This window comes from Sylvia atricapilla, chromosome 5 (genome assembly GCF_009819655.1).
Source record: "Sylvia atricapilla isolate bSylAtr1 chromosome 5, bSylAtr1.pri, whole genome shotgun sequence".
Classification (NCBI taxonomy): domain Eukaryota; kingdom Metazoa; phylum Chordata; class Aves; order Passeriformes; family Sylviidae; genus Sylvia; species Sylvia atricapilla.
Window position 1 is genome coordinate 51,808,556 of NC_089144.1, and position 288,358 is coordinate 52,096,913.

A 288,358-nucleotide genomic window follows, 5' to 3' on the forward strand; every position below is an offset into this window, starting at 1 on the left:
CTAAATAATAAGATGAACAACTCTCTTTTGTTGAAACTGTCCAGGAAAATAAAGGAAAATTAAGGTCTTTATCAGAGTTTCTTCCTGTACAATACCTATTTCAATCACCAAGAAAATACATTAAAAGACAAAACAAAACAAAACCCCCTCCCAGATTACTTTAAATCTGATAATTTCTACTTGTGAAAAACCGTGCATTAGATGAATTTGAATATTGCATTTTACTTCTACTTACAAATGTAGTGACAGGACAAGGGGGAATAACTTCAAACTGAGAGTAGGTTTAGATTGGCTATTAGGAAAAAAATCTTTTGTGTGAGGGTGGTGAGACACTGGAACAGGTTTCCCAGAGAAACTGTGGATGCCCATTCCTGGATGTGTCCAAGGCCAGGCTGAATGGAGCTTGGAGCACCCTGGGATAGTGGAAGGTGTCCCTGACCAATGCAGGGGAGCTGGAACAAGATGAGCTTGAAGTCCCTTCCAACCCAGACCATTCTGTGATTCTGTGTATTAGGACATGGTACAAAAGAGGAGAAGTAACAAATGAGTCTATAAATAGTCCAGAGTTTGTAGAAAACATGGTCACCACCAAAATTTTCTTCAGATAACAGTCATATGGTCTATTCAGTAGTCTTTATGGAAAATCCAAAGTACTGAAAGAAGAGACCTGGATAGAAAGACCTTACAAAGCTAGGATTTAAGAGAAAAAGGGAAGCAAGGTGATGACTGGGGAAGGACAATGCCTCACACGGCTGAACACTTCAGAGCAATTGCCATGAGTTAAGACACTGCCTGGCATTTGCAACTGCAAGGGATTGTTCTTTGCTGTGGTGAATGAATGATGCACCAGCACTTTTACCAAAGCCAGCACACTGTGCAGGACACAAAGGTGACACACAGGGCCAGTCACTCTTATAAACATTTGCTATGAGCAATAGTTAAAACACCAACTTACTCTTCTGCTAAAATTTCAGCTTACAAGCCAATGGGCTGCTCAGTAATTTTGAAATGTAAGGCAATTGCACATCATGAGATGGAAAAGCCAGCTGGCAGAAAGGTGGAAAGTGGCACACCTCAGAGCTTGCAGGCACAACCCTGTCCTCATCATTTTTTATGGGAGAAGAAGGTGGAAGAGGAATAACTTTCAGTACTGCTAAGGGAGGAGGTGTTAAATCCAAACATATTAAGCATTCAACAAGGTGCACTTCTTAGAGAAACCGAAAAATAATAAATAGATGCTGGAGTCAGACTTCTAATTCCTGGAAGAGAAAGTAAAAGCAATGCACCATCCTGCAACTCAGGTTGCTGGGAAAGACTAAGACTAAAAAGAAGAGCTGGATGTGTTCATGGTGTGGAATGATAGAGGAAATAGGAAGAACCAAGGAGGTAAATTCCCTGAAGTTCACACTGGGGGAAAAAATGAAGCCTTTCACATGTGTGTAGGCCCAAAAATTATATAAATATGTGTTTAAATAAGGGAACATTTTTTACTACCTATGAGGGTGAAAGTTTTTGAACAGTTGTCCAGTGCCAAATATTTTCCTATGCTGAAAATGTCAGCAAGGTTCTGGCAGGTGCCTTGGAAAACAGAGCCCACTTTTATGCACAGGCAGCATCCCCTTTGAGAGACTCCATTTCCACAGGCTGCACTGAGGTTGTGTTTGGCACCTGAGGTATTTCACAGGAAACAACAACTTTTTGATGGTATAGAGGGTACTACAGTCTGAAGAAATGTTTTAGTATTATAGGAGTAGAGAGGAGTGGGTGTGGTAGAAGAGCCTCTGTGCAGGTTGATAAAACCCACAGACCTACTAGACCAACCCTAAAATTAAAATTTAAAAAAGCGAAAACACGTAAATAATTGACAGATGAGAAATAACAATTAGAATATGTATAATGTGCAGGACCAGCAAGGCTTCATCAACAGGTCTGCCCCAAACAGAAAAAGCAGTAAAACAATATCATCAGTGATGATGAGCCACTGCAGAAAATGTTTGTCTTCTGCAGTGTCACAACTCCTTTAGAGGTCCCAGCCCTGTGTGACAATAAGTGCAAAAGAAAAAAAAGGTAAGATAGGCAACTTTTTAAGCACGGCAGGCATCTCAGAAAGAAAGAGAAGCTTTGGCTTCTTATCACTGCCTAGACAGGAATTCCTCTATAATAAGTTATGACTCATTTACCCCATCCTAATGCTAAAATATTTCCCTAGCATGTAAATATAGCCTGTATAAAACTATAAATTCTGCTACTATCAACTCAATTAATTTACTCTTGGGGAAGAAATGGACTGGCAAATTACAACCTACCATACTGGCATTTTACAAATGAGTAAGTAGAGGTGCTTCCTGGAAAATTTCCAAAGAGGGGCAGTGCTGCTACAATGCATAAAAAGTGGACAAATTAGACATGTAAAAAGAAGTCTATGCAGTGAAAAGCATAGGAGAAAATTTGTTAAAGCAAGTATGTGATTCTAAGAAGGAGAAATGGATGTTGAAATGGGGCAACATTTCAACAATGCCACGGGTGTTGGGCCCCTGGGAAAGCAGGACTGTTTGTCTGGATCTAAGAGGGAACAACCAGAGATTAAGGCAGAATAGAGGCCTGGAACCTGGATGGAACCAAAAGTTTCATGGTGGCTCTGCTCTTCAAAATAGGCCTTTTGGGCAAGGGAGTTTTCAGGACTACAAGAACATGTCTGAAAAGCTTGAGTCTAATATTTCTAAGTGTTGTTACAGATTAGCAGTCCTAAATTTAAAAGTTGGAGTTGCAATAAAACATGGCCAAGAATACTGAATACAGTCAAAGAAAAAGAGAAATTACATGTGGTAAACTAACCAACAGCACATAAACCTATGTGATTTTTCTTTTCAGTGTTTCCTGGTCAGACTGAAAAGAACTGTTTTTATACTATGTCTGTGTAGGTAGTAGAATGCAGCTGGGAATATCATCCCAGATCAGTGGGGATAATGTTAGTTAAAGCAATTCTCTTCTATAGGTATTCAGCATCTTCCTGAAGTTGAGAGACTTCTTCCCTCCTCCTCTGGAGAAAGCCCACCTACAGACATACCTACCAACGCTTCAATGTGTGCACCTGTGTGGATTCCCTTACAAATCACTTATTCTGTCAAAAGTATTTGAGATAATTTACCTGTGATATTTAGGATAGAGGTTCCAAAAGATCTTAATTTTTGCAGTTTGGTAACTTCGACCCTTTTCTATTTTGGGTTCTGTATGTAAAATTGAAGCTCCCAGTCTGCTCCAACAGAAAGTAAAAGAGTTTTCCCTTGACAGCAACTGATGCAGAATCAAATCCTTCAGTGCAGGAAAGATGATGTTCAGCTTCTGCTCCTGAATTCATACTTTCTAAGCATCAATAAGACTGATTCACCACTGCACATGACCACTACAACCATACCATGACAACCCTTGACCTTTACCTCTCTGGAAAGTCAAACCTTGCACCGTTTGAACTTGTAATTTGTTATCATTGCATTGTGGGACTGTCTGTATGGTGAGCAGGCAGGTATGCAGAGAAGAGTTTGGAGAAGTGATGTAACTTCTTCTCCACGGGACAATGCGCTCTGGCTACATCTCTGTTAGCAAATTTAACAGTGCCTGGGAACTTCCCTGAGCCTGGGAATGCAATCATCTCTACTTTTAATCCAAAAGAGTGGTGATTTTGGCCCATGCCAGCTGGCACTCCCCCAGACAATTCCTGGCCACGGTCTGTGAGCTAGCGTGGACATGGACGATTCCCAATGGGCACTTTGCATACAGAAACCTTATTTTTGGAAGCCAAGAGAAGTGCAGACAAAATCCATTATCAGCCAGGGGGTCTCAGTGCCCAAGAACTAACAGGCAAATGCAACTTAGAATTACAGGCATAGGTTTTATGTCCTTAGGGACCACTTCAACGTGAAGAGATAAATGTAAATTTGTAACACTGTTCTGAGTTCTAATGATTTAAAATGCATTTCCATACAAATTTGCTGTAACTCAGAATCATTATAAGCTTCTCATTCTTCTTTTTTATTCGTTTATTATTTTTAAAAAGGAACCCAAAACTAAGCACATCATCTACTTTTATTGGCTTAAGTGAGTAATTTTTCAGCTTCGAGTTAAAATCAAGGGGAGAATCAATATGGGCATCGCTGTAATTGAAAACCAGTGGGTGATAATTCTGTACTGAAAACAAGATAATAAGTATAGAGATGAAACACTGGCAGGGGAAAAGAAGAAAAGATTAAAGATACGATCTCAATTAAATATCAACTATTATTAACATTATATTAAAAACTTCCCTGTGTTCTTTTCATATGCTGTATATTTTTTCTCTTTTCCTCTAATGGATGTTAAAGGAAAGAATAAATGAAATTATGTGAAATTATTATAAAACAAATTCAGACAGAATCAATCAAGTGTGTCCTTAGCTGGTAATTTATTCCTAATATCATTGAATAGCCCCCAAAACATGAATATTTAAATCTAAATCTTCTTTCTCACCACTCTCTTTACACAGCCTTCCCTTCTACCTCCAGCTAGCAAATCTAGCAATAAGGAATTATCTCCCCATTGCTCACAATGAAAGGAAAAAAAAGGAGAGAATTCACCTTTACTCCTTATTTCTAACAGACCTGCTGGTTCCAGCTCTGGACTTTAATACTAAGGAGAAAGGAGAATTAATTCTCTATCAGGCCAACCAAACTACATTTTCTCTGGTCTAAACTGTATTTCAAACAGCACAGTGATAACAGTTTAAGAGAGAATCCATTTTGCTTTCAGACCTTTCACATTCAAAGTTGAATGGGGACTTCTAAAAGCTCGCTGAGAACAGATGATGAGGAGGCCTGAAAATTAGCTTTATTCAAATAATTTTTTTAAGAAATTAAATTAAAATCAAAAACCTGTCTCCACAATGAAAAGTATCATTCAACTTTTATCAAGCCAGCTTGCTGAGAAAGAAGTAATATCTTTCTCATTACTACTACTACATGCAACAATAGAAGGGGAAGCCAAATAAAATCCTAATTCCATTATTTAATAAATAAATAATAAAATATTCTTGATTTAACAATAAGCAGTGGATGACAGAAGGAAGACACACTCAGATGCCTTTTCTTGCTGTCATCTTCTCACAAAATGTTAGTCATGATGTGTCCACAAAATTAACACTAATAATAGAATGAGGGTAAATATCAGACTGGGAGAGAAGGAGTTAAAAGAATAAGTAAATTAAAGGTATTTAAGCCAGTTCCCCAGGTGAAGTTTGTTGTGATACACCTAAAGATCTTACTGTGGCAGTGTCTACCTCAGAGTGTGGAGGATGGGAAGAAAGGAGAGGATCCCAGGTGATTGATCAAGGCCAGTCCCTTCCCTCTTCCCATTTTCTAAACCTCAAAACCTTTAAGGAGAGCTTAATCCTCGTGCCTCCTGCACGCAGAGCTCCCAGTGAAATCACCAAAAGCTTATTAACAGCACTGTTAAATTTACACTGTTGTACAAATGGTTCATAAATCCTTCTGAAGGGCAAAGATTTTGGTTATAAAGTGCCTTTCATCCACAGACAGCTCCAGGTGTGTCAGCCACAGTTCAGTGTAACAACACCAGCAGAATCTGCTCTTGCAAGAACAGTTTGTCATTCAGACCCAAGCAAGAGAACAATTCCCCAAATCCCTGTCTAGCCACACTGCCTACCCAGATATTGTATGGGTTGCAGTGGAAAATGCAGATATTGTTCTCTCCTTTTGTGCTTTTGCACATGAATGGAGACTAAGAGGAATTTGCTCAGGCCATGCTTGCCAGGGGAGCCATAGACAGGCAGGGGGAAGTAAACTGCACCTTTTCTATGGTTTTTATTTTTTTCTGGCCTGAGAGAACAGAATGGGACAGCATTGTGTCTAAGACACGTCTCTTTGTCAGCCTCACTCCTGGGACAGCACAATGGGCTGTAGTCCCACAGGCAGGGCTCAGCCAAACACGGGCCTGTCTCCAGCAGGAATGGCCACTAAATAAGACAATAGTGGTACCAATATATCTAAATGTGTTCTTAAGCATTATGTAAAGAAAATAATCTCTCAAACAGAGTTCAGGGTTTTAAAACGCACGGTACGTATTACTGATTTTAATTATAGATTCTTTGAAGCCTCTTTCAGTCACTTCAGGTAACCTGTGCTTTTAGAATATGAGAGACTTACTGCTTTGAATATTACTGACAAGATTGCTATTAAAAGAATGATCAGCTTTCAATTTTTACAAGTTGTGTTAAAAATGGTTTAAGCACATTTTAATTTGTGGAGGTTACCTTTACTCTCCCTCCCACAATGAAAACACAATCAGGTATCACATTGTTATCACAGGAAAAAAAAAAAGATTGAGCCAGCCATGAAAATAGTAATGCATAGGTACGGAAGAGTCATATTAAGGTTCTGAGAATGCCCAGGGCAAACAAAATACCTGTAGTAACTTAGTTGAACACTCCACTTGCCCATGTAGAGTTAGGTAAATGGTATTAACTGAAAAGTAGTTGTAGGCAGGCACTCATGAAGATACAGTTTGCAGGATGAGATGCCTTTTCAGAACAACCAGTGCCACCATTGAGTCTTTTGTTCAGCTAGGGGTTGATCACAGGTGGGACACATCACAAGATCCTTTTTTAAAAAAAATTTTTGCACAAGAAAATGGCCACACAGAGATGAAGAGATGAATATTCCCTCCCATGTAAAGAATCATAGAATCAAGAGCCCATGCAAAGCTCAGGGATACATTTTCAATTCCATCTAAGCTCTTTGCTAATGGCTAAGGATACACTGAGTGCTGCAAAGATTTCTGGTTTAGATTATCTCACCTCCTCCACTGCTGCCCTTTCCAGCTACAGCCGTGGGACACAAGAGATTCATCCCTTCAGAAGAAACACTCATCGTTGTTCTGGTTACATACATGACCTACCCAACACACATTTCTAACATTAAGAGCAATGATTTCATCTGCTGAAAATTCTATTTCAATTGTCTGCAGAAAAATATTTATTTATCAATGCAAAACTCTCCTCCGAACAACTTCTGGTGCAATTTACATGAAAAGCGTCCTCATAAATAATTCGCTAAAGGGTGTTTTAATAATCAATTGCTGGATAATTACTGGTTCCAGCAGGACAATTGCTGTAAATCACAGGCATAAGGAGCCAATCTCTAACACCTCCCAGTAGTTTCTGCCCATGCTAATGATGTCTGACTATGTTACCCCTTTCTTAACCATTTATAAACATACATAAATATTACATTACAGAATATAAATTTTTGCTGACAGAGTAGTGTGGAATTAAGGTGCAATGTTTTAGAGCTTTTTCTGGTAAAGAGGTCTCGTTAGGAGGGATACAATTTTTCCTGCATAAAGACACTTGTTTTGATGCAGTTTTCTCTCACAAATTTCCTCTATGAGAACAGGAATAAGCAAACTAAGCAATAAGGTCTTTGGCTAGCATAAGTTTTCCTCTATGCCACATGGTAATCTGGGCATGGCAGCATCTTTTCCAGTTAAAACTAACCTTCACCTGTACTAAAAAAGAGGTTAAAAAAAATTTAAAAATCCATGCCCAAAATGTCACCCGTGGCCTACAGAACTGTGGTGCACTGCAGTGTTCCCAGCAATTAATTTCACAGTGTACTCAGATGCTTTGGTGTCAGGCAGATCATTACGGACACATACCCTCAGGAAAATAAAGCGAATGGAAACTTATTTCAATAATCTTACCTCGCACACACCCTTCATTCTCGTTCTCTCTCTCTTTCTTAATTTATTTATTTTAATTGGAAGGTTTTAAAGTGATATTGGTTGCTTTTAAATGCCTAATTATCTTTATATAAATTGCGCAGTATCATCCTCCATCCTTGAAGTGCTGTGCTTGGTGCCCTGTGCTGTTTATTATTTTGCATTACAATTATCATGCAAAGCATAGAAGGTGACTTTAAGCAGCTCATTTGAAGTGCTCTTTTCCTAAAGACAATATCTTTTTGAGGCTATTTACATAGATGTTTATCTCCTCATCTTAAGAAAAATCAGCTCAATTATAACTACACAAAAGTTTTTATTATGAGTTTAATCCTGAAATGTAAATGGGCCATTGTAAAATCCTTGCTGAAATGTTCATTTGTGTTTTCATTTGTGTCTGTGGATTAACAAACCATCCTGCAGTGAAATTAATTATACAGATACACAAAATATTAACTGATAGGAGAATATATGTGGCAAAATAACTCAGCAGTTTGAAGAACTGGAAGCTCTTCTTGATCTGCATATCATGGCTGCCAAAACGTGTGCCCAGTGCCCAAATGGAGAAAAAAAAATCAAACAAAAAAAGCAATTTTGTGCAGTGGATATGTATTCCATTTAATGTTGCTTTCCGTTGCCATGGCTATGATAGCCTTAATATTGTAGGCTCACAGCAAGGTTGCAATTAGTATTTGGATTTAGAAGAGGGAAGATAATGATTTCATATCAAAACTTCTCACTTAATACTCTTCTGGACATAAAACTGCTTGTGGATTTCAAACCAGCTATTCCCATGCTAAAACCAAATGAAAGGAAAGAATCTGTGTTTTCTGGCTTTGCACCTGACAATTCCTGAAGCTTTTTGGCCTGGCCTCTTCCAAACTATAGCTCAGTTCACATGTACATTTATGTATATATACATATAAAAGGATGAACACACTTAACCTCACATGAGGAAAGTTTATAATTATTCATTTGCCTTGTCATAATTCTGACACTTGACAGTCTGGGAAGTGTCTTTACCTGGTTCTTCCTAATCCCTCCTCTTAAAGAAGGGCAATTATCACCCTGAAGTATTCTAGGTCAAGGTGCTGGAGTTTGAAAGCTCTTCCTCCAAACCATAAGCCCTTGTCTCCCACACCAGTGTGGACTCAAATGGGCAACTCTAGTCCTGTGTTGTTGTCAGACTGATGTACAAGCTGAGAATAAACTCTAATGGAGGAGAAAAGGCCTAATCCTTCTAATGGAAGCCTTAAGTAGACCCTTTGGAGAAAGGGTAAAAGTTTTACTTTATTCTTTAAACATCTACCACCAGTTACCCTTCATGGCTGGCAACTTTTGTGTTCCAATGCTGATTAAAAAGTGCTATTTTCAAGCATCAAACCATTTTTTACAGCATTGCTACTTCTGCTGTCTTTGACAGGAATCATGCTTTAAAGCTTCAGTGGAAAGGGCAGAGAAACCCTTGTGGACAATTACAGAAAGATTCACCCAAAAAAGAAACATATGCCAGTTCCTGTCAATTTGTGCTTTAGATTTCATCTTCACGATGCTGAGTGCAACTCTCTGTGGTTCTGTTTTAAATCTTTTAATCTTCCCATTTCTTTAAATATGCCCACTTCTCTTTTTCAAACCCATTAAAATTCAGGGCTCATAGTTATCCCACAGCAATGACTGCCATCAGTTGACTGTATTATGTTAAAACCAGCCTTTCCTCTTCTCCTTTTTAACATACTTTAGAAGTTGTAGTAAATTTGCTGAGAATATTATGGAGAAAAGTCATTTGTTAATCTTACCATATCATTTTGAACATTTGTCATCTGACAACTTGCTTATTGTCCTTCCAGACCAAGCAAAGAGGGAAAGGATTTGTGACTTTTGAGTGGTCTGGCAGCCCAATTGCCTTGTGCCTCTGCCATCACTGTAGAAGCTGTGCTTGGCTGTCATTGGAATCTGGGCTTGATTCACATCAAGGCCTCCATAAAGGATGGATTTTTTTCCTTGGCCCTCCTTTTGTTTTTGATGTATTTATGAAACCACCACAGCTCCCACAAGCCCTTCTCTGTTCATGAAGAGCAGGTCCAGCAAGGCACCATCCCTGGAGGGCTCCTTTGCCACTCAAGTTGGGAAGTTCTCTTCCACACATTCCAGGAACTTCCTTGGCTGTTTCCTCTCTGCTGTGTTGAGTTTCCAGCAGACATCCAGCAAGTTCAAGTCTCACACAAGAATGAGAGCTGGCAATCATAAAACAACACCCAGGCACTTCTGCCTCCTCATCCTGGTTGGGTGGTTTGTAACAGACTCCCACCAGGATAGCTGCCTGTTGCCTTGCTCAGCTCTGCCATAGGTCTTTTTGCTTACTGTAGAAGCCTCTTGCCACTGCCCCTGCAACAACTTGCTCAGATTTTACACTTCTTAGAAGTCATCATGGAGGGAACTTCACAGATAGATGAATGAGAGCAGGAGGAAAAGAGTGGGAGAAAGAACATATCTTTCTGGACTTCGGTAAACTTTTGTGGAGCACAGAAATATACTCAGGCTTTCCCGGGACTGACTAGACAGATGTTGCCAGGAGAATGGATGCAGCAGCACAGAGCACATGTGAAAAACTCATCTGACAATCAGGGTGGACACCTGGTAGACATCAGGTGCCTGCTCCCGAAAAACAAGACATGAAATCTGTCTGCCTGAACAGTCTCTTATTTCAGCACGATCTAACAAAGACCTTGTTCCTGGAAAAAATTGCAAAAGCGACTGCTTGTATATTTCTGTCAGCTGTCATCAGCAGAAGCTTCTGGCAAGTCCTGCCCAAAGCTGTGGATGTCTTCTTTCCCTTGTGAATGACTTTGAATCTCCTTTCTAGACATCCGATTTTTCCACTGACTGCACAGTAATCCTATTTGCTTTTACTTTTTCTTACTCCGGCTTGAAACAGTGTGTAGCTGTGCAGCAGCCTTGGTCAGATAAACAGCTGGATTGCTCCTGCTGGATGGGAGCATGAGCCACCTATTTAACTTCTGTGGTAAGAAGTGCACTTGTCCTCTACATTGGTCATTTTCCAGGGATCCCCAAATTTGGATCCTCTGTCCACTGTAATCTTTTATCTCCTGATGTCTCCAGAAACATAATAGCATCAGTTTAGGGATAGCTGCCCACTCTGGGGATACTAATGGTGACCCTGCTGCATTAGCAAATTTTAATTCTTCTTATGTGGCCTCCTCCTATTCCGACAATCCCATTTCTAATAGCCTTTCCCTCCACATTTTCTGCAAATGTCATCTGGCCTGTGATTCCTGGGAAACAGTCTCTCTCATCTGACCCATGGGACACCCGTGCACAGTCGGAACTTGGGTCGCTTCCAATTTACATTTTTTTCTCTCCTAATCCACATCACAAGCAATTGTGTTTTGAAATACTGCATCTGGTACAAAGGAGTCACCCAGAGGCTGGGAACAAACAGCTGATGCTTGTCAAAAAGATGCATAGCCTGATCCACAGGTTATCACTATCTTTGATTCCATCAGCTGTGCCTGTCTCCAAAGATGATTCTTCCCATGGCTTGCACTAGGCACAGGTCCTTATCTGCCTCTTCCAGGGCCAAGTTTAGATTTGGCATAGCAGATTCTCCCTCACTTGAACTATGTCCAAGGTACATGATGGAATGAAAGCCTTCATAAACTGTCTCCTCAAGGCTGTTCCTCCCCCCCACTACCATCTGATTTGCTATTTTTGCCATTATTTTAAGAGGGCAAATCTTCCCTCTGTCTCCTTAGGAATGGCTATGAAAATAAAATCCACACACAGGCACACATTGTGTGCAACATTAAAAAAATAATTTTAAATATACTTATTTATAAATTTTTTTAAGTGCCTGTAAGACCCGAAATCAGCAGTGGAAAATTCTTGGTAAAAATGCTTTGGTCTCCAGCTGACAGGCACCACCAAATACCACTACTTTCTTATCAGTTTAGCCATTTACAGAGAAAGAAGTGCTCAGAGCCCATCCCCTGCCCCCAGATTCCAGGCCTTTTCTGTACAGCCAGTAAATCTTTCCTCCACCAAACAAGCTGCTGCCATTGTAAATCTGTTTCTACCAGCTGAAGTACTTGTCTGTGGATTTCAAGGAGTGAGTGAAACACTGCAAATAACAAATGCCATTTCCTTCCCTAACTTTGTTAGACACAATGCAAGAGATCCATGACAAGACAGACAATAGGACTATATTCTTGGGGAGAAGCCAGTCTGTGCAAGTCCATACACATTATAAGGTGCATGCCCAATAACACAACTCTCAGATAAACATCTGGATTTAGGAAGGCAAATATTGAAGATAAGTGTACAACATCTTATTTCTAGTCCTTTTAGCTCTAACACAGAAATTGAAGTGTAAGTAGGACATGATCATCTGCCTAAATCTGTTTCCCTTTTTACTTCAAGGGCAGTCACATCCTCCACTGGTTCTTCAAGTGAACTGTGCCCAAAAAATTACTGGAGTGGAGCTCAAAAAACCCAAACAACTCAACCCATAACAACCTTCCTCTTTGCCTCTACCAGCATTGTAATGGTATTAGACTCCCACGTCCAATTCTCACACAAATAGTGCTTCACTTTCAGCACAAAGGAATATTTATTGCAATTATTTGGCAAAATAACTTTGCAAAAACAAATAGCTGAAAGAAAGCTTTGATATATTTGCAGACATTTTATGAAACAAAAGGAAACGTAAATTCTTTGATTTAATCATACACGATGAATTATTCATCCAGTCCTTTTCTGTGTTAATCAGCTAACACAAGGTGATAACACGACTTCAGAAAAAATAAAAACAAAACCTAAAGATTTGTAAGAAGGTAAGCATTATCTGAAATATGAACCAGAATAGTGCATGCATAATGAGATAATGAAGGTTCTTTTTAAGACAGAAGTAAAGAGGCAAAGCCAGCACACCTTCTGAACAAGGAACAACAAATTCATCTTTCATGACCTTCATTATGTTGATTCCAAAGGAGAAGATGTTTGCTGAGGACATGCAAAAAGCCTAATCCAACTGCAGTGACCTGACAGTTCTCTTACCTGCACTGTGCTCACTGCCACTGCAAAAGAACCTGGAGAGCCTGGGCTCAGCACTTTGACCCTGCCCCTTGGAAGATGGACTCAGTTTTGAGACTGAAAATGGGAAAATAGACCCCCTGGATTCAGGGTCTGACTAAAGGAGTTGGAGCAGAATGTCTCACCTGCCTTACTGGAAAGTGTATTAGGACTGAAAAAGTAAGAATCACAGAGGTATACTGATGCTCTAACATGCAGATCCATACTCTTGGGGCAAAATCTATGCCCTATTTAGATCAAGGCTGGTCAGGGCAAGAATTGGTTCTCACAGAGCCCTGGAGAGGATCCCTTTGGGAATTCCAAAGCAGCCTAGCTTTGGACAGGGGACTCTCCACTAGCCCCACTCCACTTTCAGAGTCAAAGCTTGCTACTGAGCAGTGACACAGGAGCTCTGCTCCAGAGACACAACTCCCTGCTAGGCTTATTTCACCACAGTGAAATGCCTTTCACATCAGCATATTATTTCCTTCTCAGAAAAGCCCACCTTCATCAACATATCCATTACTAATTTTCTATATTTAACTGAATTTTTACATACTAGAAGCACCAACAAAATCTCAAGGTAAATGTAAATTTTCCTTATTTTATCATCACACAAGGAGTTCTCTATATGGATTTAGCACTTCATGTATACATATTTCTTTTATACAAACCAACCCATACTTTCATGGAATTTACCATATTGGTGAATATTTATCAAGAAGAATGTTTTGTGATTTTTCCAGACTTCTTTTCCCTTGACCCCTAAATGTCTCAGCTTGAACCTGCATGAAATATATGCATACAAAAAATATAAAGAGACTCCAAAGACAGAAAGAGAAGTGGCACTTGGAATTCCAGCCTGCTGAGAAATATTTACTCTTACTTCACTTGACTTAAAAGTAGCTGAAGGGAGTTACTCTGAACAGTAATTTTATGCCTAGTAAAAGCTATCAAAGTTGCACACAGATGCATTTTACAGAGACTCAAAGGAATGCTCACACTTCTTGGCAGGTGAGTTAAGCCTGTGGCACTGTCTGGAGACAAGGTTGCAAGGGTGAATCAAGCAGTCCTGAAGATCCTAATCATTACATGAATTTAAACATTTTTCTCAGCATCTGTATTCCCCAAGCCCACAAGTGTGCTTTTGTTGGTTAAACCTTTCAAAATGCTAATGCCCTCTGAACGGCTGCAGCTCTAAATCCTGTGGTGCCCAAACCAGCTCCTACACAGCCCGGCCCGCATCCTAATGGTCCTACTTGTGGGCTAAGCAAAGGCAGGTGATTCCTTCAGTATGGAATTAGCCTACAATAAATTTATTTCTGGAGACAGAAAATACGCTAAAGAACTGCACCTACTTAAAAAAAAAAAAAAAAAAAAGCCAACCAAACAGCAACAAAATATACAATCCTCTAAATAAGGTGGCAGCAGGTGCTAAGTTAAACTCCTACAGGCTGCAAATACAAATTTCTGTATTGATGCAAACACAGTACAGAGCAGTGAAGATGCAAGCCTTGGAAAGATTGCAGGAGCCATGCTCTTTTGTAAGCAGGCTATTTTAATATATTTTCACTTTCAAGTCCTACCTCCTGTTACTGCTAATCCCCCTCATCCATAAGGAGCAACTGTGAGTTGCTAGAAATGTATTTGAATGCACTTACTGTGAGAAGTCATGAATATCACCACCAGAAATTATGTACTGTGCCTTCTTCCCTGCCACCTTTGCCCTGAGAAGCTTCGGCTTCTCAGCTTACTTGGCAATAGTTTCTTTTATCTGACACATTATTTTGTGCTTTATTTCTCTGAGTTCCAGAGGTCAAAATTAACCTGTAGCAAGAGAAATGAAATAAATATAGGTCAATCTATTAATTGGATGCCCTACTAAGGACTTTACAATAAAATCTGAAGGCCAAGATTTTTCAAAACCAGATGAAAATGAGATTTTTTGCTTGGATACTAGTTATGGTAAGAAATCACCACTCTAGTGCCTGCAGTCAGTTCCAACCTTGAGTTTACTTTAGAAATAAATAACTAACAGCAAGCCCAACAATAAAATGTGCATGAATGTCTTTAATAGAAAATATTCCCTTCTAGAAGGTGAATGGACAGCAGTAAATTTACAGGGAGGCAGAAACGACAAATGAAGTTCTTGAAACTTGTGATTCTGAAGTATCATTGTGTAAGAGAATCAAATGGGTCACTGAAGGCCCTTCATAATTAGATGACTGGCTCCCAGTAATATCCACAGGAATTCTAGGACCAATTGGCAGCATGAATTAATAGGAAATGTTTCTCCAAAATCCCCTTTTCATTTTCTAAGATGTCAGCCAGGCATTCCTATGCCCAGCTGTATTGCAGACGGTTTGGTTATCTTTTTCACAGTTATCAACCTATCTGAAGGTCATAGGTGGTTCCATAATGGCCTTGTATGCAACAATAACAACATCAGAAAAACCAGGTCTGTGATTCATCAGTTTTGTGGCAAAAATGTTCCACCCAGAACAACCAGAGCGAGCTGCAGATTAATTAATGCAGGGGCATTAATCCGAATTATTCATACTTGGAATAAAAACGGCATGGCTCAGCAGGCTTGGAGCTTCTGGCCTCCACCAGCTCCTTTCTTTGCACTGTCAGAACTGGGGATGGGGCTCTACCGTTGCTCAAATATGAAGTGGCAGCAAGCTGTGCAGGCTGGGTCTCCCTGCATGAGGCAGAGGAAAGCCCAACGGGATCCTTCATCAGTTCTGGCTTTGAACTACATCTTCCCAGAGCTTTTCCTTACAGCCAGCTCCCCAAAGATGACCAAACTAAAGTAAAAAGCCAATTTCAATTAGATTATAAACTAATTAGCTAGCTTTAAGTGGAGAAAACTCAAAAGAGGGTAGGCAAGGCAGAACAGAAATAAAAAAGGTTTAAACTCCAGTCTTCCCCTGTTAGCTACATTCCTGCAAGTAGGTCATTGCTTCCAAACTTGTATTCAAGAAATTAATGGCTCTGCTTTGCAGCAAACTGCACAGATAAGAAAGTCCTCTCTGGTGCTTAGGAACCACTCATTCTCATTTCTAAAGACCTGAGAGTGGAGTTTGCTCTCTACCTTTTGAGCATCAGTCTCATATTCCTGCTCCCCACACTCACCTTACTTCCACTTACTGCAGGCTGTAAACTTCTCCCCCACACTCAGCTGTTCATCTTAAAAGGAGCAGCCCCACCTGAACCACTTTTTACTTAAGGATAAAATTACCAGCTAGGTGCAAAAAAGCCAAATTATTGCTAATCAGCTCTTTTTTATACAGTCTCTTTAAACACTTTTCTGTCTCTGAGCAGCTGGCTTTTTCCCACATGCAGCCACTCACAGGGACTTGAGCGTTCACCCAACTTGAAATCAGTGCTCTGATACATTGCTAGGGCAAAGCATTGCAAAAGAAACATTTTGCATTCATTTCTTCATTTCTGCCTTTGAGTTAATGCTTTTTATCTCTGCTTTGCTTCCATTTGGGGAAGTTGCATTTGGGAAAAGGAGGGCCTTGACAAACACTAATGAAAAAAAGCCCTGGTCACAGCTTCCTCCTGAGCTAAGGAGGAAAATAAAAATAAAAATAAAAATAAAGCTTAGCCATGACCCATGACACTTATGCAGAGCAGTTGCCCTCCTCCATCTGGGCATGCCAGAAACTACCTCCAGAAATTAGGGAGTTCCCTCTCAACTCACTAATTTCTCACCCATTCTGTTCTTGTCTAGTCCCTTGTTAGTAAGGGATGCCTACCATATAAAGTGGAGATTGATGCTGGATATTATCAGTTCACAAAGTAGCCTGAATTAGGTTCTTTACTAAACCTCACAAGAAAGTCACAGGGAATGCAGGGTCCTCCCCTTTATCAACACAAACTTGGAAGTTTTCAACTAATTCCAAATCTCAATTTCCTTCTCAACACAAGAAATAATTTTGGCTGTACAAAAGAGCCGGTATCTTCTGAATTTGAGTAGTCAGCAGGGATTTGAAGTGTTCTGGATTTTTATTCTTCCTCTGTATGATTAAATTATGGAATTCTAATATGGATCACTCCCATTGTAGAGGGGTAGTTTAAAAAGCTGCCTCCTAATAGGCTGTGATCTTGTCTGTTGTGGTGTATGGATACAGAACTAGAGGTATGGATGCCAAACTACAGGTGGGAGAAAAGCTGAGGAAAGGGATACTGGTTTTTCCTTTTGAAATTCTTGCATTTTCCTCCATAATTAAAAAGCCATTCATAGCACTGGAGATTTGGTCCCATATGTCTGAAGGGCACCTAATTGCTGAAATGGAGTCAGTTGCTCTCTGAAAAAAAGGGGTTATAATTTAATGTATTGAAATGCAACAGCTCCAAATAGCAGCAGCAGAGATGGATGCAAAGACTGCAAATACTGGAAATACTGGAGAGCTTCCAAATACTTGGCATTAAAAAAAAATTAAAAAAAAAAAAAAAAGGAAAATAAAAAGCCACATGGCATAGCAATATAAAACTATGTCACAAATAGAACTTTTTTCCAAGTCGTTTGCAATGCTAAAGCTGAAAGCTAGAAGTACTAGGGGAAACAGGGTAGGTCAATCCTAGCAAAATCATTCCTTTTTTTGTGGGATGGCTTTGAGAAGGGCAGCTTCGGCAAAGGCATCTGGTTTCAGTGCTCTCTAAGGAGCTCTGTGGATCCACCTCCCCTTGCTGAATTGTCTGCATCAGCCTTGCAGAGGAATAGCAATGCTTTGATGAAACTGAAGTCATCAAATTACTTTTGGTGATGACTCTGAATGTCTGACACTTGAAAGAAACAGAACAAGCTGGAAGAGGCCTCTTCACTATCAGTTTTCCATTCACTTATCTATATTGACTGTGGCAGAGAAGTTTTGGATTATATATTGTCTTATTATCCACTATCCAAATACCTTCTGCAATTCCATCCTGGTTATGCCATGGTAATGGTAAATGCTCCTAAAAATGTAAACTACAAAACAGAGATATCTCATGTTGATACTTATCTCACTTTACCTCTTCTGTCTTTATCTAGGCTGAAGCTCATAACTACAGCAACTGGATTATTCTGCAGTATACCACATTGACCAAAGGGATTCCTTTGGATGGGAACTATTGTGTCTTTTGAAAAAGAAAGGCAAAAAAGTGTCTGCTCTGAATTTTGCAACATGCCACAGATAAATGTGCCTTCACGTAGCCTGCAAAGCTGAATTATGCTTGCACTAAAAAATTGCTTGTCCAAGTAGAGATCAAAGATGTATTAAAAGAATTTTTGCAGTCACAAGAATGAAGCCAACAGATGACCAAGGTAGAAGGTAAATTTAAAAGAGTCTGTCCCCTTATGTATAAAGGGGGATATTTTAACTACTCTGGTACGCTTAGAATACTTCTCAGAAACCCCAAGTCTGTTATATGTCTATCTAACACACATCTAAAAACACACCTTAAAAGGCAGTTATTTTAACAAAATCAGCGGCACTCATTCTGGTTTCTTCACATGGCAACTGTGGTATATGGCATCTAATCATACAAGACAGACTAGAAAAAATGTGGCCATTTTTCTGTAGGTATTACTGTAGATGTTATGGTGAAGGGGACTGGGAACTCTAGACAACATGTAGAAGTATGTCTTTAATATCCCAGCACCCATAAACACTGCTTTAATTTTTTTGGGGAGAGTTCCTTAAGCTGGATCTTTTGGCCAGAACCCGGATGACAAAACATTACCTAGCATTTGACATATTTCTTTCCTAACTTTTTTATTTCCTCTGAACTTTACAAAACTTGACCACAGTCTAGATAGCAGCCTGAAATAATTTTCAACCTCCTCATTTAAACTTGTGAAAATAAAGGAAAGGTGATTGTGAAGGTAAGGAAAATATTTTTCCTTTCTGATGTGCAAGTTGCTGGATCTTGAGGATAACAATTATTTTAAGGCTTGCAAACACATAATGGGTAAGTACCATTTGTTACCAGCCTCATGCTTGTAACAAAAGTTACTGTGTGGTACATCAGAAGAAAGAAAAAGCCTCTCATGATGCACTTCACAGTCCTTCATCCTGATGCTGAAGAGAATGAATCATAGCCCCAAGTGTCAAGTATCCCCTGCAGAGAATCAACCTGACAGGAGTCCTTCTCTTTTTTAGTCCCAGATGCTGATGCAGATGTTGTTTGTATTAATAGAAGTGCTTAATCTATTTACTAAAAAATAAAATTAGTTCTGTAAACTATTTGTCTCGGGGCCATCCCACAACAGCCAGGTTTGGGTACTTGTAGAACTACTCTATTTCTTTCATAGGAATCTAAGCAGGAAAGGGGGGGAGAAGAAAAATGTCTATAAACACTGGTAGAGAACTGGCAACAAGATCAGCAGGAAAAACCTGGCATGGGATGATTAAATATTTTCAGTACTTTTGGTGCAGCAACTTCTATTTTTTGTTAAAAAAATAATCAGAGGAGATACAAACACATCAGTAGGTAAGAGAGTGAGGCTTATCCCATTAGGGAGGAATGTTTTGTCATTCTAATTTGGCAAGGTTGCCCTTGGACATCTAAGAGGCCACCTTTACAGCAGCTTTTGTAGCTGGATTATACAGTGGAAAGTGCAGAATATATAACCTTCTAGTCAAAGCTGCAACTTGCTAAACCAACATCTCTGTATTTTCCCAAGGAAATAAAAAATAATCCTACCAAATTTGTTCTAAACCTGCTTCTCTCCTTGCTCAGATTCATACTTCATGGGCTGGCTGTCATGGAATATGAACATTCAAAGAAGGGTTCTGAAATAAGTGAAGTTTCTGTGTTCTTAGAGATTATTTCATTTAATTCTGTCTGTCAAGAATGATGGGTGGTTTTTTTTCAAACTAGACAATTTTTCTCACCATAATACATGAGTTACAAACTTTGTATTACAAGCAGTAGTGTTGAAGAATGTTACAAGACTAGAAAGTGTTCATTATTTCTGCACTAAGTGGTGTGATTTTTAACCACCAATAGACAAACTGGTCCTAATTTCCTACAAGAAAATCCCACAGGGAACTGGCTGTTGATTAACCAATAGGAGAAGACTATGCTTCTTCTGTCATTCACTTCAAACTAAGCTAATTTTAAAAGCGCCTGTCTTTCAGATATCAGACCATGGCCCCACTTCTGATAGATGAGTTTTACACATCTCTGGCAGAGCTCTGTGGGAGGTTTGGCAATGGGTGTTGTCCTTTTGGCAGGTGGTTTTAACCCTACATGGGTTCATTTTTACTGGAGGAGTGCTGGCTGGGCTTCATTACAAACCTGAGGGTGACTTTTAAGAGTGATTTTCCCTTGCTGCTCACTCAGTGGAGGTCAGCCCTTCTGTGTGTGCTGAGGGCTTTGAAGGAGTGCAGAGCATCTGCCCAAGTGTCCCTGCAAGGTCACAGTCCTGGAAGCCCAGAGCTGTGAACCAGCTTCACAACTTCACCCTGCAGGGAGTTAGGTTTGATTCTCAGCCTTTTCCTATGTGCCCTTAAAATGACAAAGTCAAAAAGACCACAGAACAAGCATCATCCACAGTTTCTTGCTTTTCACCTGGAAAACCAAGAGCTAGGCCTGAGTGTGCCAGCGGCTCCAGCCTGAGCAAATACTGGCCAGTTTGTAGAGACCACCTTGAACTGGACCCCTTTTCCCTTGCACACAGCTTTACCACTTCCTAGGCATGTTTGGTAGTAAGTTATTTAAATTTCTCATTAAGATTTGGAGAAACAAAAATGAATGTCAAAGTATGTATCTTATCTCATTTGCGACATTGCACTGAGTTTATTTTTAAAGCCCTGCAACCAGGGAACCAAAAGAATGCCATGTTCTCTTCGAAGCACACGTAAAGTGCACATATTTAAAAAGAAAAAATTGGAGTTATCTCTAACCAAGAATTATTTATGAAAAGGGTTTGCAAAAGACTTCGATATTCCAAGAGTGGTTCAGTTTAGTAGGGACAAGTGGCTAAGAGGAATAGTAAAAAAACCACCAAACCCTGAAAGGTCATTCTCCATTTTTCACCTCTGGATTGGAGCATGTGACACTGCATTATTATTTCTGGGACACTTATACATTGCAGTAGCCAATAATACATAATTCTACAGGAAACTGGTGCCTTAGACCATATATATCATTATTTTGAAAAAATCTTTTCCTAGACACTGGTGTTTAGAATTTATTGGGGTTTTAAGTTTACTATTTCATTTAAGAAGTGTCCCTGCAAGGCTTAATAGCTGCCTTTACAGGACGCTTGTACAGCAATATTAATGCATGGAAATACCTAAATAGCCATTTTGGTAGTTAAAAAGCAGACTTCAGGACAGGAGACATTTTTAAAAAAAACAGGAATAGTTTTGAAGGTCCACTTCCTTTTATCTCAGGAACAAGGAGAAGTAACTCAATTTTCCTGGGGAGTCTACCTCAGAGGCCTTTTGGCAATGCAGAGTTGTGAGTGTCTACCCCAAATGACCAAGTAGGGAGTGTGGATTTGGCTTCAGTGTTACACAGTCCAGACCTCCAGCAAGCCCCAAAGCACTCCCTCTGAACCCAAAACCCATTGCACCAAAGCTTTGCAGAGGATAACATTTCAATAAAATGATGCATGTGGCAAAGTTTTACTTCCCCAAAGTACTCCAGATGGCTCTCTGGAGAAGCATTAAAGGGATGAAAAGAGGTAATGCTCCTTGGAGGTGGAGGATCCATGGGACAGATAGGAGCCTTTTCCCTTTTCCCCTGCAAAGTGACATGACTGGTGCCACAGTATCAGAAATGCTGCAGAGCCCCCTAACTCCCACTCCTGTGTTTAACTGGCACATTCCATTAAAGATTAGACTCCCTTCAAGGGCTTTTCCTTTGTAGTGCACAATTTAGTCATGAGTATCCACTAAATCTAGTGTAAGTGTCAGTTGAGATAGAACAGCCAGGGTTCTGCAAATTTCTTTTTCAAACAACTAAGGCTTTGCTCCTAAAGGACTGACAGAGTGTAGCATTAAAGAAGCTCCTTCACCCTAATCAACTTTGTAAAAATCCAGAGAAACGTATTCCTGTATAACTTTGACCAAGAGCTTTGAGCTCTGTGTGGTGTAGAGTTTTCCACCCCCACTGCAGATGAAGGCAAGAAAAGATACAGTTAGAAAGAAGAGCTTTATAGACCTGTCCCACTAATCTTATAATTTTCTTATTATACTGTCAAATTCAAAATAGATTTCAACACAGACTGTTGGGAACCTGACTATAAATTCTTTTTCTTCCATAAGAAATTCCTTAATTGAACTTCTAAGAGAGAAAAAAAAAATCAGAGATTTTTTCCTGCCAAGAAAAGCCCTCTTTTAAAAGCCCTGTTTCTCCATCTCTCATTGGAAAAACAATAAATACATTCTTTCACACCGGGAGTTAAGAAATATATTGTAGTCAGGAGTTCTTTTCTCAATGTATCCTGGATATGAGCTCATGCCATATCAACAACCAACAATAGCTATTGTTCCTGGAGGTTTAAGGAAGTTTTTGTACCCTGTTTCCTGAACATAGTGTGTAAACTAAAACATACAAAAAAGGTGTTTCATATTATTCCAGGTACACTGGGCCCCCTCCTTGTCAGCCTGCTGGCCAACATTTTTGCAGAGAGTTGGAAGAGAAAATGTATTCTTGTGTTTACACATTTGTAAATGGAAAGAAGGTGCTTCCATCACAAGCTACACGGAAACAAAACCCAAAGACACACGACAACGTGTTTAATTTAGAAAGAGCACCTTCTAGTTCTTGGCTTGTAAAACTGTCCAGCCTTATAGGTTAGTTCCCTGGATAATTCATCACTTCTACAGTCACTTGATTAAGAAGGCAAAAATCCTCGCGCTTCATGCACTTCAGGAAGGTTGATGTTTGTTACCATGTACCAACAAAGAAAGGAATGACTGAGCTGTGACCTCTTTGTCCCCCTAAGCCTCAGGAGAAATATTCGTGAAGGTGTAGATGTACGTGTATAGATGGACACCTTGTTCTGCCTGACACAGTCGTGCCAGAATGATGGTGTGAACATCTCCAGGATGCCCAAAGCTACACGAACCTTCTCAGAATATTCCAGTGTGACCAGACAGGGCAGACCTGTCTTGCATTTTTACCTCTTGTTGGAAGAGTCTGTATGGCAATACTACATATTTCTGTCAAAAAAGGCAAAATTGGTTGGATCTTTCTTTACTGTCACACAGTCTTCATCTTCTAAAGGAAGGCTAATGCATCCCACTAGTATTAGTGTATCTGCAGGTAGCAGAGGTTACTATCACTTATCCTCCACAAATACTCTCCAGCCCTCAGGCAGGGACGTTGGAACTAAATGATCTGTAAATTCCCTTCCAGCCAATGATTTTTTGATCTCCCCACAGCCTGCTGGAGAGTGGGAGGTTGCAGAGGTTTCCAGCAGGTTTCCAGTAGGGAACAATTAACATCCCAAGGATTCCACCACATTGCTCCTGATTATGGTGCTATGCTACTGGAGCACCACAGTGAGCACAGCTTGTGAGAAGGAGAACAGAGAAACTGTCTCTCCAGACGTTCCTTTCTTGGCTTCAGGGAACTTCATCCAGACCTCTCCTTCCAGGTACCAGTGATCATGGTGAGGCCCTACCCTCAGTCCTGGCTTAAATCACTGCTGCATTTACAGGACAACCCTCTAGGAAAGGAGACTCTTTTTCTGGTGAGGACTGATGATCGTGATCTGAACCTTGAAACAGGACGAGAAATAAAGACGTGATAAAGGCATTAACAATGTAAGGTTTAATATATCAAGGCTGGGCAAGCCAATTAGGACTGAATAGAAAGTAAGCTAAATCTTTTCCCACAACTCTAATCCTTTCTGTAGGATTTGAAAGAGAGTAAAAAGCTGCTACTGCTTTAAAAGTTACTTTCATGGTCATTTTTATGTTTTTATACTAATAATCATGCTCCTGCCAGGAGCACAAATGAAAGTGCTGAAATACCCCACAGCCTTTCCTGTGAGATTTACAGGCTAATTTTAAAGATCCAACAAGTTTGACTTATTGGGATAGGCTTCAAATGATCTTCTAAATTTGGGAGCATTTCTCTAAATCCAATATGAGATATTTACCGTTTGGTTTTTCCTTGGCCCTATGGGAGCCACAGTGTATTGTTATGCTTTTAGTGCATGTCCTATTTAATAGTTTAATGCTGGCTCTTAGATCTTTTATTTCCAGGCAATCTGTGCAGTTACTGACAGTGTCCAATTGACTCCTCTGAGTGCTGCTCTTCTCAGAGCCTGACACTGTGAGTGAACTTGGAAGAGCACAGTGAGGGCAGGCAGAGGTCTGGGATGGCTTGTCTGTACTTAACTTGCAGTTAAAATTTCAGAGGGCTTTATTAACAGTGCACTGGGGAGGAAAACCAAGGAGAGGGAATGAACAAAGGGAGACTCAAAGAGGAGGATCAGACCATGTCTCACTGCCAGAAGCCTCTTCAGTCCTGTAACACAGAATGCCCTCACAAATTCCTGCACAGGAAGAACTGTGGATGTCACTGTAGTTCCCAGAATGATCCAGGAAAGACATTTTAATGTAAAAGATTACACTACCCAGTGTCGAAATTATGACAAGGATCTCCCTAATTCTCCCATAAAATTGGAAGAACAAAAGGTAGCTTAAAACCCCCTCTATCCTTGAACTTGACTTCTCAGTTCTAGCTCATCAGGCTAGTGCTGAATTTTAAATGAAATATTTAATTGTCCATTTTCTCATTCCATCCAAAAGTGGAACAAAAAAAATCATCAGTATTAATAATCAAAACCTACACAAAGAGGAACTTTAATACATATATATGAACTGTGCCCTTGTAGACAAGGTTGCTGCTATCAATTTCTCCTTGGCAATGAATAACAAATTAACCTTCTGATCATCATCAGCTATGATTTCACTCTGTGGATGTCATGAATTCTGTTTCCAAAGTCTGTGGGGACCTGATTCTGCAAACAATTTGGAACATTTAAGTTCTGACCCTAAATCTGTATTACTTAACCCCATGATTTCATCTTATTTGAGAATATTTTAATGGAATAACTTTAGAGTATCTGCAAATGTGGGTGTTTGTGGCATTAGTGTGTATGACTGGAAGAAACTCCATGCTAATATAGATATTTCCCAAGTGTAATTTTCAAAGTCAAGTGAAAATAGTTTTAAAAAATTTTTGGAGAGACATGCAAAGAAAAAAAATACTAGTCCTCATCTTTTTAATACGCCCTTTTCACTACAGGTTTTAAATAACAACCCCCTTCATCTTATTAACCTAAAATCATGTCTCTCTCTTTTTTTTTTTTTTTTTTTTGGTCAAAAAACTCCCAAAGGCTTTGAAGACCAAAATCTAAAAACACAGAGGGAAAAGGCTAATGAGTAAGGAGCTTCTCCATTTTTTTTTCTCTTCTACCTCAATCCTCACCATGAAATACACATGTGTATGTGCACACACACAGAGTTCAAGGACTGATTGGCATTTGAAAGCAGCTACACCGTACAAGAAACATTACAATAAAACATAGAAAAGAAGACTGCAAGTGAACTAGAGCTTTGGGGCTTAGAAAGGCATTTTAAAATATTTTTCCATTCAGCTATTAATATTGTATTAAAAAAATAATAGTTTTAGCTCAAATTCCCATGTTTCAAAGCTCACACAGCTCTAACACTAAGGTTATCTTGTTTGGCATGAGAACAGCTCATGTCTACATTAAAGCTGGAAGCTCAGAAGTGACATAAACAGGCCTTTTTCTATAAAGATAAAAGGCTAAGCTTTAAAGAATTTTATATTTATAGATAAACGTTTCCATAGTAATCATTACAGTGAAACTTGCTGGTGTCAGCAATCCTTTGCATACAAAAATGGCTTATATTCAAATTAGCAGGAATCACAGAATCAGATCCCAGCTGCTACCTGAAAGAAGGGCTCACAGGAAAAATGTGAATGGGGATCTCTGGGGTGGGCAAATGCCCTTATTTTGGTCACCTCTCTGCTCCTTTCTGCCCTTTGTGCTGATACAATAAAACAAGAGATATGATGTAGGAGGCAACTTTGCAACGAAAAAAAAGCAAGCTGAAAGACCCAGGTGTCCTTTTCCATCTCTCATCTTTAAGTTTTCATGATACAAATACAGACAAATTAAAGCATAAGACAGGTAACAGCCAGAAAGCTGGGCCAGTGACAACAGTGTGGTTTTGTTCTCACCTATTCCCCCATGTCTTGGGTTCTTTTATAATACAGAATGAATTCTATCCCTGCTTTGGGAAGATGTCCATTTCTTGTTACCAAAGATAAAATCTCCTTCTCATATCCCACAGTGAAGCTGGAATTTCCCAGAAGTGCTCAGCAAAGGCCCATGTAGGTATAGTCCCAGTGATGAGCCTTGCTGGGTCAGGACTGCCTTCTTAATACAGCTGCAACAGGCAGACTCGCACTCACAACAATGGAAGTTATTTAAAACAGTGAGGTTACAGTAATCATGTAAGATAAGACTCAAATAGCATGTTTCTGGAGGTTTCTACAATGCCCTAAAGTAAATTAGGTTTTAATTAAAAAAAAAAAAAAAAAAGAGTGATGTGAAGGCTTTCAGTTTATGAATTTTTAAAGCGCCACCCGTTAATTAAACAAAGGAAGGAGAATATCACACTCTCTTTTTTTACAGGTGGCAAAATGAAGGAGAAGAGAGGTGAGGTGACTTACTCAGGGACAACGTGGTAAGTCAGTAGTGCCTGGCACAGAACCAAGCCTCCTCACTCTGAGATTACATCCTACTCACTCCTTGAAGTCCCGAGGAAGGGAAAAGAAAAATAGCTAAGAGAGCTGTTCAGCTTTGAAATGAGAACGCTTCGTGTGTGAGCCCACAGGCGTATGAACATATGCCATGGGAGAGATGCAAGTAATACTCCCTGATCAGCAATAATGAAAACCTCCCTCCTCCACCTCTTTTCTTTAAAAAAAATTTTTTTAAAGGCAAACCAGGGAGGAGGGTAAGTCTGAGTGCTTTACAATTAATGTACAAATGTTTCCATTGTAATCTGAGCATTAATACCTGTCACTGTCAGCACCTCTTTGCAGAGAGGGCTTGCCTGCTGTTTCTCTTGGCACTCTGACACAAGGGATTGCTTTCACAAGGTGCTCCCCGTGCACCTTCAACAGCCATTCCACCCGGGTTTTTTACGATATCTTTGGAGACATATATCCAGTTGTTTGCCTCCTTCAAAGCTCCTGAAGTTTGGGACTCAGCCTGGCAGGGAAGTAGCCTCCAATAAATAATGGAAGTCTTTTGGCTAGGGCAATGTTTGTGTTAACACCTAGCAGAGGGGAGGGAATGGGGCCGGGAAGAGTGGCCGCACTTCAAAGAGGTTGCCCCTGGCTCCAGCCAGAGTTGCCTGTGGTTGGCAAGAGCCAGCACTGCCTTGGCTCTCCCGCCTAGAGCAGCTCAGCAGGACTGCTCGTGGCTGGCCCCTGCTCTCAGGTGCTGTCACAGAGCATTAGTGCCTGGCTTAAGCAGAGAACAAGATGGGAAACATTAAAGGGAAGTGTAGGGCTTGCGCTGCGCTGAGCGGCGCCGACGCGGGTTTGATGGTGGCAGGTGGCAGGAGCAGCCTCGCACAGATAGCTGTTTTCCCTGTGAGATGCTCAGCAGTGAACCTGAAGGATTTCTTCTCCCCTCTGCTTCTTAAATTCTCTGCGTAACTGAGGGTCAAACCATCAGCGGCCCAGGGGAGTGTTACAGTGCAATTGTAGTACTTACAAATCATTTGACCTGAGCCAAGCTCGAGGAAAGTCAGTAGGCTTTGGATCAAGCTCTACCACTGGACAGCAGCATTAATTACATTTTTGCATTTCTGCAGCACATCCCATCCCTGCATGTTTCACAGGCATCAGTTAAGACCCAGAGGTTAAGACACAGAGGACTTCTAGGCAAGGAAGAGAACCAACCATTTTACAGAGGAACTCATGCTGAGGCAGACCTCTTACTGTGTGGTGATCAGAAGATTTTTATAAAGAGAGCTCTGGGAATTCTCTGTCCTGGCTACACTTCCACTCTTGGTGGTCACCTAATATTCAAGCCCACAGTGGGTGTCACAGTTGTTCTCTGGAAGCCATTCCCCCCAACTCTAGGAATGATCTTCCTTCTTGGCAATCTCTAGGATTAAACTCTGTGCACACCAACAGCTTCCACAGTCACAGAGCAGATGCAACTGCCCACCACCTATGTGAGTACATGCACATACACTCACCATTTAAAAAAATAGATAGCTATTCACCAGTCATTATTTATCACACCAGAGCTTGATAGACCACTGGCTCCTCTCAATTGCTTTGAACAGGAAATAAATGCAATTACTTGTCTGTTGGCAGATGGTGATTTTTACATTTTTGTAGTAGTTCTGTGTGTGTGCATGCACACATGTCAGAGGGACATAAAACTTTGGAGAAGAGCAGACACTTCAGTTAAGTATCCTGGAATTCCACTCTAATCTCTTGTTATTGTGTGTTTTATGAAATAAATTCTGCCCTGAAATTTTCCATGTGTGTTCTCAATGATAGGTAGCATAGAAAGTTTGAGAAAGAAAATCTGCTTAGACAGTTTATGCTATGAGAGTAGGATGGAAAACACTTTTGCTGCAAGTTTCAAGTGCCTTTAAAAAGATGGCCAAAGTTAGACACTTCAAATGCATTTTCCTTCAGTTTTTTATCCCTTTTTGATTAAACAAAGTCTGAGGCAAATTGACCAAGGACCACATTTTCAGACGCCAATTATAAAGAAACTATGTCATCCACATTCCAAAATATTTCAGAAAACATAACATTTCTGGGGTGTTAAATGGACTTATTTCACCACCATTTTTTGATGGAGCAATACATATTTAGGGAGAGAGCAATGAAAAACTTGACTGCTCTGAAATGCCATCTTAAATTATTTGAATAAAAGGTGAGCTGATATATAGCTTCACACAGCACTTCATAGTGGCAGAAATGCCAAGAGCATCCCACTCAAATTAGGGAAAGATGCAATTCCCCTTATGTTCCTGCTATTTCTTGGTTTTTCCAGCTCTTTTCTTTTCCTCCCCATGAATTGCCTGTCACCCCCACCATCCTCCTTCACCTTCCCACACAGATCCTTTTTTGTGAGTGACTGTGGAACGTTCCAGCCATGCTGTGAGTTAATGCAGTGTGATAGAGGGAGAGGCAACATCAGGAAGTCAGAGACTGGAAAAGTTAAGGGGCTGAGCCTCTGGCTTCAGTTCAATCGATAATCACCATGCACCTGGCCCCATGTTTCTCCTGCACAATTAACTCAGCCACTTTGCACATACCTCATCTTTTGCATCAGTTTGTGAAAAGTAAATTTACTGTTTGCTGAGCCCCAGTCATGCAGGGTGGTGAAAAAAAATCTCACTGATGGCAGTACAATGAGAGATTCAGTACAATGGGTCCAAATAAACCCCGGAGTATGAAGGTTTAATTTTCAGTGCACCTCGAGATCAGCTAACAGTTACAGTACAAGACTTTTACCCCACTGGAAAGAAAAATTCCCAGAACCATCAGGGTTGTAAACCAGGCAAATAATATTAAAATGAAAAGTGCAGAATGAGTGGGGCTGAGCTGCTTTGTTTGTTGTCGTTTTGAGAAGGCAGCTAATTAGACAATGGCCAGGCATTGCCTGCTTGCTAGGATATCTCAGTAATTTGTGCCACTGTGGAGTATTTTCAGTTTCAAAACAAGTGTTTTGTGCTGCTACAGGTAATGCCAAATCTACACTGAGCAGGCTAAAGCAGCATAGTTGGTGTTGGAAGTACTAATCAAAAGTAGGCCGAAGGAGATTTTCCAATACTAGCTTGAAGTAATAAAATAAATACATGTGTACATAGATACAACTTCATTCTTGTTTACTCTCTCCTTTGCCTTTGCCCACATCCATTCTACCAGAAAGGCAAAGTTCACCTGACTTTCTAGAAGAGGCTATCATCTGACTGGAGAGGTTATCATCTGGTATCCATCTCAACAAATATTCTAATGGCCTTCCATCTGAGCTTGTCCCTCACCAAATGTTCCTGTACACATCACAGAATCATGCAGCAAAGGACGTAGCGAAAGAAAACAAGCAGAGACGTTTATGACTAAGGTGATCTTTCACTTTGCTAACCAACAAAACTCAGTTTTTTCTCCTACTTTTATATTCCATTTTTCCTCAAATCCTATTCTACCTGAGTGCACCCTTCATTTTGTTGACATAATTATTTTTTAAATTATAATTGTAAATGAAATTTAAGATAACAAAGCAAAGCACTTCAAATAAAAGAAGTCAAAACATTTCTTTCTGAAAATAAAAATTTCAATTTTTTGACAGATTTGTGAATTTGTTTCTTCTGGAGCTAAATATGCAGAGCTGGTAAGAAGTTTCACTGTAAAAATTCTGCCTAGCTCTGAAGATGAGTGGTTTTGTGTGTGCCTGCATTTTTGCATGAAAGGAGAGGAGCTGTTTAGCCAGCTAGGACAATGATAGAGCTGCCGGCACTGCCCCTCTTCATTGCCAGTGTTGGCTACTGTCTGCTGCCTGCCTGGAATCATTTTGCTGTGGATCATATAAACTCCCAGCATAATTTTCGGGGTCCCCAAGGCTCAGGGGTCTAGAGCTCAGTCAAGCATAAAACATTGTTCATACTCAGTTCACACCAGGCTGGAGCAGCAACGCTACCGCAGAAAAGGAAAAACAATTACAGCCTTGAGTAGTAGCTCAGCAAATCCCCATCAGATCCTTTTTCCTCCCTCCCCAAACAAATGAAACTGAACCAAAACTGATGCTGATCACTGTGTGTTCAGAGTTGCGGGCCACTCTTTCAGCTGAGTACAGCAGAGCTCTCCTGGCTCACAGTGCAATGATGCTGGTTTATGCAAACAGGCACATGGCCCACAGTTTATGTCACACATCCAAAATCCCATATAGACTTAATTTTGCTTTTCAAAGCCTACAGAAATCCACAAATTAACACCTTTTAGCATTATTCACTTCGAGTTTGTCAGTTTTTCCGCAGTAATCGATTAACAGTTGTTTTCAAGTTAGGGTTTATCTCTTGTTGGCGGGTATATTTATGACACATGGTTACACCTACAAGAATATATTAAAAGTTTTTTGAGCAACTTGGAACTACGAAGGCAAACTAGTGCCTTGCAGTTGCTATAATCTTTGATGTCACTAGGAGACTGCGTTTACCAGAATCAAGCAAGAGAGTTCTGCTTTCTGCAACTAAAGCAATCCAGGTTATACTTTTAAAGAAGCCGAGTCAACACAAGGAGCTCACATACATTTTGAAATGTTCAGAGGTATTATTAAGAGTGCCAGGCATAAAACTTTTACCTGTAGATCTCCCCCTTGATTAACTTCTTTTTCTGAGAGGGGGAATGCTGTTTGTTACACAGCATCTATCTGAACAAAAGAGAAACAGAGTCTGAACTGTGTGCTCTGGGCACCAGAATCTGATGCAACTCACTTTCATCTCAATGTAGCTTATCTGGTAGGCAGACCCAGTGGAGGCATGAATTCCTAAGGATAAGTTATATTATACAGCATGTGACTGGATTCAGCCAACTCATCAGTGATGAATTTGCCTTCTCTTCCAGAGTTTCACTTGCTTTTAAACAGAAACCTCTGCAAATGGAATGAGTCTGTCAGTGTAATCTTTACCATAGTTAGACATGATGTAAAAAAAGGATACAAATATGTAAGTTACAGACCCACAGTCCAGCCTACGTGTTGAACTACCCTGATGTGATTGTGTTTGTGCACACATACACATACATAAAACACAACCTGAGGGAGCTTATCTTTGATGACAAAGGATTTTGACTCCAGAAGAATTCAATTCCTCACCTTGCCCTGGAATTCTTCTATGTCTTAGACATGTGATTCTTGTAGTATCTTAGTCTCTCATGCATCTATGTGGACAAAACAGTCCTTTGGGGGCAAAGGCCATTCTTCACTGCGTGATTGTCTATTGCCTAACAAAATAGCCTCTGACATGAGTTAGAATTTAGTCATGTCACTTTTTTTTAATGCCAAAAATGGATCACAATGAGGGCAGTGTTGAGCAAATTCTATAATTAAGGAACAACATGTTTCTAGTTTCATTTTCTCCTGTTGTAATAAATACTGCAAACACTTGTCTAACAGCACTAGTTCAAAGCATTCCAGGTTGCAGTGAGCTACTTCCCTGTTTGGGGGATATCAGTATAATATATGCTGCTATTTTATAAGGGTTTTCTTCAGACACACAGAAATTTGAGACAGAATTCATCAACACCTTTTCTCCAACTGCCAACGCAGAGCTGTGGCTGGGAGATGTGAAATATTCCGCAGGAGTGAGGGAACAGAGGACCCAAGTGGGGAAAGCAGTCAGAGCTGCGCCTGAGTCACAGCAGCCAGCGCCCGTCTGGGTCACGTCGGAGTCAGGTGGCGTCACTTTAACATTTCTCCTGGAAAGGCAGCAACTCCACGGCGTGTGACGCTGTGCATCATCCACCATCACCCTCCTCATCCTCCTCTAGGATACACCCACGCACTCACGCCGCAGAGAGCCCCAGAGCCAAGGGCTTTGTTCCCGAGCACCATGTCATGGTTATTTACCCCACAGACCTCTGCCTTCAAATATGTGTTTTAATTTCCTATAATCCCAGGTCCTGCCATGATTATGTGGAATTCCATTTATTCTATTTGTTCTATTTTAAAAGGGATGAAGTCATCTGTGCTGGAAACTATGACCTGATTGAAACTACTGAAACGCTGCAATGTCTCAGACACAGCTCTGGCACATGAAGAAGTATAAATTAAACTCTTCTGCAGACATTTGATCTCTTGCTATGAAAAGGGATATTGTGCTTCCTCTGTTTAACAGTATTCTCTGCCCACTGTGAAAAGAACTCTGTTTGCACTTTTTTTTTTTTTTTTTTTTAAAGTGTGGCATTTTTTTTCCACTTTAAATAGGATTGCAAATTAAGCTTCGGCATGTATACACACAGAGTCTATATATTCCTGACTGCTGTGAGCTCAGGGATGCCAATGCCAGATCTCCCAGCCTCATTAACTAACTGGTTCTATTGTCACCAGTGAGTCCACTGCTTCCAAGCTCCAGGACTGTGCATAGTGCAAGCACGCCACAACTGCAAACTAATTTTGCTCATGAGTAACAAATCAGCAGAAGGCAAGGCAGGATGTTAATCCAGTCAACAATCATTGCTTAAAGTTGTCTACAAATAATCCAGTAGCCATGCAAACTCTGCTTCTTTTAGCATAAAGTTACTGATTACTGATACAATTTCTTTCTTCAGGGTAATTCTCCTTGCAAACTCCAATATAGCTCTGCACAAAGGATCAGGGATTTTTACTCTAAAATTTTAAGAAAAAATGTATAAAACTGGTCTCATGCCACATGAGCTATAATTCAGCATGCTGTGGTGTAAAATAATTCAGTAAAATTAACCATCTCTTGCTATACATTTGCTACAGAATTAGCTCCATTTGCCTACCCACTTCTACAGCTAGGGAGGCTTAAGTGAGAAGAGCCATGCTGAAAAATAGTACTTGAGTTGCTGCAGGGTTAGCAACAACTGAGGTGTGTGAACCACAGCAAATTCCCCCTCCTTTCCACAACAAGCCAGACAACTCATATTAATAGTTAAGGAGTTTTTTTGTGTCAGCAGGATTCATATTAGGGGCAATACACTTCTTCGTACTTCAGTGAAAACAGACCCTTAGTGATTTCTGTATCAAGTGCTTTCAACTTACAATGGTGCTGGACAAGATCTCAAAATGCTCAATCCTGACCTGCCTTTGATCCTGTGAAAACTGAAGGGGAAAAAATAATCTCACTTCAGGCAGTGGAAGCAGACTAAAGACAGTGGAAACATTTCTTTTCATAAAAAAAAAATCTCAATAATAGATTTTTTTAAAAAAAATTAAGCAAGGCCAAAAGCAGCCTGTATACTGGGAGCTGAGTTGTTTCTGTGCTGTACGTGGCTACCACAGACAGCATTTTCAGTGTAGGATGGACCCACATCTGGGCAGGGCAGGGCTGAGGGGAGCTGGGGACAGGATCTGCTGTGGCATCACTGGCCCATGGGCAGAGGGGAAGGACTCTGGGCAGGGAGCCTCAAGGCCCTGTCACCAACACAAATTACCTTAACTTACGATCTTCTGCAAACTTTTGATCTTCTGCAAGGGGCAGAATATCCAGTTGTAGGATCCTCTCTTCTAGCTGCCAGTCTAACAAACATCTTCAGAGAAAGGTGACATCCCTTCCATTTCAGGGCTAGCAACAACTCAGTCCCCTTGCCTTGCCTCATGTACATCTTTAGCCATCCAAAAGATTTTTGTTGTTACTTCTGTGTTAGAAGTCTGATTTTTTGCTAGCCAACATTTTTATTAGGGTGATAGGTCCTCAAAAAGAATCTGAACTTTGTTAAAACAAAAAGGCTTTGAGTATTTTAGCCACAAATATTTTGAGGTTACCTATACTTGACTCTGCTTTTCTCTATGTTTTTGACTGCTAATGGAGCCTTGCAGAAATAAAAAAGAAAAAAAAACCAAAAAACCCTTCACTGTATATTCCCTACTTCTTTCATTTCACAATAATATGATGTTCAGTCATTGCTCTTTGATGTTCCTTCGTGCTGGGATTTTCAAAGGAAATTAGTTTCCCAAATATGATGGCACTCAGCAGAAGCTGAGTGCTGAACTTCAGTGAGTCTCACTGAGTATTCAGGCTCAAGTTCTGATATTGAAGATATGTGTCACCTGTGACCTAGAGACTGACATCTCTTGTGGCACTTAGTCCTGTCAGAGACACCTGATAGAAAGAAATGAACTGAAAAACTGATGTAAGACCCATTTTTAGGGTTTTTAAATTGTTCAGTCCTAATGCCATCTTTGAATGCTTTGATATACATATGTGATGGATCCAGGTGTCCACCAAAGCCACCACTCAGCAGGACAGGGGAGAAAAAATACAACAAAAGGTTCATGGGTTGAGATAAAGACAGGGTAAGATCATTCACCAATTACTGTCACTGGAAAAACAGACTTGACTTAAGGAAATTAGCTTAATTTATTGCAAATCAAAGTCAGGTAATGAGAAATAAATCCAAATTTTTTAAACACTTTCTCCCCACCTCTCCCTTTCTCTAGGGCTTAACTCCACTCCCTATTTCTCTATCTCATCCCTGACAGTCATGCAGGGATTCTGGGAATGGGTATCAACAGTTAACTGCACATTCTCTCTGCTGCCCTTTCTTCCTCAAGGAGAATTTCTCACCCCTTCACCTGCTCCAGCATGGGCTCCCTCATACAGGAGACAGTCCCCCATGAACCTGTCCAACCTGGTTTCTTCCCACGAGCTGCAGTTCTTCAGCAACTTTCCATGGTGAGGAAAGTCCTCCAGGACTGGGCTACTCCAGTATGGGCCCCACACGGTCGCAAGTCCAGACAGCAAATCTGCTCCAGCTTCTCTCTCTACAGGTCCTACCAGGGATCTCTGCTCCCCCAGGGATCTCCCTGGGCTGCAGGTGGATCTCTGCTCCCCCAGGGACCTGTCTGGGCTCCAGGGGAATTCCAGCTCCAGTGCCTGGTACATCTCCTTCCTGTCCTTTCTCACCACTCTCAGTGACTGCAGAGCTGTCGCTCTCACATATTGCCACTCCTCTGTGTGATTATTATGCAGCTTTTCCCCATTTCTCAAATACACTATCCCAGAGGTGCTACCACATTCTTGAGGGTCTTGGCCTCACCAGCTGGCATTGCCTGCATCAGACAAGGGTGAAGCTTCAGCAGCTTCTCAGAGAAGCCACTTGTGTAGCCCCCTGCTTGGCAAACCCAATACAATAGCCAATGTAAAATAGAAATCAGTTAATACAATCAAAATAGTGCAATTCACATTGTCTGTGCAACTTTTGCTTCGTATCTGCAGAGTTGTTCCAGCTGCCTTTGAATATCATTTGAGTGCTCTGCTCAGAGGTGGCTGCTTTAGTGGAACAGCCTTGAGAAATTGTCTTCAATGTGATAGGATTTTTTTGCTTTGCCAGAGAAAGGCATTTTCAATAGCTGGACTTTTGCAGTTCTTTAACAAAGAGGAGAGTTAGGATCTGGTCCCCCTGTAAGGACCAAGTTTTACATGTAATAATCAATAAAGGAAAAGGGAAGGGAAACAAATGTGCTAATAAATAAACTGCTACATGAAAGAAAGTGGATGAGGGTCATCTTTAAAGACAAATGTGGGCAGACTTTGCAAACTCAACCAGTGGATGCATGGCAAGCATCTGACCCCTAGAGGAGAGAACTCTGACACCAAGGCAGGCTTTTATGGAAGTTGATATCCAGCTGCTCAGCCTGGACCACTTCTAGCAACACAAATGAGCCGAAATACTTTTACTTCAAACGCAAATAGCAGAAGGCAACACCAGAGCAGTTTCCTATGATCCACATTTCCTTCAAACTAAAATCACTTCAGTGCAGCTTCCCTGGCTGCTTTTTTCTCTATGTGGCTGGTACAAGTATCTTCCCCTAAGCACTGCAGAAAAGGAGGAGAAATAGTTCATCACCTTCTGAAATATACTCATCTCTTTGTTAGGAATATGGACCTTTATGAGCTGTAAATTCCTAACTGAAATATAAGAAATGTAATGAATAGATTTCCTGTTTTTTCCCCAGGGCTCCAACATTCCTACTGGATGAAGGCAGCTCCTACCTTTGCAGTCAGCCATCTATCACTTGAGATGCTCACAGCAGCACCACACCAAATCACATCACCAATTTCACTGTAAGAGTTTCTCTTTGAGTGTCTCCTTTCCTACACTGTCTGTGACATCTCTGAGAACCCTGTGGACGTTCTCCAAGCAGCAGTTTTCCAACTCTTACAGCTATCCCTGCTTGTACCATCCTTGTGTCACTCCTATGTAATGATGCAGTCAGCGTCCCTCCCAGCTGTCTCTCCTTGCTGCCAGGGGCTGGGAAGCAGACTGGGGAGTAGTAAACCTGTTTTTGACAGCCATCCAACATAATTCACTTGAGATCCCAGAAAGGAGAATGCAGAGGCATCCTCTGAAAATCTCTATAACTTAAAGATCTATGGAGAAGGAGCCTGTGTCCTCATAGCCAGGAACTCATCCATTAGATTTTTCCAGTTGTTGGCTGCTTTAATATGGTTTTAGCAGTCCAGGGCACAGAGACACAAAAACTTCCTAGAGGTGCAATTTTTTTGTACCTTCTGGCTAACCAGCCAGAACATCATGGATCTCTCCACAAGGATGAGTAAAATGCAATAGCCATCTTCTTACCAAGGATGCTTTGGATTCAGTACTGCTAAAACTTTTATAGCTGAGCTGGAAAAGCATAACAATGTCTCTGAATCTCACTGGAATTCATCCCATGTGGTGTTTGATTCCCTCAAAACAGTAATTTTGAAGGCAGATATTTTCTCATCTCTCTAAATCTCATGTTGCACATGTTGCATTACTCTAGCTATGTCCATAGGAATGGGAAAGGGACTCCATTTGTCTAGAAAGGGCAATTCCAAAGAAATACTAGGGAAAACCCTGCAGTGGGTCAGATATCTGCGTCCCTACCCTGTCTCAATCAAAAGGAATAAAAGAAATTGCATCAAGAGAAGGTGAAGGATGTAGTGTTCTCTGATTTCCCTCCCTTCTCAGGAATGATGTGGCAATCAGGTTGGCTTTGCCCAGAAATGCCAAGAAGTTATTAATAATATTTATCATTCCCTCAGTGTTTTTCCACTGTCCCAGCAAAGCTGGTAGCCAGCTGCTCTTCAAAGGTGCATAAACCACTTACCATCAAACCAGGAGAAAAATTCTTAGTATCTAATCTGGACATAGAAAGACACTATGCAATTTTAATCAAAATCTACTGTAAACACTTCATTTGTTTTGATGTTTGAACTGTGATGATCAAAGTTCAAGCCGTGCTTATTACGCACTTGTTGAATGCAAAAAGAGAACGAACACACGTGACATTATTTCTGTACCCTGATTATTTCTGATGAACAAGTTTCTGGTGCAAAAGTCCCAAAGAAGAAGAAATTAAAATTTACTTTGGTTAAAAATTTGAATGTTCAATCCTAGAATCCATTTCTTATGAATACTTATTAAAATTCAGCTCCATGGATGCTCATGAAAAGCGTCCAGAGTGGACAAACTCTGGCAGTGTGGATTACAGTTTCAGATGAATATTAGCCATCCTTTTAGAAGCATTCATTAAACCAAATTTTACAGTATTAATCACAAAGGACTCTGAGAGTTGTCTTTAAGCTAATTAATGAAATTAATCCATTAATTGATGACAGACTTACTTCTAGACAAAAACATAATATTCCAACTAATATTATAATGGCCATTATTATTTTCTTTTTAAAAATTTGTTGCACCTTTTAGAGGCACTTCAGTAACCGTGTTGTTTCAGGATACAAAGGGCTATAGAGCATTGCCCACTCTGAATAGTGCTCTGAATGGGGCCTTTGTTTTGTGTGCTGTTTTGGTAGGAAATGGTTGCTATTTAGGTCTCCAAGAGGGAATATAAAACTATGCTCACCTAATCAAACAGACCAGTAAATACAGCAGTTAATCTGACAACTTCAAATTCCTGAATTGCATTTGGACAAACAATTTAACACAAACAATCATTTAAAGCCTGCATTAATCATCCACCTTGGGTTACTAAGATGCATAATTTGTTTTCATTATTGCGAGCTCGTGGTTCTAAGTGACATTTCTAGCAGTTGGATGTTTTATTAAAGCCAAAAGAGGAAAAAAGGTGCGGTTAATCTTTTCCATCAACAGAGCTGTAAAATAAAAGCAGGGTTATCATAAGTATCAGAAGATAGACCTGTCAGAACTCCATGTCTGAAAAATGTAACTGTCTTAAGTATTTTACATAAGAAGAGCACAATTGCTTGTGAACTAAATCAGCTATTGTTCTCCACGGTGGCAAAAATGTTCCTTTCTGAGCAACCTTGCCTGGTGAATGTGAATCAGGAAGTATAGCTTGTTTTGTTAGAATTATTAACACGTCTACAATAGCTTCAGAGTTACCTTGAACAGGTTCAGTGGGCACTTAAGAAACAAACAGGAGAAAGGGAAAAAAATATCCCACAAAAAATTCCACCTGGCACTTCAGTGCAACACAGAATGGCTCTTTAAAACAGCAGCAGAAAAAGGCTTCTTCATTTGGATACAGTCAAATGTAAAGACATAACTCTTATGTTTATGCCTTGTGCCTCTCAGAACAATAGCAACCTTTAGCAATCTTTTTCTTGTCCGTCCTTTCAACATTGCAAGGTAGTTTGGCCAAAGCTGGCTGTGTTTGTAAAACATTACACAAACTCTTTCTTCCCTCTTACAAAAAAAAAAAAAAAAAAAAAAAAAAAAAAAGAACAACAACAACAACAAAAAAGAACCTGGCTTTTAAAAGAGCCATTGTCACTTCTAGCTGAATGTTTATTTTACTGTCTCCTACACAGCAGAGGACATTCCACCTATAAAGAGCAATTATATAGCATTGGGACAATTTGAATACTCTAATCAATGCTAGTTAAAGTGCAGATAAATAAATTTTTATAGTGCCAGGGCTCCTACCCTCCACGGAAATTATTGTTAATTTATTGAATCAATAATCTTGGAACAATAAATTATAATGCCTTTTGTTTTACTAAACCCATCTCACAGCATGTTTAAAAAGCACAGCTTTATAAATATTGCAACAGGCTAGGGGGAGATTTCCAACCAAGGCTTTGTGTTTGTCCCATTATGGAAAAGATTAAATCGTAAAAGCAAAAGAAAAAAAGATACCCTAAAATAAACAACAAAAACTTGAAGGTGCAGAGACACTGAAAAAATACATCCTTAAATACAGAAACTGCCTGGGTTGTAGCTCAGTCCTTTTGGGACTGTAATTTTTAACTCCTTCATTACTAGCCATGCTTTTGTCAATTTATTTTCACAAAGTAAAACCCACTGCATTTACAAGGACACACATGTTTTAAAACACAAGACCAGAGACTGGTCTCCACTACAGCACAACTTTACAATAACTATGGACCTCAGCAGTACAGTCCTGGGTCTACATCTATCTAACAGCAGTCACAGACTCACCCAACAACTGAAAGTGTATATATAGTATATATTTTAGAAGCAATATCACCCCAAAAGATACCAGTGGAACTATTTTAATCTTTAGAAAACAACACTAAAGCTAGCAGGTATCCTGTAGATAGCATTGACTTCTTCATAAGCTTTCTTACTCTGTATTTTTGCAATACCTATTGCAAGGAAACACATCCTTGGCTGGTAAGGCGCTAGAGAAACACAGTTAATCTTATTATGGTCTGGACCCTGTGGAAATGTTCCGTGCATCTGTAGCTCACTGATTGCAGTTTGTATCAGTTCAGTGAGACGCTCAAACCTCTTCTTGTGAGGAACTGGCGGTTTCTATTTACCTTTTCCAGATAAAATGAGTTGGAGCAGGCACTGCTGGCTGTTCTAGTGGGAACAGTTTCAGGACAGGAGCAGAGATACACAGCAGGGTCTGTCTTTCACTTTGAATAGCTGGTTGTTCTAGGGTAAGGTGAGGGTTTATCTGGTGGTAATGAGAAAATTCCCCGTGAATTTAATGTGTCAAAATTCCATCCGTGTTCTTTTTGACTTGTTACTGTCAAGATCTCAACACTGGGACACTTATTGACGAGAACCAGACCTTCAGCAAGGTGTAAATTAGCTTAGTGGAGTAGGAATTAATGATTCTGCACAGATTTGAAAGAGCTGAGCTTTTAGTCCAAAGATGCTTGGTTCTGTATCGGCGCTAAAGGAAAAAATTACATGAGTTGTTATTCTGCTTCCAAACTCCTATTTTTGAAGAAGGTTTGTGGAGCTGGAGCCACAGTCCCTAGCTTATGTAAGCTTCACTTATTACACAATGAGCTAAACATAAGTAAAAGTAGGCTGAATCATATGGGGATGCAAACCTGGCCAAAACCCCCAGAAATCTCTGAGGTGGGTGTGAGGAAAATCAGCTGCTGTAATTATGATGGTGATTGTGGGGGATAAGGGAGCAGCCAGATTTGGCTGAGTTTGAAGCAGTACTTTTTGATTTACGGACAGGGAGTGTATTTTGACTTGTCCTCAGATTGTTAATTTTTAACTCTTGATGTTTGCAAGGTTGCCAGCACACAGACGGGAAGCATCCCTTCAAATCCTGCCCACAACACCAGGCAGCATTCATCCAGGGATAAATTTAAAATGACTCTTTTAGTCATTGGCAGGCTGTAGCCATTTTGTCTCGGTATGTCTAACCCAGCTCACCACTGCTCTTTTTTCTGCAGTCTGCCGCAAGCCTCTGGTACCCTGGGGCTGGGAGCTCCATGGAATCGTGTCTTTTTATCCCCATGTGCTCCTTGGTCCCTGTGTTCTGACATCCCACCAACACAAAGGGCATCAACACACATCAACACACATGCCATCAACAAAAAACTTCTGTGGGAGATTTTTACTGATGTAATCACACTTTTATGAGAAAGTTGCATGCTTGGTCTTAAGAATCCCTCATGGTGCTGAACCTGGCTCATGTGATCTGGTATGCTTCAGGAGTTTTTGGATGGAAGAAACTACATGATGAAAGCCATTTTCAGGAGGAGCAATATTTGGGTTATTGGGTTGTTTGGATCTTGAGACCATGCCATTAAAATCTATAGGAGTTTTTTCATTGATTTATGAATAAGTGGAAACACAGAGTAGAAAAGCTACATCCCAAATATAAATATCTACCATTTTTAAAATAGAATATGTAGGATTATAAACACTCGCAGTAATTTCTGTGGGTAAGAACTCACAAGACAAATGGAGGTCCAAAACTACTATTCTAAACTTTCTCTATACTTCAGATTAAACTCCTCTACTGTCTCTGCAGCAACTGTATGCAATTCTTTTCTCTCTCATAGCATCCCCAAAGCAGATCTAATTAGGGATCTTTGGAGCCAACATATGCATATCTTAATTACAGAACCAATATGGGATACTATTTGTTCCAATATTTACCATTAAAAAAAAATCATGGACATCTAACTTAACAGATAGTTATTTTCATGCTAACTTTGATTAAAATGTACTCAGCTAAACTGATCACTCTAAATATGACACTGAAGTACTACCTGGGAAGGGGAGGAACATCCAGCACCTATCCTAGCTCAGAGAAGACAAGAAATCAGATTTTTCATCACATCGCACACTGAACAATCCCTTAGAACAAAGTAAGCATCTAAATACTACAGGATCAGAGCTGTTCACATACTCAGTTACAACTCAGTTGGATGTTGATAACTAAGATGCAAGGGAAGGAAGAGGCAGACCCTTGACTGCATAATTTAACTAATGGTTTGACTTCTTGAGTTGCAAAAAAGTTTTCAACAATTTAGATAGCTTTAATATACTACCTGAGAGGGGGAAAAAACCCCAAACCAAACAAAAAACAAAACAAGGAGAAAGAGTTCCTGGGTTCTCAAATACCTGGGTTTTCAAGATTCCAAACATTTCTTATGAATTAAGAAACTAAAAATAGTCAACATGGTGAATTGAAAAATTATATGAATTTATGAGATTGGATATATATATATATGAGCAAAGCAAAATATGGCAAATACTGGATGTGTAAATACTTACTGCTTACAGCATCTGTAGATCTTTTCTTTGAGCAGTCATCAGTGACTTCTCTGGAAGTCTTTTTGCATCCTGTATTTCCTGTAGTGGAAAGGACATCTCCATTCCATGGACTAATGCCTGCAGACAATGGCACAGGAAGCAGAAATGCTTAGTTTTCAGAATCCAGTCTGAGACTAATCTCCTCATTCTCCATTTCTCCCCGTGAAATTAGGAAATATTAACACTTAGTTTCCTCAACAGGTGGCGTTTGTAAGCATAATTCCACAGTCATCATATGGTTCACAAATGCTTTGTAAATTAAACAAACCATTTTTACAAATCCAGCAGGCTTCTGCACAATAGTTATTACTGTTAGGAATGAGTGAACAATAAAAAAGGCCTAGTTATTTATCTCTTGGAATAAATTAAGACTGTACAACTGATAGTCCCAATCTCCTTCATTGTTTTCTGGTTCAACTCTTTATCCTGTACATCCAAATTTCCCACTTAATCTAGATTTTTTTATAATTTTTTTTTTTTCAGATTTTTTCATGCTACTTGTTACAGAGGACTCACGTATTCTTAGGGACATTGAACAACCTATGTTTATCTTTAGTGGTAGAAAGATCAATTTTTTGAATATTTAAATGTGAAGACTAGAGAGTTGCACTAGAATAACATTCACTAGTTGATGTGACACAGGTATTGCTGTATTTTTCTTCTTTTAAAATAATTTCTGATTATTTCTATGGGGCTTGTTAGATTGGTTTGGTTTTTTTCCTGACTGGATTAAGCAAAGTTTTGTCTAATATAAATTGCATGAGGTCACTTGGATTATTGCAATCCACATTCTGCTGAGGCATTGACTGGGTAAAGGATGAAAGTTTGGGACATATCACCTCAAGATCAGTGGCTGGGCAACACAAATGGCTGTGACAACTATAAAACATAATAAACATAGTGGATGGGACAAGGAGAGTAAACTGAAGTGATATAGTAAATTCCAAGATACATATCTGTTACTAATGGCATTACAGAACAAGACTAATATGTAAAGAATATGTAGCAGTTTTTAAAATTTGTGAAGTTCTAGATAAAGAACAGTATTATTTTCCCCATCTACTTTCTGCCACCCATACCAGTCAGCATGGGCTCAGCATTTTGCATCTCCAGAAGCACATACAAATCAAAAATAAATACTGTGACTGATACCTGAGAGGCAGTGCATAAATACCCAGTAAGCAGAGCCCACTGCTCGGAGGGCAAGCTGACAACATGCCTACCTGCTGGCTAGGGAAAGCAGAGGAGACCTGGGAAAGTGTATTTGAAGGGAAGGCAATTTCTCCAGTAACAGGGTACAACTGCAGTGAAAGCAAGAGCAGGTTGACTGCACTCCAGTTCATTGTCAGTTCTTAAGGCTTTGAGCCTTGGGACACTGGTGAAATGGGATCATTAAATAATACTAAGGAATTCTGAAGGACAGCTACAATCCCAAATAATTTCCTTCCAACCATGGGGGATAATGCATGTCCTTCATATGTCCAACATCTCACTCTTGGCTGACATGGTGGGTTGATCTATGAAAATAGAGATAATTTCCAGTGGAGGGTTTCACCTGAGTACTGCCTGGGCACTTTTAAGTGGATAACAGCAACCTTCTTTCCTTTTTACCACCTTGGATCACATAAGGGCAGACAATATTCAGGTACTTCATCAGTTGTTTACTTGTCAGTACTGGGCAGGAAAGTGCAGGAATGCCAGGTGTTTCTCTTGTGCCTTTTCCCTAAGCAGATACCGTGAGATATTCCTTATTTACCAGCCAAAAAAGTTTTTCGGGGTCAGAGAGCAGTCTGGATCCCTGGTGCACTGAGATCCTGCAGGCCAGTGAAGGAATTGAAATCCCATGATTTTCAGCTTCCCATGAACACAGTTTTGGCCTTGAGCAGACTTCAGCCATTTCTAATGAAGGGGCAAGGGCTGGGACAGTGAAAAGAAGGAGCCACCTCTCTCAGGGCTCTTTCCCAGGCTCAGGAAGGTTTCCTCCCCACTGGGATGAAGTGATGCTGTGGCACACCTGATCATCCTGAGCTGCCCCACGTGCCCCAACCCCTTCTCCTCTGCCTTCAGGGCAGACAAGGAGCAGATGCACGCTCCTGCTTGGGCTGCCCCCAGCCTTTCCTCAAAAGCACTGCCTCGGCTACATACAGTGAGCTCTCTCCGGCCTGGCATGCCAAAAAGCTGGAGGTGGGAAGGGCTTCTGGCTATGCATGAGCACCCAGCACAGCAGAGCAGACTCCTTCCCAGCTGTGCCCTGGCCAAAGGAAGCCCTGACACTACTCCCAATTATCCAGCTCCCCATGTAAAATGCTCCTCTCTAAACTGCCTGCCAAGATCTGTTTTTAATACAGCTTTGCATAAGGGGAAGAAAGGAAGAGGGCAAAGAAGTAGGAGCTCATGGTGATATTTCTTGCTTAATATTATTGTGTTAATTCCTTGTTTGTCCAGCAGCTGAATCATCTGTGCCTCCTCTGGGATGTGGCTCCAGCTGCTGTGAAACCTAGTGGCAAAGGCAGAGCTGATTAACTGCAGGCTCTCCTGCTGCTGAATCCAGCCAGCAAACCACGTATGGGCCATTTCCCCAGCAAAATTTGTCTGCTTATTGAAAATTATAGCTGAATTTCCCCCTGGTTTCCTTTCCTCCCTCCCTGCCACAAAAGAAGCTCCCACAGTCAGGGTGGGACAGGGGTGGGCAGCAGCAGGAGCTGATTACTGCCTGTGCCCTGCTACAGGTGCCACAAGGGTGAGGGATAAGGGAGAGAGAGCAATATGGGTCTCACCTGCTGTCTGTGAGGGTTATGTTTGAAATTGCCAGGGGAAGAGCCCCAGAGGAGCCCTGTTAAAATCCAGATTGCCTAAAAAACCACAGTCTCAGTGACTGACCAGCAGACTGAGGCCACAAGCAGCTGGCACTAGGACACACCAGGTTCAGTGGCTGAGTGTGGCTGTCTGACCAGATTGCTCAGCACTGAGCAACAAAATAAAACCTTACAGATTGCAGGTTGACGACTGCTGCATAGCCTGCCCTTCCTTGCACAGGAAACAAAAAATAAAAATAATAATAATAAAAAATCCCTCTGTGATGTAATTGTTTTCCTTTGGCTTCGACAGCTGGTGGCATAACAAGGTTCCTCACCAGACACGGGCTGCAGACAGACAGACAGCAGTGACCTGTGTTGGTCAGACTGGAGATCAGGGATTGCTCCGCTCCTGGGCTAGGCAAGAGGGTCCTTTTTTTATTGCTACAGGTAGATCAGGAGTTGTTTTGAAATCTGACTGATCCAGTGACTCAGTTGCTCGGAAGAGGACTTTGAAATGCTCATCCTGTCTGTTTTTGAAAATGACTGTCACAAAGTGCCAGCAACCCCTGTTTGATCTGAGGCTGCCCCTTGCATCTCCAGGCAGGCAGGTAATGTGGACCCAGGTCAGGGAAAACAGCATCAGTGTAGATAGCAAGAGGAAAGCTAGTTGCAATGTTTTATCCTGAAGGCTGTTTTGTTGTTGAAAAAAATCAACTGTTTTTTTCTTTAAAAAATCAGAGCATTTTGGAAATAACTGTTCTGCTTTTTAAAGTCTTCAGTTTAATGCAATTTTGTTAACTATTTGATTTCCTTCTTTTAATTTTTTTTAAATTTCTTTTTTTTCCCTTCTTGAAGAATGTGGTGAGAGGCTGGGAGAATTAACTAATTTCTCAGTTAAAGCTACAGTTTGTTTGTTAGTTTTTAAAAGTGGTAAAAATAAAAATAAGTACATGTGGAAAAAACAACCAAATTTCAACCAGCTGCAGAGCCACCAGCGTAGCTACATTGGCTGATGTGCAAACACATACAGTACATTAAATTGTTTAGATTGCCAGATATTTGTCAGATATATCATGATGCAATTTGTACATCAAAAATACTTGATAAAGAGAAGTCCTTTTATAGTACGATAGCGGAGAACAGCCATAACAGCTGTGCTTCAGGGAAGCTGGAAAGGCCACAGTAACCTGTACATGCAGACACATCTTTCCAAAATGACCAGCCATACTGAGGAATTGCAATAGAATTGGGTCTCAGCATCCCAGCTGCATCACTCAGGTGGGTCCAGGGGGACCTGGGGACCTGGTGACCTGGTTGTACAATGTCTGAAGTGTTGCATTCAGAGCTGAATCAAGGTTCAAGCTCTAATTCAAGTGCACTGAAAGCACACAGCCAAAGCTGAAAGTCCAACCCAACAGTAATGCTCATGACACTCATTATGTCCCTACAGGGAGCAATTAGTGAGTCCTGTAACAAGCAAAAGGAAAGGTGATGCCCTCTGTCTCAAAAAGCTCTAATTTCATGGCAAGACAATAGGAGATCACTAAGAACAAATTAGAACAAAACCCCATGGCTGGGAAAAGGGGAACTGGGAACCAATTTCTATTCACATCTTTGGTGTGACTTTGTGGTTCTCGGTCGTCTCGTTTTCCCTGGCCTATCTTTGTGTTTTGCAAAGGGGAACAAAAATCTCAAGATTTTTGAAGTTATTTGTTAATGATTGCAAAGCACTTTTAACTAGAGGGAAAATCTCAGCTGACACTATGGAGGCACAAAGGGACCGTAATAAAGCCTAGCAGTTTGCTCAAGGATACCCTACTGTGACAGTCTCTGGTGGGGGCAGGTGGTTCTTGTTCACACCTTTGGCCCCTGGCTTTGGCAAAATGTCACCTGGAGAGTTTCTGGAGCATTTCTGGAATGTCTTGAATGCCAATTGCATTTGAGCAGTTGGTGCAGAAGCCTCAGTAACACCTGAGACACAGAGCAAGCCACCAATAGCTCCAGATACCTGGCAAGCAGAGCACTGGCACAGTGATATCTCACTGTTTAATCTCTGGCTGAACACAATCAGACAGGGCTGGAGTCAAAGGGATTTTTAAATGTTGTTTTCAGACAGAGTTCTGTATCATGGGGACAGAAGATAATCTCTAGTGGATTTGTAGTAGAGATACTTTGTTTTTTAAGTGTAAGAATGACAAATGTTTTATGGGCAAGACCTCTTAATGTTGATGTGGCCACAGGAAATGGAGAAGTTTAAATAGAGGACAACAGGACAACAGGAAAAGCAAAATGTGACATGTTGTGTTGCTTATTCAAACCAATGAAGAAGGGGCCCAACAGCTCCATACAGAGAACTGTTTATATCAGCCCACATGTAATTTTAAATTTCCTGCCTCAGTCATTTTTTGGTATCATTTTTTCCTGTCTCTTTGTCACTCTCCACTGAACTGAAAAACATTAGCACTATCATGTTAAAAATATTTTCTTCCTTTGTAAGGAAAGACTAGTGACTCCAGATGTCTACACAGCACCACCATGGCTCACCACGAGCACACCAGCCACCAAGAGCCAAAGCTGAAAGGTTGTGCTCAGGCTTTTATGAGTTATCTGGGGCTGTGAAAAATAAGGGGCTAGCTAACTCTGAAGAAAAACTTAACTGAATACTCTTGCCCCAAGCTAAAGGTTCTACCTTTGGGAATGTTTCACAGTTTGACACACAGAACTGCTGAGCATCCAATGACACCAACCTGGCTCTCACAGTAACAGAACAAGTTCTGCTTTTCCCAAACCAGGCTCTCACTGCATCACTCTCTGCACCCACATACACTTGGCTTCTCCCTGAGCACTGATAGCAAACAAAGCAACACTCAGTCGACTTCTGTGATGCCTAGATTTCTTCTGACAGACCAGCAGTACATAGTGGTCCAGGAAAACCAATCTGTCCCCTTTCTCCACAGAGAACAGCTCTACACCAACATGCTACATTCACCTCCCAAAACCCCACAGAGAATTCATGTGCTTGGGCTAATAGCTTTTAATAAAAAATAATAACAATTTAAATAATCAGGTTTCTTTCCACACAATACAATAAAAATGCATGTTTTTCTTCTTAAACACATTTTAGCTTTTGTGAGCCTGTGTGAAAAGACCCCATTATTAAGCCTGAGTTATTTAAGCAATATTGGAAGTGCCCCTGCCCTTTTGTTAATTTGCTTGGCTTGGTGCACACATGGCATTTGTTTTATATCATGTGTGGAACTTGCTTCTTTAAAAAGTCTGCAGGTTTCAAATTCCTCTGCTTTTGATAGATGTACTGTATGTACTGTTAGGTTTAAAAAAAGTTACAGGTGGCTGCTATTTTTCCCAATTCAGTCCACAAAAGTCTCTTTATTAAAAGAAGCCCTTAATGAAAAAGAAAAGTAGAGCTACTGTATGTGAGATTGCAAAGAACTCTGGTGGAAATATTTGGTGTTTACATTTTGCCGAACTATTTATACTGTGGACACATACTACACTAAAGGCTCTCTTTTCCCTGCATAATAGAAATCCTTGTGACTGAATTCTATATACTTAGTATGGTTTACATATTTTTTATCCAGCCTTACCGCATTTTATTCCACCGTGCTTTCTACACGACCCTGTGAGTCTGCAGCAGAGCTGTATAATAGCAACACCTTCTGGAAGAAGGGAGAGACTGGAGAATCCTCTCTGATTCTTGCAGCTTGTTGCACTCACCAGCCAGTGCACATTACTAATAAGGCAGAAGATCAGAATAATAATTAAAATACATCACTGACTGTATGTGCATTTATTGCTTCATTTAGCAGTAATTGAAAACTCAGTGTTGTGGTTTTGGTGGGTTTTTTTAATATCTCTTTCAGAGCCTTTTTGTTCAGAGTACTTTTAACAATTAATACTCAGTGTTTTAATTACACCAGATTTATGTGTCTGAGTCTCTGCTCTATACACCTTTATTTTTGTCCGGTGATATGAAAAAGCAGAGGAGCACCCTGCTGCTCAGTGGCAGCAGCCACCTCCTCTCCTCTCAGAACAGCAGGAGCTGCCAGCAGAAAGAGGAGCATTCCCAAGCCCTGCAGCAGAGCTCCCGAAACCACAGGCCAGCAAACGATGTGCAGTGGCCTACATTTAACATCACATGAGTCTTACAGCCTGAGATAAGCACCACAGCCTTCCTGGTGTCTTCATAAACAAAACTCTGCCCCTGAAGAGCCTTTAGCTGCCTTTGGCATTGGGGCTTTCAAGTTTTTGCCAAAAAAGACAGGCGGCCCTTTCTGAGTGTTGCTAGAAGACAGCTTTGCAAGCACAAGTAGGAAACAGAGGGTGGGTGGCAGGAGGGCTCCTTTAACTGTCTTTAACTTCAATCCATGGCAATATTTTCTTCCACAAAGTACTGCAGAGAGATACCATTACAGCAGCAGCAGTAGTAGTAACAGCAGTAATAATAATAACCATACCACCTCTAATTAGATCTTTGAACAGAGGTGAAATCATTTGCACACCACTGCTGTAAAGATGAGTTCTATTAGAGGAAATGGGAGAGAGAACTGAATTCCTTGGTGAAAGGCACAATCAAAGCACAAGAGGTAAGGAGTGGAACAAAAGAGCTTCCACATTTAAACTTTGAGGCTACACATTTCAAGCACAAAATTTGCTTTAATGGTACCAAACTAGTGAATGGTCTTACTCCAAAATACTGGGCATTATTCAGAAGAAGCATTAGTAACTCCAGCAATATCCAGTTGGTTTGGAGGATGCAGGACTGAGAGTCCAGATGAGCCTCATCAATCTGGATGCCTTTCCTCAGATAAGGTTTTTCCCGATGAGCACCCCAGGGTCAGATCTGACAAGTCTGATGATTTTGCAAAGTTAATAAAAGATTTCCATTTTACTTTTAATTTTCCAATGGTGTGTCTCTGAGCAAAATTTTCTGTGTTCCTTTCTTTTAACACTGTGTTTCCATATCTTCCATGCCTCATTCACATCCTTGGTCAGGATTTAATTTTTTGGGCCATCCCTTTTCTTTTTGCACACTTTCTTTGTGTTGACTTCCGCAGCGCCAGCTCCTGCCCATCTAATAAAGAGGCCAGTGTGCTGCAAAGTGTGCACAGTGCAGCCATCATCTACAAAACACTGCCTTAGCTCACTCCATTATGCAAAACAGCTACGAGGGGAAGGCTTCTGAGAAATGCAGAAACAGATTTTTCCATGATGGAATAAAAAAAAGAGCCGTGCAAGGTATGTTTAGGTGTGTCAGGGGAGGGAAAGTGTTTAAGAAAACTAGTTTGTCAAAGGTTTTCATGATATATCTGATTTTGGCCGAGCCTTTGGGGGCTAGTGTTAGCCACAAGTGCCCAGCATGTGATACAACCCCCAGCTAACCATGGCCAACACACTCCACGTCTTTCTAAGTAACTCCATGTCTGTAGCTTAAAAAGCAGGACCTGGGGCACGATCCTGCATCAGGGCAGAATGCAGAGCTCTAAGGAGCCCATGAGGGGGCTGTGGGCAGCTGCTCAGAGCGGCCAGGTGAGGACAGCCATTGAAACAGGCCGGCGAAGGCCATATGGCACCAGCTGTGCTCCGGCTCCCAGCAGGACAACTTCTCCTCTCATGAATATCATTTCCACAGCGTGCACAGGAGCGATTTGCTGTTGCAATAAGCTGTTCCCGTCCTTTTCCTCACCTGTACCTGTCACCTTCGGGCTGCTGAGCAATCACACAAAAGAAAAAGACAGTGCAACGCAAACTGCAAGCTCTGAGGCCTACACTGTGAAGGTGCTCCCTGCTGCCACCGAAAATGGGCACAGGGTTCTGTGGGGGAGCCTCTTCCCTGCCCCTTCTGCTCCACGTGAAGAGTGTCTGTGTCTGCCCCCAGCGCTGGGAATGCCAAGAGCCGTGAGGCAGCGGGAATGGCACGGAGCTGCTGATGCCCTTTTCTCCGCTTCTGCCAGCCCAGCCTCGCCGCAATTGTCACAGCTCCAGCTTTTCCCCTGAGCGGGGGAATGGGTTAATCCCAGGACGAGGCGAGCTGGTGACAAACCAACAACCAGACTGAGAATCCCAAGCGGAATTTTAACACGTCTGGCCTGGGATCCTCAATCGTTGATAATGACAGGCATTACCTGACCCAGCCAGCTCGGGGATCGCGATAGCTGTTCTCAAGAATTTGCAGATCGTTCTCCAGTTCCTGGCTCCTTCCCTCTGACTATCTTGGCAGCCTGTTCTGGCAGCCAGACTATCTCACCTAAGACTTCTCCAGCTGGTGAAGCATCTTGGCGCTCCTGCCTCTCCATGCCCACACACTTTCATCAACTTCAGCAGTAACCCTTTTAAGTGTTATCTCGCAGCCCTAATTACTTCAAATACATTTTCTGCCTGACGGCGTCCGACAGGTGGAAACTGAGCGCCATCTATTGCTGACTAATAAAAGGCTGCTTTGGGAAGGATGCGACGACAGCCCCTTTTCCAAAGGGAGCCTCGGCTGCGGGAATTCCCGCAGTCCAGCAGCAGCATCCCCGCGGCCGCCAGAAACAATCCTGCTTTGAATTGATGGCTAAAGCCTTGCGGATTTCCAGAAAATACATCTTTAAGTTCGGGATGTGTCCCCAGCTAATTTCTTCAACCTGGAAATATTGTGACAACCAGCTTTCCTGTAATATTTGTATAATGGTGCAATTAATTTTGCCCTGCAATATTATGGCATTAATCTCTCTCTGGGGTTTATATCTGACACAGGGAAACTATAAAGCTGGTCTCTGCACAGTTTGCAGTCCCAAGCCTTTGGCAACACTGGCTGTACCCTCTTTACAAGTGTGAGCAGCTGATGTGAAAGAAGGGAGCATTCAAGGCAAGCATCTTCCCCCACTCATCTGCAGCCAAGGAGCACTCCAAGAGCCTGAGGAAGAGAGTAGTGGCCAGCATTGCCACTCGGCTTGTAACGAGGCACTAATGTAGAGCTGAAGGTCATTTTCTCGTCAAAGGTCTAGGGACTTCCCTGCATGGGATAAAAATAATTTAAAAATGCATATTCCTAGGGAGACAAAAACTCTGAAAATACTGTCAGGAGTCTAGGGTGAGTATATATCCATGACAGAAGCAAAAGATGTATCTTTTCCAAATCCCATATACAACTTTTGAATACATCTGAAGGGATGCTAATTATTAGCACCAGATGAGGATGCTGTTAATTTCTGCTTCACACTTTAAGCAACTACTGCCATCTTTTCTACAAAAATGCAAAGATTTGCAGTGACAACAAACTTAGGAGAACTGATGGGTAGACATCTGAAAACATTAAACCAAAGTGCTGCTGTACACTAGCTGCAAAGACCAGGAGCATGTTGTCCAACTATGTGATTCTTCCAATTGATCTGGCTGCAAAGATTGCTGAGAAAAGGAGAATGTAAAGTTGACCAAAAAAAAAAAGATACGAGGAACATCACTTGGAAGTGTCTGCAGCCATAAAGTTGGGACATCTTCAAACTGTTTAAAAAAAAAAAAAAAAAAACAACCAACAAAAAAAACCCACACACAACAAACTGATACAACGTAAACAGCTGTGTTTGTTGCAAGCTCCATAATACCTGCCACCTTTTTCTCTAAAGCTCTACATGCCTTAGAAAGGAAAGAATTAGTTTTAAACATTACTTTTTAGCACATATGATGGATATGAAAGGTGAAATATATGTATCAGGCAATTTAAAACCAGAAAAGCCAAGGAAGAGAAATGTTTGCTTTATTTTGGAAAATATCCTTAGGATTTTAAAGTTGTTCTGAAGGGTTCTAAGATCTGGCTCATGATTTTGTGTTAGGCTTTATTACTGATTCAAAAGTCGACTTAAACTATATAATCAGCATGCTAATGACTCCTTGCTTTTTGTAAATGAATAAAACTGTTTTTCCTCATAAATAACAGAAAGAGGAGCAAGAAACTAAAATAAGAATTAAATAATTTAAATTCAGGTGTGTTCCCCTTAAGACTCTGGGATTCCCTCAGTTTAACATCCTGTAGCCCAGATAATTATTCACTGCTGCCAAGAACATAGGAGACCACTTTCATCTCCCAGTATGTGTTAGGAGAGCATGGCCTGGTTCACATGGCCCTTTCTGAGGGCTGAGCCTTTCTGGCAGCTTTGGTTCTGTTCTGTCCCCACCTCTCTCCCTCTTCCCAGAGCCTTGCAGCAATCCAATTGTCCTGGCAGCACTGCCAGGAGAAGAGAAGGTGTGAGCACAACTTTATCATGGACCAGATCTCACCCATCCACTGGCCAGGTGGAACTGAGAACAATATAAAGAACAAGGCAGGACAGGCTGGAAAATTTTTCCCAGTCTTTTAGTGTGCTAATTCTACTCAAGGCAACAGTGGTGGTCCTTAGACAGGACCCCCAGTGGGATGAAGAGACACTGAAGTGGAGGAATGTGTTGCTGACAGGACACCTACACCTTGACTCAGCTCTGACACACAGTAGGGACAGCCTTACAAAGATGCTTGGTCAACCCATCGCGTCTCTGGTAGACAAGCACAGAGGGTTCAGGAGCAGCAACCTCACCCTCTGTCTGCCAAGGGCATCGTCCCACCAGGAACACATCACTGAACAGACCATCAGAAAGGCTGAATTTGGCTGAAATACAAGCAGCAAAGAATTAAAAATTACTTTGTCTTTGAATACAGCTGGTAATAATCTGGGGAGTAGTAATGAGAAAACAGAGAATGTGGTGCAAGAAACTAAACTTACAAGGTAGCACTCTTGGGATTAAGATGATGGTGGTTGTGGTCCACTCTGTCCCAATGCTCCTCTTTGTACATTATTTCAGTATAAGAGGAATTTTATATAGGTTTTTGTTTGGTTTGGAAGGAACATAGTACTAAAGCTTTTAAATAAGTACAAAATTAATTAATACTGTTGTGTTTCTTGGCAGGACCAATATAGAAAGGTTTCATGTTGAAATACACTACCTCTATTCTCTGTATTTGGTTTTGCCCCCCCCCCCCCCTTTTTTTTTTTTTTTTTTTTTTTTTTTTTTTTTTTTTTTTTAGAGGACAGAGTGCTGTATGGCAGGGGAAAGAGAATATTTTTTTGTTTGGAGGGTTGACCTATTTTTTTTCCTACACTACATCTAAAGCTGGGAAGGTAACTGGAACAAGATCCAATTTCCCAACCTATAGCAAACTTCTTGTATCAGATAAATAAGTGGTTATGGGTTAAAGCAAAAATGGAGAGGTACTCCAGTCTGCTCCAAAAAGTAATGTGGTAGAAGCAGTTGCAGATGAAGGAAGGATATTCTAGTTTAAAACAAATCACAGTACATTACAAAAGCTCTGCAAAGCCTGTTCTAGCTCACACAAGCTCCCAGGGCTGTCAAGAAAACACCAAAGGCCCGAGTCGCCTGGGATCAGCAACTTTAAAGGCAATCTGTTCTTCCTGAGCTATGAGAGTCCTGTGAGACTAGGACTCTGTTCCAAACTTCTGCTAACAGCAATGCCAACTAGGAGCACGGTGAATTGTGAATTTCCCCAGTATAGCTGTGCCAACCAAAGCCCCAAATGACTCCGTTGTTCTAGCAAAAGAAAATGTGCTTTTCCTTGTACAACTTTTCCTGTGTGGAGCTGTGGCCAGGTATGGTTTTACTGTATAAACACCAAATGCAGCTTCACTGGCAGATCTGCGCCTTCTGTCTGCACTGGTGAAGTGCCCCTAAGCACAGGAGTAAGATCACAGTACTTCACACTTGGGTTGTAAGCAGGGCTGAAGGTTGATTATGTACAGCAGACCTAAAAATCCATTGCTTCCTTGCTTTGCTGTTCTCCTTGTGGTGTTGTGTTTACTCACAGGAAGCTGTTGTGAGCTTAAAACATGCAAGGTTATTTTATTTTTCTTTTGTGCACAGAAAACAACTTCTTTCACTCCCTACAGTTTCTAGGGGAAGGGAGAACTGCACACAGCCCTCGATGGATATCTTTCTTCAGGTAGAAGAAAGAGCCAAGCAGGTATCTCAAATTAAAATAATAATTTGCTTAGAAAGTTAGAATTGTGATAAAGAACCTAGAGTCATTCTGCCTGTGGAAATCAGAGGGGTCACAACATGATTGCTGGAGACAAGGCAGGTTTTAGGCACGAGCTAAATGAAGAAAAGTTGAGACTTCAGTGTTTTATCAGGGAACAAATGTTCCTGCAGTTCAGGCATTTGAAAATCGCATTAACCTGGAAAAGCAAAAGCAGGAACAAGATACAGACATGAATGTAATAGATACTGACTGCAGTGGCTGCAGGGCAGATGCCAGCTCTTGCTTCTGCAGTGGAGGTCACAGAAGAACCCTTTTGGTTCTTTTTTCCCCCCTTTTTCTTTCAAACCAGCATTACATCATGTGTCTAAGCAACAAAAATAGTTCACTCATGAGCAGGAGGCGGCCAATCACGGGTCTGTGTGTCTCGGCCACTTTACCACATCTTGTACACCCAAAGATTATCTGGTCAGTTGAACCCTTGTGGTGACACAAAGGAGCAGGAAGGCAGCTGCAGAATAACCTCCTTGTGGAGGGGACTCTCCTGCTGACACAGTGATCAGAGCCAGCCTGACCACATCCCCACCTGGCCAGGCAAGAGGCCACAATGCCCGATTCTTCACTAGCACACACAGCACCAAAGGGCTCTTGCAGTTACGAGCTGCACCTGTAGCCAGGCAGTTTTGGAGCTGAAAGATTTTGGTTAAGTCACTGAACTGCAGCTCAAGTCCATCTTTTCTCTCTGAAGCAATAACTAAAATGTTGTTTTTTCCACAGAGGGCTGCAAGGCTTCCCTGTTCTGTGGACTTGGGTCAAGATCACAAAGCTAAACACAGTAAATATTTCAAGTCTCACCTGTGTGGATACTTTTACTCTGTGCTTGTTAGTGACATAAAAGAACTTCGTATTTGCAAAACAGCTGGTCCTCAATTTGAAAAGTGCATGTGCAAAAGTTATGGCCACTAGACATGCACAGAAACCTGACTTTCTGGAATAGACTCCAAAGTCCTCTTTGCAACTTCCTTCCTCCCCTGAGGTTCAAGATGTGTTTGGTCCCCATGCACAAAGGAGAAGGGGTTAAAATGGACAGACACTGTTCTGCAAAAACATAACCCTGTGGCCAGATGCCTGATGTTGGTATAATTAATTTGCTTCTGAACACTCATATCCCAGAAGGTATCACCTGGGATTCAGAACAGAACATTTAGGCAATGCAAACTCTTCCAAGGTTAGTTGAAAATGGGCTGGGTGTTTATTTGTTTAAACCAGAGTCCATACTGTAGGCTGACAAGGCCTGGAATTATAGAAGGTTTGGCCATGCATAAGCTTGATTTTTCTCACATTTAAATGTCACTGTCAGCTGTAGGCAGTGTTCCAGCTTGTGAAGTTTTACTGAAACTGGAGGCAACAGTGAACTTGGCAGAAATGTGATTGTAGGGTTTAATTGAAAGAATAAGCCTGCTATTACAAATTAATGTGGAAAAGGCAGCCATGGTTGAATCTGTCATCAGGTCCATATGGTCCTCCCCTGCTCATGGATCATAGAGGCTCTCATGCATTTACCCTCACAGGAGTCACTCTGTTTCCAGGGAGCTATCACCCCCATTTTACAGCTGGAAAAAAGGAGCTAGGAGGGTTACCTGTCTTCCTCAAAGGCACAGAAAGGAACTGATCAAGGATAACTGCTAATCTCTTCTTCCTTTCCAGATTGCTTATAATTTTTTCCCTAAAGAAAATCACTTAACTGATAAACTTATATTATGGGCTGCAGAGAAGTGTGTATTATGCACACCAAGGGAAGCAGTGCCTTTTAAAAAGAAATCATTACAAGCCATCCTGGCTTTTGCAATTTACTGTAATTGCAGTTTGATTTTTAGTTTTCCTGTGAAAGATCTCAAACTTATCATTTTATGACAGAATGAAGTAGTAACTGTTAAAATATTTTTGGTTGATTGCCAATTATCTGTGGGTCATAATTTTATTTTTTTCCCTGAAAAATTACTTTTATATTTTGAAATGAAAACACATACAAAACTCTACACAGATACAAAGTTATTTTTCCTGATGATATCTCTTCTATCAGAGAAAAAAAAAAAAACAGGTTAAACAACTCTACAGAAAATGAATTTTGCCCTGAACTTCATATGCAATTTGATGAGTTTCACTGAGTCAAACGTTGGCCCTCCTTCATGCTGCCTAAACTGCAGTAACAGATAATAAAGCCTTGTTCATGCTACTTTCTCTTTCCAGGAAAAAGTTGCCATAAAGAGGCTGTGAGGCTTGGCAGAGATAAGCACGTGTTCAAGAAAATAAGGTCAGAGTTTTAATACGATCTCATCCTGTAAAACTGGGGGAATTTCCCTTTTTTCAGGCTGAACTCTTCCCTTATCAACATCTCTCAACTTCTGGATTGCGTTATCTTAGTACTAAAAAACTTGTCAATATTACACATACGCAAAAATGGGTAAATAACACAGGTGTTGAATTTTTTGTTGCAATTGAAATGTGAAGGAAATGTGGAATAAGGAGTCTTCCTTTGTGCCACTCGGATATACCAGCATAAGGGAATCCTTCCAAAGGACTCTGAGAGCTAAAAGTGCCATCAAGCTCTAACATTCACCCTAGCAGATGTGAGGAATTGCAAGGTAGGAACTCAACAACATTTACCTCCCAAAACCAGGCAGCCATCTGACTTAAAAATGTGGTGATTGGTTATGGCCCATATGCATAATACCAGTCTCAGTTACAAGGCTTTTATGCACATATTGTTAAATAAGCCTCTGCCTAGGCTGGCAGATTGCAGCCCGGATTCCCTGAAGTAAAAAAAATAAATACATAAATTGTGCTTTGCCTCTTTGAGAAGTCACCCTGCACAAGGGAAAAAAGTGCAGCATTTGGGGTCTCACTGGATTTCTTCCACAACACCAAAAATACAGGCAATCAAGTTAGGTAATACTATGTCTTCAACTTGCTTGTTTTTTAAAAAGAAGCCTTATTTCAAGAATGTGGTGGGACCAAAAGGCAGAGGTTCCTCAATCAGAATTTTTCCAGTGTGCTATGCAAGCAAAGCCTTCATTCCCCAAACCATGTTTCTTTGGTCCCTCAGGAAAACACGCATGATACTGACTTTCTTTGCTTCCCACCTCAACACACACAGGGGCTACAAACTCAGTAGTCTGAGAAGTCCTTGGCACAGAGAAAACTGAAGAGCTTTGGATTAGTGACTCACCTGACAGCAGCAATCAGCACCTCCAAGACTAATACAGATACCAATGATGAAGACACCAAAATAGAGCAAAGGGAAATAAATATCCTTTCTCTTAGCAAGGTAAGGTGTCCTGGACAACCAACTCATCTCAGCTTCACAAGCCAAATACTGACTTTGCATGTGGAAGTGCCTGGTGATTGCTGCCACCTGACAGCAAAGTAAATGCTTTGATTACAACAAACGGAGGACAGGTGGGATCTGTCCCCACTGCTGAGTGACTGACCCACTGCTTTGAGCCCTCCATGGAAAAGGGACTGACATCTGGGATTAGAGAGGATTTCTAACCCTGAATTTAGATCAGACTCTACTGTTTTTTCCTCAAGAGCCATAAAAATATTCTACCTGCAAAAGGAGGGAGTAGCAAAGGGTACATGTGCTATGAATTATGTTTACAGGTTGGTACTTGTCAGAGTTCACTTTCAAGAAAGGACTATAAACGCCTAACAAACTTTTCAAATTTTCTGTTCTTTGTATGATACAAGGAGATTCTGCAGTGGAGGATGGGAATTATATGGAGTTTATAAGCATTTAAAAGCAATGTGATTCTTAGCTGGGAGGATCCAGAACAATAGGATGGTCAAAACCCGATCCCTAGAGGTAAAAATTTCCAGGACAGTAAGCTGATCTGTGACATTTTTCTGCAGATTTTAAAGCACTGAGGTTTCCTGAATAAATGGGCATACTGTCCACTGCATGTTGTACTCAATTTTCAGACATGCCCTCATGAAGAAGATACAAAATCTTCTGAAGGTCCTTTTTCATCCAGCCTGGGACATTTTGTGTACCGCACAAGTGTGGGTACATTTTACAGTCTGTGGTAAGAGCTCACCCATTTGAAATATTTTGTTGTGTGTTTCTCCTCTAGGGTTAAGTAATTATCTATTTATCTCACAAATACTCAGTTTGGTTAGGATCCCTTCCATGTATATGAGCTTTCTTTACATCACTCTAAAATAAAAAGGGTTTACTTACACCACCATCAAAGTTAAGGATAATTGTCTAAATACCACTAAGAGCTTGAATAACCCAAAGTTGAATCTTCTGAAATAATTATGTCATGTGCAAAATGAGACGTGTTAATAAACAGAGGTTATTCTGAAATAATTTCAGAAGACCAATTTCCTTGAATGCTCAGAATTTAGAATCCCTAATTTGTACAGATACAACATAGTATCACCTGTAGATGAAGCACAACAAACATTCTTTTACATGGGCATTAAAAATAATTCCCTTGGGAGAGAGAATAGTAGACACAACTTCCACATTCTTCTATATTCTTTTACAAGTTTGTCACTGGAGCAGCATCCAGAACAACAAAGGTACTACTACAGAAGATTTTGCTCTTCTTGGCCAACAGGGTAATTCAGCAGCAGCTGTTAAAAACCACCACTGTGATGCCACAGTACGAAAACACTGAGCAAAATTAAAGGGAGAAGAAAAGCTTCAACACTTCTGTTGATATGCTTTTAAAACTGGCATTTTTAATTCTGACTGCCTATACTGGAACCCCCAAATTTGTTTTCGTGCCCACTTTATATGAAGACAGTGCAGGTCATTTCCTTTCTGCTTTGCACTCTCACGGTATAATTTTAAAACTGGGGGGTTGGGGTTTTTTTGGTCACATCAACATTACAAGAGTTTGTATCCTGAATCAAAGTCCTCAGAATTGGTACTCTCCACCCCAATAACACAGAGCTGGTGGTGATACTGCAAGTGCTTTATTGGACAGAGCTATGGTCAGCTACTGAGATGTTTCAAATGGGAGGAAAACCAAAAAGTCTTTTAAAATTTTGCTGAAAGGCACAGGTGGGTCTCTGAAGCCCACTCAGCACCTTGTATGATCAGTCCTCAACTTATAACTACTTGGGATAAGTGACTTTTGAAAGTTGGAGCTCAAGCTAGAGTTACAATTAAGAAAGTTCCCTTAGGATGAAAGAGGAGAGGCCAAGATGCAGAAAAAAAGTCAGATTCTGATGTGTTAGGTTCATTCTCCTAGCAGTAATTTATAACTCTTAGTACTTACCTATCTACAGCTTCTTTAAAGTGTCTTGTATCCATGCCAGCTTTCTCTGAAGTTACCAAGAACAAAACCAGGTGGAAAATGTACCCTGATGTTTACTTTACCACAGCATGGATCAGTACTACCTTTAATCACAGTATTCCCTGCACTGGAAAGGGGGAATACACAAAGATTTCTGTAAATATAGCCACCACACATGGCAAATGTCAAGATTTTAATGACACTCACTTTCAGTAGTTTCCATCTTCAAAAGGCTTCCCACTGGTTGACACACTTCAGAGTAATGACTGTACAAAAATGTCCTGTGAAATAAGTGCCCCAAGTATAAAGCTGTTTTCTGGCATTCTCTCCCTTGACTTCATCACCCCCAAATCCTTAGAATGGGAGCTGTATTCAATCACTGCTACACAGTCCCGGCATATTAAAAACTGTTTCATGACTACATGGTTAGCAGGTAGGTACTTTTGCTGCTTAATTTGTCCAGCAGTTTACTGTAAGTGAGATAACTGGCTGAGCCTCCAGGCTTGGCAGGGCAGGTGCACGTCTGCCACTCGAGCCTTGCTTTGCTGTGCCACAACTCATTCAGGAGGGATTTTTTTGTTTGTTTTTTTGTGGTTTTTTTTGTTGTTGTTGTTGGTTTTTTTTTTTTAATTAATCCAGCCTTCAAGAATTTATTTCATAGCAGCTCCCATCTATGGGATTATTACACTTAGTTAGCTGTACCCAACACCGGTGATTTCATAACATGCCACAAACAGGTGCCAATTAAATTCCTTTATTGGAGACAGAAATATTGCGTAATTACAGATTTGATGAGGAAAACTGCAAATAGTATAGACTGTTTCTACTGCCAGCAAAATACAGTTCTTACAGGATTTACATACAAATATAGTGCTTCTTTCATGCCAGATGGTCGGTACGTAACAATGCCATTAGGAGCGCTTAATTGTGCTTCTACAAAACCTTTAGAGAAGAATGAGGTAGAGTTTCCTTTAGTTTATCCAGTACTTTTTCACACATCTGTCCTTTACTGCTTTTATATGCTTCAGATTCTTGTAAAATACCCAGTTAACTTTCAACATTTGAGAAAACAGAGACCCTTCAGAGGTGTTTACTTCTCCCTCTCTAAGTTGATTAACTTCCCACTGCTTATGTACTACAATTTCAGTAACTACTACTGCACCCTTCTAAATGGTCAAGTAGATCAGGACTTCTGGCTTTCCAACAGAAACTGTTCATAAATAGCTTCAGATAAAACTCTTACTTGTCTCCATTATAGCAAAGAACCTTTCACATTTTGTCATTCAGTGGGCCAAGGTGAGTGCAAGCCATCTCCCTGGGAGATGGAGGGAATAGATCCACTCTTTGTGAACATCCTTGACTATGAAATTATTAATGATGTTTGTCTCCTACTTGTATGTCTCCTTCTAGTCAACCACTGAGCTTAATACACATTATGGGAAGAGAATACATCACTGATGTGTTAGATGGTATGGAGCATTACCGGTTCAACCAAATATTCCACCTTTTTACAACATACAAAAAGTAGGTTGCAGGTTTCAGTTAAGACACAGGGGCCCAAGTTGAAAATGTAGGCACAGACATAGTATTTAAGCAATTGAGTAAGAGCATTCTTAAATATCAACATCAGTCCCTGATCCTGCTAGACTTCTGGTGTACCTGGGTAGTCTCAGCTGAACTGAACAAGGATGGTGATGATGTGCTTCTGCTCTCACTGACCTGATGGGTATTTTCACTCTAGCTCCTGGCATGCCTGTTCTGGACACAGCAGACTTTTCACCTACTGCTCTGGCATTTGCTGCCAGCATTAAGTACTTAGTTTTAGTACAAGTAGGGTGCAGTTATTTCACCCAAAGTGATCACGATTCTAGTGGTGACCAAATCATAGTGAGCAGGGGATTTGGCATACAGAAAGAAGGTGATTCACATAAAGAAGAAGAATGTTTGCTTTCTTCTTATAAGCTACTGCACTATGATAGTGTAAGACAATAGTTTAGCAACACCGTATCAGAATTCTAAAATGAAAAACAAAATTTTTGTAAAAAGGTGCAAAGTTTAAAAGATTCCATGTTCATACCTCAATCACTTTGATCATAAAATGACAGGAAGTCTGTTTCTGCAAGACTACTGCCTTAGATAAGCTTCTGAGCTCCTCCATCTCCCCCTGAAATGACTGCTCTAAGCCTGACAGAATCGAGAACCATATAGAGTTAGTGTTAAGAGAACCAGCTCTTAGAAACTTTCCCAACCCTTGCTTAGAAAAACAGGCAGTAAGCTTATTTTATCAACTATTCCCTGCATACCTCTTTGGTAAAAACCAAAAATGGCCAGTTTTGGCAAACCATTTGGAACACTAGTCAAATACTTCCACAAAGTTGTCTTCCCTGTTTCTACCTTAACTTTACCCAGCACATATTTTAAAGGATTTAAAATTTTAAATCAAGGTCTTAAGTCTTCCTTAAAATCTTCCCATGAATGTGAAATTTAAGAGACTTTTTTTTTTTTAAAGCATGGCATGAAAATGCAGGATTGTGGTAACAATCAGACGCAAAAAACTAAATTTTAAGATAAGCAAAGAGTAAATTCATGTTCAGAGAGAACCGTGCTGTTACTACTGCTGAATATAATTACCATGTTTTTTTTAGTACATTTGGGTGTGGTTAACCTTGCTAGTGTGATTAATGAGATTTTTGTTTTTCTGAGCTACTAATCCCAAAACTTAATTTCAAATCTATTGATTAATCTTATTTCAAATCAATTTACTATTGCAATTTAGTATTGCTCCTCATCTGCTAAGTCCTAATGTACTTGACTGCTCTAGCTCAAGGTAATGGCCCAGTTAGTTTTGTTTATGGAGCTGGGGATTTATTTGCCAAGTGTACTATAGACGGCACTCAAATTTTGCACAGTCAGAGAAAATACCCTGGAATTCCTACTAATAAGAATCATGCTCAAAGCAAGGCATGAACAGGAGGACTGCTACAACAGTATTTTTCACCAATGCAATGCCAGTGTTCTCTTTAGCTCTTATGGCTAAAAGTACAAGTAACTTATTAAGAAGTTTTTGAGCTTAAATGATTCAGGACCTATGAATTATTTTCTAGATCTTGACAATAGAGACAAAATACAGTAGAACACAGGTCTTTCATACTTCCAAATTGGTAAGCATTGTAGTTCAGCAAATTTTTGGTCAAGACTGATAAAGAGGTCTGTCTCAGTGCTGCATGACCAAGTGCACCTCTAAGACAGTCCCATGCTAATGACTTTACATTGAGAGTGTTACGATTCCTTCAAGCATCACTTTTTTAATAAGACAGCCCAGTTTGAGGTGAGTTTCTCTTGTCAAGATAATTCTGTATGTTAATTTTTATATTCTGAACTACATTTGTTACACATTTATGTGTTTATGCAGCAAACCTTGAATGTATTTCTCATTTAAATAACACTTTTCACTGCAGAACCAAATTAGCCTATTCTAATATCATCCTTGAAACACATGGCATATTTCTTGTTGCTTAAAAAGCTTTTTCTGAAAAGCTTAATTTGATCTGTAATGAACGAAGTTTTTAAGCAAAAGTTTGGATTAGAGTTAAAAATGGTGTAAGTGGTAGTACTATGACTCTGCACTTAGAAAGAGTTTACATAACTTTTCCATTGTCACAAAGCCAATGGAAGTCTATTCAGAGATTACATGTTTGGGTGGTAAAGCACAGTTCTGATCCCTCAACACTTGGAATATGAAAAAAAACTACTTTTTTTTTTTAATTATTTTTTTTAACTGTCACTACTGCTAAAAGGAAGAAGACTGCAAATTTGGTTAAATAGTCACTTTTAGATCTGCGACGACAATAGAAGGAAAAAGGGGTGCAAGTCTGAAAGGGAGAGGGAGACAGCAAGGAACAGGGCAACAACTGTCTCAGGGAATGCTCAGCCATCATTTAGAGCTGCCACCTCTCAGGACATCAGCTTGCCACTAAGAACATTAAAGTTTACCCTCAATAGGCTGGATTCCATGCAGAGAAAGAGTGTGCCACGGTCTGCCAGGCTGTGCCACCAACTTTGTACATCTGTGTACTCTATTCCACAGCAAGGCACAGTGAACAGACAGTTCACACTCAGAAATCTGCTGGGATTATGCAGATTGTTTTGGAGAGGCCATTGAATTCAAGAGGGTTCCTCCTCTAATTAAGCAGCTCTGAGATCAGTCCCAGCTGTTTCTCTATCTACCTCTTGGAAGACAAACATTTCAAATAACTTGCACTCCAAATGACTTTCTTGTATCTAATTTTTCCAAATTCCTTCGTGCCTGAGGATAAATAATAAAAATAAGTATACAGGAAAGGATCTATGACATCTCTATGTTGAATAAGGCAAACTCAAACAAGAGGTTACATACAAAGAGGAAGAGTGGCTGATAACTGCTTTTTGGCTTGAGATAGTTGAAGAGGTGTAAACAATGGCTGGGCACAGAGATCTCATGACCTTGCTTTTGTGTTATCAGTCTTCCCTTCTATACCCCAGAAAAATCATGTTTGCTTTGCACTGCTATAACACATTATCTACCCAAGGAACTTTTATCAGCATTCTCACCTGGGTCTGTCCCTGTCAGTTCTCAGTGAATTTGCCCTTACTGCAGTTAGCGATCTGGTTAAGTAATGCCAGTTGCTGAAGCCATAATTCTTGGCACCAGAACAGCTCGTATGAAATAACAGTTCCATGAAAATTCTGTTATTTGAAGGACTTTTTTCCTAGTCATGAATCATGCTAACCAAACAGAAAATTAAGGACATGCTCAATACTGAAAATAACAATCAAAAGAATGAAGAGGAGAAGAAAGAACGTATGAAAATTAGATTTCATTATTATAATTTTAAAGTACCAGTGTTTGTAAAACATAAGCATGTGAAAGGCTGAATCTCATTTGATCAACCCAATTAAACATTAAATAATTGCAGCCAATTATGCAAATATCACACAATATTAATTTGTTGATCTTTTTTGAACAGTTTCAAATTTTCCTAATGTTAGACTATCTCATGTCTTAAATGATCAATTACCAGAACCATAACTAAGTGATGAAGAATGGATAATTGCCTAGTTATGATGTACCATGCTCTTTCTATGTAAATCTGCTGCAATTAAACAAACAGGGCACATGGAGAAAAGATGTGCAGATGTTCTTTTACAATCTGTTACTAGCTCAGGGAATACCACAGTTCCCTCACAAATTTTACAAGTGAAAACAAGGAGAATGGAATATCAAATACTGATTGTTATTTACACATCTTATTTCTCTCCTTTGGTTAAGGGGATAAAATGCACAGCCAGAATTCAGAGTAGGACCACATGCAACATCAGAAGAATTTCCTGTACTATACTGACCTGTCAGCTCTCTTATTTAGGTTTCCAAGTTTAAAATCAAAAACATTCCCCTGGATTGCACTGGGAAATAAGCACAGCTTTGAGCTGACATAGACGGAGCAAGGCAATTAACCAAGATGTTAAAGACAATACACATGCTCCATGTTTTCATTCTTCCCTGTGAGAAAAGACAACTCCTTTCTGTGGGTCATTCCACTATCAACTCTCCTCATTTTGAAGTCTCCAAAAGCAGAAAAAAGAGAGGTGTCTCTCTGGTCAGTGCAAAACACAACAAATGAAACCACCTGGTTTCTTCACGTTAAACGACTTGCAACTAATTTAAGAAAAGTTTTACACAAATTTCAGGTTTACATTTCAGTACAATGATTCTTCTAACTGGTCCTTATTCATTCTGCCTAGTGAATAGATTGCTGCTGGTATACTGAGGCCTTCATGGGGATTTTGGGCATATGGTATCATATATCAACTCTATGAAAGCTGAGATGTTAAGGTATTGCACAACCACTTTGCCATGCATCTGAAGTTAGGTATTTTCACTTTTCCATTTGCTGCTAAATCGAAGGTAAACTAAAGATAAAAATTAGATAGTTCAGTATCAGTAAGTCATAAATGGTTGCTCATCACATAATCTTTAGAGAGCTCCATGCCACACTCTGATTAAAGGCACTCTTTAATTTTTATACTGGTCTAGTTGGATAAAACTCTCTACCTCATATTGCATCTAGACATATCCCTCATGTTAGTTTCTCCAGCCATCTAAATAAATAAAGACTACCAGCAGCTTATAACACATAGTAAGATACTGAACAAAGACCAGCACGATACAGATTCAAATGGTCACAACACTATGGCTACTGTAAGTGAAACAACATTTTGTGCTTGCAATTGTAGACTAAAGAAGTAGTTATCCATCAATTTTTAACAATAGTTACATTGCCAGAGAGAACCTTCAACTGTTCTTCATTAAAAGATTAGATTGGACTGCAGTCAAAGACAGGAAAAATCATGATCTGAGGGAGCAGAAGAAAGTGATGGCTAAGGAGGGGACTTCAAAATGTGACCAAAAATGAACAGGAAGCCATAAGGCTGCTCTTTAACAGCTGCATAAGGCATGGATGGTCCACTAGAAATTGTATTTTGCCTTTTTAAACTATGTTAACAAATGCCAGTAACTACAAAGGACTTACTAAGCATTGGAGAGATATTGTAGGTCTTTAAAAAATTAAAGTGCTAAATGTTTCCCTTAATACTGGTGAATCTCTACCGCAAACTAGAACAAGAAATGTTTCACTTTTACTTCTTATAGGACTCCAATGAAGTGACAATAAAGTTCCACCAGTTTTATACTGAAGTAGCACTTTGGAACATTGATACAGAATATGGTTATCCTTTTTGGCAAGAGGTATCTTAAAGCTGTTCAACAAAGCTGTGTGCAGAAGGAGAAAGGTAATAAATATTATAGAATGATGGTTAGTGAACATTTGCAGAAGTTACTTCCCCAGCTATGGGCTACATGCTCTGTACTGCTTCCAAAGTATCAAGGTTGCATGTGAGAAAGCAGCAATTGTATGAATTATCTGCTTAACCAGTATGAAATCAGGGTTTGAATGAAATCTCTTTCCCTCTAGACATTTTCTGTTCTGATGACAACACTGCTTGTTCCTTAACAGGAGGGCCCTTCTACAGTACACTTGTCAATGGAGGCTGGATACAGGAAGTATGTGAAAGGGGCAAGAAAACCAAGAAAACCATTTTTCTGACCTAAATTATGTGAGTGGATGATGAAAGAAATTCCTCAATCCAAAGGTTTGGTTGCTGTGAAGCGTGGTTCAATTTTCACAGCCAACATTGTTTAATCTCACTTTGTAGACACTCACCTGGAAGGCAGCACTGTGTGTGCAGAGCCCAGCTCTGCTAGGCCAAAGGGGAATGTCTCAGCAGGGCCTGACATAGCCTTTTAACTCATGTCTAGAAGGATGTACTCAACTATTAGAGAGATCTGCACTGCCCAAGCAGCCACTGCAAATCCCCATGGAGGGAAGGGCAATAGGCCAACAGGGACCATCTTGCAGGCTAGACTGACTCAGAGAATTCTGGGCTAAAGGCCAGAGTTACTGGACAGAGTATAAGGGCACCTATCAGGCTGTGCAAACTCAGGAATCTCCCATACAAGCAGGGCAGAAAGGGTGGAGTATGTGGCTAAACTTATTTGTTTCCTAAACACAGAGAAAAAGGCAGAATTATGTCAACAGAACCCTGTGGGCAAGTAACAGGCAACATCCTCATGTGACACATGTTCTGCTGATGGTGTCAGTAAACAAACCAAACTGAAGAGCAGTTGAAGAGCATTTTACAAGCTTTTAGACTGTATATAAGGAGGCACTAAGAAAACCATTAGGAAAGTTCTATTGCTAACATTTAGCACCTCTACCAAGAGGACAGGCTTCTACCAACAGGATCACAGTAGAAATCAAAATGATTGTGTTCACGTTTGCCAGATTGTGGAAACAATCATCCTTGGGGGAGCAAATTGATACTGATACTATGCTACACACTGGCAGCTACAGAAGTTGTCATTATTTAGATGTCAGGTCTGTCTGGAAGGTCTGAGCTCAGCCACCTTCATGACACCAGCACTGCCCAATCGCTGTCTTCTCTTCCATACTGAAACAAAGCAAAAAAGGAAGTTTAAGAATAAAAGTTAAAAGAATCAGTGTCAGTTCATGATAACTTCTTAGGTTTATCCTCAGACATGTTCATATCCACGGCTCTGACAGTAGTTTACATTATTTCTCATGCCTTTACTTGCCTTTGATTTGGGCACAGACTAAAAAGGTAGCTTGCTTCACCCATATCACAGCTGGTTTAGGAAGGAGGAATGCTGATACTCATTACAGATGACATAGAACAGTCCTGCTTCACTTCCATCAGTGTAATGCAGTTATTCCCTGAGGCCTGCTCGCTAATTCACTCAAAAGCGTGCCCCTGCTCAAGCTCCAATAAACAAACACATTTCATTTTATTTCCTTTTATTGTCAAGGTCGTTTTTTTATTATAACATTCTGATTGAATGTGAAATAAAGCCATCACAAATACCACAGAGTACAATTAGGGAGAACTGTAATCCAAAATAAAACAAGTTGTCTTTCTGTACACAAACAAATGGGATCACCAATAAGAAATGGAGGCAACCTATGGCATGGAGCCATATCCCCTTCCAGGGGAGGATACAGCCCCAAGGCAGCACTTTGGATTGATAGACTGGTTCCATGTTCTAAAGCTCTGTCACCAGTCCTGTAAACAATGCTCCAGAGAGACCCTAAAACACACACAGGGCTCAAGTAGGCAAATAATTCAGAGGTGGAGAGACAGCAGCAGATGGGAGCTGGGAGTCCTTTACCTTATAGTGTTATATACAGGGAGCTTGAAAACACTTTCAACCAAGAAATGAAGACTGATTTTAGAGGCTTTATGTAGGCTAAAAAGATCACTTAATTTCTCCATAGTGGAAAAAAGGAAGTTACTCCAATACAGGTTCTGCATCAGCAGGAAAAGAGATAATAGGTCACTTAAGCAGGGAAAAGACAACAGCTCCAAATCAGGATGAGCCAGAAGAAACACACTTCTAGATCCACAAAGGAGTAGTGTTTACTGGGTTTGTGTTTTACTCTTTACTCCTGCAGGCAAGGAGTTTCACTCTATACTCCTCTAACTGACCTTCACAAGTATCACATCTACTTTTTCTTTTCATTATTAATTCTGCTGTTCCTGTTCTGCAGTTGCAGTTATTTGTAAATTTTGCTGTCTTTAGGCAGTAGTATCATCTAATGTTCTACAGAAATTGCTGCAAGGACCGGTCTCCATTTGACTAGAGTTTGCACCTGCTTCCAGAATTAAAAGGGGAATGAAGATGCAATACCACAATGAAGAACATTTCTTTCTACCAATAAAAGAAGGTTTAGCTTCCTTTTTTAATTCTGTCAAGGGCTTTGTGATCTCAGGCTAGTCAATCTGATCCCTCTTTCACTGTCCACCATCTCTAGGTCGTTCTTTGTAAAAATTCACACATAGATGGTCCTTTCTGGTTGTTTTCACTGCCCAGACAAAGAAAGGAGGTTTGATTAAATGTCTCTTCTCTGCTGTCTTGCCTGCAGTCTTTAAATGCATTTAATACCATAAGCAATATACCTTATTTTCTATCCCTTTCCAGTTGCAGCTTAATCTGTGTCTTAAAGAGCATAATGAAAGCTTGTTTTTCTCAAAGCATGGATGCAAACCCACAGAAATATCTGAGTGGTATTTCAGTGAGTGTATTCCCAGAGAAAAGAACCTCGTCCCTAAATCTTCTAACTTAAGCACACCATTAATTTATATAATGTATGCTCTTTAATTTGAAGTCTTTATTAGCCTTTTGTAATCATGATATCTACTGAGTGACAGGAAGGGAAATGTGTATTGCAGTGCCACCACTGTCTCTCTCAACTGGCATGAGAAATTGAATCAGTTCTGCCCATGAGTTTCTAATTTGTCACTCCAGCTCTGGTTCCACTCAACAGCTGTTCACATCTAAAGCATCCCACTGAACACAGCAGACTTGCAAAAGAACAATAGGCAGCATGAAAACAGACTTGGAAACACAATAACAAAGAGAATTTGAAAATAATAAAAGAAGTATGTACTGCACACAAGGGAATTGGTATAATGACAGTGGCCTTGGAGCCTGCACCTTTTGGTCACAGGTTTACATGCAGGACATGGTGGTGCTGAGAATTTCTACTTTTTTACCAATTCCCATTGTTCAGCATGAAACGGATACGCTACCCCAGTTCAGGCAACAGAACAGCAGAGAGACGAAAGCTGTGTTTGACTGCTATTTCTATTGCATTTTATTCTTCAAATCTGGAAGATTCTTTGGAATTATAGCCTCAGACTGTCCAAATTATATGACAGTAAGCCAGTGATAATGCAAAGAGGTCTGCTATTTTTTCTCCTGGTAAAGAATATAGAAGATATTGGTCAAAGATTCTCCTCTGACATTTTAAGATTATTATATAGTCCATTTTTTGTGTCCCAGTATTGTTTTCTGTGCAACATCACAGGTTCCTTCTGGACATGAGCCCATCTTTCCACAGACAGAAGGGTGCAGAAACACAACCAGCAACTACTGATTGACTCTTAATGGGGAAGCAACCATCAATCTCTTTAAAATCATGTTTTCAATGATTATGTGATCTGACTCTACTGATTTTCTTTTAAAGAAGAAAGAGAACCCAGAATTAAGTATATACATAATACTCCAGCATTTTCCAGGAGTAACAAATTTACTCCTGCCATGTAACTAATGAACACAGACTACACACACTGTAAGGTGAAAAGGTCCACATCAACAGGCAAATAAAGTGAAAAGGTCCAAAAAAGATAATGTTTAGTAACAATCCACACTTTTTCACCCTCCTCCTGAGCCTTGGTTGGTGGTGAAAAACCAGGGTGATAAGGCAAGAGCCAATGAGCAGGAACTGATGACCAGAAATTCGCCCTGAAAACTTCTTCACTGTGCAATGACTGAGCACTGGAACAGATAGTCCAGAGATGTCATCTCCCTCACTGGAGATATTCCAGAACTGCCTGGACGCCATCCTGTGCCCTGTGCTCTGGGATGACCCTGCCTGAGCAGGGAGGTGGGACCCAGTGACACCACTGTGGGCCTGACCCAGGCTGGCATTCTGCGATCAGGGAAGGCAGGGAAGGACACCCCAGGGAAAAGGCTGGATGAATTTGTCTTATGCTGCTCACTATCTCAAGGAAGAAAGACACAGATCACAGGATTACTGGCAGGAACATGAACATTTTAGTGGCAAATCTAAGAACACTTCGAGCCAAAAATGTAGAACGAAAACTATGAGACTCAATTTGAAGAAATCCTGGCAATACTGCCAAGCAACTGCTATCAGATCTTAAATAAAGAGGCTTTGTAACTTGCTAAGACCTTCTCCTATCCCCAAATCCCACATCATTAACTACATTTAATAAGGAAAAAAACCTAGACAACTTAAATATGAAGGGCCATCACCTGCTGCCTATTTACTTCACCTGAAATGGTATTGGTTCCTACACCCTGACACGGAGATAAAGCACAGATTCCAAATAGACTTTGATATTTAGCAAATGACAGAGGAGGGAACTGTGTTAAGAATGAGAAATGACTGTGTGATTGGGAAGATAATGAGAAATGGAAATGGCGATCAGCTGGCTGTGCTCAGTGAGTGTTTAACTGCTTCACTCATCTCTCTATTATTAACCTGTACTCATTTGTGATTGTGGTTAAGATGCTTCATAATCCTGTCTTTTTCCCTTAAAAAGCAACCTCTAACAACACTATTAGATTTCACTGGTAACAGTAATATCTTGCAACTCTTACCCAGCTTCCAACATGTGTAGGGAAAAATTATACTATACTTCATCCCCATCATATGTTCTCAAAGAAATAAAATTGACAAAATAATCACTCTGGACAAAAGGATCTGTATTTTTATATAATGTCATCTACAGCATTACTACCAAAAAGATTATTTTCAACTCCTTTCAAATGTTCACCTTTTATTATTTTATCTGTATTTATGCAAGAGGAAACACCTTACCTGGATATCACTTAGCTTATTCAGGAACCGGCTTGTTAACTCAGGCCCATTCTCCATAGTCGGAATGTGCAAGTGCTGGCATGGAATAAAGGAGAGGGACAAGGGGAGAGAAAGAGAGCAACATGTAATAATAGCTTTACATATATATGAATACCTTATGGTTGACAAAAATTTTAATAAATATTTTTCATGCTGCCTAGCCTTCCTTGTGAGTAGGAAAAGGGGGTTAGTTTTGGGTTTTTTGTTGGGTTTTTGGTTGGTTTTAAACAGGAGGGCATTGTTAAGCCAGTGAAGTTATGCTGTTGTGTTGTTGTTCAATAAAGGCTAATCTAAGCCTTCCAAGAGATCTGTCCAAAATGGAGGGAATATTGTGCAGGCAAGAGTAGTAACATTATATACAGTATTTCATTTTGAAGGATATTATGTAGAAATACAACACTTATATTTACAGTACTTATCACTCGACACCTCAATGTCTCATATTATCTTAGCAGCAGGTAATAGCAATACATTTATTCTATTTTATTCTTTCAGGAAGTATCACCTAACAGACATTGATTGTAATTATCATGTTTAATGGACAAAGCACAACCCTTTATGCAGCTGCACTACCTCATGTCCTCTGAACTAATTTTGTGCTGAATAAATAGCACCAAGTTGGCTCAACAGTCAGAATGTCTGGGGAATTCCACCTGTGCAGGAGAAATCTCCCACATGGTGAACAGCATATGAAAGCAGCTGTGCACTGTCTTGAAACAGCTCTTCCATCAGAGCTGGGATGCCTGCAGTGAGGGATGAAGAAGAGAGGAACTTGAGAAGAAAGGACAGCAGTGGCTCAGAAATTTGTTTTCCTGTGAAAGTCTTTTTCTCTCCTCATCCTTCCCAGGTACCTTAGCAAAAAATGCTCAATAAAAGAAATGTGGAAGAATGTATTTTTCTACATTTGCAAACAGGCTGGGAACTGGTTTTTTCTTTCACTTTTCCCAAAACTTGAGATTTTATATTTCAGCTATTTGGAAAATCCCCAGAAAACAAGAGGGAAAGTTCCCTTCTGACAACTATGAACTCACTTGGAAAAAAACATACCAACACTGTTCATCTTTCCAGATAGTGCATCTTTTCTACCTCCCTTGGATTTGGCTTCAGTTGCAATTAACTGTGATAAAATTCAGAAGTAAGAAGGAAATGGGTAAAAAAAGAGAAACATTTCCTTACCTTGCCCTTATATAAAATTTTAGAGATGGGACATACAATGCAAGCTGTTCCAGCACCAAACATCTCCTTTACTCTGTTCTCTTCCAAGGCAGCTGTCAGGTCACTCATGGTGACGTATCTCTCAGACACTTTGAACTCTCCCTGCACAAGAAGAAGCAACCGTAGAAATAGTAAAAAGTTTAAAAACATTAGTATTTTTGTTTTCCACATTGGAGCATTTCCAGTAGAACTTTTAGCCTAGTGGCAGTAAGTCAAGTTTTTACTCTGATCTTGTGATCTTTTCAAACATCCCAGTATCACAACAAGGTGTATTTTCATCAAAAGAATGCCCTACAAAGATGCCAGTGTTTGCCAGATACAATGCTGATGATTAAGTGGCACTTCCCTGTGTTTTGGTGCAGAATATCAGTATGACATTAGGGAATAACAAAGAAGAATTGTTACGGGACACTGGATCTCTCTACTCATAGTCTCTACCATGTTAGAGTTTGTCCAAAAATTACTCAACCGTATCAAGAGAGCCTTTACATCCCACTCTCAGACAACTCCTAAGCAAGATACATTCTGCTAATTAATTTCACCTGCCAGGCCAATTCATGTGATGTATTTTTTTAATCCCTAGTGAAATCTTGCACTATAACCAGCACACAGCTGTCACATACAAAAATTAACTCTGCTGCAGGTGTGAGTAAAGCTATTTGCACTGCACAGCCTTAATACTGGAAGTGTTTTACCTTCTACAAGAGCTGAAGAATGCACAGGAATCAATTTAAGAGATGTGTTTCAAGAAAAAAATAAACAGACTCTGAAATTTTTAATTCATGTATGTGGTGTTCCTGTTATCCCACTCTAGGCATAATCTCAGCCAAATCCAGGAGGCAGGACACTGGGATTGATGAGCCTTTGGCTTGTAGCATCTTTACCCAGGCTGCAATAAAACCTTTGAATACACAGTAAGGCAGAATTTGCTGCATTTCAAGATATGATCTAGTCCCAAGTGTCCAAATAACTTCTTGGAGCATTACAAAACAGGAGCAGGAAACAGACAGATGACTTCAAGACTGTAGGCTGCATGCTAGTTAGTAGAAACAAGGTTGGGAGCATGAGAACTAAATGCAGAAATAATGAACTGATGACTGAAGTTTAGCTATGGTCATGCATGGTAATTCTTTGTTTCCTTACTGGTACCAGTGGATTTAATGAGAATTTTCATGTTAAATCCTACACGGAGCTACTTTAACAAGCTTGGTATTGTTCTGTGTGACAGGTGGGGGTATTCTGATGATGCTCCTGAGAATCCCTGAATCTGCATGCCCTTAGTTCCCATTAGGTTAAAAGGATTGAGTGCATGAGCAGCAAGTCTTATCAGCAACACCAAGCTGAGTGGTGCAGCTGGCACACTGAAGGGAAGAGGTGCCATCCAGAGGGACCTTGACAGCAGAGTTTCTGACAGGCTGGACACAACTCTGAGCAATTTGATCTAGCTAAAGATGCCCCTACTCATTGCAGGGAGGTTGGAATACACATCCTTAAAAGGTCCTTTTCAGTGCCAGGCTGGATGGGGCTCTGAGCAGCCTGGGACAGTGGAAGGTGTCCCTGCCCTTGGCAAGGGGGTTGGAATAAGATGATCTTTAAGGTCCCTTCCAACCCAGGTCTTTGTATGATCCTAGGAAGCCAGACTGGTCTATGGCTGTATGATTTAAACTAAGCAGTTGAACTTTAAGATACTGAGCACCAGAAATATTTACTTCTGCGGAAGTTATAACACGATAACTGAAACCATTACCACCAAAACACTCACCCAGCTTCGTGCCAAATCCAAAATACTTTGCCTTGTCACTCCTGGAAGGATGATGCCATCTAAAGGTGGTGTTGCCAGTTCATTTTCTGCCAAACAAAAGCACAGGTTAAAAAAACAAATTAAGAAACAAACCAACAGAAGTTTACTGATAACCAAACACGCTGGTCCCCTACAACTCAAGATATTCCACGATTTTGTGGCATCAAAAATAATCCTTATCCCTTAAGATTTACAACAATCGTTTGCAACATTTATCAGAGTTCTCCAAGAACAGAACAGATACACAGTTCAAGTAAGTTGCTGTTAAGTGTTTGGAACCTTTTGCATATGCTTCAGTAGGTGGGGAAGAAACATATTTAATACATTAGTATATACATGCCTAATGCCTTGTAGGTGGTTTTATTCCTCAGTGCATTGTACGTATAACTGTCTAACTGCACTGTGTTGCTACTGCAAACTGTGAAATGGTCCAGTCTCCAGATTCACAACAGAAAGGTAGAGGGAAAGTCATGCCTAATAATCCCAGGGCAGATCACAACTTTCCCTGAAATGTTTTACTTAATTTAGGAATATGGGATTTAGTATACCCATTTCACAGCAGCAATATGAAACATTTGTCAAAATTTTTGAAGTTCATTTAATGAACCAGCAAAGCAGTGGAAACCTTGCAAACCCTCCTTGGAAGGAGATTTCCTTAACGATCCTTTGTTGTAGTCTAGACAACCTTTTTTCCGTGCTAATTTTCTCTTCACAATCCTAAAAGATTAGAGCAATCGTAAGAAAAATCCAACAACAATCATTCAAGTTGTTCAACTAGTTTAGCTTGTTAGCTAGTGTTCCGTGTTTGCTTTTGAAAAAGAACTGTAGATAAATGTTCATCTAACAAAACTAATGAAGTGATAGATAAATGGTAAACAATAAACACTTGGTTAAACAATCCATCCTTGGTAAATACTTAAAACACAAGTTTGTATGTAGACTTTGTTCTTCCATCTGATCTCTGCAGCAATCAGAGCTGATCTTTTTCACTTTAAGCCATCACATTCACTGGTTTCTATTATCAGAGAGGACTGACCTTTTACTCTTTTCAGACAGAGGCTTTTAAGACAGTCTCAAATTTGCACCGAGAAGTCAAGACATCCAGAGTCTTTCTGTAGTACTCCTCATATTTTTTTTCCTAACCATTTCATTTCCTTACTTATAAACCTTTTTCTTTCTTTACCTTATAAGGATACTGTTCAATAAATCCACAAATTGTCAAGAGTTTTGTTTATTTTTTACCTAGGTCACATAAAAAAACCAAATAAAAACATTAAGATATACATCTTATGTCCACTTTCTCCCTGGTTGCAAAAAAATCACTGAATTGAGGCCTGACTAAACCTTTCTCAAAGGAGAACCTCTCTTTAAAATTTTTCTATACATCTTGTGAACACTTGCAGCTGTGTAGAAGAGAGAAGCATGGTATTTGTCCTTGGTGCGTGGGAGCAGGTTGAGCTCAGCTGCTCAATGCAGTTTTCAGCACTCAACAAGATATTTCTGTGCACAAACACTGCCTGCTAGCTCTGGACTGAATATATCCTGGGCTCCCCCACTCTGCAAGAGGGAGCATTAGGAGCTGGGATGGGATAAGTAAAGTGGAGGATAAATTAATTGAATCTGCTACTCATTGTCCATTCTCTCAGGAAATACCTGCTACTTTCTAATGCAGTCATCTCCTCGATTTATTAATTTGGACTCTCCTACCAGGGCTTCCATGTTCCTTTTATTACACATCAGTAATAGGTGCAAACTGTCATACCAAAATGTACAGAGATGCTGCCCTAGCACGGGCTGTGTGTTCTGCTCTGGTTTGACTAGCCCATAGTGTCATTCCCCAGCCTATCCCAGACTTGTAATTACATCAGCCATCTCTTCCTTCTCATACAGTCAGGAATAACAGCATTCCCTTTTTGGAGTCTGTCTAGCATAATTCATATTTGTGATGTAATGCTGGTTCTAATTCTGGCACAACTATCTCAAGGAGAACATTTTAAACTTTCCATGAGCCACAGGGCTCACCTGACACCGAAACCTGATATTCTGCATTTGTGACCCAGTCACAATCTAATATACTCCTTTCTTTAACAGAAAACCTCAAATACTGTGGACTTTGATACCCAAGATCGTGATTACACTTCTCTGTCTGATGACGTTGCCACAGATCTTGTCCAGAACCTGTTTAAGCTCAATAACATATATTAATTGATTTGAGCTAATTTGAAAAGGTGCCAAGCCAAACCAGCTGCCAAACAGCACTGAGCAGACAGGACATGAAAGTCTCAAAATGTTCCAAACAGGCTGCTCTGTACAATTTTGTCAAGTATACATGTGATGCCTACCAGCCTGGGGCCACCCTGAGAACATCTGCTCCCCTGGTATCCGGCAGAGATGATAACACTGTCCAACACAGCATGCCAAAAGCTCATCCTCTCTGTGAACTGATGCCAAACCAGGCTCCATATGACATCAGTTTGTCCATCTCCCAAAAAACAGACTGTGAGCTAACAGACTCCATTTGCCTTCTGAATTGTGTTGACGGGCTTAAAATGTAGAGTTGCAAAAACCAGGAGAAAAGCATTTGAAGGGAAATGTCAGGGTTTCTCTTCAGGTGACTCCTGGTATTGTTATAGCAGCAGTACTGCCTGCCCAGTGCCCTGTTAAACCTGGTATAGGCTTGCTCTAAGAACAGGATTCCATCAGAGTGTTTAAAGGGGTTTTTAAAATTAGGTCTTCCATATTACACAACTTCAGCTTTTAAACACCTGTACTTAGGAACATAGAGCAGGTAAGATTACACTCATGGGATGCCTTCAGTACTAGTCACACTGTAACAGTGCCAAGAAATTCACCTAAATATATATTTTACCAAAGTGATAAATTCCAAGTGAACTTCAGGATCAAGGAGTACCCAGAAAACCCTGTTTTCGCTAATATTAACAGCTAACTTCTTCTACCAGTTTGTTCTGGGTCTTTCTCTTTACTTCCCTCAGGCTTTTCTTCAACTCTTCCCTTATGCAATCACTACCTTTGCATGTCTGTTAACTTGCTTTCCTCAATTAACTTTTCATCCTTGGCTCTGTCTGCCACCTCATTCATTTAAATCTTCCCCTCTACTCTGTTGCTGGGACTCTCTCTTAGAATAGAAGCTACAATCCTGATTTTGTTAGTACTGTAATTGTACAAGACACTTCTGCAGCACAACTAATGTTCCAACTATAGAATAATTAGAAAACTTGCCTTAAATTTTACTTGATTGTTCCAGAGAATCTTTTAACAGATTTACTTTTTAATTTACGAAAATTTGAAATGGGTACCATTAATCACCATTCCAACTGCAGCACAAAAATATTAAATAATGCCTGAATACTATTCACAATGCCTTGACATTTAAGATAGAAGTAGAGCCCAAATGGTTGCAAATCATTTTGAAGAAACAGAATTTTCAAAACTTCACACAGATTTGGTAGTTAGCAATCTTCAGTTTGGACATATGTTTAAATTTTAAGGTTTTCCATAAAGCCAAGCCTATACTCTAGGCAGAAGAACAGACATTGTGACAGGAAATGAATTTCAATGTCAAGAGCTTGTTGGGATAGCTACATGCTCTGAAGAGATATGCAGAAGGGACTGTAGGGTGCTAAATTTTTCACTTAGTGAACACAAACTATAAATAGGGTTTGATGAATGAAGTATTTATTCAACAGCAGGGTTCCAGTTTTGGTCATACAATAACCTCAGAGCAGCAGTGCAAATACAAGAACAGTACAGAGCAAGTCACACTACTTTACCAAAAATTGACCATTTTTTTTCTTAATGCAACAAACAAAATATTTTTTCAGGCTCCTCCTGCCATCCAGAGCAACATGTCACCCATAGGCACAATGCTGTAACTGAAAATACACAGCAAAGGCTGCAAGGAAAGCCTGCACTGGAAGCATGGCCTTCCTCCAGTCCAGGCTTTCCCGGGATAAGCCTCTGGTTATAAACCAAGGTTATAAACCATTTATAAATATAAACCAAGTTCAGCTCTCAGCAGTGACCTCAGAACACACAAAGAGAACTTCCTTTTGATGATGATCTGCAGTTTCTGCCTCACTTTTTGATCCCTCTCAGCTGCAGCATTTGCATAACAAAACCAAACCACAGCCTGAGTGAGTGTCCTTTGTGAAGTGACAGGACAAAATGACAAGCACAAATCCCTGCAAAGCCACAGGCAGGTATGTGATGACACACGTTGGCAGCATGAGCGATTCTCAGCCAAAGATCCCACATTAAGAGTTACCCAACACCCTGGGAGACAGCAAAGTGCTCCACGAGGATAATGCCCATGTCCAGTGAAATGACAGGTTTGCCAGCAGACAGCCCGCTTGGGTGGCAGGAATTACAAGTTGTTTGCTACAGCCACCTCACAATAGCACCATTCAGCAGTGCACTGGTAACACAGTGATTGGCAGATCTTTGGAACAGTACGGTGCTGCAGCTGCATATTTCCAGCATATTCCTGGTTTAAGTACAATGAGAACATTGAATTCTAATTGTGCCCTTGCTTTGTGTCCTTCCCTGGGCAGAATGAGCCAAAATCTATTTTCATGTTTTTCCAGCTAAGTTTCACAAGGCATGAATTTGGCCACCTGTCTACACTGACAAATCAGCTGCTGCTGTAACAAGAAGAAAATGTCTAATATCTAATGTCTGAAAATGTCTAATGTCTAATCACTTCATTCATAAAGCTTCACAGACTCATTCAACACTGAAGGAGTATGATCCCTCTTCTTACAGATCTGATAAAGAGTTTTGTGGTCATGATTTTGAACAAGCAACAGAACTGGAGATGGGAGTCAGGCAGCTGGATCCCCATCATTCTACATTACCCAAGGCACACTGCTATCCCCACAAAATGTTGCCTGTTTCCTGCCACTGAGCATTGTCAGAAACCTGACCGTTTTTAAGGTACCCATGGCACTACAATAAAATCAGTCTGACCCCTGCATCTGCTGCCACGCAAAAATTCAGTAACACTTCATTTTCCTGGAGAGACAGCATTCATGGAAGTCATGAGGTATCCTTTTAATTCCCTTGCCTGTAGTCTTCCAAACCAGTTATCAGGTACAGCTATTGCAGCTATCACAGCTCATGCACTCAATACTTGCACACCCAATGGGTGGTTTTGAGATGCCTAAATAGTTGGCTGCTCATTAACTAGACAGCTTTTAATTAGCCTGTACCTTGCTCAGAGATGACTGTGGGTAGAAAGAGCTAAAAATAGGTTCAAGAATGATGATGTATCTTGAAAGCATCTTTTGAGTATTAGTGATACTGGACACTGACTGACATGTTTCTCTCTTCCTGCCACCACTGGACAGAACTTCAAGTTCTTCATAGAAGAACTGAAGTTTTGGATTGGATGCTGAAATACTTTTGGATATGGTTCAGGAACATTTGACTTGCCAGCAAGTGATGATGGGAGCCACTCATACTCAAAGCTACAGTCTGAAGAGTTGCACAGCTGTAAGCTGCCTTTTAGCAGGTCTGCACTGCTTCTGAGCCAACACCTCCTTGGACACCAAACATCCTGCTGACACCAAAGCTGATGTATGACCTTGTGCATGGCTGAACTCTGCCCTTCTGAGCATGTGGACTAGCCCAGCAGTTCAGTCTGTTATCAGCAGGCAGCACTCACAGCTGCTCTAGAATCTCTTCTCTCACACCTAATAAGTCCAGCAATTTTCAGAAGAGAATAGCTATTTCCTTTGTTCAACCCCCTTCATTAAAAAGATTATGATCTGCATTCTAATAATAATTTTGTGGATTATGGTCCCAATTGTCTACTCTGTTAAAGGCTGCATGTTTTATGTTACCATACCTCCATCTTCATTTATCCAGTAGAGAAACAGATTCATTGTTCCAACTTCAGTTATTTGGTGATCTTCTCCGTAGAGCCACAAAACCTGCTGGCAGCCAAACTCCAGGGCTTCTTGCTGGGCATAAATAGCAGAGCCATAATTCCTTCAGGAAAATAAAGCCCAAAGCGTTATGAGTACCTGATAGGGCATCTCCTCAATTTAAACAAAATTTTGTGCACATCTACCTCATAAGCAAGTGCTCTGCAACAGTCACTGCTTGTCCCTGAGATATTTTCATTGGAAGTACTACACTAGTATTTTACTAGATCGTTTGTACCTACAACCCAAAAATTTGGAAGGGCTGAACTGCACCAACAACTCAAACATATCCCTCCAAACTGTCTTACACATACCTCTTGTTCCATATTCTGGACATTTTAATTACTGCAACTAAAAATCCTCAGAAAACATTTATCTTTATTTAGCAGTTGGCATCCTGGAGAGAGAGCAACAATTCCCCTCCAGCTTTTGGGTTTTTTGGTGTTTTTCTTGGGGTTTTTTGTTTGTTTTTTTTTAAATTCAACTACCTCATGTCAGATGGATAATATATGTTAGATTAAACTCTTGGAGCACTAATATCACCAGAAGTGAGGGTTGTTTTTTTTTTAAATAAAAGATATTCACAGAACCAGCATCTTCCGGAAACACAACTGCGTCTTGATGAATTCCAGATTCTTCAGTAGCCAAATGTTTTTCTAAAATGCTGCCTTACAGACTGAACCTGACTGAATCATGCCTGCTGCTTTGAGGGGGGAAAAAAACATTTTTGTTTCTGAGGTTCAACAATATTCAAGGTGCAAAGTCAGCAGCTCCAAAATGCTGACGACACTGAAGTCAAGTTCTCACCTCTGGGCACAAATCAAGTCAGTAATGACTCCAGACTACTCTTTGTCACAGCTGATGTATGAAGGATGCATAGGAAACAAAATATTTCTGGAAGTAAGCAAAATCTCATAAACAAAGGTTCAGAACACCAGCTTGAATGAAGGAAAGTTACTTCCCTGCCCTCTGATTATTCTACCAGCTCAGCTGAGCAGCACTTGACAGCTACTGAACTTCCTGCCTAGCAAAGAAACTCATGGGCAGGACAATCCAAGGAAGGAGGTCAGCAGCCAGAGCTGCTCCCTGCTCTGCTGGCAGCAGGCTGCTATACTGATGATGCAGCACAACTGCTGCAAGGGCAAGAGCCAAAGTACTACATGGACACCTTCCACGTGCAGTTCCTCAGCTTGAGATGATGCAAAATAATTCACTGGCTATAATATTCAAACAAAAATATGCAACTGAGTTGCATAAATAATATTTGCAGAGTAAAATTTTGAACTCTTTATTGTAGTACATGGCTTGTTGAACTACTGCATTTAATCTATTTCTGCTGGATTAGATAATTCACTAAAAACCAAATCTGCTTTGTGACCCGTGTAGAAAATGAAGGATCATGCTTTCTTACCCTCCCAGTTTGCAGTCTCCTGTTCCCCCTTTCCACGCTCTTACGTATTTTGGATCTGCCCATAAGGATATTGGATTAAAGCTTCCACTTGCAAAGTAAGCGCCCACAGGGCTCAGTATGACATACAGCAGGGCTTTAGTCGGCTTCTTCACTCCAAGAGAAGGCTGAAAATAAAGAATGTAAACAAATCAAGGTACTAGTATACTTCAAACATCAGGTGCTGACCATCAGGTTTCGAAACACTGCTTTCAGTGGAACTGCAGCATGAGAGTGCTTTCATCAGGACACTGCAAAGTGCTGCAATGAATGAAAAATATTTATATAATTTTCCCCCTATCCAAGCAACATAACAACTCTAGTTTTATATACTGTCCTCATTCACTTACAGCCATTCCATTTATCTATATGCTATTCTAGTATTCTCAAAATAGTTTCAAGTTTTTGAGAATTCAAAGATTAGCTTAACAAAGTACTAATAATTATATATCATTATTATGAATATATAATTATGTTTATTAATCATACCAGAAGCCCACAAAGCCTTCTAGGAGAAGGAGTGGCACGACCAATGCTAGCAGTAACAACAGTTGAGAAACCACTGTCAGCTGCATTGGTGAGAAGAACTGTCCAGTGCCACTTAGAACTGGCATTTCTAGAGTTGCATGCTGCCTCTCTGAATGCCTGTGTGACAGCTAAAATTATTTGCCTGCTAAAAAAAGTTGACACAACAGCCCAGGAAATAACCAAGAACGTGACAGTTTTTTCTCACCCTCCTCTCTGAGAGATGGCTTCTCACACTCAAAGTCATCACCACCAATACTTGAAGGTAGAGGTGAGAAGTCTGGTGCTGGCCAAAGTTCCCCAGAATCAAAGGAAAGGGTTCCTTTGATTTCTGTCTACCTTACTGCTTCAGAAAGACTTCTAACTAACAGGAGTAACTGAGATCTTGATATTTTTGCTGACATGATCATTCAAAAGATTGTGCTGCCTGGGCTTTTAGCTGGGGTGATTCATAAAAGCCTAATGGGACATGCAACCCAGAAACAACACATGACAACGGAAAGGCCACAAGTGTTGGCTATCCTGAAACAAAGCTCAAAGCAAAAGAAATTTCCAAAAACAAAACATGGAGTAAACACCCAGATTTTAATACCAGCACCTTATAGTCACTGAGTGAAGATTCTTTAATGTGAAAATCTGCAACTAGTTTAAAAGTATCAAAATAATGGAGTCCTAGAAATGTAAATGTAAAATGTGAAATGTAAAATGCTCATGTATGGTAACTAACTGATATGGATATTGCAGAAGTTAGTTTACCTAGTTTGGAACCCACATTCCTTAGGTTCTTTGTCCTATGCTCTATCATTATATGTTTATATGTTTTTTTATTATATGAAAAATAGAACCCTGAAGGATTTAATAAAATAAACTCTCTGTTTCTAATTCCCTTTATCAATAATATATAATTGACTCACACATGAAACTCGGAGAGGACACATTAATACCTATTTGCTAAGGAGCTTCTTAGAAGGCCAGTTTCAAGAATAAATTGACAGAGGAACTAGCCCTTAATTCTGTTTAAAGTGTCTCTTCTGAGACATCTTCATTTGCAAGGTAAAATCTTCTGAAAGCTCACTAAGCTCAGGTATGACTTGAAATTACAAAACGTACACAGCAATTTGCGTTCCATCATGTTGTCCCCGAATTATCAGGATTTTAACATTACCGTGTCGCACATAACTGTCCTTTCAGCACAACCCCGATGAACAAGCACTGCTCCATTCCCACTGCGAGCTGCTGCTCCGTTCGCTTGCTGTGCTCTGAACCAGTGTGGCCACTAAGTGGCAATGTGGTCAACGCTAAATTCGTGCTGGCTCCGAAGTAAACCCATGAACCCACCCCCAACCTTAATCCTGTCACCTACTGACTGCTGAATGTTTCCATTTATGGATGGAGGACCTTGTCTCGTACCTAAATAAACAGAAGGTAAGAGAGGGAAGAAAAACCAAACCGTATTGCACACCTCAGTTCCGATTAGGGTAGGACGGATATACAGGCTGGCAGAGGTTGAGTAAGGGACCCATTCCTGCTCCACTTCCACAAGCTTACGGATGCACTCTAACAGCTCGTTCTGGTCAAAAGACTGGGAAGGAAAAGAAAGGGAAAAAAAGCAAATGGAGAAATAAAGCTGGAACACTTTGTGGTCTTTACAGATCCACATGCTACAGGGAACACTGCCTCAGGATATGCAACAGTGACACGCTGTAGAGGTTCACATCTTCCTTGAGTTCATTCCTCACCGAATTTAAAATCCCATGGTCTTAGCTACTGTGCCTTTTTGTGCAGTATCCCGAATGACCTCCTTTACTCCAAAGTATCCTCCTGAGATGGTAAAAAGGAGCCACTGACCTCTCTTGCCTCCAAAGCATGTGGAGAACTCCCTGTGCAGCCAACTCAGCCAGGCATGCTGCAAGCTACAGCAACACCTCCTCTACAGAAGGCTCTGCTTTACAATTACAAGGACCAAGTTCTTACAGCAATTAAGCTAATAAGCCTGGGAGGAAGTTCACTGGCCAAGATACAATTGCTAAAAGCAATGTTAAGCTGCTGGCATGACCAAAACCAAAGGCACTCAAGAGGCTGAACAACTTAACTGAAGTGCAAAGAAGAAAAGGGAGAACATTAGCACCAGAGCAAATCAGACAGCTGTCTGCATGCAAATACCTGCAGAACAGCACCATCCCTCAGAAACACCCTGTACATCTGAGGCAGCAGGGAGGCAACAATGAAAGCAAAACACTCACGGTTCTGATTTTTTAAAAAAGCACTTCAAACAGTTTCCTTCAATGAATAAGGTCAGCTAATGAAGGTTTACTGAGCTATCAGACTTAAAACTGCTTGGTAAATGCTACTACTGAAAAGTTTTAGAGATTTGTACTCTGATAATGAAAACATGCTCTGACTTTAGGAGCAGGAGATGCCCTGGGTACTTACTGGCAGAGTTGCTCTCCGGGCTGACCGTGCCATCCTGTCCATGTTCAGGGTTGGCCGGAACAGGCGGACTTTGCCATCCACTCCTCGGTAAGCCTTCATCCCTTCAAACAACTACCAAGCCAGAAAAGGAGGGAAAAGAAATCAAGTAGTAATGGAGACATGTTACCCTGTGATGATCTGTGCAAATTTTGGAAATAAGAACTTCACCTTCCTGCTCACAGTACTCAAATACGAAAATGCTAACTAGTGAATTCTGGCAATACACTCCAGTGAGATAGATTTATCTGAAGTATAGGCAGGTCATCTTTGTAATATAAACTAATATAAACTCCATAATTCCTGATGAAAACATCTTCCCCCCCATTTGGTTACGGCAATTAAAATTTGTAGCATGTGTTTGACTTAACAAGTCCCTCCCATCCTGACTGATTCCTGAGTCAAAACAGCATTTTCACTTATATAAGGGATTTTAAATATAGGATTTTACTATATATTTGTTAGTTATTTTTAGAGCTCTGTCCAAATCACATCTTTGTTAGGAAGTATGGAATAAGGTAATTGAGAGAATTCTTGTAAAGTTCTTGCTGTAGTTGTAGCAGGAACTGGTCACTTATTTCCCCCTTATACCCCTATGCTGTGGAATGGAATTTAGCCTGCATGAGAGAGATGCAGCCTTACATTAGAGATAAAATGCATGAAAATATTTTCACCATATACTTTACAGGAAATTTAAACATAGTTATCCCATCAAACAGCAGGATCCAGACAATTGGTGTTGGCAATCAGAAACCCTTATCCTATCAATGCCCTCCCCACAAAATGTCCTGCAGCATCTCCTAACCACATCAAAAAACATGTCCACCAAATATCCAGTTATTTTCAGTTACAGGTTGGTAATTCCTGGTTATACTTATAGACAGAAAACACATGTATTATATAAGGTCACACTAATATATATGTATACACAAGTCCTATGCAGATTAAAGGCTTATTTATGTTTATAGACAACAGTTCTTAGTTATCTTCCAAAGCATTTCTTTGTACATTAAATTTCAGTGTAAGCTCTATGAATTTAACTGCATCACTACTGTCAGTCTCCTTAGGCTTCTCCTCCCTCTGCCTGTTCCACAAAAAGTGGCTGGAACTGCATCCTGTGTGGTTGTTAAGCCTAGATATGCAGTTTTATTTGGAAAAAATAATACTGTATTTGTGCACATGTAACTTTAACGGACTGTTTAAGTTTCACTGTTATCAAATTCTATGATTTTTTTCTGTAAGGATCAGTGAAATGCTATCTTTAGAAAGCTTGTGTGCAGTTCCATGGCAGAGCTAGGTACTTCCACATGACAAATTTTAATTGGGTTGCAGCAGAACAAAAATTAGAACCCAGAACTTTTTGCCTTCAAAATTTATCTTAGTCCTATGGCAACACCAACCTTACTAAAAGCTTAGTATAATTTTGAAAAAGAAGTTGTTCCTAGGATAGACATTGTAGTCGCAATAAAAAGAAGTCTGTAATAAAGGATAGCATAGCTGGTCATCTAGCTGATACTTTGATATGATTTTTACTGGGCCAGTTACTAACTGACAGCACATTGTTGGAACATTAGTTTCTTATCACAGAACACATTCCCCTCCCCCTGCCCCCCCCTTCTCCCAAACACATTCACAGAACTTTTAATGAGAGGGAAAAGGGAGGAATGTCACTACTAAGATTTGATCAATGGTTTGACAGAATCACATCATTACTGAAACACAAAGCCTTCTCAAGATGTTAAATCTTTTTCTCCAAAAAGAAATACTTTTAATCTTCCAGAGCTCAGTAAAACCTTTCACTCATTAAAAAGGGAGACAGTGATGTGTTCCAGAAATGTTCAGCTCTAATGAAAGCAACTGCTGTGGTTGCTTGATGGTTGGTTGCTACAGTGAGTGGTGTGAAAACAGCATTATCTGAATCTGTACATCATGAGAGCTGGATCTGGAGTTCAGCAGATCCAGATTACCACACTGCATTATGAAGGGCAAGGAGAAAGGGGAGGGAATGCCAAATTCATCACTTTTATTATACCCACTGTGTATTCATTGAGCCACAGCAATGACACCAGATTCTCCTCTGTCTGTCCTCTTGGCTAGAGGAAACGTGATGCAATAAGGGTAAAAGAATAAAAAAAAAATGGGAAAAAAATAAGAGCATATTCATATTAGCAGTGATTTCAGACCAGACCAGAGGCCGAGCATTAATGCAATATGCTACTAAGAGTAAAATACAGATTTGGGACTCCAGCGTGGTTTCCTACTTCTTGGGCAGATCAAGAGCTGCAGCCTCAGCCACAGGGGCCTGTTGTAATTTACACAGGACCTCTGGAGGCTTGGTGACTAGATGAGGAAAAAATCAGTTATAATAAAAATGGTGAAGGCAGGAGCTCAGGGACAACAAGCAGGGAAAGCTTCCCTTATACTAGTGGTTAAAATACAAAAAAAAAATTTAAAAAGAAAAATATAAGAAATAGTAAAAGCAGCAAAAGCAACTCCACACACTTCAATGGAGACACTCCCACCTACCCAGAAGTGGGTTTCCATTTCAGGGTCTGTGCCCTGCTGGGGTTCCCACACAGGTGTGAGTACAGCCAAAGCTGCTCTGAAGGCACAAAGCTTTAAGCAGTAATCAGCTAAGCACGGAAACTTTAACCACGCTGGTTTCCGACTTAACATTCCACTTCCCCAAGTTCCTTGCTGTACGTTCTTTCCTTAAACACACTTGTATACACTGAGGGCATCTGATCTAGTTCTGAGCTCCAGGGACTTGTTCAGAGCTTCAAACAAGCACCTGTCTATTCTGTCCTGCAATCTAAGCTATCAACCTTTAAACCAGCTTCAAGTAACTTTTACAAAGTGCATGTTCAGACCCCACATTAAAGCTACTCTGAGAATCTCATGGTCTTACACAGTCCTGCACTGCCACATCAGAGAGTGTAACTGAACCAACCCACTGTCAGTGAACAAGATTGGTATTTCAAACAAATTTATCACCACACAAGAAAGAGCTCACCTTCCCTAGGCTAGGACTTTAAGTGTGTTGGAATCCCCAGGCCACAGTTGCTTCTGTGTTACACATAACCCTGTGGTAAATAATGCAATTATTCTGGAAGAATACCAGTTAACAAAACAAGATGTAACTCAATGCTAATGAACTTATGGCAGTAATAGTCCTTGTATTACAAAGCTGTGGCTTCCAGAGCTAATAAAACAAAATTGTGGTTTCCAAATCAATTCACTACTCACTTCTACAGCATAATGCAGGGCTGAGGAGGCTGGATGTAATGAGAGGTTCTCTAGTGGCTTAATACAGGGTTTCTCCCATCCTGAAGCCAAGGACCATTCAATTGTCAGCATATTATCAGTGAACACAGCTCCAAACACCAAACCAGTGGGGTCTGGTTTTTCCTTGAATGTCGTAGCTGGGGTGATAATCAAGTCAGAAGCCTGAAAGAACACAGAAACAAAAATAAAGTGTATCAAAATAATGAAGTCAGACTGATTTAAAATTATTCTGCATCAGTGAACAAGGACAAGCCTTAGTATCTTCTCTGTAGGGATATTTAATGACATGATGGTTAAAGGCAACTAACCTCTAAGTAGCTGGCAAGATATTCATAAAGTGCACACAAACATACATACAGTGCTGTTATACAAGGAGTAGCATATTTTGAAATTCTGTTTAAGAATTAAGTTAAAGAAGCAGTACAAGGTATAAACCCAGAAAATTAGCACATGGAATTTCTTGGACACTTAGGCTAACACCCCTGTACAAGTTCCAGAAACATCCAATTGCTATACCTCAGAATATAAACTGATCATTAGAAATTAATCACCATCATAACTAAGTAGATGTCACACTGATTTCCTTTAATACATAAACCAATGTGAGAGATCAGAGCCAGCAGCCAGCAAGTTACTTATGCCACAGTAACCTGCTAATTCACAAAGTTATTATCCTAGAAAGATCCCATTAGCAAGTAAGGCTAAATGCTTCCCTGCATGAGAGACTGTAGAGACTCTTATAAGCCACAACTGGCTGTAGACATGTGCCACAGGGTTTTGTACTGGTTTTGGCTGGAATAGAGTTAATTTTCTTTATGGTAGCTCCTGTGGTGTGAATCGTTCTAAAGAACAGCCGGGAAATAAGGAATGCAGATCTCTGGCATGTCACACCTCTTTTATTCACAGGTAGGGGCTGAACAACTTAAGAGGGCTTTGAAGTAGGCAGTCTTGATAGTCTTGATTCACCCTCTCTCTTCTCTTGCTGTACCATCTGAGCATGAAACCGTGCCCCTTAGAGGCAAGGGAGGATTCTCTGTTTTCCTTCCTAACATAATTCAGAAAGCACTGTCCTTTATTACAGACCCCCAAGTGAAATCCTGCTCCTCTGTGTTGGGTGCATATGGATGGAATACACTGGAACAGGGGAAGTCCAGAATACTGACCAAATGATTTGCAAATGCTCAAAAAAAGGTACTTCTGCAGAAGATACCAGTGTTCTGGACTTCTCAGCCCCTGCACACGTTTTGCAAAATGAGACAAAATCAGTTCCAAGTGCTTGAAAAAAAGAAAACGTGTAGGCCTGTCTCTGTAAACAACCTAATTTTCAAGATGTCTTTAATGAACAAAGACCTGTTTCTTATTGATTAGCTGTTTTGGTTTAAGTTTCGTTGGGGCTTTTTTTGCTTAATGGCTTAGATGTGAAATTAACTTAGAGCAGGAGCACATCAATAGCTAAAAGCTTGTTTCAGCTATCTCCAATTACAAGGCTTGTTTAGATATTACAGTGCATTAGTCTGGTTGAATTAATACATAATCTGATGAAACAACAATTACTCTCCTTAACTCTTCCTTTTTTACTCTCCTTAACTCTCCCTTTAGTCTTCTGACAGTGAATGCTCCAACGGGAGAAGCACCACCTAATGATGTCCTGAAACTAATTTTACCTGGTAACCTCTTATCAGCTTTAGGGGGAAAAAAAGCAATCACAGAAGACAGGGATCAAATTAAGAGCCACCGAGGAGTGTTTGCAATTATCCACAGTGCAAGACTACTCAGATCAAGAAAACAATTACACGGGAGCAGCGATGTCAATGGGGCTTAAGTGAGCATGTAGAACACAACTATATCTCTGGATTTATCTCTGCAAAGAATCACAGCTTCTAAAGAATTCCCTCTTCCAGTCCTATCAACTGCTTTCCCTGGACTCCAGGCTTCTGTATCTCAGGTCACTTGCATTAGGATAATTATCTTTACAATGAACTGGCCTGGGGACCTAACTACCATATGAAGCCTCTTCTCCTCGAACTCCCATCAGTGTGCTGATTTCTGCTTTTATGAGTCATTTGATGCTTCCTCAGTGGTGGCAGCACAACTACTTGAAAGGCATCACTTCAAAACAGTTTTTAAATTTGCTGGGATTAACAAGTAGCTTTTCTTTAAGGATGGGAAAGAGTTTTAACCTGGCTCTTCTCATAAATCCATAAGCACGTGTAAAGGGAGCAACAAGCTGCAGCCACAGGTGAAGAAATACACTCACTGCATTTCAGTTTGAGTCCCTTGAAGGCAGAAAAGCCTAGAGAGGTAGGAAACTATGACCCTTATCCAGAAAACTAGACAATTCACAGACCACAGAGCTTCCCGGAACTGCACATTCTGACCAGGGATCCCATTTGCTCTTTCTCACCTCCTGCAGAATTTGGGGAAACCAGTTTTCCTTCAGACATTGTGCTGACGCCTGAGTCAACAGTGTCAGGTCCAGCACTTGACCCATAACAATTCCTTCAAACAACAGCAGGAACACCCTGGATTAGACCTTAGAGGCTAAACTGCACAGACCAGTAGAGCAACAATCATTCATCAAGCAAAAAGGCATTTTTTCTCATTCTTATAATCCTGTTAAGCTCTCTGGAGATCCACTTTTTTGGCCATTACTTTCCTAATATCCTTTTTTAGGACTCTTTTCCTTTATCCATTATGTCTTTTTCTCTGTTTTTTTTTTTTTTTTACCAAGCAGTGCAAATTAACAGCATGCAACAGCACCCTAATCTTTCAGAATCTAAATGCTTTTTATGTCAAGACAGCGTCAAGTGCTGCAATGCATTTGGTCTTTTTTTTTTTTTTTTTTTCATGGAGGATAATACGTTGGGAGGAGATTTTGGAAGATCATCCTTGGAGTACTCCCTCCCACAGTGTGGTCTGCAGGGAGTATTACCTCAACCTCTTCTGGGTCTCTGAGAAATAAGACACCCTACACAACATGTAGGATGCCTCATAAACCCTTTGGGCTTCACTTGTTCAAGCAGCACCAGGAGGGAAATCAAACACTCAAAAGAACCCACAAAAGGGGAGCAGAGCAGGGCCAGGTGACAAATGACAAATCAGGGTACTTGATTATGTATCAATGCCTATTCTGTTAATATCACTCACTGAAAGATTATCACAGCGCTACCCTGCTATCACCTATGACCTTTATAAACAGCAATTTACTTTCTTCCTTTGCCAACATACCCCCAGCCCTAAAAGCAGCATGTAAAGGATGCACTAGGGATTGGGATTAGCACCCATCCAGATCTCCACAGTTTGTACTGCCAAAACAAAGGGGAATTTTCAACTAGGTTTGTGTTTTGCCTGCTTTGTTTATCCAACATGCTCTCAAGCACCTCCTGACTGCTGCCCAACAAAACTATTAAGCTGGAAGGAAAAATGGTAAATGCCGAACAAGAAGGATAAGGGAGATTAAAAAAAGAAGTGGATGTGGCACATGGTCTACTGAGTGCAGCTATTTGGCACCTGTTGCCCAAAGTAAAATGACATACTTCCAGGCCTGCAAAATCTCCATGTCACAGCAGAAAGGAACGTACAAGATGTACCTGCTGACATCCCAGCCCAGGATACTCTAACAAGAAACAGGAAATATCAGATTGCCCTGCCTATGGTAGGCAAAAGGAAGTGGTAGGGAAACCAGTTGGATACTGTTGGTTTTCAGGGCTTATATGGCAACATTACACCTTGGAAGGGCCACTGGCCCAAGGAGACATTTTTGGAGAAGCCCCTCATCTGAAAAGTGCCTGTTAATTCCAATGCAGTTTCTTCCAGGGCAAAGCTTTACCCAGCCCAAGTAAAGAAGATATAGATTGTGACTTCTTGAAAAAAAAATTCATCACCAGATTTTCTCAATTATGAGCTGGGTCAAATTAAAGGTGATGTGCTGGTCCATCTATTCTAATCAAAGCTGTGACAAGACATCCTGATGCCTCTGGCCGAGCTGTCAGTTTAATGCTTGTTCCATGCCACCTTTGCAAGAGCTTTAAGTGGATTTGGAGCTGACAGCAGCCTCTGGCCAGAGCTGTTACTCTCATTGTTGCATTCCTACCTTTCTTACCCTAGACAGATGTCTCAGGTAGGTGCAGACAGCAAGTGCATGTTTTGTCCTACTCTTTCTAGCAAGTTTTGTCAATGCCTTCCCACATGATCCTTCACTGCACTGAAAATCACAGACCATAAGCAGTAGGTTGGGCAGCTATAACAGGTCTAACTCATTTTATATACCCAGACTTTATTCTAAACACTGTGCTAGGCCAGGCATTTCTATCACTTAATTGAGTAAAAACAGACCTGGCAGCCCCAGGTGAAAAACAGCTCACAAGTTACCTAACAACAGCAGCAAGTTTCAGCAGAGATCTTCAAAACATTAACATGCACCCAAGTGAGACCGACTGTAATCTCCTCTGATGAAAAAAAGTAACCTCCTTGACTCCTAGTCTAGGTAATTGCAATAGTTTTGTCAACCCATAACAGTGATTAATTCAAGATCACAAGCAACTGCAATAATTTTTTATCTTATGCTGAATTTGTAAGCTTATCCTAGGAAAGATCAGGGATAATATTATGCAATAACACGGAAGCACAGGCAAAATCAAGTAACTTGTTCTGCCCTTACACTTATGAACAGCAATAGAACAAATTCTGAGACAGAAAAAAAGCAAAGGTATTACCATGATGATAGATATAAACGATAAAGATACAAAAAACATAAGGAATTACTATAATGGGGAAAGGTAACAAAGCATAGCTGAGAAGAGTTGGAGAGAATGAGTTTGGATCTGTACAGAATGGTACTGAAGGAGGCTCCTGGGATGAGAGTTTCCTGACTTTCAGTCCTTATGGCTGTGGCACCCTCATCTTTTCCAGCCCTCACTCTGCCCCACACCTGAAGCATTGCCTGGGGCTGTTTTGAGTTGTGGCTGAGAGCTTGAGAGGGTGGGAGTGGAAACCAAGCTTGTGCAGGTCTTCAGGTCACTGGTATTAGGAAAGCTCATGGGACACTGAATGGATCTTGGTTTTCAACATGTTTAGGACAGCACAGCTCAGCAGATGATAGGACCAAACCTCATGGGCTAAGACAGCTCAGTATCTGGGTGATATGGTTTAGGGGTTACAGTGATAGTGCTGGACTGCCAGTTGGATGTGATGATCTTAAAGTCTCTTCCAACCCTGACAATTCTTTGAATAAGAAAACAAAACAAAACCAAACAAATGATGCAAACGACCACAACGGCTCAGTACCATTGCCTCACCAGTGGCATCGCCAGTGCCTACTGATGCCTCACCAGTGCAGGAGGAGGAGGAGCTCGCAGTTGTGTTGCTGAGCAGACATGAGGAGTGGGCTGTCCCCAGCAGGGACAGCTGTCCTGGCTCTATCCCCTTCCCAGCATCCGGTGTTCCCCATTCTGCTCACTGGTGCTAGCGTGAGAAGCAGGAAAGGCCTCGGCACTGTGCACTCACTGCTCAGTTGTGGCTCAAGCAGTGGCATATCACCCACAATGTTTTGGTCACTAATTCAAAACAGGGCACCACGCGAAGTTAACCCGATCCCATCCCAAACCAATGGTGCTCTCATGAGACATCAGGCACAAGCACAGCACCAGCCTAGGGATTCCCAGCAGGCCTGGTCACCTTCTGTCCCATAACCTGTCCTCAGCTTCATGGGGAAGCTGGAAACAGAGCATACACAAGAGCAAGGACTGCCTGGATCTGCCTGATGCTGGGGCAGCTGGGGGTCAACACTTTCCCCTTCTTCTCCAGCAGCCCCCCATCATGGGAACTGACCAAGCAGTCAGGCAGTTTGGCGAGATGCAGATCTGCTGCCGTGCTGGAATGTGCCTTTGGCCAGGAGGCAGGGAGCACAGGGAGGAAGACGGGTTAGTGCCAAAGTTGCAATCCAGTGCTTTGCGTGGGAGCTCCATCTCTCCGCGGGGGCTTGGGGAGGAAGGACTAAGAACTAAGGCTCTGCCAGGCCATCACTTACTGTCCTTTGTCACTTTGTCCTCACAAGCAGCAACTCATCTGCTTCCCCATCTGGGAGCTGCTGCTGTGCCTCCTCTTGCAGGCTTCACTGACAATTCAGAGCTCGTCAGCCCCAGCACCTCCAGTCAGCAACCCCCAGGCTGTGCCATGGCTCTCTGGTGCCCAACCTTCCCTGTCACCCCGGGACGGACCATGTCTGATGCACAAAGGCAGCAGAGTGCACAAATCTCACACAAAGAGCCTGAAAAACACCACAGGTGCCCCAGCTCTGTGCCAGCTCAGACTGCCAGGACCAGCAGCACCAGGGCTGTCCCACGGCTCCCTGGCAGCCTACAGCAGCAGCCTCTCCCCCAGCCCGGAGCCAGACAGCATCCGGTACTGCTCAGGACACGAACAGCAGTCACAAACAGCCCAACGGGGCTCTCCCACTGCTCCACGGCAGCCAAGAGGGACAACCACTGCCAGCTTGGGCCAATTCTGGAACAATGGTGGGTGAGAAAGACCCACAGACAGCCAAAAAAGCACCACAGAACCAGGCATGTGCCGGTCCCACCACAAAGTCATTCTGCTCCTGGGCACTGGGAGATTCCACATTCATTTCCCAGTAATGCCCTGTTTCTTTCCCCATCAGCGTCTTCTTTGGAAAAGACTGCTAGCTCTTGGGGCAGAGACCATCACTTTTTGTAAAGAGCCAAACCCTGTATGGCCCTGACCACAAAATTAAATTCTACAGTAGAAATAACACAAACACAGAATTCTATCAACTCAAAACAAGAGTGAGTCAAAGAAATTCTTAGAAATCTATCACCAGCTCGTAAGTATAAAGTAACATTCATGTAAGCTATCCTATAATCTCTTTACCATCAATACTATTTAAATTTACAACAGAGCCTGAGGCTTGATAATGGAAAGTGTACCAAGATATAATAAAATCCAAGGAGGAAAAAAGCCCTATTTTTACTACTACTATCAAAAAAAGAAAAAGAAAATTTAATCTTCTGCAATCCCAGGGTAAATATAAAAAGTATCAGAAATCTTTCAACATAAAGTCTCCTTGAAACTTCATCTAAGAATATGTTAGCACATGTAATTGGACTGAGTCCTGGAATCATTGCATCAAGTTGGCTGTACATTGGGTAATAAACCACAAAACAAATGACAAAGCAAAAGAGAGTCAAGGGTCTGAATCAGTTGTGAGACAGTCATGGAGACAGCAGAAAATATGGCTGGAAGGACTATGTCTAGTTCGTCCTCCGCAAGGCATCTAACCTCCACTATTCATAACAGATACTTCTCAAATATTTGTCTCACCAAAGAACAAAATTCTGCTACACTCTGCAAGAAAAGGAGCATAACGTACTGCTGGCTTTTTTTAACCTTTCCCCTGATCTGACAGAGGCTCCAACTCTGATGCAGGAATGTTTGATCTGGAGCAGTAGGTAGGGAAGTAAACCTGCTCTGACAAGAAAACAGAAAAGTGGTTGGAATTGACATAAACCTCTTGCCTAAAGAAAAGAAAGGGCACCTAGAGCAGAAGCACCGCTAAAAATATATTCTAAAGCCCTCAAAACACAACAGAAGGGAAACAGAGATGTTGGAAAGCTACAGTCAGGCTAGATGATAGAGAAAGCATAAAAGAAATTTATTTTGCCCTAAAAACATATCATTCATTTCAATAGCACTAGCTAAATTTTAAGAGTTTTTCCATGTTGCTGAAATGCTGCCTGCATAACTTCCCACTGATTTCATCCAGAGACCATATAAGTTAACCAAGACCCTTTCTTCCAGCTTTGTAGGAATCTGGATTGTAAGGCAGGCAAAACTCCTTTAATCTTTACAGCCTCATCCATTTCTTCTGCTTTAGGAAAATTACATGGATTTATAATTGCTAAGTTTGGGGCTTTTTTTCTCCATTACTCCTTAGTCTGTTCACTGACATGTTTCAAAAGATGTGCTTTTAAGGTTAAGAAAGATGCTGGAATGGGGTTCCTACAGATCCTAAGGAAACCTTCCACTTGATATTAAGGAAATATTGAGAAAAGAATCTACTTGATTTTAATGGGGTCTACCTCCTCTACTCCAGCTATTGGTATTTTCAGATCTACAAAAAAACAGTCACTTGGAATCTCTTCTATCAAAAAAATCTCTAAAACTCTAAATCTCTAAATTTCAAATATGATTCTCTCTATGTAATTCAAACCACAAAGATGCTGATGAGACTATTAAACACTGGAATAAAATCATTGGATTTTGGTCCCATGAAACACTTCTGTTTGGTAACAGCTACTCCAATCGACTAAGTGGGGTAATCAGGAAGTGTGAGCAGGCTTAAATGCAGTCATTGCACTCATGCGAAAAACACACTGCTGTAAGCTCACTGTAACTTTTGGGCAAGTCAACTCTAAAAATCCTCTTTGGCCATGCAACTGCACTTTATGTTTGCACCTGGGATTCAGATTAGAAAGAAGCAATTCCATTTAGCAAAATACAGACTGCAATTCTGTAATGGCAGAAAGTCCTCTAATACATTTGCAGGCAAACATTTCCATAAAAACAGAACTAGGACCATTCTTCACTAATGGGAGACATTAGCTAGTTACTTAATTCATAAGATTCAGTATTAACACAAACTGCTTCTTCTCAAAGATCTGACAGCTTGGTTAATGCAATTCCTGATGCTATGCTGCTCCTTGCCTCACAACCACTATATTTCTGCAGAGTAGCATAAACACAATGTTCCATTTTTAGAAAGACTTTGCCTGGGAGAAGGTTTGAGTCTAACACAAGCTGAGGGCTCACACTGCCCTGTGACACAAGACTAGAATTAAGAGAGGTCTCTGACATTTCACCAATAACACATCTTTGCACGAAGATTCAAGACACCACTGTCTCCTGGTCTGGAAAACATCATTTGTATTTCACATGAAGCAATTGTAACAAAAAACGAGATTCTTGCATCTAACCTTCTCTAAAAGAAGTGGCCATGCTCAAAAAAGAAATGAACTGCAAACCTAAATTTCAGCAAAAGAAGTTGGAATTATTTCACCTAAGTAGCCTGGCCAGTCACAAACGTGTTGTGTGGAATAGCCAAGAATAGAATCATAATCCCGTATGTCCAAGTCCTGAGCAGTTGCAATTAAATCTTCTTACCCTGATTTTAATAAGCTTGCAGACATGCAGGGAAGTGGATTCATGGAACGCAGGCATTCAAAACCTTTTGGAAATATCAAATGCTTTCATGGTACAGTCTCTATAATACACAGAGGTTATGGGAACCCTTTCAAACCTTCATTTAACCATACCTGACTTTCTCAGATTCCATCTCTCTTTCACACGGCTAGACAGAAACTAAACTTAAATATTGCCATGAAATTCAGTGTCTTATCTGCCAATGAAACTGCCACAGCTTGCCATTTCATTCCACTCAGTACTTCCTCAAAACAGGGACTAAATACAGGATTAACATAAACCTCTTCCAACTCTCTAGGCTGATAATTTATGGCAAGTTAGGATATCCTTTCAAAAGCAAGCAGAAAAGCCAAGAGAATCCTATGGAAAAAAATCCAACTTAATTCTCTTCCTAAATTGTACCTTGTATTCAAATGTGTTCGGCAAAGAAAACATTTATTATCAAAACTGAGTACATGATATCACAATGACATTAAAATTTAAGAAATCTTGGAAATAGGTATGGACACTATGGAATTTTTAAGTTTTGGAGTCAGTTCATAAGTTTACTTTCATCACTGACTGGTGCTAAATCTTAAATTTTAAAAGCAATTCTTTACCTTGGGAAAAACTAATCCAGAAAATTATACAAGCTAAATGCAATCTCCAAAATTCCAGTACCATATTGTGCTTTTACAGGCACATCTTAAGCTCCTAGTGAAAAAAAGTGATAAAGCATCACTTTCTTGTGCTATAAATCAACTCAGCCAAACTGCCCCTGGCTGTTTTTTTAGCAGTTTCCTTTCATCTTGGCTAAAAGCTCCTGTTACTTGCTGAAGACAATTAGCTTTATTTGCAAATCCTTCAGCTTCAGATAATGGCACAATCAGTTCCTCTATTACAGCTTAAAAAGTCTATTTGCTAAAAGCCTGCAACTATCTGAAGAACATTACCCACTTGAAGAGAAGCACAGAACCACTTGCCATAGAGCTGAAACTGAAAGGAGCTGCCACAGATCCCAAATTCTTTCCTAATAACTGGAATGAGAGCAGCAGATTCGTGTCAGTCAGGTCCACCAATTAATAGTAATACTCAAAAGAGTTTGTGCCATGCCCATGTGAATGCAGAATATCACAGAAAACATTCTTTATTCTGAAACTGGTTTCCCTCTTGGCAGGTAGAGATGAGGAAATGGATTTGACTGTAAATACCTGAAATTTGATTGTAAATTACCTGAAATAATTCTGCAGCATATACATACCTGCTAGGAAGCATAATTAGGTGACATGAAAATACAGTGAATTAACAGTATTATTACTTACCAATCTTTTTTTAGTCCACACATCACACAAAACAAATAGTTTTGTTACCACTGACAATAACATAGAGGAAACAGATTCAGCTGAAAACAAGACAAAATCAGAATAACCTTTTCTAAAGCAGCGCCCAGCCCACACATGCTAGATATTGTTATGACAATAACAGAACTGGCCTCTAGCTTGGCATTTCTGACCTAACAGTGGCTACAGCTATGTACTTCCATGGAAGTGATCCAGAGATGACCTACCAAATGGTAACTAACAAGGTTTTAGCTTAAGAGGATCAGACTGGACACCAGGAAAACAAGGATTCTTTCAGAGAGCAGCCCAGCACTGCATTCAGCAGACAGAGCCACAGAGGGCCTGCCCTGGTGCTGATGAGAGCCCCACTTTTTGTGGGAGAATGGACTGGATGGCCTACGGTTCTAAGACACAAAGCATTTGGACATCCTTATTGTATCTATGCCATTATACACACACAGATACCCAAACTGGTTGTTTCTCTTTTACTGCTTCAAGATATTTTATATAAGAGCAGATTTTTGATACACACATTCTGGGCAGCTACTGCTCATCATAGCATCAAGAGACCATCAAATCTCTATAATAAATCTTTCCCCATACAATTTTATAAAAAGGAAATGTTCTATCTCATGAAGCAAAATGTAAAATGGAGTCTAATATGGAATTTTAAATGGCAATGCAGAGTATTCTTCTAATATCCTCACCTAACACTCAAAGTTCCTGAAGAATCAATATCTGCAGTATGACAAAAAGCCTCACTGAGTGTACATTTGCTTTACCAGGTAAATAATTTATTAATGTCAGTCAGTAGAAAATGACAAATTGAGGACAAGCTGGGGAGGAAATAATATATATTTGAAAATATATAAATAATGTAAATTGCTTTATATTTATTAGCCTTGTAGGTAAAGTGGTAACTATACTGTGTGTATTTCCTCATTCCAAAAATGCTTTAGTGTTCCCTTGATCTGTATGCTATGAGCAAAACAGAGGAAAACAGAGGAAAACTGCTCAGTACTTCCTAAACTCTTCAAGAAATGAAACTATAACCCTGTCATGTTAATGTGTTAATGTGCTAAATTCAATTAATTTAGACTTTAGGATGATGTTTCAAAAATTAGACTATTTTGTATTTTATATACTTTCACCTTTGCATAGGATGGGAAACAAGAAAATTTGGTAAAAATTAATTTCCATATTTCATAAAAAATCAGAGAACTGCTTGCTGTTCATCACTGTCAGCAAACTTTTTACATACAAAATAGTTTTCTAAAATAAGGCTTAAAACCATCTATTTTCTCAAAATGGATTGTTCTCCCTCCCAATTCCCAGAATAAGGAATCCTATATCCCACTGTTTTTACCACAAATCATAGGCCCACTTAGTATAAAAATGGTTATGGCTCACAGTAATGTAAAACTTTCACTGGCAATTTCTCAATTTGAACCACAAATGGAAATTCGAACCTGCACTGGAAAAATAATTTCAGTTTCTTCTAGTGTAAAATACACTACAGCTTTAGATTCTGTAGAAAAATTGTCAGAGATTTTGGTTAGGATTTTTTGGGGGGTTTTATATATGTAGAGTGGAAATAAGCTTTATGTTTCGATTTGTACAATACTTAGCAGAGTGTCAGCTAATTCACATCTTGGGCTCAAAAACATTACAGCAATGCAAGAAACAAGTTACAAACCATACATCATTACAGAAAATTCAATATATGCAGCACCTCACCTGGCTAACTAAGAGGTGAGATAACTTGGAACTGGAAGCCATGCAAGCATATTAGAGCACTGTACCTCGTTTACCAAGTCCAAGATCCCACAGGGATCACCAGCTGGAGCACAGCACTGCACTAACCTGCCCATGCAGCTTCCAGTCTGCCACGGGCTCACATCCCACTGGCTCAGAGCCTGGAAGATTGGGTTCATCTGCAGAAAACTCTGTGGGAGCACTCTCAGACATTCAGAGGAGCACAAGCAGGCATTGAGACACAGCACACCAGCCCCAGCTAAACACTTCTCATTCTGCCACCACAGACAGGTCTTCACATAAGCAACTCAATCCAGATCCACTTGTAAGGTACAGCTACTCCATTCTGCTTTAGTGCAGCAAACTAGCCAGTGTTCCCTAGAAATTCCCTAGAAAGTCTGCACCACTTTGGCACACTAAATGGGCCGTTAAAAAGTAAAACAAAAGAACTGAACTTTGCACCACCATGATGCCAATTTTTCCAGAGCTTCAGATCGCTGAAACTCAGAGAAACATTACAGGAGTAGGTAACACCTTTTTAAAGTGCTCAAAGGGAAAACAAATTCTCAAAGGGAAAATGAAGACAAATCCCAAAACAAAAGGCCACATTTAATCATCTTTCTGTATATGAGAGAAATAAAAGGCATCACAGATGCCTTTAGTTTCTTAACATTGAGTGTTGGGAACTCCAAGTAAGAGCTAATTCACACATTAAAAGAAACCAAATCAGAGTTACATATGGAAACAGACTGCTCCATGCTCCAAACAACATTCATTCTGTCTTGTGACAGCACAATAAGCAGAATGAATGCATTAAAGGAACTACCAGATTTTTAGTCATAAAAATTAAGTGCCTTAGACATAATTGTGTGCTATTTTGTGGTATTACTGAATGTGAGTATAAGAATAAAACCAGATACGTGCATTTCTTCATTCAACTTCCCAAAAAAACATTCAGTGGTACAAAGGATGATTGTACTTTCCATTACTGATGCAATATCCCCCTCACAGAGATCCAGTGCTGGCAACAGACAAAAACTACAACTTAAATGCGGTCATAAATCACCATCTGCTATTTAAATAAACAAATACATTTTTAAGTGCATACAACAGTTGAGGGAGAGAAGAAGATTTCACTCTTCATGTGGAAGGAGCCTGGTAGATAAATTCTAGAGATCCGACACTTTCTACAATACAGCAGACTGTACCATAAGCACTATTTTCTTCAATGTTTCTTAGCTGCTCCAACATCACTGCTCATATGACAACTCTAAATGCCATATATCAAATGCCTTGTAAATCACAGACCTGCCAGGATGAGATTTTTAACTGCAGAATTGAGTCAAATTAAGGTAGTTCAGCAGCAGTCAGGATGAAGGAAATGCCAATTCTGATCTGCTGCTTTTAAAGAAGTCCATGAGAACAGAGAATAAACAGCAAGCAGTCAGCAGAGGAGCTCAATGCCTGCCAGAAACTGTAGGTAACATCCGTGCCTTCCCTCCCAGTGTACAGGCACTTTCTCCACTCCACTTTTCAAAGTCAGACAGAAACTGCAGTAAAACTCAAAGCAGATCACCCCACCTAAAAAGCACAGCACTGCATTCTAAACAGAAATGTCTTCAGAGGCCTAATCTGGCAGTCAAATGTTGGGTATGACCCACTGTAAACAATGTTTTATGTAAGCTTTAACCAAAACCATACCCTGTTTTGTACATTCCGACAATCTTGGATTGCTTAGGTCACTGGCACAAAATTGCAGCTTTCTTCAGCACAGTCAGCCCATGGGTCAACTTGATTCCTTTGAAATATTATTAGCTATAGTCTCTGAAATTGTAACCGTAACTGTCTTCCACAAAAACGTTTGTAAAGTTCCCTAGAATGAATCCAGGCTATTTTATTTTCATTTTCTGTTGCTGGCTTTTTTCTTCATTTATGAAGCTTTTCCTTCTTAATTTTACTGTGAAGTTAAAGAGGCTGAAAATAGTCATTATAATGCATGACACTACAACCAGGACTTATATTCTTACCTCAACTTTCATACACATACTTTCCACAGTACAGTATTTTCTAGAAATCCCTACCCCAGTGGTGACTGCAACTAATCTTCAGAAACAGAGCCATAAGGCAGGAATGAAGACTTACAAATTAGACTTCAGCTTGAGCCAGCTGCTTTCTCCTAGCATTATTCCCTTTATGACCATCTGTCCCACCTGCTAATGTATTTTTCCCCTCACCCAGCCTCTCCACTGCAATGATTTGCCATTCTGGCTGACACACAAATATCAATGGGAAGGAACCTGGACTAAATCCAACTTTGTGCCACCCAGTATTTGGAGCTTTGGTAAGGCACCTGCCTGACTGCCGGTATAATTAAATCTGCCTTAAATCTGTTTTAGTTTATACCAAGTTCACCTGTGACCCAAACACTACCAGAGTTTATTGTCACTCTGTTTTCCTTCTGGACTGCTTCAATGAGCGAAAGATACTGTTCAGTTTGGTTACACAAGAGTCCCCTCTTGTAAAGCAATTCTGGTTTGCAAATACACCAGCACACTCTGCTGAATGAATCTACCGAGATCTATCTATTTATTGAAGGTGAATTCACAAAACAACCCTTGAACTCCAGACTTGTGATTTCTTGTGGTTTCGAAACTGGCTGCATGCCTGTTTCTGTCAACATTTTTCAAATCAGGCCTTCTGGCTGGAGAGTCATCCTGAATTTTCCTCCTTGGACAGAATTGCCAGAGACACAACACAAAGAAATGAGGAAGAGAAGAACTGGAAAGGGCTGAGAATGAGGAAACAGAAATTAAATGGCATGTTGCTACACAGTGAAATCCTGTAGTCATGGACTCTCAAGAATTCTTTGTTATTTTCAATGAGACCAACATCAGAACAAACCATATCAGAATCCAATATATTAATTGTAGCATTAATTTTTCATATCTGTTTAAAGCCTGACAACTGAAGGGGAAGTAATTACTTTAGCATAGTTCAGAAGACTGCACAGGAGTGGCATTGCCCAAAAAAAATCAGGAAGAACATGACACTTACAAAGCATACCATTATAATTTCATCTCATGTGCTGCTGACAATAGTCAGAAACAACAGGAACTGCTAAAAAAACACGAGTTTTTCTGAGTACTGCTTTCATATTTCAGCAAAATGTAGATAAGGTTTTTTTAAAGACTCAATCAGGGAATAAAAGAGAAAAATACTTACAGATGTGTGACATAAAGAATAAAGGCAAAAGATGTATAAAAGGCAGGGGAAAAGGAAATTGGGACAGATGTAGAATTCAAAGGAGCACATGCTGACAGGCTCTGCACTTTCAACAGAAAACTGGAAGCTGACATATGTATCCATACAGATGCTCATTTAAAATGAGCTCTTAGTTACTAGTACTGCATTCAGGAAGAAGGCAGAGGAAAAGAATGGTATCTTAACTGAGTTCATTTCTAAGCATAAGATTAAAATAAAAAGAGAGGGATGCAATTTCCTGTCAGTTCCTGGCAGGTGCTCAGCATTCCTTATTATCATAAGGCATTGTGGAGTGCTGATAATGTTCCAGAGCTGCAGTGCTTTGGAGTCCTTCTGCAATCCTTAGCTCGGCAACTTTGGGACCCCAAGGGAAAACCTTCTTCTGAAGACCATTCCCACATACCTTGAAAGATTCAGTCATTTGCTTTCCTGTTTCTCCTGAACATCCTCCACCTGTGCACTCATTCTCACAGCCCTAGGAAAAAAAATAAAACCAGAGCAAATCAAATTCCATGTACATTGCAGGCAAGTTGATACACATTCAGTTAATTCACTCTAGGGACTGACTGTATTGAATCATCAGATTTTGTCATCAGTAAATATATTACCAAGAACTTTGTGGTAAGTTCTTAGCACAACTTTCCATCTTCCGGGTTCTCAGTTTTACTTCAGTGGCTTTATTTTGTGCAACTACATATCAGGGCTTTATATATGTAACATATATAAATACATAACATCCTAGATTAGATTATCAGTCTGTAGTGTAGAACATTATGGACAACATCACAAGCTTTTTATTCAGAGCCAAATAAATAACTTGGGTTTTTACTCAATTCCACCAGAGCCAAGTTTCTCTACTGAAGTATCTACCTAACAGGTTTGCCATTTTTAAAAGAAGGCTGAGTAGGCTGAATGGAATAAAAAAGAATTGTTTTTGTTAAATCCTTCATTAAACCCATATGAATAAATAATGAGAATATTTTGCATTATCTGCAATGTTGCACTTCAGGCTTCTGCAAAGGAGCTAGAAGGGGAAAAAAAAAAAAAAAAAAAAAAAAAAAAAAAAAAAAAAAAAAAAAAAAGGAGTGCTAGTTCCAGGCATCCTTTTGTTCAACAGCAGAGGGATAACAGACAGGTACAAGCCATCTACCTACAAACAAGATTCCCAGTTCCCACAGCATCACATTAGCATCTCTGCGGACCCTCCCGCACTACCTGTAGCTTCCCTGCCAGTAGCTGCTAAGAGCATGTTATATCCAACAGCATGGAACAAAGGAGACAGGGACAGTCCTGACAGGGCTCCTTGTTTCCCAGCAGCCCTCAAGAAAGAGTTGAAAAGGTGAAGTGGGTGCAGAGGCTTTGGAGAGTGAAGACGGCACCAGGAGAAAGAAGTGTGGGTGATGGGTCATGAAAGAGGATGGCTGGGATGATGGCACAAGGGAGCACAGCTGGAAAGATGGAGAGGACTTGGTGGCTGTCTCCTTGCTGCATCTTGGGTGGGAACTCCCAGTCCACAAGGGAAAGCCCCAGATCAAAGGTAAAACCCCCTTCAGAAAAGATGCAGAGAAAACCTTCCATGGTCAGCCTGTGAGATGCCAGCTCTTCACAGGGAGCAGCCCTCGGCCCACAAGGAGAGCTGGTGCAGGTGGATGGACAGCAGTGTCAGGGACACAGCAGCCACCTGTCCTGCAGCAGCCACCAAAATGTGGGGCCAAGGCTGGGAAGCATGACACACATAAGACAAATAACATGATTCTTTTCCCTTTTTACAGATCTTGGGAATATGATAAAACATACAAGGTTTAAAAAAAAAAAAAAAAAAAAAAAAAAGCAGTATTTTCAGTGGACCTTCTACAGATCACAGCCTTGCTACCAACAAAAAGTACAAGGCAAACTCCCAGTCACAGCAGATCTTACTTCCTCTCCCCTTCCCCCCAGGGAGCCCCCCACATCCCTCCTGCTGCCTTTTCTCAGCTTTAACCCTTCTGTTCCTCTTTTTTTTTTTTTTTTAACCCTCTACAGCGAGGCAGGCAATTGTGGCTACAGGACCCTCTGTATCCACTAAAAAAGAATGTGCCAAGAGAGATCATAAATTTCTTTACAATATCCCAGTATGTTTTATCCTTCATTAAAAATACATTTTGTTTGCCTTAAAGCTTAGTGTTTTCTACTCGAGAAAGACAAGACTTGGTCAGAGTGTGCACGTGCCTTCAGTGACAGACCCAAGCAGGATTAAAGTGTTACCCAAAGTGAAGGACAAATCCTTGCTTTACCAGTAATTTTTCAACTAATTCCAAATCCACTGCTAAAATCCTAGAAAGCCTTCATGGCAGTTGACAGCAATGAAGTGTTCCACAGATGAATTGAGCCAACTGATTTTTCTTTGCACTGCAATGAACTAGGATGGAGAACATGCTGGTTATCAGCTAAGAGGATGGGAACTGCCAGCTGTGGAAGAAGAATATCTCAAAAAGCTCCAGCACCATTGCTGGCTTTTGTCTAATATCCGGTGTGCCAAGTTGGATTTGCTAATAATAATTAGTGGTGACAGCAAATACTGACAAGTACTCAACCATTACGCTTCAGTTTCTTCCTGTTGCTGCTTTATGAAGTTGCCCTAAAGCAAGAGTTGGCATCAACACAGAGGACTGAAGCTGGATACAGTTTAATATTCTCTCTCATGATCTTTTTTAAATATACCAAGCTTGCATGTGAATTTGAAGTACAGACCACCTACAGGAACAGCCCCTGGGGGCTCCATCGTGTTGCCCTTCAGTTCAAGATTACCACTGAAGTCAGTGAAGTCAACAGCCCAATTTTTGGGCACATGCCATGGGGCCAATCCTGTTCTCCATGAAGTCATTTTTTTTTTTACAGATTTAACTCATATTTAAAGCAAGTAACTAACTGCCTTTGTAAACTACACTGAGATTAAACTGAGTTAATCCCTCAGCACTAGAAAGAAATACCGCAATTACTTTCTAATTAATGGAGTCATATTTTACCGGCTCCATGGCTTACAAATCTGAAACATGTTGCTAAATGCAAGAGGGAAAATTGCTCCCCGGTTTAGTGCCAACATTACCAAGGGAGATATGCCAAGCATAAATTTGCCCTTTCTGTTTAATAGCATGGTAGATTTAAAACTGCCTCCATTAAAACACTGATGTTATCCTAAAGATACATTTGAGCCACTGGGCCAACAACTTCTCAGAAGTCATTCAAGACTATCTCAGGTAGCTGTACAATTACACAAGCATGACATAATTTCCTATGTTGTGCTGTGGACATATCAGTGTTTTCTCTGTGGAATAAGTAACTGCTTTTTCTAAACAGGAAACAAAAGAGTATTTCAAAGTTTTCCTTCAAAAATACTGAAAACACACACAGATTTTAACATTACTGTAAAGCCTGTATGAGAATGAGGGGTAAAGTCTTACAACAGATTAAACTTGGTTAAAAAGTGGGGTTTATATGTCATTTTAGCACTGTGAAATACTACTGAAAAAAAAGACCTGCTGAGCAGTAATTCTGTTATAACTTTTATGGAAGACCTCAATACTATAGTGACCATTACAAATCCTTTAGCACTGAGAGAAGTAATCACAATACACTCAGCCAATAACAGTGCTCCCTCACATTAGCACTCAGTTCCAACCTAACTCTTACAAAAGGCACAGGTAAAGCCTTAGGTGGGTATTTGTGTATCTAACAAGTACTTAGTGGCACTTTTGGCAAATTTTAGGCTTAACAGTTGTCACCTGCATTTTTCCTAGAGCTTTCCCAAATCTGGACATTTAACTCCTGCACTTGGTCCTCAGGTTGCCTTAGACATGCATATCTTCAACACTGTCTGGTATCATGAAGCTGCAGACAATGCTTTCCCTGCTGTCTTTGGCACACCTTCTCTACTTCTCCTAAGCAGTCAGATCATTCACCCTTCTGCTACAAAAATAGGCCCATCTCCTCCCTAAACTCCCCAAGCTTCCTGGACTGCATGAGTGTGCCTCAGCTCTTCCTGTGCCTTCACACTTGGGGGCTTTTAAGACACTCAGCAGAAGCATCAGCGTCTTTGTTCTTGTTTGGGACTGTCTGTTCTACAAAGTGCATTTCCACCAGGTGCTTTGTCAAATTGCTGTGCCTGGCTCATCTTCAGTTATGAAACAGGAACTGAAGATTACCAGAAGCTTCGTCACTGTGATCTCCAGCTGCAAACTACATTTCTTTAATCTACAGTGTATAAGATCATTCATTTTAAAAAAAAAGTCACCCGGTCTCTACAAATTTTTCCAGTTACCTCTGCACGCCATGTACTTTGTCACCCTTTCTCAAAGAAAACAAATTATTTATTCAGTTCTCCGTTCACTTAATTTTCCCTGTTGTTTGAGAACTCTTCTGACCACCAGGGAACAGAAAACTTTCCCTAGCAGAAGGCAAGAGTAAAGAAACAAACTGAAAATGCTGTCTACAGAGCTCACACTTTCAGCTAGGAAATCATATTGGATGCTTTTCAAAACAACTCAAGTTCTGCAGTTCCATAAAATCCTTAGTCATCTTTTCTGGTTTTCACCAGTCATTTGGGTGAAGTCCCCCACAGACAGCTCCAATGTCTCCATTCTCAGGGAGATTTTCATCAACAGCACCAGTGCCCTGGTAGAGTACTACCAATGACAGGGAACATCTGCAAATCTAATTTCATGCCCATGAAAGAATTGCAGACAGTGCCTTTTTGCATTGGTCATTCATGGAGGTCAAGAACCTAAAGAAACCAAATAAACCACAGACACGCAGTAACAACGGCACAGAGTTCCTTCTACCAAAGCAAACCCACCTCCTGCTATAAACACCATCCTATCATGTAGCAGTCATCAGGCCCCTGAAAGATGATCAGAAACTTCCTCTCAGTCAGAAGTCATATGAAGACAATTTTCAACGAAGAAGTCCTTTCTGAGACATTCTCCAAGCTAAAACAGTGTCTTACTGCTTTTTCCCTATGCCTGCTTCTGGCTACTAAATGTCTTAAGAAATATTCATGCTCTAATTTGCACTGGAAGGATAATGAAATTAGAACACTTGCCAGATTGCAGGAATACAGCAGATCAATAAATCCAATACGTGACTCACACTCTGGTAACTGCCTACAGGCAAGCCAAATGAGGTGTGTGATGACAGGTACTTTGTCATTCACAGCCATACAAACCAGAGCCGCCTTTCTGCTCCAGGTATAAAACAGAATCCAATGTGCACAAATGCCATATATTCTGTGTATTGCTACAGTCAGACAAAAACACTTCCATGACTTCAAAACAGCTTTTATGTGTCCCTAGGAAATGTTAATATAATTTGGCAGCCACATCATGTAAAAGATAAATTTGCAGGAAAAAACCCACTAATAATTGTTCACAGCTTAACAACAATAACCAAATTAAAACCAAACCAAAATAAAAAACCCCACACACTGTCAAACAGAGAGAAGATGCTGAAGGCCAAGTGATACAATACCATTTTCAATATCAACTAATTTTTTTTAATTTAATGACACTTGTGTAAGACTTCCATAGTTTAAGAAGCTCATTTATGGAAGCCAAGAGCCAGGCATGTTTATCTCAGCTCTAATGGGAGTGGATGCATGATATAAAAGCATTTTAATCCTGTCTTTATACTGCAGGTATGTGAACGTGAACATACACAACACATCTCTGTGCTACCATGCAAGTGTCACCAATTTGTTGGGCTGGGCCATTTACACAATTTACAGAGCTAATTTCTGCACTTCCAATCCATTTTTTTAAGACTGTTCCTCCTTAGATAGATCTTCCCTGATGTCTTGTCAGCTTGACATTAACACCTTACTGTAGCTGCTTGTTCAACCTTGGGCTGGCACTAACATTAGTTAAACAGAGGCTGTGCAATGACAGCATTCAACAAAGAAAAGCACAAGGCAACTAGTGTAGCAGAAAAAGAAAGCTTCCACACTATTTAATAACAATTTTGCCTCACAGTGAAGGCATTGGGGCTTAGATAATACAAGAGGTTTCATGTCCAAGAAGGTTGTATGGCATGAAATAAGGTTGAATTGAAATAGACTGCAATTAAATTAGTCCGAAAAACTGTGCAGGCACTTATCCCTGACTGGAGGAGTTTATTTGCTTTAATTTAAACCAGTTTAATTCGTTTGACTAAAACTGAAATATGTTCCTTTTAAAAAAAGCATCGCTGTTTTTATTACAGTTAAATAAAACACAATTCAGATTATAAGAGCACAACTTACTGGTTAGAAAAACCTTATAACAGAGACCATCAAGAAGTGGAAACATTCAGCTAGTCCACCCAAGACTCATGTTTAATAACATTTATAGCTGTATCACATCTGTAAAAGCAGAGAAACTTGGTTCCATGAGAACAATAAATGCAGAATAATGTTTGCAAAATAAAGCCACTGCAAGCAGCACTCTGGTGAAAAATCTCCTACAGAACTAATGTAATTTTTTTGAGTAAGTTCAGTAATGCCTGAACTGACGCAGAAGAAAGCTTGTCTCAGTTCACTTGAAAGACAGCAGTGCTAGTAGGCAAGATGAAGGAGATCTACTCCTGAAGTTCTAAAAGAATGTGTGCTTGACAAGCTGAATTATTAAAAACCCTAAAGGAACAAAGAGATCAGCAGAAGTAGAAAACAAATTTATTTCTTGAAACTAACCCTAAGGAGAACCTGACCAGGGTTCATCTTCAGGCTGAATTTATTTTGTCACACACTTCAGAAAACAACATGAGGTGTGAATTACAACCATACACCATGGAGTCTGAAGTGTGATCCTAACTGAAAAATACTGAAAGCCTCCCACCAGTCCCATCCAACACAGGACATGAAGCAGCTGTAATCTCTGTGTGGTGCCCCTTTATTCAACAGTCACTTTGGCCTTTATTTCCTACACATCCATACAATTCTCCTTCCTATTTTCTTTGCAGAAATAGGCAAGTACTCTAAAGAAATCCTCTTCACAAACGACCTCTGAGTGCAATGTGCTTTAACCTTGATTTCTAAACTCACTGCTCACACTGTTCTTAATTGTTTTCCTTCCTATGACCCTTCTGTTGCTCTGTCACTGTGCAGTGCCATTTCCTGTGTCTTCACAGTTTACTGGCTCTTCCCTTCTGATTTAGGAAAACAGCCTCGTACAATGAAGGGAAGAGACAGATGACCTAATGGAGCTCCTTCATCTCTAACTCCTATGAACAGTGCCTCTAAGTGACTCTTTTGTTGGTTTGTTTGTCCCTTCTAGCATAATCAGGTTTTTAACAAGTGCATTGTTTGCTAGAATGGCATGAACGAAAACATGTTAAAGCAACCAGCTGGATCTAGTTGACCTATAAATTCATCTGCCTGTTTTCTAAATAGGTATTGTCTCATGGCTATATGATATAGTGATTGCTCAAATCAATCACTGTAATAAATTCAATTCTGAAAGACACCACAGTTCTATTGCATTTAAGCATGGTTCTTTGATATGAGAGGTTTTGCATCAAACTGGCAACAACAAAAGGTATAAATGCTATTATATGCTTTCCCCTAGCCTTGTAGCAGGGCTTAGCTCTTTATCACAAGCTTGTGTTCATTATGTTTTCTATAACATTTCTCTTTCCTCATGTATTCTGTAAGAATTACCATTTTAACATTTTATAGTAGAAGTAAGCAGGATGGATTTTAACTGCACTGTTATACTAGAAAAGATGAGCCTAAGCATAATAAAAACTAATTTGTTTATTTTCCTTGAAGATTCAGTTACACTGATTATATTTTTTATTCTGAAACAGCTGTAGAGATAAATGACAGATCTGATTTAAAGATGCATAAAATATAGCTTGCAATTTATTTGTGAAATTGCCTGACAGTGGAAACTCCACACAGATTCTGCAGCTGATGACCAAGGCAATTGGCATTATGCAATTACCAAATGAAAATATAAATAACATGAAGGCATAGAGAGCAGAAACAAATCAAATCATTGTCTGAAGAGTTACTGAGGGCTTAGAACTGGAAGCAAGCAATTTAGTGCAGGAGACCAAAGCCTCTGTAGTAAATTGCAAATAAATCATTGTAAACTCCTAGGGGGAAACAAAACCCAACCAAACCACAGCAGAGACAGTGATGGATTCCAAAATAAGAACTGACATGCCTGAAGAAAAAAGCTAGCAGACAAAAACCTGTTTTTAAGGACACAGTCCTGTTTGCAAGCACCCTCATAACTACAGCAACACCAGGAGAAGCATGAGGTCAGGCCTGAATCACTGGCTTGTATAAGGGGTCATTTGTAGCTATTCTCAGAGTGCTCAGACCGTGTCCCATTTAAGTCCATTTTGCACTGGAATAAAGGTTTACATAAGACACTGAGGAAAGATGAATGACACACTGAAAACAAAAGCCCTGTGGAGGAGAAAAACAGAACAGCTTTTGGAGGAAGCAGCAGTTACTTTTTTCACCATAAGCTCTGTGCAAAGTCCCACTAGAGATCACAGAACTGTGACTTACAGAGCTGGCTCTCAAATTCAAGCGCACATGTGGTTGCTGGTGTGTAAAGGGCTGACACAGGCTGGCTTGATACCACGACTAGCCCTGGTGACTTTCCATGGCCTATTTAATCACAGCCCATTATCAAGTGCCACTGCTGAAAAGCACAAGAAGCACGACTTTCTGCAGTGTGTTGGCTGTTAGGGGCTGTTATTCCCTGTTTCCCATGAGGTTGGTATGTCTGTGAAGTGTCCAAGAGATGAAGCTGATAAGGCATGGCAGCAGCTATCTCACCTGGGGATCTGAATGGGCTCAAATCTACAGGTACACTCTGCTCCACTAGTCAGAGAGTGCTCCTTGTAAAGGTGTTTCTCTGCTGTGTTGTTCTCAAATGTCTGAGCAAAGCCCCATTTTCTGCTTGCAGGCAGAGCCTGCACACCCAGATATGGGCTCTGCCTGAACATTTGGCCACACTGCTGCAGAAGTACCCTGACTTGAGTTTTCAGGGCTCATAGTGATCTAGTAGGTCTTGTTAAGAGATGAATTAAAGTTATCCTATATCTCTTTAAACAGACGATGCAAGACAGGGGAAGAGAAAAAAAAAAAAAAGCAACAAAAAAAACCAGATGGACAGCAAGCTTTCCAGAAATACTGCAAATACTGTGTTCTCTTGGATTCTGATGGTGGGCTGGAAACTGTTTGTTCCAGATCAAGAATGAAGACCTGTATTATTTATAAGCTTTAAAGGACTCTTCTAAGACCTGGAAGCCTGGCTCTACAGTCACAACGTCTAGGTGAAGGAAGGCAGAAATATCCTTCTACAAACAGGAAATCGAGGCATGGATTGTCCCGTTGGCACACTTCACCCTGCCTGGCAGCTGCTTCAGGGAATTCACTGGGCTGCCAGAATAGGCTCTGCACAGCTCCCCAGGAACTAAAACACACCCACCAAATCCATCACAGTTCTTCTCAAGGAAGAAGAACTGGGGTAAATGGGTTTGGCTGTTCATTACTCACAGCTAGAACCTATTTAAGTTTCTTGCCTAACAGCACACAGGTGATGGCTGCAGAACACCTGCCTATACCAGCTCCAGTGGGTTTTCAGCCTGGCATAATTGGTTTGAACCAATGCGAGACCTCCCCAAAGCCTGTGTTATACTCTGTGACCTGTTTTGCTGTGTGTTCAAACACTGCCCTGATTTGTTTCAACTGGGACACAGCTCAACAAAGGTAGAAAGGAAATTGAAGCTTTCCTTTTGATGTGAAGGGCACTAAGAACAGAGCTAAGCCAAGGGGAAAATCTTTGGGACCTGTCTGAGGACAGCATCTATAATAATGTTCCGTTCCAGTAAGAACAGAGAGGGAGCATATTTACATGATAGGATGTTCAGCTCAGAATATTCTAAGAACTAATTGCTTACATTCTTTATGAGTTGCATAGGCCGTAACAGAAGGTAATAGCATTATCCACCACACCAAGCAAATGTAAATAATTCCATGGAAACTTACTAACAAGCCAGGAAAAGCTGGGGCACAACTCAGCATCACTGCACTGTCACACATTACTCCCTTGAATGTGGTACAATAACAAGATAAGACCCAGAAGAAGCTGCTTTTCTTCATACCATCTGCCCAGAAGCGGTAAAATATTTCAAACTAGTGACAGAACCAGATATCCCACCTACGTAATATATATATTCAACTGTGTAACAACTCTAGGACAGGGAAAAGTCATGGATTGTAACACTCTGTAATTTGGAGCTGTGTTAACCTTATCCTGTGTGTCCTTTCTAAACAACGTGAGCAAGTCCTTCATCTGAAATCCCCTATCAGTTGTTGACAGTGCCCAGAGCAAACTGGATGCTGCCCAGGGAATTTGAGAGCAAATATCACTCAGCACATTAAAAGTGGCCTTGGAAAAGTGTGGTCACAGATGAGGTATTTGTAGAAGTGTCAGCATTAAGCATACATGAAGTACACAAAACGAAGAGAGGACCTTTGCCCAAATCACAGCATGGTTGAAGCTATAACAAACATAAATCAGGAGTGATGCGGTCTCTATTTGAAACATGACAGCTTTGAAACGGCAAGAAATGGACACTGGAAACGAAGACAATAAACTGGCCTATGACGAGTAATGTAGGCTTGTCCTCCTACAATTCAACATCTGTATCAATGATCAAACATTCCTGCTCAGCTCCACAAATCTAAATTGACAAATGACTCATTTATAACATGTACAAAGGGGTCTGTGAGGCTTCAATCACATGAACATTAATGTTTTTCACATTTTAGAATGTATGAAGCTAATCTTAAGCACCTCTAAAGTTCAGAATTGCATCTGATTTGCCCACTGCTGAAATCCAGTTCTCCTGGAAATGGCAGCACAGAACATTCCCTTTATATGAATGCTCTAAAAAATATTTTGCCCAATTAACACGACGAAAACATTGCTGGCTACAGCACAACACTTTAAGAAAACAATTGTAAGTGCTAATTTTCAGCTAGTGAACATCCAGAAAAGAATGCAGTTACTGAACTTCTTTCTTCAGGTGTCAAGAAGAGAATCAAAACTGTAGATGCCAAAATGGTCTCTGAAAATCTGTTGAAAGACAAAGGATAATATTACGATACAGATGACATGATGGATGAATGCCTCAACTATATGAGCATGGGATACAATTATGCTTTTTTTCTGCATGCATTACACATGCAGCTGTACAACTGTGGAAAAAACTGTGCCTGTGTAGCTACTACAGGGAATAACAGCTAATGAGCTAAGACTTTATTTCATGCTAATTAATTTTTCTACCCTCTGTATTTCAGGCAATACTTTCTAGCAATTAGAAAAGGGTTTGTCAAATTTTAAGCAAGCCTTGCCACAGGGCAGAATTCAGAAGGACTGGGGTGATGTTAATTTGGTAATAAATCTTGATGTTCTCTTCTCAAAAATAGTTATCGTACCATGAACTATAAATTTAATTTAGTTTATAACAAAAGAAGATTGAAGATAGTTTATAACAAATAAACTATGAACTATAGAGCCTATTAAAAATACTTACACTTTTCTTCATCCAGGATGAAAAACTTCCACTAGTTTCTTCAAACTTTAAAATCAGGGAAGTAAAAACCTGCAATCGTGCATCTGGTAAGAAACTTACTTAGCAACTGGCCTGACAGCTATGCTGAGGACAACTTCATAAGCAAATGTTAACACCTGAAGTTTCTTTTCCATAGTATTTGATTAATAATTTCCTTTATTTTAATGAAGGTTGAGAAACTCTGGCATCAAAAGAAACTGTATTGTTACTGCTGGTTTTAGTGGACTACCTAATTGCATGATGATAAGCAATTGTACCACTTGAGAAGAGTAGAATAGCAATTGCCTGTGGTAACCTTAATAGATTGTATTTCAGATGCAGCAATTTCAAGTTCACATTCCTGCAAATCAAAATATCTCCTTTTATTCAGTGCTTTATATTTTAACCTCTTCTTTATAGCTTACCTCTTCTGTTAAGCACATGGACTTCCTCAAAGAAAATAATACAACTACACTGACATGGTAAAGAATACACCTTCTGCAAAGAAATTTGCCTACAGTGGTGACTTTAAACACCACCTTTACACAGATTTTTTTGTGCTGTTAAAAGGCAAGCACTCAGGGCTCTGGACAAAAATATGTGCTGGTCCACACCACTGGGTGTGTCAAAAACAAACACTAGATTAAAAAAATAGTTTGTAAGCTTTTTCTTAGGACCACAGGAAAATCCAGGCTGGAAGGGACTTCAGGATGTCTTTAATTCAACCTCCTGCTCAAAGCAGGGTAGGTTCTGAGCTCAGACCGGGTTTCTAAGGCTTGATCCATCTGGGTCTTGAGAGCTCCCAAGGATGGAAACTGCAGAGTCTCTCTTGGTAGCCCATCTCCCAACTGTGCTGTGGAGAGAATTTTTTCCTTACACACCATCTGAACATCTTTTGTTTCAGGCAATGCATCATCTCTTGTCCTCCTGCCATACAGCACTGCTGAGCCTGGCCCCATCTCCATCATTTTCCTCCAGGTTGTGGAAGGCTGCATTCCAGAGCCTTCTCCAGACTGAACACACTCCGTTCTTTCAAAGTCTCAGTGTCAAAGGTTTAAAGAATTTCATTCTCAGTAGGTGTGATGAAATTCAAACACTTATTACAGAAGTGATGACTCTTAACGTAACAGTCTAAATGAAATAAACAGAGGACATGATCTGTGTAGCAGTGATGTCTCTGAATCCTACTGGAAATTATTCTAATCAGAACCTTGTGGAATTAAACCCTATTTGTATACCAGGAGAAACAATTTTCCATGGTTACTAGGAATGTTTTTATCGATATGGTGTGTGACATGCTCTAATAGGCAACTGAATTAGCAGTAACTGTGTCCCCGCTGAGAAGTTATATGCTGCCCTGTATTACTGCTTCAGGTATACTCTAAAATAAAACTCAGAACAACTGCAGACCTCAAGGGAAAAAGTAAATGGGTAACTCGGTTGGAATGATTATACATTAGTTTGCAAAACTAGTAATGAACTATGGGCCAAGATGCACAAAAAAAACCCTTAGATGGGTAAAACTTATTGATCATTTTTTAAGATAGTTTCAATTACTCTCATGTTAACTTTTGGATGCTCTGACGTACACCAAAGGGTGCTTTCCATAAGCATAACACTGGTGTTTCCTCTGCAACAGCATATGGCAATACTTCCTAAATTGCCCTTCTGCAACAGGTGCTCTATTTTATGATGTAATTTTACCTTGACCTTTAATGTATAAAGCCATAAAATAATGAGGTTGTTTCCAAGGTAAATGGGGCCACCCATTCACTTCATCCTGTGTTAGAATGGGAGGCAACACAGATGTGACTGTGAACATATTAGGGTCACATACTACTTTGATTTATGCTCAACTACCACCTAAAGTCAGACTTTTATGATGAAGTTTGGGCATTTAATCTCTCCACTACAGCCATCGTGGAATGTGGGTAGGCACAATTCATTACCAAAAGCCACAATCAGTACAGAGTGCCTTGAGCTCATAGAGCTGCCTGATGAGCTTATCCAGCAGCAAAGAACGTGATGTGTCACTGTGGCGACATTAACGTGCCAGCCCTCACATCTGTGGCCTAAGAAGGCTGATTGTGCAAATTTTACAGAGAGAATTTGCTGCTTGGCTCCTTCATTCTGGCACTGAAGGTCCTGTCCTCAAAATGATGGGTAATTTTCAGCATTATGCATTCAGCTATGATTATTCATTTAAGAAAATGGCATAACACAGAGAAGCGATGCAAATGTCTGTTCCAATTCTTTACCATGCCCATGTCTCCTAATTGTTTTAAAATGCCCGAATAAATGCAGAGCACCTGAGTGTTTACACAGTTAATTAACTGATTTATCTCCTTCCTAACATTATCCTCCCAGGGATAAATTAATGACTAATGAAATCCATCTGAACTATTTTCATCTATCTAATTAAACAAAGGATACGGACTATTTTAACAAGATATCAGTTGCATTAAAGCTACCTCTGACTTTGCAATCTTCTCTTTTACCTATGCCTTTGCAGCATATTTCAATGCTCAGTTTCCATGGGAAAAAAAAAAAAAAATCAGCATATCCACTGAATCACACACAAGTGCTAGGCCTGTCAGTAACAATCAGTGCATTAGGTGGACAAGGCAGAGACTGCAGAAACTGGAGGCATAATTCATTTTTTATACATTACTTTAAACAGGACAGAAAGGGAGGGTTGTGGTTGAGCTGGAAATAGTTCAGGGAAAAATGGAGGGCTGTTATTAAACACAGGAATCATAAAGGGAGAGATGAAGGAATAAGGAGGTGGAATAATGCTGTTGATTACGTATTTATAAATGTATCAGTTTTACATAGTATGGTGATAATCAAATCGTCATTTTCTGTACCTTTGATAAATGCTCTACAAACACATGGTGACAGCCAGAACCCTGGAGAGCTGACAGTCTGAACAGATGAGGCAAATAAAGGGTAAAGGGCTCAGACAGCACTGACTTGCCAAGGCCACATCACTTCCAAGTGGCAAGAGCGTCCTTTTAGTGCTGTAGCTACTACTTTCTTAAATGTCTTCTACAGTAAAAAAGATGAAGCGAAGGTCGGGTTTGCACAGGTGAGAAGAACCCAATGAGAAGTCAGTGCTGCTTTGAGCAGACAAGTTGGTAGGTCTGTGGTTTCCCTGTTACTCGGGTTTTTTTCTAAGGCCATGCCAGACTATTCCTGACAGGTGCTGAAGGAGCCCTGTGCTTTTTCCTTGATACACAACAGGTACATCAGAAGTGATATAAAACAAGACAGTCTGCTCCTTCCTTGAGACGCACCACTCTGTCTCTGAGCACTGTGGCTGGGAGAGCTTGGGTATTTTCCCGGAGTAGTTTCAGACCAGTTTCTGCCATGGCTGGTCTGCCACTCTCCGCTGCAGGGAGGGCAAACGGGGCTATGGCAGCATCCCAAGGCTCCTCCATCCCAGCCCTGCCACCATGAGTAGAAACTGCACCACTGCCAGAGCCACCCAGGGGACAACATTGCTGAGTGTGAGGCACACTTGGCATCAGCAGCAGAGAGGAGCTAGGGAGACACCTGCCAGTCACATACCTGCTGTGCTCTCTGCTAAAGTGACCCAAGGAAGGCAAATAACTGAGCCGTGGTTTTCCTCAGCTGTTACCTTGGCATGAGGACTGCAGCTGTGCAGTTCCCAGTCAGCCCAGGACAGACCTTCCTCAAAACGCAAGTATTAGTGCAGCTGTTCCAGAGGGTGCAACGTGGCTGTGATGTTCCCCTGGTCTAAGGTGAATAGCACCCGCGCTTTAACTCCATGCCCTTTGCCTTGACCAGGAAGACTTCTTTTTAATCCCCAGGTCAGGTCACTAAGCCGAAGAACATAAACATGACATTTATAAAAGGACAGTGCCCACAGATGCTCACCTGCCACGTTTAATAGTGTTTGCTACCGACAACTCCTCTTGCATTATTTAAAGTTACTTCTGAAATTACTCAAAACCTCTAAGCACATGTTACTGGACTTTACCCACAGCTATTTTAGTACAAGGGCAGACATAAGAGCTTTAATAAACTCACAGGCACAAAAAGGCTTGCCTGCCAAGAGACCCTACCTTTGCAGGCTTTTGGTATCTTGGTTTTTTGTTAGTTTTGTGTGGTTTTCTTAATCATTGAGAGTCCTATAACACAAGAAATTCACCCCAAAGGAAATCATACACTTCCCCCTTCTCCATTCCCCCCCCCCCCCCCCCCCCCCCCATTAATTTCTTTACCACACATGCTGTCTGCAATGAAAGAGCAAGGAAAGAGTGTAAAATCACACACAATCTGCCCCTGAATGTAGAACAACAAATCCGGCGGGAACAGAAAATCCCCTTCGCAAAGCACAATAAACCGGGGCACTAAAATCTCTTAACACAAATCGGCGACCTACAGATTTGCCAAGCAGAAAGCCCCTCCGCCGCTCCGCACCGCCGGAAGGATGCACGAGCGGATTTGGGCAGGAAACCCGCTCCGCTTACCTTCATCATGCTGGCAGGCAGAGGTGATGATGATGTTCCTGCCGGGCTCTCGGCGGGATGGAGCCGAGCTCCGGCGGCGGATACAGCGGCGGCGGGACCGGGGCCGGCCGGGGCTGCTGCCGGGACTGCCGGGGCTGCTGCCGGGTGGCGGCTCGGATTGCATCAGCGGCGAGGGCGGCGCGCACGGCGGGCGCCCGGAGCTCGGCGAGGGGCTGGGGGCCGCCCCGCCCCGCCGCTCCCGGCGCACACACCGCTCCCCGCCCGCAGAACCCTCGACGGAAGCGGCACCTTTGCTGCAGGGCAGGGTCACCCCGGCCCTAAAATGGCCCCGCCGCCGGCCGAGAGGAGACAATTCGGTGCTTGTGCCGTAATTCAAACCGAGGGCGACACGTTCTCCTCAGCCAGCATTAACCAGCTCATCGTTTTCTGAGTCATTTCCTCCGTCTCGCGTCCGACTCGGCTGACACACCAACATCACAGTTATCCCTCCCATCACCAGCTCTTCCCTGTTTCCCCTCGCCACGGCTCCCAGCGCGGCTGGCGTTTAGTGTGTCCTCCCCCGACCCATTTGTTTGGAATTAGTGGGCTGCCAGATGTTTCCCTGCTCACCCGTGCCCCCAGACCATGCTGAAGGTCTGAGATGTACCTGCGCAGCTCTGCACGCCGTGAGCCACCAGTCCTGCCTCACCTCCCGGTTCTGGTACCTGGCAGGCAGCTGACCAGCACTCGAAGACAAAAGAATAAATATTGCAGCTTGTCCACTGTGTTGCTTCGACCCGTGCCTGTGAAATAATAATAATTACAATTAAAAAAAACCAAATTATTTTTCAGAGAAAATGCTACTGTAATGTTCACAAAGTGCTCGCTTCATCTTAAGTGATTTTATGTTTAAGTCTTTCCTTCCTTTATTAATGTTTTTGTACATGTTCCCCTTCTGATCTCCTTTGGAGTTGTTGTAGGAAGTCGTTCATCTCAGTGTGACTGTCAGAAGTGCCAAGTTCTGCTTTGCACGATGTACATGAATTATTCTCTGTTGTACAGTGCCAGAGATTGGTTACATAAGCAGATTTTTGTTTCTGCTGCTCTTCAGCCAGGTAAAAGAAGAAAAAAAAAAAAAAAAAGGCTATTTAGTGGATTTACAAGCATTTGGATTCCTAAGAACACAGGTAAGCAGCACTACCCCAAGAACAGTGATGTTTCAGCAGCTGTTCAGGAGAGGAGAAAGACGGAACAAAAAAAAACAGGAGGCAGAGAAAGCAGCAAAGAAACTTCAGGCAGGCACAACTCATCATCAGGGCAGTACTACCCAGTCCTCATGAGAACAATTCAATCCATTCACAACGAGTTATCTCCAGGTTTCAACCACAACACAGGAACAGCCAGCCTGGGTCAGGCCAAGGGTCCAATTTAATTCAATATCCTGTCACTGACAATACACTATAATAATGCCTGCAGGAGAGTTTCAAGAAGAGAATAAGCACATAGAGGCACTTTGCTCCATGTACTCTTTCCACAATACACTTATCCTCAAAGGATTTGTATCAACTTCTTGAAAGATGAATTCTCTCGGCTTAACAGCTCCTTGTGGCTTTTGTTCTATTAATTTGTTCCTTGAACCTACATAAAATTTGATATCTTTCAGATCTTGTGCTCATCAGTTCCACAGTTTAGCTCTGTTCGGTGGAAAAACTCGTAACTTTGCTTTACTTTGAATTTGCTACTTGAAGACTTCACATCATTCTACATTTTTCTGACATTGATAGACTGTAAACACAAATGAAGAGCATTTTACCCCTCTGTGTAATTTGGGATTTTACAGGCAACTGTTGAATCCTCTGTCAGCCATTTCCTTTCTCCAGATGAGGAGTTCTAATCTTTGTTTACATAGAACAGTTCAATAACCTTGATCATCCTTGATTTAGGATGGGGACAGGAGCTAGAAACACTCTCAAGAAGCAGGTCATCATATTACTTTTAATTTGCCTTTTTTTCCTCCTCTATTTCTTTTTCATTATAATTCTATTTCCTATTTGAACTGTTCATGAGCACTAAAGTGAACCAATGTATTACTGAACTACTAATTCTAAGATTTCTCTGCTGAAAGGCAACACTTCATTCCTAACCCACCCATTTATATAAATTTAGCTTTTTTTTTTTATTTGCCATAATTTTATACTCATAGACATTATTATATGTTATTTTACAACTGTGTATTCAGTTTCATAAGGTCCTGCTGCAGACAGCCCGAGTTTGGCTGAATTGTTTTAACACCCTTACCCTGAAGGCATTAAGTCTGATCAGCAAATCTGGTCCTTTCTCTGTTTGCCTCAATTTCCCCTTTCTCAATTACAGACTTTCTCTTCTGTTTATCTCTACCCAATTAAAGAGAACAACCATAAAAGCACCATTCTCTATATGAGTCTTTGCTAAGACAATCATCAAATGCTTTGGAAATCCAATTCGATTGTATCCATTGGACCTTTACTTCCTTTGAAGAAGTTTATAGATAGACAGCTCAGGATTTCCTTTCAGAAAAGTCATGCTGCTGAGTCTGCCTCTCAATGGCATTTATCCATATATCTTTTGGCATTTCTTGTTACAGGTTGTACATTTTCTCCAGACTCACTTCAGTACCCTGAATCCCTCAAAAAAAAAAAAAAAAAAAATCACACCAAAAAACCCCCAACACCACACAAAAAAACCCACACAAAAAACCCCAAAAACCCCCCACAAATAAACAAAAAACAAACACCCCAAAAAAACAAACAGCAAAACCCGAATCGCCCCCAAAAACAAAAACAAACAACCCCCCCAAAAAACCAACCAAACCAAAAAAAAAAAAAACAAAAAAAAAAACAAAAAAAAAAAAACAAAAAAAAAAAAAAAAAAAAAAAAAAAAAAAACAAAAAAAAAACCCCACCTCTCCCCGAAAAAAAAAACTGAGTGCAGTTTGACTGCTTCCACAGCTCAGTTTACCAGTCTGAACAATCAGCCTTTTACCTAAATTCTCTGCAACATGCTCCACCACAGAGATATGTTTCAAGTTATCCTGAAACTGCTGCCAACTACTGAGGTACAGAGCAGAATCCATGGCCGGCGGCAGAACTAAGAAATAGGAGAACGACAGGGAAAGAAGAAATATTATCTGAACTATATAGAGGATTTGTGCAAAGCCAAACCACCATTTATTACATATCTAGGATATGTTTTAAAAAAAGATATCTTTCTATTGATCTTTTGCTTTTATTTCAAGCTAAGCTGGCTGTGAGCGTGCAACTAAAAGTCAGAAAAAGACTAAAACTCTGAGAAGCTGCAGAACTTACTTTAAATGTTATGTCTTGCTGCAACATCCACAAACCTGAAGTTGCCATTAGTAAATGTGCCATATATAGATGTATTTTTGCAGGGATAACTTGCATTACCTCAGTCTAGTTACAGCTCTTTATGTAACACTCCAGAAGTTACAAGGCAAAGGACATTAGATCTCTACCTCTAGTGATTCACTCTGTTGCATTGATCCATCCAGTAAGAAATCACATTTTCTACACTCTGAATATTTAATTTTCATAAAACATTATTCATTTCAACACCAGTTTTTCCATTAACACCAAGAATTTTGTGAACGCTTGACAGCACTGTTAAACTTTAGAAGTTTTAATAAGTAAATTTTTCACATATATGAGAGAATAAGGTAATTTATATGCTCCAAGTCCAAAGTGTTTCCACAAGCTGTGGGTATTGTCGAGGTGAAGAATTTGAGTCACACACATTTTCCAAATCAGATCCGAATAAATTCACCTTTAAGCCACTGAAATATGAGGAACTACTGTGGAAATCAAAAGGCAGTCTGACATAAAACCAAATGGGAAGTATTGAAAGAGGAAGCTTGTAGTTCTATAATTCTATTAGAGTAAAGAGCACAAACCCTTCTCAATACTCTTTCCAAGGTTTCCTCTACAACCCTGGTTGTATCTTCTGAAGAGGAGAGGGAAAAGATAGGTAGAAACCAGGTTTTCCATGTAAGAGAAAGCTAGGATTCTGTGATTTTCTATTTTCTTCTGAAATGGCATGACAACTTCCTGTAGGAAAATGAGAAACCAAATTTGATTCAATTAAACAGTATCACTTAGACAAAGTCTGTGCTTCAGTTTGATCCTGGTCTTTTAAAACTTTCAAAGCACTGTGTAATATAAGCCTTTTCAAAATGTGTTGCAAAGCTATTTGAAAAAAATAATTGTATCTCTTCCAGAAATACCAGAATGTTATGTGTTGATCTTTGTGACATGCTTTATTTCTACGTTAGCTTTTTTACTAAAACTCAATCTTGCATAGTTTCTATGACTCCATATAAGTGCATTGGCACAAATATTTAAAATAAGGAAGCATCAACTTTCATCTACAATATTCTTCAGGGAAAACCTGTGTCTGATTTCAGACACAAAACTAAAGCTCTTAAAAATTATTAAGAAGGTAATTGGAGTACAAGATTTCCATATAGCTGCCTTGCAGACGTGGGAACATAGTTGTGGAAAGCTTTTAAAGTGAAGGAAAGACAAACCTTTGGCCAAGAATCAGGCTGGTGCTGTGGAAATTTCCTAACAGAAAAGAAAAAGTTTTGTAATTATTACATGTATATATGAAGTATTATGCAATTATACACATATATGTGTTCAGATATGTTAGGGTGGGATGATTTTTAAAATCGTTTTTATTTTGGGGAAGGAGAAGTCCTTTAAAGACTGGCCACATGGGTTGGACTCAGCCTTGGAGGTCTCTTCCAACCTCGTCATTCTGTAAATTCTGTAAAATTCTGTCATTTGGGACTACAACAACGATAGGAGAAGCTGATGGCTACAATTACCGCTCTTCATTTTGGAAAAGGAGGGGAAAGGCTTGTTTGCAGAAACAGGCAGATGAAAGCAGCATGGTGTGTCTGCTCGTGGAAGGGCTCGAGTGGGATGCAGGGTCTCGGGGGATGTGGTTTTCAGATCAGCAAGATCCTTTTCGGGGCAGCACCTTCTCCCGGCGCTCAGCTTCCTCGCTTCCACCCTCTCGTTTTTTCCCACCTCCTAGGCAGCCCCGCTGTGTGCGGGCTCTGCTGTAGAGCCCATTAGCTAGCGAGTGATCTGGGTGTAAAATCCCCAGATAAAAAGCCCGAGAGTAGGAAGCGATTTGTCGGAGATGCTGAGGGGCGGAAAGCGCCTCAGCTGGCGCCCTCACAAAGAGCGCGGGCTGCACAATTAACCCTCACAGAAAGAAACAGTACAGACCAAGAGTCGGGAGAGGAGATAAAAGGGAAAGCAGCCACACAACATCTGACAACCAGGGAAATGCTGAGAAAAAGGCTGAAAGGAAAAGGCCTGCATGCGCCAGGGTAATTGGAACCAAATAAACACATCTCCCTCCCCTTTCATTCCCACCCTCTGAGGGAAACAGCATTTTACACATTCCTCCTAAACAAGCACTTTGTGAACGTGTCATTTATTTCTGCCCGGAGAGGCAAGAAGAACATCGAGCTCCGGGAACTAACCAAGAACAGAGTTTGTTTTCAACATTTCTTCCAGCCCTCAGTTTTCCAGCGCTCACCTCACCTCTGCCTCCTGGGGCGCTTCCAGAAGGTTCTGGGTGGCTGCACCTGCCTCACCCCAGTGCTCCCAGCCCTGCGAGGACGGCACAGGCTTCCTTCGAGTCACATCTTCAAAAGGCTTTTAAAGGAGTTCAGGTGCTCCAGAGCTGGGCGTGGAGCAGGGTGAGCAGCAGGGTCCTATCCCACCCCAGCCCGCTCTGTTCCAGGCTTTAGCGCCGTGCTGCTGTGAATCCTGAGCTCTCATCGAAATCCACCCCCTCATTCACCTCTTAAAGGGAGCACCAGGATTCCTTGCTAGCCCATTTTCCCCATCCAAAGTTACTCCCAAAGGTGTTTTTGTCCCCCACTCAGCCCTCCTTAAAGGCGGGCAGAGAAGTGAGAGTGTGGAAACACTCCATGTTTTGTGCAGCTGAGGGGGAAGAAGCAAGTGGAGGATAAATCTCCACTCAAGTTCATAGAGTGATAGAACTATTTAGGTGGGATAAGACCCTTAAGATCATTGAGTCCAACCATTACCCCACACTTCCAAGCCCACCACTAAACCATGTCCCTGAGAGCCACATCCACACTTGTTTTAAATCTCGCCAGAGATGGTGACACCATCACTTTCCTTGGCAGCCCATTCCATTGTCTCATCAATTTTTCAGTGAAGAATTTCTGCCTAGTGTTCAACCTAACTCTGCTCTGGTGTGGCTTGAGGCCATTTCCTCCTGTCCTTTTGCTGGTTGCCTGGGAGCAGATCCCAACCCTTATCTGGCTACACCTTCCTGTCAGGGACTTGTAGCGAGTGATAAGGTCTCCCCTGAGCCTCCTTTTCTCCAGGCTGAACACCCCATATCCCTTAGATGCTTCTCAGAGGACTTGTGCTCCAGATCCTTCACCAGGTTTGTTACTCTTCTTTGCATCAGGAAGTTTGAAAATTAATGAAAAGCCATTCAGCTGGAGCATCTGGAAGATTCAATGTAGAACTGCTTGGTTTCATTATAAAAAGAAAATCAATATTTAAAGACTGACCTAAGAGGTGTGTGGGTTTGGTGGTGTAAAACATTTAAGTCAAAAAAGGCCTTTTATTTCCAAGTAGAAGAATTAAATTGTAGGAATCAACATGAACTCTTGATTTCTCTGGTGTTACTGGGATAGCTCTGGAGTGCCTGGAGAAAAGGAGGCAGTGAAGCAGCCGGGCTGTGCCAAAGCGGAGAGCCTGCTTTCCCAACCTCCCGAGTACAACTCGGCTGCTTCAAACCCTGCCAGCCCAGAGAGGGGCTAATGTTAAGCGTTTCAGCTCTGACGGTGCTCTATAAAAAGCTCAACATCCTCTTTGTGCTCTAAAGCTACACTGCGGTTCCCCAGTCTAAATTAAATCAAGCCTAAAAAGACTGCAAAAAGAAGTGCACAAAAAACCCCAAACAAACAAACAAAAAACAACCCAAACAAAAAACCCAAAAAACAAAACAAAACAACCAAAAAACCAGTCAGGAAATTTCAAGCTCTTTTCCAGGTCCCACTTACCAGCAACAGGACTTGGAGCTGTTAGTGTGTGCTGGGGCTGATTGAAAAGGAAGATGATTAAAGATATGTTTTGCTTGAGACATCACCACTTGACCCTCCTGCCCAGGTTTTGCAGGGACATGGGCTCCATGCTGGTGCTCCCAGGGAGCTGGTGACGCCCCGAGCCCTCCTGCCATTCCTGACCCCGGGAATTTTGCTTCCTCGGGTCTCCTCCTGCTGACTGTGGGACCACCACGTCCTGTGGAGCTCAGCTATGAATCCAATGCTTCTGTGAGCAATAAGATACCCCAAAGATAAGATACCACGTTTCCTGGAAAAGGAGTACTCAGCGGAAAACAGTGTCTGCTAGAAAGCATTACAGCAGCACAGATGCTTTTTGGCAAGCACGTTTTTGGGCATGCACTACTTCATCAGGTAAAAATGTTAATTAAGCTACCATTAATGACTGATAGCCACACATAAATGCATTCCTATAAATAGATGTTGCTCCATATCCCAGGTTATCAGTCATAATACTTCATCTGAGATAAGGAATTCCACACCAAATTACCCCACAGTAGCCATGTAGTTTTCCTGCAAATTGTTGTATGTTTGAGGAGGATGGTTTAGCATGTAATTGTGTATTAGGCTTGGCAAGGGATTACAGCAGCTGCAGAATCTCTTTGGTGGGCTGAGCATGACATCCAAGTCCTATAAGAGGAGGCTTTAATGTGCGAAGATCAATACTAGAGGAGCAGAGCTCAGAACAAATGGGCCACAAGGGCCAAGTTCTGCTGGTAAATCAGTCTGGTAATGACATGCCAGTGATGTCACAGCTGATACTGGCAGTCTGAAGGGTACAACAGCCAAAGTGAGCCTCTGGTGTGGCAGCCAAAGCAGCAGAGATGGGAGTCCAAGGGCTAGCAGTGACCTCTGAAGAGACAGCTGAGAAACAGACATTTGGTTTGAGGATATGGACTCTACTCTCCCGCCTGACGGATAATCAGTAGTCCAGAAAGACAACAAGTAGATGAGTCTGTGCCTTGAAATTTGGTGAGTAAACAATTCAAAGTTATCCCATAAAACCTTCATTTTGACATCTGTCACAGGGACAAGATTCCTTTCTTTACTCTGCTTTTGACAGATTCTATATGGTATGATATAGAGTTGATATCATTTGTTTCCCAAATATGGCACACTGTGAGCAGTAAAAAAGCCAAAGTATTCCTGGTTAATGAATGGCAACTAGTCGCTGGAAGTAACTGGCCAAGAGCTACATACAGATTAAAATTATACCTCTCCTAGTTTAACAAAGGTAACCACACATTGCTGTGGGTTTTTTTTTTTTCCTTTCAAATTAGGAAGTACCAGTTCTTTTGAATTCTTACTATACAAGCAACTTTGATCAAGTTAAGTTTTTGGGTACTAACTAATATGTAGCACCAATGCAACACCTCAACAACCAGTTCAAAGCTTTGCAGCTCTCCTGGCTCTGAAAATCCTCAACAACTCACCCCCCATAAGCTTGCAGAGCAGCATGGAATTGGTAAACCTGCTTATCAGACTGCTTTCTAAGACACAGGGAACTCATGGTCATATCCTTGAACTAGACTAAAAACCTGCACCAAGATCTAGGTACATGCTTTTTCTCCTGAGTTTCCATTATTTCCTCAGAAAAAAATGAAGTAGTTTCCCACATAATTGAAATTTCATATTTTGTTGTGCTGTGTCTGAAACTAGAACTTGAAAAACTAGGGGGTGCTGATGTAAAAAGTTTGCTGTAAAAAAGGGAGAAAACCTTTCCATTTAAGATTAATCCAAGCCCCTATTTACTTGAAAAGTCACAACAGTGTAAGACAGCCAAGCAGTAACAGCTTGTACTTCTGACCCTCTGAAAGGAAAACTTGTCAATGGACTTTCTTAAAATGTGCACACAAAGACACAAAGACAAATTATAGAAAAAGGTACCCATTTATTCAAGGTATGACAAGGATATTTACAGAATTCATTTTCTCAGAATAAGAGCCATCCTTAGGAGTTTTAAAGCAGCAATTATAAATTACATTTAAAACGGGAAACATTCCAAAACATGTTTCTGTTAGAGATATTTTTACAAGGACAGAAACACTTTAAGGCTAAGTTGTTTTGACCTTTGCTGCCACCCACATTTATCTTGGCAAAACCATCTGAAAGACGTTACCTTGAGGGATAGACTATGTTAAATTCAACATACAATTCTGTTCCCTCAGATGCTTTTCACAACAGTTCACATGTGACAAAAAAATGACTTTTGATTTAAAACGAGTTAAATATAAATGAGATGGTTTGCCTATACCCCAGCTTTTCAGAGAGGCAAAAGATCATCCACAGCAACACATTAACAACCTCCAAAAACATCATCAGCTTTGTTGGTGATGAAGGTACTTCAGCTTACCGAGCAAATTGCTGCAGCCAGAAATCCACAGTCATGGGGTGCAATCCACCTTTTCCATCACATTATTTTTCAAGACAGAAGAACAAAAACCTTCAGATAGCTGATTTCTAAGGTAAATGATGAACACTGCTTGAGACAGCAGTTGGTTCCCACAGCACAACTAGTGCCCTACCACAGCAAACAGGACAAATTGGCTAAGCTGCTGTAGTAGTATTCTCTAGTCATTGTAACACACAACAGAGCTATAGGAGCAGTTAAATTAGGTTATCTAAAATGGTTTATCTCTTGAGGTAGAGCCCACAAGTCATATTTACTCCTGTCTTCAAACTGTAATGTCATGCCATCAAGCAAATATAGCCATTTTTGGTCATTTATAAAACAAACCCACTGATTTTTCAGATGTTATTAATTGTAAAAATAACAGGTTGGGTTGGGTTTTTTTCCTGAATCATTTGTGTGCCTTTTTACAAGGAAGCAAATTAAATATTCATAATAGTGGATTGTGGCTATTTATACAGTTGCAATGAAAAAGCCCCATGTTTTATACAAGTCAACTTCAGAGCAACTTTCAAAAGGGTTGGTAGATGAGGATTTTTTTTAATTTAGAACTTACTTTGGAAAATTCCAATTTTAACTGCATAATAAAGAAAAAAACAAACAAACAAAAAAAACCCCAGTCAGTGGACCTTTAGGCTACATAGCTACTTTTAATACTACATTGGGTAATTGTTTCAGGAATACATGAAAGGGGAAAGAAAGTGAAACACAACAGAACCCCCCCACCCGGCCTGCACAAACACAATTCACTGAACAAGCACGGTTTGTTAGGTGAGGACACTGTAAAACTATTGAAAATGCACAACCTTTAACATTGCAACAGAAGCAGAAATGGGACATGTGCATTAGGAGAGGACAGTTATCCCACGTTAGAATCCTCTGTAACAATAAAGCTATTGCTGTAACCAAGAGTTGTTTGAAGATAACCAGTAACCCAGTAACAAGTTACAAACACATGGAGATTGGCACTTGATCTTTAGTCAGCCCCAGTCACTCCGTTTTCTCCCCAGAGACTCACATACACAGAACTTCAGGTTTCCATTTATTACCGAAAAATAAAAGTCAATTTGTAGTTCCAGAGTAAACAAAGAAAGCTTAGTTTCAAAACTGTTTAAAAACAAAGCTCGAAATTCAGATAAGTTACATGTCACAGGGTTCACATCAGCACCTCAACCTAATGCAGTTTTTTGAACTAAGCATATTTCACAAAGTTTTCATGTTAGTGACAAGGGGCTACATTCTCATCAGAATGCACATGTAACATGGCTCAAAGAGAGCAACCTGGAAGGACTGCAAGTCAGCTTCCAGAGTTCCCCACTGAGCTCTACATGTTCAGAACCAACATTTAAGACCAAAATTATTAAAGATTGACCTTTTGCATATTCCGAAACGGAAAGCAAATACAATCAACTAACAGTTGGCTTTGAAACATTAAGATAACAATGCTGTATTTCAGCCACATATTTACAAAAATGTTTACAACAGAACTGTGTAGGGTTTCCTTTTTTATTGTCATAATACACTTAGAGATGAATAGTCATCTTAACCTTCATGCAAAGATGCATCTCTTGTTACACAAGAAGTTTTCTGTTTGATTTTTTGCACTCTGAGGATAGCAAGCAGAGGGTTGGGTAAATTTGGGTCACCCTTAAAAATGTAGGCCTGTTTGCTCTACTGCACCTTCAAAATAAGGAGGTAAAGAACAGGCGTCGCTAATTCCACAAGGGTTCATTGCCTCTAGCATGTTTTCCAAAACCAACAAAGATAGTCTTGAACAGTTGTGTAACACGGGTTCTTCCATGACTTTCCCCTCTTCAGTTTACTTCCCGAACTCTGGAGTTACTTTCCTAGAAGCATACTTGCTGAGCTTCTTTTCTAATGTATATTTGTTGACTATACATTTTAAATTAAACTGTTATGTAAAGAATGTAACAAGCTTTTTCCTTTGTACACAACTTAATCTTTGTGCTGAGTGTTCTTCAAAGGGATTTTATAAATAATACAGTAAAAGTTTAGATCAGTCTTCCACCCTCTCGCCATTATACCATGTTGTTGCTTTCTCCAACTTTATCTACAAGCTGTGGAAAAGGAGACAAAAAGGCTTTAAGTGGATGACATTTATGTGCAGTGAAGCTACTCTCAAATACTGCTTGCTACTTGCACAGTTAGTATGTGACTGGAAATGAGAGTCAAGTAGTACTCACCGAGGTCTCATGGCTTAGGTTTGTGAAAACCAAAATTCTTACAATTGCAATTGTGTTTCTGCATAACATGTTTTTCTCATGTAGACATTAACAGTGCAACATGAAGATGCAACAGAATGAGAAAGGAAATAGAAGAATGCAGATAAAACTGCCAGCTCAATGGTTAAAACAAAACAATACAGTCTCAGCCACACATGCATTAGTAGACCAAGAAGATATTTCAACTGACCATTACTGTGGATTCTCTTCTGAGCCTACGTAGGCTTTGAATAAAACATTAACAATTATCTTTTTAAAACAAGATTTAACCCTGTTATGATCAAATTAAATATGAATAAGATCAATTGACAAATGAAACATTCAATTGATCATGAATTATGAGCCACAACTTGCCTAACTGTGAGACCGGAACAAATGATCTGCAACACTCATTTTTAAAAAAACAGCCTAAATGCATCTAAGTTATTCCCACTATTAATTTTTAGTACTAGCTATTAAAACTGTTGCTTTCAAAACTAGTACTACAAATGCTTGTGTTAAAATACATACGAAAATTAGCACAGTAAAAGCAGTTGACTGAAACACCCTAAATTCGCATCTTTCTGTTAATTGTCTTCAAATCCCTGCCATTTGGTTAAAAAAATTGAAAAGTGCATTTGAAAAAAATACAAATCTTAGCAATAAAAAGATGTAGTCTACTGCAGTGGACCTTAATAAATATATCTGATGAATGACTGTGCATCCTGAGAGTTTCTGGGTTCACCATACAAGCTGCAACTTAACATTGAACTCCACTCTTTGCTTATACAGGACACTTCTCCTAAGTTCACCCAAACATCACAGTGTCCTCCTCACTGTAGAGACATGAGAAGAGGTCCAGGGCAGAGGCAGGATTCACCTATCCTGGTCACCCAGGGCCAAGAGCGAAGCAAGAAGAACCCAAACATTCCCAGTCACAATGCAGGGCTCTTCCCACTTCACTACCCATGTGCAGGGGCAGCTTCTGCAAATACTTCCTTTTGTTCCTTTTACACCTAGAAGTCTCTCCCTGGGAACGAATGTGATGTGTATGGTGCAAGAACTGTACAGGAATGCATTTGAAGTCATTGCTCTCAAGTTATAGTTACTTTCTTTCTGATGCATTTCTACAAGTGCTATATCAGTGGAATAAAAACCAGAACGTGCTTCAGTTGTTGCATAAAGTACCAAACTTACCGAGCTTATACCAGGTAAATTCAAGAGATATCCAAGAACTGGGACTCTTCTAATAAAGCCAACCACCACAGGAAAAAAACCCCTTTAAGTAAGATATCAGAAGACTGAATTAGTTTTTATAATTAGCTTTTCTCATATTGCTATAACATAAAAAAAAACACACAACAACAAAAAAAACAACCAACCAAACAAAAACAAACAAACAAAAAACCAAACAGATAATTTTTAAACCAAGATTACATTAAATCTTGCAACTTGTTAGCAGCACACTTGTTTACAAATATAGCAATACACATTCAGCAGAGAAAGGAGAAAACCAGGAAAGAAATGGTGTATTTTTACATGGATTTCATTTTCTTCATAGCTGGCAACTCTCAGTCAGCTCATCAAAAAATAACTCCAGCGAGAATACCCAACTGTGTCAGCAAAACTGATTTATCAAAATTAGCACACATATTTTGAGATAATTCCTCTTTACATTATAGGAAATACATTCAAGACCCAAGGTAGGAACAAGTGAAGTTAATTCTGAGTAATTAAAACCATATGGCACTCTTTACATTAACTACAGAAAGTGAAGCATGACAGAGTTGTGTATTCATTTATTCCCCAAGTTTAAGTGGTTCGAATCATGACCCCAGGGATGTTGCCTGGCATAGCTGCTATGGTGTAGCCCCTGCACTGCCCACTTAATCTCTGCAGCAGAAAAACAAATTTTCAGTGGCAGTAGCTCAGCTGTTTGCAGCCAGCTGGTGGCATTCCCAGGGATCTCGTGTTGAGCATTCCCTGCATGGAATAAGGATTAATGTGCAATGAGGCCTCAGCCACAGTGAAACATTGAAGTTTCACAAATCATCATCCTCTTCATCACACAGCTAAAAACTATTTGCTGGGTAATAGCCACACCAGTAGGGGGGGGGGGTTGAGATTTTTTTGGGGGGTTGTTTGTTTGTTTTAAGACCAGATCATTTCAGCAGCCCAGTAAATTGTGAGGCAGGGCACACAAATCACTTGTAACAACACACTTAAAACAATTGCTGTGTCCAAGAATAAAGAATAGTCAGTACAGTAGGGAAAATACTGTCAGCCATAACTCTGCAGGGCTATAATCTGAACGAGGCTCCAAAAGCATCTTAGATTACAACTGTCCCATAATAGCCAGGACAGTTTTCTGCTACGCAACTAAGAAGCAGGATCCTGAGGAACAGTATAAAATGATGCTTGAGGAGGAAAGACTTCATTTCAACTTCTTTAGAAAGGAGCAAGTTGCTGACAACAGGATAATGGTTCAATTAAACAAGACTGAAGCAAAACAAAAAGATTTGCTTGTAGTAGTCACTAGCCACTGTAGCAAGGGATTTCGATTCTATTAACTAATAAGCACTGGAAAAGATGGTTACAGAATCATGGAATCATCAAGGTTGTAAAAGACATTTAAGATCATTCAGTCCAAACCACTGGTCTCCAGATGCTTTTAATTAAAACAGATCAGATAAACATTCACACCTGGAATTATCAGTTCCCTTCAGTCTCAGGGATACTCCCTAGGGATAACTATTGACCTTTTATAAACCTCTCAACATTATTTCACCTTGCAAGCACCACTAGATAATCCATAACCATACCCTCTTAGACATACTAACTTATGACTCTTCTGAGATCTTTTAAAAGGAGAGTGTTTTGTTGGAAACACATTCTACTTGCTTTGTACTGGCTGATTAAACCAAGCACTAACGCAAGAAGTGACAATGTATTCAGTGAAGTGCTGTGATTATCAAAGCACTTGCAGTGACAGAATTCTGTCAGAGCAGAACAATAAGAAATACATGAAACACACAAAATTCATTTTCTGAAATTTCACTGTCTCAGTAGGAGCAAAGTTCAGATTTTTTTAGAAACAAACATTTTATCTGAACTAAATACCAGATTAACACACAATTTTACTGAGTATGAAAAGAGCTCCATGAGAACAATGGTTTCACTTTGATTAACAGGAACAGTATTATTTGGCCATTCGCTGAACACTTCAGGGTCTAAAATTGATCAATAACCATTAGTGAAACAGTCTGCATCTGGACAGAAGTCCAACAACCAGAAGCCTCCCTTTCTACTTTTTTGCTTTGTTCTGTAGGGAAGCATAGAACTTCAACCATAGAAATAAAGATAAAAATATAGATATCAGTGCAGGTTGTAACAAGTCAAATTCTTTCACTATTACAGTTGCATTTATGAAGAACTTAAATGACACATTGTGAAAGTTATAACATGTTTCAAGATTGCTGTTAAAAAAAATAGAATTCTATTTTTCCTTAACTCGGTTAAGATACTGCTACCCCAAACAAGCAGTTCTGACTCTAAGGCACAATTGCAATTGAAACATGACAGAAAATATCTTTTGTCTGGGCTGCCTCAGTGAGGAAATGATAAGGTTACAAACCTAGGATGGTAGTAATTAAATATTTTGTCCCATTTGTTAAAGAAAAGATAAACTCCCTATTACAGCAGCCCTTTCATTAGAGGCAGAAATAAGCCGAAACAAAAACCTCTTGTTTATCACAGTATGAAAAGGATCCTGGTTTATTCCTTTTTACAATTCAGTTATCCTGACTCCAACTATTCGCTAACTCTGACTACAGCAAGCTCCTACTGTAGGGTCCAACTACAGACCCTGACTGCTGGTTATTTCCTGTTGAAATATGACTGCAAGTATTTCCTTAACACTGACCACAAGCCTTTACAAGCTCAACTATGACTGCAGGCTCCAACCCCATCAGACCCAGACTGACCTCACAGCAGATCTTTTACAGCAGCAAATCTCTTCCTTGTGTTTCTCAGATCATTGCTTCCTCCTCAGGCTCCCACTACCTCCAGGTCTTTCCCTGACCAGCCAATCCACCCCTTTAATCACATTTATTAGTCACAGCTGCAATCATGAAGGGCAAGGCTGTTCCCCTTCTTCAGTAATTAGTACAACTGTGACTTATCAGGGGCGAGATCGCCTGTAATCCTTTCTATACCTACAACTCCTCACCAAAAAAAGTACCAACTATCCCTTTTCCATGAGGAGATATTTAAACTTCATACTGCTAACAACCTGGGCTCCCACCATTTTTGAAGCTTTACAATTCTTCGGTTAGTCAACATTATCAAAGTCACTTTGGTAAATGCCTCACAAACATTAGCAGATTTGAGTCTTGGAAAAATACTTACCAACTTGTAAATGAACAATTTCATATATGTGTCCAACAGAACATTTAAAGGATGCTGCTCTGTCAACTCTAACACAGAAACACACAAACACACTTATTCCTAGATAAACTAACACAAAGTTGGTTTTAAACAAGACTTACCTGAACAATAGGAAGAACCCATAAATTTCAAGGATCATTCCTATTAAAGGCCAACCAATGAGAACTATGAGCACACCACCCAGGAAGAAGCCCGTTGCTTTCATTTTGTGTTTTTGAAAGAAGAATCTAAATGTTCTTTCTAAACCGATAACAAAAGACAAGCCAGCCACGAATAAAACCTAGAAAAGCCAAGGACAAACCAAAGAAAGAAAATTACTAATTTTGCTCCCAAGTACAGGATATAAACATAGAGATATATATATTGTACAAAATTAGACTGCTTTTCTTGCACAACTTCTTGTAATACCAGAAGACAGTTGGTGAGAATAATTTATTATTGATTTTCTTTTGTAAGCTACATCTTAAAGCACTTGTAGCTCTCAGCTGCTTGAAAGTAGTGTCTATCTTTTGTGGTCTCTGATAAACACACTCAAGACAAAAGACCTGCTGGCAACAGTTCTATCTGCCCTGTCACATACATATAATCTTTACCACAAATGCTGCTGAAGCTTTGCTACTGACAGCAAAGGTTCCTAAAAACTAAGAACACACATAAAAGCACCTCTGTTCTGTGCCACTGACATTCAACAGCTTCTAGTGATCTACTCATAGTGCAAAACCGAAGAAGGAAAAAGCTAAACAGTTGTTTTTTACTGTGTAGAGCCTTTTTACTGTTCATTTTTGTTCCAGTAGAGACTGAACACTATCACACTAGTCCCTAGTTACTTAAACTAGTTACAATTGGTGTCCTGCAGCAACATTTTTGCTCAGGAAGCAATAGTATTTTAGATTTTACTCAGGATAGTTTTACTCAAGTTTAAGTTTTGTATGGTATTTAATAAATCCCTTCCTAGAACCCCCTGCCCTTTCTGACATAACTTTTTTTTTTTAAATAAAAACAACTCTCTGCTAAGATACAGTACCTTTTCTTGCATTATCTTTGGTTACCATATAGCCTGTCATTGTCTCTTCCTACCTACGTTTTCATTTTCCCTAAACAGGATCTCATATTTCCACCTTACATTAGGAAAAGAAGAAATAAGCATTATTTCATTTGTCACTCTTCCACTGCACACTTGATTTGATGGTTAATAACAATGCTTCAGCTAATGCACCCAAAGTCAGATACACAATTTTATATTTCTCTTTAGGAAATCTCAGTATTTGAGAATGAAACTGATCTGCTTGGCTGCAGATTTTTAGGCATCAGCAAAAGAGAGGGTGAACCTCTACCAAACAGACTGTGCTTTGGCTGGCTGGCAAAGCTGAGAACAGCAGAGGCACAGAGACTAACATGCAGAAAACACCCCGTCATCTTATATTTAGATTGAAAATTTTGTGTACCAGAACTAGGATTTATTTTCTGTGCTGCTTTGAGCAACAACTTTGATTTGGTAAAAGCTGAAGATACTGAATCTCTCATTTATGAAAGAGGTCTGGCTCTTCTAAAGCCAGAAGTGTCAGCAATTCATACTTCTTTCTTTCCTCATACACCACTGCAAAGCTACATTTGCTAGCACATACTTAGTGATTCTTATCCAAATATTTATTTCAATTGACAGTTATCGTAGAGGATCACAAAAAACCACATTTGCAGCAGCACAACAACTGTGGAACAAGCTGTCTTGTCTACCAACATCCCACAGGCCTGACCCAAGGTGATATTCACATCAGTGTGAGCTGTTCTAACCTCAAGCAGGAAAATTACTCACTCCTATCACTAAGCACAACTCCTCCTTTATACCAAATCACCACAGTAATCTTTGTCATGCAGCTTTAAACTGATAACATACTGTTCTATTCTTAGTTTATCTTTGATAGATCACATACTTGATTCTAAAGTACAGAAAAGGTGCTTACATTTCCAATAGCCAAAAGAGCTTTGTCAAAGAAGAGTATCATTCCAAAGAAGAGGAAAAACACTCCGAAGCCTGTTAGTCCCATTCCAATCTCTGAAAAAGAAACAAATTTAGGCATGTAACACAACATGGTACCAAGAAAAAGTTACGAATAAAAATCGGGGAAAAAAATTAGAACATCTAATCTAAAGACATTTTAAATTTAAACTTCCCTGAATGTACAAATATCATGAATCTTCATACTACTTCAACAGACAGATCTTTGGAAGCTGCTTATCAAAAAGTCTGTATTTGAACTAGACACTGAAATTGAATGCAACCAAAAGCACTCATGGATATATGCATATGGCAAAGACATACATCCCTTTTGATTAATTGCTAGTATGGAGAAAAGGATTGTTTTGTAAAGAGATAATGAAACTTTGTTTTCCAGATTAGATCAGCTGGCCAGAACATGGTACAAATAACACCAAGGTTTGATTCCCATATGGGTCATTCACTGAAGAGTTGGACTCAAGGATCCTTGTGGATCATTGAGTGGATCCTCTCTTTCAACTCAGAACACTTTGGGATTTGCAGATCTTATCGCATTACCTTTACCACAGTAATGAAATACCCTGGTCCTCTTGATCTTCCTGAAACCTCATGTTCCATCTCCCATGCCCTGCATCGCAGTTCCACTCTCCCCCAGTTTCCAGATGGAACACAACTTGGATGAATTCTACAGGATTTTTCCAAGTTACACATGTGCTGACAGTTATCAGGCATGAGCCTCGGTCTCCAGACAATTGCCAAAAACTGGTAGATACTAAATATTGAGGAATAATGTTCAATTATAATTTTCATGCCTCGTATTTAATTTTTTATGAATTAAATGGTAGATCGACATTACACATAGATGCAATATCTCTAGACTGCTAGTGTTGCATAGCAGTTTCATTTTATGATATTTTCATTTTATGATCTTAATTTGCAGATTTTTTAAAAATACCTTTGTAATTAATATACTTGCTTACATTATGGAGTGGGCAGTGCTGGCTTAACAGTTGGACTTAATGCTCTTAAACGTTTTCTCCAGTCTAAACAGTTCTATAAACTTTGAGTTCTGCAAAGGATGTTTAAGAAATACGGGGAAGCCAAGAGTAGATGGAAGGTTTGTATGAGAAACCAGGCTAGAAATGTCAAGCTATGATTAAAACTACCATTTGACAATAGCCTTTAGAGTATCTTGAGGACTGCTCTTAGAAATACATCCTGCTTTTAATTTTAAATCTCTAAAGCCTTCCTTCGACTCTCACACAGACTGAACGGGAAAGAAAAACCAGGAATGGCAGCAACAGGGCTACAACACATGCATTTGTTATTTCTTTCCCTGTTTAAAATTAGAATTAGACACCTATAGGACACAAAAACAGCTTAGCAAAATCCACCCTAACACTATGCCTGTATATATGTGTATTTTAAAGTTCCAGGTAGTTTTACACCCTGTCTTGAAACAAATAAAAAACCACACCCACAATTACAGCCCTCACTGCTGCTGTTGGCCAGATCTACCTCAATATGTTTTAATTGCACTTTGTAGATGTAGTTGGTCATTTGTTGGTTGATGAGCTTGGGAGTAAACTAGGATAATTATGTCTCTTTCAGAACCTGCAAGTAGTTATTGGAAATAAATTTCAAAACAGCTCAGGGATTTGTTACTGCAACATTCCACTCCCCAAACTTCTCTAAGGGCTTGTCTTTCAGAAAGGTCACTGAGCACATGCTGTTAGAGCTGTAGCTCTATAGTATTGCCTGCCACTTTAAACTGTTACTATGGGCATTTTAACAATTAAAACCACAACGTCACTCAATACAATCAATTTACTATAGGGACTCTCTGTACTTGTTTACAATGAAAAGTGGAATTGCAAATTGTATTTTCATGAATCTGCTGACGGAAGGCAATGTAACAATTGCAACTGCCCTTTTCCCCAGTACTCTTTACTTCAGAAGAGCAGAAACAATCTGTATTCTAGAAGGAAAACACTTGGAGGCAGGACTCCAGAGGAATTACCAGCTGCCAGCAAGATAAATATGCAGTCAGGGGAAGTTAGTTCCTCCCCCAGACACAGCTCAAGGTATGGATCTGGCAGGGAGGCAGAGGCCAACTCCCAACAGCTGCTGCAATCACCATTCTGACACTTCTCTAATCACCCGAAACGTGTTTGCAATCACTTCTGCCACAATGGATTCTGAGTCACTTCAGAAGTCACCCATATTCTATGCTTAGTGGAGGGAAAAGGAAAAAAGAGAAGCAAACATTATTCTCATTATCCCAAAATAACTGCTGGAAGAAGATGAATGCTCCAGGACTATTATCCTCTGGTGCTGATATCTCAGCAAGAGGGTGTTACTGACTTGATTTATATCAGGATTTGTAAATATACTTAACTACTCTTCTAGAGGAAGTAAAAGAAAAAGTGCTGGCGTCTTGTATAAAATCTTTTCAATAACAAACAATGAATATTTATAGAGGGAGCAAACTATTTTTAAATATTTTCTCCAGTGCCAGAAGAGCTTTCCCACATTAGTCAAATACAAGATATCAATGCCTAGAAATGCAGAAACAAACACTAGCTAGGTTGCATTTATCCTAGATTATGATTTCCTGAGACAAGGGAGCAAACCCTCATCCATATTTCTCCAGAAATTCCATAAGGTGTGTAAGAGTACTGCAGCACCATGTCAAAACAGCTTAGTAGATATTAAGATTCAAAATTAAGATACATTGCTTGTGAAAGATAGGGTAGACAGTGTACATCCCCAGTCTTTTAGAGTGCATTATATAATGCAAAATAAAATGGAGTTGTGTGCTATAGGCTTTTAGAAGACAAAAACTAATACAGTTCATATTCGATGTACAACTATATTTTCCTAGCAGCATATTTTTAATATTGAAAATTTAATTTGGGAAAAGCTAAGTGCATTCTTTTGCTATTATTGGTGGTTTATAACACCATTTAACGCACCACTTAAAATTATGTTCTAGACTACAGATGCAAAATTAACTTTCCAAACATCAACCAATGCAGTGGTTCTCTAAAGGTATTTATCACACTACTCCACTAGTGACTCTATGGCTAACTCTGTTTTTCCAGACAGGAATGAAATTTAAAATATCTGATGAACTATCTTCAGAATTTCAGAAAAACTGAAAAACAAACCCCAAAACTTAAAACCCTTAAATGTCAGCATATTTTATTTAGTATTCTTGTCTTTAGCAGTTAAAACCAACAGCCTTAGCAGTGGAAATCACTGAAGGTCATGAGGAACTGAGCAAAAGGAAAACAGTGAGTCTCTTTCTGAAGAGATTTTTTTTCCCAACGAATGCTCCAAGCGGGAAGTTGAGGGCAAAAGCAAAGCCCACAAGGGTTTAATCAATCAGAAATAAAAAAAATTAACCCCAAGGGTTAGTACTCATCCCAGTAACAGCACAATATCTGACTATCTAAAGAAAATCATTGACCCTGAATGCTGCTGAACTCTATTGCCTGTCTTCAGCCTTGGCCTTAACTGGCTCTCCAATATCTCCATTTTCAGTATCCTGCTATCAAACTTAGTCATTTTAACTTTTTTTATTTTCTAAATTTTTCACACCCTCCTTCATACCTGATGCTGTGGTGCTTATCAGGCAGGACTCATTTCCTTCTGTGGCAATCATACCAGAATGCATCATACATGAGATGGTAATTAAATCAAAGGCCTATCAAAAAGGTCCTTTACCTTGCAGCTTAAACCTTCATCACATGAATCACCACTCTGTGATAGGACTGCAAAGATTCTCTTGGAGATCACCCAGTCCAACCCCAGTGCCATTGCAGGGTCATCCACAAGAGGTGACCAAGGAATGTGTCCAGGTAAGTTTGGAATGTGTCCCAAGAGGAAGACTCCACACCCTCCCTGGGCAGCTGTTCCAGGGCTCTGCCACCTTCAGGGTAAAGAAGTGCTTCCTCACGTTGAGATTAAACTCCTTGTGTTTTACTTCATGGCCATTGCTCCTTGCTCTGTAGCTGGGCACCACTGCAAGTCCTGGCACCGTCCTCTTGGCACCAATTAAGAAGTTTATATGCATTAATGAGATTCCCCTGTCAGTCTTCTCCAGAATAAAACAGGCCCAGCTCCCACAGTCCCTCCTTATAATAGAGATATAAGACCCCTCCAGTAGCTCCTTTCTGTGACCCTCTCCAGTAGCTCCTCGTCTCTCCTGTAGTGAGGAGCCCAGAACTGGACTCAGCACTCCAGGTGTGGCCTCACTGGGGCCGGGCAGAGGGGCAGGATCACCTCCCCTGACCTGCTGGCCACACTTCCCGATGTGCCCTAGGATACCACTGGTCTTCCTGGCTGCCAGGACACACTTAGGAACTCCTTTGCTTTGATTTCTTTGTTCCCTATCATCCAGGCACTTCACTGGAAACCAAACCATGGCCACGTATAAGTATTTTACTTTTTTTTTCACTCAAGGTCTTGTCCTCACCTTGAAGCCCCCCCGTGTCACCTGCAGACATTTGGTGTGGTACCAGCAAGAGCAGCACAGTAAAGCTATTAAATAACTAAGTGCGTCCAGACCACTGGCATCCACAGGGAGGTACAGGGAAGAGTCGAACTGGGTGTACTTTGTCTACCGTTCCGCTTTCATTCATTCATTCATAGTGATCCAAGGGCGATGGGTACAAACCCGCAGAGGGGCTAGGTTAGATAAAAGGAAGAAAGAAATTTTTTTCCTATCACGGTAGCCAGGCACTGGAACAGGTTATCCAGAGAAACTGTGGACTGCCCCATCCATGAAAATGTTCAAGGCCAGGTCCGATGGGGCTCTGAGCAACCTGGGATAGTGGAAGCTGCCCTGTCCATGGCAGGGGGTGGAGTGAGAAGATTTTAAGGTTCCTCCAACCCTGGCCATTCTGTGATGCCGCGCACCACGGCATACAACACGAGCACTCGCAGCCCCAGAGAACGCCGGCCGCGCTGGTGACAGAGCTGTCCTAAGGGCGCGGGACCCCGCCGAGCGCTGCCCGTCGCTCTCCATCCCATCTCCCTCTCCGCGCTCCCCGCCAGCTGCCGCCACCGCCGCACCGAGGCCGCCGCGCCTTCCACTGCGGGATGCGGCCGTGGAGAGCTCCCCCGCCCCTGTCCGCTCCCACCCCGCCGCGGGCTGCAGCCCGGCTCCGGCCGGTCCCCGGGCCCGGCCAGACCCTGCTCGGCCGCTCCCGGGAGGCCCCGCGCGGACAAAGGGTGCGGGCCCGGCCGTCCTGGGACCCCCCGGCCTCCGACGCCCCGGCCCCACAGCGGGTGGCCTCTCCCAGCTTTGCCGGCGGGAGCGGCGGCAGCGCTTACTCTGCGTGTCGGACAGGGAGATCATGGTGGCGGCGAGAGCGGCACCGGGACGAGCGGGAGCAGGAGCAGAACCGGCGGCTGGCCACGTCTTCCGGAAACACGCACCCCGCCGCATGAGAGGCATCAACCCATTGGCCGCGCTGGCCGCAATCAGCAGCCGTCTTGTATCGCCGCGCGGGCTCGCTCCCCCCGCTCACGGCCCGCGGCCGGCGCTGATTGGCGGAGGGGCGGCGCTCGCGCCGGGCCCCGCGCGCCAGGTGGCTGAGGGCGGGCGGCGGAAGGGCGGGGCGGCGCGCGGCGCAGTGGGAGCAGAGGAGCGGGCGGGGGCGGTGAGGGCTGAGGGGACGGGATAAAGGATAAAGGATAAAAGATAAAGATAAAAGATGCGGGGAGCGCGGCCGGCACTAACCGCTGGGGCAGCTGCCTGAGCCGAGGCTCATCCCATCTATCCTGCAGCACCACCGAGTAGGTGCTTCCGGCTTGGCAAGCAGCGTGCCATCAGCTGGCACGGTGTGGGTGAGGAATGCTGACAATATCCACTGGATATGTTCACTATATATATTTGTAGGCGCGTTCGATATAATATTCACATATATGTCTGTGAATATTCCCACACTGGAGTGAGTTAGTCAGGAATGTGGTGGAGTTGCCGTCCCTGGAGGTGATTTAAGAGGCGTCTGGATCTGGCGCTGGGTGATCGGAAGTGGTTTATTTAATATCATTTTAAATATACATTTCCGTCTCCATTTATAGGAGCGGGGAAGATCTTTGTTATGATGGAATCAGCTGATAGTGAGGATCTGCTGAATTTATTCCCCTTTCACTTTCCACTGGACTTTGCCTCCATCTTGCTTCAGTTCAGAATGCAGTAACAGTAATAACCGCAATACTAAGTTTCTTGAGTTTGGTATTGTTAACGTATAATACGACAAAAGACTGCTGTTCAGAAAGTGAGCCATAAAATGCAGTTCTGTGTTCATTTCACTGGTGATCTATTCAAAGTTGATCCCCCTTTTCTAAATGAAACCACATTTTCACCTCCTCATATCAGATCTGATTTATGATGATGTTATGGGGGTTGTATTTTCACAAGGGGCACAATAATAATGTGCCTCAGACTTCTCTGTAAAATAAATTTTGAAGAGATCAAAAGTATAATGGACACTTGGTCGAGTGAGCTGGTCTATGTTAGAGCATTCCCTCTTGCAGGAAAATGCATGAACTTGCGTTAAAATTCACCGGATACATTTAAAAGCCTGGTGAGCTGTCGGCCGGGGCATTGGTTGTATGTTTATATCCGTTTTACAGAAGGGAAAAAGCAGTTGTCATCTAGTGGAGCTTTCTTATGTAAGCAAATTAAATTAAACCATACTTAAACTGTTACATAACAGCTCTGGTAATGAAGACTCTCTGCAAGTAGATTGTTCTAAGTTGAGAAGGTTTACTTATAAATATATTTAAAATGTATTTATTTCGTTCTTCATTTTAGTGACAGTGCTTGTTTAAATAAGACTCTCCTAAAGACAACGTTCTTTAATCTCCAAAGATGACAGCTGTTGCAGGTCATCCATGATTTAATATTCCATATATCATTTTGCTGTCTTTTAACTAACAAGACACCATCACTGATGTTACTGATTGTTATTTATATGAATTTAATATATGCAGAAAAGAGTTTGTGGGTCTGTGCTATTATACATAAGACCTGAAGAAAAATATTCTTTTACTGGATAACTTTTATTTCTTAAGTAAAACCAAACTAAAAGGCCCCATTCCTCAAGTGTTCAGGGCATGATGGGTGGGGCTCTGAGCAGCCTGGTCCAGTGACAAAAAAGTTGGAATGAGATGAGCTTTAAGGTCCCTTCCAACCCAAAATATTGTAGGATGAAAATCAAGTTTGTCAAGGAAATTACATGGTTTTCAATATTTTGAAAATATACTTCATGTTTTGAGACACTCTCTTTCTGCTGAGTAGCAGTGGACATTTGGGAAGACAGCTTTCACCATTTTGTGCTATTTGAAATGAAGATTTTTTTTTTTCCATATCACACATTTTTATGTCTATAACCATATTATCATATCTGCTCAGGATGGGCCAAAATCTCCTGGGTTTTCTGGATGTGGGGGACAAAATAATTTCTTCTCTGGTTCTGAAATAGTGATACATGCTTGGCACGCTGGTGCGTGTGTTAATGATTCTTTTAAACTCTGGGGATTGGATTCTAGAGCACAATCTGCAATTCCCACACACGCAGATTGGGATGGAAAGAGGCAAATTCCTGCCAAAGAGTCGCTTGTGTAACCCAAGCTTTCGGGGGAGCATTTGCTTCACTTCTTTCACATGTAAAGGATGGCTTGTGTTTGTAAAAGCATTTTCCCTCTATATCCAAGTCCTGTTGTTCAGCAGATCCTCTTGTTCTGTGTAGGAGGGAGATCTTGGTGTATAAAACAGCTTATTACTGATGGCCCTGTTTTCAGCTCCAGGAGAATTTAACTTGCTGAGGTTAATAATGTAAATAAGTGCTTTCTTTTAACAACTTGACCATGTTATGCTTACTTTGGGATTGGCTGGAGTACAATTAATGCAATTAAAACTGGCATCAGTTTTGTAACTAATTGTAATTTATCAGTTAAAACTGTAGTCTCTGTTGTGCTTTCTCCTTGCTTTTCCCTGCAGTGCTAGAGGAGGTGCTGGTGTCCATTGAGAATGAGCTGCAAGCAGTGGAGATGCAGATACAGGAGCTTGTGGATAAGCAGCAGGAACTCCTTCAAAAGAAGATGAGAGTAAAGACTCTGATAAAACAGTCCTCAGGAGAGTTGGAGGCAGGTGGAAGTAAAGACACTGAAACCTCAGCTGAGGATGGAACAAAATAGGTTTGCAGAGTCAAATTCTAATAATTTAACAGAAAGGTGACCTAATTCAGCAGGGAAAAATGCACTTATACAATGAGTTTTGTTTGGATAATGATACTGTCCTATTTAGTTTTAGTCAGCTGGCTGACATGCCAGGGTAATGGGGTAATGTTTGTACTTGTCTCGTTCCTAAACACTAATCTTGAGTTGTTCTGGGCAGAGTTATCTGTTCTGTCAGAATGGCCTGTTATAACTACTTTAACTCTTTGCTTGTTGCAAAGTCACAATTTAATCTGATTTGCTCCTAGAATCCCAGAGTAAATTTTATTGCAATACCAAATGCTTGAGCTATATTGCAATACTTATCTTGTTTGTGTTCTAAAATAAATTGCTCTGGATTTTCTCAGCATTTGATAATGACAATTTTGCACTTAGGGTTGTTTCTTGCTTGGTTTTGTGTTTCCTCTTGCTTGAGTGGGTAGGACATTGGTGGTGTTTGTGATGGGTTATGCAGCCTCACTGTCATACCAAATTAATGCAAATTAGATAGATGCTGACTGCCAAAAATAAACTAGAATACATTATTATTGTAGAATGAATGCAAGTGGCAAGTGCCTCGTGGTGGTGTGAAGGCTTCTGTCTTTCAAGTTAGAAATTAACTGAACTCCTGAATAGTTGGTGGTTCTTGGCCATGTTATGCCTTGCTAAATTTGACTCAGATACTTTGATAATTTTTCTTCTTTATACTTTAATTTTCCAATTTGGGAAATGTCTATGTCTATCGTATATATACACTATTTGGGATTTTTAAAAAAATAATTAATGTTGTGGTTTGAATTATATTTCTATGTTTGAGGAGTATTATGCATATGTAAGAATACTGATACTTTATCATTGCAAATTTATGTTATTGAACAAATCATTTGGTTTGTGTAGTTCTGTGCTTAATTCTCACCTCCTGTGCTTTGAAGATTAATGTCTTGCAATCAGATGCTGTGTATGTATTAAACAAGAGCACCAGCAAAATTTGTTCCCACTTTAAAGCTCATGGAAGTCAGTGGGAGGCTTTTCTTGGTTTCAGAGAGGCTCGGATTTTAACTGTGCTCTTTGTGAATTTCTTCCAATGTCGCCTCAAGTCCCAAAATTAATTCTTGCATTGGGTGTGGTGTAACATGGAGCTCCCGCAGTTCTTCTGCATTTTAATTTTAAAAGTTTAATTTAAAATCAAAATAATTCATTTTGCTGTAATTTTAATAGTAGAAAGTGCATCAGGAAGCATAATTTAAGTTTTTACAGTATTACATCTTTAAAATGCAGTCTTTAGCTCTTTATTGAAGAAAAGAAAAACGTATTATAAGCATGTTCATGTGGTGATTTTGGGGAAGATTAAACAACTTTTCCCTCCTCTTTTTTTTTAATTAAATGCTTATTATGATGGAATATATGGAAAATTGTATCCCCACTTCTTTATACTATTTGTAATTGCTGCATTTGTATGAAAGAGGCATTTGAGTAACTAATGTAGGGCTCAGTGTCTGGTTTTATTTTTTTTCATGATGGGATTCCTAATTTCTGTTTATTTGGACTACTGACTTGACATGATCATTAGCACTCCAAGTTCATCTGTTTTGAATTTTTCACATTAGTTCACATCCATGTGCAATGAGGAGCTTTGGCCTGAGGTGAATTGTGTTTACAATTGGCTTTCCAAAGGTCCACCCTAGAAAATGGTGTATCCAGACTTGGGTTGTGTGGAGCTTTTTCCTGTGCCATTGTAAATCTATAAACACTTTCCCAGATCTAAAATTGTGTCTGCCAGATCTTAGTTATTGAATATGTAAATTACCCCCTCTTCTTATATGTTTAATTTGCTTATGAAATGTGTTTGTTGAGTTGGTTTTTTCACTTAACGATTTTCCATGGTATGAGAAGATAAAAACTGCACTGCAGAGCAAATTTAAACTCCAGAAGTTTAGATCACTGCAACTTGAAACAGTAAATGCTGCAATGGCAGGAAAGGATATATTTCTTGTCATGCCTACAGGTGGTGGGAAGAGCCTTTTGTTATCAGTTACCAGCTGTCTGTTCTGATGGTAAGTAAGGGGGGGAAAAGGATATAATATAAAGAATTAGATTTATTTTCTCCCTTTCATAACTTATTTTGGAGAAAGAACATTCTTTGGCGTGGGTTTTGTTTCGTTGATTTTCTTTCATTTGGCTGTTGTTTTTTTTGTTTTTTTTTTTTTTTTTTTTTTTTTAATAATTTATCCAATTCCATTGGAAGCTTACTTATTTACAAAGCCAAATTTACCACTAGCTATCATTGCTTAGTTCTGTGGTAATCAGCACCTCATGACGCAGACATGCAACTTGTTTTGTTTTGTTTGTTTGTTTTTATACTCTGTCTGTTGCAGCTCAGTTGTGTGTGGTCTAGACCCCAGAGGAGGTGTGTGTCAAGGGTGTTTAATAAGAATATCACTTGTCAGCTTTCTGGGAGGGGAATCTGCTGCTGTGTGTGAAGCTTAAGCTTACAATCTGTCAGTTGCTTCAGAGCAGGGCTGATGCATCAGCAAAAAGAATTAGAGGAGATATTTGTGACATCTGAACTGCTCAGTTTGCACAATGATTGATTGTTACAGGTTTCACACTGGTGATATGTCCTTTGATATCTCTCATGGAAGATCAGCTCATGGTTTTGGAGCAGCTTGGTATTTCTGCAGCTTTATTAAATGCCTCAAGCAGCAAGGTGTGTTTAACTTGTGTGTTTTGTGGTGTGTATGCTGGTGTCTGCCCTCTGTGTAGTTACTTGTGAATGTGGATGAGACAGATTTATCAGCTAATGCTTTTCTAGCAACAATATCTGGCCAGGAGGGTGCTGTGATATGGATAGGTGGCTAACTATCTTGTAGCTATGTTTTAGTGACAACAACACATGAAAGCAACACCTTCTGTGGAATAAATAGATTTCTTGGGGCTATTTAAAGGACATGAAGTATGATGTGTGTTGTAAAGTTTTGGCTGATGTGTTTTGTACATTTTACTCAAGTTTCTAGACTTGGAGTAGCTGATTTTTATCCATTACTACCATGTTGAGCAGTGCAGGCTTTTACATATAATTATTTACTTACTATAGGGTGGTAGCTATGTGATTCAGAGGCCAAGAAACAGCTTATTTCCCAGTCTCTTATTAGACGATTGCTTTTTTACAACTATTTTCCTGACTAGCAGGAGGCCATGACCATTAACTTGCACATCACACTGGATTTGATAAGTCAGTGGCTTGATGCAATGTGTCAAACTTGAAGCCTTCTTTGATGCAGAGCCCTCTGAAAACTCAATAATAAAACCCACATGTGCAAGGAATTATTGTACAGTTGTAGTATCACAGGCATGTTTGGTACATCACAGTTTATTGGGAAAATATTGATACCACATGATGAAGCAAAGACACGTATGCTTCTTCGAAGTTCCATCATGGGTTTTCTAAGTATTAAAATGACCATTTTATATATAGTGATCTTCTACAAAGTGGTCAATACTATGGAACACTTGATCAGTCTCTGTTAATTACACCTTATGAATTGCTAATCACCTCTTAAGAACCTTAGCACTAAGCCACCTCAGTATGTTGTCCCAGATTGTCACCCCCTGCTGTCTCGTTTCCTTTGAACAGGAACATGTGAAGTGGGTCCACATGGAAATGGTGAAGAGGAATTCACAACTGAAGCTCATTTATGTGGACCCCTGAGAAGATTGCCAAGAGCAAAATGTTCATGTCCAAGCTGGAGAAGGCTTACCAGGCCGGGTGCCTGGCTCGCATCGCTGTGGATGAGGTGCACTGCTGCAGTCAGTGGGGCCACGACTTCAGGCCTGGTATGCTCCTCAGAAACTCCTTTGCAGGGCTCTTCAGTCATCAGTGAATGATGAGCTGGGCCTGAAATAAGGCCAGCCGCTTCCTGCATGTGTTGAGTGAATTCTTAATGTGTGGCAAGTACCGTGTTAGCTCAAGGAGTTTAATTCACAAGTTGTCTGGGAGCTAAGTTCATGCAAATGATGATTTCAACATAGATTTTGCTGTCAGTGTTCTGAACAAACGCCTTATTCAGTTTACTTTAATTGGGGCTTCATAAAATCAGAGGTTTGGTTGGCATCTTTAATATGGACAATAGTTACCTTTAATCTACTGCTACGTGAAAGTGTCATTCTGTACACCACTCCCTGGCACTGATGAAAGAGGTAGAGCATTTTGTAAAGTCATGAGATATATTTTAATCATCTCTAAATCAAGTAGAAACAAATGCTCTTCGCTTACAGGGAAAGAAAGTGTGCTTCAGTCTTTTTCCTATCTTGCAGACTGTAGAATATTGTTGATTACTGTTTCTTTGTCTTTGAAAGAAAACCTGATTTGAAGCAAAATTAACTGTAAAGTCACTCCTAGTGGTTTTCTAAAAAGTAGTGCCTGAGCCAAGAACCAAGCTAGTTCAACAGGCAGTGTGCAATTTGGATATGTACCTGTGACTGCATTTCTGTTCAAAGGCAGAAAGTGATTGCCAGTACTGAGCCTTCAGGGTTTTTTTTATTATTACAGTCAGGTCTATGCACCCAAATTCCACGTTTCTTGTTTATTACAAAATCTCTGTTTACTCAAAAGCTGTTTGTAAAAACAGACCTGCAAAACAACCTGAATGTTGATTAATATGATACCACACATATTTTTGTAACTTCTTAAGAATTTCTATTTCTATACATTTTTGCCTTCTGAATTGTGTCTGGTAATTGCAGCCTTTCAGTACCTGGAGGGAGTCTAAAAGAAAACTGGGGAGGGACTTTTACAAGAGCCTGGAGTGACAGGCCAAAGGGGAATGGCTTTGAGCTGAGAGCAGGTTTAGATTGGGTATTAGGAAGAGCTGTGAGGGTGGTGAGGCCCTGGCACAGGCTGCCCAGAGAAGTTCTGGATGCCCCATCACTGGAAGTGTCCAAGGCCAGGCTGGATGGGGCTCTGAGCAGCCTGGGACAGTGAAAGGTGTCCCTGCCCAGGGCAGGGGGGTGGAGCAAGATGGTCTTTAAGGTGTCTTCCAACCCAAATGATTCTGTGATTGATTCTGTAAAATTCAATTAGGAGACATCTCTCTTGAAAAGTGCAACCTGCTTGTTACTTCTTTTGGAGGTATTAATTAGTTCTGTGGTAGATTAGCAGTAATAACGTTTATTGCAGTGTTACCCCATTAAATACTATCTACATGAATGTCTTTTTAAGGTTGCGTTTGTGGTATGAGAAATCTTTCTTTCCTCTTTTTGTTTTCTTGCTTAGACTACAAGTCTCTTGGTATCTTGAAAAGACAGTTTCCCAATACTCCCTTGATTGGATTGACAGCAACAGCTACCAATCATGTTTTAAAGGATGCCCAGAACATTTTGCATGTTCAGAAGTGCATTACCTTACTGCTTCCTTCAACCGACCCAACCTTTACTATGAGGTAGGTCTTGTTACCTTTTTTTTTGGCTGCAGTGCTGTTGTGCTGTCTCCTGCAGTGGGAGAGGAAGGCAGCAGGCTCAGACTGCTTCAGCCTTTTGGAAAATATGTCTTATGATGGCAAAAAAGGTTGTGAATTGTTCTGTTGTGCTGTATTTTCACTTTGGACATAAGTTTGTTTATTGTTCTTGGTGGGGAAAGCTTGTTTTGGGGTTTATTTTTCAATGAACATGAGTTCTAATCTGACTGTTCATAAAAAGAATAATAGGTTTTTTTAAAATGGTGGAATAGATGTATTTATTATACTAGAACAAGTAAAATAAGGTTGTTTGGCAGAGTTTGTTCACTTGAACTCTGACATGTGCATTATATATTTTTGAGGTTCGACATAAGCCTTCAAATAGTGAAGATTTCATTGAGGACATAGTTAAGACCATTAATGGAAGATACAAAGGACTGTCAGGTAAAAAGTGTCAAAAAAGACACATTATCTTTCATAACTTTCAGCATTGCAAGGATGTTGGGATGTTTTCAAATGATCTTGCAGCATGTAGAGAAATTCTGCCTTCACCATACATTGAACATCCAGCATTAGAATAAATGAAATTTAGTAAGATCCATACCTTGAATAATTTATCTCTTCATTCATTTGTGTTTAAATGTCTTTACTTGTATTTCTGAAGTATTGAATTGGAATGTTGGTGTCTATAGAACAATGTTTACATAGGTAATAAGAGGAAGTTTTAAGATTGTGAAAGTAAGGCTCAGAAAAGGTGATCTCTGTGTTCTTAAATCACTCATTACTATCTATGTGTCAGGGTATTTGTTATCTTCAACATGTTTTTTTGATATGTTGATATGTTTGGTCATAAGAGTCATCTGTTACTCGGTGCCCACAATGGGTGTTATGGGGTGAATTGCAGATAAAAGCAGAACTGCAACGGTTGGACTTGTGTAATCAATAAATTCTATAGTGGAAATAAAGAGGAGAGACATCTTGCCAAGGCAGCAGAACCCAGGTTTCTGGAGCAGCAGTCTGTCCCTGTCTCTGCTTGGAGCCCTGTGGCTGTGAGGAGCAGCTCCCTGAGCACAGACACTGCTAAGATGATCACAAATCACATGGCTTTGTGTGTAATCCCTGATTTAGCCCAGCCTGACCAATGACAAAAAGCAGATTTAACTGAAACCTCAGGTGAAATGCCACAGATGTCATAAGGCATAGCACCCTTTTAAAGAAGCTTTAATAAGCATTGTACTCCTTGAACATTAATAGAATGCTTCCATGATTCTATGTGTTGGCACATGTATTTCTTCTTTAGCCTTCAGGTCCAAGCTGATAACTGATTTTTCCTTCATGATACCAATAGTATGGACTAAATAGGCACAAAGACTGTATAATACTTTTTAATTATTTATTTTATTAGCTAATAAAACCTTGGCAATTGCTTTTAAGTATTGAGTATTGTTTAACCTTTTTAAGGCATTACAATGAGGCCTCTTTCGCTTTTGTGCAGGAATTGTTTACTGCTTTTCTCAGAAGGATTCTGAGCAAGTTACTGTGAGTTTGCAGAAACTGGGAATCAAGGCAGGGACTTACCATGCAAACATGGATGCTAAATATAAAACCAAAGTTCATAAAGGATGGGCAACAAATCAAATCCAGGTTAAGTAAATACTTTATATGGACTTATGGCTTATTTAAACAAATTGTGGTTTGGTATCTTGATGATTTCTTAATCTTTTTCTTTTTCCCAGGTTGTAGTGGCAACTGTTGCTTTTGGCATGGGAATTGATAAACCTGATGTGAGGTTTGTAATTCATCACTCAATGAGCAAGTCCATGGAAAACTACTACCAAGAGAGTGGACGTGCAGGTATTGTAGGAAGTGACTTTTGAAAAGTTGATATTCATATCTATTAAACTAGTAAAATTGTCCTTCAATTTTTCAGGCATTTGTGCAAAGTCTCTTGCCTTTGAGACAGTTTTCAAAGGGTATAAAGAAACTGCCTCTATAAAGAGGCTTTAAATATAAATTTTATGACCAGCCCTCTGTTGCAGTGTAACAAAGAATAACTAGGTATGTAGACCTCCACTCAGCATTTTTTAAATACTTGATCTTCTATCAAATCTCTACCTTGCCAGAATAACATGGCATGGATTTGATAGACAAATTAATTTTTTTTTTATTTTGTTATAGTGCCTGGGATGTGTTTTGCTCAGATTGTCTCTAACTGATGTTTAATCACTGTATGAATTTCAGAAATACAGGTAGAATGGAGAGTCTGGAGCAGGGAATTTTAAGAATAGATCAATGTTTAGTGGCACTTAATACCTGTTGTGGCCAAACTCTGCCCCCAAAAACATTTTGCAGTGTTTTGGGTTTTTTAATCTTGTTCATCTCATTGCTTTTTTAAAGACAGATCTAAGTCTGTGTGGAGAAATGCTTGTCAAGGAACTTGAGAGGCAATTGGTTGAGATTGTAATTATCTGTTAATTTTAATGCACTGCAGGTAGAGATGACCAAAAAGCTGACTGCATTTTGTATTATGGGTTTGGAGATATATTCAGAATCAGCTCGATGGTGGTGATGGAAAATGTTGGCCAAGAGAAGCTGTATGATATGGTGTCTTATTGCCAAAATATGAACAAGTAAGTTACTGTGGTGGCTTGGTTGCTTAGTTTTTAAATGGGCTAATTTTGTTGGGGTTTTTAGGAAGCATTTAAAAAAAAACAAAAACAAAAAAAAACCCACCAAAATGAAAAAACGTGAAGCAAAACTGAAAATAACCCATCACCAAACAAAACCACCCACAAAAACAGGAACAAGCTTGCCAGCTTCAGGATACAATTCTGGAAGTGGTTATGTTGAGGTGAAATATCTGTCAACAAACACTGTTTGGATTTCAAATCCCAATCAGAGGAAATACTGGAATTCTGTGGTTTTGACTCTAAGCTACAGTGTTCAGTGGCCACACAGGAATCCACCTGTGTTTAGTGCTTCACCTGCCTCACTGAGATATTCAGAATACTTCATGGAAAACATGTATCTGTCTTGTAGACAACTGGTGCATCCAGTAAAACCTTTTTTGGCCTCAGTGTAACAGTGAGTTCATATTCTTACCATTTTTCATTCTCTTGAAACTACATATTATACTCCTCTGCTTCAACCAAACTGCTTCTACACCGTGTTTAATCATGATCTGTATTGGCATAGCAGATAGGGAATACTGGTGTTGCAGTATTAGTTCTCTGATTTTTCCTCTGATAATTCTTCATGCTTGTTTTGAGATCTGAGCTGTCCCTAGGGACCTTTTTTTTGTCATTTTCATGGTGTATAATGCAGGTGTTACATATTCATGTGGGCTCTATGCCCCCCTCTGCCCTCTGCTCTGCAGGTGTCGCCGGGTGCTCATAGCCCACCACTTTGATGAAGTGTGGGATTCTGCAAACTGCAACAGAATGTGTGATAACTGCTGTAGAGAGAATGGTAGGTAAAGGACAGAGAACACAGGAAAAGTTGATTTAGAGAAATACCTGGTGTAGAAAAACTGTAAAGCAAATTTTGTCACCTGTGCTTGTATTACTGACTGTTTTCAAGGAGCAGATTTTGTTATGAATATCAGTTTCTGGTGGTCTACTGTTGCCAAGTTTGGGGTATTTAGCAGGGTTTTTGTCTGTGGTTGGACACTTTGGTATTTTTCAGGCTCAGCTGTTCACCTGTTCCCAAAAGGGAAGCTAGGGCAAGGGGGAGATTGGCTTACCTGTTTTAAAAAGATTCTGTTATGTGTCAGATTTTGTTTTGTGATTTGTTTGGGGGTGAAAGCTGTATTGAGGAGGAGCCTCTGCATGCCAGACTGTTCACACTTAGGGCTTGAGAACTTTGCACGTTTTCTTACAACTTGTCTGGAAAAATCCCTGAGGATTTCAGTGCTGCACTCTCACAAGATGTTCCTGTGTCAGAACTGCACATGACAGGTGTGCAGAACAACTGAGCACTCTTAATTCAAGGTTTTCCTGTGATTTTTGGTGCCCATCAAAAAGCTGAAAGACTCAGAAGATGAACAGAGCATCTGTTGTTGCATTTAAAAAGTGAATGCTGTGACTTAAACATGGGAAACACCATAGAAAGCAAGAAGCTCTGAAAAGAGAGCTGAAAGTTGGTCTTGAGCATCCCTAAAGGATGCACAAAATCACCTGAAATCTCATTGAGGACCACCTAGGTGAATTCTTCTAGTATGTGGAAAATACCATCTCTTCATATCTGTTGCAAAAAGTATTTGGATCATATAGTGATCAACACTTGAAAAAACTGAGGAACAATTCTGTATTCAAAGCTGTTCTCATAACTAGACTTTATTTCCCACTATGTTTTTGGGGCGTAAAGTAGACAAACCAAATTCAGCTTTTTTTCATGATACAGTTTTAGTATATAACAAAAGTCTTTTGCAAAATCTTGCAAGTAACAATGTCTTGTTGTCTCCTAATTAGAAATGGGGCTTAGCTGAAGTGTATACTGGGATCAGAAGTTGGGAAGAGCAGGGAGCTGGCTTGTGCCCAAGGCTTGCAGGGGCTGTGTGATGACATACAGTTGAAATATATCCTGTTTACTGCTTCTTCACCTTCAGGGCCTTTTGGTACTTAAGCAAGCTCTAAGCAAACTTAGCAGTAGTACTTGTTTTTCTGTACTTAATCCTCAGTATCAGAGGAGTCAGTTGGGGTAATTCTGTGCTATGATCTGATCATGGAGGAGAAGGATCATCATTATGTACTACACTGATCTATTGGTGCTCAGAATTGTTATGGATGATGAAGGTAATTATTATAATGTAATTATTGCTTTTTATGGCTGTCTCATTTTGTCCATAACTGTCTTGAGAGAAGAAATGTCTTACTTACAGGCTTCCCCTACTCTATGCTCTGTTATCTTCTTATAATAAACACTATGGATGAGGAAAAGGTATTCAGTTGTAGAGTGACATGCTAGCTACTTTGCAAATTTTATGCTTTGAAATAATTTCTGGTCTGTTATATCAAAGACAAGTACAAATGTTTGTCAGATGGGTGTTTCAATAATGAAGGAGAAAAATGTGTGAGTCTAAATATATCCTGATTTGATGGAAGGAAAGTTACTGCTTTATTTGTTAAGTTAGGTTAAAAGCAAAACAAGGCCTTGCTACAGCACAGCACAAAGATATGTATTTATAGCTGCATATAGGTACATATATATATAACTACAGGAAGCTTTCTATTTAAATGTTCTTTTACTTGCAGCGTGTGAGAAGATGGATGTAACAGGATATTGCAGGGATCTAATAAAGATCCTTGAGCAAGCTGACAGCATGAGTGAGAAACTCACCCCACTGAAATTAATCGATGCCTGGTCTGGGAAAGGTGTGTCCAAATTCAGGGTGCCTGAAGTTACTCCACCCAAGCACCCTCGAGAGGAGCTGGAGAGAATTATTGCCCATTTACTGCTGCAGCAGTATCTGAAGTATGTCAGATAACTATTTTGTTTTCTTTGTTTTGGTTTTTTAACATTTAGTAGTCATTTTTCTTTACTCGCTTGTTACTTCTGTATGACATTAACGGGTGCATTCTGTAGTCTTGTTTTTATTTCAGATGCATTTAATGTGATCTTAAAAACCGTTCAGATATTGCTATATTTCCATTTCAAAAGTTGGAGGAACATTTGAAATGCTGCATCTTGTGCAATTTAAAAAAGCTGGGGTCTTCTGTATTCAGGTAGAACGTTTCAATCTGCAGCAGGATTAATTTTGGAGAAGTAAGCAATTCATACAGATCTCATTCACATTCCATGGATAAGGAAAGCTAATGGGGTTGCCCACATGATGTCTAAGTCAGGAAAGACTAGCTAATGTGGAAAGTGATACTCAGAAATTTTAAGAAAACATAGGGAAACTAACAACAAATGCTGCCCCTGTAAGCTGTGTGCTTTGTGTTTTGTCTTCTCATATAATTTTGTAAGTGCATCTAAGCCCTTTATTTTGTCTTAATTTTTATTTGCATCTTTCTGTACAGCTTTTTAAAATATTATTAAGAGGGTGAGCAGTTGACTTATTACATCTTTCTGCCTCATTTTTCTCCATATGTTTTAAGAGATTGACAAGTGTGTCTGAATGTTGTTACGTGTGTAAAGATCCACAAACTGAATTATGTTAAGTGTTGATCAGAGTAGCTCTAAGTCACCTGTCTGCTTGAATAGATAAAGTAGAATGAAGCTGCTATTTGGAACATCTGTGTCTCCATTTCCTTATGGAAAGAGTTGTTGAGATTGAAGCAAGCTGCCCAGGGAAGTGGTGGACTCACCATTCCTGGGAGTGTTCACAAAACATGTGGATACTGCACTTGAGGACAGTGGTGGTGCTGCGTTGATGGCTGGACTAGGTGATCTTTCAGGCCTTTTTTAACCTCAACGATTCTATGATTTTTTTTTTCCCCCTGCATACTCTGACCTCTCTCCAACCTTCCCTTGTAACAGTGATTTAATTCCTGCAGGGAGGATTTCAGCTTCACAGCCTTTGCTACAATATCCTACCTGAAGGTGGGACCAAAAGCCCGGCTGCTGAAGAACGAGGGACATGTCATCACCATAGAAGGGATAACAAACAGGAAAAGTGTTTTCAAGGTATTTAGATCTGTTCTGATTTGCCATACAGATACCTTCTCCATTAGAGCTTAATTTAGTGATTTGGTATCTGCTTTGTACATGTTTTGTAGTAATGCAGGCAACCTCATAATTATCTTCTCTCTTGTGTGGAAACACAGAAAAAGAAGGAAAAGAATGTTAGAATTTTAATTTAACTCTTCTTATCTTACAGGTCAAGCCATCTCAATCTTCAGATTCAAAAGGAAGCAGAGAAAATACCCAGACTGGATCAAAGACTGTCCAAGATTCAGTGGAGAAGAAATCACAGACACATAAACGGCCCAGTTGTGGTTCTAACTTAAAAGCAAAGAAGCTTAAGCTTCAGGCAGGTGGAAATGACCAACCAGTAGTTATTGACTGAGTGTCACACACTACATTTAGGATCTAGTCATGGTTGCTGCTCCATGGACAATGCAGTGTGTAAGTTCAGTTTGTGTTTTAGTAATAGTATTTTTATTTAATGAACACTGAACAGGGAACAAGTGTCTTAAAAAACTGTCAAATCTAGAAGGCTAGTAGTAAAGGAAAAAGTGTTTCATATCAAAATAACTGGTGCATCTCTTAGGATACAGCAAGGATTAGAAAAGCTATATAATGACCATGTTGCCTTTTTTTAACTTTTGGAAGTGTAAATAGTAACACTGTGGCAGGTTCATGCAGTCTGGAAAGGACTGCCAGAGATCCCGAGGTTTCCAGACTTCTTTCCTGTGGGAGTCTCCACCTACTGCTCCTGTGAGAGTCATGTTGAGCTTTCCTTCCTTTGCACACAGGACTTGGTGGTCCTTAGCTCTGCATGAAGGCCCTGTCACCTGCTGTTCTTTCTGCTTGCTGTGCAGGTGACTCTTCACCACTGCAGCCAGGGCACTGCTTCCTCGGGGCAGCTGCTGTCACCATCCCCAGGGAGTGACAGCAGACAGCTGGAGACTGGGATGCTCTGGAATCCTTCCTCTGGAGCCCTGGCTGGGTGTACCCAAAGCTGCTGCTGCACCAGGGCTGGTTGTTGCAGCCCACGTGGGCATTGCCATCTCTGCCGTTCCGAGTAGGGACATGTGTCCCTACACCCACTGTGGCATGTTTTAGTGAAATACTGGATGTATTTATGAGTGAAATATTATGTGTATTTATTCTGTTGAAATATGTTTGTTGCTCTTAAAATTGGACTTCTCTGGGTTGTTATTCAACCTAGAAATTTATGACTTTAGTGTTTTGCAGAAGTACCTAAATTTAAGTTTACAAACAAGACAACCTGCCATCCTAGGAAAAACTCAACAGCTACTGCTGCCTGCAGGCATTCTCAGGCACATATGCTGAGTGCTAGATTGAATTTTATTTTCTTACTTTTAACATCTTAGCAGCCAAATATCAAAAAGGCATGTTCAGTTTGTCTAATAAACACAAGTTCTGGGTGGTTGCATTTTGGTTCTTCTCCCTTACAGACATGTATAACAAATAGAAAACTAGTATCATTAAGAACATATTCTTCATCTTTATTTTTCTGGTAAAATTGTGACAGTGACTAAAGCCTATAGTCTTTGACCCATCCTTTCTTTAACTGAGACCTTTGCCAAAAATTGAAAATTTAGTTAAAAACAGTTATTCTCCTAAAAAAGTAATTTGTCTGGGACAAGTCTCACTATGTACTGCCAGCTTTGCATTGAGTAGAGTACAATAAATTGTTCCCAATTTGACCCAAAATAAATAGCAGCTCCCAGGCAGCAACTGTAGAGCAAAATCAAAAGCCAGGATGAAACAACTGCTGTCCAGGGTTAGCATCATGCAGTACAGTGCGGCTCTACCCAACACCTGGACAGCTGAAGGGACAAGCAGTTAAAAAGCTCCTCTCAGCTGACATCTCAGCCTGGCTTTCATTGTGCAAAGTTTGTGTTCTGTACTTGACTAAAAAGAAAATACATTTATTTCAGAAGTAAACTTAAGGAGGAGGGGGAAGGAAAATAAAAAAGGATTAAGGCCATATATTTGCAACCCATATTCCAGGTACCAAGAGCTTTGAGCACCCTGTGCCCTTAAACTGTTCTCTGTTCATCTGAGCCAGTTTGACAGAGATTGCACCATTAGCTGGTACCTGTGGCAGTAACCAGTCAGTGTTTTGGCAAGATCAGCCCAAAATCTTAACAGAAGATTGCATTTATCCCTCATTTCTGGCAATCCTGAGAAAACAATTAAGATGTATTACTTGGTATCAAAGCTTCATACAAAATGGGAATGGGGTATCGTTCAATCAAAATAATCTTCTATATCAATATCAGGATTTAGGAGATCTTCACAATAGGCTGAAAGATCCATTTGATTTAAAATTAAGTTTTCAAATGTTTCTTCCAAGTCTGTTTCACCAATCAGCACGGCTCCCATCATTCGGCCGTTCTGCATCACCACTTTGACATACTCATGTCCCTTGGTACATCTCAGCATCAGCTCATGGTCTGAGCCCAAGCCCTGAGCATTGTACTTCCCCAAAACCACCACCTGGCAGAAGGAAAAGGAAAAAGCTCTCATAAGAACATGACAATGCCTTTAGCATTTCTGCTGCTAACAGTTCTCAGCCTCAAAAATGATGCAGACAGGGAAATATTTGTCCCTAGCGTCCCTCCCCCCACTACTGGCTTGCAAACACACAAAGGATTCAAAAATCTTCTTTAAATACCATACACATTAGTACAAATGGAGAAAATCTAAGCTAGAACTAATTAGTATATAAAGAGACCTGTTTTCTCAAAATTAAAGCATCTGCTCAGTGTCAGCAAGTCAATATAAGCAAGCAGTATGTGTTACTCAGTGGTTTACAACTATCAGACTGTACTAACCTTGTAATTGAAAAATTTTGTTATGTGAGCAAATAGTTCAAAGCTGAAATCCATATCAATAGATTCCCCTAAAGCATCTGCGGCCATGCACTTTGCTGCGTACCATCCCATCTGCCGAGCCTGGGTCCACAGCCTCATCTGAAAAAGAAAATTGGGAAGATTTAAGTCATAAGACTGTCACTGTGCCACGACCACACTCACTGCTCTCCTCAGTGCACACTTTTGTGTTTTTAATACTCAGAAGGGCTGGCCAGCTTTGTTTCCAGCCACCTTCATAAAACTCAGTCATCAACCACCCAGGCTTATCCACTTGCTTAACCTTTCACTCCTTGGTGTGTGCACTTGTCATGGATTGCAGTGCAAGACATAACCAAAAGTATGTATTCTATTGCCATCTATTGAAACTGGTTGGGGAGGTGTTTTCTTTCTCTCTTCCACTACCCATCCTCCCTCTGGAGGAGATCTGCTGTTAACGGGCCATCCAGGCTCACTGCATGACTGATAAAAGTACAATATCCCACTGGGAGATGTTCCACCCAGAGGCAGGAGTCAAGCATTCCTACCTGGATAAAACCAGGGATTGAGAGCACCAAGACAGCTGTTTTCCACTGGATTCCCAGAGGAAGACTGCACCCATCTCATCCTCACTGGACCTTAAAAGCAAAACTACACGCTTCTAACAGGATCATCTCTGCTCCAACAGAACCACACCCTGACCAACAGGGTGTCGGGTTGTATTCTGACTCTGTCAGTGTTTGCTTTTTTGTACTACTGCATTTTTATTTTCAATATTCCTAGTAAAGAACTGTTATTCCTATTCCCATGTCTTTGCCTGAAAGCCCCTTAATTTCAAAATTACAATAATTTGGAGGGAGGGGGTTTACATTCTCCATTCCAAGGGAGGCTCTGGCTTTTCCCTGGCAGACATCTGTCTTTCCAAACTACGACAGCCCTGGTGTGTAATCCCCTGTGGATCACACGCCTATGGATGTACCTGGTGCCATACGGGGCTCGGCTCCCACGCCGCAGTGCAGATATCTCCAGCTGCATACACATCTGGCAGTGACGTGTGCATGTGCTTGTCTACCTTCAGTCCTCCATCTTCACTCACAGCAAACTGAAGGGTTTGCACACAGCAGCAGTGAAACAAGTCATCGAGTCATTCAGCTTCCTCCACCTTAAGCAGTCAGCTGTTTTTTTATTATTTACCATGAGATTATCCTGAGTGGCAAGGCCTCCATGGAAGGCACAAATCATTACTGTTATTTCTAGAGCACAGCACAGGTTTTTAAAGGATTATTACTGATACCTAGGCAGGGAAGTCATAGGGCTTGCCAAATACCAAATCACACTATGTGTTACAGGGACACCCAGTCTTAAGAGACTACTTTGTATTTTTGCCAAGGCAAGAAAATACCATTGCAAAAACTTAATTCCTGATCTAAGTTTATAGCATAGGCCTGGAAATATCTCATGGCTCAACATCAGATCTATGTTTTCAGCATTTTCTTCTTTAAAGAGAATAGCCTTTTATTTCCTTATCAGATAGCACCACTTAACTCAAAATAACCCAATGTCCTGGTTTTGTCTGGGAACACTTATATTAGTTTCTTGTATGGGGCTGTTTGTTGGATTCGTGATGAAAACAGTGTTAATAACACAGGAATGTTTTAGTTGTTGCTGAGCAGACACTGAACATAGAAACAAACTGATCTTGATGCGTGGAAATTCACATGGCATTTAAAAACTCTGTAATCACCATCCTCATTTAGGTGCTGACTCAGGGTGACTTCCCTCAATGAACTTGAGCACCTTGACAGATCAGTATCCCAGATGAAAAGTACTGGAAATAGTTGCTTCCTTTCCAGGAGCAAATGTCAAGATTAATAAGGTAAGAATATGGTACAGAACTAACAGGGAATTTTCTATATTTTTTCCACATTAGCCAATTACACAGATGATTTTCTCTCTTTGCATAGGCTTAATACTGCAAATAAACTGTATATATACACCTAGGGAGCAACATAATAAACCAAGACCATAAATCAAATACACTTGTATCATGTTGAATATCTCAGTATCAACATAACCTGCCTTATTTTGAGATGGTGCACAATAATTACATCTTTAGCAATCCATGTTTCATGTCAGAACAGAAGCATAAACCAGCTGAAAAAGTTTCTTTCACCTTACTTGAAAAGCTCCAAAACAAATCAGTATACTTACATTATTGCCATCAAGAAATGGTTCAACATTTGGCACAACTCCAGTTGCACTGACAATAAAATTGCATCCATAAATTTTTCCATTAGTTAATTCCACATATACAGGCCACAGCACTGAAAAAGGGAAAAATTTTGCCCCGAGAATGCAATTAATTACATCTTATGATAAGATATGAAAGAAAAAAAAAAACCACAAAACCTTTGAGGTAACTGAATAGGTAAAGAAAGATTAAAATTAAAAATAAAAAGGAAAAAATCATCAGAGATTACCTCCTAACTTTTCTTACCATCACTCGAACTAGAGAAAAACATTATTTTGGATCTCAGCTCCAACTCCTACTAATAACTTTCTTCAGAATTTTCCTAAATTAAAGCCCTCATTTGTAGGGGGGTAAATACCGTGTCCTGTGGGATGTTCTCTCAAGTATGCAATTGCCAAATACTTTTTTATGTAGAAATTTAGAGATGCACAAAAGTGCCTCAAAAGCAAAAAGAACAGCACAGATTTGACTTAAGCTGAAATAACTGATTAGGAACTAAAATAGTATTTTAAATACTCATTTTAATTTGGTGGAAATTATAGGCAAAATTACTTATTTTAAAAAAAAGGAATATTTTCCTCTACTTTGAAGGTTTACTTCAGATTTGATACAAAATGTTGGTGGTTTCTTTTCTTTTGCTTTAACTTTGCTATTAAAATATTACTTTAATGGATTTTGTTAAGGATGGAATATTCTGCATACAGGATTTCAGCTACTTCGTGGAAAAAAGCATCTGACCCATAAGATTTTGTAATTTACTTGTAGCCCATAAATTTGATTACTGTAAACTGCTAGACATTAATTTATAGAAATAAAAGATGTATTTTTCAAATCTGTATTTGCTTTAAAACAGCAAACAAGATGAAACATGCTCCAGCACAGATTCATCTTCAACATCTTATCAGCACAGGCACTCACCCTCATCTGCTTCTATGTTTTTCTCTCCTTTAGGAAAAGTCAAGGAAGTCCGCTGCAGTTGGATAAATTCTTGCTGTAAGTATATTTTCTTTACTTCACAAAGTGTTTCAATATGTACTTTATGGGAAAACTAAAGAAAAATTGACAAAATTATAAACATAATGATTAGCAATCACAAGATTGATAATAGCAAGGGTATCTTCACCTAAATTGATATTACTCAACTGGAAAACCCACCACCATATATTCCAGCCCACTAACTGGATTCCCACACTTTCTTCTTTTTGATACAGATTTAACCATAGCCAATGGTTTTATCTGCTTTTTCACCAAGTATCTGATGATCCTTGAAAGTTCATAACAATTAGATTTTTCTGGCATGCCAGAAAACATATTCAGGTTCCCCTAAGCTTACAAGAAGAGAGTTCAAACCTTGTCAGAACAGAATAAAGTAAACTCATCTTTTCTGTGTTTTAGGATTGCAAATCCTCTGTTTTTCTATCATGAATTAAATTTTGGTAACAATAAGTTTATGTTCTAATCACTGTAAAAAGAAAAAACATTCTGTACCATTCACATTTCAAGCGTATTCTGAGCTCAAGCCAGAAGTTGGAAAGTTACCTGTTTCTTTAAATTGTTTTGTGAATTTGGGCCTTGTTTTATTCTCCACTACACAAATACAGTTCCCACAGCCTTCAACAGCCAAACCACCACTGGTTAAGCTGCTAAATATCCTAAACATCCTTTAGCTAGTCCTATGGCTGATCACTCTTGACAGGTCATTTTTCAAATGCAAAACAGAAACACCTAACAGCTAAGCAATTCATAAATGAAAAAAAAAAATTAAATGTGAGGATTTTTGCTTTATTGCAAACATGGAACTCTTCACAGAGTTCATGTTTGCAACTTGAGTTCACAGTGCTCATGCCCACAACACTCAAATAAATACCTCCTTAGTCCCTTTAAGGTGTAAGCCCTCGTGCCAGTCAGGGCCTAAGGCACTGCCCAGCTTGTCAGATGTTCCTGTAGGTCTTCCTTTTCCCTCACTTCCTGAAGGAAAGAGGTGGAATATATCAGATTTAGTGTCCATGCTTCCTTGTCCTCAGAACTCAGAACAAGGATTCTCAATTAACAGAAAAATACTATCTGGCTGCCAAAGGGGAAGAGGAAAGTGTAATATCCTTATTCTTCCTGCTTGATGTCTAGAACCATGCTCTTCTGTTTGTTATGATTTTGTCATACGTTTGTGTGATGTTTGTTCATGCAGACCTAGTTAATTGTTGCTTCTGAGGCTGCAGTTTCCCTCCACCTGTAACAATGTTCTGTGCAGTTTCATCTGCTCCTCCAATATCTTACTATGTGACAGTTCCTTCCTATGTAATAGTGAGACAGTTCACATCAAAACATTACAGAAAATGGAACAAGTTCTTCAGCAGAAGGAATACAGGGAATTAATATACATTTGGCACAAAGATAAGCACTTTTTTACAGTTTGCAAGAAACTGTATTACATTCTGTCTATATAAATTCAGGATGGGTTTCTGTGTTGCTTTTTTACTCTCAGTTTTTGAAGAAGACAATGTCATTAATGATAACAGTAAGCCTTATTCCAAGCTGATAAAGTGACTGATTTTAAGACTATCTTGAATATGAAAAGCCGCTGCAATGTCAGGAAACTAAACCCCATACCTTCCAGTGTGTACTTGGTTCTTTTACACTCGATTGGAGTCTCTCTGCTTTCAGCAGTGAGCTTTGGAAGGAGAAATTCAGCTGCTCCTGCATCAAAGAAAGTGTTCCCAATGGCTTTGTCTTTGATAGCCCAGATTACTTCACAGCCTTGAATTTCATACCTGTGGACATTTAAACAAGGGATAAACTGACAGACTGCCTGAAAAGGATCTTGTGTTAGCAACACAAGCAGAAGTGTGTCAAGTTTCCTTCCAGAAGTCAGAACCTGGGGATCCAAGACTTTCCAACCTATCAAATCCACTTCTAAATATTTACATAACGAACCCATTAAAAAGTATCTCTTCAAGTTGACAAGTCATACTTTCTCACCAAAACAACCTTGACTGAACTGGGGTAGAGGGTTAGGGGGCAGATCAAATTTATACCAATGATTAGTATTTCCTGCTCCCCCATAATGAAAAAGAAGTGCATTTCTGCCAGACTCTCACTATTAACAACAAGCATTTAGATCTTGTTTGCACTATGTGGAACATGAACTGTATATTCTTGATATCTATGTGTCAAAGCTTCTTCTGGAGCTTTCCTAATAATGCGTTAGTAAAAACCACTATGTTGCAAAAAACCCCCCTCTAATCAGTTTTGCTACTACATGCTCTAAGAGATTCAATTTTATAAGTCAACCTTCTCCCAAACTCATGTACACTAGATTTAGCATTGTATTGTTAAAGATTTTATTTGATTATGTATTTTTTGTTCACTTACACTAGTTCAAGGGCAATCCCACCATTTCCTACCACCACTATTCTCTCAGCTTGAGCCAAATTCTTCTGAAAAGCCTGCATTAAGAAAGGAAAAATGTCAGTTAGAACTTAAAGCATGTTCCTTCACACTGATCAACTATATACTTTTCAGTATTTTCTTGCTTTTAGTCTTGATTTCCTCAGACTACTAATAACATACAGCTAGGCTGAGACCTGTAACAGAAGCTGTTGTTGTAACAAACAACAATTTCAGTTTCATTTCAGATTATTTGAAAATGTAACTCCTTTTTTATCCTCAAGGTCCAGCTTCACTTGAGGAATGGCAGTTCCATGTTATGGAGAAGCAGTGCTCACCTTGCTTCCTCTAATTCTGAAAACCTATAGCAGTGAAACTTCACCTTTGCCTTCCAAGCTTAATTTTTAGTCCACTAAGTCATTTCTCAGGTGAAAACCTTCTCACATCTTTGACTATATCTAATTCTTTTCTGTACGGAGAAGAAGCTACAGTAGAACTAAAAGACAGTAAAAAGTAATTCCTTCAGTAGCTTTCCACTGTAAGAAGCAGCCCTTTGTACCAGGTACCACACACACCTTCCTAGGGAAATTTCTACTGGTGCCTACTTCCTGTTTGTGTTTTCCAGTTGCATTCTGCCTGGAGGGTAAAAAATATTGTTTATTCCATATTATCATGTTAGAAATAATGTGCATGAGCTATCTATAAACTTAACAAATATATTGGCTAATTAATTTAGTGGCATTAGAAGGCAGTTAGTTTTTCCTGCTAGTGAAAATGTTCTTATTTGAGAATATATAATAACAAACATAATTTTCTGTTTCTCCATTTCACTCCACAACAATTCTGGTATTTTGCACCAGATGCAGGAATCTATTACACATTTTTAAGTCCAAAACACATTTACCTGTGCACTGTCAGTATCCCGGATTCCTAATACATACGGGTTCCCTTCAACAATTAATTTTGGTTTGGCTCCAGCACACAGGCAAAGCTTTTCATATATATATTCTTTCCCATCTTCAGTGTAAATTTTCTGTTAACAATGAAGAGAAAAGAAAAACCAATTCATCGAGGAGAATTCATCTAAATCAACACATCTAAGAGAACATCAGCTTTCTCTTTCCTTAATGTCACAGTAATTCGCAGACATTAAAAGCTGTAAGGAGCTTCCTAAGGAGCAAGCCTTCATACTCTTACTGACTGTGTGTCATTCATTCCCATCACACCCACCACAAACATGTAACCAATAAAATGGGAAGTGTGCACAATGCACTTGAAGCAAGATCAAGTTTACCACTTGGTGGCACTTTGTACTCACTGGCTGTGCCAAAAGAGTTCTGTGTTTCCTACCTGACAAGTGTCCCTCAGGCCCGAGAAACAGAACTATGCACTACTGTACATTAGCAGTTGAGAATCTCATTCAAAACATTTCAACAGCAGTTGCTCTGAGTGAACCAAGCACAGGATAGGACAACGTTTAGAAACACTGCAAGTCTGTTCTTTGCTGAAGAAAAAGTGGAGGCACTAAACAAGCTACGTCACTCTGAGAAAGGAGAACTTAAATTTTATCATTTTATGACTTTATTTCTTATTCTGCAAACTAGAAGCTGCATAGTTTAAAGTGGTTTTGGACAAAAGATCCTCCAAATCCACATACATTGATTATTTGTGTCCACCAAGACCTATATTAAAAGCCTATCTTAGCAATGATATAAGAAAACCATTGGATTCAGAAAGTTAGCAGAATCTATCTGAAATAACATCTCCAAAACTTACTAGTGAGCAAAACTAGTTTTGGATGTGAATGTGAGTTTTTCATACATGCTGAAGTGAAAAATAGTATGTTGACACAGAGCTAACAAGGGTGTGTACCTGCTGTCCATTGCTCATACTTGCAATGTATTTCCTGCTATACAGAAGGAAGAAAACGTGGAAATGTTGGTTCTTTCAAGATTTATTTTGTCCTCTGTATATATTTCTACTTGACAAACAGTGTTAAATAGTAGTGTGAAATTACAATTAGGAAGTATTTTCTTGTAATTTTGGTAACTTATCAATTCAATAACCAAAATGTTCTTGAACAAAATTTCTCACCCAAAACATTCAGTTACTTCTTAAATTATTTTTATATATATAACTTGAAAAACCAACCAAATAAAAAAGAAAACCTTAGCTTACATGTTCATCACTTTTCAACTGTTTTACTCCAGACTGTATAACTCTAATATTGGGATATCGTTTTTCTAATAGAGAACTTGGTTGTTCTTCAACCTCAAATTCCTCAAGTGTTTTGGAGACCTGTAGGAGAAAAGGAGATATTTAAAAATATGGATCGTTTATCCATCTCTTTTTCTAAAGCTTTTGACAGAAGGTGCTGTGTTCACTTCCAGTAAAAAAGTCACAACATAAAGTCCATATTGTCTGAAAATGTGTTATCATGTAACTGCTAAACGTTCCTTTTTCAATACACAATCTTTTCATGCCTGTTCCTGGTTAAAGGGTCAAAGTACTACATTTTAATCCTAAAGATAGAGATTAAGCAAAAATGGAGAACCCTGATAATTGCTCTAACTGCTACAATGTTTCATTCCATAAAGAAGTCTGTTATCAGAGTTGTTAGCACCACTTTTTAATTTATGTGACATAATTGTTTTTCTCTACTTTGTAACTTTGATGAAATAACTCACTCAGAGCCACTATTTGGTATTTCAGAGACCTTGGGGGAAATGGACAACACCAAACAGAAAACAAACACTAACAAAATAAAAACCCCAAAGAGGCAAACCAGAACTTGAAAAACATTCAAGTAAGTGATGACAATTTCGTCTTTTTTCCAAAAGAGAGTGGATGCATGGAAATATTTAGGCCTGCTACTTTATTGAATATTCAGAGTTTGGAACACAGCTAGGAACCAGAAGCCACACCATGCTTGCAATTCAGAAAGGAATTAAGATGCTCATGTCCAAAACATACATGCTGCTGCCTCCAAATAGTGCTTAGTTATTTCCTTATTCTTCAGATACATACATTTCCACTGATGTGAATTACAGACTTTACATCTCTGCACTGTGCAAGTGTCTTTACTGGACACTCATGGCACTGCTGTCAGCACTTTCAAAAAGCATTCTTATTTGAGTGTTACTCCAACAATCTCACAGAGGGCTCTCAGACTCAGCTTAATGATCCTATGAGCCACAAACTGAATTCATGCATGCATTTGATTTTCTTTTTCAAACCAGCAGGAAAGATGTCACTGAATCAGCAGCTGCTGGAGTAGATAAAGCTCAAAGCAATTTCCCAGAAGGGTATCCCTTCTTTTGCTACTTGTCAGAAGGCTGTTTCTGCCCCAAATTCAAACATGAGCCAAGACTATGATACCATTTTAGTGCTTACAAGAGGTCACCCACTAATAAAGCAGTGAATTAAAGCTTCAGCAACTCTGAACACGCTTTCAACCATGTAAGTACCTGGTTTAACCTTTGCTTACATGGTGGGAATATATTCACTAATTACTAATCAATATAAAATAGCTTGTCAGTCTTATTAACACCACTATAAAATAGCTCATCAATCCTTCTAACACCACTGCAATCACACTAATAGGAAAACAAGCTCAGAGTCATGAGCATTTTCACCACTGGGTTCTAAATTAGCTGCACATGTAAACTTTGAACACATCTTACTGTAGGAAAAATTAAATCTCTCTTACCTGCTTGAAATTAGTTACAGCTTTTATAACTGGGGAAGCTGTCATTAAAAAAATGTCTTCTGATGGGAATTCTGCAGCCAGCTTGTAAAGAAACAGAAACCATGATTAGAGTCATCATCAGACTTTAGCACAGTGAAACTACTGGTGAAAATCAATATGTCTTAATACATTACTTCGATTTTGTAGAATCTTATTGAATAAACACTGCTTCAGGATTAAAGAAGGATAAGGACTGAAGAGAATTTAGAGACACAACATTTATTTCAATCACACATAAATATACCTTCAAGAACTGCAGCCATAGTGTAAAGAACTATGGTCACAATATTCCAAAGGCCACCTGATGGATCAGACTATGATCATGTGATTTCTGGAGACTGTTGGTGGATACTCTCTCTCTTTTTTTTTTTTTACTGCACATCAGTGACTAATTGCTTACAGGTTTAATTTTCACAGAAGAAATGCTGGTTTATCCTGGATATTTTATGACCTGTTTAGTAAACTGATCATCTTCAGGGTGCTATTAAGCAATGCAAGACTTATAAAGCCCTAAGCCAAAGGGAAGAACTCCCATTTCAAATGTGCATTGCTCAGCAAAGTGACAGGTAGACCAAGACAAGTGGTGCTGTTGGGTAGAAGGGATGCCAACCAGAGGGACTCTGACATCACCAGAGAACACATGGCATCCAAAACACACTCTGTATGCTGCTCTGCAGCTCTAACAGATAAAATATTCCTCATCTAAATAATACCCACATAATTTCATTCTACAGGTACAAAATTATCTCCAGTTACTTTTACTTTAAAACCATAAAAAACCTTGAGACCAAGAAACAGATTAATTTATTTTAGAGCTTGGGCTCACAGAGAGCTGGATGAGGTATACAGCTCTAAACCATGGAGCCTATAAAAACAGAGCAGTATGAATAATGAGGAGAACATCACAGCAGCCTTCAGCTCGGCTGCAGCATAGTCCTTTATGGAATAATTCCTGCAGGGATCCTGAAGTCCCTGACCTCTGGACCAGGGCACGGAGTGCCAGCTTTCTGCAGTTAGGAAGTTGTAACTCTCTCTTTACGAAGCGAATCATAAACTGCTTCAGAATAATCTTACCAAGTTTGAACCTCTTGAGACGTATGTTACAATAACACTGCCCTGGGGCTGCGTTTGGTTTCTGTTTTCTCAAACGAGACAATTTATTCTTAAGAAATGGGGATTAGGGGGGTGTAGGACAGTATGGAACTACTGCACACACGCGAATATTTCCGCAGTTGCTGTGCAGATCTGTTTCTATGACCGTGGAGAAGGGGACCCGGAAGGGGTTTATGCCTCTAAGTAAGGCGGGCACCAGGGCGGCGCCGTCAGCCCGGTGCCACCGGCTCACAGCCAGCCCAGGCGGCCGCACAGGGCGGCCAAGGGCTCTGGGATCGGCGGGGACAATTCCCGGCTGGCGCCGAGCGCGGGCAGGGCGGGGGGAAGAGGGAGGGCGCGGCCCCGTTACCTGCTCGGCGCAGGTGACCCCCGCGATGCCGCCGCCCACCACCGCGAACCGGGCCCGCGCCGCGCCGCCGGGCCCCGCCATCGCCCCGGGCACGGCCACCGCCGGCTCCCGGCCGCCGGCTCGGCTCCACCTACGGCGAGCGGCAGCGCCGAAACTTCCTCTCCTCCTCACGGAGAGCGTGAGTCACCGCGCATGCCCCGGAACGGCTTTCCCGCGCCGATTTGCTGTTTATGCCGCGTGTGTGCAGTATCTGCTGCACATCTCTGTGCAAGAGACAGGGACCAAACCCCATCCTGTGCACCCGTTCCGGGATCGAGCCGCAATCCAGTCCGAGGTTCCCCCATTCCGTATTCCGGTGAGATCCAGCCCGGGTTTTCCCACATTCTGTATTCCGGTGAAATCCGGTCCGGATTTCCCCCGGGCCCGATCCAGGTAAACTTCATAGCCGCAACCACTTTTTCTATTTTGCTTCATATTTTTTTCCATATTAGCCAGTTTCACGTGTAATATCAAAGCAGCAAGGTTTGCTCAATTTATTGAGTGAGACTCAGTGAGGTTTAATGAAATTCCTGCCTAAATCAAAGTCTAGGGCAGGCCCAGGTGTGGTCAGTGAGGATGAGGAGGGGCCAGACATATATATTCAATATATGTGTTCGCAGAAGTGTACTAATAGTTAATGAAATTAATAGTTAAGATTTACATGCTGATAGAAAGGAATTAAATAAAGTAAAAAGTGGGCATGGGACCCCCCCCTTGGCAAAACTGCTGAAGGGGCTTTGGCATGGCTGGGGAGGGGGGGTCAAGAGGGCAGGGGGTGTCACAAGGGTGGGGTGCTAATGCATGTGTTGTACAGGAACAATAGAGATTTATTTGAGAAAAGAATACCATTGCGGCTCAAGACACAAGTGTCTTGACACTGAAAAAAATATTTGTCATTTTGAAACACATCCTGATTAAACTGTTGAAGCTGTATTAGTGTATGTTGGAAAAGAATGCATTTTTATATAAACCCTTTGTGATTTTGTTTTTACAGACAACACCACTGGAGAGAAATCCAATCACTCAAATCCTGTATTTGTAATTTTACTAAAATTACAGGATGAGAGTTCAGTTATTGCTCACAACCCATCATTTGTTACAATCTAACTTGGACATTTTCTCAAGATTTACTGCCTACTCCCACTGGAATTAATCTTACCTTGGTGAAAGAATTGTTGCAGCCTGGTGACCTGAGCCAGCTGCTGCAATGAGTCTGGAGAAGTGGACAAAACCCTCCACTGCACAAGGTGGGGTTAATATTTTCTTGATGTGCTTGCTTAGAGTGCTCTCTATAATAAATAACTAGAATCAAAATGGCCTCATCCTAGAAGCTTCATACTGTTTTACAGTCTTACGTTTGATTGCTTTCATTTCCACTTCATTGGTTTCCCATTGGCTTTAAGAGACTTATCTCAGATTTGGACTGACTCAGGGAAAACAGAATCAAACCATCTTTCTAAGATGTGGGGGAGATTTGGAACAAGTAAGGCAGGAAAAGGAGAATTTCAATAGTACAGCAAAAGAGCACATGCTGGCTTTTTCATGTATTGGCTCCTGGAACTTCACCAGCTGAATAAATTGCCTCAGCAGTTTCTGAAAAATGCCATTTAATGTTTACTGGCCCCTGGAAGTGCTAAACATTGTCACATTTGTTGAAAATGCCAGCAAAAGGCTCCTAGGAATTTCATCCCCATGCCTGCAGCTTTGGTAAGTTTTATAACAATGTGGTCTAGTACAGCATTTTTAGTAAGAACTACTGTGTTTGTGAGGCACTGAAAAAATAGCAAAAAAAGTGCACTTTTATCTTTATTCCTGCCAGGTTAAAAATACATCGATATACCAAATCCTTAAAAAGAGACAAAACAGATGAAAATGGAAGGAGATTATATGTGCTCTTACATTCAATAAGATTCCATTCACCATTGTATTTTTTCTGGAGAATGCAGAAGAATGGCACCTCCACAAAATGCAGGTTCTGGTTATACCCCAAGTCCTGAATATTTGATTAAACAGGGAATAACTGTACTGTAGAACCCCTCTGGGGAAAGAACAGACATAGTTTGGATATTTTGAAGAACTCATCCCTGAGTTGTGAAAGATTCAAGTACCTGTGCCACTTGCTTGAGGCAACAGTATTCCTCCATTAATATTTCAGACTTGTATTATGGTTGTAAAGCTTCTGGGTGTAAAAGCTAGTTAGTGTTTGTTTACCTCCTGACACAAACTTCACTGAAATCAATATATATTACTGCTCAGTAGAATAGCATATTTTTTGCCTTCACACTTTTGCATTGCACTCTAAGAAAAAAAAACCCCAAACAAATAAATAAATCAGCCAGCTCAATTCCAAAGGCAAATTTTGCAACCCAGAATTCTGGTTTTACCTGCTGTCTTTATGTTGTGGAAGAGGAAAAAGGCAAAACGAACTGGTGGGAGAAAGAGGAAGCATTGACACATATCCTTACATAACTGCTTCAGAATTGTCAACTGAAACTGGCTGAATTTCTGTGAACATTTTCATTTTCCTGTCATCTTCCAGTATTTGTGCACTTCCATTTCCATTAAGAATACCAAGAATAGAATCATAGAACCAATTAGGTTGGAAATGACCCAAAAGCTGTTGACCTGGGACTGCCAAGTCCCCACTAAACCATGTCCCTCAGTGTCATACCTCCATTTAAAAAATATTTAGAGGTCTTTTAAATACCTTCAGGGATGATGTGTCAACCCTTTCCCTGGGCAGCCCATTTCAGTTCTTGACAACCCTTCTGGTGAAGGAATTATTCCTACTGTCCAATCTAAACCACCCCTGATATGACTTGAGGCCATTTCCTCTCATCCTGCCACTTGTTACCTGGGAGAAGTAATTGACCCCCACCTGTCTACAACTTCTTTTCAGGTACTTGCAGAGAGTGATACGGTTGTCCATGAGTCTTGTTTTCCCGAGCTAAACAACCCCAGCTCCCTCAGCCACTCATAATCTCTGTTGCCCCTCATCTTGCAAAACAAAATATTGTCCTCTGGAATAATTTTGGGATCAGTTTTTGCAGACTGTAGGAATATGTCTAATTTGCATAAACAGAAATATGACTCAAAGAATTTTTTTCAAGTGTAGACTTTTGATCCAACTGCAAGATTATCTGTTGAACTTTGAGATTCTTCATTATAGTACTTGGGCAATTTGGAAGCAATTTCAGTCTGCAGAACTGTGGCATGGTTGAGCTTCGTATTTCTGCTCCAAATTTTTCCCCTGAAAAGTAGAGGACTAGTGAAGGAATGTGTGGGCTTTACACACGTGGAGTTTTTCTTTGTTCCATTTTAGGAAGATCTTTCGGATAAAGTTATTCCACAGGTGCTAAATGTGCCGACTGGAATTCTGCCACAGGAACAGTCTTTCAGAACTGTATTAGACTGATGAGTCAGGCTTCACATCTTTTCTTTAGAGACTAACAGGATGTCACTTGTCACAACTGTCTGAAGATCTTTATTTTTCCTTTTCATATTGCAGCAGTCTCTACAGTCCCCAGTCTCCACCAAGACAGCATCCTTGATAAATACTGTAAGGTCTTAATTGGGAAAATATATGTATTTAATATGACTGCTGGGAGCATTTGAAATTATATACACATATGTCTGCTTATATGTGAAAAGTTTGCAGGAGCATATGTGTTTCCAGGGGCTAAGGAGGCACTGACCACATTTGCAAGCCCACCACAGCAAGTCTGAGCCTTCTGGTCTCAAGCAGGTGAGAAATCAACTGCTTCCAGCCTCATAAGCTTCAACTAAGACTGAAAGGTGTCTGGTATGAAGTGTTATGAGGTTGCTGCCTGTAAATTGGGAAGTGTCAGCAGAGGACTCACATCCCACAGGAAGTTATGTGCATGGGTAACTTGTCACATTAACGAAGTTCCACTGAAAGCAAAAGGAGCAACACAACAAAGTCATCTCTGCTGGGTTCTTTGAGCCCAGAATATTGTTGCAGAGTACTGTACAAGCCACTGAACATGTGAAAAAAAATCAGAATAATTTTTCTCCCATCTTTTTGCTACCTTTCTATTTTCTTGTCTTATTTCTATGTATCCTTTCTGCATCAGTTTTGGGAAACAATTCATTCTTCATTTGAAAAGGCTTTATGAGAGGAATTATGTATGTATGCATAGAAGAGGGAGAGAATGAGAGACAGAAGTTGTCCTCTGGATCCAAGAGGAAACAGCTTCTCAGGTAGCTATCCCAGTAAGGGAACATCACATCTAGGTTGTATCACATCTAGGTTGTCTCTGTGATGATATAAAATAGCATCTCCCCTCCTGACCCCACTACACCTGACACAGACAGACTCTATTCCCAGATGTCTAGCATAAAAGCCCCATAACCCTGTGATACTGTTAAATGAAAGGTAGGCCATATATGGGTTCTGACTAGTAGGAGCTGCAAGAATTGCTGTTGTGAGAGAGGGAGTAATTGCAGAACCTTTGCTTTGTAAGGTTACAGCCTGGTTGTCCCACGATGGTTCGTTTCTTCCCAACCCTTCCCAAATAGTGCTGGCTCTCTGATGATAGAAATGCAACAATTGAACACTAAGAAAACAGGTATTGTCATGCTTTTATAGATTTTTTTCCCCCTCAAATATTTACACAGATATATATTGGATTTTTGTTCGTCAAGCATAAGCCCTGTCAAATGTATCTGCACTTTTGTAACTTTGGAAATGACAGCTCTCTGATCCAAGAAAACATTCATTTCCTTTCCATCCTGAGGAACAGTACTGTACTGGTTTGCTTCCAAATAACACATCTCATGTCTTGTTGCTTTGCTCTTTCCTTAAGACATATAATTTACCGTGGCAAGCTTTTCAATTAGGGCCTGATCCAAAACTTTACCTACTCTTGAGGGAAAAAAAAGCCCAACAAAACCTACATTGCCTTCAGGCTCTTTCAAGCAGTTTTATGTACAGTTATTCACACAGTGGTCACGCTTGCGTGACAAGGTTACACTGTAGGGACAATATATACAATACAGCATTTCCTTAGGATATTAATAGTAATTTTGGATAGTAGCAAAGATACCTTTTCTCCTCCTTTTTCTTCATGTCAGTTCTGGCGATCAACTGTAAAATGTGACAGTGATTAGACATGGCAGCTTTTTTCTATACCAGTATTTTGATGCACCAAAACTTACTCTCTCTCTCTCTCTTTTTTTTTTTTTTTTTTTTTTTTTTTTTTTTTTTTTTATCTAAGACGAAGATCAACGGAATATTTTGGAATTCGCCATGTGACCCACATTTCTGACAACTGCAGATGGGGAATTTGTGTTCTCTTTCATGTCTGCCTTTTCAGCTTTTGCCAGAATGTGATAACAGAAGAAACCTTTCTGACCAGAACACTATCACGTTATCAGTGTGACTGGAAAATGGTAAAGAGAGAGACTTCAGCTTTCCACAGAGTGTGCCAACAGCACCCTAATGTGGGTACTTGTTTGACCAGCTGCTGAGTTCCAAGCGCTCAGAGTGGAGTCTCTAACCAAGAAATATCCCTCAATGCTGGCCAGCAGGATGCTGGTCTGAGTACCCAGAGGGCAATCATAGCAAGCATTGTAGGGAGAAAAGGGCAAGCAAGCCCTCAGAGGGACGCGGGGGAAGCCTGCCAAAGAGCACAGACACCAGATTTTGAACAGGTTTCAGTAGCTTCAGATAGAGCTGGTGCGCTCAGGGTGTGCCTGAGCATAGCGCAGGGATCAAACTACCAGCAACTCATCTCGGGGTCTGATCCTTCCTGAGCTGCACCCCAGCGGAAAGCTGGGCTTGCTGCTGCTTTCGCCTGCCATCCGGGAGTGGATCAGCCCGACGCCGCGATCCCTGGCTGAGCCTGTGCCTCGCAGCCGCTGGTCTGCGCATTTGTCGCTGCGGGAGGCTCGGCGGCTGGAGTGTCTGAGGGGCTGGGCGGCGGGGGAAGATGCTCAGAGCCTGCGGAGGCCGTGGCCCGGCGGGGCGCGGAGGGGGCGCGGGCTCGGGCGCTGCGGGGCCGCGCTCCGCGGCTCGAAGGCGCGGCCGGGGCGGCGTCGGGGCCGCGCCCGCCTCAGCACCGCGGACAGCGCCCGGCCGCGCTCCCCGGGCTCCGGGCGCCTCGGGCCGCCGATCTGCAGCCCATTCTAGGCTGCCTCCATGTCCACCTCATCTCCCGATCCGGTCGCTGGGTGCCCCTGAGCCCCTACCCTCGGCTCCGGCCACGCTTTCCCGGGCCCCCCTCCTCCGCTGGCTGACTGCTGTCAGAGAGCCCCGGCCCGGCTGTCCCTGTCCTCCCCCCTCTGCCCCGGCCAGCCGCCCAGTCCCGGTCCACTCTCCCCTCTCTCAGCGCCTTCGACTCCGCTCCCCGCCCTGCCCTTCTCTGCGCGCCCCGCTGCCCCGGCGCTGCCCCCGGCGCTGCCCCCGGCACCGTGCGCAGGGCGGCAGGCGAGGCTGCGGGGCCGGAGCGGGTGCCCCCTTCCTCCTGCCCTCGCCCGCTCCGGGCAACCCGCTGAGAGATGGACTTGGCAGGCGGGCTGCTGGCGCTGCTCCTCGTGCTGGTGCTGGTTGTTTCTCTGCTCTCCAGCCTCCTGGTGCCGCTGTGCTTCGTCTACAGTACGGACATCCGCAAGCAGGTCGCCGGGGTTTTCCTGGTGAACTTATCCTGCAACCTGCTTCTCACCGTTCTGAACATGCCTTTTACCCTGCTGGGCATCCTGAGGAGCCAGCAACCTCTCGGGGGCTGCGTCTGCAAGGCGATGGGTTTCCTGGAAACTTTCCTGACTTCCAACACCATGCTGAGCATGGCAGCGCTCGGCATCGACAAATGGATTGCCGTGGTGTTCCCCCTGAGCTACACCAGCAAGATGCGGTATAAGGACGCTGTGATACTGATGGGCTACTCATGGCTCCACTCCCTCACGTTCCCCTTGGTATCCTTGTTTTACTCATGGATAGATTACAACAGCGTTTATGCCTCTTGCACCTTACGCCTGAAGGAAGAGACGGAGCGGAGAAAGTTTACAGTGTTCACCATTTCATGCTGTCTCTGGTGATCTTTTGTTTCACCTATATGAAGGTGTTGAAAGTTGCCCGGTTCCACTGCAAGCGGATAGACATTATTACCATGCAGACTCTGGTTTTGCTGGTGGATATCCACCCCAGGTAATCGCTGCGCGTTCGGATTCACAGCCCCGGTCACTCGCGGTAGTTCCCCCCGGCGGAAAAGATATCCCGCCTCTCCAGCACCCTTTCCTGCCCGCCCCGGCCGCATGGCGAGCGCTCCTGCCTCTAGTTTCAGACGCTGCTTACAGTGCCAGGAACGGTGGCTTGTCCATTTGTAGCCTTCTCTGTTTAAATGCTAATCGGGGTCTCCAGGTTATCCCACTTGCCTGAGCTCCCTTCAAGCGGGACTCACTGCTTTGTTGTGTGCGATCGTCCCGAGGCTCGGCGGGGCTGGGGCTATCCTCCTTCTCTCCGGGCTGCCCTCCTCTTCCCGAGGGGATTGCCTTCCTCTCCCCCAGGGGCTGCCTTCCTCTCCCCCGGGCGCTGCCTTCCTCTCTCCATTCCTTTCCCGGGCGCAGGGGCCTTGGGGAGTGGAGAAGGTTCTATCCCTCTGCCTTGGGCTCACATCTCACCTCCTCCCTTCTTGCCTTAACACCCTCACTGCTCTTTTCCCTCTGTAGTGTGAAGCAACGCTGTCTGAACGAGCAGAAAAGGAGGAGGCAGCGGGCTACCAAGAAAATCAGTATTTTTGTAGGGTCGCTCGTCATCTGTTTTGGTCCTTACATTATCACCAGGTTAGTATCCCCTGTCGGGGTGGGGGACTTTGTGGGATCAGGATATCCTGTGATGCGCAGGTGCCCGGGGGTCCCACAGGTAATTTTGGGGGGCCAGAGCCAAACGGACCCTCGGGACCGGTCTTGAGGGGCAGAGCACACAAACACACACAAACACACCCTGACACGCCACTCCTGTCCGCACACCCAGTCCTAGGGGGCAGCCCCGGCAGGACCTGGCTCTCCTCCCCTCATCGCAGCCAGGTTTGGGCACCTCTGCCAAAAGCAAGTGGCTTTTAGGACAAGTACTGGGAATTGATTACATGCCAGTGGGAGATAAAAGCAGTTTAAAGGACTTGACACCCTTCCTTATTAGCACAACAACAATAGAAAGGAAAACAGACAGATTTTCATGATTAGCTTAGGGGTTTTTTGGTTTTTTTAGGCATAAGGCCAAGCTTGCTGCTGTTGGAAGCTGATATAATCTAAATTTTTCCAGGCTGATAATTTGTCAGATAAGATTTCAGTCTGGAAACATTAGTGCCTGGAAATACATTGCTAATGGTGCAGCACAGACTTATGATGAGGTGTAAAAGTTACCTCCCAGGAAAAGTAGGACTTCTTAAATGTATAGGAAACACCATGTTCCTCAAATGGACAGAATTATAGGCATCCATCCTGGTGGTTTGCACCTCTTGAAGTGTCCATGGATCATTGTTGTTATCTACTTGTGTAGTTTTCATACAATAGATGATTATTAATATTTTTAAATCTTGTATAAAGCAGTGAGCTGGAAGTCAGTGTAACTACACTGAATTGCAGCATCCCAGCATTTAGCCTTTCAGCTTTAAACCGAAATGGTCTACATCCTTCACAAGTGATTTTTAAAAATATTTCCCACTTTCACAGTGTGTTCAAGACAGCCTTGAAGAGTCTTTTGAAGTTGCTGACTTATGTTGAGGGAGGTACATTAGTGTGCAACCCCCCCGCCCCCGGTGAGGGCTTCTTCAAGGCTGTTACCCAGGTTGCCAGTGTCTGCAGCCACAGCAGCTGACAGAAACTGGCCAGCTTTAGTGCTCTGATCTCACAGTCACACACGTACAGGCCATTTATGGTCAGTGCCACTGCCCTTTTCTGAGAGGAGCAGGGGACAGGTTAAGGCCAATGCACTAAACAGACAATATTTTTAAAATTTTTAAAGTGACATTTATTTCAGTTCTCATTTACATGTTGGAAGGGATTCCTTCCTGATTGCCTGGATAGCTACATTTTTTTTTCTGCAGTTGAAAGGATTATTACAAATATTAACATTACATCACATAGTTAAAAGGTTAATTTATCATTGTCCAGTACATTTTGAGCCATGTTCTATTCACTTTTGCCATAATCAGGATGTAATTATGTTGAGCAAAGTGGATTTTGCCATCTTCTTTCCATCTGAACGTTACCAAGCTCAGCAAATTCCAAACGTGGCCACATTTTTTAGGGTAGAGGTATTTCTCATAAACTTCTAAAATAGAAGTTACTTCCTTCTTCAGACCTTGCATTTGGCAAATGTGAGATGGTGCGTTTTCTATGTGTGACAAACTGGTACCTACTGAATCACTGTAGAGAAAGCTGAAGGGCTTGTTCATGGAAATGTGTGTCAAGGTACAGCTTCTGTCTGTCACAGGGGCTGAGCTGGTTCAGTGACAGCAGAATGGAAAGTATCTGGGGAGCACATCAAAAGGCTCCTTGTCTCAGAGACAAGGCAATGGCAAGACAGCACTTGGTGGTGATGGAGGTGAGATTGGAGGCCTTGCTGCCATGCCTGTTCCCCGACTCTTCCCTCATTCTGGTTTTTAGGGGGGTGGCACTGAAGCAGTCTCTGGGGAGGCAATGTAAAAGCCTTCCTCCCCATTGTCTTGCTCTTGGTCTGGTGACTCAGGTTGCATTGTGAGCTCAGTATTTGCTCCTCACTTCAGAAATTTGAATGAGATTAGGCTCATTAGCAATATATTCATCTTTTCTCTGAGAGATGACAGATGAATTTAATCTCCTTTGTAACAGCACTGAAAGCAAGAAAATCATACTAAGATGCATTCAAATGGATATTTCTAAGTCTGACTTAGTTTTGGCCAGACCCTTTATCTTATTAAAATCTGTGTAATTTTTCTTCTGTTGGCTTCAGTGCAATCAAGTTTGGATCCATAATGTATTAATGGGAACACAGCAATACATCTATTTTCAAGACTAAAAGATATCTTACTCTTCTTATTTAGTGTCTTTATAAAAACATCAATTATATATTTCTTGTATTAGGATGATATTGCAATTACATGGCAAGTGTCATTTATTGTACAATTACTTCTCATTTCAATTTTGTATCTTCCTGTTCTACCTACTTTGAACTCACTGGAACTTTCTCTGAGCAGCTTCAAACAGAAGTAATCTGTTTTTTTCAAATGCACTTGCCATAAGAATGATTTAACTTTTAGCCATAGAAATAAGAAAATTCGTGTCACTTGTAGCAATGTTCTGTCCAGATGATGGTAAGTCATCTTTTCTATGAGGAGGGACTAGAACAGCTTGCAAAGTCAACACCCTGCAAGTCAGGAGCGCTGCATTTTGGAAAGAGGACAGAAGGTTTTTCAAACCTTGAGAAAGCTTCTGATCTTACATCTTCAAACAGTGATGTCTTAGAGAAAAGGGCTATTTTATCTCCCAGAACAATTTCTTTACTTCTGGGATGAATAGAGCAAAGTAGTATATTCTTGTTCCTGCAAAAGGTTTTACAGAAGATATACACAAAATAAAAATTCCTCACACTGTTCTTTCCACCTTCCTGGGGGATTTGCCCACTGCAGATGATCTGGGTGAGACATTTGCTGGAACAGTCTGAAAGATTGCCCTCACTACTGTGGAAAAATTGTTTAACTTAGTTGTGATTTCTGCCCCCATGATTAATACATCCCTCTCAGCTGAGGTGCTGAGGCCTGTAAATCTATTCTTTATAACATAAATTAGATGTAAATCCAAATAATTGTTTTTAATTTGCTGGTCATTGGAGAAGGCAGTGCTTTTCAAGGCTGATCACAAAGTTCACTGAAGTCTGTAGATGCTTCTCAGCTGTTTTTCATGGGCTGTTTCTCCAGCCTCTCATAAGTCTGTATTTGCTCAGCTTCCATGATTCATTGTCTTGTTCACACTTCACACTCTGAGATGGCATGGATATGTGATATCAGTATAAGGAGAATAAAAATCGCTAGAGAATTGTTCCAAGGACACTTGGGAACACCTAGCATTAAATGAAGTTATGCATTTTCAGTTCATCTTACTGCAGCCAGTCAGTACATGTCATTCCGAGAAGACTCAGCTGAGTTAGGATGATTTCCAGTTCACTGTAGGTTTTTGGGAATTTGCTGCAACAAATGAATACTCAGACTCTCCTAGGAGAAGGAACCTACTAGACATCACTGGGTGTGTAAAACAAATATCTTCCAAGGGATCAGCAACATCAAATGCTATTTCACCACTGATAAAACAAGACACAGGCAGTTCAGAAGAGACAGTAAATTTTATACTTTGCAAAACAAATGTCTTTTCAAGTGCAAATTCAGCATTTAATCAAAGGCTTTGGTCCCAAGAGAGTTGTCAGCTTTGTTTTCCCTTGTTCCTTCTTTTTTTTTTGTGAGTTGGTTTTATTAACATTGTCTTTGATATTTCCTAGAAACTTTTCTCATTTTTTGCTATTTTTTAAGAAGTATGCTGCTGCAAAAGTACTGCTGTGCAAAGAGCTCCAGTGTCAAACTTCTCTTTGTTTTCAATGTTTTAAAAATAGTTCTGTATTTAAATATTCTCTAGCATTGAAGAAAATAACTGAGCCATTTCCTTTATAGTTCGTATTGAACCATATGTATGTGACACAGCGCTGTACAGGACTTCATATTTTATTTATTAATTTAGTTTGAGGGAGTAGATGTTTGATGTGCAGCTATTTCAAGCCAATTCTACTTTCTAAAATTCTTCTAATCAAATTGGATAACCTCCTGATATAGATATTTAATTTAAAAAATCCTCACACTTGTGATAATTTTTATTCTGTATTGTAACTTTTAAACTGTTCTTCCACGTATAAAGAAACTTACGATACTCTTGTATAAACATGAAGACATCAACATTTACCTTCTGCCTTCTAGTCAGCTTGTGTAAACATGCTTCAGTATAATTAACTAGTTTAATGTTTGGGACTGAGGCTGGACATATGACAATGCTGTGTCTGCTCCTGTCTGTAGCTCTGTCTGTAGCTAATTTGAGGCAAAATTTGCAGATTTCCAAATGAATTTACCAAACTTTGTGCCATAACCAGGAGGCAAGCGTGGCATTCCCTGTCTCTGAGGGGCTGTGCAGCATCACCCTTGTTATTTCAAGGTCCTTGTGTTCGGGACAGTGTTGGGCTGGCACCACAGAGGGGCTCGTGGTGGGAAACATGTGCCCAGTGCCTCAGCCAGGCATCAGCAACCCTGAGCACTGCAGTCCTCACACACAGCCTGCCCTGGCACCTGCACCAAGGACACTGGGAGCAGCTGTCACCCCCTTAAGCTGCAGCATCTGGATCTGTGTCCTGAGCACAGACACTTGTTCTTCAAAGGCTCAGCTCAGAGATGACATTTAATGAATATTTAGAGGGAAAGAAGGATGAAGCAAAACTGGTCTTTTAGATCATATCCTAATGATTACAAACTGGGCTAAAAAGTGAGAGATGTTGGGTGGTGTTTTTTTTGTTTGTTTGTTTTTGTGTGGTTTTTTTGTTTGTTGGTTTGTTTTTTTTAATTATTCCTGAAGCCCAGGAGGGCTCCTGGCTGGGCTTTGCCTCATGCCGTTGTGTTGAGGCAAGTGTGGATGTGCAAGTGGGAGGCTTTACAGAGAAAGTGAGCTACCAGTAAAACAGAGCTTCTTCCAGGATTTACAGCAGCTGAATGAAGAGTTTCCCACATCACGCTTAAAAACTTAGATTACTATTCAATTATAGCCGACTTTTTTGGAGTTACCCTTTAACCCCTCTGCCTGTATTTTTCTATTTTTTGAGGATATATACCTCCCTTCTTGTACCTCAAAGAGAAGTTAATTACCTATCTCATATTACCTTATCCCTTCCATCTTCCCACCAGTAGATGATTGCTCCTGGGAGAAGTACTTAGGATTTTGTGTGGTCCAGTTCTGAAAGACTTTGGACACGAGAAACAGCCTCTTTCCTTATGGCACGGCTTCACATCCTACTTTGTTCAAGTGGTAAGAGTTGTACTCCAGTTAAATTTTCCTTTTGCCTAACTTCGTCCTGTGAGAGCCCATTTAATTATACCAAGCAGCTGAGCCAATTCTCATTCAGTCAAATTGGAGTTGGCTTAGTCTATCTCCCCTTGAGCTTGGAAAAGCACCATGCATGTGACAGAGTGGTAAGGCAAAGACATTCCCCTCACATTGTCCAGTGGGTTTGCTGAGACCTGACCCCTCACACCTGAGGGAAAGCGACCAGCCTGGGCCCACATCTCCACTTTCCATCCAAATTTTCCATCAGTTTGATTTCTTTTTTCTACAACCTGCTAAATATGTTGATTTTTCTATTTAAAATAAAATAAACCTCTCTGTTTTTCAGCCCACTGTTATTTACCACAAGTGGGACTGAATCATGTTTCTGCATTTCCCTTCTGTTTATCACTTCCTGAATCCAGGCTACAGGCAAATTTGAAACGCTCTGTGGGCAGACAGCAGGACAGCAGGACAGACACATGGACACATTTTGAAAGGACTCTGGAAAGAAATTTAGCATTTATTAGAAGATGGAAACACTTTTGTTTCTAATATGCAATTAGGAAATTAAGAAATCTTTGAAGAAAATCCAAATAATCAGGATAAAAAAATTCCAACAGCCTAATACCCCTAGTAACATCCAGGCCTGGCATTTAAATTAAATCTCTCTCTCTTTCAAGGTGTGATCCTTTTCGCTCTCCCATCCATGGCCACAAATCAACATTTAATGCCATTTGCACACTTGGAAAATCCACTCCTCCTGCTCTATGAGGGATTCATTCACCCTTTTCTCCTACCCTTCCCAAAAGCAGGAAAAGGGTTGCTTAAGAACTGACACTTAAGAACAGCAAGAGAGGCTATTTAACAAGACTTGGGCAAGTCTGGATTTTTTCCAGAGCAATTCCTAGTACAGCAGCTGTGAGGGTCCTGTCAAAACACCAGCCTAAATCATTTACTTGCTGTCCTTTGCCATTCCTCTGTCTGTGAGCAAACTAAAAACAGAGATGAACTGTGGGGCTCCAAGTAACTACACTAAGTGTAGCATTTGAAATGATGGTGTGTATTTAACAAGAAATGTTTTATAATTGAAACAGAAATAGTAGGAGCTAAATATAGACTTTTAAATTCATTTGGACTCAGGAGTTGGCGGTTTTGTCTTTATGGTATTTGTATGATTTCCTTATTTGAACTGACATGAAGTGATTTTTTTTTTCGGACTGCAGCATTTCAATGATCCAACATTTTTGGTACACATCAGCATGGAATATCTGGCACATACAAGTCAAATTTTAAAATCAGATTTTTTCCTCTCAGACAAAGTTCCTGTGATGAAATCAAACTGGGCAGTAGTGTACCTCTCAAAGGGTGACTGAGGGAAAGGGAAATAACTTTTTTTTTTTTTTTTTTTTTTTTTTTTTTTTTTTTTTTTCCAAATCTATTATTTTTGTTTAATTTTGGTTAACAGGCCTGGGGTGGTGATTCTTTCACTCTGTTTGTTGAGAGACATGAGTTACTTCCTCCCACACTGATGCCAAGCTAGAAGTGCTCAGAGACAACTGAGTCTGCTGTGCACAATTTATTGCTGCCACGCCAAGCTAGAAAGTCCTCTTCTGTGATTTCCTCCTTGAAAAGGTCCTGAAGAAATCACTGCACCACATGATGGATATTCTCTAAATTCTCCTGGGCAAGTGGGAAGCAGTCTCCTTTCCTGTAGGGCAGATGCTGCCTAGTCAATGGAATGCAAAAGCACATTGGGTTGTCATTTCCCGTGGATATCTGGGTGTTGTGGGAAGGACAGGGTGTGACAGAAAAGAAACCAGGGTAATAAAAAGCAAAACACCAAGGTTTCTTAGTCCTTAAATTTCCCAGTAAATGGGCAGTAAACTGTCATGAGTAGTCCTCTCACCGAGCTGTAGCTGCCTGTAAGACAGGAGTCAGGTCTCAGCTATTTGTCTCCCTCAGAGAGAAAAAGAGGATTAATCCCATCGTGACACAGAATTAGTACTGCCCATTGGAAGTGTGTCACTCTAGAGGGTACTGAAAAAGCTTAGCCAGTTCAGAGTCAGAGAATCCTATTTGAAGAACAGAATTACCCAGAAAAACTGGAAGATCAATGTGGGCAAATAAATAACTTGAAAGTGTCCCTGTGGAAGAAATTTTATACAACTTTTTCTTTCCAAAGCAAATTATTTGGCTAAAGATACCATTACTGCTTCAGTTCAATCTCAATAGGAATAAATAAAATATATTTTTCACTAAAACCAGCGATTACTGAATAACAGGATTTAACTTCCCACCACATCCTATTTCTAGCTGCAGGCCTTTTGAAAATGCAGCAGCATCTCAGTGGCAGAAGTGGCACTGTTGTCTGAGCTCTCTGGTGACAGAGCTTTCCAATAACAGCAAGTCTCATCTTCACCTCTCAGTCAGGGCTGCCAGGGGGTGAGTTCAGAACTAAGTCAGGAGGGGCAAAGACATCACTGCATCATCTTCCAGCCCTTCGAAAAAAACAAAGAGCACATACTTGGCAGCACTTTAATTTCTATGGTTACTTATGAATAACAGCACAGCTGGGGAACTGTTGCTACAACCCACTAGCAGAGATCATTTAAGAGGTCACACTTAAGCAGATCCGTAAAAAGCACTACTTTTTTCAGAGAGAATAAAACTGAGGACTGTAGGTTGTACTCTTTATGTTACTATTAAGTGGACTATCCTGCTAGCCATAAATTTGCCCTCATTGTTTCAAAAGCAATAGGAGGAAGGATGGCTCTTGTTTCTCCAACAGGTCTCTCTCCACCCCTTTGGCCAATGCCCAGCTTGCAGACTGAGCCCAAGTTTTCCTTACAGCTTGCCTGACTTGTATTTGAGGAAGACCTGTGTGTTTCCAGTCTCAGAATCAGCATTTTCAAGATCTGGGCTTGTGCCCAGAGAAGTACACTGGGGACTGCGTTTGTGAATATTCCTGGTAGATGCTGACTAACGTGCACCTCACCTGCTGCTCAAACAGGTCCCTGTCAACATCATGGTTGTGGTCTGGGTTTTCTGTTGTCTCAGAAGTGCTGACTCATCAGAGCCTCTCCCATTATACGCTGGAGCAGTCTCCCCCTTTGTCCTGGAGTTTCTTCAGACCTTATCACTTCTAATAGCACAGGATTTCCAGGAAAACAAATCATCCTTCATGAATGACCTCATAAGACAAGCATTTAATTGTCTTCCACCTCTGGTGAGCTACAGAAGTTCCATGTAAATAGAGGAGTTGAATCATCTTTTTCATGAGTGTTTAACTTGACCCAGCCAACAAAAAAGGATAAGAGCAGAAAAACATTTTTATAAACATACTGTACATGTCCAATTTGTCCTGCTTTAGCAAAGTGTAACCAAGAACTAGAGAGATGTTGGCCAGTATTGGTAGAAAACTTGTTCCTTATCTATCGATCTATCTATCTATCTATCTATGTATCTGTCTTTTCTCAGTGTGTTCATGCTTTGTTTATATCTACAAGGCTGATTAAGCAATTAAGTTTGGGGATAAAGAAAAGTCTATTAAGGCCCAGATTAGGGAGAGAGCACTCCAAAACTTAGTTGAGACCATGAGCAAGTAAGTTTGAAGGCAGCTAGTGCACAGCTAAGTGCTATGAATCCCTAGCAAAAATCCCTCACAAACTTTATCCCCAGCTGTATCCCCAAATGTTGTGTCTTCATATAATTAGTGGAGTAAATTAGAAGTAAAAGTTTGACTCTTCATTTCTCTACTTCTTTATGTCTATTTCTTTCCTTAAGCTCTCTAAAGAATAACATTGCTTGAGCAAAAGGAGCAACAGCAATGGCAATTTCTCACTTCCTCTGATTCCAGGAGTGAAGACAAAAAACAACCTCTGATGCTTCACTTCCTGCCTGTCCATTCAAACTAGCTGCTACAAGTCCAGCCATTGTAATACTTCTCTGCATTTAATACCTCTTTGCTAATGTAAGGTCTCAAGCAGCGATTAAGGTTTATAATGAAATGGACAACTCAATATCAGACTGATTTTCCTTTTAAACACAGAAAGTATCCAGTGTGGTGAATATAAACTGAAAGCACTGTCAGGTGCAGTAACTGGAGAGGCCCTGGTCAGAGGCCCTGGTCACTGTGGCTGTGGTGCAGTTGTTCAGTTCACACTCCTCCTTCTCAGCTTCGGCCAAGGATGTCACACAAGTTTTTGTGCTGGGGGCTTTGTGGAGCACAGAAGGAGCTGGGAGCCACCTACCAAGACCAAACATCTACTGCTGAGCTGTAGCTTTGCTTCTGACACCTTGAGATGCATCCAGGGCTGGTTTCAACTTGCTCCAGTCAGAAGCAAGTGGTGAAGAACCTCCCAGGGAAGTGCAGGTCCCGCTGAGAAGGGAGCTCGATGCTGTCCTCGCCTTCTCTGAATTGGTCACCTCCTTGCTGGCAGCATGGTTATAAAAGCTCAGCCTTACCCACAGAGGGGGGCTGTGGACTCTGCAATCTCCTGAGTGTTCATCACCATCCTGAATTGGACTCACTAGCTGCAGACAGAAGCAGGGCTTTAGATGCACCCGTCTGCATCATGCCTCCTATCACCAGGTCCTGTACCTCTCTTGTTCACAATACATACACCTGCTTATACTTGTGCTCTAGCATTTTTGACCCATAGTTATGCCAGTTTTGAGTAATGTGATTGCAGTGAGTTTGTTTAGCACTTTGTAAATAAAGTAAAAATGAATATTGGTACATTTAAATGGTGCATTGGACAGTTTTGGATTGGAACAGCGAATGGTTGTCCAACTTTAAGCAGATTTCTTGCTATAATTATTTCATAAAGATGTTTAATTTGATGTGTGAAATGGCTAAAAGATTTTAGGTACCATTTAATAATTGTGTACAGTCCAAGCAGATAAGTAGAATAGAAACAGAGATTTTCGAAACTTCAAGAATCATAGCATGCAGCAATGGTAATATGGCACAGAGCTTAAACAATAGGTTTCATTTTTTTCTTAACTGAGCAATAATTGAAAACTGATTTAGCCCCTTAAACCAGTGACAGCTAGGAAAATCAGCAGATTGGCCCTTTGTGCCTGTTTATAGTAGATTTTGGCAGCAAGATAGTTGATGTAGTCTCTATAGAACACATCTATTATATCTTCCAGATGTTCTTGACTTTTGTCTTGGATAAAAAAGCATCTTGCCGTAGAAACTATCAATTTATATATTCTTAGCCAAGGTCATCAGCTCCTTTAAGATGCTGAAAAACCCCTCTTGTGATGGTAATGCTTCCACTGCAATTCAGTACAGACATGTAACTTGTGAGTGCCTAGATTTTTCAAATGTGAGCACATAATTTAGATAAATGTGCTTGTAGAACTTCTAATATGAGGAGATCTGTAACAGGATAAGGGGTGCTCAGTGCTTGCAAAGGGACATTTGGGAGGTCCTTCCTTTGCTAGCTGCCCACAGGGGGTGGAAGTGGAAAGGAAAATGGCAATGGCTTCTTCACAGGCTGCATTTTTATTTATTTATGTGTAGAGGGTGATTCTACCATTGTCTTTGGTGATTTGGGGAAACCATTTCAAACATGGTGGCCAGGGAGGAGCTGCAGAAAGGTGAATGCTCACCTGCCAGGCAGGGGAGAAGGGCACAGGCCGCCTCATACTCTCTGACTAAAGGGGACAATGCCACACCTGTGGCAGTGTTAATTGTCCCACTGGCAAAACCCCAGAGTCAGGAAAGGAAAAAAGGAGCCTCTGGCTGTAGATGCACTTGAGTCAAAGGAGGATTTTCAGTATGTTATATGATTCAAAATTTGTGTCAAAACATACAGTGGCACTAAGAGTGGCACAAGAATGGAGTGAATGTCAGACATCAGTGTTTTTGGGGAGGACAATAGGGGACATAGTGTAGCAGAGGAAAATTGGGGAAACAGGTAGAATGTTGTGGGACAAGAAGGAAACTGTGGGAACCGTGGGCTTGGCTTGGAGGCACAGAGGAGAAGCTGAGAGCATCACATCATCTTGAAAAGAGGACCTGTTTTCATGGAAAATAAACCAAGACAATGCCAAGTGTGTTGTACTTGCTGTCACATACTCAAGCCTCTGGGCTAGTAGCTGAAGGGTGTCACTACCTGCCTCCCAATGGTTTTGTGACATCTGCTAACCCTATGGTGACTGAATTTCTTGCTTTTCTATTTCATATAGATCAGGCATGAGAACTCCTGAAACAGAATACAGATTCAGCACAGGAATCCAGGCTGACACTCACTCAGTGTCCTGGTCAGTGCATCTCAGAAAACCTCAGTGCAGCACTGCAAACCTTCTGTGATGTCCTTTCATCATCACATGGTGTGATTTCTTGGTCCCCTGTGACTAGGCAGGCTCATAGGTGTACTTGTCACCTGCTCTGTGGCATAGTGCTCCCACAGAGCCACCTCATTATGTGACTTTGAATACAAATGCCTCGTGTTGGGAATTTAAAGGTTTGAAGTGGGGTGTGACAGGGTGGATTATGGTTCCAGCAGAAGAAATCTTGCTGCAAGAAAGACTAGAGCCAAGCTGCATGAGCCTGTGGCTCACCAGTATGGACCACTCACAGTGATGGATCCAACCTTGCCCTCTACATCGCTGTGGGATAGGAAGATGAGCCTACAGACAGATGGGAGTATACAACTGATGGAGGGAAGAGGGAAGAAAAGGGCTGAACAACCTTCTCTCATGTTCACATTTCACCTGGATGTAAAACCCTTGAGATCCTGTGACACAGCAGCAAGGCAGTTTCAATGGCGTGGGAGGATTCTGGAACATAGTTTCTGGAATAGCACTTCTTCTGCAGCTGATTTTCTGAGGAATCGTTTGTGGGAAATTAAAAAAGAAAACCCCCATCATATCTGCTCAAATTGAACCTAAATTGAGCACAGATCAAAAATCTTGATTTTCAGCCTTTGTGTCTGTCTTCTGGCTCTTCTATTGGGTCAAAAAATGCCAGCTGGCAACAGATGGATGGTGATTTCTGAGATGTTGTTTCCTGGAGATAAGAGAGGTGATAGGCAAGGCAGGATTTTGCTTCATCATACAGACCCTCTGATGTCATGTTGTTGGAGGACATTGCTTAGTTTCGCAAAGTGGCAGCTTTAAACAGAGCTTTTTTCCTGTGTTTTGCAGAGCTTCCTGGAAAGGACATATTCCATCTACAAATCCCTGTTGAGGAAGATGTCATGGTACACATGCCACATCATCCACATTAAGACCTTTCACAGCATCTTTAAATCTTGAGGCAAAATAAGGGAGACAGTAAAGCAATATGGTAAAAATGTATTTCATCAAAATAACCAAAATGTTGAAATAGCAACAAGGAAAAAAAGGAATTTGACTGGTGGGAGGAGGAAACAGCTGTGTCAGTTGTTACTTTGCTTTGTAAAATTAAAAGCAATTACAAACATGCTTCTGGTCACACTATGTTGTAAATAAAAAAGTTTTCCACCTACACTCTTCCTCTGCTTTTGGCATGTCCTGTTCTTGAATCACAGGCTGTCTTGGCAATTCAGTAGCCCATGGTGACCTGTGTTTGTGGAGTGACACGCAGATGTTTCGGCCAGAAACCTGAAATATTTCATGTTGTGCAGATGCCCTGCTTGTCTGCACTGCTGGGGAATGGCAGGTGCTGTCCAGCCACAGGGCTGGGCAGCTGGGTTCAGGCTGTGCCTTAAGCTCAGGCTTGGTGCCAGGCTAGACCACAGCCCATCTTCCCAGTGCTCCTCTTGTGACTCTTACAAAACGCTGCTCAGGTGTGACCCATACCTGTGATGTTTGACAGAACTAATCAGTGTTACTCAGATACCTCATGATGTTTCAAGAGAAAACAACAAGACATTTCTCAAACTGTGAGTCCAGGTGACTCCCCAGTGTGTCCTGTCCTGTGCTATGGCCCAGCTAGGGGACACTTGGATGGAGCTGTTCCCTTGGGTCTCCTGCCCACAGGTTCCTGAGGCACTGGATCAGCTAGTGCACACCCCTGGTGCTGTGGAAGCAGCTTCCTATGCACAGGGCATTGCCTGTTGCTTCTTCTTTCTGCTTCATGAGCTGAAAGCCTCTGGCTCAGAGACCACTGCTTACTCTAGACTATTCACTATTGGTTTGGGGCTTTTTTGGTGTGGTTTTACCCCTGACTTACTTGCTGTGCCATAGACACAGATCCAAACCTGCATGAGACGTGGCAGAGTTTGCATAGGTCACAAATTCAAGGAATAGGTTTAGGCACAGTTTGCCTTTCAAGTGTGGAAAGAGTACAGTGAAATAATTTAAAACACATTTTATTGCCTCAGTAATCAGAGAGAGTGTTTGTGTTGACATGGAGTTTGCATGAAACCTTCAAGCTTCTCTAACCATTTATAGTTTACATAGCTATATGTTAATCTACAGACAATCTATAGCTCTCAACAGCTTCATAGCAACCACAGATCAAGAAATGATTTCCCTGGGCTCTTAGGCATACCACTGCCATTACGTTCTCTGATTTTAAATTAAGAGGAAATGTCTCTAGACATCTTGAGGGAATTTAAGTGGTAATATCTTCTGTAAGATGCATTTGAAAAAACAACAGGAATTCCCCTATGTGACTCAAAAATATAACTGCAGCTTAATTACAAAAATTAGGTATATTAAATTATTTTTTTGTGAACTTACAATGTAAAGTATGCTCACAGTTCTGCTGTACTTCTTGAGTGTAATAACAGAATTCCTTCTCCCACATTTTACAGTGTAACCCTTGATATAACGCTCCTATTAACTTTTATTATTATTCTAATTAATATGCCATGTTACAAATAGTTCCTTTGCCATTTATTACACTTTCATCAGGAGATGATTACTGTGATAATGTTATGACTCTTAAAAAAATATATATATATACTAACCTAGAATTAGACATTTACTTCTGGCTGAATTCTGACTGAAAGAAGTAGAACCCAGAAAGAGAATTATTTGCATAGCCCTGCCTAAAATTGTTTCTTTTTGCTTCTGAACACACATGTGTGGGTTGAGTTTTGTAAATAAGTATGTGTCTGTGTGTGTATGAAATTTGTATTTGGAAATGTTGCAACATGTTGCAGTGAACCACTGGATTTTAGAAGTTTCTAGAAAATAATATTATTCCAGGTGTTGCCTAGATACACATGGAAGCAAAAAAATAACTGAACAAAAATTTTAACAGATGTAATTACTTAAAGTAGTGGTTTAAGGAGAGATTTGCAATGTGGATGAAAGCTCACCATCAGCCAGTCTTGTTCTTATGTCCAAACTGTCTCTAGACTTGAAAACTCTTCTGCGTTCTCTGTAAAAACTATTGACTTCCTTCTAAAACAGCAAAACATACTTAGAGAACTATGTACCCATTATTTCTAATTCTCTGTCCTTGGAACATGCACCTCTGTCCTTATCATTTCCATGCCAAATACAAGATATTATTTGCACTTTCTCTTAGCACAGGACTTGGCGCTGTCCTTTGCTTTCTTTGTCTCTCCACTGACTTTATTCCTACACTAAGTGTAAACCCTTGGTCTTCACTCTCATAGCATAATAGGACTCCTCATAGCATAATCCTAAATTTGAAATCTTTTATTCACTGACAGGATATTTACTCCAGCCTCCATGATGCCATCCTGGATGCTGAGCACTGGCTACCATTTTTCACATAAACTTCTTTTCTAAATTAGAAAGGCCTCAGAAAAATTTGGCTAAAAATGGCAAATGGAGCATTGAGATTGCTGCACATAGTGCTAGCCGGTACTGACATGTTGATTTGTTCAAAGTGCATGATTTCTTGTCTTTAAATTGCAGTGTTTTGGAGATCTATTTATGTACATCATTTAGGATGGTGGGACCCCAGGCTGTGATTTCCTCTCTCATGCATTACAAGTCCACCAAGAATCTACAAAAACATGTGATGAAAAAGTATTAGATTTCTAAAACGAGATCTATGCCTGCCTGTTCCAGGAAGTTAACTGCAATTTAATATTGGATCTATATTGAAGAAAATGTGAGATTTCAGGACTAACCAGGACTATCATTAATCTTGTCTTGAAGAACAGCACTTGACCATCTAATGAGTTGCTTCATTTCCTATGATGTGGAAACATCTATGAGTGAGTCTTTATTGGACCTCCTAATTGTTTATCTTGGTTCCATCCCTGAATAGGAATTAGAATACACGAGTGAATTCACAGAGGTGAAATGATGGTTCTGAGAAGTGGTGAGACACACCTGATTACTAATGGTGATGTCACCATATTCCTCCCTACTAAAACAAGCTGTAATCAATCATGTTGGAGATTCACCTTCTAAGGAACGTGCCTTTCTGTAGAAGTTTTTTGCTTTCTACCCAATTAAAGCAAAATAAAGCATGAGGCTTTCAACTCTGAGCTTTCTTCAGTCAGAATGAAAAAAAAAAAGGAAAAACAAGAATTTTTTTTTTCTTTAAACATCTAAAATCCTGTCTTGTGAGATTAGTGGGTGATACAAGTTTTAAACAATATTATTATGGGAGAAGTCAAGCAAACAGAAAGATGACTCAAACAGTTTACTGCCAGGACTATTTCCTAACACAGAGGAAAGCCATATCTGGTTGCCTCCCACAATGAACAGGGAGCCTGGCAACAGAAATAAAACTGCAAGTGCTCCAACTTCTGCTGTTAAACTGTCCTCACAGCTGAAGTCTAATGAGAAGACATCATAAATTTGGACACTGAGGAGGAGAAACCATAACATAGCTAAGCAATTCCATGCCTATTGCCTAATTGTCAAAACAGACAATCTGGTCATTAGAAAGGTGATTTTTTTTTAATTGTCCCTCCCCATCAAAAGAACCAGAATTAAACCCAAAGCAAAAAGTGATCCAAAAAGATAGAGGGAAAATCCATGAAGACATGTACTCTCTGTAACCATGATGGGTTTTGCAGGCCAAGAACCTGTTCCTTCAGCTCCAGGAGAATACAGCAGGACAGCCCTTCACCACCTCCAAAGGATCACCTGGTGACTGTCACAAGCCACCCGGGAACAGAGCCCAGCAGAGAGAGCAAAGAGTGGCTCTGGCTGGATCTGTGCCCATGGGCTGTGCCTTGGCTGAACAACACTGAGTGCAACTGATGGCTGTGAAAAAAGTACATGGTTTTCATCTGCCATGGAGCATAGTTCAACCATGCAAATATTTATGTATTGAGCAAAGAACTGGGCTGCTGCTTGCTGAGTGTCTGAGGCACTTGTGTATTTGTCCCACTGCCCCACACTTCTGGCTGCAGGACTCACCCACAGATTTAGGACTGGAACAAGATATGCAATTCTGCAGGGCTGGAAGACATCCCTTTAATAAGAATTTGTAAGGAGATCAAAACAAGCATTGAAACCCAATTGCATCTTATATGTGTCAAAAATAAACTTACAGCTAGGAATACTCCCCAGGAGATATGTTTTTCATGGCTTCTACCTCACACTAGTGAAACACAGCCAGTGCTCAGTTCTGGACTTTGCAAACACTCATCATTGATAAACTGGATGGAAAAAGCCAAGTGTTTGTGTGACCTTAGAAAAAAAAAAATAATTATTTAATGACACTCAGACAAGTATGTTTTTGGAGGGCAGTTCATACGGCACCAGCTGTTCTGATTTAAAGGATCTTGGTACAGCATAGACCAGGGTTTGGTCATCCCAAATAATGTGTATATGCACAAACCTTCCTTCAAAGTACACCATACTCTTAAATCTCTCCCCGGTGATCAAACACCAATTATATTTGTTTTGACATACAACATTTTTCTCTACTTTGGAGAAGCCTATAATACTGCAATTGCTCCAAAACTTATGCTCTTCTTTGACGTGCTAAACATTGAGTTTCTTCAGTTTCCAGTTGTACCACAATTTTGTCCAGCTTTGAATTCAGTATTTTTGCTCCTTTCTGTAATTTTGTGCCCTGCAAGGAAAGCAGGAGTTTAGCATATGGTTTCTGCAAGCACAGATGAATATTCATACAGAATACAGTTTCCATTTTCTAGGCAGGATGGCAATTGGAGCTGGCTTTTTAAACAGGACTGGACAAGAATCAATTCTCTGATCATATTAAGGTTATAATGATCTCGCATTTTCTTATTCTTCCCGTGACACTCCTGTGGCCTTTAGAAAAATTTCAGTTCTCTCCCAAATACATCGGTTGAGGGCAGTCTTTAATGAGAGCAATCAGCCAGTGTGGAGAGTAAAGCACTCACTTTCCCTCAGCTCTGTCTGGCCGAGGATGACAAAATCTCTCCTTACCCCTTCATTTTTGAAGATGTTGCATACTTAGGTCAGAAAAAAAAGTCTGGTTTAAACTTATTAAGCACTTCACACGAGCAGGTGAAGGCAACTAATGCCCCATGACGCTGGGTCTTTGGAGACTGATGCAAGTCTCAGCAGAAGCTCTACACTAAAGCTGACAAAACAAAAAATGTAAAAATCTGTAAACTGTCTTCAGGAAATACACTGGGAATTCTTCTAGCTTACTAGTCTATTATTTGACAAACACAGTGAAGAAATTCCTGATGGAACTTAAATTTATTCAAGAGAGATTCATGCCGTGGCAATGCCAAACAAACGCAACCAGGCTGCAAACACTTGAGAAAACGACAAGGCAAGGTAGTCAGCAGAACTGCTGCTCTCAGCATTTACATCTGTCTTTGCCTTGAAAGGAACTGATGTGAAATGCTCTGCTTGTATTTCATAAATCAGTGACTGTCTTGCTTGGAGAGGAACAAAGCTTTCTGCTTCTGTTGCCAGTGACAGTGCTGTGGGCAGCCCGCTGTGATCCAGCTGACCCCCACTTGGCTGCAGCATGTGGCTCAGATTATACCATCACATGGATGTCTCATGCAGCGAGCTCCCCTTTGCCTATGGTGCTCCTTAGGCCACTGAACCAAGGTAAAATGATCTCACTCTGATCTCAGGCTAATGAGAATTGGGAATAACAAAACACTTGAGGTCTGTGAAGGTATGGTGCTACCAGAGGACACACAGGCCTCTGTGCTGTCCCTGTGGCTGGAGGAAAGAGACAGACTGGTCATGCTGGTAGCATGGACTGGTATGAAGTCACCACTTGTGTTTGAAAACACATTAAGTCAGTTAAGAAAACATATGAACAAAGGCAACCAAAAGAGGAACTTGCATTCTTGCAGAATGCATGATAAATCATTTATTACAGTGGGAAGGAGGCTTTTAGATAGAAATAGCAGCATATGAGTCTACTTATTCCTGCAGAAAACAAACATCTCTGAATCCATATCCACAGAACTGCAGATGTAAAATATGGCAGGGCTTCCACCTGACCCACAAAGCATTCCGCCTCAAACTACCACTCCTGAAAAGGTGATGTGAAATATTCATGTATTTATCTTGCCACATCAGCAAGGAAGGCGTGTGCATTCAGCGTTCCAGCGCGCATAAACAATTTCATTCTTTCTGTCAGAACCTTTTTGCTTTGAGTCACATCAGAAGTATCTTACCATAGCAGAAATACCTGGTTTGAAATATCCACGGCAGGTAGGTGGTTTGACAGTCATAAAGCAGAAAATTGTCACTCTCCAGGAGAGGAGCAGGGCACAGGGCACTGGGGAAGCAGTGTTAGTGATCTTTCAGGCCTGCTTGGATTCAGCTTTCTGGTGCCTTCATGTGGCAGCTTAAAAGGACAGATTCTTGAGGCCAAGTTGTTTTGGACTGAAGTTATTTGACTGACTTTGACCGAGCTCCACAACCAAGATAAAATGACACGTCCAACTTTATTTGGCATTTGAAGTGGGAGTGAAATGACTTCTCTGTTCTGCCAGAGGCCTCTTTTACTTAATGTTCTACAAATAGGAAGAAACTGCATATAATAATGACATCTTGTGGTAGTTGTTGAATTATTGCCCTATGATTTAGTAGATCATCGGATGCCAAATTTCATGGCATCTCTCTTTCCATGCTGCATCTCTGCAAGTTCAAAGTTACAAATTCTCCCGCTCTGAGAAGCTGAATGTAGACCTCTGGAACCTCTGACTGTCGACTTCACAGGAAAAGGACATTTTACTCATTTGATTACACAGATCTGGCTAAAAATACAGATCAGAAATTCATAGTCATACCTGATTAAAGAACCAGTCATCCAGGTATTTTTACAGAAAATACTAATTTTGATCATGTTGAGTGCAGGGTGGCTCTGGCCCATAGAATGAGCATGCCTTTGCTGCACTATGGCATTGTACAGGGTGCGAGAGTAAAGAGTGCCTTTGCTGCAGCATGTAAAGCTTGACAGCTGCTGACCACCTGCACTGAGCGTGCAAACAGCCCTGATGAGCAGCCACCAGCACCCAGTGGCTGGGAATGCAGGATTTCTTTAAAGAGTAAATGCCCAAGACCTCACAGTGCTTCTACTTATTTCAGCTTTGTTGCTCAGGTCTGTAACTCCTCCCATGAACCAGGTATCCAAGGGTCCCATAAAGCTGTAACCTTACTGCAGGCTGTGTGATATTTCATATTTAGGGTCCATAACTGGGCTATTTAACTGAGTATCCCACTGTGCCTGCCCATAACCATGTTCTTACTGGTGCAGCCTCTGCTGTGCTTGCTCTAGTTGAAGTTAAGATTTTCAGAACAAACAGCACTTTTTCCTGCCAGTTTGTACAGCCCTTATCAACAGAGAGGGGCTCAGCTTTTATAGTTTGGCTATTGCTGGAATAGTCATAACAAATAAGATTAGCAGGAATGGCTTAGGGATATATTCTTACAGGGTGTCTCTTTATCCTGTCATTTGTTTGGTGAGTATCCTTGTGGTTCACCAGGTTTCCAGGTCTGTGCTACTGTGACACAGTTTTGCTGTGTTTTTTTTATTGGGATGAAGGTGGCTTAAGCTATATGCCAAACACAGTTGTGTTTTCTTCTGGGCTACCAAGGCCTCATAAACAGAGTTTATACACAAGATTTACACACAGCTGTTTCCCAGCTGTGGGGAAGGAGGCAAGAGAAGACCAAGTCCCTTATGAAGAGCTCAGAGGTGATGGTGAAATCACACACATGTGTGACAGTGAAATAATGCTGCTGATCAGCACTGATAGTACAGAATGGGGACTGACAGATCAATGTTACTACATTTAATGTGGCATGGCATATCTTCCCCGTTTGCCTTTTTCACTGCCAGAGTTCCTGGTGTTCACATTGGATACTGGGCGTAACAAGCTCTACCTCATTCCTTCAGAGTCACTTGTTGGATTCCCTATTGATACAGAAAATTCCTAAAGATAATCATGAGACCCCATGAATGCATAGCATCTAATGATAGGTGTTTAGCTGTATTAATCTATTTTTTTTTTCATAGGATGATGCTACCTGTTGGACTTTATTAAAAGAGGCAAAACATTTCAAAGAAAATAAATACTTTATACGGGGTTGGGTTTTTTAGCAAAGAAGGTTAAACTTTCCTACAGTTCAATTGGAAGAATAAGAGGTCCTGTTAGGACATCCTGAGTTACGGTACCTCATTTGAAAAGAAAAAAGAATAGAGGCAGAAAAACCACAGGCAACACTGACTATCTCTGGTGAAGGAAAAGAAATTAAGGAAAAAAAATAGAGTTAAGCTAGATAGCATTTATCTTTTTTTCCAATGGGGCTATAAACAATAGCCGCAGAATTTCAGGCTTTTTTTTTTTTTTTTTTTTTTTTTTAACTGAAGTGTGTTGAGGGTGATAATTTTTAATTGACCTTGAACTTGTGGGGATATAATTATTAATACTTAACACTGCTCTCAGTCTGGCTAAGAAGTTATATCTACTAAAACAACATTCCTTTCAGCTAGAAGCTAACATTGTGATTGTTTCCAACTTCCCACTTCTGAGCTAAGACAACACAGGCTGTGCCACTATTCAGAGCCATCTTTCCATACTGCCATGCTAGTCAGCCACTGTTTGGTTCCTCAGAACTGGGGCAGCTAGCAAGCTGCCAAAGGCATCCTGGGCCTCCAGGGATGGATACCCAGCTTTATTAACATGGAAATGATGCTTTTCCTTACATCTGCCTTTCTTTTTCTTCTGAACGGCAATATAGGTTGGTTCTCTGCAACCTGAGGACAGAGGAGCAGAGGGAAAGATGCTCCCCAATGTTCTCTCACTATAATCATAGTTAATACACGTTTTGTCCAGCCTGTCCTAATTTTGGCTTTTCGCTTTTATTATCAGCTTATTCATAATTCCTGGTGGCGAATGTCTTTTTATTATTACCTTCTGCAATATGAAAGCAACAACAACAGACTGATTGGATTTTTTTTAATATAAACTTTGCAAAGCAGCAATTATAATAAATCTTCATTTATTAAAATTTAATTGAGTAAATATGTATAGCGTGCAGACGTGTTAGTCTTGCTCTTGTCATTATTATGTTAATAGTCCCTCAGATCAAGTTGGACTTGATTTCAAAGTTATTTTAAAACTTGGCACCTCTCAATGAAAATCTCTTCCATTTCCAGTGTTAGACATACAGTCTAATTCCCTCCTGATGTTTTGTAACAAGGTATCCATCTCAGGCCCATCCGGACTCTTAAATTGGTTTACAATCTTGACCTCAGCCTGCCTATAACAGGTTTATTAAGGCAAAATTCTGCCCACCATGAAGGTCTGTTCAGAGCTTTGTTGCCTTGAAGGATCTCTCCCCACATATTTTTATATAACTGCGAAAAAAAATAATAAAAAAGGATTAATGCATAGGGAACAAAACTTTTACAAGATAAATTACAAAGTTAACCCTTTGGCTGAAATGAGATCTTGATTGAATTTCTAGACAACAAATGTGAAAACTTATGTCCAGGCAAGAACAAACAGAACAATAAGCACAGAATTTTAAAGTACCGTGAACATCAGATTTCTGTGTAAATTATTTATTCCATTGGCATAAAAGCAGGAAACCAGTAACCTTTATTAATTCTCACTGTCAACTTGACAGGCATTGTACTATCAAAAGTAGAAATTTGGAAACAAGATAATATAAAGCTAATCTTTGTTCTGTCCAAACATGAGGACTGAAAGCACTCATAGCTGCTGTTATCTTGCTTGCTTGATTCTGGAAAGTAACAGAACTTCTCTCCCAGAAGAGAGCCATTATTTGCACTTGTGCTTTGGTTCCCCATTCCTGTGAATTTGTGAAGATATTACTGACTTTGACAGCATTTGTTTGTGGAGGGGTTCTCAGTAGGACTGGGGAATAACTTGTCCCCTCTTCTCCAGGTAAGGATGAGAGTGAGACTCAAGAAAGAGTATAAATATTTCACTTCTCTGTTTCTGGGAGGGGACCAGGCCTCTCTTGCATGTTTGGAGGGAATGATTGGGGGCTACATGTTATTATTGTTCCTAAGCAACTCACTTGCTGTGGGGAACCCTGCTATGCCAGTGCACAGAGTTTGCATTATACAGCGTCAATTTTGTCCTGGCAGTTTCTTGTTTTTCTTTCTTTACTCTACTGAAAGAGGGGCTTTTTGGTGTTTTGTTTGTTGGGTTTTTTTAATACACTCAGTGAAGCACACAGTGAAAGGTGCATGATAATAGAGGCTCCAAGATAGCCGTGCACTCCTAATAACCTGTGTTCACATTTAAAAGCCTTAGCCCCTGAGTGTTTCTATGAAAGCAGCATAGTGCAGGCCTATTTATTACCTGCCAATTCCATTTCTTAGAGTGGAGTTGCCTCTGAGCCAGAGTATTTTCTGCACAAACATGTTCCTGCGGATGGGTGGATGGGTGGGTAGGCAGAGTAAAAGGGTGAGTGTGATGGGAGGACAGTGCCTACTAGATATTGCTGTAGAAAATATCTTGGCTATTCATTCCTCAAGGCAGATGGTGCTTGTTGGTTACCTTCAATAACAGAAGCTGTACCTGTTAGTGAGGGTGTGAAGAAACATCTCTGCAGTGAGGGGCTGAGAAAAGGCAAACTGGAGTATTCCAGCAAAGTCCTGATGCAGAAAGATTAATGTGTGAAGGTTAAAGGGCTGGGGCAGGGTGAACAACACAGAGCTGTTACCTTGAATTATGGGCACTGGTCTGCTGCGTGCCCATGAGAAGAGAAGTTATGCCTATCCTGTAGGAGGGGATTTTCAGAGCCCAGAGGCATAGTGCCATAATGCCAGGGAATATTGTTCTGCTGCAGCCACTCTAGCCATGTGTGTGTTCAAGCCAAGCTGACTTGTCCAGCCCAGCTTTTTCTGCCCTTTTGATCCAGCATCTGCTTAAACTGCTCCTGAGCAAACAGCTTAGGACAGAGCTCTCATCTGTGTGCTTGTGCTCCTTCCTCTGCAACCATCCAAAGTGCTTTGTGCCTCGTCCCTGAGCAGCTCAGCATAGATCCCTGGCAGATCCACTGTCACCATGGATGTTACTAGGCATCATGATGTGAATGTTGAGGAATCTGGTGCAAGTAACTTGGTTTGCAAGCTGCAGGTTGAGCTCTGGGTGGGAGCCAGAGACAAGAGGAAATGAACTACCAACACTTTGTTCAACACAGGGCAAGAAAATGTGTGGTGCCAGCCAGGTAGATGAACACTGGGAGAGACAGTAGGAGCAGAAGAGTCAAGAGGAAGACTTGCATGTTGCTTGGACTGTGAGAGGATAAAAGCCCAGGAGTGCTTTTTTTGTTGTTACTCCTCAGAGGCACCAGCTTGAGCTGCTTCTGCATTACTGTACTGTGAAGAAATAGCTTTATGGAATGAGAGACAACTGAGACTATCAGAGAACTAATGGAACTGGAAACAAAGGGAAATCTCAGCTTGAACTGTCATCAAATCCACTGAAATCTAGTTGAATAAGGCTCCCTAACACCCATTTAATGTTAAGAAGGACATAATTTATTCAGGCACCTTGTTACGTGAAGGATAACTACTCAGTCTGTGTGCACACATGATTTTACAAGTGTGTTGCTTGTATACAGTCACTACATGCATATTACAATTTGTCCATTAACACAAAACCCTCCCCAAGTTCCCAAGCTCAGTCCTTGTTTTGGCTGACTTTTTCTAGGTGCTTCAAAAAGTAGCCCAGAGGCCTCTTGAAGTTTCCCACCTTCTGAGCCAGAACTCCAAGGCTGAGGTGCTGTCATTTATGCACAAAAAGTTCAAAGGGTTTTGTTAAGTCCGGAAGTCCTAGGGCAGGTGCAGACATCAGGGCCAGCTTTAGGTTACAGAATGCATATTCCTTTTCAGGAGTCCAAATCAAAGGTCCTTCCAGGCCTCCTTTAAAAGCTCATGATTTGACCAGAAGTCTGTAATTCAGGACCCACGATCTGCATCATCCAGCCATACCTACGAATACTGTTAAATCTGGGGCAGTCACAGGTTGGAATACGTGGCAGATGGCTTCTTTTCTGTCCATTCCCAACCTCCACTGTCCTGATAGTTTTTCAAATCCTGGGTAGGTAACCTGCTGCCTCATGATTTAGCTTTTTCCTGAGATACTTTGTAACCTCCTTGGCCTAGGAAATTTAGAGCACTGACGGTCAATTCCATACACCCACCTTTCCTTAGTTTCAGAGGTGTCATCAACATAGTGCAGGACCAACCCTTCTGGGTTGTCTTCTTTCCAGTCTTCTAATTTTTTTGCCAGTTGGTTCCAAAAAATCATTGGACTGTTTTTAAATCCATGCAGTAACACAGTCCAGGTAAGCTGTGTCTTCTGAGCAGTTTGGGGGTTTTCCCATTCAAAGGAAAAATGCCCTGACTTTGCTTATCAAGAGGTATGCAAAAGAAGACATCCTTCAAATCTATCACTTTAAACCACTAGTGATATTCCACAAGGGCTGTTAACAGGGTCTAAGAACTGGCTACAACAGCATGGATGTCCTCGACTATTTGATTGATTGTACCGACTTGTACTTATCTTTCCCATGCTTTTTAACAGGCAAAATAGGAGTGTTATATTCTGATTCAGATTCTAGCAATAATCCAAATTCCCTGCAATTCTCTATTAGGCTGTCAATTTCCCTTCTAGCTTCTAATTTTAAAGGATCTGATTTCTGACTTACCAGTCTTGATGCAGTTTTTAGGGTAACATTTACAGGCTGAGCTTGTTGGGAATAGCCAGTTCCACCTGCTCGAACCAGGGATGTTCCTGCATTTGCTACTGCTTCTGGGTATTCCTGCAGAGTTATCTGCTTCTGGTGTTCCCTGCAACATAAAATCCTTGCCTTGATTGCTTTAGTATCAAGTACCAATAATTGTATTTCTCCATCTTTAAATGCAGACTGAGCCTCTAATTTACTTAACTGGTCTCTTCCTAAAAGAGGAACAAGACACTCAGGCATATATAAAAATCTGTGTGTTATCCACTCTTTTCGGAATTTAAAGGCAATGGGGCTAAAGAATGTTGATTTTTTTTCCACTTTTCCTGTTGAACCAACAACATTTACAGTTTCTCAGCTTAATTTTCCCTGGTTTGTATTTAATACCAAGTAAGTAGGCCAAGTGCCTATTAAAAAGTCAATTTTCTTCTTCCCTGCCTCTATTGTAACCAGAGATTCAGCTGGGGATTCTACCCCTGGTTCCCTTCATTCCTGATGTAGGGGTAGGTCTGCTAGTTCCACCTCTATCTGCCTCTGGGGACATTCCCATTTCCAGTGCCCAAACTATCTACAATATGCATATTGATTCAGCTTCAGTCCCCATAGGCCTGGGAGACTTGAACCCCTTTACTGACAGACAGAGTGCCCACGTGACACAGAAGAAAGGGGTGAGTGAATATATGCTAGATATCGAACTATCAGACCTTAGTAAATGCCCCTCTTCCCCTGCAATGGAAGAAAGCATCCAAAATTCCAGGGAAAGAAGAAACCCCACAATGGCTGGCAATGTGGTAAGAAAAAGCTTTTAGGCTTTTTTTTTTTGTGTGTGTTTCAAGGAAAATAAAAAAAAAAAAAAAACAAAACCCAAAACAAAACAAGAAAAAAACCCAAAAAAACCCCTAAAAAACCAAATGCTTGATGCAGCAGTTTTAACAAAAGCAGATGCAAACCTGGTGAATCTCTCATGTTGGTCTCCTCTTCACAGCAGGTGAAGCAGGTGGATTTGGTGTCCTTTCTCTTCCTGGTTCGACCATTCTGAGGGTAGGGGCTGAGATGGAGTGGCCTTCTTGCTGGTCATTCTCTCTATCTCAGACCAAAACCGAATCATACAGATGACTTTAAAGAAAGCCACCAGATGATCACTGCCACAGCCTCTTCAAGGCCAGGCAAAGGGAAAGACCTCACCAAATAAGACTGTTCTCTTGAGTATCTTAGTTTACAATGTAAGATGTGATCAAAAGTGTGTATTCCATCACCATTTTCATAAGCTGTTAAAACCAGATGAGGCAGTATTCTTTGTCTCTTCCATGACTCACCCGTGATAACTCCCTCTGGGGACTATCTTCTGCTAATGGGCCATTAAGCCTCACTTCATGACTCATAAAATTACATCATTCCATTGTGAAATGCTCCACCCAGGGAGAGGAACCAAACATTTCTACCTGGACAGAATCCGAGTTTTGGCACACCATGGGCAGCCTCCCCTGCTGGGCTCCCAGAGGACAAGAGCTACGTAACCAGCACTGGACCTTCAGAGGGAGACCCGACCCTTCTACAGGATCACTGCTTCAACCAGAACCACATCTCATTTCAACAGCACTGCAGCCACCATTTAATTGGGCTGCTACCATCACCCTGAACAACAAGGTGTGAGGTTGTATCCTAACTGTCAGTTTAAGCCAGTGTTTTCTGCCTTTATTTTAATCAGCAGCGTGTGATGGCAGAGGAGAGCAATGTCTGCAGTTTTGTGTTCAAGAAGCGGGTCCAAGCTGCAGGCAGCGGCTGGCGAAAACGACCCAGCAGTGAGCAGGAGTGGGAGAGCAGCGGGGAGGAGGGCAGCACCGTGGTGTGGAAGAAGCCACAGCGGGACACCCCCAACCCCATGATCCAGAAAACCAGGTGCTGCACGAGGGAGAGGCTGGAGTATGTGCCGAGCAGCAGTGAGGATGAGCATCCTGCCAAGGAGATCAGAATCACCTACAAATCAACCAGGTCAGCAAAACCTGTTGGCCCAAAAGACATGGGAGCCACAGCAATGTATGAATTGGACACAGAGAAGGAGAAGGATGCCCAGACAATCTTTGAGTGTAGCCAGAAAATCCAGGAGGAGCTGAGAGGAAAGGAAGATGATAAAATTTACTGTGGCATTAACAATAACAGAAGTATATGAAGTCCAAGGACACATCGATGGGAAATGCCTGTTCAGGAATGGTCAAGAAAGGCCCCATCCGTGCTCTGGAGCACCTGCGGGCCATGGTGCGCTGGGACTACCAGCCCGACATCTGCAAGGACTACAAAGAGACAGGGTTCTGTGGCTTTGGGGACAGCTGCAAATTCCTGCATGACCGCTCCGACTACAAGCATGGCTGGCAGATCGAACAGGAGCTGGATGAAGGCTGCTATGGCACCCACGACAATGAAAACTATGAGGTGAGCAGTGATGAGGAGGACATGCCTTTCAAACGCTTCATCTGCAGAGGTTCCTTCAAGAACCCTGTGGTCACCAAGTGTCGGCACTACTTCTGTGAGAGCTGCGCCCTCCAGCACTATCGCAGATCCCACCGCTGCTATGTCTGTGACAAGCAAACCAGTGGAGTCTTCAACCCTGCAAAAGACCTCATGGCAAAATTGGGAAAACACAAAGGGGAGGAAGAAGAGAAGCAACAGTCAGACTGTGAAGAGGAGACACAGTAAGTAGCAGAATACATTTTGTACATAACTGAATAAAGCATTTGTAGGAGGAAAAGAGATTAAAAAAAAAAAAAAAAAAAAGGAGGGAGTGTGGAGTGGGCTTATACCCCCCACAAAAGTCTTGGGTGTTCTCATGTTTTTCAATTACATTCAACATGACCTAGCAAGCTGACAGTTTGTCAGATGCAGAATGTTGTCAACAATGCTAAGACAATCTACCCATCACCCTACTGGAACCCCAAGACTCAAGCATTTGAGAAACATCAATAGCAGAAGGATGCGTGGTTTTAATTGAGATGGTTTTGAGTTGATCACTTTCTTGTTTTTAGTGTTGAATTGTAATTTGTAAATACATTTGGGATAGGAAGGCTTAAGGATTTTATTTATTTAAGGACATGGGTCATAAACCAAAACTAAGACAAACTGTTTCTTCAGGTAATTGTTTTTCTACCTGTTCTTAAGTTGAATTGTTTCTTTTTTGTAGTGTTGATTTATAATTTGTAACTTGTAAGTAATGAGTGTGCAGCATAGTAGCCTGAAAGATTCTGTCACTGGTGATCTCATTTGACAGATCCTGGATGTGAATGTTACAACTCCAATGATAGGTGGGATACATCACTGACTGGGGGAGCTGGGCTTGTGGAGTTGGGTGGAAAGCCTTTTTCAAACTGGGCTTATTATCTGTGTCATCATGCTGTCTTTGTTATCGTTTCTGTCAAGGGCCCTGCAGAGGATGGCAAAGAACACTTTGCCCTTTTTAAGCAGAGGAGGGGAGAACTGTCACAGCCACAGAGGCCTGTGAGCTGTACAGATAAATCTGCCATAGCAGACCTTAACTTGATCAGCCTAGATGCTAGAGAGCAGAAGTAAATGAGCGCCTGGGTTAAGATAATGATAGGTTGAATTTGAACTCAAACAGGGACCCCAACTAATCTCATTCAAGCTTCATGCAGGCAGGTAATTGACTTGGGCAGGGTTAAGACCTTGACCAATCAGACATGGAAGCACAGAGATTGTGAAACCTCTGTAAAAGAGAGCAACCCTCAATAAACCTTGGCTGTTTGTCACATGATCTCGGTGTGTCCAGTTGTGTGCCTGTCTCCAAAACTATGACTGGTATTCAACATTTCCTATTAAATTGTAGTTCTGACTTGGAGTCTCCCACTGCTTTGCTTTCAGACTAACATAATACCATCATCCAGAGTCCACAGTCACTGGGCAGCCCTGTTTCACAGTGAGGACCTGGAGAACCCTTCCTGGCACTTTGGAAAATCCTACACAGAGTGTCCACCCATTGGTTAGGTCTCTAGTTCATCCAGAAAAGGGGCCCTTCATTGATAGGCCCAAATTGACAAGTCCAAGTGACTTGTTTACCTTTTTTGTGCAGAAAACATCTGATTCTGATGGCAGTTTCCTGACCAGCTGCAGCCAGGGATTGGCCAGAGCCCAGGCCGTAACTAGTGAGGGTTTGCTTAAAATATTCTACTAACAAGCCTCTATGGATATCTGTTGGGAGGATTTCTTCATATAATTTTCACAAGATTGTACAAACATCTCTACAACATTTTGCATTAAGAACAACTACTATAAATGTTTAAATAATCTATTTTTAACTAAAGAACTATGGTGGTATTAATAGCATCATGCTCAAGATTCATCTTGTATGTCAGGTCAGTCTTAGGCCCACTGTTGAAACTATCATAGCACATCAGAGTTGCAGTCCAGTTAGGCAGTGGTAACAGTGCTGTTGAAGTGGTGCTTGAAAGCAATAGTCCTGTGGAAAGTTCTGGCCCTTCTCTGGATGTGTCCAGTGGTGGTGGTTTCACTCCCCAGACTTTGAGATTATATACTCTAAAATTCAGGGAGGAATGTTCAGTGACTCCCCCAGGCTGGGGAGTTTCACAATGGAATGAAATAATCCCATGAGTCATAGTATATTTTTGGAGTCCCTTATGGTTGTTCCAGCTGCCTTTTCTGCTGGAGCCATTGAGTTCGTGATGGCCCATAAACAAAGACGCCCCCCCCCCTCAGTGTGGCTGCTTCCCCAGAGGGAGTTATTTCAGGGGAGTCATGGCAAAGATAAATAAACACTGCTCCACCCATCTTAACAGTTCATCACAAGGTGATGTAGACAGTGGTAGATTACACACATTGGTTACACCCCACATCCAGGACACCTTCCTAAAACCCAGTTCACAGGCATGGCCTGATGATCTTGACATCCACAGATTGGGAGTTGCCTGCAGATACACAGGAGATAAGCAACCATTACAATACAGACACACACAGAATCATGAGGTTGGAAAAGACATCCAAGACCATCAAACCCAACCCAACACCTCAACTAAACCATTGCATAGAGTGTGGAAGGGGCTGACACCTGGTCTGTGAGCCAGAGGAGTGAGTTACCTAAGAATTTGATAAGATTCGTGTTTATCCCTGAAAGGAGTTTTCGCAAGGTCATTAATATGGAAACTGAGAAGAGGAAGAGAAGAAGAAGATAAACAAAAGAAACCTGCAGCTGGAAGAAGTATTTTTAGAAAAGCTTTGTAAATGCTAGCTGAAAACAGTGCTGGAGATTGCTTTGTACCAATGAACACTGTGTTGATTTATTGTACCCAATGAATGAAATAGAAACTATGTTAAGGAATATATAAAAAGACAGCATGTGCCCATAATAAAGAAGAAACCTTCTGAAACTTCACTGTGTCACTCTGTGTGTTGTGGCTGTCTCAAAAGCCACACAGAGTGCCATATCCAGTCTTTCTTTAAACACATCCAGGGATGGTGACTCCACCACCTCCCAGGGCAGACCATTCCGATACTTTATCACTCTTCCTGTAAAACCTTTTTCCTAAAATCCAACATATATTTCCCTTGACATAGCTTAAGACTCTGTCCTCTCGTTCTGTCAGTTTTGCCTGGAGAAAGAGACCAGCTCCAACCTGACTACAGCCATCTTTCAGGAAGTTGTAGAGAGTGATAAGGTCACCCCTGAGTCTCCTTTTCTCCAGGCTAAACAACCCTGGCTCCCTCAGTCATTCCTCACAGGGCTTGTGTTCCCAGCCCCTCACCAGCCTTGTTGTCTCCTCTGGATGCGCTTGAGTGTCTCAATATCCTTCCTGAACTGAGGGCCCAGAACTGGACATAGCACTTAAGGTGCCAAGTACAAGGGAAGAATGAGCTCCCTGCTCCTGCTGGCCATACTACTCTTGATACATACTAGGATGTTGTTGGCCTTCTCGGTCAACTAAATTACTAAGTTGTAATTGCCTGGGTGAACTGTCAATTTTGCAGCTATGGTTTTGTTTGGGTTGAAGTCCCCCCTTGTGCCTTTTTGAATGGTTTGTTATGGAATAGCCAGAACTGACAGGTCTGAGTTGTGAAGCCAGTTCTGCAGCTCTTGCCTTGTGGGGTTCAGTCCCTTGTGTGCTGTTTTGTGGAAGCATTGAGTTGAAGCCTCAGGTGTAGGTAAAAGAGAAAATCAAAAAGGAATTGCAGGTTTGAGTGCTGCAGGTTGTTATGGAAATTAATCTACAAATGCCAGAGGTTTATGTCCAAAAAGGAGACAGAGGAGTCCTCTTACTTTATTCAAATTAAGGGAGAGGCATTTCTCATGGGGTCTCTCAAATTTCTGGAGGATGCAGCCTCCTATTTATCCTAATTTCCTGTCCGTGTTTCCCTCTTTCTTTCCCCATTGGCTGAGGTACTTGAGAGTTACAGACTTCCTGGAGTGCCTAATAACTAAAATTCCCCTTTAATGTCTAACCCTCATTTTAATTTTGAATTCTTTAGAAATTTATGGGCTTTCCCCCTTGTTTCTTTCATCTTTTAATATCCAATTTTATTTACCAGCAAACCTACAGTAAAAGCAAATATTTTCTTTTCCATTCATCAGTTGGTGGAATCCTTCCCATTGTTTCTTTTGTCTCTCAGTTCTAGTTTTATCTACCAGCAGACCCACAGCTTGTTTGTAAATACGATTGTCTCATTCCTCTCAATCCCTCCTATTTTATTTGTTAATAATTGTCTTTACAAACTTTAGTTATTATTAACTTAACTTTCTGTTCCTGGGTATTTTTTGATTTTGCAATTATTTGCACTGACAACAATTTCTGTCTTTGTGTAGCCATCTCTGGATCAGTAAATATGGCTACTACCTGCATCCCTTTGATCATATGTCATATAAGTTGTACTGAGCAAGAGATCATGCATGGTCAAAAGATTGGAGTTGCCACAGCACACAAGAAAAAAACATTTGTTTAACCCATAGTCCACCAGGTAACCACAAAAACATGTCCCATTCCCATCCTTTCCGTGTTTGAACCTGTACCTGAGCTAACTTTCTTGTTCCTTTTGTTATTAGTTTCATCCACTTTTCCATTTTATCTATTTGTACACAGCAGTTTGAGACATTGTCCTGGTTTGGAATAAATTAGGGGAGAACCTTTAAAAGGAGTCCCCTAAAAACAAACCTCCACCACCCCTTCCCCCCGCAGCCCTGGGTTCAGGAAGGAAAATGCCTTGGAGGAAAAGTGGAAAAAAATGGTTTATTGACAAATGAAAAAAACCCACTCCCCAACACCAAGGAAAAGGGAAAAAAAACAATGCTTAAGTTACTGTGAGGGGGAGGACACAGAGCTTCTTCTGCGGGCCCTGGAGATTCTCTGACTTCTTAGGTCAGGTCAGGTCCGGAGCCGGTCCAAAATCTTCGAGGGAGTGAGAGGAAGGGAAAAGAAAAGGAAGGAAAGGAAAAAAGTAAACAGAAGCAGGGAAAGCCAGCGGCAGGAGCGGCAGCAGGCAGGCAGAGAGAGAGAGAAGCAGTGGCCAAGCAGCAGCAGCAGCAGCCAGCAGCGAGCGAAAGCAGCTGAGCCCAAGAGCGAGAAGCAAAGCGGCAGGCCCCTCCCCAAAGGGGGGCAGCTGTTAGACATAACAATGTAGTCCAAGATATGGGATAGGAGACAACATCAACTCAGAACATTCCACCCCTTATCCCATATCGTGGACACACAATAAAAACTTTCATCTCACTTACTCAGACCTTTAACACTTACACGTTTCTGTCCGTCTTACTTGCTCAGACCTTTGACACTTATACGTTCCCTTCTGTTTCATGTCTAACTGATCTAATGTGCAGACAATGGTAGTTACATTCAGCACATATGAATCTTACCACACATCCAGATCTCCCTGAGGTACATATCATATTGTTCCATCTTTCTGCATTATCCACCATGTACAACCCGGTCCTTGAGCAGAGACAACTCCACGGATGGGTTTGCCTGTACTCGAGTCAGGGTTGATCCATGCTGTCTTTCCCAACAAACGTCTAACATGGGCCACTGGGACTTTATCGCCATCTACTGTATTAAGGTGCTGGGACTGAGCAGGACCCGCTCGGTTGGTGGAACCTCGAGTGTTAACTAACCAGGTGGCTTTTGCTAAATGCTGCTCCCAGTTTTTTAAGGACCCCCCACCCAGTGCTTTCAGGGTGGTTTTTAACAACCCTTTGTACCTCTCCACTTTACCTGCAGCTGGTGCATGGTAGGGGATATGATATACCCATTCAATGCCATGTTCCCTAGCCCAGGTTTTAATAAGATTATTTTTAAAATGAGTCCCATTGTCTGACTCAGTTATCTCGGGAGTGCCGTGCCTCCAAAGGACCTGCTTTTCAAGGCCCAGGATGGTGTTGCGGGCTGTAGCATGAGACACAGGATAGGTTTCCAACCATCCTGTGGTGGCTTCTACCATGGTCAGCACATGACGCTTGCCTTGGCGGGTTTGAGGCAGTGTGATGTAATCAATCTGCCAGGCCTCCCCATACTTGTACTTAGACCACCGCCCTCCATACCAGAGAGGCTTCATCCGCTTGGCTTGCCTAATGGCAGCGCATGTCTCACAGTCACTGATAGCTTGAGAAATGCTGTCCATGGTTAAATCCACCCCTCAGTCTCGTGCCCCCTTATAGGTGGCATCTCTGCCTTGGTGACCTGAGGCATCATGGGCCCATCGGGCTAGGAATAACTCTCCCTTGTGCTCCCAGTCAAGGTCTATCTTCAACTGCCTATCTTTGCAGCTTGATCTACCCGCTGATTATTTTGCTGCTCCTCATTAGCTCTACTCTTGGGGACATGGGCATCTACATGGCGAATCTTCACAGGTAGGTTTTCTAACCAGGCAGTGATATCTTTCCACTCTTCAGCAGCCCAAATTGGTTTTCCTCTATGCTGCCAGTTCGCCTCTTTCCATTTCTTCAGCCATCCCCACAGAGCATTGGCTACCATCCAAGAATCAGTGTACAGATAGAGCCTTGGCCACCTCTCTTTGCAATATCTAGGGCCAGTTGAATGGCTTTGAGTTCAGCAAATTGACTGGATCCACCCTCTCCTTCAACGACCCCTACGACCTGTCGTGTGGGGCTCCATACAGCTGCCTTCCACCTCCGACCCATCCCTATGACACGGCAGGAACCGTCGGTGAATAAAGCGTAACATATTTCCTCTGCTGGCAACTGGTCGTATGGCGGAGCTTCCTCAACCCGGGTCACTGGTTCTTGTTCTTCGTCTGCAACACTGAAACTTTCACCTTTGGGCCAGTTTGTAATTACTTCCAAAATTCCAGGGCAATTCAATTTCCCAACTTGGGTGTGTTGTGTAATGAGGGCAATCCACTTGCTCCAGGTAGCACTGGTGGCATGGTGGGTGGAGGGAACCTTTCCTCCAAACATCCACCCTAGCACTGGTAGTCAGGGTACCAGGAGGAGTTGTGTTTCAGTGCCTATGACCTTTGAGGCAGCCCAGACTCCTTCATAGGCTGCTAAAATTTCCTTCTCTGTGGGAGTGTAGCTGGCTTCAGACCCTCTGTAACTTCGACTCCAGAATCCCAGTGGTCGGCCTCGAGTCTCCCCAGGCACCTTCTGCCAAAGGCTCCAGGACAGACCATTGCTCCCGGCTGCAGAGTAAAGCACATTCTTCATGTCTGGTCCCGTCCTGACTGGGCCAAGGGCTACCACGTGAGCAATCTCCTGTTTGATCTGGGTAAAGGTGTGTTGCTGCTCAGGGCCCCACTAGAAAGTGTTTTCCTTGTGAGTTACCAGGTAGAGAGAGCTCACAATCTGGCTGTACTCTGGAATGTGCATTCTCCAAAAGCCTATGGTGCCTAGGAAAGCTTGTGTCTCTTTCTTGTTGGTTGGTGGAGACATCGCTGTGATCTTGTTGATGACATCAGTGGGAATCTGACACCATCCATCTTCCCACTTAATTCCCAGGAACTGGATTTCTCGAGCAGGTCACTTAACTTTTCTCTTCTTGATAGCAAAACCAGCTTTCAGGAGAATCTGGATGATCTTCTCTCCTTTTTCAAACACTTCAGCTGCAATGTTCCCCCACACAATGATGTCATTGATGTACTGCAAATGTTCTGGACCCTCACCCTTTTCCAATACAGTTTGAATCAGTCCATGACAAATCGTAGGACTGTGCTTCCACCCCTGGGGCAGTCAGTTCCAAGTGTACCGCACACCCCTCCAGGTGAAAGCAAACTGAGGCCTGCATTCTGCAGCCAGAGGAATGGAGAAAAAGGCATTTGCGATGTCAATAGTGGCATACCACCTTGCTGCCTTGGACTCCAGCTCATACTGGAGTCCCAGCATATCCGGCACAGCAGCGCTCAGCAGTGGAGTCACTTCATTCAATGCCTGGTAGTCCACAGTCAGTCTCCGTTCTCTGTCAGACTTGCGCACAGGCCAGATGGGGCTGTTGAAGGGTGAGTGGGTTTTGCTGACCACCCCTTGGCTCTCCAGCTCACGGATCATCTTGCGGTTGGGGATCACTGCATCTCAAGTTGTTCTGTACTGTTGTCGATGCACTGTGGAAGTGGCAATTGGCACTTGTTGGTCTTCCACCTTCAGAAGTCCTACAGCAGATGGGTTATCTGATAGTCGAGGCAAGGTGTTCAATTGCTTAACACCCTCTGTCTCTACAGCTGCTATCCCAAAGACCCTTTGGGTCTTTGAAATACCCATTTTGGAGGAAGTCTATGCCCAAAATGTGTGGTGCCTCTGGGCCAGTCACAATAGGGTGCCTCTTCCACTCATTTCCAGTCAGACTAACATCAGCTTCCACTAAAGTAAAATCCTGTGATCCCTCTGTCACACCAGCAATAGAAACAGATTCTTCTCCCACTTGTCTTGATGGGAGCAATGTGCACTGTGCACCAGTGTCAACCAAGGCCTCATATTGTTGTGGTTCTAATGTGCCAGGCCAATGAACCCACACTGTCCAAAACACACGATTTTCCCTAACCTCTACCTGGCTAGAGGCAGGGCTCCTGTAAGCGTGATTATCCTTCTTTCCCTGGGTGCATGTCCCAGAGGTTCCCTCCAGCGGATCGGCCATATCATCATCACCACCATACCTAACATCCCGGCTGCAGACAACTGGTGCTGCTCTCTGTTCAGTAGGACTTCCTCTTTGAATCCTACCTTCTTCCAATTTACGCACCCATTGCACCAGAGCTGCCATGGGTTTTCCATCCCATCTCCTCATGTCCTCCCCAGCTTCACGCAAGTAGACCCACAACTTGGTTCGCGGGGTGCGCCTTCTCTCCCCAACAGAGGTACACCCGCATTGAACTAATTTGAATGGCTGAAATTTGGAGGAAGTCCTCCCTAATCTCTTCCCTGAGCTTTTTATGATATTCCTCTAATTTATCTTCCAATTTCTGCAGTCGTGTTTCCACAGCTGCAATCCTGGCGTGAGTTGGGCCATGTACTGCATCAGCATATGCTCGAAGCTTCCTTGCCATATCGAGCACGATTTCATATGTCTCCTCCTGCTTCATTATTGCTAGAGCAGAAGCGTATTCAGATGGTCCAAGTCGTACAAGTTTTCGCCACATCACGGGTGTACATGGTACCAAATCTGGGTTCTTAGTGTTTAGGTCATCTGAGAAGATAATCTCTGCCACTGCCATTTCTCTCAAGCATTGAATCCCTTGTTCTATGGTCTTCCACTGGGTCTGTTGCATGTAGAGATCGTCTGCACACAGGTATCTTTGTGCCACACTTCCCAGGACTCGTTCCCAGAGACTGCAAGGGGTAGCTACCCTCATCATTCCTTGGTCAATAACGGGATCATGTGACAGGGAGCCCAAATGCCTTGCTTCAGTGCCAGCCAGAATTGTAGCCTCACCTGGAGCATCCCAAAGATGGACTAACCAACTAATTATAGACTCATCTGGTCATTGAGTGTAATCCTTTCTTAGGCCTTGAAGGTCCTTCAGGGATCAATAGTGGCTCCTGATCTTGTGCCAGCTGGTTGGACATTTGATCTTAGGCTAGTTGGTCCGGCTTCCAATTGGGTGTCAGCTGGTTCGACTTCTGATTTTATGTCAATTTTTCCAGCTTCTGATTGGGTGTCCTCGGGAGGCTTTGAGGGCCCTTCACCTTCCTCATCATCATCATCCTCCACTGGCCGATCAGTCTTTCGTGCTCTCTTTGCCCCAGCAGCTACCCTGTCTGGTTTAGCTGTTGGCCTGGAGCCCGGGATATTAGCTGCAGCCTGAGTGACTGGGGTGGTAACTAGCTTATCTCCCTGTTCCCTTTCCTTTATCTGCTGTCCTCCAGTATCTAGCAGAGTACGGTAAACATATGCCAGGGCCCAGCTCACTGCAATAATCCTTTTCTCCTTAGTATTACCACAGCACTTCTCTTTCAAATACTTTGCCACCTCAGCTGGGTTCTGAATTTGTTCAGACGGGAAGTCCCAGACTATAGGATCAGAAAATTCCTTTAAAATTTGGTCTATATCTTCCCACTTCCCACTCCACTCAAGATTTCTCTTAGTTGGCTTGCCCCTAAATCAGAAGTCTCATTAGCCCCTTTGGAAATCTCAGCTTTCATTTTATATAAACTGCAGACAGAATAGAGAAAACTTACTAAATTAAATGCCAGAAAGATGGTCTCTTTAACACTCAAGGGAAACTGAACATTTTCTAATAGAGATGTAAACAATTCAAAGGAGAAGAGGGAAAACAGAGGCTGAAAAAACTCTTCCCCTGCTTCTCCCCTAACAAATTGAATGCACAACCATAACAACGAACTATACACCCCTGGAATAGATTCAGGCATCTTAACAACCCTCCTATAAAATATCACAAGCAAGCCCAGCCCAATGAATATTCTGGTTAGTGCCCCACAGCCCCAAAAACTATGTATCAGGAGCAATACCAGAGATATTTCTAGGTAAGGAAATAACCCTAGGTACCACAAAGGTATTAATACCTCAAAAAACCCTGGGGACCAGAAATATTGGCAGGCTTTCACCCTGAATGACATTATGAGTCCAGAAAAGACCATCCCAATACACCCACAAAACAATTAGAACCACCAATATTATTATTAAGGTTTTTTCCACTTTCTCTGTCCCTTTCCTGGCCAACGCACCAAGAAATGTCCTGGTTTGGAATAAATTAGGGGAGAACCTTTAAAAGGAGTCCCCTAAAAACAAACCTCCACTACCCCTTCCCCCCGCAGCCCTGGGTTCAGGAAGGAAAATGCCTTGGAGGAAAAGTGGAAAAAAATGGTTTATTGACAAATGAAAAAAAACCCACTCCCCAACACCAAGGAAAAGGGAAAAAAACCAATGCTCAAGTTACTGTGAGGGGGAGGACACAGAGCTTTTCTGTGGGCCCTGGAGATTCTCTGACTTCTTAGGTCAGGTCAGGTCCAGAGCCGGTCCAAAATCTTTGGGGGAGTGAGAGGAAGGGAAAAGAAAAGGAAGGAAAGGAAAAAAATAAACAGAAGCGGCGAAAGCCAGCGGCAGGAGCGGCAGCAGGCAGGCAGAGAGAGAGAGAAGCAGCGGCCAAGCAGCAGCAGCAGCAGCCAGCAGCGAGCGAAAGCAGCTGAGCCCAAGAGCGAGAAGCAAAGCGGCAGGCCCCTCCCCAAAGGGGGGCAGCTGTTAGACATAACAATGTAGTCCAAGATATGGGATAGGAGACAGCGTCAACTCAGAACAACATTTAATTTCCCACACGCTCTTCTTTCTTCTGCTAATAAATAACGTAATACCATCCAATGTTGGAATATTCCATTTCTCATCTGAGTAAATTGGTCAGCAAGAAGGTCAAGAGCTTTAGCTGTCGGGTTCATTATTTCTTCAAAGACAGCTTGTAACCTAATTATCTGACTTAAACTAGAAATGGATTCTCTGGCACCTGATATTAATTCATTAGAATTCCATGGGGCTGGTCCATAGTGTTATTTGATTCGTTCAGGTGGCCATTCATCCTTACCCCACTTTTGGGTGCTCTCTCCCACCAGGGATGTATCAATTGACTATGTTTCTCTAATTAGGTTTCTCTAAATTATGATTTATCTTTCTAATTTTGATTTTCTAAATCATATACTTTGATTCCTAACTGATTTCTCTGAACTTGTCGCAACAGAAAGAACAACGGTCTAATATACCCCACATAGCATATCCCTGTTTGGGGGATAGTTTGGGGGTAATCTGCGGTGAGCATATTTGCCACAAATTCAGTAATGCCCTTTTAAAGCCCAGGTCCTGTTTGTAAAGGGACCTTCCTAATTTCCATCATCAATTGGTGGGTCAAAATACAGGTTGCTTCCCTGTCCTGGTGGTCCCCCAACAATAGTTGCCCTGCCATAAGAATCACAGTATTTTTATCTCCAAGCTCCTGCATGAGGTTTCCACTGGCAGTTACATCCCAGATCTGTTTTGTTAGATCTGGACCAGAACCTATTAAAAAGGGTTCCATTCCGGTGTTGCCACTTCCACTGATAGTCACAGACAACATGTGTCTTGTTTGTGGAGTTATCTCAGGGGCAGCTTATGAAAAATAAGGGGTGAAAAAGCTTATCCTTCCCCACTGCTTTACAGCCTTCAAAATCCTTTTGGTAATTATGGAAGGAACACCTTACCTAGCTACCATTAGTGAGCTTAACATGCATTTGATTCCATCTGCCTTGATATCTGGAACAAACATAAGGAGGGCAATTGGGTGTCCAACAATCTAACCCAAAGATAAAGTCCAGTCCCAAAAAGTTTTTCCCACGTGTATGCTTCCTGTTCTATTTAGACAATAAATGCCTTTTTCAGAAGAATGAAGCCACAATGGACTTCCTTATTCATCCCAAAATCCTGTTCCATTATGACCCTCACTCAGGGTGCTAACCCACCATTTAGGTTTGAGTGGGCTAGCCATCCATGGCCAGTTTTCAGATCCCTCTGGTCCTCTGCAGACCCAACAACTGCTAAGGTTAAAGGTTTTTGCTACTTCTAAGGTCAAAAAATTATTCTCCCACTTTTGGCCCCAACCTGACTGACAGTATAAAGGTAAGATTATTAAGAGAAACATTTGAATGGTGTAATCTAACCTCCTAACCTAATTTTCACTTTGGCATTGTCTTCTGCACCACCTGCATGGTGAGTGAAGGCACAGAAACAGCTTAGCATAAAGAAAACAGTGACAGCGAGGATTGGCTCCCAGCGACTGGAGATCTGGGAGGAGGGATGTCCACACAAACCACTTCAGCAGGCAGTCTGTGGGTAGGCACACGAGGCTTCCCCCAATGTCAACGCACTGGCTGCTGCTCCGGTCCATTCCTGCTCCTCCCATCCTTCTCTTCCAGCTGAGATGTCCAAATCTCTGGGGCCTCAGAGACCTTGACAGAAGTGTGTGGTGGGTACCCCCATGTTCTGCTGTCTCGATGGCTGTTTCTGTGGTTAGTGACACTTGGAAAGGTCCACGCCACTTAGCCACCAGTGGTCCTTCTTTCCACTCCTTAGCTAGGACCCAATCTCCTTGTTGGATGTTGTGAACAGCAAAGTCCAAAGGCAGGGTCTGTGCAGCAGAGCTTCCTGTTGAAGAGATTTCACAAGACAGTATCCTGGCCACATATTGTTTTAAATAGACATCACTTATCTCTACCCCCCACTAGGCTGAAAATTTTAAGGGTAAAGGAATTCCAAACATCAATTCAAAAGGAAATAATTTAATATCTCCCCTGGGTCAGGGTCTTATTAATGCTAAAGCCAGTGGCAAGAGCCATACCCACGGCATCTTAGTTTCTATCACCAGCTTCAGAAGGTGTTTCTTTATTTCTCCATTCATCCTCTCAACCCAGTTCAAACTCTGGGGGTGTCAAGGGGTATGGAGGTTCCATTGTATCCCTAAAGCCATCATAACTTCTTGTAGAAATTTTAATATAAAATGAGTTCCCCTATGTGAATCTATTGCTTCCACAATCCCATATCTTGCAATTATTTGTTCCAAAAATACTTTAATAACTGATCCTACAGTTGCTGAAACAGCTGGAAATGCTTCTGGCCACCAGTAAACTGACAAACTATTACCAGAAGATATTTAATCCTTGCCACTTGGGGCATTTCAGTAAAACCGATCCCCCAAATTGGGTGAGGCACCTTCAACTCCGCTCCCTGCTGCCACCCCACGTGGTGGAAATATCCCAGACAAGAGCCCCCAAATTGTTAGCAAAATTAATCCACAAATGCCAGAGGTTTATGTCCAAAATGGAGACAGAGGAGTCCTCTTACTTTATTCAAATTAAGGGAGAGGCCATGGGGCATTTCTCATGGGGTCTCTCAAATTTCTGGAGGATGCAGCCTCCTATTTATCCTAATTTCCTGTCTGCATTTCCCTCTTTCTTTCCCCATTGGCTGAGGTACTTGAGAGTTACAGACTTCCCCGAGTGCCTAATAACTAAAATTCCCCTTTAATGTCTAACTCTCATTTAAATTTTGAATTCTTTAGGAATTTGTGGGCTTTCCCCCTTGTTTCTTTCATCTTTCAATATCCAATTTTATTTACCAGCAAACCTACAGTAAAAGCAAATATTTTCTTTTCCATTCATCAGTCGGTGGAATCCTTCCCATTGTTTCTTTTGTCTCTCAGTTCTAGTTTTATCTACCAGCAGACCCACAGCTTGTTTGTAAAGAGGAGTCTTTCATTCCTCTCAAGGTTATAGCATGAGTTTTTTTCTTAGGAGCATGTGTGCCTGCATGTGTATAGGAATAGGTTGTATGTGTTTAGTCTCACTGGCATATAAAACAGGAACGCCTGTTACATAAAAGTTCTTTTGTTGAAAGCGTGTTTGTCTTATGTTGCAATGCAAGAGGTAACCACAAGTGGGCACTCTCTTACCATCTGTTAAAACCAGGTAGGGCAGTGTTCTGTATCTCTTCCATCACCCATTCCCCACCCAGGGAGAGCGATATCTTCTGTTAATGGCCCATCACTGCCTGACTGATAAAATGGCATCATCCCACTGGGAGATGCTCCACCAAGGGGGAGGAGTCAAGCATTTCTACCTGGATATAATCTGGGATTTGGAACTCCACAGCAGCCTTTTCCACTGGATTCTCAGAGGAAGACTGGTTCCATCTACACCACCACTGTACCTTCAGAGGAGAACAACATCCTTCTACAGGATCACTGCTTCAATAGAACCACATCTGGCACCCCCAGAGGACTGCAGCCACCATTTATTCAGACTGCTACCAACACCCAGCCTGACAGGCTGTCAGGTTGTATTCTGTCTCTGTCAGTGGGGATTTTTTTGTACTAATACATTTGATTTTAATTTTCCTAGTAAAAACCTGTTACTGCCATTTGCCTGAGAGCATGGCAGTGCTGCTGGAGACCACGGTGGGTGACCTCGTCATTGACCTGTACACAGAGGAGCGGCCCCGTACTTGTCTGAATTTCCTGAAGCTCTGCAAAGTCAAGTACTACAACTACTGTCTTATTTATAATGTTCAGAGGGATTTCATGATTCAAACTGGTGACCCCGTGGGAACTGGCCATGGAGGGGAATCCATATTTTGTCAACTGTATGGTGATCAAGCCAGATATTTTGAGGCAGAAAAGGTGCCCAGAATCGAGCATAAGAAGAAGGGAACTGTGTCAATGGTGAACAATGGCAGTGATCAGCATGGATCTCAGTTCCTCATTACCACAGGGGAAAACCTGGATTACCTTGATGGTGTACATACAGTATTTGGAGAAGTGACAGAAGGCATGGATGTATTGATGACAATTAACAAAACCTTTGTAGATAAGGATTTTATCCCATATCAAGATATCAGGATAAATCACACAGTCATTTTGGATGATCCCTTTGATGATCCACCTGGTTTGTGTGTTCCTGATCGCTCACCAGAACCTACAAAGGAGCAGCTCGACAGTGGCAGAATAGGAGCAGATGAAGAAATAGATGACATGAAAGGACGGTCTGCAGACGAAATAGAAGAAGTTCAGGCAGAAAAAGAAGCAAAAACTCATTCTGTTCTTCTGGAAATGGTGGGAGACTTACCACATGCAGACATCAAGCCACCAGAAAATGTGCTGTTTGTTTGTAAACTGAATCCTGTGACCACAGCTGAAAACCTGGAGATAATATTTTCCCGCTTTGGTCCCATTCAAAGTTGCGAAGTGATCCGAGACTGGAAGACTGGTGAATCTCTTTGTTATGCTTTCATTGAATTTGAGAAGGAGGAAGACTGTGAGAAGGCCTACTTCAAAATGAACAATGTGCTGATAGATGACAGACGGATCCATGTGGATTTTAGCCAGTCTGTTGCAAAGATTAAATGGAAGGGAAAAGGTGGGCGGTATACAAAGAAAGATTTCAAGGACTATAAGAAGGAACATAGGTGCGGGCAGCGTGTGATGGCAGGGTCAGCCCTCAGCAGTCTGGGGGTGCCTGAGGTCAATGTTGAGAGCAAGGAGAAGGAGGAGGAGCCCGGCCCAGCCATGGTGGTGGAGCAGAGGCAGGAGCAGCAGCTGCGGCGGTGCCAGGAGCTGCAAATGAAGCGTTACGAGGTCTGCAAGCTGAACAGACAGGAGGTGGTGGAGGAGGACAAAAGGCTGAAATTGCCCCCAAACTGGGAAGCTAAAGAAGCTTGGCTGGAGAGGGAGCAGCAGGTGCAGGAGAAGAAGAAGGAATGTGCAGCCAGGGGTGAGGATTATGAGAGGGTGAAACTGCTGGAGATCAGTGCCGAGGACGCTGAGAGGTGGGAGAGGAAGAAGAGGAAGAAAAGTCCCGACGCGGGGTTCTCAGATTATGCGGCAGCGCAGCTGCGGCAGTACCAGAGGCTGACCAGGCAGATTAAACCTGACCTGGAGCAGTACGAGAAGCTCAAGGAGCAGTACGGGGAAGCCCTGTACCCCACCTCGGACAGCCTCCTGCATGACACCCATGTGCCCTCCAAAGAAGGGGTGGACAGGATGGTGTTAGACCTGGAGAAACAGATGGAGAAGAGGAAGAAGTACAGCCGGAGGCGGCCCTACAATGATGATGCTGTCATTGACTACATCAGTGAGAGGAATGCCAAGTTTAACCAGAAGGGTGAGAGATTCTATGGGAAATACACGACCGAGATCAAACAGAACCTGGAGAGGGGCACAGCCGTGTGAGCTTGCCTGGCACAGATCACACAGAACTCAGAGATGGGCATGGCTGTGTGAGCTCAGTCCTGGCTCCTCTCCAGTTTTCAATTTTAAATTGTATCAGTAGATTGTAGCTGTTGCTCTCTCAGCTCTGTGTATACTGCAGATGACTTGCATAACTCAGGTATAAATAGCTTTGCCTGCAGGAGTACCCACGTTCTGCTGTTCATACTTTAAATAAACTCTTTGATCTAATTTTTTGTAATGGCTTTTCCTCAGGACAGCTGTCTTCCTGGGTTGGTAGATGGTGTCAGCAAACAGAATAGTTCTCCTGTCATCCAGGAGGAAGCAGTCAGAGAACTGCTGAGATGTTTGGATATTCATAAATCCATGGGCCCAGTTGGGATCTATCCCAGGCGGATGAGGCAGCTGCCAGATGAGCTTGCGAAGCCTCTCTCCATCATTTACCAACAGTCCTGGCTCACTGGTGAGGTTCCAGATGACTGGAAGTTGGCCAGTATGATGCTCATTTACAGACAGTAAGCGAAAGGAAGATCCTGGTAATTATAGGCCAGTTAGGCTGACTTCAGTACCTGGTAAGGTAGTGGAACAGCTTGTACTGTCATCACACAGAATTTAAAGGACAGCCAGGGCATCAGACCCAGCCAGCATGGGTTTAAGAGGAGTAGTTTTGTTTGATCAACCTGATATACTTTTATGACCAAGTGACCTGCCTGGTGGAAACAGGACATGCTGTGGATGTTGTCTGTTGGGACTTTGGCAAGGCCTTTGACACTGTCTCCCACAGCACACTCCTGGAAAAGCTGCAGCCTGAGGCTTGGACAGGAGCACTCTTTGCTGGGTTAGGAACTGGCTGGATGGCTGGGCCCAGAGAGTGGCGGTGAAGGATGCTGCATCCAGCTGGGGACAGTCACCAGTGGTGTCCTCAGGAGTATGTGCTGGGGTCTGCTCTGGTCAATATCTTTATTGATAACATGGATGAGGGTACTGAGTCATTCATTAGTAAAGTTGCAGATGACACTAAGCTGAGAGCATGTATCAATCTGCTGGAAGGTAGGAGGGTTCTGTAAAGAGACCTGTAATGGTTGGATGGATGAGCCCAGTCCAACAGGATGAAGTTTAGTAAGTCCGGGTGCTGAGTCTTGCATTTTGGCCCAAATAATCTGCAACATTATAGGCTGGGGTCAGGGTGGCTGGACACTGCCCGGGCAGAAAGGGACCTGTGGGATACAGCAGTTGAACATGAGCCAGCAGTGTACCCAGGAGGCCAAGAGCACCAAGGGCACCTGACCTGGATCAGGAATGGTGTGGCCAGAAGGAGCAGGGAGGTCATTCTGCCCCTGTACTAGGCAGTAGTGAGGCCACACCTTGAGTGCTATGTCCAGTTCTGGGCCCTCAGTTCAGGAAGGATGTTGAGACACTCAAGTGCATCTAGAGGAGACAACAAGGTTGGTGAGGGGCTGGGAACACAAACCCTGTGAGGAATGACTGTGGGAGCCAGGGTTGTTTAGCCTGGAGAAAAGGAGACTCAGGGATGACCTTATCACTCTACAACTCCCTGAAAGGTGGCTGTGCTCGGGTGGGGGTTGGTCTCTTTCTCCAGGTAGCAACTGACAGAACGACAGGACACAGTCGCAAGCTGTGTTAAGGGCTGGATATTAGGAGAAAGGTTTTACAGGGAGGGTGATAAAGTATTGAAATGGTCTGCCTGGGGAGGTGGTAAAGTCACCTGGATGACTGAAAGACTGGATGTGGCAGTCAGTGCCATGATCTGGTTGAGGTATTAGGGCATGGGTTGGACTTGATAATCTTGTAGGTCTCTTCCAACCTAGACATTCTGTAAATTCTGTGAACCCTGTGAATTCTGTGAATAAACCCTTGAAATTTCGTCTGAAAGAAAAGGTAAAACCAAAGACAGTTGCCAGGTATGACCTTGTGCTGGATGAGGATGTAGAAGAGTGTCACACAAGTCAGTCGCACATGGCTAAAAAACAGAAGAAAAAGAACCACCACTCTGAAGATGATGAGAAGAATACCAAAAAATTGAAGTATTCTGATGGAAAGATGAAGAAGGCTGTAGGGAGAGGACGAAGGGTGAGAAGACAGGCAGACATCAGAGCTGCAGCCATTCTCAGGAGAGAGACTACACTTAGAGTAGAAAAAAGGCAAGTACAGATGAAGGACAAGGAAAGGAAATGATGGAGGGGAATGAATATAATAAATGTAACCTTTTTCTTAAAAAAACAAAACCAAAATTAAACAAAGAACCCAAACAAACAAGCAAACCCCCCCAAAATCTGTGCCCAAGCTGGGGTGGGGGGAGACTCACTTCACTCACTCATATCTACAATAGGTCTCTTAGATGAAGAGCAATATCATACTCACAGCTGGCTGCAATCTTCCTTTCGCAACTTTGTATATTCCATCTCTAAGTCCTGTCTCACTGCCCAGTCTCACGGTCAGCTTGGCTGATTTCACATTCTTCATTATTTTGGGTTGCAGTGCAAGATGTATTCTATTATCATCTGTTGAAACAGGTCAGGGAAGTGTTCTTTTCTCTTCTGTGACCCATTCCTCATGACTCTGGGGAGGAGGGGGCGGGTGTCTTCTGTTAATATGCCAGCTGTTAAAACCAGATGGGGCAATATTTCCTTATCACTTCCATGACTCATCCTCTGGCCAGGGAGATATCTTCTGTTAATGGGCCATCACTGCCTGACTGATAAATTGGCATCATCCCATTGGGGATGCTCTACCCAAGGGGAGGAGCCAAGCATTTCTACCTGGATATAATCTGGGATTTGGAACTTCACAGCAGCCTTTTCCACTGGATTCCCAGAGGAAGACTGGTTCCATCTACACCACCACTGGATCTTCAGAGGAGAACAACATCCTTCTACAGGATCACTGCTTCAACAGAACCACATCTGGCACCCCCAGAGGACTGCAGCCACCATTTATTCAGACTGCTACCAACACCCAGCCTGACAGAGTGTGTGGGATATATTCTGACTCTGTCAGTGTTTTTTCCTTATTTGGAATAGGTCACAGCAACTACCATCAATTTCCCTCTCCCCTCATAGGAGTGATGATGATGGCCAGGACAGGCAAGCCCCTCTGGCAGTGTGCTGCAAGTAAGCATTCAGCTGCTCAGAAAAATGAAGGTGCTGCTCAAAGGAAAGCAGCTCTGGAGGCTGCACTGAGAAAGAAGATTGAATATGAGAAGAAAGCTTTGTCTATTGTTGAGCAGCTCCTGGAAGAGGACACTACTGAAGAGTTCCTTCTAACTTGTGGGAAATGGATGACTCCATCTCACTATAAAGATGTTGTCGATGAACGGTCTACCATCAAACTGTGTGGTTATCCTTTATGTCAGAATAAACTGGAAAATGTGCCAAAGCAGAAGTACAGAATTTCAACAAAAACGAACAGAGTTTATGATATTACTGAAAGAAAGTGCTTTTGCAGTAACTTTTGCTATAGAGCATCTAAATATTTTGAAACTCAAATTTCCAAAAGTCCCGTGTGGATGAGAGAAGAAGAAAAACTACCAGACATAGAGCTGCTGAAGGAGAGACGGAATGGACAGTTTGGAGAAGAGGTGAAACTACATGATGAAGTAATTAAGGCATCTGACATTGAGAATCCTAGGATATATTCAGATCCATGTGCCTCTGGTTCTCATGACACAGCCAGTGACAGTGGTTCTGATACTGAACAAGGATTCATTTCTTATGTCCTACCAGGAAGTCAGTCAACTTCAGCCAATTCTGCACAGCAATTGCACAGGAAAAGCATCCTCAAAAAGAAGCATGGTCAGAAAGTCCATGCCAGCTCTAAAACTGAAGATGTAGATGTGGTAGAATCCACTGAACAACTCTCTCATTGTAAATTAGATACTCAGAAAGAAGGACATACTTGCTCTGTTCATAATGAAGTACCTGCACCACCTTCAAACAATACTGCTCCTGGGAAATTAGGTGCTTCAGAAATCTTTGAAAATATGTCTAGATCACAGCTTGTTTTTCTAGGTGTGAGCAAAAGAGGAGCAGAACATCTGAGAAGAACACTAGCTAACTCAAGAGAACATAAAAGCCCTGAACTGAAGCATCCAGTTAATTCCAAAAGCAGTTTAATAGAAATGCTTAGGCAAACACTTATGGAATGGAGAACTGAGGAAACTTTGAAATTTCTATATGGCCCAAATTATACCTCTTTGTGCTCATCAGAGTACATAGCATCTGTCAACCAGGAGACTGAAGAACTTGATGAAGATGACTTAGATACAGTTCATGATCTTGACTCTGTTGCTGTAGGAGAATCTAAAAACAGTTTGAACTACTCTTTACCTTTCATGGGCTCAGGTGGAATAGTTCAGTCTGTGCCTAGTTATGAAAAGTTAAAAGAAGAAACAGAGTTCATACAACTCCGAGTAAAAGAGTTCTATAAAGGAAGGTGCATGTTGGCTGAAGAAGCAGAGACCCATGCACGGGAACATCCAAGCAAAGAAAAGGATGATCAACAGGAAGATCTCACCTTCCCATTCATTGATTCAATTGCACAAATGCAGATTAGGAAGCGAATCGTCCTTGAAAAATTGAGAAAAGCATTATCTGTAGTTTTGGGCCCTCTTCAGATCGCTTCAGGACGTGTTTACACAGAGGTAAAAAATCTTGTCAAAACTTTTCGGTTAACAAACAGAAATATTATTCACAAAATGCCTGAATGGACTCTCATTGCTATTATTTTGTTATCTGTATTGTCACAAACAAATCCACTTTTCAAGAATGTTCAGACAAGCCCAATATACACGCATTTCCTGACCACATTACTGGAAGAACTGCATTTCAAAAATGAAGATCTGGACAGTTTAACAAGAATATTTAGAATGGAGTGACAGGCACGCAACATTGCAAAACTGAGCATCAACAGACTTTTTACTGCTTGCCCAAGACTTGGCTGCCAGGACTTTGAAGGGATGTGCTGCTTCAACCTTTCTTCTCACTCAAAAATCTATCCAAACAAACATCCATGAGCTGAGGGATCAAGTTAAAGGTTGAGAACTCAGATCGGATCAATGAACTATTCAGACAAGGGTGGGGAGGGGGGGTTGATGGGAAGGGTTTCCTTTTTAGTTAAATAAATTTTGTGGGTTTAATAATTGTTTTTGTAGTTTTACTTATGTTTCCCTGTTTAGTTAAGTGTCTGCAGAAGTCCACTGGGTTACTATTCATAGTAAGAAAAAAAAAACGGCAGTTGTGGAATCCTTTGAACCCCACAGGGGAATCCCAAAGGCTTTGCACTGGAAGAATACACCATAGAGTCTCCACCTAAACTGAAAAAATAGACTTTTCACATGGTGCCTTGTAACACTGTGTAATCTACCCCAGTCTCGTTTTCCCCATATGCCACTAATTGTCGTGGTTTGTCCTTTCCCTGTTCTCCCACTGGTTGTGGTATCCCAGGTGGCCAAACCTGTCTTCCCTATGGGGCAATGCCCTTTACCCGGCCCTTTGTACCACCCCCGTTCCCTCAGATCATTGATCCCTGGCCCCTACTTAACCTTCCGCATGCCACATGATCCTGTCTTTTTTCCCTGATCCCTGTCAGCATGCTGGGATAAACTTTTGCTGGTATTTGTCATACAAAAGGCCCTACTTGCCTCTCTTTGCTGAGCCAGCTGTGGTGTGTGTGGTGTATAGACCTAACTTCTTTGTCTGAATGCTGACTCAAGCAGCCATTCCACATGTAAAACTTATTAATTATATTACTACATACTAATTATTAAACCATATTATTCTATTGTATGAATTCTTCTAGTTTTGATCAGGCCCCTCAAACACAATTTCCCATGATTCTTAAGCAATAATCATATTCAAGCACCAAAAAATCATTAAGATTTTAAGACTGTAAAAAAATACTGTTGGAGTCTAGGACATCCCCTTGGATGGCCTGGGACCCGAGGAAAGGAATTTGAGCCCTGGACAGGGGGGTGTGGAGCCGGTCCAGGGGGCTCGGAGACCTTGGCACAGAGCCCAGGAAAACACCGGGTTTGATTTTAATCCATGGGAAAAGCTTCCAACATTGCAAAAGGAATTACAAACCACCAGGGTGTGAAAATAGTAGTTTAGTACAGTAGACGATACAGAATTCAGTAGTTTTAGAGTTTATAGAATAGAAGTAAATGGGGACAAGATGGTGGAATTTGGGTGGTACCTCATGTACTTCTCCTTCTTCCTCGTCCTCCATCTTTTGGGGTGGTGATGGCACAAAGTAGTTAGAGTGGATTGGAGCAAAGTAGAAATGTCACTTTTAGTGTGGGCACTGGGCATTGGCACAAAATAGTAAATAACCAATACGTAGCTATCTGTATAAATGTCAGGGGACATCCCCTGAGGCGGGCAGTCACCTCGTGTCCCAGCTGCTGTCCGGACCTCGGCTGGCGAGCAGCAAAAATTCTGAGATATCGAATAATAAACAACACAAGAAACCTGAAAACAGACCTTGAGGACTCTGCTTTTTTACACCAACGTGACTCGGGGCTTTTAGAGGGCCAAGGACTTTAAACCACCTAAATCTTGGGTGAGGAAACCCCCCCGATACTCCCTGAGAAAATACATTTAAGAATCATATAATTTATCACATGATGATTATGCAGGTACAGTTTCACCTGATCTAGTGCAGAAAAAACCTAACCTTTGTTTCCAGGGCTTCTGTAGTTTGGGCTGCCTTCCCAGGCCCAAACTTTCTTTCCACCTGTATTGTATAGAATTCCCATGATTTTTAAAAACATTTTAACCCTATGCTATCAAAGGGACTTTCTTCTGAGGACAAGAGGCCACTTCTGGTCAAGAAAGCATGGCAGAAAGAGTGGCTTGGCCTCGGTTCCAAGCCAAAGGCAGCAGGTTCTATCTGAATCATTTTTGCCACAAAGGCTGGAATGAACAAGGGATGGGCAAGAGATTAGTAGGAAACACATCCAGGACAGCTGACCCTAACAGACCAAAGGGATATTCCCAGAGTCACAGAATGGTTGAGGTTGGAAGGGACCTCCAGAGGTCGGCAAGGACTTGAAGAGCAGAGTTGCCCATCTGAAACATTATCAAGATCTCAGTGGAAGGAATTTGCCATAAGATAAACCACATTGGAAACTTGAGCAAAGCACAGAAGAGAGAAATTTTTGTGTCTGGGCTTGCAATGCAAGGTGTAACCAAAAGTGTGTATTCTGTTACCATTTGTTGAAACTAGGTGAGGGAGTGTTAACTATATGCTGTTAATGGGCCAGCTGAAAAAAAACAGGTATGGCCGTGTTTCTTATCTCTTCCAAGACCCATCCCTCCCTCTAGGGATATATCTTCTGTTAATGGGCCACTTGAATCTCACTGCATGACTGATAAAATGACATCATCTCATTGTGAGATACTCCACCCAGGGGGAGAAGCCAAGCATTCCTACCTGGATAAAAACCTGTGATTTTAAACATCAGAGCAGCTTTTTTCCACTGATTTCCCAGAGGAACACCAGACCAATCTGCACTACCACTGGACCTTCAGAGGACTGCACCCTTCTGCAGGATTGTTGTTTCAACAGAACTACATCAGTCACTCCAGAAGGACTGCAGCCAGCATTTAGTTGCAGCGCAGTGGCAGTGTGCACTGCACCAGCCATGAACCCCCTGACAAAGGTGAAGCTGATCAATGTGCTGAATGCAGGGGAGGTGGAGCTGGGTGTGTGGGAGGCGGTGTCGTGGCACAAGGAGTACAAGGACAGTGCCTGGATCTTTGTGGGTGGGCTGCACTGCCAGCTGACGGAGGGTGACCTGATCTGCGTGTTCTCACAGTATGGTGAGGTCGTCAACATCAACCTCGTGCGGGACAAGAGGACCAGGAAGTCCAAGGGCTTCTGCTTCCTGTGCTATGAGGACCAGAGAAGCACCATCCCGGCTGTGGATAACTTCAATGGGATCAAGATCAAGGGACGGACTGTACGCATGGACCACGTGGCAAACTACCGGCCCCCCAAGGACTCTGAGGACTGGGATGAGGCAACCAGAGCCCTCCATGCCAAGGGCTGTGGAGTCAAAATGCCACCTCACACCTTGTCCGACTCCCTGTCTGAGGATGAGGATGTCCCCGTGAAAATGCAGAGAAGCAGCTGAGCAGAGCAGAACAGTCAAAGTCGAGGCCACAGACTGGGAAGCAGGTGAACACACAGGTGTCCCATCCCAGGATCAAGATGAAGAAGGAGAAGGAGAACCTTGGGTATGAGCACTGTGCTGGCAGGAGGTCCTACAGGAACGCCAGGAGCAGGAGACAGTGGGATGAGGAGCAGAGGTGCCACCAGCGGCACCCGGACAGGAGGGGGGACAAGAACTGCCAGAAGCAGAGGTCCCAGATACAGAGCGGCTCCTGGGAGGAGAGGGAGAAGAAGGAGGAGGGTGGCAGGAGAGGCAATGGGCACAGCAGTTGGCAAGACATGTCCCCCAGGGGAGGCAGATCCTGGGAGGCTCATTCCAGGCAAAGGCTGCGGGGTTCTGGCAGAGATTCTGGCTGCTGCTGAGCCCTGGGTGAGTGTCTGGGGTGGGGGAGGCCCTGAGCCTGCCCAAACCTGCTCTGAGCTCCTGGAATTCCATGGCTGGACTTTTCACCTGGGAGCTTCACCTTGCCTCTCCTCCCACCCCAGGACAGGGCTGTCCACACTATGTGTGGGTGAGATGATTACTGTGGTATATCCTGGTCAGATAAAGTAATATAGTAAGTAATAAAGTAATGCCTTGCCTTTCTAACTTTAAAAGTGTTGTTTTTCTTAGTTTGCAATGCAAGATGTAACCAGAAATATGTATTCTACCACCATCTGTTAAAACCAGGTGGGGCCATCTTCCATGACTCATCCCTCATAACTTTGGTTAATGGGTCAGCTGTTCCAACAACAGCTGTTCCAATTTATCTCCTCTACCACCCATCCTCTCTTCTGTTATCTTGTTAACAGATATCTTCTGTTAATGAGCCATTTGAATCTTACTACATGACTGACAAAATTACATCATCCTATTAGGAGATGCTCAACCCTGGGGAAGGAGCCAAAAATTCATTCCTGGATAAAAATCTGGGATTTGGAACACCAGAGTAGCTTTTTCCCAGAGGAAGACCTGGACCTGGATACTTTCCCCTGGACCTTCAAGAGAAAACTATACCCTTCTACAAGACCACTGCTTCAACTGGAATACCTCAGTCAGTCCAGGACAACTGCCTACTGGGTGGACTCGCAGCAGAAATTGTACGAGCCAGTGAGAGGTGGCCATGTCATAGGATCTGTGGGAAAGGGATTTGTAGAGAATTGTCAAACTGTGACAGAAAGCTCACATAACATGCATCTGTATGCAAACTTTGAGGTAAGAAATGCTGACTTAGAAATGGCATGGAATAGGATGGACATTGCTGAGAGAGAAATGAGACTAGAAACTACTTTCAAAGGATGGCCTTCCAAATAGGACTAAATACTTTGGAGAAATAGAACTAAGAAAGATGTATTGTAGTAGGACCCACGAAGGGTAATTTTAGATGATTTGCTTTAAAGCATTAAGAGCATTGTGTGGCAAAAGCTGATAGGCCAAGAAACACTTTTAATTTATTGTAATTAGGAAATGGTTAGCTTCTGAGTCTGATGGTGTGAATCATAACATCTGTACTGTTTCACCCTTCACATGAGACTAAAAATGGAATAAAAGTTTTTAAAGTGCCTCTCAGGTGCCCCATCTCTGGGTCAGAAAAGGGTATGATGTGACAAAATTGGTGCCCCTACATGAAGTAGATAACTCAGCTAATTTGTCTGACTTGTCAGAAAGCCCAGAGGTGATTTTTAATAAAGTGTGGTCTAAAGTGCTGTTGATAGAAACTCAATCCTTGGACTATAACTTTTCCAAGAAGAGCAGTTGGATTCTTACCCTTGTTGCTGGCTCTATTAGGATGGAGATCTGACAATATTTGCCTGTTCTTCAACATCAGGTAAGCCTCAGGGAACATGAAAGGACACGAGATGTCCAAAATGCCCAGAGATGTTTATAAAAACCTTAAAGATCTGGTCAAATCTAATTCTTATAATGTGTAAAAACAAAATAAAATCTGAGTTTCCAGCTGCAGATGAAGATTCCATGCTATCCCTCTCTGGGAAATGTTAGAACTCAAACTTCACAATGCTTTTACCATAAACAGAGATCAAACAGCTGCCAGGCTGCTCCCAGCATGTCACACAGTGATTGGTATCTTTAAACAATCTACTAAATCCTCTGTTTTCTTGGCTGTGTCTACACCACTCCTCGACCCCCGGGCTGGGTCCCCAGAGCCTCCCTCACCTCCTGCCATGAGAACCTGAAACTCAGACTGGGGCTGTGACATCTCTACCCCTGCCACCACAGCATCTTTCCCTGTTCCCATCATTTTCCAAATCACGTCCAACCCCCCCTTCTCCTGCTGTCCCCTCAGAATGTGAACCTTTTGTTGCATGTGAGAAAGAGGGGTGGAGAAAAAGTAGGGGGAGAAAAGGAGGGTGGGGAAAGAAGGGGGTAAATTTTGTCAGCGCCTGTGTCTCTGCTAGCAGAAAAGAGGATGCTCTCCCCGTTAACATTACAAAGAAAACAGGCTCTGGTTGTGTTAAAAGAGAAAAATCTGAGAGACAGCCTATGGCTTGCAAGTCTGTGGTGGAGGCAAAGGGCCATGATTCTAGTAGTTTGGAGGAAGAAGTTAGCATGTTACATGCTGGTCCTGCAAAGAGAGAAAGGGAGCCTGGTTGGCCTTCTTTTGACCTGAGAAATAATTCAAAGAGACTGACTGATTGGGCTGAGATAAGATGTAAAGTCATGAAAAATAAAGACTTCATGTTACTTTATGGAGAGCTGCTTGTAATGCCGGTTAGCTATGGAAGGAGCAATACTAACCCAGGATGGGAGCCCATCTTGCATTAAGATACTAAAGAGTTAAGAAAAGCTGGTAAAGGCAGTGGCTTGAGCTCTCTGTATTTTAACTGTGTGGTGAGAAGTATATTTGATTTTTATTACCTAACACCATCCGATTGTAGGAATATTTCCTCTGTGATTTTAAGGAACTTGCAGTATATTTTATGGGACACTTAGAATGGCAAAAGCATCTTAGCAGACTGGTTGAGAGGTAGGCTGGAGGTCCTCATGCTCAACTTACAGTTGAGAAACTGGCTGGCAGTGCTCCAAATGACAGATCAGAAGGCCAGACTGAGACTCTGCCTAAGGCTGTGCTCGGAGATATTAAAAATGCAGCCCAGAGGTCTTTTTTAACTGTCTGACCTGTGGGAACTAATGAAAATGGTTATCCTCTAATTCAACAAGGAGAAACTGAATCCTATGGTGCTTTTTTAGATCATCTAACCCAGGGGGTTCAAAGGCAATGTCCTGATGAGGAAGTCCACTCCCACTTAATTAAAAGCCTTGCTTTTGCTAATGCAAATGAGAATTGTAAAAGGGTCATCTTAGCTCTGCCAGAGCAACATCCCTCAATTCCCGAAATGCTGTCTGCTTGTAGTAGGCTGAACATACTTTTACATGTTGCTGTATTGTAAGCTAACGTGCTGGGAAACAACTTGAAAAAGCCCTTGATGCTCAAACAAAAACTATTGAGAAAACCCTCACTGTTTTGCAAATTGATTCTGTTAAAGGGACATGTTTTCATTGTGGGAAGCCTGGTCATTTGAAAAAGGACTGTTGTGAATCTGCAAAAATGTAAAAACACCTAACATTTGCCCTCAGTGCAGGAAAGGGAGGCATTTTGCAAACTTGTGTCGCTCTCTATTTGACATAGATGGGAAACATCCGACAGGACACCCAAAAAAAGTGTGCAGAGTGCCATCGTGTGGCGAAACAAATAATGGCGGCTCAATCACAGGAACACCTGAACAACCTGAAAGTATCTGGGGAAAACCTGGGCCAGGTGCAGTCTGTGAAACTGCCAGCCATCTCCCAAGCAACCCTGACTTGTTACCCTCAGGGACATGCCACAAAGTGGCAAACTTCCAAATGAATATATTTAAAAAAAACCTTTTGCCACGAATGTATTCCCATAGAAGTTATCGGTACTTCACAACAAAAACAAGACTTTCGAATTATAGGCATGAACAGTAACAGAGTTCCTGGACTTTCAGTTTTTCCAGCAATTGTCTCAGGAAATTGTAATGAAGATCTGATGATTTTAGCTCTTGCTTACAGTGCTCCAATAGTAATTCAACTCAGAACAACAACAGTTATTGCTATTGCATTGCCAATGAATAGGAATAAGCAAACTGTACACTGAGAAATGCCTTTTAAGAGTTCTGTCCCAGTGCCTAATGTCCTTTGGATAAAGCGGGTCAGCAGTGAAGGGCCAGCACTGACGTGCAGTCTGACACACTTTGATAAAAGAGTCGACATTACAGGAGTACTGGACGCAGGGGCAGACATCACTGTGATTTCTCATGTGTTTTGGCCAAGCGAGTGGAATCTGGTGACACCCATGGGTGCTCTCACAGGAATTGGAGGAGCTACCTTGTGTCTGCAGAGTGAATTCATGATTACTGTTTCAGGTCCTGAAGGGAAGACAGCAACCATCTGTCTGTTTGTGGTGCAGAAGCTCGTCACAGTATGGGGGAGAGATGTACTGTCGCAGTGGGGAGCAAAAGTAGAATTGGGCCTTTGATGGGAACCATGTCAAAACCCACCACTCTAAAGCTGTCATGGAAAACTGATAACCCTGTATGGGTCCATCAATGGCCTTTATCAGAGAAAAAGCTGAGTGCCCTCAAAAATCGGGTAAAGGAGCAATTGGAAAAAGATCACATCACACCCATAAATAGTCCCTAGAATTCACCAGTGTTTGTCATCCACAAGAAGACTTCTGGGTCCTGGAGATTACTTCATGACCTGAGAAAGATCAGTGAAGTGATCAAGGACATGGGACCACTCCAGCTTGGACTTCCCTCTCTATCAATGATTCCAAGAGACTGACTTCTCTTATCTTCCATTATCTTTGGAAGCTGCCCCTTGCCTCTCATCCCACCCTTGCCCAGGGCTCTCCACACTGCCTATGCTGCTGGCTGGGACAGGGCTTTGTCTTTGGCCCAGGGAGGGTGTAAAGCGCTGAAGACTGGGTGTCACAGTATGCTCCCCTTCCCTAAATCCCTGGTGCAATATCTCCCTGTCTTGGGTTGCAATGCAAGATGTAACCAAAAAAATGTATTTTATTCCCATCTGTTGAACCCAGTTGGGGAGGGGATGGGTGTCTTCTGTTAATGGGCTAGTTGTTAAAACAAGGTGAGGCAATGTTCTTTGTTGAACACAAATTCCCATCCTCCCTTCTGTTATCTTGTTAACAGATATCTTCTGTGAATGGACCATTAAGGCTCACTGCATGACTGATGAAATTACATCATCCCATTGGGAGATGCTCCACTCAGGGGGAAGAGCCAAGCATTCCTACCTGGATATAATCTGAGATTTGGAACACCACAGTCAGCCTTTTTCCACTGGACTCCCAGAGGAAGACCAGACCCTTCTACTTCACCATTGGACCTTCAGGGGAAAACGACGTCCTTCTACAGGATCACTGCTTCAAGAGAACCACATCTGTCACTCCAGGAGGACTGCAGCCACCATTTAATTGGACTGCAACCAACACCGACTGATAGGGTGTCAGGTATTCTGACTCTGCCAGTAGTTTTTGTACTACTGCATTTAATTTTAATTTTCCTGTTTAATTGTGGTTCTGACTTGGGATCTCCCACTGGTTTTGCTTTCAAACCAGCACATTGTTGGAGGGCTTTTGCTTTTCCCACAGTTTTGGTTCCTAGATTCTTAAGCACTTTAATATTTTAAAGTAAGATAGGCCTATTTAGTAATTGGCCTCCACCATTTCTGGAGGGGACAGGATCCGGATTGGCACCAGGAGCAGGATCAGCACAGGACTGGTGTCATGGGGAAGTCTGATTTCCTCAGCCCCAAGGTGATCGCCAACCGCATCAAGTCCAAGGGGCTGCAGAAGCTGCACTGGTACTGCCAGATGTGCCACAAGCAGTGCCGCGATGAGAATGGCTTCAAGTGCCACTGCATGTCTGAGTCCCACCAGAAGAAGATGCTGCTGGCTTCTGAAAATCCTCAGCAATTCATGGATTACTTCTCTGAGGAATTTCGAAATAATTTCCTAGAATTGCTCAGGAGGCGATATGGAACAAAGAGGGTCCACAATAATATTGTGTACAATGAATACGTCAGCCATCGAGAGCACATCCACATGAATGCCACACAATGGGAGACACTGACTGATTTTACAAAATGGCTGGGAAGAGAAGGTCTTTGCAAGGTTGATGAGACTCCTAAAGGCTGGTACATTCAGTACATTGACAGGGACCCAGAGAGCATTCACAAGCAGCAAGAGCAAAAGAGGAAGAAGAAACAGGACCTTGATGACGAAGAAAAAACTGCTAAATTCATTGAACAACAAGTTAGAAGAGGTTTGGGAGGGAAAGAACTGGAAATGCTAGTCTATACTGAACTGAACAGAGAAAACAAGCAAGAAAAAGTTACATTTAATTTAAACAAAGGAGCTAGTACTTCAGTTGCAGCATCTTCTAAAACAAGTGTCCTTGGACAGAATGCACTGAAGATGGTGAAGGGGGCAGTTAAAAGGAAAGCACCTCATAGCTCTGGTCAGCCCCAAGAGAAAAAGAAGAAATCTGCACTGGATGAGATCATGGAGCTTGAAGAGGAGAAGAAAAGAACATCTCTAAGAGACTACTGGTTACAGCCTGAAATCGTTGTAAAAATTGTAACGAAAAAGCTTGGAGATAAGTATCACAACAAGAAGGCAGTTGTTAAGGAAGTGATTGACAAATATGCAGCAGTTGTGAGGATGATTGATTCTGGGCTCAAGCTGAAGCTTGATCAGATACATCTAGAAACTGTAATACCAGCACCAGGCAAAAAAGTGATGGTATTAAATGGTGGGTACAGAGGAAGTGAAGGCATTTTGGAATCCATCAACGAGAAGAGGTTTTCGGTGACTATAACCATTGACTCAGGACCTTTTAAAGGGTGCAGAGTCGAAGATATTCTGTATGAAGATGTTTCCAAACTCGCCTGAGGTGCTAAATCATTCATCAGAGAAGATTTTGGTTCTCAAAATCTTCTGTCTGACATCTTTCCGGCAACACAAGGCTCTATACTCTGTAGTACAGTAAATCCTAAATGAGTCCTTTGCTAAATTGTTACATTTGAGTTATAAGTTAAGTGCTCTGAAGTTTAAGGCACTGTTAAGTTTAAATGCTGTGAAGTGCTATTTAGCCTTTAGGTCATACTCCTTTTTATCATTACCCCTTCTATCCTTTTATTACACTCCCACCACCCCCTGCCTTCCATGTAAATAGTTTTTGGTTTATTTTGGATTGGATTGATTGACCCCAGATTTTTTTTTCTTGCTTTTCCTCAGTGTGCCTTCACCATCTAATAAGCAGTAGAGTGAACCTTGCAAATGATCAATGTTATAAATGGCAATATAGGTATTGGGTTTGCATTTACGATTAGTTTTTGCAAATTATTGATCACAATGATTGTAATATTTCTATTAATATTTCTATTTAGTTCTATTTGTAGAACTTTTAACTGCTTTAATATAGTACAATCTGTAAGCTTTTGTGGCCAATGTTCTGGCCATGTGTAGATTTTAAATAGTAGTGTGATAAATATATTATAGCTTTGACCTTTGCATAATATTAAAATAGAAACTATGTTAAATACTTTTATTTACTTTTAACTCTAATGGGGTGTGAAATAGCTATATTGATTCAAAGTATTTGTGGACTATCTTATCTGAATTATAAGATAACAGTGACCATAACCAGGATACCAAAGAGAAAAACTTACTACTGACTCTCAAGTTATCAGGAAGTGTCAAAACAACAGAATGGAGCCTCGAGAAGAAATAAAATATATTGATTTAACTACAGAATGGCTTGCAGACAAGCCAGAGATTAAAACCAAGCAAAAGAATTCCCAGAATATGTGAAACCACAGGAATGTTTGAATATGTATAACCCTTGTTAATATGCATTTAACCAATGTAAGGAAAAGTATGTAAAACATACTTTGGCAGATTGCCAAGCACTCCAGCTCTGGATATTTATCCCTTATTAAACTTTTAAAAATTTTAAAGAGTGAGCCTTGTTTCTCAAACAATTAGGAGTTAACTGCACATTGATAAAATATGCATTGCTGAAACAGACATGAAAAAGGATGCCTGTTAGAAGGAAACAGCAGTCACACAGGGCCCACAACACATATATGTTCCTGCAGTAGCCATCACAGGGAGGGTTTGTGTTGATTCTTTTATAGAATTAATTCGTGTTTTATAGAAATGTGTGGTATAAAATAATTTTTGTATCTAAGAAATGAAAGACAATTGGGAAACTGCAGCCTCTGCCGGGAACAGGGGAAGCAGCACATTTGCAATAGAAAGAAGGGTGGCTCCACCAGGAGATGGGTCTCCTCCAAAGATGGGATTACCAACAACCCACTGATCAGCACCTGATGGAAATCTTATCTAGATCGGCCTGGGTGTGCCTCTCAATACTGGTTCCCGTAAATGCAATCAGACGTCCATCCCTGCCTGGAAAGCCATTCATCGGACTGGCAGATGGAGAGAAAAGAAAAATGAATATGTAACAGTGACCAGGTGGATAAAAGGATGAGGTAACCTTCTTTCTGGCCGGAAAAACTGTATATAAACCGGCCTTGCAGAAGCAGACTTTGTGAACGGGCAAGGATATGGCGTGGCAGAGGCCGGATCTAAGGTTCACCCCCAGTACTGATCCCAGGCTCGGTGCTGTCCTTTGCTTGTGGCTTTTCGAATTTCTATTTGGCAATAGTTCTCAATAAAATTGCTAATTGATAAAATTGGCTGATCACTTATTACTATTGTACACTCCCCCAACACCAAGTGCTGCTCATCAGCTCATCTGCCTGGCAGGGTGCTTGCCAGACGAAAATTTTTTTAAAGTACTACTTCATCTGCCAGCCCCTGTACTGCTGCAGGTTCACTCCCAAACTTTACCCACTTGCACGCCACAGTCTACCCCGTTTCTCACAGGCCCATCAGGGCTGTGCCAGAGGGAAAGGGCCCATTGGCAGCCCTGTGTTATGGTCCAGGATTATGGTCCCACAGCCCCTTCAGCCATGCAGTCTGAGCCATGGAGGAGCTGACAGCGCAGCACCCACTTCTCGCACAGCCAGTACCTGGGCTTGAGGGAGTGATGTCCTTGAGAGGACAGCTAATGTCTTTACAAACAATTCGATGAGTGAAGATACGGGTGTTAACGTCTTTGAAATGGGTGTTAATGTCTCTACTGCAGCAGGTTTGTTGCAGAGCCCAGACAGCCGGGCTTTTGAAACAGACAAGGGTGTGCACAAGCCTGAAGTTCTGAATTTTGGGGTAAAATGACAGGTTCAAGGGGGGGTATGGGGTACATGGTTGGGACAGGCTGTGCCTTCCTAATACCTCAGCCAATGAATGGGGAAAGGAAGAGGGCAACATGCTGCTGGGAGTTTAGGATAAAAGGAGGCTGCGCCCTCTGAAACCTCACCCCAGTGGTCTCTCTCCATTTATTCGAATAAAGTTGCAGGACTCCTCTGTCTCATTTTTGGATATAAATCTCTGACGTTTGTGGATTTTTCCTGACACCCTGAAGGAATATGTTCCCCGTTAAGCGCTGAATCAGGCATTTCTCAGCAGTGGTGCTTAACCTGCATGATCGTCACCCACGATAAATAAGACAGCCTGCCTTCAGGCTCGAGAAACTTCTCCATCAAATTTTTCTGCTCTTCCCGCCCCTACCCCCTCCCCTCCCTCCCCATTCCCTCCCCTCTCCCATTCTCCCCAGTCAGTTAACATTCATCACTTTATTCTTCGTGCAGCGGCCACGTATTTCCGACACTCAGGGTATGGATACCCTCAAGAGATGAGCTGCACAAGAGCCACAACCCACTGCCGAAATGCCAGCACCCAGCCGTGCCGGGAAGGGCCCGCCCGCCGTCCTCATCCCGTTTCTCCTGCGGCGTAGCTGTGACGCTAAAGAGACACCTCCCCAAGCAAAAAACCATCCCCCTTTCCCCCTCCCAAGTAGAGCGGCCCTGAAGGACCGCCGTGTCTTTCCCGACGGGCGCGCCCCAGCCCGTGGTCGCAGCAGCGCCTCTGCAAGCGGCCCGGGGCGGTGACCACGTCCCGCACCGCTCCTCCCTGGCGGCCCCAGCGAGGGAGTCACCGCTGTGCCGGGAGCTTCCCGTGCCGGGGGCCGCGGCTGCCGGCCGGCGGGGATGAGGCCGGCCGTGTTCGGGTCTCGGCCGCCGGGGCCGGGCTCTGTGCGGCTGCGGTCTCACTGCCCCCCGCCCACGGGGACAGCGCAGCCCCCGCCGCAAAGCCCGGCCCTCCCGGAGCCCCGTGCCGCTCCGGAGCGCTGTTTCCCGGGGATCCCTCCCGGAGCCCCGTGCCGCTCCGGAGCGCTGTTTCCCGGGGATCCCTCCCGGTGCCCCGTGCCGCTCCGGAGCGGCGATTCCCGGGGATCCCTCCCGGTGCCCCGTGCCGCTCCGGAGCGCTGTTTCCCGGGGATCCCTCCCGGTGCCCCGTGCCGCTCCGGAGCGCTGTTTCCCGGGGATCCCTCCCGGTGCCCTGTGCCCGCTCCGGAGCGCTGTTTCCCGGGGATCCCGCCTGCAGCAGGCCGGGAATGATGCTATGTGGGGCTATGGCCCCCGCACGATCTGGAATGTCGAACAAACCCCCCTGGCCAGAGCTAAGAGGGAAGAACTGCGGATAATCTTACGACTCTCCCGGAGCTGGGAACTCCGGGCGGTGCGGTGTCGGTCGGGGCTGCCGTCGGTCGGGGCACGCTGTGCTGATCCCGTCGGAGGAAGGGTGACCCGGCGCCCTGGTCTTTGGGGCTTTTATAGGGTTCTCCTCCCTGAAAACATAGCTATTAATAATTTCTGCTGTCAAACAAAAAGATGTTCTCACGAGAACTCGCTGCACTCCTAGATAAAGGCAAGGCCGTGCAGCTGGTGTAATCACCTGCTCTGAGTGGGAGCTGACAACAGACTCCTCACTCCACTTCACTGGACAAATTCATGCTGAGACCAAGGGATGTGTGCAGGATGAAGAAGCCCAGGCTGCACCCACCTGAACTGCAGCACACACCTGAACCTGCCTAGCCAGGACAGCTGCTCTGTGCAATGCAAACTCCTAAATGTTCAGTGGCCTTCATCACTAGGCTGCTTGGAAATGCCTCTATTATATTGTCATTTCAGTGCATTCAAAAACAGAGTTTAGCTGCTTTTGATGTATTCTTCAACAAGATATCCAGAGATTAGTATGTTTTCTTTATTTCTGCAATGATTACTACTAGGATTTCTTCTCTAGAAACACTTGTGTGCCAAGCATTGTAATTTTGACACATTGGACTTGAAAATAAATTAATGCTTAGTTAATTAGCAGATAAAGTGAATGTTTTGTGCTGTCATAATATTTTTATTAGTTGAAACTACAGCAGTTAGCAAAAACATTCAGGAGTTTGCCAGTGAAAATATGTTGACTGGGTTCTGCTTTCATTTCTGTGAGTGTGAGTAAACATTATTACCATGGATCTCTGAGGAGTTTATTTTGCTATGGCTCTTACTGAAACAATAATCTTTAAACTTGCCTTTGTTAGGGGAAAGCAGAAAAGATGTGAGCCTCTAAAGAGCACTTCATTCCTGGACACTTTTCATGAGTCTTCATGTGTCTGAGATAACCTGTGATTCTGATGGTCTCTTTAGTTAATTCACTGACAGAAAGTGCTTCAGTTAAAATAAGAGAAATCAGTATTGTCCTGTATTCACCTAAGCATGTCATGTGAAGCCCTTCTAATTGTTTTTTGTGAGGCACCTGTATGTCAGTAGCTGAGTGGCAGAAATATAATGCAAATTCTCATATAATGCAAATTTTGCAGGCCTTTTTTTCTTGGAAGCAGACAATGTACTTATTTTTTTAACCTCCTGGTGTGAAGGGACTGCTAATCTGCATGGAGAATATTTTACTTTATGAGTAGTATGGTTTGTTCTGGGATTGGTGTATTTGCCAAATAAAATATTAATGTAACCCCCTATGTGTGGCTTGTGTTAGTGCTAGCTTTTAAAAATGGAATATCTCCCCATTTCTTTAAGATGATCAGGACAAAAGCGAATACCTAAACAAACTCAGAATTTAGAAACAGGAAAAAAGACATATGAGAAGTGTACTAGAACCAACTGACTGCTAAGGGAAGCCAACACATTTTCCCCAGAAATAGGGAATCCCATGAATAACATTTAAGGATTACCTGAGTCTTTTGCCACTCTGTAACCCACTCATTGTGAATCAAACATGTGGAAGCAAAATAATAGTTGGAATGGATATGTTCTCAGATACGCAGCAAGAAGCTATTAGCTCCGGCAGGATCCAGCCAGGGAAAAGAGCAGAGAGATTTTCAGTGTTCACAATGAGGTGGCACATAGCAAGAATGCAAGCCAAATGTATGCAGTATAACAGTAATCTATGGTTTTTTTTATTCTCGGGTGTAATACCTTTTCATTCCCTTTCTCTAATTTGTGCGCTTCTCACCTGAAACATTGTGAACAGAGATGACATCATTTATCATTGCCCTGGGAAGCACAGTGACAGTTCTATTCTGTTAGCTCATTTTCAGACCGCAGTTGTGTCACTTCCCATTAATTGTCACTGCCTATGGCAGCCTGGATTAGTTCTGCCAGGGAAATTTACAGTATTAGGAGTTGTGACACTGCTCCCTTTCCAGGCACCCTCCTCCCTTGTCACCTGCACTGCCCCTGCACAGATGATCATCAGTGAAGAGAAGCTTGGCTCCAGTCAGGTCAAGCACAGAGTCACCTCAGCGGCTGGCTCAATTCAGCTTTGGGAAGTGATAAGTTTTCAGGACAGAAAATTTATTTTTCCCCATATAGCTTTATATTTATGTATGTGTTTTTCCCTCCCTCCCATCCTTTCTAGCATCATTGTGATGGCCAGTGCCACTTCATCTGCTCATTTCCTGTTGTCCTGAACACTTAGAGATGCTGTTCCCAGAACAATACTTTCTCTGAACTATTAATAAAATAGTCTAGATTTTCTAAAGTGATAGCAACACTTTTTTTGGCAGAGCAGGAGCATGTGAGGAGAGCAATCTTGCTTGAGGGATCTGTGGAAGCAGAGCTGCCCCCAGTGAGGGAACAAGCCTGGAGCTGGTTGTGCCTCTGCTATGGGTCCTGGGTAAGGGGCTTATCAGCAGCCCCAAGTATTGCATGTGAAGAGCCAGGTGCATCCAGGGAATCTCAGCAGGAGGCACAGACCCACCAGAGACAGGTACATGCACACTGATACCCAGCCAGAACTTCCACACGGTTCATTAGAGCATTAGATGTCCCATCAGGGAATTAAAACCTGTTAGTGCCTGACAGAAATGTCTTTATCTGCATGTCTTTTGTACATCTCCAGTTCTTTGTGCCTCTTATTCATCTCCTGGTGCTCTGGTCATCCTCGTTGTGTGGAAGATTCCTTCTGGGCTGCCTCCTGGGTTTGGGCAACAAGTTCCAGCTGAGATCAATCCCTGGTGCAATGCTGGGTGTATTTAGATGCAGGGGATCCTGCCAAAAGTTGTTAGGAGCTGCCCTCTAAATGGTTTTGCTGCTTCTCCCTGCAGTTTCAACACACCATTAATGCAGGAGGAAACTGGTAGTTAAGCAGTGGTCAGAGATGCCCCTTGTCCCTCTGCCAAGTGGGCCAAGATTTTAATCATCTACACTCTGGAAGAAATAGCATGTAAGTTAATATTGTGGATAATTCTACAGCTGGTGCTTCAAATACCTTGTGGCTGCAGATCATTTTTGGATATCCATTCTAGACATCTGGGTCAAGCAATGTCTCTGTGTTCATGTGGCCAGGCAGCCCAGGATATCCACAGATTATATATTTAAATAATGCTCACTGGTGGTTTAGTTATGTACATGCAATCCTCCCCAGGGTGATTTTCATCTAAGACAAAGATTTAACCTTTATTTTTTTTAAAGATTTTGTGCTGTTTCCTGACTTGCTATGGTAGTGTTAGGTAAGAGAAAAAGCTTCTTCCATGAAAAGCCTTAACTGTGCTTTAAAAGAATAGCCTAAAACAACCAGCTTTTGTGTCTCTCTTTCCAAGCCTGCATGTTGGCAGTGGTTCTGACACTAATAGATTTTGATAGGTAAAACAAATAACATTTGGGCATATTTAGCTTAATAGTTCCCTTAATGTAGTCTTGTCGTGGAGCTGAACTTGTTTGTTGATAAATGCAACTATCAGAACTGAGACAAGAGACTGTTTCTGTGAGCTGCTTTATTTTTCTGTCATTTCTTCAGGGGCTTATGATGAACAACTGTAGTGCTTATTATGCATTAGGTTATTCCCTGCTTTTCTGTCACAGGTACCTTGCCACTGAGAATTTAATTCAGTACATGATCTCTATGTAGTGTTTTAAAACTCGAAAAATTTGTTATTTTACACGGCTTCTTACTGCAACAGAGAACACTATGCTCTGTTGTGGTGGTATCTGTCATGTATGTTACCATGGGATATATACAGATGATTCTATGTATGGATACCTATAAAACTCTGACTGTAGTTTTTCTGTAAGTAAGAAGTTGTGTTCTTCACCGGGGGATTTGGTGGCAACATGACTATAAACTAGATTTACTTTAAATACATTTGCTTAACCAATTTATTTTTCTGGTTTGTTGTTGTTCTATATCATTCATTTTTACGGAGTGCTAAGAGCACTTTCATCTCGGGATCCCAAAATGCTTTACGTGTTTCACAGGTAAGCAAGTGATGGCAAAAAGTCATGCAATGATTTGTAGTTCTGGAAATGGACCTTGACCATCCTTGATCATTCTGAGTAAGGAATGGAACTATGACAAACTTTAATTTTTCTGTGTGACTTTATTTTGACTGTACAGAAAGGGTAAGCCTATCTCAAGTTACTCTAACTGAGGACTTAATGAAATTAGTACAAATGCTGCTGACTATTTGCAGAGATTGTAGGAATATTCTGTGGTGACTATAGTTTTCTTGCAGGATTGTTGTAGGCCACATTCTTCCTTCCTTTTAACAAATTCGTTTTTGACAGACTTATTCTTTCCTTTGTGGGGTCACCTCTTGCACTCCACAAAACAAATTTTTTCCTGGAATGTTGTCAAGTTTTGTATGGTTTGATGGCTCTGCATGTTTTCCCATCAAACATATCTGTTTGCCAACGTGTGTCTCTGGATAAATACAATGCTTGCACCTGAAAAAGCAGCACTGGGTGATGTGGAATTCAGACCAAACTGAGAAAAGGTTGCTGGGAAGGGGAAAGCATTGTTATACTGCTGAGTAGGTGCATAGAGGTATATTTTAAAATCCAAAACTTCATTTATTTGTTCTTCCTATCTGGAAGTTGATCCTTCTACCCGATCTTGACTTCTTACAGTTAAAATACCACATAATGGAGAAATATCATGGGATATGAGACTTCTGCAAGTGTCATGCGCAACTCAAGTATGATTCTTGCAGAGTAGAATAGCCCCAGAAGTAATCTCTTGTGGCAAAAAATTGAGTGAGGTTTAATTACTGGTGTTTTTTAACACACTCAGACCCAGAGTCTACTCAGTAGGATACTGATCAAGAGAGCTTTGCAGCTAGAGATAAATTCAGATATAACCATTACTTCTTCAGAACAATGGGCTTAGAAAATCTAGTGGTTTAACTATCGTTAATTGGAAATACCTGGTGGCTTACTTACATGGGCTGTAAGTCACTTGTGGCCTCTTTGTCTTTAGCATAGATGTCCCATTAGAAAAATTGTATGCTCCCACACACAGAATGAAACAAACAAGCAAGAAAACCCTACAGAATTTTAAGGCTCTTATTAAAAAAGAGAAAAAAAAATCAGTGTCTGACAAATCATAACTCCAACAGCACGAGACAGGCTGAAAGGAAAATTGCATTTAGCAACTTTATAAAAAAATATTTAGAATGATAGAATTGTTTGGGTTAGAAGGGACCTTAAAATTATCTCTTTCCAACCCCCTGCCATGTGCGGGGACATCTTTTTGCTAAACCACGTATCTCAGAACCCCATCCAAGGTGGCCTTGAACACTCCCAGGGATGTGGCAGCCACAGCTTCAGTGGGCAGCCTGTCCCAGGGCCTCACCCCCCTCACAGAGAAGAATTTCCTCCTTACATCTAATCTAAACCTACTGTTGTAGGAGTGGCTTACCAATTCCCATGTGAATAACAACAGAGGAAAAGGTATTGTAATTCTGACATGATGAAGACTGAATATTGTCTGTCTTTAGCCTCTGACCAGTCTGATATACAGGAAAATGGCAGATGTTTCTCTGCCGTTTGTAGATGTGGCATTTTAAGATGAGTTCTTAGGCTGATCTGTAAATAGTATTGTAGTGGAAGAAAGAATGTTGCAAGTTAAATGAATGTATTATAAAGCTTTGCAGTACCCAACAAAGTAAACAAATTTTCCTTTTCTGAGCAAGTGTGGCCAGTTTACATTTATCCACCAAAATGCTGCACACACAAAAAAAGGGCATGCTTCTTGTCTTCTGGCCTCTTGCTTTCTGATTGCATAACTTTCCAGTCTCCCTCTCCCTTTTCTCCCTCTCCCTTTTCTCCCTCTCCCTTTTCTCCCTCTCCCTTTTCTCCCTCTCCCTTTTCTCCCTCTCCCTTTTCTCCCTCTCCCTTTTCTCCCTCTCCCTTTTCTCCCTCTCCCTTTTCTCCCTCTCCCTTTTCTCCCTCTCCCTTTTCTCCCTCTCCCTTTTCTCCCTCTCCCTTTTCTCCCTCTCCCTTTTCTCCCTCTCCCTTTTCTCCCTCTCCCTTTTCTCCCTCTCCCATCATTTGCAGAGGGAGAAACTCTTCTGCAATGTTTTTTCCATCAGTCCCTTTAGATGATTCATTTTCATGCAGATGCTATCATTTAACTCTGCTGGTGCATCAGAGGTTGAACTTGATAAAAGTTTTTGAAACATGAATTTTTTTCTAGTAGCATGATGCTGTCAGGATCACTTTCTCCTTTGTCATATAATATCACTGAAAAGGTCAGCATGACCCTATCCTCTGGGCAAAATTCATAAAATTATAAATATGTTCATCTAGTTGTAAAATCAAAATATTTTTTGATCGAAAAATCATGACCTTAACAATCACCTTGTCGGGATCTGAAAATGTGGGCTTATGTAAGAATGAATAATATGGGCATTAACTCTGAAAAATCCACATTTAGAAAATCTCTTTCAAGTTATAGGCAACTTTTGCATTTGTTTTTTCATCATTTTTGGAAAATATTCTTCAGTAAATACAGAATATATGTGAATTTACTGGTGGCAAAATGAAGGACTGAGTCAGGAATGTAAGTCAGCACAGTTCTGGTTCTGGCTGCAAGCCACCTTAGTTTACAAAGTTAAGGAACAGATTTCTGCTTTTAAATTATCCATAATTTTCCTTTCTTTTCAACATTTGATTTTTAAAAAAATTACATGGGTGTTAACGACCTCATTTTTTGCAGCTTGATTCTGAGAGCACTTACCTTATTTAGGTATTACCCTTTAAAATTACCACAAAAAAGCAGTGAAAAACTGGAAACTGTGCCTTGGTCTTTTCACATCCACAAACAAGCCTTTCTCCTCAAAAGTATTTTGACAAGTAAATATGCTATTTCATATACCCCACGATTTCCTGTTGGGCATTTGCTCTGTTGACACAGCAAACAGTGTTCTTTTCAGTGTAGAGAATAATAAGAGAATTGTGTGGCTTAAAGCAAAAGCAAAACACTCGTTGACTTTGTTGGGCACCCTAAGGTACTTGCTTAATAATCACATTTTTCAGAGGAAGAAGTATTCACATTTTAGAAAAGTTTCATCACAGGTTAAATACAGGTCAATTTAGAAACGTGGTTTACCACAGCATATATTCACAAAATATTTTTGAAATAGTTTGTGTTAGCAAATAAGCTCTATAGTCAGACAGTACTGCTGATAAACAAAGTACACTGATACTATTTCTGAACCTTTGAAAAGTATTTAAAAAACTATATCAATCCAATGAGTGCTTATTGTTGACTGTATGGATTGGAGGGTTACAATTCCACGTGTATCTCTGGTGAAAAAAGGCTACTCAAAGGTAACCGAAGATCAAACATCATAATAAATAATGTTATCATTATAATAATACATTCAGTGATGAAATTTTTCTTACTCTCCTGCTGCCCATTTGGCTGCCTGAATCCTACACCTAATGCCAGGGAGGAAAGAGTATGTATGCCCCTGTATGGCCATTCAGCTCCAGAATTTTGTTGTGACTAGCATTTTTTTGTCTTTTCCAGCAAATTCATTCAAATAATGAGCTATAGAAATAATTTTGGAGATCTTCTCAATCCTTGCATGTCTCTGAGTGCCAAAATGCCCATGTGAGTATGGAAGAAGCTGTTTATAGTCAGAGGTGTCAGCAAAAGCTATCAAATAAATGTGGCTTGAATGAAAGGTATTTTGTGTTTTAAAAAAAGGAGAAGTCTGGTAATTGATATGAAATGAGAACTACACTGCCAGGTGCCATGTATCTTGCCTGACATAAAAGTGGTTTGAGTGTTTGGCACCAATATCAGTAGCACTTCAGGAGATTCTTGATGGGATGAGTAGCTGTTGTCTTCTCTTTTCTGCCATGTGACACAAAAGTTTGTTCGAGGTTGGAGCAATCGTGTGACCAGCAAGGAAATTCCTGCTTGCTAATAAATTCTAAGGTGGTCTAAAAAATCCTCTTCAGTATTTGTAAACCTCTCCCCTTTCTTCTTTTCTGGGGTAGAAAGGAGCCTAGAGGACTTCAGTATGACACTGAAGGATTGGATTGTGCCACTATTCCTACCTCTCCCTAAAAATGCTGCAGTCTAGAAGGGGTGTGGAAGATAAAAAATTAACAGTTATTCTGTGCACTTTGTCTCTTACCTGGCTAAAAAAGGAAAAGATTGAATAATATGCAGAATTCAACAGGTGTGGGAGAAGTGTGTGGAACATGGAGGTGAAGAAGGAAAAGGAGCATCAGTGAGAGCAGGGTTGTAGCTGAGCAAAATTGAATGCAGCATGAACAGGGGAGAAATACAGACTTCTCATCAGCAAAGTATCAAATGCTATTTCTTTATTTGAGTACTAGGTGTTGGGAGAAAACCCAGCAGATTTTATCACTTTGTAAGTGCCTCAGTTTGAAAAAGAGACTTAAGCTGCCAAGGAAATTAATTTAACAGATTCAATCATGAGCTAGGAGAGAGGCTGCACACTTCTCATTTTTTTTCTGGAAGTTAGAGTTGCTTGTTCAATTTCCACAGTGAACCAGATGAGTCCCTGAAACAAACATACCCCAAGAAAATATGGAGTGATTGGTATCAAGAATAATTGACTAAATTTTCACGCAAATGGCCTGAGTCATCAGATAAAACTCTGCTGGCATTCTTGTAATGTATATCCATTTTAGAAGAAATATATACCTCAACATGTGGGATGTGAGTATTTTAGATTTAAGGGACAGTTTTGTTCCCTTCCGATTGCCTCAGGCACTTTAGTGAAGGAACTTTTTGCCTTTTCTTAGGCTCTTGGCAGGTTGCTTGTGTTGTTTTCCCCAATAAAAGAGACATCATATGCAGAACCATATTCCTGCTAGCACAGAGCCCTTTAGTTCCCGTCATTTCTAGTTATGTTTGCAGAGGAATGTGTATGCTGGAACATGGTAGAAATTATTTCCAAACTCTGACTGACTGGAGTGCTCCTTGTACCATTTTTGTTTGTTTCCAGAGCTTAGTGTGAATGGATTATTTTTTTTTTTGCCTCAGTTAATTGCTCATGATTAGCACTTTCTATACCCATTGAATGTCTTGTCCAGTTTAACTTTTCTTGCCCTTACTGTGGGTATTCAGGGCATAAAAACAGTATCTTTCTGTTCTCCAGATTGTGTGCTGAAGAATTATATTACCATTCTCAATTTCAGCTTGTTTTCCTTTTCTTTTTTCTCCCCTATATTAATTTCTTTTTTCTCTAGCTCACTTAACTTTTCATATGATTGTTTCCTTTTTACTAAGAGCTATATCTAACTTCTATTAACATTTCATTTCCCAGTGCTTTTTCTTCTTCTTTTCCTTCTTTTCCCATGCCTAATGTAAACTCTGAACCTAACTAATATTAGGAGTTATTTTAATTCTTCACATCCCCCAGAAATGATGCACGTCACAGAACTGAGGACCCTTCAGTCCTTCCTACTGTTTGATTACATTCACTAAAGCTTTTATTTTTGTTTTGATAGTGTTTTGATTATTTCCTACCTCCTCTCCCCCAACTCAGCCTTTCCACTAATTGTGCTGGTTTGTGCTTCTCTGAAACCTCTAGCCATCAGACACAAAAACCTGTAGCGTTGTTGTTTGCCTTGTATTTAATACAGCTTGACTCTTATTAATCAGTTATGTTGATTTTCATTGCTAATATTTTATAAAGTGATTCAGTCTGTTAAACTGTAGCAAATCTATAATTAACAGGATTCTTAATTCAGAAAGAAAACTTCATGATTCAGTCTGATTAAACAAAAATGGAAGGCTTGGAAGAGTATCTGTGAAGGAGAGAGCCACAGTGATAATAAAGAAGGACTTATCCACATTCACAACCTTCTTAGCAGGTCCCCACTGGGTAGCATCACTCCATTGACGGCCTGAGTAGTGCTGGTTGGTTGTTGAGATAATGGCTAATGGAGAAAACAGGAGTTCAGGGACTCCTGTAGGGAAGGAATGAGCTCATGTGTATCTATGGATTCATAAAATGCCTTTCCATATGTCTGTATTGCTTTAATCATGTCAGCCTCGATGGCAGAAGCAGGGAAGGACTTTCAGATTTGCAGGCAGCCCAAGTGTTGGTCCAGGATCCTTGAGGTTGTCTTTCCCTTTTCCATGACAAAGGGGTTGAATCATGACAACCAAGGACTGAAGCAGGTGACCCCGTGTAGAGCAGTCCATCTCTCAGTGACGAGGTGAACCTCAGCCCCATTGCCGACTCCCATAGGCTGTGTCTGCAGAAGCAGCAAGGACAGTTCCAAACTACTCTCCTGGCAGAAGGAAGGAGGCAAAGGAGTGTGGGGATCCTTGTGCCCTGGTGGATGAACCACACACATGCTGAGAATTAAAGCTTTACTTTCTGCTTTGTTATCTACATGGAAATTTTTTCCAGCCAGAGGGTTCACAGTGTGAAGGCATCCCTGTCTTTCACTTTATATCCTACAACACTGCCAGCATCCAAAATTTTCAAGGGAAAGTGGTGGGGAATAAGGCTTCTCAGTTTTTCACACTTTAGGGGTGACCTCAGGAAGAAAACACATTTTTCCTGCTCTCCAAGTATTTAGCCCTTGTCTTCTCTGTTTTCCAAAAGTTTGGAAATACACTCCTGCTAACTTGCAGGAGTCACCTATAGGTGTTATTGCAAATGTACAAATATATGTATGATCACAGTTTCTGTCTCTGAAATTTATTTTAGGCATATTAAGTCTTTTTTGTTTGTTTGTTTTTGCTGACCCTGTTGCTTATAGAAGTTGCATCTATATTCTGAGGATGTTTCTGGCGCTATGTGAAGAAACTCTTTTTTGGACTATTATACACAGTGAGAGGGAACCTCAGCCCATGAGGAAGGTGCTTTCTCCTTGGCAATGTGTATGCCCTTGGGTTGGGGCTTCCTTTATTAATGTTGAAAAAGCACAAAAGAAATGCACCTCAGGACTGTGACAATGCTATCTTGCTGCCCAACTTGTGGAGCTTTTGTCTAATGCCTAGTGGAGAAAGCAGGTGGTTATATTTCCGTAGGAGTTCTCTGTGCATTTTGTCTTTCGCTGTGTGTGACCACCTCCTTTCAAGGGCAAACAAACTTGGCTGTCTTCCTGACTCACAGCTGCTTTTATTCCTAAGTTTTCTTTGAAAGAGAGATGAGCAGCTGGAACACTGAGCTTGGATATTGCTGCTCTGCTGGAGAGAGGGGACCTGGGTGTGGGAGGAGTGAAGAACTCTCCGGGCAGTGTGGGGCTGCAGCTCTTAGTCAGTCCTAAGCCATCAGTCAGGTGCAGCCTGCAGCAAGGGTGAGTGTGGGTGGCCATCGATACCCCATGGCTTGCCAGTGAGGAAATGGTGGTGTCGAGGTAGAAGGGGGGAAGGGGTCAGTTTTGGTAATGGGGAGGTGATAAAGGCACTGGGTCCCTTCTGCCTTGCCATCAGAAGTGACTTTTCATGTTCTTGTCAGACCACAGGCTCAGAGCAGCCATTGCCTGTCCAGTTCAGGCTAAGCCACATTTATGGAAATTGGTGCTCTTCTGTGCTTCACTAGAAAACTGGTGTTTTTCCTTTCCTTTGAGTTATATTTTACTTGTGTATGGATTCAGCTGTGTAACTGCATTCAAGTGTGCAGCTAGTCTGGCCACCTCTGTTTTCTTTTGATTCCTTTGGCAGTAGCAACTGCAGAATCCTCTTCCAGGTGGCACTGATTTATGTATTTTAAGTAACATATTTGTGCTGAGATGCAGGATAGCAGCCATGGGTCTCTAGAAGGGTTTGGGGGCAAGAGACTGCAGGGCTAGGAGAGCAGGGATCATATCAGCAGGAGAAGGCTCTCTTCTATTTGTTGCATATTGGGCATAGATAAGTGCAATGAGAGTGTTCTGTGGCTGCAATGATAGCCTTTAAAAACATTGCATTGAAAAGTAAAAGCATTCTCTAGAAAGTAGGGGAAAACAACAGAGGGTAAAGAGTGTCTCAGTGACTAACACAAGTAGATGCAATAAAAGAGAGAATGATAATGGGTGATATTGAGTGATATGTCCTTAGACAAAATATTCCTGCTTTATCTTATGCTTGTGCACTTGGCCTTTGCATTTAAACATTGCCTGATATGGGGTGTGTGTGACTTTGTTATTCAGTTTTGCTTTGAAAAGTCTGAAGACTTATGCAGATTTCACTATCAAACTTGCTGTTGAGCGAAGAAGAATTCCACAATACTCTGACAATCAAAGCTGGTAGTGATAGCAAAACGTGTTGCCCAAAGAAAATGGCTTTATAAGCATATTCACACCACCATTGTAATTTTTATGTCAACATACTTGCCTGCTTACAGCCACAGTGAAATAGTTAACAGTATTTATGAGCAGTGTTTAATAGGTTTGAGAGTAAAACACCACGGAAAAGAATGAGGCAGGCACACAATTTCTTTAGATCTTGTCTCCAGCTTATCTTTTTCAGGTTGAAACATCAGGCATTTTTCAAACAGATATTTCAGAGACAGATTGTGAGGTACAGAGTGGCACCCAGCAGGTAAAATAACAAATTCACAGTCTGTGGCAACTCATTTGACAGATATTTTGATTCCAGTGATCAGATATTATGCAAACTTTGGGGTGAAAAAAGAGATTTTATGGAATATGGAACACATAAGAAAAGCTGATGCCACAGAGATTTATGCTGGTTCTCTAGTTCTTTAATTCTGTAGAAATGCAACCCAACAAGCTAAGGAATCTTGCTTGGTGAGTGAATATGCATTGGATGCAGATATTTGGATTAAAAAAAATTGTTCAGATCAGTTTTCATTAGAACTGCACTTCATATTATTAGAATGTGATGGATGTATTTGTATGAGGAGGAAGTTCAGAGTTATGTTTAGTTTTCTCCTTCAGCAATTTATAACCAAAGCATTAGTCACCTACCCAATCTCCAGTTCCTTTCAGGATATAAAAATAAATATAGTGTAATACACAAGCAGTAAAAATATTATGTTCATTGATTGATGTCACTCGTGTCTCTTTCTTGTGATGCTGAATAGAGGGTAAAGAAAACAATTTCTTAAAACATGCACATTCTTGGTTCTTTCTGTAGATATGTAGCAGCAGTAGGCTAAATCCTGCAGCCTTTACTCAAACTTGTTATCTATGTGATGGTTAAATGAAGAAAGTGAGATTTTCACTTCTAGAATGAAACTAGTTCCTGTGTAGAAAATATGTCCAAAGCACATGATCTTTGAGTCCTGAGAGTCAGACAAAAGTGTTATTTCTTGTGCTGGTGAGTCTCTGAGATGCGTTTTGGTCTCAAAAGTACAAAAGTTAGCTCGACCATCTATAGACATCCCTTTACCTTAGCTGTTCTCTATTTTCACTTACATCTCTGGCATATTTTCCAGGCTGCTGATTAGGTGCCTCCTGAGTTCCATCATGCTATCCTTCATTTTTTCCTACTTTACCTTCAAGGCCAATGATCATAATAAATTATGCTTCTTATCTCAGTCTTCCCCATCTCCCAAAGCATAATGTGTCCTGATTTGAAGCTCTTTTGATATTCTTAATTTTTTTGGCACTAATCATAGATAATTTTGACAAAATTAATTTTTCAAAAAGAAAAGAAAATTATAATATTAGTTCTGGCAAGGCTATTATAAATAATAAAATGTTGGGTTAGTCAGCTGAGACCCAAAAGAAACTGGGAACTTCAGGGTGTTTTCCCATAAGTGAAATGCAAGGAGGAAATTTCTATTTACCTGAAGCTGTAGAATTTTGTCCTGTGCTATGTTTACTCATGTGCCTGCACACAGATCTACACAGTGTGAATGAAATGGCTGAATGCCAAGGCTCTTTTGCTGCTGCTGTGCTGCAGAACTCACACAAATGTCAGGTGTGCTCTTGTTAGTGATGCAAGTGATCTGAAATTACTCTGTTTTGGGGTTTTAAATTGCCTCAGAAGTTATTTTCTGTTTTACAAATGTTTCTTATTCTAGCTAGGTTTTGTAGAAAGAAGCATTTGGAAAATGCTCTCTGGCACATGGTGGGATTCTTGGAGCTGTCCTGTGCAGGTCCAGAAGTTGGACTTCAGTGATCCTTGTGGGCTCCTTCCAACTCAGGACATCCCATGATTCTGAGATTTGTTCCTTATAGCTTGATAGTGATCTTAACATAACTATTACTTTTCTGAAAAATCACACCAGAAATATGTGCCCTCTAGTTTGTTAAATGAATTACCAAATACCTACCTGAACATGTGATAGAATGCTTTTGAAGGAGAGTACAGATTCATTAAGGTTGAAAACTTTGATACAAGCCTGAAAGTCTCTGTGACTTTTGGCAAAAAAATTTCTTGTAAGCAACAAAAATGTATTCACCCTCTTTTTCAAAATTTCTGTTTTGACCTCAGTGTTGGAAAACTCTTTTGTGCCATGTTGCCTTATGTGATCACTTGATGAATATCGTTCCTGCATAGCTGCTTGAGTTGTACATTCAAGTCAGGCTGTCTTTGTGACTGTGTGAAGCTGTGCCTGTGTGCAGATTTGGAAAACATTCTGCGATCTTTTCCCAGACTGCTTTTCCTGTCTGTTCTGTTTTCAAGGTAATGTTTAGTTCACTGGTCCTTTTCTCCCTTCAAGCTTTCCCAAAACAAGAAGAGGAGAAGGAAAAAAAAAAAAAAAAAAGAGAAAAAGCCAGGCTGTAAATTATTAGTGCCTCAAAAAGGATGAAATTTATCTGGTATAGGACCACCAGTCCAAGTAGCACTTCCTAGAGGCAGCCTGTAACCTCCAACTGTGTGGAGGAAGACATTTGGAGTTAAGGTTCTCTCGTGTTGTGCTCTGCAGTAAGAGGGGAAACATCCCTCCTGGTGGGAGTGATCTTTCTGGAAAAGCTCTTGGGAAGTTCCATAGCACAGTCCCTAGTCAGGGTGATCTGTGTATCTTTGCTGAGGATTGTGGGGTGCAAAACAATGATGAAATTAGGGAAATGCCAGAAGATGACCGGTGGGCCCCTGTGCTAAGGTCAGCATCACATAAGGGACAGGAAAGTACAGTAAAATTACAGTGTCTACTGAACCCATGTATACCCTTCTAGGGACACAGAGATTTTTTTTTTCAGCATACTGTTCTGGAAAAAAACCCTGTCTTTACTATCTCCCAGAGTACAGCTTCCTTTCAGAAATTAAGGCTGGTCCAGCTGAAAGTGACACATAGGAAACTGTGCAAGGAGAGGGTTAGGCTGGATAATAGGGAAAAGGTTCCCAGAGGGTGGCTGGGCACTGAACAGGATCTCCAGGGAAGTGGTCACAGCCCCAAGCCTTGACAGAGCTCAAGGAGCATTTGGACAATGCTTCCAAGCACATAGTGGGATTCTTGGAGCTGTTCCCTGCACAGCCAGCAACAGGATTTTGGTGATTCTCATGGGCCCCTGCCAACTCAGGATATTCTATGACTCTTTGATGCTTAGGGTTTAGTTGATAGAAATCCTTCTGCAGTGTCATTCATTCGTCTCCAGTGCTAATTGTTCAATGTAAAAAAAAAGTGGAAAAAAGTTGGGGTCTAAATTAAATTTTGTTCCCAGCTGTGAGGGATGATTCACAGAAGTTATATGTGCTAAGATGTGGAATGAAGAGGAATAATAATAGGATGAAGCAGAGATTTATTCTGCAGTTTTTCAGTTCCAGATGACATGGTTTAGTGGTTCTGTGCTATGCTAGGCTCACTCAGGGTGTTTGTATTTACAGAACTGGTACTGAAGTGCTCAAAACCACATGTGGATTGTGACATTTAGGGCCTTGCTGCATTAATAGTGGATGGTCTTAGCCTTTCCAACCTAAATGTTTCTAATGTCACTGTGTGGTCATTCTGAAATCAGAAGCACTGCTTGGAGCAACTGAGGTAATCGTTCCTCTGAAGGTCTGCTTGACCAAATCCTACTGTCTCAGGCTGCTTCAAATTTGTATTTTCTCAGAGACAAAAAACACTCTACCTCACAATCTTAGTTTTTCCTCTCTCCTTCCTGCACCATAGCACAGCAGACAACTTAAATATAAAAAAAAAAAAAAAAAAAAAGGCTGCCAGTTGTTTACTGATCATGGAAAACAAATTTAAGTATTTTACAACCTTAACATTATTTATCCCTTCCTCCAGTTTTATGACCTCTTTCTTTCTTCCTTCTGTAAACCAAACAAATAAACAAATTGCAAAAAAATCATTTTCTCTGTTACATGGCTAGTTTGACGTGCAACACAGGTAGTGGGCTTATTCAAGAGTGATATTTAAAAATGTCCCATATTCTGAGAGCTGAGTAGCTCAGCTTCCTCAGTGGTAGACTGACAACCAATAACAGGCTGCTTGAATTTTAGCACGGTTCCCCTAGTGGAAGCAAGTCCCACTTTGACCCCTTCCAAAGGGACCACTTAATGAAAATGGACTGATTCTGTTTGAAAAAAAAAAAAAAAGGTCTGTTTCTGTTGAGAGGGTAAATAATTATAAGCACATTTTGGGTTTAATGCTATTTTAATCCTATTGAGTAGCACTTAATTTAAAACTGATTCCAACTATTTCAATTCACATGTGTAATGATTTATTTATTACAACTCCAATGATTTTGATACATCCCAGTGTATCAATCCCTTTTGAAAAGCAAAATAATAAATGCCACTAGCTGTTCTGCAGCAGATCTCAGGTTACCTGTGTTATAATTATTTATATTAGGGATATTATAAAAGAGCCTATGACAAACAGTTTTGTTGTCTCTAATGCAGGATCAAAAAGAGTCTTTTAAGGTGGAGAGGAAAAAAGTTGCGATAGCAGGGGAAGATCTACAATTCTTAATTTGAATAATTAAACCTATTTTGTATTTTTAAAAGCATTTCTAGGAAATAGTGACTTTATGGCATGATTGTTACTCAAGTCAGCCCTATTGTTAGGAATAAAGTGCATTTGAATTTGCTCTTTTTTATTCAGATGTTTTAGCATTCAAGGAGACAATTTCTTGCACAATGAACAGCAATTTTCACTGTTGTTTTATCATCACTGTCTTGTTCTTCAGTGAGCTTTTGATGGCATGACTTTTAGCATTCATGTCATGTATGATTCCTAGTTTGAGACCTTTTTATTAACATTTTGATTTTAAGGTGGTTTCAATTTGAGAAATAACTCTTAAATGAATCTAATAAAGAATAAATAGTTTTCATAGCAGTTGTAGCTAGAAACCAATTTGTCTAAAGTTTTCAGGAAAACTAGAGAATCCAGATTTTTGTTCCTAAACTGAAGCTTAGTTTAAATGGATTTCAGGTCTGAGTTTGCACCTGGTTCTGGAGCCTTACACAGCTCCACAAAAATATTTTGTCTTTCAGTGTGGGATATTTTTCTGAATGTGGAAAAACAGAGATAACAGCAGGATGATTTGAACAGAAGTTGGCACATCCCATAGAATGATTCTGTTTCATGTGACTTCAACCATTATTCTGTGTAGAGCAAGGAGATGTGTCATTCCTAACCACAGCTTTATTGCTGATTGCAGAAGCAATGCAGAGCTTTGTGTGTGATAACAAACTTAGACAACAAAATTACCTAACCTTGTAACTTGGGACAAGAAATCTACCATATCTGCCAAACTATATTTGTAAATGAGCTTGTTGACTCAAACCCAGCATAAATCTAGAGACTGAAGATGGCAGCTACTGAAGGTATTCAGTAATGCATTACAGGAAAAGGATTTTATTCAGGGTATCAAGATATTACCTTCCAAATAATGAAAGCCATTCAGTGAAATCCAGACTGTCTAATAACTAATCCCATTTAAGGTAAATGGAAGCTTTGTCAGCCTAGTGTTTAAAACTCTAATCAAGAGACTTGTTTATTCAAAAAATAGCTGATTTGTTTAATAGAAATTGAAATGGTGAATTCCAAATTTACTATTCAGTAAAATACATTTTATGTTTCATGAATATTGTGTGCTTTCTTAGTTTTAGCCTAAGCTTTTACAAGTGAAATCAATTTCTTTCCTCAACTCTATTCATCATGAGAAAATACAAATCCTGTCTTTTATGGAGCTGTCATGGTTCCTAAGAAATATTAGACCCTAGGGCCCACTACTCCGTTTAAAACATTCTTCATGTTCCTACAATCTTTTTTTTCCTAACAATCCTCTTGCTTGTTTGATGACTTTTACTCTTCCCCTTCTCATTTGGTGAAATTCAATATTATGTCCTTATTCTGTTGTTTTTTTAAACACAAGTTAACAGAGCATATTAAAAACCAAAGGTTTAGTATTTTTATTTTTTAAAGGGAATATAGCCATGTTTATCACATTGTCTCTATTTTTAATTTTTCTCTTTTGTATTTTTTGTTTGCTTGCATATTCTCTGAAAGATGTAGGCAATCCAGATTAATTGAAAAAGAACCCAAGCTATGTAAGGCTTGATTCTCAGATAATATTTACATCCCTGAAGAAGCTGAGAAATACCTACTGAGATTTAAAAAAATGCACAGAGGCACTTTGTGAAAAGGCATATATTTTGTATGAAAAGGCATATCTTTTCTTACATATTCTGAAAATTCTGGTTATGCTGTTTGCAGAGCTGATGAAGCAATGCTTAGATCTTATTAATTCATTAATTAAATAAAATAATTTATTTAATTTTTTCCCCTTTCAGTCCACTTTTCTCCTGGCTCATTGGCTCAGGATTGTGCTTGTATCCAAGCTTACTGTGGCTAGATCCTTCTCTGGGAGGCCTTAGTGCAGCAACAGCACGAGGAAGGGGAGCAGAGCTGCGCTTTCAAGGGAATATTGGTGGGGAGAAAAACAAGTCTCACTGAAGGAAGCTTTTCAAGGTGCTCTGGCTGATGAATTAGCTAACGTAGCTCAGAATAAAAGTTAATTTGGAGTCTGAGGTGTTGGTGGTGTGGGTTTTTTTTACCAAATTTTTTTCTCTTTGATTTTAGTTTGAACAATTCATACCAAATGCAGATGAGATTCCTGTCACCTAACTCTAGTTATCTTAAAGTTAAGTGCTCATTTTCAGCTAATTGTCTAGACATTCTCTATCATCAATGAAGAAATAGAGGCACTTCAGGAGTGATTAATCCCATCCTAAAATAGATGTCTAAGCTGGCATGAATTGGAAGTAGCTGTCTTCCTCCACCAAACAGCAGGAGAGCACTGAAAAGTGGTTACACAAAGAGGAGCTGAAGACAGGTGAGATGGTGCTCCTCTTCTTTCTCTCTGTGGTTTTACTGATTTAGGATACGAGTTACATTTCTCACTATTTGTGGAATAGTTTGACCATGAGAAATAGATGCAACAAGAGAGCATAAGGCAGAATTTAATGTACCCAGTTCCACCGCTCCTGTGCAGCTTGTGTTTTGTTGGGGTTTGTCAAGTGGTAGCTGAAAAAACAAAAGCTGGTGCATAAAACATTGCTCATATTCCAGGTTGGGATCAGCCAAGAGATCAGCATCCACTCACAGGGAGCACTCTACTTGGTTACTCCTCTGTACAGATAATGTCACAGTGACACTTCAAAGCTGTCCTCTCACTTTCTCATTTGATTTCTGAAACATAATATTGTGACTGAAAAGCAGATTAGGTGCACAGTGTGTGTGCAACATAACTCAAAAATAGCTGGAATGGAAAGCATTTCAAGCTGGTAAAAATATTAGGCAAGTTTAATACCATTTAAATGGGTTTCTCAATAAAATCCAGAATTAGTAGCCATTAGAACATTAATGAAGGCTGAAACTTTCCTCAATAAAGAGAGTAATTAGTAACACTTTTACAGTAGGAATCCTGTGCAGTAATTTTTATTCCCATCCCATGTATTTTTTTATGTATTTTCATGAAATAAGTGCATTTAACATGAGATTTAACAAAAATGTTTCTATTTTGAGGTGTGCTTTATAACAGAAACAAAACCAACTGAAGGCAGTTATCAAACTTTCATATGCTTCTCCAGAACTAAGGTTCTGCTGAATGTTTTTCCTAACTGAACAATAATTTTTTCAGATGACAGCGAACCCTTCACTGAGAAAGTGTGGATAAAACAGCCATTTCTTTGACACAGTATGTCACCTCTATGAAAATCTGCTTAACAATGTAAAGGTTTTTAAACCTGCAATGATTCTGGGCTGATATAGGAGAAGATAACACTGGCAGACTCCCATTAAGGTCTGCCCATCTGTGAAATATTTTCTCTGGATTTTGGTAGCAACATTAGTACCCCAGTGGAAAAAAAAAAAAAATACTGAGTGTCTGTGAAGCATTTTTGTTCTTGAACTACTAATTTTTTTTTTCTCTTCCCTTTGTTACTCTAGTTCAAGGAAAGGAATATCCAAGGACTGGAGTTTCTGCTAGATTGTTATCAGAGCTTTATCTTACTCATATTTAAAAGCCCTTATATTCATTATGCTTACATTTTACTGATACCATCTTAACATAAGAAGTGCAAATCCTCAGAATCCCCAGCTCAGCAGGCACAGGCTCTGTGCTGCAAGACCACTTTTCCCTGCTTGTTTTATGTTATAATGGAAACAGACCAGTCAGTTAACTGCATAATTGTGTGATTACGGTGTAAAATACATCATCTTTTCTCATCTAGTTGTCCTTTCAGCTGTACAAATCAAGAAGCTGTAGATGTTTCAAAACCAGAAGGTTCTTCTGTTTTACGTTCACTAGCACATAATTTCTGCTAGAATTCTGATATTGTTCTTTAATTTGGGGGATTTCTTTCTCTTACCAAACTGTGACTATAAAGACATACACATCATGGGTTATCTTTTTCATCCTTTTAATAGTAATAATAATAATGATTAAAAAAAAAAACCCTTGTTGCAATTACTTTTCCATTTATTATCATGATGAATTTTTACAAAGGAATTTGACAAGCAGATTTCTGGAGCTCTTAATGGAGTCGAAAGTATAGCCTATGCATGTCATTGCACATGCATAGTGGAGTGATGAACATAAATCACATACCCACACACACACACGGAGAAAACAAGGCACTGGTAAGACTGTACAAGTAATAAATGACTAAGAAGTTCTCCATACATTAAAAACTGAGCTTCTAGTGCCAGCAGCCTTGTCACCACCCTAAAGCTGTGCATGGCTTTGGGGTTCTCTGCTCAATAGCCCCTCAGTGTCCCTCTTTCCATACGTGTAGGAGCCCACGTTTGTGGGTGGGTAAACGGCCCCGACGCTGCTGCTGGAGCGCACCAGGAAGTCGGCCAAGCGCTGCGTCACGCACGTGGCCGTGTTGCATTTCCTCTTCTCCAGCTGGTGGCTGCCAAGGTGGGACAAAGAGAGAGAGCCAACATTAAGTCAAACGATGAGCAATCGAGCGTGCCACTGCTCACAGTCATTTGAGCTCTGCTAAATGTGGGAGTTCTTTGAACATGTGCACAAATACGGGAACGTTAGACTCTTCCCACCACCTACTTTGTGCCTGAAAAAAATTCCTTGTGCTGGGTGCTATTATCAGTTTTAATGATGGGGGTTATTCAAATGCAGAGACCTGAACAGTCATATGTAGTTTTTATTGATATCCTGCACAGCAGCTTATGACACCTAGAAAAGCTGTAATGATAGTATCGGTAAGACACTAAGTGAAAACAATGACTAAATGTTTAACTTTCAGCCAAAATTCTAAATCTATTTGGAGCTCTTGCTGATATCATGAGGATTATTAACACAATGATGATCACTAACATTTATTTAGTTCTCGTGTTTCCACAGAATCGTATCCTGCACTCACTGAAGTGAGTGGTAGTATTCCAGTCCACACCAAGTGGATTAAATCCTGAGACTCTTTCTCCAATCTGCACCATATCATGAGAGGGAGAAGGCTTCGCCAGTTTCTGCCAACTTCAGTCCCACTTAGTGGTCTTTGGCTCTGTCTCTCTCTATCACTTAGCTCTGAATAAACAGAGGTTTAATCTCCTGAAAAACTGCCACATCTTTTTTTTAAACACCAACAACTTTAAAGTTCTGTTGTGATGAAAGAGAATCCTTTGCTGAATGATGCTTTAAAGAGGGTCCAAGGAAGAATCAATTTCTACCTTGTATCCTTGATGATTCCAAAGTATCAATGTTTCTTAAAAGAACCCCACATTTAATGATCTGAACCAACAGACCATTTACAGAACTCCATGTAAAACTTACATGGCATGAGGAGGTTTTTTAAAATCACAATAAAATGCTTAGCTTGAGAGAGCTTGGGTTTTCAAATTTGTTTCTTAGACTGCTGTGCTGCTCCTTCAGACAGAAATACTTGCTTGTTGAGATTTCCTACTGAGTTATTGCTTATTATCTTGGACTTTTTCATGCTGTTATGGCATGGGTTAAACACCAGTTTGTGACTAAAATTTACTGCGAAGAGCAAAACTATCCCAGTTTTAAATTCTGAGCAGTTACCAGTGTGTTCCTTTGCTTACTGATTATTTAATCTCTCATCTAAAATGTCACATGACCTTTTGAAGTTATTTGTACTGATCTAAGAATCCAAGTGGAGTAGCAACTGTGAAAAGAATGTCTGTATTTTACTGGCTCTTCATTAGTAGATAAGCAGCAATTTTTAAGAAATTAGTATTTTTAATGTGTATTTGCATTAAAAGAGAATTGTTGAATAGGGCTTTATATAACCTCTGATTGACTTTCATGGATATTTTGCTGGTTTTAATCCAGTCCTTATCATAGGAGGTTAAGGCAGCAACTGGTTCTCAGAGATCCTGCTCTGTTTGTGGAGGCAGAATTCTCTTATCCATTAAAGCTACAAAATCGGGCCCTGACTTTCCAATTTTCAAACTCCAGCCCTTACAGGAAGCTGCTGGTTTTCTCTTTCAGCTCTGGCTGAACTCACCATCCCTTATAGCTGTGTGCTCAGTAGCCTTTCAGTGGGTATGTGCTGCCGGGAGGCAATTCAGGCAGTAAGATGTGGTTCTAGGCCCCAGAAAAACAAATAAGGCACACCACACTCAGAAAGGTGATGCCTTGTGTTGGAGTATTGCAGGGATTTTTTGGAGGGGGGCTTGTATTTTTTTTTTTTTAAAGTACTTTTAAACTTCATCTCTGTTATAAAAGTACATCTCTGTTTGGAAGGTACAAAAATAGTCATGTAACAGTATTTTTAAAATATATATTCAAAGAGAGAGGGACTGTATATACATAAGTATTTACTGAATTAATCTATAACAGAATCGTCATTGAAAAATTCACTGCAAAGCCTGAAAAAATTAGGTGAGCTTGAAAGTCTCTTCCAACCTTGATGATTCTGTGAAAAATGAAATAGTTCAGTGCTGCTTATCTTTTAGCACAAATTGCAAATAAACCTTGAAATGTTTTTTATTTGTTAAAAAGTTGCCTGAAATTGAATTTATGAATTTATAAATGAGAATGTCTTTCAGACAAGTGAAATTCTATCAGAACCAATTTCTTCTTTTCCTTCTTCCTGTGATTAAATTAATATTTAATTCTGTGATTACAAAATTGCTCAATTACTGAAAGCATTTATGCTATAAAATAATTCCATCATAGCAGAGCAGTAGTATTATTAAGAAGAGTATATTTTCTTTTTTTTCCCCCCTTCAGGCTTGGAAATCTGACAAGATTTTTAAAGAGGAAGGCACGTGCAAAATACATCTTTCTTCTCAAGGTAATGTAGTATTTGCAGCCTTTGTAATTTATGAAAATGTTACAATTGTAAAGTGATCAAATGATTTGCAACTTTGTGTCTGAATTTCACTTTCTAGCCTGAATACTTTGATCTTTATGTTACAGAAAAGCTTAAGCTTACAAGATCTTTAAGCTCACGAGAAAGTAAGCTCTATTTAGTAGAAGGATATTTTAACCTCATTTTTTGAGGAAAAACAGAAGTGAAGTCTCTCAAGTAGCAGGATATCACTGGAACAAAGTTTCCTTCATGATTCAATCTGATATGGCTGGAAGAAACAAGGAAAAATCAATACCTTTTTGTCTTTTCTGCTGGTTGTTCTGGCATTTCCTCACTGAGTCCTGAGAGTGTATTCTGTGACATTACAGGCAACATCCATCCTTGTCTCTTGGAAGTACCATCAGATAGATCATCAGCCACAGACAGTAATCTTTGAACAACAATAAAATACTGAGCTTGAATAACTCTATTTTTGTATTATTCCAGACATGAAAGCAAAAGCAACTCATGCAATAATCTGAACAGCTTTTTCCCTAAAAAGAAATAAACATGAAGATTTGTTACTCACCTCTCAATAGGTGTAGCTTCCAAACAGCTCAGAGTGACAGAAAGTGCAATGAAGAAAACTGACAGCTTTAGGTTGTACATCTTTCCTTCCAAACTTTCTGAAAAGAATAATGATTCAAAACTGAAGGCTAACCCAAATACTCTTCAGCATATATTATCCCTCATGCCCATGCTGTCCTAAATAAAGAGCAGCTAGTTTTTTTCACAGGCTAGAGTGAGAAAAATGATCCCCTGAAGTTTAGTGACACAATTCAGTTTCAGAAATATAGCTCTCAGCAGTAAACGATCATTTTCCATCCAGTAGTTTCAATCCTATCCCTTATCTCTGGTTTGCATTTCCTTCAAATTCTGGTCCCCAGTGCAGTTTACTTTAAAGTTGTCTTAGCCTTTTCCTGAAAAATGCTCTTGATTAATAATAGGGGATATTGTGCTTTTCTAAAGCACATCAGTTGCACTGCAGGCAAAGCAGAGAAAAAAGGGAAATTATTTACCTTTTTGTGGTCACGGATCTAACTGGAGAAGCCAAGCAAGCTCTCTTGGTTAGCAAGAAGTATGCATGCAACAATTCCACGCTTGTATCTAGCTCTGGAGTATCCTTTTCCCTCTTCCTTTCCGGCAAGTAATACGGCTCTTATATATCCTTGACACCTTTCTCAGCTCTGACATCAGGCAGCACAGAGAGACTGTCGTTAATTCCAATCCCTATAGACAGAAAGTGCCCCAGAGAGGAGCAGAGGCAGGTGGGTCATTATTGCTCTAGTACATCAGTAAATATTCACCTGGTGTATGCAGAAATGCCCTGGTGAAGGTGCTGCATTGGCATGCTGCACATCAGAAATGTAGCCTCAATTTTGCAGCTCTGATAAGCTGCTGAGGTAATATTCCCTGTGGGTGTTTTGGAGGGCTAAATAAGGTAACAAAAGTTACAAGGAAAGCCAGAGCAGATGAAACACCAGGCCACTGGTAATTGAAATACAAGAAAACATATCTCAGGAAAGATGGAAAAGTTAAAGTCGTGGAAGTTTGCTGTGGAATATAGATCAGAAAGAAAAAGTGTCTGAAGGGAGAAAAGCTGTATGACAAATGAGAAAAGAGTGAAAGTTATTTAATTTGACAGATAGAGTTCTCATTCAGGGTAACACGGTAGAAATCGTGTACATTTTTCAGTCAAGTCTAAATGTGAATGAAAATTCTGTCACTATGAATGTAAAATCTCATATTTTACTAACACAGGTGGATTTGTCACATGTGAAAATTGAGTCAATTAATACTTTTCAGAAGGCAAAGACTAGGATTAAAAAGCCAGGAAATGTCAGAATAAAACTACCTGTGCAGCTTTATTTCTCTAGTATGCATGGAGTATGGTTCAGGGAAAAAAATGTACAGCTTTTGATAGACTAAATCCTGTGTTAACAAAATACCTAATTACGAATTCCCAAGGATGCAGATAAGAAAAATTTACCTCTGATTTCAGTGGAAATTGGGAAAATCACTTTTCTTCCCCCCCCCCCCCCCTTCTGTCTCCTTAGATTCTGCGAGATACCCCATTGCCTTTGGAAAACAGGTATTTTAATTATGTATAAAGGTCAAGGTTTTGGCACAAAAGCTGAGCAAAAGTTCTCTGTGATAAGTTACCATGTGCATCTTTTCTATCCCCAAGAGCACAAATTGGATCAGAACTGCTTCAGTGCCAAGTCCATTGCCTTAACTGGAAACCCCCTTCTTTGTTGGTTTAGTCTGTAGTACCAGATTTTCATTGCAATGGCTCAAGTTCCAGTGTTGGCTCACTTCAGGCATCTGTGCTACTTGAGGTGAATACAGAAGGAATATTTAGCTGGGATAGTAGCTTCTTAAGTTGATCACAAGAGTCTGAAAATAAGACTCTAGAAAGTGACAAAATGTTCTGTTAAATTGTTGTAGATATTGCTTTGGGAGTTTTTTGTGTGTTGTAGGTGTTTTTTTTTTTTTTTTTTGGTTTTTTTTTTTTTTTTTTTTTTTTTCTTCCTAAGGGGTGTTACTGCTGGATATTTTTCTCTCTGTTTTTAGTATGATCATATTCATCTTTTCACCAGGTTCCTGTTATTCCCTCTCTGGATGGACAGTCCCAGAGTAAGAGAAGTAAGTGCAGTATTTTATCTTCACCATGACAGTAAGTTTCGTGCAACATCTGAAATAAGTTTCTCTCTCCAAAGTCTCACTGTAGAATTCGACCATGATGAAATAACATTCTGGTATTACTTTCACTGTGCAATTTTGCTCCTCTGAAATGAAGGCATGATTAAACCCTTTTTACAGAGATAGTGTTGTGCTGAAAAGCAATTATGCAGGTACTCTGGCTGGGGATTGACATCAGCCAACTTTCACTGCTTGGATATTGAACTTGAAAATGCCTTAGTATGCTTTTTCCTGGGTGGAAAGAGATCCATGTGTCACTGACACTCAGCAATGGTCTTTATGCTCAGCCTGTGTGAGATATAGTTTCACACCCTCAAAAACAATGGATAGATCAGTGTGTGTTTAAGATTTTTAAAAGACTGAAATAATTACTTAGAATCTCTTCTGTTTTAAGGCATCTGAGTGAGTGGTTTCTGTAACAAACGTTAATCAAGCTATGGGTTGAGATAAATAAAATAAAATACCAATTTTCAAATAAATATCTGTCACAAATTCTAATTGCAACTGTACTGCAAGTAAATGGGGGGGGGGGAAGCCACTAATGCTTTGAGAGAAAAAGAGAAAGGGTGCTTCTTGAGTGCATTGTAGAAATGAAAGTAAGCTCATGATGTCCCAGGAGCATTGCCAGCCTCCTAAGCCACACAGTGTCTTGGCAGAGTCAGCAAGAAGTCTATCCAGCAATTAGTCACATGGAAAGTTAACAAAATTAAGGTTTTGCAGCTCCTGTTGCAAGTTCTTTTAAGCAGGAGTAGTGTTTTCATACACAAACAGGAATGGAATATTAAATTGTGGAATCTCTCTGACATCAGAACAGTTCATAACTCAAATTTCAAGATGCTGGCACTAAATACTTTGCAGTTTGTGACATTCAGTGGTAGTTGGAACACTATTTTTACCACTGACAAAGTTCCTTAGCCTTGATCTTAGAGAAAACCCTGTATTCCTGTGCATGACCACTGTTATCAGCCTAAGGAAAAAGAAAATCAAGTGTTCCCATCAAAGAAATCTGTGATCAGTTCTATTCTGAGTAGTTACATGGTAATTTTAGATATTTATAAAGGTGTTTAAGTCTTTATGCAAAGATTTGTCTAAAGAATTGTGTCTATAAGAAGGTCAGGTGACAGCAGAGCTGAGGTTTAAAAACAATCCAGAAAACATGTTTTCCCAATTCCTGATTCCTTATGGAAACTGCCTACACCATGTCTGGAACTGCAGAACGATGACCATGGGATGCAGAATGCACTGGGATGTACTGGCAGCAGAGGAACAGGGAACCAGCCTTGTCTCAAGTGTCTGCTGCTCTCCTGTCCTGGAGAGTGGCACTTGTATCACTAAATGTGGGATGAGCAGAGAGAGCATTTAGTGCCTGTTTCTAATGCAGAAGTCTAAAACAGCTTACTCAATCTGTGCCTGTTTCTCCTTTTTGCCTACAAAAGCAGCATTGGGTGACTTGCTCAGGTACAGGTGTTCACACTGTGGGTGTCAAAATGCAAATGAAATGAATTCCATTGGGGCACTTCAACTCTCTTATGTGCTCAGAGCCTGAGATTAAAGGTTGTCTCCCTCTTTGGCACACTTACTTTTTTTCTTAGGCTGTTTTTGGCAGCTGCTGGACACCTGGTTCCCACTTTTAATGGCCGGTTTTTAATGTCTGAGTTCTACATTTGCTTAACAACATTAATAAGACTTGTTAAGACTCTTGGCAATGGATGAGTCTCTCCCACTTGTGAGTGTCAGAGCCACATTACCTGGTGCAGGCACTTCCCCAGCTGCTGTACAGCTGTGTGAGGCAGCTGTCTCCAGTAAATTACGCTGTTGCTCAGTTACCAGGAACTAGAAGTGTGTGAATAACTCATGGATTAATTGGCCTGTTGTATCAAAATGGAAAAAGGAAAGGTTTAGTCATTAACTTGCAATGGGATTATTTCAGTTTTTTGAATAAACCAGCAATTAGAACAGCAGCAGCATTGACATTCATCAGTGTAAACATTCCCAGTAATGACACAGAATGGTGCATGTGTCACAGCTTGTGGCTGTTACACGAGTTGAGCACAATGTCTAATGCAATCGTTTCATGTTTATAGCAAAAAAAGAGTTTATTTTAGTAGCCTTGCATTCCTTTTAAATTAAGCTGCAAACCAAAAGTAAAGCATAAAAAGGAGGTTTCATTGACAGTATCAGCACCTCTGAAAAAGTATCAAGTACACTATATGGCCAAATCTGAAATTAGAAGAGTAAATCAGGTTTTCTGCTGTCATTTTGGATGTCCTAAAACACCCAGGATTGACATTCATGAACCTGGCTATCAGGACACTATTGTAACAACTAAAACCTATGTGGAATATCAGAGGGAGCATAAAATCACTCTAGACAATTATGATTAGGGACCTTGATTGTTCCCTAAATTTTTACATTTGGATGGCAAAGTCTGAAAATTTTGACTATAATGCTCTCCCCAATATTTCTTGCTTGTTATGTTATGTTGTTGAATACCACAATGCTTGTACTTTCTGGTGTGTGTGGAGTTGTAATTTTCTACTCTTAGCACTGAAGCTCTGTGTAAGTGCTTTGTTCAAATGATGTTTTATCAAATATGCTTTTGCTAGCACAGCTTTCTTTGTTACCCTTGTTTCATGTGGGCTGTTTCAGTGCTGATAAAAATACAGAAACCTGTTTCTGTTGATCCCAAAACTAATGTTAAACCTGAAGAAGAAATATGTAAGAAGCAGCTGAGAGGTAAGAGGTGGGAAGTTAATGATTTCCCCCCCAGTGGAAAAAAAGATGATTCAGAAATAAACCATGTCCATCCACGGAATTGACGAGCAAATGAAGTAATTTGGGTAGTCAACAGTACTTTAAACCAACTTTTATGACGTATTTTGTTACTCAGCTCATGCCACTGACAGAACAATGATGTAGTCTGAAAGGACTATTGCTAATGATTGCTCTGGGAATGAGCTCAGCAGCTTGTGCTGAATCAGTGCCTGTAGCTGGGAATCCCTCAAGCAGGAGAAATAAAGTCCATGTTTTGATCAGAAAAGTCAGAACTGAGAGCCCAGTGGTTGGTGAGTTATAGTTCCTAGTGCCGTTCTTACTTACAGTTTATAGAGTTTTAATTGCATCCAACAATTTACCTTTGAATACAACAGAAGGTTTAACTTTCTGATTTTCTTTTCCCCTGTCTCTCCTGCAACCTGTTTCCAGAAGTTAAAAGCAAAAGCAGGACTCTCTTTTGCTTACCAATCTCACTCTCAAGGGCTCTTAACAGTGCTAATGGTAAATATGAATATGGAATAGAGATACTGTTCCTCCTTTCCGGTAAACTAAGTCATCCATTGCTTCCTGCTATGCTAAATCTCTTCAGTCACTTTCTGTAGCAATTAATGTACAAAAAGGTATTCAGTTCTCAAAGATACTGCTGGAATGTATAACTGCCACTGCTACAGGGAGTCCTCTTTCATGTGTTGTATTCCTGTGTACTTCAAAACAGAATAAAAAGCCTTGCTAAAAGGAAAGGCAGGGTGACTATACTGAGTTGTGGAATCATAGAATGGCCTGGGCTGGAAGATACATTAAACATCCTCCAGTTCCAAACCCCTGCCCTGGGCAGGGACACCTTCCACTATCCCAGGCTGCCAAGAGCCCCACCCAACCTGGCCTTGGACACTTCCAGGGATGGGAAATCCACAGCTTCTCTGGGCAGCCTCTGCCAAGGCCTCACCACCCTCACAGAAAATAATTTCTTCCTTATATCCCACCTAAACCTACTCTGTGTCAGTTTGAAGCCATTCCCCCATGTTCCACCATTCCATACTTTTATAAATAGTCTCTCTCCATCTTTCTTGTAGGCTCCCTTCAGGTACTGGAAGGCCTCAATGAGGCCACCCCTAAGCTATTGAATGACAGAATGAAGTCTCCCTAAATGCTCCTGTTAGGGAAAAAAGAGAGGAATTTGGCATGTGTGGAAGTGCTGTTTCTGATTTAGTGAGTGTAACTATGAGAACTCTCCACTCCTTCTTACCCACCCCAACATCTTTTATAAAGAGCACAGACGTCTGTGGAAGTTGCAGTGAGATCAGGGACCACCATCCCTGCTCCCCAGGCTTATTCCACTGCAGGTAAATACAAAAGAAATCAAATCAGTCACCTCTTAGAGAAACTGCTGGTTTTCAAAAGAATTCTACACAGTTTCATGTCAGCCCTTCATACCTGATACAGTGCATAAGTTTTAACTAAGTTTTCTTTTAAACTATCCCACTTTTAAAAAATCAGATTTTTTTTTTCCTCTGCAAACTGCTGCAAGAGAATGACAATCTGGCTTTGTCTTGAAACACTCTAAGTCTTTTAGATGATGCTGCCTTGACAGCTCTGCTATTAATAGTGGCATTTTCCCTGCAGTTTAAAAAGGAGGCTTGTGCTGAACTGAGAACCAGTCATGTTCGTAATAATTTTTCACCAAGGGTAGATGCAGTCTATGAGCTTACGTAGGAGAACTTACGTTGACAATACCATGAAATGTTAATTAACTTTATTTGTGGTATGTCATCACACATAGCTGCAAAATAAGATAGCCCTTCCTCAAAAAGAAGTGTAGTACAGTTGAATTTACAGTATGTTTGAATCACTGTATGTGTGAGTGCAGACCTGACCTTTTCATTCTACTTGGAGATGTGCTTCAATAAGCACAAGGAACATGAACAAGTACATGAAACTGTCTTTCTACTGTAAGTCATTAAAAATTCATTAGAAGTTCAGCATGTGCATCTGACAACATTTAGTGGATTTTTGGTCTGTTTTGGTAGTGTCTTTTACACCAAATATTGCTGTTTCCTTCCATTTATCAGCAAATCCACTTTTGGCTGAGCTCATCTTTGATAACAGAATTCAGGAATGGTGTGAAAAAGTCAGTACTTAAATGTGATCTCTCACAAATAATTTGGGAACTACAAACGGGCTAGTTTAAATGACATGGCTAGTTTAAAAAAGGTTGTGTTTTTTTTGCAATAAATAGTCATTGACTCAAACAGCTGGTGGAAAATTGAAGGCAGGGCACTATTGCAAAAATAGTAAAATGAGGGGAAAATGAGGTTCTGGGACCTTTCAGTTATTAACATATTGAAATAATTTTATATTAACACATATCGTACCAACGAATGACAAAATGTCAGTGGGGAAAAGTTGAAAAGTCACCTTATGAAAGCATTTGATTCAGAAAAGAGCCTTGTGCAGAGCAGCAGAGAGGCACAGACTTCAGGACAAGTATCTTTAAAATCCATAGGTGTTGAACACCTACTGTATATTTAGAATGGGTATCTTGAATTCTGCTTTCAATTTCAGGCTATTTTCTGTTACACAAATTACTATCTGCATAGGTATTATTTTAATTATTATTATTACTTTTCTTGGTTTGCAGTATTCCTGCACATTTCCATGTTTCTGGCTAGTGACTGTAGGCTTGATTTTGTTAGTTTTCAAGGAGTTCCCATGGGCTGCAAAAGGCTCTTTTCGTTTTAGAGAGCTATCACATTCCCAACATTTGAATTCTTTATTGGAATGGTGTTTATCCTTAGTGGTATTATATTTAAAAATGAGCAAGGTTGGCAATGTCATACATAATTTCATGTCAACAGAACATTTCATAACACTTCATGTAAACGAGGGGTTGACACACTCTTAATCTATTTTTTAGGGTGTTGTCATAAAGCAGGTATAATCTTCAGTGTTATGGATCACTGCAGCCCACTGCTTTAATTAATGTATCATCCTGATGCCTTCTATAATACTCAAAACAATTTGTAGAAGTTAAAAAGCCACTGCTGAAAGAACCATAGAAGTTATCACCTTAGAGGTGAGGTATTTTTTGTTAGAAACTCTTTAAAGCTACACTGCCATTTGAAGTCAGTACTTTAATTTTCACTTCCAAAAGACGACGTGTATTTCATGCAACTTGAACCTTTCTGAGAAAGAGTATCTATTTCAGGGGATCCTATGAAAGTTTCCCCTGTTTTAAAGATGAGAGGTTTCTAGCTAGAAAGCTGCGTTCACAGGTGAATGCCTAGCTATGTGCCTGATTTTCAAAATATCCTGAATCTTCCACTCAGATGTTTCACACCTTTTAGGACTGAGCTAAGTAAAGTTTACCTAGAAAGGCCAGGAGTATCATCTACAACCATCTAGCCTGATGGTATCTCTGCACAGAAAGCGTATTATCACACACCAAAAACCTTGTGGACTTGATGGATAGTGAAAGTGAAATGCTATCAGGTTACATAAACCACTGATTGATGAATCATAGGCAATGTCATTTTTTCAGAGGAAAAGACTGCAGAGAGACTTTAAAGCTTTGAACTGCCAGTCAACCTGCAGTACACTTGTTCCTTTAACTTTTCTCAAAGTATTTTCCTTGAGACAATTTGCCTCGTTAGTAGAAATCACTGATCACGCCACAAATCCCTTTGTATTTTAACTAGGAAGTACTGCCCAAAAAGTATGTAATTAGGTTTTCAACATTTTGAAAAGCTGTTTTGACAACTGAAACATTTATGTTTTCTAACATTTAGAACCAGAAGTTTGTACAGCAGAATGTCTTCTAGACTTGCAGCAAATTTTATGGAGAATAAAGGATTTTATGTCTTCATAAATTTCATAAATTTTAGCAAAGCCAGAAAGCATGAATATGCTTTGCCAAAACAAAAGCAAAGCCCCCAAATCCACACAAGAGCAAACTGATGTGCTAAACTGCTTTCTTAAGGGAGAAACTGTTATGACAGTATCACTAGTTTAAATAAACTAGTTATGAAACCAGGCAGGAATAATGTTTTCACCTATGCAGTATTTTCTCCAAGGTATGGGTCTGAATGCTTTCTAGAAAAGTCTGTTTATTGTTCTTACGTTACATGGGAAAAAAACGAGGCAATCATGAGTTGAAAGGGATGAGTAGAGTTGATGGCAGAGTTGAGGACAGAAGACAGATCTGAATTTTTCTCTAGCCTGTAGCTGACATGAACTCTATTGAGGTGAAAGGAAATTTTACTGGATGGTCAAAGTAAGTCTGAATTCAGACTCAAAATTGGCAGAAAGTTTTGTGCCTGTCTGTGTTTCTGGACATACAGGGGTAAACCTCACCCTACTTTTTTATTAAATGCAGATGGATGCTTTTCTACCTGGTTTGAGTAGATCAAGGTCATACCTCTGAGTCTCTTCACTAGTCACTACAATGAGACCTTGTGGCTCCTCTCGATTACCTTAGTTTGGTATAAACACTGCTTATATAAATGCATTTTTGATTAATGGAGCATCAGTTAAATTACTGTATCTTACTTTGTTTTGCATCCTTCTTCTCTTTCTTTTGAGAAAGTAGGTTCCCAAAATGTCTTGAGCAGGGTTTTTTTCCATTTATGCAGATACTTGAACCCCCAAGAGCAGGAGAAAGGAGTGAAAATATTGTGAAAGAGTCTTTGTTGTGAAGTCCCTATACTCAGTTCTGCTGGTCTGTTCGAAGTTTGAAGTCTACAGTGAAGCTTTTGGAGTGTGTATCCAGGTCAGGACACAACCCTGAGAAGCAAATTCTTGTTGTTCTTGTAAGAAATTCTCCCTGTTAACCTCCATTTGACTGGGAGGCACATGGCTATTCAGCTCTCACAGCTCTGCACTGCCAAAGAAGCAGATCTCAGGAGATACTCCTGAGAAACAAAATGTTTTTTAACATTGCTCTGAATCCAGCTCTGAACTGATAGGGAAAACCATGATGAACCTGCTCTGTGTTATGATATCCTTATCTGGTTTGCCATGCCATGTTCTGTGGGACGTGCAACAGATGGTTACTGTAGTTCTGTGGAGATATAGATCACATTCCCAGCTTTTCATGGATTACAACTGCAGTGCTGGGAAAGAGCTACTTGGTACTTTGTGGTTTCAAGATATTGTGTTGTGTTTAGGGCAGAAATGTCATCTGCGGTTTTGGTAGTTAAATCATCATGACATATAACATTTAGACTAGGATCAATAATTGTACTCTGTATTTTTCACTGAGAACTTTTACTGATTTCTGTAAGAACATTGTTTATCCATTTGAATTTCCAATGAGTTTGCACAAGCAGCTGTAAATGGGTTCTGACCTTAGGCTGGGAGATGTTGGCTGGCAGGATTTTTGTTCCTTGGCTAAGATGAGTAGATCTAGAATGACATAAAGAGAGATAACCAGGGCAGGTGTCAGCTGTCCTGATCTTTATCTGACTAAAAATTAGTTATCCAGACTAAGCTAAGTTCTTGAGATTTCCAAATCAAAGGGAAGAAAGAAGCACCTCCAAAGAGGTTCTTCCTCCCACTTATTTCAGACAGCTGTCTTAAACTGGGAAAAATTACTCTCTGGAAATATCTGACTCTAATGCCTATTGTGAGACTCTGGCTGAGGATCTTCAACACAACTCCTTGCTAAGAATAGATTGTACCTGACTCTGTATAAATACTTGATGTTCTTGAGGTATATTCCTTATAATGAAGCATTTGAATGGTTAGAGCTACTCCTTCCTCAAACAAAATCTCCTCAGACAGGACAAAATACCTGTGGCCTCTCAGTTTCTCAAACAGAAGGCTGATAATGCATGATAAGGCTGAAATGATAAGGAAATGGTGAACTTAGTGAGAATATAGAATATGGCCTTTAGCTGAAATCTCATGGATAAGAAGGGAATTCTGTGTGCTAAGATATCATAGACTCTCTGTAATGCTTTATTACCCATGAATTAATCACAATAAAGAACAATGCTGAATTCCCTATGCATTAAATTTTACATAAATTTACTGAATATTAAACTGTGTGTTTATGAACATAGGATCACTTCACATATCTACTCCTCTCTCTTTGGAGAGGTATTTAATTTGTACCTGTTGCCAATTATAAATCACTTAAACTGCCCCTGAAAATAACCCCTGGGTTAATTTTTCTGCCATAGAGGTAAGTATTTAAAGGAAATTTTTAAGTGCCTACTACAAGGTGGTGTTTATTTGACTGGGAAGTTTGATTTTCATTTTTTGTAATTCCTTTGTTGTGCCTGAATCTTCAACCTTACTTGCCCTGAGCTGAAATTATTGTTGAACAAAATAATGTTACAGAGACTGTAGAATTACACAGTCCTGTAGGTGATGCTACTATGGTTTTTTTTTTTTTTTTGTTTGTTTGTTTTTTTTGTGGTTTTTTTTTTTTTTTTTTTTTTTTTTTTTTTTTTGTTTTTTTTGTGGTTTTTTTTTTTTTTTTTGGTCAGTAAAGTTGATTTAATGATTATTTATTTAATTATTTATTAAACTCTAGGACAATGGCTTTTATATCCCCATTTTTATTATTTCAGTGGGCAGTATCCTCACAGCTCAGACTGCAGATTTTTGTCTTATTATCTTGTCAGAAGATTTTTTAATTTCCTAAAAGTGGCAGTGGATAAGTGAAGAAAATATAAAATGCAAGAAAACTATTGAAATACCTTAGGGGGAAATAAGAATCAACCTCAGATTTTTGTTAGAGGACCAAAGGTAGAAGCATACTTTCTATTTCTTGTTAACGGGTAAGCCAATTCCCAGTACAGGCAGACGTCAGGTGTGATTTGGAGACCATTAGGAAAAGAGAAAGCAGTGCTATAGCTCTATCAAAATGTGTATTTTCTGAGGAAGTATGAGGCTTTTCACATATTAGAAGCATGTAAAGAGCCTTTTACTTGAGAGTTTGAGAACTGAGAACATACCGGAAATTCAGAAATTCATGGTTTCATGGATCCCAATCCCACCCTCACCGCATTTTGCACACAGCATTTCGGAATTTCGGTGTGCATTAGTAGTTCTTTCTGGGAAGGGGGCAAACCCAAGTGTCTACAAGAGATTTAAGGTCACAGAGGAAATCTGTCTCAGCACCAAGGCTTGAAGGTATAGCTACTGATTCTTAGATGTGATGACTTAATGGACTTAATTGAAGTCAAATTATCTCTTTGTGTCACGTGAACTAGAATTATTTATGCTTGGTCAAATCGCTCTCTGATTTTGTGACGTCCAGGAATCAGTAACATAATGTCATTCCTCTGTTCCCTTCTGACTCTCTGTCACCCTTTCCTAGAAATCCACCCAGTCTGTAAATTTACACACTTACCTGCACTCCTAAAGTTGCTTTCTTGCTTGTTGGTGCTCTCTGGACGCCTTCAGTGGACAGGAGTGTCAGCACTTCATGCTCAGAGATCTGACACAGATCTGTTTAGCAGGGAAGAGAAAGAGATTAATTTTCCTCCTAGGAACTCAGTCCATGTCTGTCACATCTGAGCACTCTAAAATGCACATCTGAAACAATTTGGCAAAAGCACAAGTTTGTCCCCATACTTGGTTAATTTTCAACAATGTAGATTTAAAGTCAAAGTTCAAGTGTACCATATCAGTGATTTCTTTCAGAAACCTTTTCAAAACTGTAAGTACCTAATTGTTTTGCCATGAGAGTATTTTCCGTTGTCTCAGTCTAACATTAGTGTAATTGCATTTGAGTAACAATTTGAACTGTTCTTGCTAAAACAAGATTTCAAAAAGCTTTTTGCAATCAGAAAAATAAATGAGTTAAAAATCTTGACACCATAATTGCTTTCTGAATCGTTATGGTTTGTGATTTTTAACCCTGTAAACAAAATAAAATGTGGCAGTTTATCTATATGACTAAGCTGAGCTAAATGGAAGATGAATTTTACATTGAAAGTAGCATATCCTCTTGGGACTTAGGCAAGGCAACTTGCAAAAGATTGCATCATCAACTTTAAATCCAGATATTCGGGTGCTTTTTTTCCTTTTTATTAGTTAGATAGAGTGAAATGTGATTTATATTGCTGGGCTTTTGTGGGACAAATGGGTCCAAAGTGGTCTCAGTGACTGACTGCCTGCTGTTGTCCGCTGCCCCAAACAAGCCTGTTTTGGTCCACACTGGAAGGATCTGCTTTGGTTTTAAGCCAGCCTTGTTCAGCCCAGGTTACACTGGATGCTGTGTGTCCTACAGCTGCTTTGAGCTGCCCACACTGGGAGAAATTCTTGTGCACTCTGCAAAGCGGGTGTCTTCTGTTCACTGGCCTGGCTTTCTGGCTGTTTCCTGCTGTGGAGATTCAGTCAGGGAGTGGAGAAGACTGGACGAGGCAGTTGTGGTGTCGTTGCCAACTTCTGGCCTGCCATAAATCTGTCACCAACTCAGTGCAGAAGTGGAGGGAGGAATTTCACTGCCGTCTTCCCTGAAATTTCAGCCAACATTGCAGGCCTGTGAGTGGGATTCAGGTGCAGGTGTTCACATGACAGCTGGTAGGTCAGTAAGAACCCAAGGGCAAACTTTTGCATAACTATTTTAACATAACTGTATTTTAATATAGCTATATTTTGGCCTGTTTAATGAGCTAAAGAGGTTTGCAGATGAGTCTGAAGAGCCCAAGAGTGTAAACAAGGTACACAAGAGGCATGTACAGTGGGGGGCAGGTATGGGAGGAGGGAGTGGGTGAACACTTGTTTCATCTTTAGGCACAGAAATGGTAATTTAAATTCTAATCTGGACTTAAAGTGTGGTGTGAATGGGTGAGTTATGCACCTGAGCTGGGTGAGTTATGCACCTGTGTCTTTCTGATAATTTAGGCTGTTAGTCTGTGTTGGCTTCAGTAACATCTGATGAAATGTGACCACAAAATATTGTGAAGCTGAGGGAAGTTATTTTAAGAAACAGAGCTGGAAATAAGAATTCTGTCTATTTTGTTAATTAATTAATAATCTTAATAATCTTCCCAGTAAAAAAATTGATTGAAATGCTTTTTTTTTTCCAGATCATAATTTATGGTCTGAGGGAAGGTATGAATAATTAAAGGCAAACAATGCTGTTTTTCTCCTGTAATTGCATGAGGAGCAGTGTGATGTGTCTGATTCTCCAGGTCAAATGGTAACAGGTTGCTGTCTGGTATCTTGTAGCACCAGAGGAGAAAATCTGCAATTAGCCAGACAATGTTCCCTGTGTGGGATAGTGAAATGCAGGGACTGGTACAGTAAGGGAAAGAATCCCTTTGCCAGCTCGTAGAAGAGAACAGATATAGCGCACTGCTGTTATGTTCTGGTATTGCTGGTGGGCTTCAGGGAAAAGCAATATTTAGATAAGGCATAAACAATTCCCTGGGATATAAATTTTATTTCAAATTGAAAAAAAGAAAAAAGCAGAAAAAAAAAAAAGCGCTGTAAGAGCACAGTTTAGTCCTGTGGCTGAACACAGTTTGTGGAAGTATTTGTGTGGAAAGCAGAAATAAAAGCTCTATATCTATCATAGATAATTGACTGAGGCTGTCCACCTACAATTAATTGTAAAGTATTTCCAGGAATGCTCTAATAATGCATTATGCTTTTAAACACTGCAAGTGAGAAGGTAGCTACAGAAGGAGTTAATGTCTGTGAATTTGCTAGGAATCAAGTTAGTTAGGAAACACATTTGAGAGGATTAACATTGTTGTAGAAATTAATGTTTGAAAAGGGGTGCCAAGTTGAAGAATTTGAAATGCAATTGAGTTCTACTGGTGGGCTTGTCAAGCTTGCTCCCCAGCCCTGGATCCATGAAGTGGAAAACATAGAACAGAGCAGGTGCTGCAGGAAAGTGTATCCAAGACAAAAAAAGAGGAAATCAACCTGTATCCATCCTGCCTGTCAGGTAGGGCTCTTACTTGCCCTGGTTTTCTTCAGCTTACTCCATCAGGCTGCAGAGAACTGTACTGTGTAACTTTATTTAATGGATTCCTTGTGGGAGTCCTTAGAATGAGACCTGTTTAGTTCATTGTGCAAACCCTCAGAAGTGCTGGGGCTTTTACAGGTAAGTATATCCAAGACCCTGGAATGTATTGCTCCTTCTCTGAAAACATTTCTGGAATATGTGTAAAATGTTGAGAAAGCAGGCAGCTTAGCACTATGAGACTCTCTAATCATCAAACTGAGATGGAGATAAGTAAAATCGGGCAGATGAATAAAGACGAATATTTTTGAAAATCTTGGGAGGGGAAGGAGAATGGAGTCTGTTTTGTATCCATCTAGAACTTGAGTTGGTCTGGTGGTTTTGATTTTATTTTGTCTTCCTCTAATTTTAATGCCAAGAGATTTATATCTTTGTTCTAATCAAGCTACTTCATTTAGAATAAAATCCATCAGCTTGTAGGCTTTGCTGCAATCCAAGTTGTAATTGTTTAAGGAAAATGCTGAAATATCAAATCTCTTAGAAGTAATATAATATTTTTGAAAGCATGGGACAAAATCTTTTGTTCTTTTCTCTCATCTTTTTCAACACTGTAATGGAATGGCTGACAGACCCAGAAGCAGACATCAGTATCAATTATAAAAGGCAACATGAAGGAGCCTGAGAAGCCACGTGCAGAGGACAAAATCTGCTGCATTTCCAAGCTGAAGGTACAGCAATATTTCAGCGATTTTGTAGGAACTGTAATTACCTGTACTTACAGTATTTTGGTAAGAGTTGTGGCCTCAACTAAATGAACTGTTCTTTTTTACCCTTAATGCCCTAGCCAAGGTCAAAAAAGTTTGCAAACAACTGTGCTGGTTTTTGCTCTCCCTGAACTTTACACTCTGTGATGTGTTGGAGGTACTGATTGATTGCTGCTTTGAACTCCATCACTGACTTTGTGTAATCCCCTAAAGTCTACCATAGTTACTCTTCCTTCTTAAAACTGTGAAATGAGCCTTACTGACTGAGATGTGGCAGTAAGAATTCACTGTTGAAAAAAAAAACTTGAATAGTAATTCAAGTTGTCAAGAATTGCTAGAAAATCTTGAAAAATAGCATTTAAAGATAGTATTTAAAACTCAAATACATATCTTTGGCTTTTTAGCTTTTGCAGCAGGTGTATTTAAAAATAATATTGATTTCATTTCATAAATGATGTTTATAAAGAAGCCTGAAGTTAAAAGGATTTGAATACTACTGCACTCATTAATTTTAACTTTTTAACTGTCAGTTGCTGGTAACTGTCTTGTAAAAAGGACATGTTATTTACTCCTTTTGGTTGAAATTGCTTGTTCTGGCCTTATGACCTCTGCTGAGATGGGAGAGGAGATCCTGGATCAAGAAATTCAGCCAGAGGAAACGATCTTAGTTCTGCAAGCAATTTGTCATTCAGATGAACAGAGGGTGGGAAGGTCCTGCAGGTGGCAACCTTGCAGCAGGCACACGGCTGCCTTGGCTGGGTAAATGAGACTGGGGTTTCTGAAGACAGTCTTGGTCAATTAGAGAAGGTGAAGAACAAAGTGATGTTTTTTTGGTTTTTTGGAGTTGTTTTGTTTTGTTTTTGCTTAGTGAAGCCATAAGTCTAGAAAAGAACAGATGATGGGATTTACACACGTATCAGCGGAACAGAACTGCTCACTTTTTTAAGTGGAAGCACATCTTCACTGGAGGAAATAACCATGGAATATTCATAAATATATGATTTCGAATTGTTAATGCATTCTTCTCTTCCCTTCCTAGGTATTTCTGCTGGCACTGTCACTTGCATTCCTTGGGAAAACGATGTCTGGTGCTTACATGAACAGCATGTACACACAGATAGAGAAACAATTTAATATCCCAGCTTCTTTAGTGGGAATCATTAATGGAAGCTTTGAAATTGGTAATCTCCCATTTTGATATTTCTGCTTCTTTGAAAATGTAATATGTGGTCTGAGCATGTGTAAGTGACTCTCACCTGCTCTCAATTACTGTATGTGACAATAGTGGCCAATTCTGTCATTCTTTTGAGCTGATATGTAACCATTTCATGTCTTGGAAATGAATAGAATTGCTTGAATGGGAAAATTTAGGTTTTAAAACTGGTTCAGCTAATTTTTGCACTATCATAAGATATGACAGAGCAACTAACAAATTAGGACTAGTTTATAAAATGTGTATGGAATCTTTCTGAAGAAAACAACAACCAAAAAAATACTATGTAAGATTTGTTTGAATTTAAGGTCATATTTAGCATTTTGCAATTCCTTTAATTAAAATTGCTTGGAGTGGGCTGTGAATCCTTACCTAAACTCAAGACTATTTTAAGGTTTTGTATTGTACAACCGTACCTGCAAAGAAATTTTCCAGTTCTACTTTTAGTGCCCCTTACCTTACCTGTCAGTAAGTTTTATTGTCCAGTGATAAATTTAAATGTACAGCTTTAAGTGTCATTCAAGTCACTGGCTCAATACAGCCTGTTTAGAAATTATACAGAAAAATGACATTATTTTCTTTCAGAGCATGACGCTCATCACTCAGAGACATGATTTTGTTCTTCTGACAAAAAGATCACAAAATTAGTAGGTGTGCAATTACTAAATTGCTATTTTTATAGGGCCTGATTCATAACATGAAGCTTGACTCTTTTCTTAGTTGCATAGCAATAAATGGAGCAAATCAACTGATTCTAAGTGAAAGTGGAGGAGAGGAAAATGAAGATTTTTAGTACATTTTTGTTTTTAAATGGTACTAAGTATAAAACCTGGTATTTTCTGATTCTTAAACAATTACTGAAATTAATATTAAAATATTATTCCTTTTTTTTAAAAAAAATTATTGTCCTCTTGTGTTTATTATTTTACTACAAAAACACTACAATATACACTTCTGCATTCCCCTACACATTACAAAATAAAATATCCTAGGGGAATAACTTCCTAAAACGCCTATTCTGCAGTCTCTGGGCCTGATCTCTATGCAAAGTAGTGGGGAATTTCTTCTCTATAAAGGTGCACTCAAAAATTTTTTGCTGTGATCTCTTTTCCATTCTGCCTTTTATTCTCATGTTCTTTTCATGTGATGTAAGTCTTCCAAAAAAAGATCATCCACAGCAGGAAATTACTGCACCATGTGGGCTGTTCCCTGTCTAGTGACACTTTTTACAAGACCAGAAAAGAACCAGAAGCTGAGCTTACAAGATGTACTCAAATTTGTGTTGCACTTTCAAAGGTCATGGGATGCCTTGGCTTGTGAAATGTGAACCAGGTTCTCTTTGCAGGTAACTTGCTGCTGATAGCATTTGTGAGTTACTTTGGAGCAAAGCTTCACAGGCCCAGAATAATTGCTTTGGGCTGCACAATTCTGTCATTTGGATGCCTTTTGATATCACTTCCTCATTTTCTGTTTGGAAGGTGAGTGTTTTGCTTACCTCACAGCAGCTTCTGTGGTATTTGCTTGCATTATTCCATACATCCTTCCACTGGGTGTGTTGCTTATGGGGAGAGACACTGCTGAGTATGGATTCAATATGATCATTTTCATGCAGAACACTTTCTTTGGTTTTGCTCCTAAGATGGCTTCAAAAGTCATCACCTCCTGAGAGAGTCACTGTTGGGCACCTTCCTTTGCCTTTGCCTTCATCCTTTTGCTCCCCAAGAGCGGTGGGCTGTGATATTGCCACTTCACACTAACAACTTTTATCTGCTTGGATGAGCAATAGAAGGTGATTTTCAAAGATCTCTTGGTCTGGAACCTGGATGACAGATCACACCTGTGTTCCCAAGGCCTGCACTGACCATAATGATTCTTCAACTACTTTTAAACAATTTTTTGCTTGGCTTAAAAACAAACAAACAAACAAAACCAAAGTAGGCTTGTGTAGGTTTTAATTAGCAAGGTATTTTTTGATCCTTCAATCTGTGTCCAGTGTGGAATGGATCTGACAACCCTGGCAGCAACCTCTGTTCAGTTAACTTTTGACATAGATTCTCTTTTTCTCCAGTACAGACAAATGAGATGGAGCTCATTATTATCTTCTTGACCTGTACCTTCTTTCCTTTGATTCCAACAGATATCATATTGAAAGCAGCATTTCACAACGGGAGAATTTTTCAGTGATGCCTCTGTGCCTTGTTAATCAAAACTTGTCCTCTTCGCCTACAGAGGAACCTTCAACAGGTATGACTTTTCCTGTTTATCTTAATATTTTTTTTCTGTGTCTATAGTGCCTAAGTAAATGGGCTTTCATTTTTATTAGCAATTGTTTCAGGGTTCTGCTTTTGATCAGTGCTTTTTGAAAGAAAAATTCTTCTAGAAACTAGAGGTCAGGAAATTTCCTGGCCTTTGTGTTTCTTTGGCCCGTGACTCCTGAGCTAAAACATTTCTTTCAAGCAGTTTTCACATTATCCAGGCAGTTCAATTAACATCCCTGGCAGTCCATTTTGGGATAGCATAACACCAGGTTGTTCTCACAAATATTCCTCTCTTTAACTTGCAATCCTATTATCCATGAGGAGGTGGGGAGCATATTTCAGCAATGGGTAAGAGGCATGAGGATGCTTTT

At 41.0% G+C, this 288,358-nt stretch overlaps 8 protein-coding genes and 4 pseudogenes across 8 annotated transcripts in view; 8 read left to right on the plus strand and 4 right to left on the minus strand.

Moving 5' to 3' along the window:
• Positions 1 to 64,531: 64,531 nt before the first annotated feature.
• BCAT1 (branched chain amino acid transaminase 1) lies at positions 64,532 to 121,269 on the minus strand. Its single transcript, XM_066319517.1, has 11 exons — positions 121,147 to 121,269; positions 105,468 to 105,539; positions 89,475 to 89,675; positions 86,193 to 86,303; positions 85,222 to 85,341; positions 83,199 to 83,362; positions 81,709 to 81,851; positions 75,804 to 75,889; positions 74,003 to 74,143; positions 72,788 to 72,862; positions 64,532 to 68,813 (listed from the first exon to the last, which is right to left on the minus strand). The coding sequence occupies exons 1-11, from the start codon at positions 121,153 to 121,155 to the stop codon at positions 68,772 to 68,774; spliced, it is 1,164 nt and encodes a 387-aa protein (XP_066175614.1). The 5' UTR covers positions 121,156 to 121,269; the 3' UTR covers positions 64,532 to 68,771.
• An 8,904-nt stretch (positions 121,270 to 130,173) lies between these two features.
• GOLT1B (golgi transport 1B) lies at positions 130,174 to 144,812 on the minus strand. Its single transcript, XM_066319519.1, has 5 exons — positions 144,717 to 144,812; positions 139,342 to 139,433; positions 137,482 to 137,660; positions 134,132 to 134,213; positions 130,174 to 132,790 (listed from the first exon to the last, which is right to left on the minus strand). The coding sequence occupies exons 1-5, from the start codon at positions 144,739 to 144,741 to the stop codon at positions 132,752 to 132,754; spliced, it is 417 nt and encodes a 138-aa protein (XP_066175616.1). The 5' UTR covers positions 144,742 to 144,812; the 3' UTR covers positions 130,174 to 132,751.
• Positions 144,813 to 146,204: 1,392 nt separating this feature from the next.
• RECQL (RecQ like helicase) lies at positions 146,205 to 161,652 on the plus strand. The gene is given in 17 exon segments (XM_066319502.1): positions 146,205 to 146,278; positions 147,394 to 147,590; positions 149,463 to 149,630; positions 149,632 to 149,662; positions 150,209 to 150,315; positions 151,243 to 151,308; positions 151,310 to 151,442; positions 152,881 to 153,006; positions 153,009 to 153,046; positions 153,424 to 153,505; positions 154,557 to 154,705; positions 154,798 to 154,915; positions 155,553 to 155,691; positions 156,438 to 156,529; positions 158,314 to 158,533; positions 159,559 to 159,688; positions 159,882 to 161,652. Coding segments are annotated over 17 exon segments (2,001 nt in total). The 5' UTR covers positions 146,205 to 146,262; the 3' UTR covers positions 160,071 to 161,652.
• PYROXD1 (pyridine nucleotide-disulphide oxidoreductase domain 1) lies at positions 161,176 to 173,494 on the minus strand. The gene is made up of 12 exons (XM_066319501.1): positions 173,392 to 173,494; positions 171,891 to 171,971; positions 170,360 to 170,479; positions 169,086 to 169,214; positions 168,167 to 168,240; positions 167,405 to 167,565; positions 166,665 to 166,765; positions 165,716 to 165,845; positions 164,758 to 164,870; positions 163,526 to 163,648; positions 162,532 to 162,669; positions 161,176 to 162,193 (listed from the first exon to the last, which is right to left on the minus strand). The coding sequence occupies exons 1-12, from the start codon at positions 173,470 to 173,472 to the stop codon at positions 161,945 to 161,947; spliced, it is 1,500 nt and encodes a 499-aa protein (XP_066175598.1). The 5' UTR covers positions 173,473 to 173,494; the 3' UTR covers positions 161,176 to 161,944.
• Positions 173,495 to 179,949: 6,455 nt separating this feature from the next.
• LOC136361956 (G-protein coupled receptor 26-like) lies at positions 179,950 to 181,357 on the plus strand. The gene is given in 3 exon segments (XM_066320238.1): positions 179,950 to 180,463; positions 180,466 to 180,595; positions 181,117 to 181,357. Coding segments are annotated over 3 exon segments (885 nt in total).
• Positions 181,358 to 208,291: 26,934 nt separating this feature from the next.
• Positions 208,292 to 209,268, plus strand: LOC136360899 (E3 ubiquitin-protein ligase RNF113A-like). Its single transcript, XM_066318497.1, is given in 2 exon segments — positions 208,292 to 208,727; positions 208,730 to 209,268. Coding segments are annotated over 2 exon segments (975 nt in total).
• A 14,649-nt stretch (positions 209,269 to 223,917) lies between these two features.
• On the plus strand, positions 223,918 to 225,738 carry LOC136361514 (peptidyl-prolyl cis-trans isomerase-like 4 pseudogene; annotated as a pseudogene).
• A 3,070-nt stretch (positions 225,739 to 228,808) lies between these two features.
• Positions 228,809 to 230,617, plus strand: LOC136360900 (putative RNA polymerase II subunit B1 CTD phosphatase RPAP2 pseudogene; annotated as a pseudogene).
• Positions 230,618 to 233,386: 2,769 nt separating this feature from the next.
• Positions 233,387 to 234,411, plus strand: LOC136360901 (RNA-binding motif protein, X-linked 2 pseudogene; annotated as a pseudogene).
• A 5,276-nt stretch (positions 234,412 to 239,687) lies between these two features.
• Positions 239,688 to 240,969, plus strand: LOC136360902 (DNA/RNA-binding protein KIN17 pseudogene; annotated as a pseudogene).
• A 24,446-nt stretch (positions 240,970 to 265,415) lies between these two features.
• On the minus strand, positions 265,416 to 269,855 carry IAPP (islet amyloid polypeptide). Its single transcript, XM_066318499.1, has 4 exons — positions 269,369 to 269,855; positions 268,879 to 268,975; positions 268,606 to 268,740; positions 265,416 to 265,925 (listed from the first exon to the last, which is right to left on the minus strand). Exons 2-4 carry the CDS (start codon positions 268,956 to 268,958, stop codon positions 265,736 to 265,738), a joined length of 405 nt encoding a protein of 134 aa, XP_066174596.1. The 5' UTR covers positions 268,959 to 268,975; positions 269,369 to 269,855; the 3' UTR covers positions 265,416 to 265,735.
• An 11,603-nt stretch (positions 269,856 to 281,458) lies between these two features.
• Positions 281,459 to 288,358, plus strand: part of LOC136361515 (solute carrier organic anion transporter family member 1A2-like) — an 18,028-nt gene continuing 11,128 nt past the window's right edge. The window contains exons 1-5 of the mRNA XM_066319503.1: positions 281,459 to 281,493; positions 284,382 to 284,480; positions 285,556 to 285,697; positions 287,075 to 287,207; positions 287,867 to 287,973. Coding sequence (XP_066175600.1) covers positions 284,421 to 284,480; positions 285,556 to 285,697; positions 287,075 to 287,207; positions 287,867 to 287,973 — 442 coding nt within the window. The 5' untranslated portion in view covers positions 281,459 to 281,493; positions 284,382 to 284,420. The remainder of the gene's footprint in view (positions 281,494 to 284,381; positions 284,481 to 285,555; positions 285,698 to 287,074; positions 287,208 to 287,866; positions 287,974 to 288,358) is intronic.

Excerpts from the sequence above, each read along its gene's own strand:
- BCAT1 (XM_066319517.1), bottom strand. Across the intron at positions 85,342-86,192 it reads CCCGGAGAGCAACTCTGCCA|TCTTTTGACCAGAACGAGCT; the intron begins GTAAGTACCCAG and ends TTTCCTTCCCAG. Across the intron at positions 68,814-72,787 it reads ATAAGCTAAGTGATATCCAG|TATGGAAGAGAAGACAGCGA; the intron begins GTAAGGTGTTTC and ends GCTTTGTTTCAG.
- GOLT1B (XM_066319519.1), bottom strand. The coding sequence starts at position 144,741 with ATGATCTCCCTGTCCGACACGCAGA. Across the intron at positions 137,661-139,341 it reads CTCTTTTGGCTATTGGAAAT|GTTTTATTCGTGGCTGGCTT; the intron begins GTAAGCACCTTT and ends TGGCTTTTCTAG. Across the intron at positions 132,791-134,131 it reads ATTTACCTGGTATAAGCTCG|CTTGTAGATAAAGTTGGAGA; the intron begins GTAAGTTTGGTA and ends CCTTTTCCACAG.
- PYROXD1 (XM_066319501.1), bottom strand. The coding sequence starts at position 173,472 with ATGGCGGGGCCCGGCGGCGCGGCGCGGGCCCGGTTCGCGGTGGTGGGC. Across the intron at positions 170,480-171,890 it reads CTGTAACTAATTTCAAGCAG|GTCTCCAAAACACTTGAGGA; the intron begins GTAAGAGAGATT and ends TTTCTCCTACAG. Across the intron at positions 166,766-167,404 it reads AACCAAGTACACACTGGAAG|GAAGTGAGGGAAAAGGAAGA; the intron begins GTATGGGGTTTA and ends TCTTTCCTTCAG.
- IAPP (XM_066318499.1), bottom strand. The coding sequence starts at position 268,958 with ATGTACAACCTAAAGCTGTCAGTTTTCTTCATTGCACTTTCTGTCACT. Across the intron at positions 268,741-268,878 it reads GAAGCTACACCTATTGAGAG|ATTACTGTCTGTGGCTGATG; the intron begins GTGAGTAACAAA and ends TGTTGTTCAAAG. Across the intron at positions 265,926-268,605 it reads CCAGCAGAAAAGACAAAAAG|CCACCAGCTGGAGAAGAGGA; the intron begins GTATTGATTTTT and ends CCACCTTGGCAG.